This window comes from Microcaecilia unicolor, chromosome 2, assembly GCF_901765095.1.
Source record: "Microcaecilia unicolor chromosome 2, aMicUni1.1, whole genome shotgun sequence".
NCBI lineage: Eukaryota > Metazoa > Chordata > Amphibia > Gymnophiona > Siphonopidae > Microcaecilia > Microcaecilia unicolor.
In genome coordinates this window covers 83,143,754-83,432,111 of record NC_044032.1, presented here as the reverse complement: position 1 = coordinate 83,432,111, position 288,358 = coordinate 83,143,754, and the positions used below count along the sequence as shown (strand labels likewise).

The window sequence follows — 288,358 nt, the reverse complement described above, 5'->3', positions numbered from 1 at the left end:
TTAGAAGCAAGATTTACTAGAAAATATTAATACCTAAACCCTGCATTGGTTAGAGAGAAGATCTTAAATCACAGGGATCAGAGACGATGTTAGCTGTAAATAAAGTTTCTATAAATACACAGAAACAGGTATGCAGTGATCGCAGTCTTTGATGTTTCACCTCAAATGATCATTTGTTTCATGTTGACATAATCAAACTACAAAAGAATTTCTGTATCATGAAGTTAATAGATTAGCTTCTTCAGACATTTCTTGTATACTGTTTATTAGGCTATTTGTGGATACTGTTTTAGTTATTTAAAGTTGTATACTTTATTGTATTCTTCCAGTCTTCCACATTCAAGGAAATATAAGATGATATTTCTTTTTTAAGAAAATAAACACATAAACGTGTGTAATAGTTCCTTATTTATAAAAGAATTCAAACCAGGCCTTTTATCTGTGAGCGACTCTTAGCACTACTGCCTAGGTGAAAAAAAAAACTTCTGCAACAAAATGGCCTCTATGAACTTTTATAGTAAAGGGTCCTAAGTAATCTAGTCTACATGCATGGTTGCCAGTCTCACAGCAGGCCTTCAAAGTAAAAACCTTTCACCACCCAATTAGGTGCTACAGAGGTGCTGCCCTATTTGATCTAAACCTCCCACCTTGCTCTGAACCATTCCCTCCCTCCCCCCTCAACTCCATGAAATTATTCTTTATTGATGGTTTGTTCACGGCTGCAAAATAATTTAATACAAAAGGAATTTAAACAAAAACATTGAACTCAATAGCATATTAATCATATCTACCATAGTTCAATAACCAGGGAACAGCTTTGCTAGAGCACACAGCTCACATTACTATCACTTTGCATTCTCTCCCATGACAGCAACATCCTGCTCTAAAAAAAGAGTCTTTAAAAGCCACCTTCTTTTATCGCTGCCAGTGCAATGGAACAACTGGCTATGCAAGCTTTGCCCATGATATTGTCCTGCAATCTGCTCTCTAACTGCAATGAAGAGTAACTTGTTTATGAGCTTTCACTCCATGAAAGCAGGAGTGGATCCTTATTCTACTTGAACCAACTTAAGGTGGAGAGTAGGCTCAACCTAACTGTAAAAACACTACTTGCCCATCATTTTGCCATTGTTCACGCCAAACTTCTCATTCAACAGGAAGGCTCTTGTTGTTCCTGTCTAATGTGACTCAAAACATAACTTGTTGTGTATCCATGACGTGATGAACCCTGCTCTGTTATGCTCTGACTAAAGCTGACGTCTTTGCTGGCCTAAAATCAATTCAAGCAGCCATCATGGTGCCAGGTGAAACCATGGGGAAAGAGACAGTGGAAATGGATTGAGCAAGGGATCAGTTGCATGCAAAGCAGCTGTGGTCCCCAGGGCTTGCTTGTCAGGCATGGAAGGGCAGGGTAAAATCCTGCCACCACATTGCAGCCACTACTCAGCTCCTGTAGTGTGGATGGGGACTGGCTGGTGCTGAACTGGAAATTTTGGACCTGCTGCTAGGTAGGTACTTATGTGCCTTTATTGTAGATTTCCCTCTACATAGAGGCATGTGGACAATTCCTTTTAGTCTTTTAGAATACAGCATTACCAAGAATTTTGAATACAGCACACTACAAAATATACCACAAAGAGCTCCAATACTAACTAACATATAATTTATGGAGCTAACAAATATAAATTACAAAAGAAAAGTCTCATTATCATGTTGCTTTGCACATTAAAGTCTGCCAGTAAGAATGCTTAATTAGCATTTGAACCATTTACACCTTTTTCTTGCTTCTGTGTTGAAGCACTGATCTTCCAACTCTTTGAAATGCAAGGTAGCATGATGAACATCAAACATTATTTATTTTTCTATTTTTTTAGGCTATTTTCCTTCTCTTTTTTCCCCCCACATGTAGGTTTCTTAGCTTCTGAATTACCATTTCTGCTAAACCCCTTGGCTTTTAGATGTTTTTCTGTGGTAGTTCCACTGCAATGACAGTGATCTTCAATGGAAAAAAAATCCCCCACCTGATACAATTAGTGCTAAGGGAAATACTCTGCATTAAGCATCTTAGATGCTCTTTAAAAGGAATGACTTTGCTAAACAAAATCAATAGGACAAAAAACAATAATATATATTTCAACAGCTGGAAATAAGGCTATTTAATTGTTCTGCATTACATTAGATTGTTTATTTTATTTGTGTAACGGAACGCCTATCACCCACTTAGAGGGTCTGCTCTCAGCACTGCTCAGATCTGCCTGCACCTGGGTACGTGCTCTACACTAGCACCCTCCTCCCACCAACTGGGTCCCAACCACCTTTGCGCGAGTCTCCCGCTCTTAAATTATCCCCAGTGATTTCTAGGTTACTGGGAGCATACTCCCAGTGGTCCCTCAGGGCCAGATGCACTAAACAATCGTTAGAGCCCTTCCCTTACCGATTCCCTTAGCAAATTGGTAAGGAACGGGCATGCATTAAGGAAAGGGTATGCAAATGAGCTGCTCGTTGTAGCTCACTTGCATTCTCTATTCCAGAAAAAACACGTCTTGTACTCACTTCACAACATAACACAAAAAACTTCACCACCATAATCACGCCATACTGTTCCCTTCCTGTCTCACAAAATCTGAAAATTCTAGGAGTCACCATTGACCGAAACCTCACTCTTGATACCCACGTGAAAAACACAACGAAAAAAATGTTCTACACCATGTGGAAACTTAAAAGAGTAAAACCTTTCTTCCCGAGATACATCTTCTGTACCCTGGTACAGTCAATGGTAATAAGTCATCTGGACTACTGCGGTGCACTATACGTCAGATGCAAAGAACAGACGATCAAAAAACTCCAGACTGCCCAGAATACGGCTGCCAGACTCATATTTGGAAAAACAAAATATGAAAGCGCAAAACCCAAAAGAGAGAAACTACATTGGCTCCCACTTAAGGAACGCATTGCGTTCAAGATCTGCATGCAGGCGCCCCAATCTACATGCTAAACCTAGTGGACCTACCTTCCAGAAACGACACAAGATCATCCCGCAAATTTCTCAACTTGCACTACCCCAGCTGCAAAGGACTTAAATTACTACTACTACTATTAAACATTTGTAATGGAATGCATTACCTACAAACTTGAAAGCAATCTCTGAAAACATTCTTCTTCAACAAGGCCTACAATGAGAGCCTACTACCTTAATAAGTCACCTCACCAACCCACTCAATTATGAACGCCCACCTTCTATAACTACCCTATCACTCTCTTCCTTCTGCTCTCATCCCTTCCTTTGATCGCTACACACTACTAACTGTATCTGATATCCTGAAATGACAATGTTAACAAATCTATGTAAGCCACATTGAGCCTGCAAATAGGTGGGGGAATGTGGGATACAAATGCAATAAATAAATAATTGTTAAACAGTCGGCTCTGCGCATGCCAAATACGCCTCCCTGTGCCGCCCGAAGACGCCGTGCTGCTCACCCTCTCCGATGTGGCTCGATCCAGAGGATAGCGCAGTTGAGGACACCCATCCAAAAAAAACGTCCATTTTGGCGCTGTGATTGGCTCAGGGACTTCCAGGTCGCTCAGCTGAGTGAAGCACTGCCAAAAAAGACGTTTTTATTATTGCGGGGGGAATGGAGGCCAAAATGGACGTTTTTTTTGGATGGGCGTCCTCAACTGCACTGTCCTCTGGATCAAGCCGCATCGGAGGGGGTGAGCAGTGATGAAACTTGACTTTGGAGCTGAGAAGAGAATAGGCTTATTCACAGCAGAACTGTATAAAAGAAAGAAGCCAGTTTTTATTTTTTTAGAGGATAATTTGTGGAGCAAATTAATGCTTATATACCCAGCCAAATGCCCAACTATTAATTAATGGAAGAATTACATCTACATTTCTGTTAGCCATAGAACCCTGGCTATTAAGAACAAACTACAACCACAAATTAGGGAAATTCAAAAAGGACAACAGTGCCATGTCAGTTTACTTGCAGATGATATGTTGTTGCTCATGGAACAACTGGGAACACTTATAGTAATGAAATAAGCATATGGGCTGTTTTCAGGACTGATATTTAATTAGGATAAATTGGAAACGATGCTGCTAAGTGGAAGAAGGAGGAGAAGTGCAATGGCATAGGGAGCTTGTTATCCAACACTCAAAGGGGATAATGAAATATTAACATTCTTTATCTGAGCACTAATTTTTATATAATATACAAGAATAATGCTCCTGATTTGACAGAGAAGATTAATGTATTAAATTGCAAAGCTTCCCATTATCATTATTGGGAAGAATAGAATTAGTTCCAAGACCCATTCTGAGTCAGACCAACGGTCCAATTCAGCACACAAGTACCTGGCAGAAACCTATGTAGTAGCAACTTTCCATGTTACAAATCTCAGAGTAAGCAGTGGCTCCCCCATGTCTGTCTCATTAGCAGACTATGGACTTTTCCTCCAGGAACTTGTACAAACCTTTTATTAAACCCAGATACGCTAACCACTATTACTACATCCTCTGGCAAATAGTTCCAAAGTTTAACTATTCATTGAATGAAAAAATATTTCATCCTATTTATTTTAAAAGTCTTTCCATGTAACTTCTACTTGTTCTACACCACTCAGGATTTTGTAGATCTAACTCATATCTCCCTTCAGCTATCTCTTTTCCAATCTGAAGAACCCTCACCTCTTTAGCTTTTCCTCATACGAGAGGAGTTCCATCCCCTTTCTCATTTTGGTCGCTCTTCTTTTTTTTTTTTTTTTTTTTTTTTTAGAAAAAACTATTTTATTCAGGATTTATTAATTGGAATATGTCAGTTTTTGGAAATGTGCATCTGTGATATTTTTCATGTAGGTTTCAATTTTTGTAGTATTGCTGCATGCTGAGTCTGACTTCTTTTTTTTTTTTTGTTCAATCATTTTTATTAATTTTTAAATAACAAAAAGAAAGGAAATTAAGTACCAGAGACTTAATAATAGTTTAACAAGTTTGATTATGTACACTGACTTGTAGAAGAATTATAGACATTTTTTACATCAACTCTAGGATCCCTGATTCTGTTTCATTACAGGTATTGTATATCTATAGGAATAAGCATATTACTAAATGTTAGAGGTGAAGACAAGAAACTATACATATATATGTAATTAGTACCCATTTATATTTGCATAGATTATAATAATTAATATTAACTGGATGAGTAATCGAGTATAGGAGACCAGGTTTTATTGAATGCTAAAAGGGAGCCGCATTTCTCTGCAGCAGCTTTTTCATATTTAGCGTAAAGACATACTGTATTCCACCACATATCATAAGATAACTTCGTAAAGTCCTTCCAATTTTGACATTGGTCGCTCTTCTTTGAACCTTTTCTAATTCTGCCATATCTTTTTTGAGATACGGCAACCAGAACTAAACGCAATACTCAAGGTGAGGTTGCGCCATGGAGCGATACAGAGGTCTTATTTATCATCCCTTTCCTAATAATCCCTAGCATCCTGTTTGCTTTTTTGGCCGCCACCACATACTGGGCAGAAATTTTTCAACAAATTGTCTACAATGACACCTAGATCTTTTTCTTGGGTGCTGACCCCCCAAGGTGGACCCTAGCATCAGGTAACTATACTACTACTATTTATCATTTCTATAGCGCTACTAGACGTACGCAACTATGATTTAGATTATATTATTCCCAATGTTCATCACTTTGCATTTGTCCACATTAAATTTCATCTGCCATTTGGATGCCCAGTCTTCCAATTTCCTAAGGTCTTCCTGCAATTTTTCACAGTCCGCACGTGTTTTAACAACTTTGAATAGTTTTGTGTCATCCGCAAATTTAATCACCTCATTTGTCATTCCAATTTTCAGATAATTTATAAATATGATAAATAGCAGCAGTCCCAGTACAGATCCCTGCAGTACTCTACTATTCACCCTCCTCCATTGAGAAAAATGGCCATTTAACACTATCCTCTGTTTTCTATCTAATAACCAATCCCTAATCCACAACAGAACATTGCCTCCTATCCCATGACTCTTTAACTTTCTCAGAAGTCCCTCATGAGGAACTTTGTGAAAAGGTTTCTGAAAATCTAGATACACTGAATCAACAGGCTCATTTTTATCCACATGTTTATTCACACCTTCAAAGAAATGAAGCAAAAAAAAAAATCCTTCAGAAAATGAAGGATCCGACTGAAAATAATACGAAACAGCATAAGGAATGGCAAGTCAAATGCAAAGCACTGATAAGAAAGGCAAAGAGGGACTTTGAAAAAAAGATTGCGTTTGGGGCAAAAACAAATAGTAAAAACTTTTTTAGGCATATTAAAAGCAAGAAGCCAGCAAAAGAATTAGTTGGACCGCTAGATGACTGAGAGGGGGCACTCAGGTAAGACAAAGCCATAGCGGAGAGATTAAATGAATTCTTTGCTTCAGTCTTCACTGAGGAAGATTTGGGAGAGATACCAGTGCCAGAAATGGTATTCAAAGCTGACGAGTCAGAGAAGCTGAATGAAATCTCTATAAACCTGGAAGATGGTGGTGCAATTTGACAAACTGAAGAGTAGCATATTGCCTGGACTGGATGGTATTCATCCCAGAGTAATGATAGAATTGAAAAATGAACTTGCAGAACTATTTTTAGTAATATATAATTTATCTTTAAAATCAAGCATGGTACCGGAAACTTGGAGGGTGGCCAATGTAACACAGATTTTTTAAAAAGGCTCCAGAAGTGATCCAGGAAATTGTAGACCAGTGCCAGGCAAAATGGTAGAGAGTATTATAAAGAACAAAATTATAGAGCATATTCAAAAGCATATTCAAAAGCATGAATTAATGAGGCAAAGCTAACTTGGATTTAGTGAAGGGAAATCTTGCCTCACCAATCTACTACATTTCTTTGAAGGGGTGAACAAACATGTGGATAAAGGTGAGCCAGTTGATATTGTGTATCTGGATTTTCAGAAGGCGTTTGACAAAGGTGTGAGCAAAATCTAAATAAATAAAAACTGGTTAAAGGATAGGAAACAGAGAGTAGGGTTAAATGGTCAGTATTCTCAATGGAGAAGGGTAGTTAGTGGGGTTCCCCGGGGGTCTGTGCAGGGACCACTGCTTTTCAACATATTTATAAATGATCTACAGATGGGAATAACTAGTGAGGTAATTAAATTTGCTGATGACACAAAGTTATTCAAAGTTGTTAAATTGCAAGAGGATTGTGAAAAATTACCTTATGAAACTGGGAGACTGGGCATCCGCGGTAAGTTTTTCTATATATTACTACTACTACTACTAACTAGCATTTCTAAAGCGCTACTAGGGTTACGCAGCGCTGTACAATTTAAACATAGAAGGACGGTCCCTGCTCAAAGAGCTTACAATCTAAAGACAAGAGAACAATCTTAGGACAAGTGAACAATCTAAGGACAAGTGAACAATCTAGAGGACGAGTGAACATATTCTCCTTTAATCTTCTTTATCAATGCTTTGCATCTGGCTTGACACTGCTTATGTTGCTTCTTATTTTCTTCCTTTGGATCCTTTTTCCATTTTTTAAAGGATGTTCTTTTGGCTCTAATAGACTCACCTCACCTTTTAATCACACTGGCTGTCATTTGCTCATTTTTCCACCTTTGTTAATACGTGGAATAAATCTAGTTTGGGCATCCACAACGGTATTTTTAAACAATGTCCACGCCTGATTTAAAGTCCTAACCTTTGCAGCTGATCCTTTCAGCTTCTTTTTAACCATTTTCCTCATTTTGTAGAGCACTTTCTTAAATATCCCTTAGCCAGGAAGTGAGATCATCTGTCAGTGCCCCATCTAGGGCCATATCCGGCCACCCAAGAAAAATTAGCATATCATCTGCAAAAAGATGAATGCACTGTTCATGATTCCCCTACACTATCCCTCGTATACCTGTATCAGCTCTAATCCTCTGTTCCAAAGTCTCCAGGGTAAGAATAAAAAGTAGGGGGGACAAAGGACATCCATGTCTAGTCCCCCTTTTCAACAAAAAGGGGTCCGGTAACATCCCATTCACCGACAACTGCGCCTCTGGAGCCCTATAGAGAAGATGTATCCACGAGCAAAAAGCGGGTCCTATCCTACATCACTCCATTACCCAGTGCATATATTTCCAGTCAACTCTGTCAAACACCTTTTTGGCATCTAGGCTCAATAAAGTCCCTGGCCCCGTTCCAAAGGATCACAGGGCCATGATGGCTCGAATGATATTCAATGAGGCATAGTGCCCAGGAACGAAGCCTGTTTGATCCTCATGCACTAACTTAGGAAGGACTTGATTAAGCCATAAGGCTAGAATCTTTGCTAAAATCTTTAAATCCTGATTGATTAGAGAGAGAGGCTATAGCCACCTGTAGCTGCTCCATCAGGTCCAATAACTGTCTATCATGTTCCTCATGATGATGACTCACATAGGAAATTATGTGGCCCCCTCAAAATAGAAGTAAAAATTACTGAACAAAGTAACAGAAGATTTGCGAGATTTATGAGATGTTTTTATGAACAGAAAAAGTAAGACAGACCATCAATAAAGGCCTGACAGTTCACAGGAAAACTATAATTGCATTAACTAAAACCTGGACTTTGGCAACTGCAGGAAAAATGGTATGAGCACCGCCATCACAAGTATTTCTTGGCTTCCAGCTAGTAACGAGTAAAAAGATAATTTTAAGAACAAAAGAATGAAATTAAGTCAAAAATGGTTTGATGATCTAAAAAAAAAAGTTGTAGTTAGCCAACTTCAGAAGACCAGCACCAAACCACTAAGCACACAAATCTGCAATAAGTATTAACTTTTAACATGAGTTTATTTATATAAACAATAAAATGCCAACTTTCAAACTGTATACCCATGGATAAAACAAATAACAATTAAAAAAACATCAATAAACCCCAAAAGTGTGCTCTGAAGAGTAGAATGTAGTTTCTTCCTCTAAAATTTCAGGCTTTAATCTCTTTCCAATGGCTATTTATTTGAGATTTACTTTTTCAATTTTGAACCCTAATATCTGCAAATTATAAAACGTATCTTTTCAGAAAGTTCTTATCCGGGGCTACACACAAAAAAGGGCTCTAGTTTTAACTTGATTTTTTCGTGTACAATATTATCACAGTTTACATGAAGTTGATGGACTTTAGAGAAAATTCCTCAGAGACAGCATCAGAGTTTTGTGATGTTCTATTGTTTAAAAAAAATGTTCATACATCCAGTGGTTATGGCTCTGGGGGGGGAGGCACGTAACTTGGGAGGGGTCTAAGTATATTGCAGTCTTGTGCTACTGCGCGCGCAGACTATAAGTAGCAGAAATCATGCCTTGAATGCAGGAATGGATATAATATATATCTACTTAAGAACAAGGGTAAATGTCTGCTTCTAAACTTAACATATGTTATAATCAATGTGCCTGCTTGTAAACTACAACTGTGCTCTGCCTAGACCGCACCTAGACCAGCAACACATACAGGAAAAGTAAACATATTCATGCCATTATGTGTACTTTATACCTGGAGTTCTGCAAGAATAACTTTATAAAATTACCCTCTAAATGTAAATTGCACTGTCATAAAGCACTACATATAAAACAACGTATTTGAAACATAAAAATCTCCCCATACTACAGAAACAAACAAAAGTCTAGCACTGGGGAAAACAACTCACTCTGCTGCTGAAGAAATATACATAACAAGCAAGATACCAAGAAATCTCAATGAATGCCATAAATCACACAGGAGGCAGCCATAAAAATGGAGTCTCCTTTTAATAAAATGGAGTAGGCAAAGACACAAGGGGCTTTCTGTGCCAGGAGCTTTTATAGCCAACCTTTTTTTTTTAGCATGAAGAAAAGGTCAGCATGTGGTTCAGATGCACTTTCCCTGTTCCTTGGCCTGAACTTTTTTCTAGACATATGAAGGGAAGGGAAATGGGACTTGATATACTGCCTTTCTGTGGTATTTTGCAACTACATTCAAGGTGGTTTACATATTTTCAGGTACTTATGTTATACCTGGGGCAATGGAGGGTTAAGTGACTTGCCCAGAGTCACAAGGAGCTGCAGTGGGAATCAAACTCAGTTCCCCAGGATCAAAGTCCGCTGCACTAACCACTAGGCTACTCCTCCACTCTATATGAGTTTATCTAACTGGACTTAGTATAGATAATTTTGTGCCTCAGCTGAAAAGAAGGTTGACGCAGTTAATTATAGCACTGCCAATTTAGTCCTTAGGGAAGTATTTGATATCTCTGTGTTCTGCTTACCTAATCCTAGTTTTTCCATTTTACTTTATTCTCCTGCTCCTTGTTGTTGAATACCAGATACACTAAATGATATCTAGTCATAAGAATAGAAAAGAGACTCCTCTGAAGACAGACGTCATTACAGATCCATTTCATTTTCCTTAAGCTGTTTATACTGCAGTACAACAACATTCTGGTGTTCTTGGCCTCATCTTACTCAAGGCAAAGTGCCAAAAATCTGTTGGAAATGAATATACTCTATACGTAGGCGGCACTGATAAGATGAATTCCATTTCTAAACTGCAGTATATTGTATGAGAGAAAAAGCTGTGATTTTCTATTATGACTGATTCCTTAACACTGTAATATTAATTAGACAATCAACACAGCTGAAGGGCATACAAATGAACAAGACTCTGAATCCCCTTGTGCCATATTCTTTAGTTGATTTAGCATCTCCAGAAGGAAAAAAGAGACAACTCTAGATGTGAACTGTGTGAATAAGAAATACTCCTGGGGTGGGTTGGGCTTGTGTCCCACAGTCCTCTACACTATCATAGAAACATACAAATGATGACAGATACATTTATGTTGATTAAAACTTGTTATGCCGACAATTCTGAACATACAGATCTGAGCAGTGTACAATACTAAAAATTCCAAAACATAGTAACAATGAAAAGAACTCCATTAATAAAATAGGAAAGCAAGACTACACTCGCAAGACTCACTCATTCCTAAATTTAATCCAATGCTAGCAGTTTTTGCCAGACAACTATTCCACTGAATGTTGATCAGGTTTCATAAAATGGAATTGAAAGAAGAAGTGAAAAAATGGGTCTTTAATAGAGACTTAAATTTGGGTAGTGAAGGTTTGTTACATATGTGTGGCAGGAGATTGTTCCAAGTCTTTGGTGTGAGAAAAAAGAAGGCACAGTGACTAGTAGATACATACCACACAATTTTTATGACTCGGAAGGACCAGACAATTTGAATCGAGAGAACATAGAATACGTGATGGTGTGTATGGAATTGTCAAAGCAGATAAATATGAAGGTTCACTCAGCCAACAGGCTTTTGGGCTCATTTTCGAAAGAAAAGGACGCCCATCTTTTGACATAAATCAGAAGATGGGCATCCTCCCAGGGTCGTCCAAATCCCAACTGCTTTCCGTCGCAGGGATGGCCAAAGTTCAAGGGGGTGTATCGGAGGTGTAGCGAAGGTGGGATTTGGGAATGCCTAACACTAGGATGTCCTTGACCAATAATCGAAAGAAACAAGGGAGTCCCTGACAAACACTTGGACGATGACTTTACCTGGTCATGTTTTTCTTACAACCAAGGCACAAAAAACTGCCCAAAATGACCAGATGAGCACCAGAGAGAATCATGGATGACCTCCCCTTACTCCCCCAGTGGTCACTAACCCCCTCCCACCCTCAAAAAACATATCTCAAAATATTGATTGCCAGCCTCAAATGTCATACTTAGATCCATGACAGCAGTATGCAGGTACCTGGAGCAGTTTTAGTGGGTGCAGTGCACTTCAGGCAGGCGGACCCAGGTGCATCCCCCCCCCCCCCCACCTGTTACACTTGTGGTGGTAAATGTGAGCCCTCCAAAACCCACTGTACCCACATGTAGGTGCTATAAGGACTAGGGTAGTGGTGTACAGTTGTTGGTAGTGGGTTTTGGGGAGCTCAGCACACAAGGTAAGAGAGCTATGTACCTTTGAGCTTTTTCTGAAGTCCACTGCAGTGCCCCCTAGGGTGCCCAGTTGGTGTCCTGGCATGTCAGGGGGACCAGTGCACTACAAATGCTGGCTCCTCTCATGACCAAATGGCTTGCATTTGGTCATTTCTAAGATGGACGCCCTTGGTTTCCTTTATCGCCGAAAATCAGAAATGACCAAGTCTAGGGACGACCATCTCTAAGGATGACCAAATTTCAGGATTTGGGTGTCCCTGACCGTATTATCAGAACGAAAGATGGACGTCCATCTTGTTTCGAAAATATGGGTTTCCCCGCCCCTGGATGGGGACGTTTTGCAAGGATGTCCAAATCGAAACAAGGACGTCCCTTTCGATTATGCCCTCCATATGTGTCAAAAGAACTATTTTAAATATGTTGTGGTATTGGACAGGAAGCCAGTGCAGATGAGAAAGCAGCAGGGTGGCATGATCAAACATTTGAGCTTTACAAAGTCATCTTTCAGCAGTGTTTTGTAGGGTTTGAATATGTTTAATCTGGGAGAAGGTTAGACCAGCATAGACAACATCTGCAGTAATCTAAATGAGAGGTAAAAAGTACAGGTGCAGAAATCCAAGAAAACATACAGAATACAGATTACATAAACTTGAAAAACTAGATTTAAGCACTTCTGAAATTTGTCTTTTGAATGAGAGGTTGGAGTCAAACCAGACACCCAGATAGGAGACTGGAAGTATGGGAAGACCAAAATGGCAAAGCTTGATGTTTGGTTGAATTAGTGAACCAGTAAACCAACATGTAACTGTTTTCTCTGCATTTAAGACCAACTTATGATCAGCAAGTCAGGAAGCAAGAGAAAAAAAAGACAATTCTGGAGGGGAGAAAGATTGATAATAAAAGGTGAAGAGGGAAAAATTTGTAAGATATCATCTGCAAAGAAGAATGATTTGATATTGAAAGTTTGGATTAGGTTTGCCAAAGGACCGATATAAAGAGCAGAGGTGATAGAATTGAACCTTATGGAACACCATAGGGAACAGAATGACTAGTAGATACCTCAGAAGCAGTATTAACTGTGAAAGTACAGTTAGATAGAAAGGAAGAGAATCATTGGAGTATTGTATCTGCGAGGCCTATAGCGCTCAAACGAGAGAGTAGTAAAGCATGGTCACCAGTGAGAGACTAGGTAGAGCTGCCCATTATCACCTCTTTTGTTTGTTAGTTTTAGACCCCCTAATTGTTTTAGACTTTGCAGAACCTGGAGATAAAGGGGAAAAGGAAATGGGACTTGATATACTGCCTTTCTGAGGTTTTTGCAACTACATTCAAAGCTTAGCCGAAATTGGGTGGCAGAGCCGGTGGTGGGAGGCGGGGCTGGTGGTTGGGAGGCGGGGATAGTGCTGAGCAGACTTACACGGTCTGTGCCAGAGCCGGTGGTGGGAGGCGGGACTGGTGGTTGGGAGGCGGGGACAGTGCTGGGCAGACTTTACATGGTCTGTGCCCTGAAGAGGACAGGTACAAATCAAAGTAGGGGATACACAAAAAGTAGCACATATGAGTTTATCTTGTTGGGCAGACTGGATGGACCGTGCAGGTCTTTTTCTGCTGTCATCTACTATGTTACTATGTTACTATGTAACTAAGTCAAATGCTGCTGACAGGTCTAGTGAGACAGCAAAAGCAATATCTCCTCTACCTAATACTTTGTGAATGTCACTCAGAACAGAAAAAAACTGTTTCTGTACTGTGGTGGCTACGAAAACCAGTTTCATGAGAATGAAGTACCTTTGTCTTTTCAACAAATGAAAGTAGCAGTGAATAAACTATTTTCTCAGTGATTTAAAAAAAAAAAAAAAAAGATTGTAGATTGGGAGATAAATAGAAACCAAAGTACTATCTAAGAAGGGTATTTTAAATAGGGGGCAGACAGCTGCCTGCTTCCACGCTTTTAGAAGTGAACCTAGAGATAGACTTAGACAAACTAGATTAAGAGCCAGTGGATGAAGGCCCTGTGAATTAGAATTAAGACAAGTTGAAGGAACATGATCTAATAAAGAGAATGTGAGATACATAGATGAGAATGCTTTTGAGAACTCAGTAAGAGATAGCAGAGAAAAAAAGGACCAGAATGCAGCCAGAGAACTAGATGAACTTACAAAAGACTAGGAGAACAAACAGCAGTAGAATCAGATAGGGGGATTGGTGGAACTAACAAAAAAAGGTAAGAATGCACATAATTTGGCTATTTTAGATTCAAAGAATGAAACTAGATTTTCTGCTGCTGGCACGGTGGGTGCCAGATCAGAATTTGACAGTTGAATATGTTGGTTAATAGCGCCTGCATTTGCTCCTGCCTGCTGATCAGAGCCGGCGAGTGCTTGTAACAATATGCTCGCTGGCTCAGATTGCTAACTGCACACAAATGCATGCAAACGAGGGTCTCCCGTATTCCTCCCTTACGATCAGCTGGCAGCACACCAAACAAGGGCGCTGCTCCTGCTGCAAACCCTACGCCAGCTCGGAGCTGGTGCAGGTTTTGCTGTGCAAGGGAGGAATGGGGGAGAACAGCAGAAAAGGTTTGACAGGTCCGGGATTTTCTCTGGACCTGTCAAATCTAAGCCCCCTCCAGGCCCCCCACCCCCAAACACTAAAAAGACCCTGGTGGTCCAGTAAGACCGCTAGCCCCCCCCCCCCCCAGTGGTCTAGTGGCCCCGAACCTCCCCCATACCTTCAAATCAAGGAGAGTAGCACTCCCTCCTCCTGCCAGCGCCACCTCCAAAATGATGGCGCGATGCACTGGGCGAGTCTTCCCTCTCCCTTATATGGTAGGGAAGCTCTGCCCAGGCAGGGCAGGGTGCCACCATTTTGGAGGCAGTGCTGGAAGGAAGGAGTGCTATTCCCTACTCTGTGATTTGAAGGTAAGGGGGCTGGCTTCGGGGACACTAGAACACCAGTAGGGGCACTGGACCTCCAGCCCTTTCTTCTGTTGGGGGTGGGGTCAGGTCAGGATAAGGGGGAGGACACTAGACCACCAGGGAAGAGCCAGAGGTCCAGCCCTCTCTTCTTTCACGGGGAGGGGGGGGGGCAGGAGGGGTCAGGTCGGGTCTGGCCGGGCTGATGGGGGCTCTTCTATCAGGAAAATATTTGACAGGTCCAAGCTTTTTTTCTGACAGCCCGGACCTGTCAAACTTCTGCAGGAGGATTGTGGCTTGGGCATATACCCAGGCACAATCCTGCTGCAGAAGTACCCCTATAATTAGAGCTAATAGCAAGCATGAATTTGCATGCTTTTAGCTTTGATCATAGGGACGTTATTGCCCCGCGCTGTTCAGGTGCCAATTTTAGAGCACTGTTTGGAACAGCGTGGGGTTTTTGATCATCTGCACCAGAGTGCCTAGAGCTACCAGGGGAGATGGATCTTATGATGTGTCTGCTAAATCAGAATCTACAGGGGAAAGGGGAGATGGATGAGTGTATTAGGAAACTTGTCAAATTGCTGTGTGTGTGGCCAGGTGGATGGAGATCGCCAAAGCATGGAAAGAGAGGCTACCACCGGTGGTGGATAAGGTGCTAAAGAGGATGAGAATGAGTGTGATCACTGCATGGGAAGTGTTAAAAGATGCAGGCAAGAGTTTGGCCCATTTGGGGACTGGGAAAGATGTTTTGTGGGGACATAGGAAAAAGTACCCTGACATCATTTGAGAAAGCAGGGGAATAACAAGGGGGGGGGGCACAGCAAGTGCTTGGGAGGTTATATACTGAGGGATTTTGTATAGTGTACAAGGATAATAAGAGGGGCTCGCTGAAGAAACAATAACGAGATGTCTAAAGAGTAAGAAGGAGGGACTGGAGAATGGGTGGGAATATACTTGTCAGTGTTGACAGATGTATCTTGGACATGTGCTATAACCTTTGGGGGGGGGGGGGCATGATATACTAAGATGCTCTGTGTTAAATGTTAAAAAGTTGGACCAATAAAAAGTTTTTTGTTTTTTTTTAAAGGGTTCTTCTAAACTTATCTTCTTTGAGGGCAATTGTATAAAGGTCACCCAAATTTGGGCGTTAAGATGTAGGGTGCTGAACACAAATTCTATATGGGCATCTGAGCACACAGATTCCATTATAGAACAGAACATAAATCACCAATTACCCACCAATATTTAGGCACTATCAAGACATGTAAAAGGCAGGCGTGTGTCAGCATGTAAATGTTGCACTTTAGTGAGTAACAAACAACAAAGTGAGGACTCAGGGAGGATGTCAAATAAGTCTTTAATTCTGACAAGCATAAAAACGACCCGACACGGCCGTGTTCCAGCACCAAAGGCGTGCTTCAGGGGTCAATAGATCTCTTGTATTCTTGACATCAAAACTATACAAGAGGAGAAAGCAAGGTCCTCACTGTGGAACCACTGTATTATCTGAATGAAAACTTCAGATATCAACTTTTTAAAAAGCCACTGTGATACAACTGCCATCAAACCAGCAACTGTCAGTCACTATTGACCCCTGAAGCAGGCCTTTTGTGCCGAAACATGGCTGTGTCGGGTCATTTTTATGCTTGTCAGGGATCCGTCCTGGGACCTCTTCTTTTCTCCATCTATACTTCTTCCCTTGGTACTCTGATCTCATCCCATGGTTTTCAGTATCATCTTTACGCTGATGACTCCCAGATCTACCTCTCCACACTAGAAATCTCAGCAGGAATCCAGGCCAAAGTATCAGCCTGTCTGTCTGACATTGCTGCCTGGATGTCTCAGCGCCATCTGAAACTAAACATGACCAAGACTGAGCTTCTCATCTTTTCCCCTAAATCAACCTCTCCTCCTCCCTTCTCTATTTCTGTGAATAACAATCTCATCCTTCCTGTCTCATCAGCTTGTAACCTTGGGGTCATCTTCGACTCCTCCCTCTCCTTCTCTGCACATATTCAGCAGACTGCTAAAACCTGTCGTTTCTTTCTCTATAATATCAGCAAAATTCGCCCTTTCCTTTCTGAGCACACTACCAAAACCCTCATCCACACTCTTATCACCTCTCGCTTAGACTATTGCAACTTGCTTTTCACATGTCTCCCACTTAGCCATCTCTCTCTTCAATTTGTTCAAAATTCTGCTGCATGACTAATATTCCGCCAGTGTCGTTATGCTCATATTAGCCCTCTCCTCAAGTCACTTCACTGGCTTGCTATCCGTTTCCGCATAAAGTTCAAACTCCTCTTATTGACCTATAAGTGCATTCACTCTGCAGCTCCTCAGTATCTCTCCACTCTCATCTCTCCCTACATTCCTCCCCGGGTACTCCGTTCACTGGGTAAATCTCTCTTATCTGCACCCTTCTCCTCCACTACTAACTCCAGACTCCGTTCCTTTTATCTTGCTGCACCATATGCCTGGAATAGACTTCCTGAGCCGATACGTCAAGCTCCATCTCTGGCCGTCTTCAAATCTAAGCTAAAAGCCCACCTTTTTGATGCTGCTTTTAACTCCTAACCCTTATTCACTTGTTCAGAACCCTTATTTTATCATCCTCACTTTAATATTCCTTATCTCTTGTTTGTCCTGTTTGTAGATTGTAAGCTCTGTCGATCAGGGACTGTCTCTTCATGTTCAAGTGTACAGCACTGCGTACATCTATTAGTGCTTTGGAAATGATTAGTAGTAGTAGTTATTTGACATCCTCCCTAAGTCCTCCTCACTTTGTTGTTTGTTGCTCACGTTTGCATGAGGGACATCTCCTCCTCTTTGTTCTGCACTTTAGTGAGTAACATACAGTATTTGCTCATGTAAACACCCCCTTTGTAGCTGCATATTATGTGGGCTGCCTGCTAAGCTTGCAGAATACCGTTTAGCACTCAACCTGCACCTATGCAGGTGAATCTTACGTTCATGCACCAAAGCGCTAATATTTTATAACCTTAGTGTGCAAATGGCACCTACATTAGCGCTAAAAATGCAGAATGAGAGGAATAGTGTACTGAGTTGTTACACATTTGTATTTTAAATTCTTTTATTTATTAAATTTTTACATTTATATCCATCAACATAAATGTATTACAAATATCAGAAATTATAATAGCTGTATAATACATTATATCAAACTGATATAATCTTGAAATAAACATTATTATTTGTCCACAATGTTATGAAATAGATCAAGATACTAAGAAATTTCTACTAAGCAATAAAGTAACATAGTTTAACTATTACAAGCGGAAGGGAGAAGCTGATGATCACAGCCGGTTTAAACAGCATCAACTATGGGAGTCTCCACAGGTGGAACGTCCTTTTCTTTAATACAATGAACTCCAACAATTTCTTGGGTGTAAAGAACACATAATTCACTTTCGCAAAGGAGACATAACATTTGTATTTTATTGAATTGTTGCTTCCAGCACTGTGGGATGGTGTGATTTAAATAAACATACAAGTTCTTTGACTGGGTGACCGGAGAATTGAATCATGGACGTGCTATAGATGTAATCTACTTAGATTTCAGCAAAGCTTTTGACACGGTTCCCCACAGGAGGCTCTTGAATAAACTAGACAGGTTGAAGATAGGACCCAAAGTGGTGAACTGGATTAGGAACTGGTTGACGGACAGATGCCAGAGGGTGGTGGTAAATGGAATTCGATCGGATGAGGGAAAGGTGAGCAGTGGAGTGCGTCAGGGATCGGTGCAGGGGCCGATTCTGTTCAATATATTTGTGAGTGACATTTACGAAGGGTTAGAAGGTAAAGTTTGACTTTATGCGGACGATACTAAGATTTGTAACAGAGAGGACACCCGGGAGGGAGTGGAAAACATGAAAAAAGATCTGCAGAAGCTAGAAGAATGGTCTAAGGTTTGGCAATTAAAATTCAATGCGAAGAAATGCAAAGTGATGCACTTAGGGAGTAAAAATCCATTGGAGACGTATGTGTTAGGCGGTGAGAGTCTGATATGTACGGACGGGGAGAGGGATCTTGGGGTGATACCATCTAAGGATCTGAAGGCAACGAAACAGTGTGACAAGGCGGTGGCCGTAGCTAGAAGGTTGTTAGGCTGTATAGAGAGAGGTGTGACCAGCAGAAGAAAGGAGGTGTTGATACCCCTGTATAAGTCGTTGGTGAGGCCCCACCTGGAGTATTGTGTTCAGTTTTGGAGGCCATATCTTGCTAAGGATGTAAAAGAATTGAAGCAGTGCAAAGAAAAGCTACAAAAAAGGTATGGGATTTGCGTTACAAAACGTATGAGGAGAGACTTGCTGACCTGAACGTGTATACTCTGGAGGAAAGGAGAAACAGGGGTGATATGATACAGACGTTCAAATATTTGAAAGGTATTAATCCACAAACTAACCTTTTCCGGAGATGGGAAGGCGGTAGAACTAGAGGACATGAAATGAGATTGAAGGGGGGGCAGACTCAAGAAAAATGTCAGGAAGTATTTTTTCATGGAGAGAGTGGTGGATGTTTGGAATGCCCTCCCGCGGGAAGTGGTGGAGATGAAAACGGTAACGGAATTCAAAAATGCGTGGCATAAACACAAAGGAATCCTGTGCAGAAGGAATGGATCCTCAGAAGCTTAGCGGAGATTGGGTGGCAGAGCCGGTAGGGGGAGGCGGGGGTTGTGGTTGGGAGGCGGGGATAGTGCTGGGCAGACTTCCACGCTCTGTGCCCTGAAAATGGCAGATACAAATCAAAGTCAGGTATACACATAAAGTAGCACATATGAGTTTATCTTGTTGGGCAGACTGGATGGACCATACAGGTCTTTCTCTGCCGTCATCTACTATGTTACTATCAGGCTTATTTTCAAAAGTGATTGCCGGAGATCTTCCGACATAAATCAGGAGATGGCCGGCGATCTCGCAAAAGCGGCGAAATCTGTATAATCAAAAGCTGCTTTTTTGACAGCATTGCCGCTTTCCCGTTGCCAAGCTGGCAAAAGTTCAAGGGGGCGTGTTGGCGGTGAAGCGAAGGCGGGACATGAGCGGGCATGGGCGTGGCTACCAGATGGCCGGCTTTTGCTGATAATGGGAAAAAAAAGCAGCGTTAATCAGTATTTTGCCGCTTTTACTTGGTCCTTTTATTTTCACGACCAAGCCTCAAATGTGCCCCAACTGACCAGATGACCACCGGAGGGAATGGGGGATGACCTCCCCGTACTCCCCCAGTAGTCACCAACCCCCTACCACAATAAAACAATAAAAATAAACACCTTTTTTGCCAGCTTGTATGCCAGCCTCAAATGTCATACCCAGCTCCCTGACAGCAGTATGCAGGTCCCTGAAACAGTTTATGTTGGTTGCAGTGGACTTCAGGCAGGTGGACCCAGGCCCATCCCTCCCTACCTGTTACACTTGTGGTGGTAAGTGTTGAGCCCTCCAACCCCCCCCCCCAAAAAAAACCCCACTGTACCCACATGTAGGTGCCCCCCTTCACCCATAAGGACCATGGTAGTGGTGTACAGTTGTGGGGAGTGGGTTTTGGGGGGCATTTGGGGGGCTCAGCACCCAAGGTAAGGGAGCTATGCACCTGGGAGGTATTTGTATATTTTTTTAATTTTTAGAAGTGCCCCCTAGGGTGCCTGGTTGGTGTCCTGGCATGTCAGGGGGACCAGTGCACTACAAATGCTGGCTCCTCCTACAACCAAATGCCTTGGATGTCGCCGGGTTGGAGATCGCCGACATTTTTTCCCATTATCACTGAAAAACAAAACCGGCCATCTCAAACCCGGCGAACTCTGGCATTTGGCAGGGCTAAACTGTATTATCGAAAAAAAAGATGGCTGGCCATCTTTTTCGATAATACGGTTCCGGCGAGCTGTAGCACCGCTGCCAAAATAGATCGCCGGCAATCCCTCCACGTAAGTAAATAGATTCTATAGCTTGGATCCTTGAAACAGAGGGTGTTAACCTATAAAATATTTAAAATGTAGCCAGTCCTTACACCTGTATTTTCTTACTTCTTTTTTTGTAAATCATTTTAAATACAAGCATTACCTCAAGATGTAGACATATGATTAGAACATAAAAATATTATACAGTAATGTTAGCATATTTAATTATTTAAAAAATAAACATCAATGGATATATTAATACCATAGCAGTTCACCTGCTTGATTTTCATGCACTGATCATCTTGAAAAGTAGATTAACATGTTGCTCTAGAGCTCCATGGAGCCACGGTTGTCATGACAATGAACAGAAAATGTAACCTGCTAATCCTCTCTGTCTGTCTCCATGTGGCATTAGCAGGTCTGAGCACCAGTTCTGATATACTTCAGATGATTCTGAGGTGTGTGGAATAAAAAAAAAAACACACAGGGATTTTAACTACGCAGCATTAAAAAGTACTAGCAATTGTAATGAAGTTCACAATGGAAAGAGAAAGGGTAATTATTTTACTTTATTAATAATGTCAGAATGGAAAGGATGGTCCATAAAAAACAATGCAAACTGAACTCAAGAAACACGAAGGCAAATCTTAATAGACCACTCCTGAGGGGAAGTGTTCATGAAAGCAGAATTTAGATCATCTCTCTGTCCAAAAATGAACAAGAACCAATGTAACAGATGAAAAAAGAAAAAAAATAACATGAAAAATAATTTCACTACTATGTATTCTGCTGCAACTTTTATGCTCTTGACTTAGGTTTCAGAGAGTTCTCTTTAGCGATATTTTTGAGCTGACTTTCATTCCGGCAGGCTCTGGACAATTGGTCTCATGGCTCCATTAACACAGTTCTGTTCTATAATATGGATGTTGTACTGTACTTGTAGGGATCCTTTCAGGACCCTCACCAAGTACAGTACCATACGAAGTCAGAATATAGAAAAAATGTATACCATTTGGTTACAGCACCCCCTTTCCTGGGATGGCTACAACAGTACTGCCTGCCCCCATATAAATCAGAGACCTCTAGCAAATGGTTGCATGGTGTGCTGTAAGAATCTTTAACAGAAGCAATGTGTGCTTAAGGCATTTTAGTTTTTGTTTTGTGTGAAGACATAAATACATAAGTATTGCCATACTAGGGCAGACCAAAGGTCCATCAAGCCCAGTATTCTGTTTCCAACAGTGGCCAATCCAGGTCACAAAAACCTGGCAAGATCCCCCAAAAAAGTTCAATACATTTTATGCTGCTTATCCCAGAAATAAGCAGTGGATTTTCCCCAAGTCCATTTTAATAATGGTCTATGGACTTTTCCTTTAGGAAGCCGTCCAAACCCCGCTAAGCTAACTGCCTTTAGCACATTCTCTGGCAACGAATTCCAAAGTTTAATTACATGTTGAGTGAATAAAAAATTCTCTAATTCGTTTTAAATGTACTACTTTGTAGCTTCATCAAATGCCCCCTAGTCCTAATATTTTGGGAAAGAGTAAGCAGGCACTTCACATCTACCCTTTCCACTCCACTCATTATTTTATAGACCTTTATCATATCTCCCCTCAGCCGTCTTTTCTCCAAGCTGAAGAGCCCTAGACATTTCAACCTTTCAAGTAATCCCAACCCCTTTATCATTTTTGTCACATTCTCTATACATTTTCTAATTCCACTATCTTTTTTGAGATGCGGCAACCAGAATTGAACACAATATTCAAGGTGCGGTCGCACCATGGAGTGATACAAAGGCACAATAACGTCCTCATTTTTGTTTTCTATTCCTTTCCTAATAAAACCTAACATGCTGTTTAATTTCTTAGCCACCGCAGCACACTGAGCAGAAGGTTTCAACGTATCATCAACGACGATCCCTTTCATGGTTGGTGACTCCTAACGTGGAACCTTGCATGATGTAGCTATAATTTCGGGTTCCTCTTTCCCACATGCATCACTTTGCACGCTCACATTATACATCTGCCATTTAGACGCCCAGTCTCCTAAGGTCCTCTTGTAATATTTCACAATCCTCTTGCAATTTAACAACTTTGAATAACTTTGTGTCATCAGCAAATTTAATTACCTCACTAGTTACTCCCATCTCTAGGTCATTTATAAATATGTTAAAAAGCAGTGGTCCCAGCACAGACACCTGGGGAACCCCACTAACTACCCTTCTTCATTGAGAATACTGACCATTTAACCCTACTCTCTGATATCTATCTTTTAACCAGTTTTTAATCCACAATAGAACACTACCTCCTATCCCATGACTCTCCAATTTCCTCTGGAGTCTTTCATGACGTTCTTTGTCAAACGCCTTCTGAAAATCCAGATACACAATATCAACTGGCTCACCTTTATCCACATGTTTGTTCACCCCTTCAAAGAAATGTAGTAGATTGGTGAGGCAAGATTTCCCTACATTAAATCCATGTTGGCTTTGTCTCATTAATCCATCCTTTTGAATATGCTCTGTAATTTTGTTATTTATAATAGTCTCTACCATTTTGCCTGGCACCGACATCAGGCTCACCGGTCTATAATTTCCCAGATTTCCTCTGGAACCTTTTTTAAAAAATCAGCGTTACATTGGCCACCCTCTAATCTTCTGGTACCACACTCGATTTTAAAGATAAATTACATATTAGATTTTAAAGATAAATTACAGTTTGTGTCTAGTATGAAGTGAATGTGACAAGACACAGGTTTTACCCACCTGTTACTTGAGAAGTGGAGCAGCAGCTTAGCCCTCAGTCTGAAGGGATGAAGAGAAGAAAGCCCCGGTCAGGAGCTAGACTACCAGAGGAGGTACAGTGTACCAGATTATTCCTCTTTGGAAGTGGCTTCCAGGAAGAAGACTGACTGTGGCTGACTGAGAAGGGAATAGGTTTGCCCCAGAACCCAGGAGGCCTACTACCCCAAAGAACTGGTTATTATTGAAAGGATCGTGGACACAGATAAAAAGAAGAATGTGGAATTATTACAGTTTTTGTTTGATGCTGTACAGCCTCAGGACAGAAACACTACCCCAACACAGTACTTGTTTTGCACTTAAGTTCGGTAAAGAGAACTGGAGCACTCAATGTCTGTCTCCGAGTTATCGTTTGGATGACCTCTATGCCAGAGCCTTGAAGGGAAATCCCTTTCCCCCAGAGACAACCTGCTCCCTTGATAATAATGTGTATCCTGAGAGTGAAGAGGTGAGATAGTAACATAGTAACATAGTAGATGACGGCAGAAAAAGACCTGCACGGTCCATCCAGTCTGCCCAACAAGATAACTCATATTTGCTGCTTTTTGTGTATACCCTACTTTGATTTGTACCTGTGCTCTTCAGGGCACAGACCGTATAAGTCTGCCCAGCACTATCCCCGCCTCCCAACCACCCGCCCCTCCTCCCAACCACCGGCTCCGGCACAGACCGCACAAGTCTGCCCAGCACCATCCCCACCTCCCAACCACCAGCCCCGCCCTCCCAACCCCGGCTCCGGCACAGACCGTACAAGTCTGTCCAGCACTATCCCCGCCTCCCAACCACCAGTCCCGCTGCCCACCACCGGCCCTGGCACAGACCGTACAAGTCTGTCCAGCACTATCCTCGCCTCCCAACCACCAGCCCCGCCTCCCGATCCTGACTAAGCTCCTGAGGATCCATTCCTTCTGCACAGGATTCCTTTATGCTTATCCCACGCATGTTTGAATTCCGTTACCGTTTTCATTTCCACCACCTCCCGCGGGAGGGCATTCCAAGCATCCACTACTCTCTCCGTGAAAAAATACTTCCTGACATTTTTCTTGAGTCTGCCCCCCTTCAATCTCATTTCATGTCCTCTCGTTCTACCACCTTCCCATCTCCGGAAAAGGTTCGTTTGCGGATTAATACCTTTCAAATATTTGAACATCTGTATCATATCACCCCTGTTTCTCCTTTCCCCCAGAGTATACATGTTTAGTTCAGCAAGTCTCTCCTCATACGTCTTGTAACGCAAATCCCATACCATTCTCGTAGCTTTTCTTTGCACCGCTTCAATTCTTTTTACATCCTTAACAAGATATGGCCTCCAAAACTGAACACAATACTCCAGGTGGGGCCTCACCAACAACTTATACAGGGGCATCAACATCCCCTTCCTTCTGCTGGTCACACCTCTCTCTATACAGCCTAACAACCTTCTAGCTACGGCCACCGCCTTGTCACACTGTTTCATCGCCTTCAAATCCTCAGATACTATCACCCCAAGATCCCTTTCTCCGCCCGTACCTATCAGACTCTCCCCGCCTGGGGTTCTCCTCTTATAGCATGACCACAGAACTAGGGGCCCGAGGCTCAGAGATTTGCGGTAGAGGGAAACTCTACTCTGAATCTAGTGCTGAAAGATTTGCAGTGGCATGCTCAAAATAATGAGTATGCACATTCTTGCCACACTAAAATTGTGGCTAATCTGCAGCTCAGCGCATAAAATGTTACATTTTCAGTCAGTGCCTGAGTGGTGATTCACTCAGGCATTGACAGAAAGTTTGACAAAAGAAGGGGGAAAAAAGTATGCTGCGACAATAATTCCACAACCCAACCACCCCCACTTACTGCAGCCTTAATAAAAAAAAATAAAACATGGGTCCGAGGGATCCTGTCTCCCCTCCCCTCCCCAGCTAGGCCAGGCCCAGAAGCAGTGGAGTTGGTGGGGTGTAGGGTGAAGGGGGGGATAAGAAAGCTGCTGGTCCAGGGGATGGAAGGAGAGGGAAGGCAGCTGGAGGACCAGAGTGCAGAGATGCCAATGGTGGCTCATCCCAAAGAGTGAGATTAAAAATCAGTGAGTGGGATTTTTGTTGCAGTATATTCAGGTTATAAGGTGAAGGGACTGAGGCTTGAGGAAGGACTGCTGGCTACTCAATTACAAGTAATGTCTTCACTTGCACCTAAAAATGGATTTCTGTATCATAAGTGATATATTGCATATTTTAAATTCAATTATTTTAAGCACTTACCAACACCAAACCAGATACACATCTATTGAAACAATTCAGCCATATTTAAAGATACCTCAAGATCTCTGATCAGACACAAATCCACTATAAAGACAACCAACTTAACACCCATCAGATCCTTCAAAAATGTTCTAAAATCCATTCTGATGGTATGATGTCACCTCAGTAAGGACAACACGTGATCCATTCACTGCAAAACCTCAGGGGTCGATGCTCAACAGTTTACTCTACTGCGAAATTAGCGACAAAAAATTGCCGAAGCATGCCCAAACTAATGAGCATGCAAATTGCTGCCATGTTAAAATTGCAGCAGTGATCTACAGCTTAGCACAAAATGTCAACTTTCCTGTCAGTGCCTGGCATGGACCAGCCCCTTACCCCCAACCCGACACTTATTTCAACTCCACCACCCAAAAACATATCCCTGGTATCTACCGTCACCCACCCTGCCCCCACATGACTGACTCTCTCCCGAACAGATCCCCCTTCCCAAAATTTAAAAAAAAATGCTCTGGTGGCCGAGTGGCTCCCTGGCCTTCTCCCTTCCCATCAGTTTTAAAAAAAAATGCCATGGGGGTCGAGTGGCTCCCCTGGCCCCCTCCCCTCCGTCTAAAATAAATGGCCTGGTGGTCAAGTAGCCCATCCGGCACCCCCTCTGGCACCCCTCCCCAGTCACATACAAAATGCCCTGGAGGCATATTTTCAAAGCACTTAGCCTTCCAAAGTTCCATAGAAACCTATGGAACTCAACCTGAAATTAGATTACGGTGGGAGGGGACTTTTCCCTTTCAGTGGGCACAGTCCAGTATTAAATATCTGGGGGTTTATGTTCCCTCAAATTTAGGGGAACTTTATGCACTTAATATGGGACCGCTTAAACAACGGGCGGCGGAGACACTTCAGCGATGGCAGGCACTCCCGATTACCTTACTGGGATGAATTGCTTTATATAACATGGTCTTCTTCCCTAAATGGACTTACGTATTCCAGATGCTCCCACTCCTGTTGAGGCCTAGTGAGGGGAATTGGTTGAGGAAAAAACTGACCTATTTTTTATGGCAGGGAAAGAGGGCCCGATTGCCTTTTGTGAAGTTACTGCTGCGCGTACCGGAGGGGGGGGGGGGGGGGGCTATTGGATCTTAAGATGTTCGCCTTGGCTAGCAACATGAGACACCTATCTGATTGGTTTCGCTCCAAAAATTTCTTCTCGTGTACAGAGGCAGAAGTGTCGATTCTGGGGAAGATGCACTTTTCCTACTGGCTCCATGCGCCCTCAAGGGAATTGCCGGGGTTGGGTCCCTACCAACACATCCTCTCCCCTTTGAGGGCCACATGGAAATGGATAGGCAGGTTTTACGAGATAGACACAAGAGTTTCCGCCCTGTTGCCCCTTAGGGGTAATTTGGCGTTCCCGGTGGGAGGGTCCTCGGTTCCTTTTCAGAGATGGGCTGCAGCGGGAATTAGGTATTTATTTCATGTGGTAACAGAACAAGGGGTAATAAAATCGTTCGAGGAGTTGAAGGAAGAATATGGATTGAGTGTGAATGACTGGTTTACATATACACAAATGCAGCATTATGTAAACTCGTTGCCCTCAGCATCATTGACCGCTGCCTCTTGGGACAAAGTTACTGAACTGCTGGGACTCGAGGCACAGTTGCAGGTGCCCTTAAGTTATTTTCATCGTAATTTGAGAGATTCCTTAAAACCGGTCGATTGTGGCACAAGCCTGGAACAGGGAATTGAGGCTTAACCTTCAGCCAGAACATATAGAAATGTGTCTTAAATATTGACAGATAATGCGGCCTGGTGGGAGATGCAATACAAATTTTTATTCCGATTACGTGTCCCCACACAGAGCATTCAAAGCTACTCTTCGAGAGTCGGATACTTACCCCAAGTATAACGGCACTGTTGCTCATCTGGGGCACATGTTTTGGACTTGCACTTTGGTGCAACCCTTTTGGACTGAGTTGAGCAGTCATGTATCCCGGATCTGGAATAATACATGGAAATCATCTCCACGACAATTGTTTGACCTCTTTGAGATGCAACGGCCAGTCCCGGTGGGATTCAAAGCTTTTCTGAAACGAGCAGTTTTGATGGAAAAGCGTGTTATTCTGCAATTGTGGCTAGATGTGGATCGCCCGAGCATTTCCCACTGGAGATAGGCAATGATTCAAGAATGTGCCTTAGAGAAGAAAGGGATACAGGACCTGGCCTCCAAGAGAGGCGACCTATTCTGTCGTACCTGGTCACCATTTTGGGACACTCTCACTCCAGTAGCAAGAAGCAAAATATTGAATTCTTAATTCTGAGGGGGAGGGGGGCAGGGGGACGGGAGGGAGGGAGGTGGAGGGGGGGAGGAGTTTAGTTGGGATAAAATGTTAGAAACTAAGGCGAATCAATCATTGTGTTGTGTATTTTATTACGAGCTGTCTAAACTTTGTTTAAGGTTGAATTACAATAAATAAGAGTTAAAAAAAAAACCTATGGAACTTTGGAAGGCTAAGTGCTTTGAAAATATGCCTCCTGGTGGTCTAGCAGAAGCTAACCCTCCACCCTCATACCATGTGCAAGGCAGGAGTGATGTCCAATTGCTCCTGCCTCTGGGCACCATCATGTTCAAAATGCCAATGCCCCGCCCTACATGGTACATCCTGGGATGCAATGGGCAGGGCCCATCTACCATATAATTGTGTGCTTATTAGGTACTCCATCACTATTATGCTTGTATCATATTATATCTCTGTTATTTTAATTTCAGTGCTGTTAAATGTGTATATTTGTTATCCTGTTTCACGGTAGTCTTATTAGGTTTCAATTTGCTGTTTTCAAGTTTCCTCTTTCATTGCATTTGTTTATACTTGTACATTTTACTATTGTTATACTGTTAACAAAATTGTATGCTTGATGCTATACCTACTGTACACTACCTGAATCTCTTCATAAAGGCGGTTAATATTTCCCAATCAAAAAATAAATACATATAAGACAGGAACGCCCTTACATGGTAGTTAGGCCTGGCCCAAAGGAAGGAGCAAGTGGGCATCACTCCTGCCTTGTATGAAGTATGGGGTTGAGGGGTTGGGCTTCTAGTAGACAACCAGGGCATTTGTGAATTGGGGAGAGGGGGCACTCAACCACCAGTGCATTTTTTTTATATTGTGGGAAGGGGGAGTCGGGTCTGAAGAGGTCGGACAGGCCAATGCTCAAAACTACAGGTCGGGTCAGGTCGAGAGGGGAGCCTTAGACCACCAGGGTATTTTTTTTTTAATATTAGGTGAAAGGGGGTTGGGTCAGGGAGAGGGAGGAAGGCTGGGGCTGGTGCAGGAAGCAGTGCGGGGCAGGGTGGTCAGGTTGGAGGGGGAGAAGGGGTGCCACTAGACACCCACTCCTCTAAACCAACCCTTCTATACTGCACCAGATCTGGTGTTAAGTTTCCCATGCTAAATGTGTGTGAGAAACTTTTTTTTTTAGCATGACTTTGGGGTGGGTAATGACCATATTAACATGCATTTAAATGTATTTTAATGTGTTCTGCGGAAATGGTTTCAGTACTCGCACTGAAACCATTTGACCATTTGGCATACAATAACATGTGCGTAAACACAGCATTAACCCCGTGTTACCACCAGCAATAATTTTGAGCATCGGCCCTTCAGAATAATAACATACAATAACTCCCAGGACTCAAGGAGCAAAAAACCTTAATTGTGAAAAGGCAGCACTGCAATTATTACACTAGGCTCTAAAATACCAATGCACCACCCAGTGAGAAAACAGAACAAATGGGACTGCTACAAAATCTCTACACAGAAACTTACATGCTAGCAGAATACTGCACCTTGCTCACACATACCAAACATAGACAAACCCTCAAAAATATGAAACAAAGGGCCACAGATCAGTATTAGATATAAGAAGGCAAAAAATTGAACTGGAAATCTTAAAAAGTCAGACTCTACATAAACAACAATACTAGAGAAAAATAAACTGAAATGCAAGATATTAGAGATGCAATTTCCAAAAGCTAACCTATTCCAATTAATACATTTAAAATAAAATACTTATTTCCACCTTTCTTGTCTAAGCATTTATTTTTCCATTTGATTTGGTCCAAGAGTCTCTTTTCTGATTTTCTATGGGGGGTTTTTCCTGTCTTTCCAAGGCCTCTTCATGTCCTGTGCAGCATCTCACCTCTGTGTCCCTGCTCCTATCCTCCCCCACCATGTCCAACATCTCCCCCTCTGTGTCCTTATCCCTCCCCTTGTGATCAGTATTGTCCCTTTCTATCCCTGTATCATTCCTTTTCCAGCACCATCCCTCTATAGCTCACGAGGAGCTGGCTAAACTAAAGGTGGACAAAGTAATCAGTCCAGATGGCAGTAAAAGGGGGACTTTGTGGGGGATCTATAGCAATCAAAGGGTACTAAAAGAACTTAGGGAAGTTCTAGTGGTTCCACTGGTTAACTTTTTCAAAGCATCGCTAGAATCGGGAGTGGGCCTGGAGGACTGGAGAAGAACAGATGTGGTCTCTATCCACAAAAGCAGAAGGAAGAGGTTGGGAACTACAGGCCGGTAAGTCTGACTTCTGTGGTAAGTAAATGAATGGAAATGCTTTTAAAGCAGAGAATGGTAACATAATCCATTTCATTCCAAAAACATGACCCAAGGCAACATAGTTTCACTAGAGGCAGGTCTTGTCAGACAAATCTGGTTAATTTCTTTGACTGGGTGACTAGAGAGTTGGATCGAGGGAGAGCACTAGATGTGGTGTATTTATATTTTAGCATAACCTTTGACACAGTTCCACATAGATGACTAATAAATAAACTGAGTGCCCTTGGTATGGGCCTTAAAGTGACTGACTGGGTTAGGAACTGGTTGAGTGGAAGGAGACAGAGGGTAATGGTAAATGGAGCTCATTCAGAGGGAAAGGTGTTCCAGTGGTGTGCCACAAGGTTTGGTTCTTGGGATGATTATTTTTAACATTTTTGTAGGCAATATTACTGAAGAGTTGTATGGTAAGCTTTGCCTCATTGTGGATGATACCAAAATCTGCAATAGGGATTGTGTGGATAACATGAGGAAGGACTTAGCGAAGCTAAAGGAATGGTCTGGAATATGGGAGCTGAGATTTAATGCTAAAAAATGCAGGGCATGCATTTGGGCTGCAAAAACCCGAGGGAACAGTACAGTTTAGAGGGTGAAGAACTTTTGCAAATGAAAGAAGTGCGGGACTTGAGTGTGATTGTTATCTGATGATCTTAAGGTGACCAAACAAGTAAACAAGGTGACTGCAAAAGCTAAAAGGATGCTTGGGTGCACAGAGAGAGGTATGGCCAGTAGGAAAACGAAGGTGATGATGCCCCTGTATAAGACTCTGATGAGAATTAGAATATTGTGTACAGTTCTGGAGACTACACCTTCAAAAAGGTATAAACAGGATGGAATCAATCCAGAAGGCTGCTACATACATAGTAACGTGGAGGGGCATAATCGAACAGCAGTTCCAAACCGTATTATCGAAAAAGATGGCCAGCCATCTTTCGTTTCGATAATACGGTTGAGGCCGGCCAAATGTCAGAGATGGCTGGATATGAGATGGCCGGCATCGGTTTTCACCGATAATGGAAACCGATGCCGGCCATCTCAAACCCAGCCAAATCCAAAACATTTGGTCGTGGGAGGGGCCAGCATTTATAGTGCACTGGTCCCCCTGACATGCCAGGACACCAACCGGGCACCCTAGGGGTGCACGGCAGTGGACTTCAAAAATTGCTCCCAGGTGCATACCTCCCTTACCTTGTGTGCTGAGTCCCCCAAATCCCCCCCCCCCAAAACCCACTCCCCACAACTCTAAACCATTACCATAGCCCTTATGGGTGAAGGGGGCATCTACATGTGGGTACAGTGGGCTTTTTTTTGGGGGGGGTTGGAGGAGTCACATTTACCACCACAAGTGTAACAGGTAGGGGGGGGGGATGGGCCTGGGTCCACCTGCCTGAAGTGCACTGCACCCACAAAAAACTACTCCAGGGACCTGCATACTGCTGTCAGGGAGCTGGGTATGACATTTCAGGCTGGCATAGAGGCTGGCAAAAAAGTCTTTTTTTTTATTTTTTGGGGTGGGAGGGGGTTGGTGACCACTGGGGGAGTAAGGGGAGGTCATCCCCGATTCCCTCTGGTGGTCATCTGGTCAGTTCAGGCACCTTTTTGAAGCTTGGTCCTGTAAAAAAAGGGACCAAGTGAAGCCGGCGAAATGCTCGTCAGGGCCGGCTTTCTTTTTCCATTATTGGGTGAAGCCAGCCATCTCCTGACCATGCCCCCGTCCCGCCCTCGCTACCCTCCCGACATGCCCCCTTTGAAGTTTGGCCGGCTCCGCGCCGGAAAGCAGTTGGCGCCGGCTAAAATCGGCTTTCGATTATACCGATTTGGCCGGGTTCAGGAGATCGCCAGCCATCTCCCTATTTTGAAAATAAGCTGGATAGTAACATAGTAGCTGACAGCAGAGAAAGACCTGCATGGTCCATCTTGTCTGCCCAACATGATAAACTCATATGTGCTACTTTTTGTGTATACCTAACCTTGATTTGTATCTGCCATTTTCAGGGCACAGACCGTAGAAGTCTGCCCAGCACTAGCCCTGCCTCCCCCCACCGGCTCTGCCACCCAATCTCCGCTAAGCTTCTGAGAATCCATTCCTTCCAAACAGAATTCCTTTATGTTTATCCCACGCATTTTTGAATTCCGTTACCGTTTTCATCTCCACCACCCGCATTCCAAGTATCCACCACTCTCTCCGTGAAAAAATAATTCCTGACATTTTTCTTGAGTCTGCCTCCCTTCAATCTCATTTCATGTCCTCTCTAGTTCTACCGCCTTCCCATCTACAGAAAAGGTTTGTTTGCGGATTAATACCTTTCAAATATTTGAACGTCTGTATCATATCACCCCTGCTACTAAAATGATCAGTGGTCTTCTTCATAAAGTGTATTTGGAGAATTCAGCAGTCGAAGAATAAGGCTAGTGCCAGGCAGACATCTATGGACAAATCAAGATCAAGCATGCATTTATTTACTTATTTATTTAAAAGATTTATACCTGCTTAGACCTAAGTGGTTTTCAATATAAAACATACATAAAAATAAACAATCACATAACTTCAAGGAGTCACAACTTTGTCTCTACATATCTTTTCAAACAATTGTAATATCAGTATCACGTCATCACATCTTTACTGTGAGCAAGTGCAAAGTGATGCATGTGGGAAAGAGGAACCCAAACCATAGCTATTGTGATTCAAGGGTCCACATTACGAGTCACCACCCAGGAAAAGGATCTAGGTCTCATCATTGATGATACATGGAAACCCTCTGCTCTGTATGCAGCGGTGGCTAAAAAAGCAAATAGAATGTTAGGCATTATTAGGAAAGGAATGAAAAACAAAAATTAGAATGTTATAACGCCTTTGTATCACTCCATGGTGCGACCACACCACGCATAATGTGTGCAATTCTAGTCACCGCATCTCAAAAAAGATAAAGCGGAATTAGCTACAGAGAAGGGTGACGAAAATAATAAAGGGGATGGGATGACTTCCCTACGAGGAGAGATTAAAGCATCTAGGGCTCTTCAGCTTGGAGAAGAGACAGTTGCGGGGCAATATGACAGAGGTCTATAAAATACTGAGTACAGTGGAACAGGTAGACGTAAATCGCTTGTTTACTCTTTCCAAAAATACTAGGACTAGTGGGTACACAATGAGGCTGCTATGTAGTACATTTTAAACAAACCAGAGAAAAGATTTCTTCACCCAACGTGTAATTAAACTCGAATTCGTTTCCAGAGAATGTGGTAAAAGCAGTTAGCTTAGCAGGATTTTTAAAAGGTTTTGATAATTTCCTAAAATAAAAGTCCACAAGCCATTATTATGATGGACTTGAGAAAATTCACTGCTTAGATAAGCAGCATAAATAGTGCTGGGCAGACTTATACCGTCTGTGCCAGAGCCGGTGGCGGGAGGCGGGGCTGGTGTTTGGGAGGCGGGGATAGTGCTGGGCAGACTTATATGGTCTGTGCCCTGAAGAGCACAGGTACAAATCAAAGTAGGGTATACACAAAAAGTAGCACATATGAGTTATCTTGTTGGGCAGACTGGATGGACCGTGCAGGTCTTTTTCTGCCGTCATCTACTATGTTACTATAAATGAAAACAGGATACTGGGCATCATGGACCTTTGGTCTGTCCCAGTATGGCAACGCTTATATTCTTATGTTCTTATCATACCTTATGCTATCCTGTTGGGCAGACTAGATAGTATGTACAAGTTTTTATCTGCCGTCATCTACTATGTTACAGTCGGGCTCATTTTCAAAAGAAAAAAACGTTCAAAAAGTGGCATGTCTGCATTTGGACGTTTTTCTCACAGAAACGTCCAAATCAGCATTTTCAAAACCTATTTTTAGACGGTTTTCTCTGCAGTCCGCCAGAAGTGCGTCCAAATCTTCAGGAGGAGTGCCAGGGGCGTGTTCAAGGTGGAACTTGGGCGTTCCTAAGACTTTGATGTTTTTCAGCCATAATGGAACAAAACAAAACCATCCAGGACTAAGACGTTTTGAGTTAGACCTGTTTTTATTACGAATAAGGCACAAAAAGGTGCCCTAAATAACCAGACGACCACTGGAGGGAATCAGGAATGACCTACACTTATTCCCCCCAGTGGTCAGTAACCCCCTTCCACCCCCCCCCCCCAAAGAAAAATGTGATGAAAAACATTACTTCTATGCCAGCCTCAGATGTTATACTCAGGTCCATTAGAACAGAATGCAGGTCCCTCGAGCAGTCTAGTGTTGGGTGCAGTGCACTGCAGACAGGTGGACCCTGGCTCCTATCTCCCCCAACTTGTTACACTTGTGGTGGAAACTGTGAGTCCTGCAAAACTCACCAGAAATCCACTGTACCCACATATAGGTGCCCCCTTCACCTGTAAGGGCTGTGGTAGTGGTGTACAGTTGGGGGTAGTGAGTTTTGGGGGGGCTCAGCACACAAGGTAAGGGAGCAATGGTATGTGTACCTGGGAGAATTTTATGAAGTCCACTGCAGTGCCCCTAGGGTGCCCTACTGCTATCCTGGGATGTCAGGGGGACCAGTCTACTAAAAATGCTGGCTCCTCCTACATCCCGATGGCTTGATTTTGTGTATTTTGCACTTGGACGTTTTTTGGTTTTTTTTCGAAAACGGACCAAAAAAACAAAACGTCCAAATCACAAAGCGTTGTTTGGAACTGTATTTTCGAAAACAAACAATAGACGTTTTTCTCTTTCAAAAATGACCTTCTCTCCTATTTGTATTTTGGACGTTTTTTGCAAAACAGACTTAAATATCTCAGTATGTATACTTTTGGTGTTAGCAAAGGTAGGTTCACGATGCAGTCATGCTGACTGAGCTAGGGGTGAAGGGGAAAGCAGACCTGCAATGTTTCCAGCAGAATTAGAGAACAGTTGCGGAGATTTCAAGCAAGTGACTCTCTGCTGTGCACTCTTCCAAACCTGCAGGCAAATATGGTGGTTTGCTATGTAAAATGTTTGGTGACACACCTCCCAGCTCTTCCTGACACACAGGTTGAGAATAACAAGGTCCTGTTACTAACTTGAAAGTTAATATTGTATCCAGTGATAACAGATATATTAAATTTACAGACTGTTAGCCCACAGTGATATTACAGGATATTTAATAAAGACATTCTAAAAAGTAAATACTTCCAATTTCTTAAAAAGAGAAAATAAAGATTTATTGGAAAGCTGATATAGAAGGCAATTTTTATTCTAGGTTAGGTTAGGTTACATTCAACTGGTCCTGACTGCCTATTATGATTCATAAGGTAACTAACTGGGTGAAAAAAAAGAAAAGAAAAGAAAAGCCTGCTTTAGGATTGAGTCCAGAAAGGCAAAACATTTTACTGTTTGATACTTTCATGGGCTGATGCTCAGAACTTAGGGCCAGATGCACTAAACTTAACGAGCCCTTAACAAGCCATTGCAAGTAGTAAACCCTGGCATGCACTAAACACTTTTTTCCGACGACGGTAGCAGCTAACTAAAACAGAATGCAGATGAGCAGATCGTGTAGAAACCCTATTGTAATGAGATGCACTAACCTTTTCCGATTGCCTTAACACTGGAAAACGCTGGAAAATCTAACGAGAGGTCTGTACCTCTCGTTGGGACTGCGCGGGATTGGAAAAATTATTAAAATGTTAAAAAAAAAATCAGGGGGCTAAAACAGACAAGTGCTCGTCATGGACGGCCATTATGGCCGTTCTACACCCGAAAGACCGCCCAAGTGCTCATCACTTTATTGATAAATGTTCAATAAAGACTTCATACAACTTCAAAAAGTGGAAAAAAAAATCCAAGTGCTTGTCCTTTTTTTTTAACAAAACTATTAGTGGGATTTGAACCCACCACCTCTGAATTACAAGACCGCTGCTCTCACCACTTGGCCACAACTGTACTTACTTGGATGTCCCTCCCTTACTTCCAGGTCTCTCAGCTGAGTGAAGCACGGCCAAAAAGGACATTTTTATTATTGCAGGGGGGGGGGGGGGGGGGGGGTGCCCAAAATGGATGTTTTTTTTTTAAGCAAAGCTTTATTTAAAAAAAAAATCAAACAGGCTCCGATGCTGCAGGCTCTTTTTTGGACATCATTTAACCCTAGAATAATAAAAACATCCTTTTTGGCCGTGCTTCACTCAGCTGAGAGACCTGGAAGTCTCTGAGCCAATCACAGCGCGCTTAGCTGAGCTAAACACGCTGTGATTGGGTCAGAGACTTCCAGGTCTCTCAGCTGAGTGAAGCACGGCCAAAAAGGACATTTTTATTACTGCGGGGCTGAATGTCCAAAAAAGAGCCTGCAGCATCGGAGCCTGTTTGATTTTTTTTAATAAAGCTTTGCTTCAAAAAAAAAAAAACGTTCATTTTGGGCGGCCTCCCCCCCCGCAATAATAAAAATGTCCTTTTTGGCCATGCTTCACTCAGCTGAGAGACCTGGAAGTAAGGGAGGGACATCCAAGTAAGTACAGTTGTGGCCGAGTGGGGCCGAGTGGTTAGAGCAGCGGTCTTGTAAGGTGGCGGGTTCAAATCCCACTAATAGTTTTGTAAAAAAAAAAAAAAAAAAAAAAGGACAAGCACTTGGATTTTTTTTCCACTTATTTAAGTTGTATGAAGTTGAACATTTATCAAAACAGCATAACAAAATACAGCACTCCAGAACAAGTAATAGCATAACTGATCAGCTCCAGGTCTCTCTAGAGCCAATCCCAGCGCGTTTAGCTGTTACCAGTATCAGCTAAACGCGCTGTCATTGGCTGAGAGAGACCTGGAGGGAGGGACATCCAAAAATTTTTGATTTGTGTCCTCTCACGTCCCGATTTTCTGGACTTGAAGGCTCCTCCGTATCGTCAGGTTAGTTTTTATTCTCTTGCCTCTGAATTGTACATTAGCTTGTAGCCTGTAAAAAGAACATCTTTTTAGAGGGAGTTTTTTTTTATAGTGAATGACGTCCATAAAGGACGTCCTTGGCTGCTCTGCATATACTCGACCGGCTGACTATCCAACTGTTTAACAACGGAATAGAGAATGCAAGTGAGCTACAATGAGCAGCTCATTTGCAATCCTATTCCTTGATGCATGCCCGTTCCTTACCGATTCGCTAAGGAAATCGGTAAGGGAAGGGCTCTAACGATTGATTAGTGCATCTAGCCCTTAATGCTGGCACTACAGCTGATTAGCACTGGACTGGCATTTATCTGTGCAGAATATTCAGAGGGCTCTAGCACAGGAAACGTGTACGCCAACAATCAGCACACTAAGGGGTGTCCTTTTACAGTCACGCTAGCGGTTTTAGGGTGCGCTAATCATTAGCGCGTGCTAAATACTAGTGACGCTCATAGAAATATATGGGCAACTCTAATATTTAGCGCATGCTTATTTTTAGAGTGTGCTAAAAACGTTAGCGCGCCTTTGTAAAAGGACCCCATAGTATTTAAATGTAGTGAAACAGATGTTAATTAGGTCATTTACTATCCTTTTAAATGACTCAGGGGTTGGTGCAGCTTGATGGGAATTGTGGAGTATGTGAAAAATGAAAATTGAGTAACAGCACCAACCCCCTAAGGAAGCCAGATTGTTTGTGTGAAGGGTGAAAAGATAAGTGCTGAATATATCAGTATTGAACTGAATATAACTAACTGTCTCCACATTTCACTGAACAATTTGTTTGAAACTAAGATGAAGGAATTAGAATGTTGTCAATGCAACACTGTAAAAAGTGTATAAAAAATTATGGGAGTTTTTTTTTTTGAACCAAAGATTGAGAATTTGGCCTGTTTTTGGAAAGCAAAAACCAAATGTATGCTTCCATAAGGTATCTGAGGTCTTTTTCTCCCATTCAAAGGCATTAAAGTCATTTTGCAACTTTCTCTATCTGGTATTTCTTTTCATTGTGTTTTGACACCTTTTATACCAGTTTATTACTGTTTGGTTTATCTAGCTTACAGTCATTTCCTATCCCTCCCATTGCTCACAGAACAGAGTACAAGACAAAGCCACCCTTACGCTGAAAACCTAATGCCAGCTTGAAGCTGGTATTGAGTTGTTTGAAGAAAGGATTTCCCATGATTTTCCCTTTAAAATCTGCCAGTTTTGACTGAATTTGAAAGCGGAAGAAGCCCCTGCAAGCCTCTAGGCACTGGGAGTGAGAAACACATGTGTGCAAGTCCAAGCAAAGCCAAAAATGAAAGCACACGTTAGAGGCTGACCGAATTTCAGGTTTGGTTTCAATACCGAAACTGGCCCAAACCTCAAATTTGGGTTTCTGCCAAAAATGCAAATGCATTTTTGGTTGAAATTGAAACTTCCCCTCCTCCTCCACCAGAGGGAGTCCTCCGGCCCCCAGCCGCTGCCACTATCCACCGCCCCCCCTGCAGAGACTTGGCTCAGCCAGGCCCCACCCCCTCCCTCTGAGGGCTTACTGTTAACTTCCTTGGTGGCCTAGTGGCCTCTTTGGGGCAGGAGCTATCCCAATCATTTCTGTCCCCATTTTGATGGAAGGTGGGAGACTGGCTTGGTGATACCCTCTCAACTCCAGGGGTGGAGCAGGGAGGGTGGCCAGCCCAGCCTGTCCACGACAAGTCTCTATAGGGATGGGGAGGTAGCAATGGCACCAACATCCACTTCCTAGCAGCTGTAGCACCCAGTCTCGGGGGGGGGGGGAGGGGGCTGGTAGCCTGGGAGGACCTGCTATCTCCTGGGACGGGGAAGGAGGTGCCATTTTCATTTTCAGGTTCGGGTTCAGCTAAAACCAAACAGCAAATTTCAGCTACTGATTTTGTTTCAGTCAAAACACAGAATCCCTGTTTCAGTTGGCCTCTAGCACACATTAGCGCCTGTTTTCTGTGCTTGAATAAAAGCCTTCTGGCGGAAACTATGTTTTTGAAAGGCTTATATTTAAAGGTGCAAAGGAACAGTGCCAATGTATGCTTCACTTCCAGGTTTGCCTGGGCATGTGCACAAGAGCCGCGCTTACCACAAACTTCTTGCACGCATGCGCCAGGCGCATTCTTCCCCCTTTTGGTCTCACAGCATGCATATTATTTGCATGCAATTACTGTTGAGCAATGGGGAGCTATTTTTCTGTCCTATTCCTGGGCGCTCTTTGCTATAGCATCAGAGTTCTGAGAATTGGCCCATCAGAGACTTACTGCCAAGATGAAACAGAAGCAACTCACATTTAAGGTGCGGATGTTCAGAATCCCGGAACTATGTTGCCATGGAAACAAAGATCAGCACTGGTTGCAGATAAGTCCTATCACATAAACACCCTGTCTGGCTGCATTTCCTGGCATACATTCTTGAGTTCTGGCTCCTGACATGCACACACATACAAGTAACGAATGAAGGTTTTTGGAAAGTTTGTAATGCAGGATCCCGGAAGACTGATTTCAGCGATTCAATACAAAAAGCATTTATAAACCTCCAAGAAAAAGTATTAGTCTTGTTGCCTGAAACATAGCAGCATCTTATTCTTATACATCCTTTTAACAGTTTTTACAAATAGGGGAAGATTAATGACTACAGTACAAAAGTCCAACTTGTGTCTGCCTAGTGCTGCCTTATATATTGCTCATTATTTTTACATAAAGCTGTGTGTTCAGGAATTATAATCTAGGACAAGGTCTGTGATCTGGCATAAAATCCAGAACCAAAGTAAACAGAACATAAAACTAGCAGCCCGAATTATTCAAGTAAATGTTTTCTGTTGTTCAGTATTTCAGGGCACGGCACTCTGATCTATCATAACTCTGACCCAAGGTGATGTCATCCAGTATGGACGCTTAGAGTTTACTCTCCCGCCGGCTTTTTCTCTAAAACCGCAATATAGCAGCTAAATATCTCACTTTATTGTGCAAGGTTCTGCTCTCAACTTATATGAATAAGATGTCTTCTAAATCCAACCGGAACGAAGGTTCGCACTCTTTTCATTCAGCCTCTAAACGGAATAAAACAGACTGACAAGGCCCTGCAATCACCGTTGCCGTTATCACGTGACAATGCTGAATCTCTTGCGGATGATATAAAGGCTCTACATATCTTAATGCAGCAGAATCTCAACACTACCTCTGAAATAAAATCAGAATTAGTTACAATCTCTACACAACTTACTCAATTCAATGCCAGAATTGAGTTTCTCAAAGACCACATGTCAGCTGATGACGCACCTCATTTGGAAATGGAACAGAAGCTGACTAAATTTGAAGCCATGCAGCGTGACATTGAGGACCTATCTAATAGATTAAGAAGAAACAATATGCGCATACTGGGAGTACCTGAGCAAATTGAGGGTACGGATATGTTTCAGTTTTTTAAATCATTTTTCATAAAGATCACCGACTTGCCCGCTGGCACTCTCATAGATATAGAACGTGCTTACCGTATTGTGCTACAGCCTACTCCGGGGAAAAATTACCCGCGTCCTATAATTGTTATATTCCTTCAACATGACCAGCTTATGCTGATACTTAATGCTACTCATTCAAAATTTCTAATGTATGCTGGTGTTAGAGTTCTTTTGGTACCAGATTTTTCTAAACCCACTGCAAAAAAAGGAAATTATTTTTAGCAATGCACCCTAAGCTAAAAGCCATAGGTGCTCAATATGGCCTCTTACATCCTGCAACCATGAAGACAACTTTTCATGATAATACTAAATACTATACTGATCCTGCTGACCTTCAAAAATTTCTTGATAAAGACTCTCTGACTAGTATGTGATATTTGGATCACTTCAATGTGCTGATGTTCCAATGGATATATACGTCTTGTTGCTATATACAGTATCATATTTTTGTATGCTGGCTTAAACTCTTTTTTTTTTTTTTTGTCTTTACTGGGCGCATGTGCCCCATAAGCGATTTTTGTCTCTTTCTTATATGGGACTTACGTTTTATTCCTGTTAAGATTATTATTTTCTTTTTGCTCCATTCATTACTTTTATTTTTTGAGGTTTTTACACCTAATAAATATCTAAAATCTCTCTTCATGCATGTACGTGTTACTTTGATCAGCTGGATGCAAATCTTTAATATTACCAATGACGAAGCTACGTATATTATCCCTTAACATTAAAGGGATCTCTAATCTCATTAAACAGAAAAAAAAACTCCTACTTTATCTGAGAAAGAAAAATTTGGACATTTGCTTTCTTCAAGAAACTCATTTGGATGCACGGGAAGGTCTCAAACTTCTAAACAATTGGTTTGACCAACGTTTTATAAGCCCTGCAAATGGTCGAAAAAACGGTATTATTACTCTCATAAGAAAATCTTTGCCTTTTCAACTAATCTCCCATATCCATGATAATGAAGGCAGATGGTCTAGCCTACAAGGTTCTTTAGAAGACAAGCCTCTGACATTAATTAATGTCTATGCTCCGAATATAGATGATCCTCATTTCTTTCATAAAATCAACATATCTGGGTCAACTGCTCTTAATCATCACACTATAATTGGAGGAGATTTTAACTTCCCCACTGATCCTTATTGAGATCTTTCTTCAAATTGCAGGCCTGCCAAACTCAAAGCTCGTAAATCGCTAAATGTCCTTATGCAGTCCAATGGGTGGTCTGATTTGTAGAGGCTCCTTTATCCTACAGCCAGTGATTACTCTTTTTTTCTCTGCTCCTCATCAAACTTATTCAAGAATTGACTACTCTTTGGACACTAATGACCTCATTACTACTACTACTACTACTATTTAGCATTTCTATAGCGCTACAAACCTCATTCCTATGTTGTCTGCTGCACAGATACATGAAATATCAGTTTCTGATCACGCAGTAATTTCCTGTGATTTTAATTGGTCATTTATTACAACGAAATCTTCTACTTGGAGACTCAATACCTCTTTGCTCTCAGATTCAACATTCTTGAATCATATCTCCCAGAAATCTACTGAATGTTTTGCTAACAACAAAGACTCTGTGTGTCATCATATATAACAGTATGGGAAGCGTTCAAGTCTTGGCTGAGAGGTGAAATAATTAGTAACATATCTCATCTTCGCAAAGCTAATAATGCTAAACTCGTTAAACTTGAGAAAGAAATACGCCTGCCTGATATTACTTTATACACATCATCATCTAAGTCTACACTTCAGAATCTCAGATCTCTCAGAATGCAAAATAATTCACTTTTATCAAGCATCTCCAATATTATCACTTTTAAGCAAAGTGCTACATATTACACAGAATCTAATAAAGCCAGTAAACTACTCGCATCTTACCTCAAAGGTAAAAGAATAAAGCAACGTATAACTGTTATAAAATCGCCAACAGGTGCTACTTTGACTTCTTTGCCGCAAACACTTGAAGCTTTTGAAACATTCTATACGTCACTATACTCTTCAGAATACATCGCTCATGATACTGAAATCTTCCTCACTTCTCTGAACAGCAGATACGTCTGCTAATCAACCCATTTCCCATGATGAGATAGTCTCTACAATCAAAAAAATATCTTCTGCAAAAGCACCAGGTCTGGATGGTCTTCCAGTAGAATTTTATAAATCATTCTCCACTTCAATTTCAACTCACTTGCTGACCTACTATCAAACTTTATTGGACTCCTCATCTCCAGGTCATTTTTTGAATGCAAATATTATAGTACTGCCAAAACCTAATAGAGACAATACTCTTGTACAAAATTACAGGTCAATCTCATTACTAAATACTGATTATAAAATCTATACAAAGTTATTATGCTGTAGAATGGAAAACATTATTCAATCACTTATACTCAGAGATCAAGCTGGTTTTGTAAAGCTCAGATATGGTGCTGATAACACTAGATTACTTTGTCATCTCATCCATTTCGCTCAGTCTAAAGACTGTCCTATATTATCCGTCTCCCTTGATGCTGAAAAAGCCTTTGACCGAGTGGAATGGAAGTACAGTGCAATCCGCTTAAGTGCAAGGGTCTGCGACCAAAGAAATGCATGCAGTTAACTGGAGCGTGCAGTTAACCTTTGTGACCCAAAGAAGCTTGACATCTGATAAACATATGTACAGTACTGTTTATTATTATACGTATAGAGTCTCCGTTAACTGACATTAGGCTTACTTGAAGTAATCAGTTATAGTCCTCTGTACACTCTTGGGTCTTTGAGTTCCATAGACTACGTCTGCCAGACGGTAAAAACTGTCATTTATCATGGTGGGGTAGACTTGACACTATTAAGATGATGATAGTACCTAAAATTACATATATTTTAAGCATGATTCCTCTCATCTTTCCTAGCTCTTTTTATAAAAAAGTAGAAAAACTGCTCTCTAATTTTTTATGGGATCTTAGGACACCCAGAATTTCCTTAGATAAACTAAAGCTTCCTAAATTGCAGGGTGGGGTAAGGTTTCCTGATCTCTTAACATACCATAAAGCCTTCATTATTTGTCAGGGCTTCGAGTGGATCTCTCCTCTCACTACTACCTCTTTACCCAGGTGGTTAATTTTTGAACAATTTATTATAGATCCGCTGGTACACTCATTTAATTGGCATGCACCTTCCTAAAAGAATTGCCTTGAATCCCATCATTAACACTACTCATAAATTAATATCCTCTTTTGATAAGCAGATGATTGTATCCTGGGACAGCACCACATGTATACCTATATGGAATAATCCCAAATTTGTAATTAATAAAAAGCAAATCTCTTGGTCACAATGGCAACGCATAGGTATATGGGATCTCAATGATTTCATTTACATAAATAATCACACTTGGAAATCATTCTCAGTTATGAAAGCTGAATTCTCTTTTTTAGATACTCACTTTTATCAATGGTTACAGCTTAATACAATGTTGAGGAAGAGTAAATTACAAATACTAAAGCAGTCCCATACTCCTGAGATTATTATTTCCAAGCAATTTCAACTCTCTGGACATGTTGCATCTCATATATACAAATTCATCTTAAATAACTTTCCTACTAAATGTGTGGGTTTACGCAAATGCTGAGAAGAGGATATTCAGCAACCTATCACTGACAAATCTTGGGAACAAGTATGGCGTTCTTTATTTAAATGGTGCAGATCCTCCTCAACAATACAATCTCTATATTTCTTCACTCAGAGATCCTTATGGACACCTCTCAAGTCACATATGATTAACTCTTCTATTTCCAACTTATGTTGGTCTTGTCAATCCCAACAAGGTACTCTTACGCATATTACATTTGATTGTACATTTATTCAAAAGTTTTGGAAGGACATATGGTCCAACCTAGTAGATATATTCCATCTTTCTGGACCAATAGTATATAAATATGTGATACTTAAAGCAGGAGCGTAGCCAGCCTTCCGTGGGAGAGGGGTCCAGAGCCCGGGGGCACATTTTAGCCCTCCCCCCGGCGCCGCCCCCCCCCCCCGCCGCGAACCCGCCGCCGCTGCAGCCTACCTTTACTTTTGCTGGCGGGGGATCCCACTCCCCGCCAGCCGACGTCTTCTTCTTAGTCGCTTCCTGCTCTTCAATTTGTTTGCTGATGTCCTGCACGTTGTACGTGCAGGACGTCAGACTCAGAGAACAGAACTGTTCTCTGAGTCTGACGTCCTGCACGTACAATTACGTGCAGGACGTCAGCAAACAAATTGAAGAACAGGAAGGACTGAGAAGACGTCGGCTGGCGGGGAGTGGGATCCCCCGCCAGCAAAAGTAAAGGTAGGCGGCGGCGGGGGCCCCGGCCCCCTCAGGCCCCACGTAGCTACGCCACTGACTTAAAGATCAATGTTTTAGACCCATTTTAAAGACCAATGAATGTTTGCTTGTTAATACCATGTTGACGCTAGCTTTGAAAGTCGTCTTTACACACTGGAAAGCTTTGCAACAAGCTACTTATCAAGAATGGTGGAATTTACTGTTTCAAACCTATAAATATGAAACATATTTTGCTCTGTATAAAGAAAAATGGGCTCCATTGATATCCTATTTTGATGATGTGAAGTGAGAAGTGTATATTGTACTTTTTCTTTTTCTTCATGTATATTATTGCTAGTCATTATCATCTGTCACATGCATGAATTTTATACTGCTTACATACATTAAGGTGTTCTTTCTTTTTTAATTTTAACTCAATTCAAATATCATATTGTAGTACAACTGTTGTTATTAATGCTTTCTCTTTATTACAAAATCAATAAAAATATGAAGACTAAAATAACTCTGACCCAATACTTCGATGCACTTCAGAAAGAAGATCGGAAGAAAAATTAAACTGCACACACGATGCAGCAAACTACGCTAAAATGCTTAAGTGCAGATATATTGGACTGCTGAGAATTTGCAGCATCAGACTCATCATATTCCATAGTACACCTGTTCAAGAAGCAAGCCTGCATCGGAGACCCCACCACCTAAGATCACAGCCACGCAGGAGGCTACAGCAGAAGGGAGAGAGAGCCGCTAAGCGACACCCGAACCTGCGTACCGCAGAACGCTTCCCAGCCTCATTGCCCAAAGAACATTACAAATTTCGGCTGTCAGAAGCAACTTTGTACAAAACACTACCCTGTCCTCTCCATCGCTAAGAAAAAGCTCTCACTGCAAGCAAAGGCGCCGCGTCCTCGAAGTCAGGCTCTTACCTCCCTCCGCGCGCCTCGTCTCAGGCTATTTAGGCGGTTTGAAGGGACGGCACAGCCTAAACTCAAAGTCGCCCCCGTGCAAGTGAGAAGCACACTGACTGAGCTAGGCGACAGACCTGCAAAGCCAAAGAAGAGGCGCGCGCGCAGCCCATCTCTTGCAGGAAGCCGGAGGCGAATGAGGTCGGAGATAGAGGGGGCAGGGGGGAAACCTGGGAGAGAAGGGGGGGCGGGGGGATCCTTAGTAGCTCGCGCCAGTTTCTATGGTAGCCGCTAGGAAAATATAGGCCGATGCGGTGCACTGAGAGAAAATTAAATGTGCACAACGGAGTTTAAAACAGAGAATGGGGCAATCCCACCTCATAATTTCCATGCAGAATACGGAAGGTGAGGGAACAGATTAACCTTAAATTCTATATATGGCGGCGTTATTTGCGCGTCGAAATCCAGGCGTATTCAGTGTACAACTTAATTGAATAATAAGCCAATCAGTATCAGTACTAATTGTCATTTATTAGAACTTGCTAGGCATATTCTATAAAGCGATGCATATAAATTCTAAGACACAGATACAGGGGAGTAGCCAGACTTCGGCGGGAGGGGGTCCAGAGCCCGAGCTGAGGGGGCACATTTTAGCGCCCCCCCCGGTGCCACCGACCCCCCCCCAGCCATTATCAGCACTCCCCCCGCCATTGCCGACCCCCCCCCCATTGCTGATCCCCTGCCGCCGCCGCCGTCATCAACTTTGATGACCCCTGCCGACGACCCACTCGAATCCCCCTCCCGCCGCCAACCCTCCCCCACCGTCGCCTACCTTTGCTGGCGGGGGACCCCAATCCCCGCCAGCCAAGAAGGTCCTTTTCTTTCTGGGAAGGCTTCGTTCTGTTGCTGACGTCCTGACATGAGACTCACAGAAACAGAACGAAGCCTGGGCACATACAACGGGCAGGACATCAGCAACAGAACGAAGCCTTCACGGGAAGAAGAGGACATCCTCGGCTGGTGGGGATTGGGGTCCTCGCCAGCAAAGGTAGCCCACAGCGACGGCGGGGGAGGGTTGGCGGCAGGAGAGGGTCGTCGGCAGGGGGGTCCAGGGCCAAATCTACGGGGGCCCAGGCCCCCTGGCCCCACGTAGCTACGCCACTGGTGAGAAAGGGGCCTCGCTATGGGCATGGAATGGGTAGTTCATGGACGCTCCTAAAAACTATGGGGCCCTTTTAATAAAGCGTGCCTAAAAGGGTCCTGCACTGGTGTGTTTTGGACACGCACATGTCATTTTTTTCAGTGCAGTTGAAAAAAGGGCATTTTTTTCTGGCAGAAAATGGACATGCAGCAAAATTAAAATTAGCATGTGTCCATTTTCGGCCTGAGACCTTACCGCCACCCATTGACTTAGCGGTGTCACGCGCTAACCGGGCAGTAAGCAGCCAGCACAAGTAAACTGCCAATTACTGCCGGGTAAGTGCCACATGGTAGAAAATAGAAAATATTTTCTACCGCGTGTTTTGGACGCACGTCAAAAATGGAATTACCACCCAGGGCATGCGGTAGCCAGGTAATAGTTCTAATTTGGCGTGTGTTGGATGCGTGTAGACATCTACGCGCCTTAGTAAAAGGGCTCCTATGCGCACTGTTATAGAGTATGCCTGATCGGTGCATAAATTAGGCATGGGCATTTACACCAAGTTTTACTTGTTGTAAATGGCTGCGCCTAAATTTAGTTGCCGGACCAAGCACTTCAGCATAGTCTGTAAACTGTGCCTAACTTAGGCGCATTCTATAACTTTAAGTGACATTTATAGAATATACCCTGGCACATGATTTTTCTGGCGCCATATAGTGAATCTAGTCCTAAATGGGAAACACTGCACGTGTAGTCCCATTTAGCTGCGTAGACCATAGAGCATAAGTTGGTGTTGCCAGGGGCGTAGCTACGGGTGGGCCTGGATGGGCCCAGGCCCACCCAGTTTAGCCTCAGGCCCGCCCGCCCGCAAGCAGATCCTTATCGTGACCGTCTCCCGCCCCTGCCGCAGCGCTTCATTTAATGTCGGCGCTGCCGTTACAGTTTCCCACCCCCGCGGCAGCGCTTTACACTTTACCTAACAGCAATGCTACAGATGCAGCGCTGACGTCCGAGTCCGACGTCCTGCTCCGGGCCCGGGGCCTTCCACGCTGATGTAACTTCCTGTTATGGAGGCGGGACGTCGGACTCGGACGTCAGCGCTGCATCTGTAGCGTTGCTGTTAGGTAAAGTGTAAAGCGCCACTGCGGGGGTGGGAAACTGTAACGGCAGCGCCGACAACATTAAATGAAGCGCTGCGGCAGGGGTGGGAGAGGGTGAGGAAGTCAGTAGGGTGCTGCGTGCTGGCCCAGTAAGGGGAGGCAGGGAGGGGAGGGAACAGAAGGGTGCTGGACTTGCCAGGGGCAGAGGGTTGGAGGGAAGGGAGAGAGGTTTTGGGATTTGCAGAGGGGAGGTTGGAGGGAAGGGAAGAGGTTTTGGATTTGCAGAGGGGAGGTTGGAAGGAAGGGGAGAGGTTTTGGAATTTGCAGAGGGGAGTTTGGAGGGAAGGGGAGGGATTTTGGATTTGCAGAGGGGAGTTTGGAGGGAAGGGAAGAGGTTTTGGATTTGCAGAGGGGAGGTTGGAAGGAAGGGGAGAGGTTTTGGATTTGCAGAGGGGAGGTTGGAAGGAAGGGGAGAGGTTTTGGAATTTGCAGAGGGGAGTTTGGAGGGAAGGGGAGGGATTTTGGATTTGCAGAGGGGAGTTTGGAGGGAAGGGAAGAGGTTTTGGATTTGCAGAGGGGAGGTTGGAAGGAAGGAGAGAGGTTTTGGGATTTGCAGAGGGGAGGTTGGAAGGAAGGGGAGAAGTTTTGGGATTTGCAGAGGGGAGGTTGGAGGGAAGGGAAGAGGTTTTGGATTTGCAGAGGGGAGGTTGGAAGGAAGGAAAGAGGTTTTGGATATATAGGGGGGTGGAAGGAAGGGGAGAGATGCTGGATATGCAGGGGGGGTGGAGGGAAAGGGGAGAAGTGCTGGATATGCAGAAGGTTGAAGTGAAGGGGAGAGGTGCTGGACATGTATGGGGGCTGGATGAAAGGGAAAGAGGTGCTGAACATGTAGGGGGGCTGGATGAAAGGGAGAGAGATGCTGGATGTATGGGGGGGGGCGGAAGGAGAGGTGCTGGATATGCAGATGATGATATGCAGAGGGAAGGGAGAGAGATGCAGGGAGAAAGAGCCAGATGCATAAGGGGAAGGAAAGAGAAGAAGAGAAGCTGGTTGGGGGGTGGGATCAGAGAGGAGAGGGACACATTGGTGTGGAGGAGGGAGAAAGGGGACATAGGGAAGTATACAGATACAGAAGGGAGATGATGGGCATTAGGTGGGAGCATGGGGACAGGGACACAAATGTGAGATGCTGTATGGGGATAGCACATGGGCACAGAGGAGTAATGCCTGACCAAGGGGGGGGGGGGATATGGAATAGAGATAAAATGCTGGACACTGGAGAGGGGGGTATATGGACACGGGGGTGGGGGGGAGATACCAGACAAGGGAGAGAATAGGAACGCAGAAGGGATATGCTGGGCATGGGGTGCATAGGTGCACAGAGGAATGATGATGGATGAGGGGATATGAACACAGGGGAGATAATGAACAAGGAAATATAGGAAAACAGAGATGGGAGATGGATGATGGACATGAAGAAAGAAGAAATGTCAAATAGGAGACCCTGGCAAGTGAGTTAAGAGAAGACAGAGGGAAGCAGAAACCAGAGACTGGGACCAATATGATCTGAAAAAAAATTACCAGACAACAAAAAGGTATAAAAAAAATATTTTATTTTCAATGTTGTGAATATAATATGTTGGATTTGGAATGTACATCTTGCCAAAGTTGATGGTAAACATGGCTGGGGTCCAGGACAGAAATCTAGGAAAGGACCCCAAAGTCCATTACCAGGCTGGGCCTTCAGCTTCCAGCATGCAGGCTTTCTCTGGCCAAGGAACCAACCCCTAACACCATCCCTGGCATGTGCCATCTTTATATTTTGCACAGGAGCAAATGCCTTTCTTTCTTGTTTCTCTGGTGTTGTACTACATGCAAGGTCTAGTTTCTTGGGGTTTCCATTTAATTTATATTTCTAGAGTTTGTGGTCACTTATTCTGTATTTGGCATTTGTGTCTTGTGTGTGTGACTGAGGTATTCTGTTAGCATGAAGTTTCCATGTAGCATTCTGTAGTAATTTGGCTTGTTCAGCTTTCCTGATAAATGTATTTGTATTGTAGGGCCCTACTATAATATTTAAGGCACTTCTTTTTCATAGGTAGGATCTTTGTTTTTGGAAGTTAGTGTTGGCATGGTAGATTTGCTCAAGGTTCTGAGTGACTTTTGTTTTATAGATTTTTTAAAAGTTAATTTATAATATGTCTGTAATTGAAATTACACTAGAAAACAAAATTTCTTTATATGATGAGTTTTATGGAGAATTGTCCTTGCTGTGCTCTGTATCCATTGTTGGTGGAGGGCCAGGAGGTTCTCTGGATGCAGAATGTGTTTGGCTTCAATACCATATATGTGTTGGAGGACCATGGCTCAGTGGGGCTGAATAGTGCAGTCTATTGTACTTCCCTTAGCTCTAAATTGGCCTGCAGCCACTGAAGCCTGCACTGCAACCCTCATTGAAGTTATGGGGAGTGGGGTAGGGACAGAGCATGGGTGCATCAGGTTTGCTGTTTTTTTTCTTTTTCAAAAAAGTTGGCAACTCTAGTGCCCACCCATCCAATATTTTCTAGCACTGGAGTTGGCATGCGGCAGAGGCCGGGACTACCACCGGGCTCCTGCAGTAGGACCTATTTGCCGCACGCTTTATCAGTTAAATCTGGCAAGTCACATAGGGGTCCTTTTACTAAGCTGTGGTAAGCGCTAGTGCATGCTTACCGCAGCTTATGTTTAAATCTGTTTTATTAAATGACAAAGATACAAAAGTACATCCACAAGTTTCAACAAGTCACTCAAGTCATAAACACATATCCAACATCAGATGTGAAATTCTATGTCCTTTTTATCAATCCTAAACTATCCCAACTCCCCCTTCCCCCACTGAACCTGAAATCAAGATAATACCAATAATGTTATGAGCAAACATTCCATCCAGTCATCAATAGCATATGCTTCGGTTGGGTCAACATTTTAGTAGATAACTACGTGGGAGAGTCAGCCAAAAAGGTTTCCATGTAAGCTGAAAACGCTGCCCTGGGACACTGTCTAATTCAAAAATTCCTTGTCCCTCCAACCTCATTTGTAGTATCAGCAGCGATCTCCATTTCTATGGAGAGAGGCCAAGTGGTTCTAGCCAACTCGAAGTCCAAGTCCAAAAAGAATGGCATAGTGTAAAAATCATTTAAAACCTCCTGGTGGGATAGATGTAAAAGAATAGTGTTCAAACAATAAGTAATGGTGTACCTGAATTGTACAGCCCCAAATCGTATTGAGAAAGGCCAATATGGGCCTCCAGAACATTTTGATTTTGGAGCAGTGCCAGAACATGTGCCCCAATGTGGCACTCCCATGGCCACATTTCAAGCAGTCCGAGCAATGGGTGATGGCAGCTTTATATGCTCAAGAGGGTGAGATGTGAAGGTGCAAATCAAATTTATAAAAAGCCTCTCTCAACGGTTCTTCTATCTGCCGTTTGTAAATCCTAAGAACAAATTGTTGCAACTGCTGCACTTTAAGAGTACAATTAAGGTCTGCTGACCAACAGGCTGCTAGTTGGTTGTAATCCAGTTCCGGTGTGGTGTCCGTCAAATGTTGGTGATGGTAAGCCAAAGGCACCTTCAATTGGGGCACCTAATGTGCAGGTTTCTGACAGTCTCTTCGATGTCTTCTGTCAAATCTGTCCAACAGAGTGAGGAAATATAAAGTTTCAATTGCAGATATGCAAAAGATTGTTTAGTAGGTACATTAAAGTCCTGGTACAGCGTTTCAAAGGGCTTTACATGTCCTTCAATATCTATCACTTGTAACAGATACTGTATTATTGTTGTTCCCATAACAAGAACCCACTCTTCCCCCAAGCAGGTCTAAATGTCAGATTCTGACACATGGATAAGAATGGCGTTACCTTAGAAGAAAATTTATTGCAGCGACAATTCCATCTCCATACAACCCTGGCCGCCTGCAATTTAGGGTGGTTAGTAATTATGTTTGGAGACAATTTGGTGCATGTTTGCAAAATATGACTAAAATTAATGCCTGGAGTCAATTTTGTTTCTACTCTTGTAAGGGAAACATGCTCCATTCCTCTAAACCAATCGTTTACATGACGCATTTCAGATGCCACAGTCAAGTATTTGATGTTGAGAAGTCCCATCCCACTATGCATTTTTGGAGTAATGTCAGCGATAATTGGGGTCTTTTACTGCCCCAAACAAATTTTTGAATCATCTGACCTAGTTTATTTTCCTCCTTTTTCTTTAAAAATAAGGGGAACATCTGAAAGGTATACATCCATTTAGGTGCTAATAACATATTCAATAGATGTATACGTCCCCAGATGGATAGTGGATACACACTTCACATTTGGAGTTTTGTCTTTTTAAAACTTGTAACAGTTTTAAGATGCCTAAAACATGTAGTTTCAAAAACTATGGGTTGGTTGTGTTTTTTGGGGTGTAAACAGATTTTTAAAGAGAGCATCGTTGTGGCACTAAAATTTGTCCTGAGCAACTAAATAACCATTCTACAGCTGCAGTGCTTGGAAGTGAAGCATTGAACTTGATCAAAGCTTTTGCCACTTTTTGAAATGCAAGCAAGCTGTTCCTGGAAGTGTCTGAACATTACAGGTAACACTCAACCTCTTTCTTTGTTCCAGATTTGGCGGTTGGAAGGCTGTTCTTTGCAGTGGACAGAAAATCAAAGAAGTCTTCACCTCCAGTAGCAGTCTTTTCCTTGCTATTTGGGTTTCTGCCAGCTACTTGTGACCTGGATTGGCCATTGCTAGAAGCAGTATACTGGGCTAGATGGACCAGTATGGCTTTTCTTATGTAATTCCTGCACAAATGAAAGTGGGACAATGCCACTAGCTCAGACTTCAGTCTCTGTTGCAGCCACTGCACAAATGAGCAGCTGCGTCTTCTCATATCATCTTTGTTCTGGTAGATATCTCAGCTTGAATTTCAGAACAAGCATCGTTGCAATATGGTAGTCATCTTCAAATTTTGGACCAAACGTTGAAGCAATTCCTTTTGTCAGAGTTGTGATAGCGGCTGTATTGTTTTGTCTAAGTTGACATCATCAGCCAATCGCTTTAATTTAATTTTAAATTCCCATCATCATAGGGATTATGTGTTTAATATAGCAGTCATTTTCAGCTTGCAGAATATCATTTGCAGCTGACGATGCCTTCATGACACTGAATTAGTTCCTCAGGAACACTATCTCAGTATCGGTCATCAGTTGTAGTCCTATTTTTTCTTGACATTCTTGTGTTTTCTCCACTCTATTCTATTCAGGTTCTTATATTCTGCTTCTGTTCACTTAGGTTCAGTGCAAATTACACTCAAGATAACCTCAACAAAGGAGGGCTCACAATCTAATATTTTTTTGTTTGTACCTGGGGCAATTGAGGGTTAAGTGACTTGCCCAAGGTCAAAAGGAGCTGCAGTGGGAATTGAACCCATGTCACCAGAATCAAAGCCTGCTACACTAACCATTAGGCTACTCCTCCACTATTCAGAGAGTATCTGATTTTGGTGTATGCCCAGATGGGGCCCAAGACAGTGTTAGGAGCCACTGTGTTAGGACCTGGCTAGAAGCCAGCCATATTAAGAATACTTTCTGTGACTATATTCGGACAGAGAGATTGAGACTTTAATTAAAAGGACTAAGCCTGCGCAGTAATAGAGCTGACTACTGTCCCTTTATGTACATGAATGAAGTGTTTTGACTTTTACCTGCAATTAGCGTGTTATCTGTGTGCCACATTTGTTTGAGGTCCTGCAGCCAGCGCTAGCTACACTGCCATACCCTTCTCCCCCATCTAATATTATTACGCTGTCTCTCTGTCCCTTCTCCCCATTCAATATTACCCTGTTTCTCTCTGTCTCTCTCTTCTCCCCTATCCAGCAACACCTTGTCTTTCACTGACCTCCATGGGCTGAATACTGGGTGCTACTTGTATAAGTTATACATCTAGGTGGCCTGCAAAAATAGCAGGTATAATTTGAAAAGTACAATTTAGATATATCAAATTATAAATGGATATTCAGCAGCACCACCTAAATGGATAGCAATGCTGACTACATTTTAAGTTGTCTAAATTTGGAAGGAAATTATGTCAGCCTGTATGATGGCTGCCTGAGCCTGGAGTTCTCCACTGATGAGTGTGGAAAGTGTAAAACTAACCCTGTGCAGCACTCGATCTAGCATGATAATCGTGGAAGATACTCCAAAACTGTACAGGAGCAGGAGGATAACCACGAATGTAAGGAGTTTGTCTATGTGGGAGGAAAAGCAGACATCATGGAGGAATGTGATACAGCACCAGAGGACAAGCTGAAGAGTAAGGCATGAGACAGATTGGATGGCAGGCAGTCTGGCAGTACAAGTAGGTAAGTGGTAATTAGTAGAGAGGAATTTAAAAAGCAGGTTCTCCAAGCTGAGCTAACTTTGCAGCAGTGAAGGAGGAAATTCTTCAGAGTATGTCAGAGCTGAAAGCTTTGTGAATAATTCAAATTATTCACAAAGCTCAGAAATTTAATCATATCACACCCTTTCTGAAGAAATCTCATTGGCTCCCTATATCCTATCAAATTACTTATAAACTGCTACTTACTGTATTCAAGGGTTAACTTCTAAAGAAGCCCTCTACCTTTTCCGCCTTCTGCTTCTATATTCTCCATCATGTTCTCAGGATTAAAATCTATTTATCGTTCCAACTTATAAACAAATCCACCACGAACATACTCGAATTTCAATATTCTCAGTTCAAGGTCCACATCTCTGGAATCTCCTGCCCACCTCTTTGCAAAATCACTCTCCACTTTTAAATCAGACCTCAAAAAATTTCTTTTAAAGATGCTTTCAATTAATCTTTAAGCAAAAACGCCCAGCTGAATTACCAAGAGCTTCCTTATTGTTCTGTCCCTCCACCGCTTTCTCTCAACAAGATGGAGTTCCTCTCCCTTTCCTCACTGTCAACTGGCTGTCTATATGTACATCTTGCTATACTCTACTCTTAACATTGATTATATTGTAAGCCACCTAGATGGTATTCTCAACTGGTGAATTAGTAAATCTAAATAAAACTTGAAACTTTATTAATATATCAATATATGAGGACACACCAAGTCAAAAGATAAAGTATGTTCTAAATTCTGTTCATCAATCAGTCCCTTATATATGGAATCTGGCATCTTGGATCAAAAGACTGCAGGTGCATAGGTTAGTTTACTAATGACATCATACATATGTTTTATACCTTTCGGATACTATCCTTCACCCCTTGACCATCTGGTTACTCATTATTTATTGGGGTTATAAACAGTGGCATACCTAGGGTAATTGACACCCAGGGCTGGTCATTTGTTAACACACACCCCCCCCCCCTCCAAAATCCAGTACTAGGCGTACCAAGAATACAAAACACTCAGGACCTATAGAACAATTCCAGCATACCATAAGCAGTCATTTCTACAAGTCACACAAGGAAAAGGAAAGCATCTTAAACACTACAGTGAGCACTAGAACATCAATTCACCTATTCTAAAACGAAACCAGACAGAATAGTACAGATCGTCGATCCTGCACAGTCAATGCAAACTGAAAGCCATGTCTTTTTCACAAACCCTAATCCATCATAAACTTTCTATTTAGACAAAAATGAAACAACCCCCAAGATGCCAGACTCTGCATGGAATGCAACTCCACAGAAACAGAAAATGTCCCCTAGTACTGTGCAAAATATAAAGACAGCAGATGTAAATTTCAAAAAAACTAACAAATACCAATCACCACTGTACAAATTAACAAATAGAAATAAAAACAAATACAGAAAATAAAATACATTTAGCTAATACATTTAGCTTTCAGAGGCCAAAACCTCCTTCCTCAGGTCAATACAGTATAGTGCTCTTACAGTATCCTATCCTGACCTGAGGAAGGGGGTTTTGTTCTCCGAAAGTTAGTCAAAATGTATTAAAATTAGTCCAATAAAAAGATTACCTTATTTACATGTTCTATTTATAAACATTTATTAACATCTACAATACTACTTTATCCTAAAGCAAAAAAAATAAAAATATATATTTTATTTACAGTTTGTCGTCTCTGGTTTCTGCTTTCCTCATCTTCTTTTCACTGTCTTCCTTCCATCCAGCATCTGTCTTCGCTCTCTCTCTGCCATCCAGTGTCTGCCCTCTCTGCCGTCCCCCTTCCATCCACTGTCTGCCCTTTCTCTCTGCCCCTTCAATCCACCATTTGCCCTCCCTCTCATCCATCCAGGGTCTGCCCTCCCTCTCACTGCCCCTTCTTTTCGGCCTCCAGTTCCAGCCCCATTATCCCCCTGTCCCTAGTTCCAGCCCAAGTCAACATCTCCCACCTGCCCCTCCTTTTCAGCCCCCAGTTTCAGCCTCACTATCCCACCAGTCCCCAGTTTCAGCCCCAGCCCTTTTCTCCCACCAGTCCCGAGCTTCAGCCCCCAGCCACTTCTCCCTGCCCCTTTTCAGCTCCCAGTCCCCCGTTTCAACCCCAGCGCTTTTCTCCCACCAGTCCCAAGCTTCAGCCCCAGCCACTTCTCCCTGTCCCCTTTTCAGCCCCCAGTTCCAGTACTAGCCCCCTTATCCCACCTACCCTCCTTTTCAGCCCCCAGTTCCAGTCCCCTTCATCCACAGGCCTTGCATTATGGCCCCCCCCCTTTTCAGCCCCAGACCCACCTACTCCAGGCATGGCCCCATTCTCAGACCCCAGTTCCAGCTCCAGTCCCCTTCTCCCATCTGAGCCCCCCCACCCAGTCCCTGTCCTCTTCTCCCATCTGAGCAAACCCCAGTCCCGGTCCCCTTCTCCCATCTGAGCCCCCCCAGTCCCAGTTCCCTTCTCCCATCTGAGCCCCCCCCCAGACCTAGTCCCCTTCTCCCATCTGAGTCCCCTCCCCCACCCAGTCCCCACCTGCTTACCAGCTCCATCGATGGATAGACGACCCTCTTCTCCTGCCACCCAGCCTTAAATAAAAAAACCTGTGAAGTGCCTCGCGTCTGCTCTGCTGTAAAGGAAGCGAATCGCCTCGTCGTATCGGCCCTTCCCTCACTGTGTCCCACCCTCTGATATAACTTCCTATTTTCGCGAGGGCGGGACACAGTGAGGGAAGGGCCAATGTGACGAGGCGATTTGCTTCCTTACAGTGGAGCAGAGCAGACGCGAGGCACTTCACAGGTTTTTTTTGTTTAAGGCTGGGTGCCGGGTGGCAGGAGAAGAGGGTCTTCTGTCCGTCGACGAAGCTGGTAGGCAGGTGGGGACTGCGGCGCCAGCGGAGCACCCCCCCCCCCCACCTGCTGACACCTGGGGCGGACCGCCCCCACCGCCCCGCCCTTCGTACGTCACTGGTTATAAACCGGTCACTACTCAAATATGAATGACTTACGTTTTCCCTTCCTGAAGGTCTCAGGGTCAGGTAACAATATACTCTGTTATTCAAGATTAAGACAGTGAGGTAATAATGCACATATGGCTAGAAGGGTCATATATAAGTTAGTTAGTGGCATATCATATTCTAGAATTCTAGTCAACTGTATATTTCTAATATAGAATTTTTTTTTCCAGTTCCACAGTCCCCCTGTTGTCCTTGCAATCTCTATAAAGAGCGCTATGGACAAACCAAGGTTGCTAACCTCTGAAATTCTTTATCATTTAAGTTCTGGTAGCAACTGTATAATTATGGTACAGCCAGAGACCCCCCCACTGGAATGGTGGCGGGCCCAGTCATAGAGCTCAAGCTATTACTGACCTTGGCTGAGTCAGAAATCTGATGGCTGACATAACTGGGAGCTTACTGGAAAAGTATGGCCTAGTTTGTAGCCCGGATTGAGGCCTAAATAAGCTAAATTAGGAAAAGTTAGGTCAATAGATATGGAAACAAAATGGAGGATTTCAGCACAAAATGGAAGCCGTATCTGTTGCAAAGTGGAATTTTCTCTAATGTAAGTTAGAAAAACAAGTTGAGAAATGAGACTTTCCTGTGAGCAGGATTGTGGTCAGCCATGGTGTGAGAAAGGAAAGGTGTAGCTGGATGCAGGGTCTTGCTTAAGATTTGTGGTCAAGCGAGCTAAAGACAAAACCATGTTAGCAAGATAGAAGCTACTCATTAGCATGAGCCAATCAGTGACAACCATGACATTAGCATAGATCCAATCAGGTATATCTACTGTCATATTATCCATATCCTGAGGGCACCTATCAAAATCAGGGTATTTCCTGGTTTACGTTAGAGAGAGAAAAGGGTTGCCACTCTCTCTCTCCAAGGGAAACCAATGTGTCCAGCAGAATTGACAAATTACCTAATTGCTTTCCCTTGTAAAACCTCTAATTGGTAAAAGAAATTATAAAAGATTAGGAACTAATTAACACCTGTTTGCAGCTGATTATATTCCTATAACTAATTGATTGTACGTGCCTGTTGTCAATCACTGATTTGACTTGTACCTTGGCAAATAAACTCCTCATTCCAAATGATGATTTGTGGACTTCACTTTATGATCAGAGGCTGTAAGTATAAATGCTTTTGCTGTATCAGGCTATCTTTCGCTGCATTGTATAACTTGTAACCTAAATCCAGTTTGTCATAAGGCTGGTATCTTTTCCTTAGACCTAACATCTCTCTTAGTGGCAATTCCTTTTAGAACTTCATAACTCCTTGATTACCCCAGTACTAGTGCTATTTAGAGATGGAGTCAGATTTAAGGTCACTCCAGCCTTCTTGGGGGGGCTCTGGACCCCTAAATTTGCAACACAACACATTACTTAATTGAACTAGGGTATACATTTGAGGTACTTTGGCTTTAGCCATGCATTTACCCATAAGGCTGAAGAACATTCATGTAAAACACAAAGAATAATAATTCAAATTATGACCACCAGTATTTGAACTATCTTCCTTCCTTCTAATATCTTTTTACTCTGAAGTTCTAGATATCAGCAGAATCAACTTTTACATTTGTTAAGAGTTATACGTTACCTAATTTCTAATTCAAATATCTAATCCTTATCCTTATAAAACTGCTTTTTCTTAAACAGGCGAATACATTTAAGATTACATCCTGTCAAGAGCATACCACCGCAGGTAATTAGTAAATAGACCCTTCCAGGTGCTGGGACTGAACCAAGCTCCTGCAAAAAGGACAGGTTTATTCTGACCCCTAAATCCCTTACTTCTCAAATTGACTGGCTTAGGTGAGAAACTACCTGATATTTTGTCCTAAAATTTTTAAGGCTTGTTGCTTAATCAATTTAATTAGCACTGGGAAACCTCTCTGTCTGTCTTTCTTTCTTTCTTTCTGTTCCTGCCAAGCTCTGATAAAGGGGAGGGGCATTTTTACATAGCTGAAACTGCTAGAATTATTGGCAATATCTAGATTTATTTAAAAGGAAAGTTATTAATATCTAGGGCAGTTTTAAAAGTAAAATAAACTGTAAGGTCCTTGATCAGACACTACCATTTGGGTCCATTAAGCTAGAGAATTCCCTTGATAGCAGCACTTAGCTGACACTTTGGGACTTATAATCCCACCCACCCCAGGGTTTTCCACACATTTATAGACAAACCAAACCTCATTAACTTTACTCCTCAGTCATACACAGGCAGTCTTGCAGGCTGATACTCCAACATAGTACACCTGTTCATACCCATTTCAACCAATCAGGATGACTTTTATTCTCTGCAATAATTGTGCTGCTTTAGTTTCAAGGCAAATCATCTGGAAACTTAAAGCTTGTCCTATCTGTCTTCAGCTATCTACTTTAAAACAAGAGCTCTATAAAGTAATGCAAGAATTAGATGCAATTAAAGCAACTTATAGGACTGTGCAGAATCATAACTTCTCACCACTGCCTCAGAGAATAAAACCACAAAGGAACAGATGGCTCACAGTAGGCTCAGGCAGAATTCGTCATGTGACACAGAAGCATCCGCCCACACAAGTGTTGCCACTACAAAATTCTTTTGCTCCACTACAGCACTGTGCTGTTCCTGAAACTAAAATTGAAGCACAAGAAAAAGAAAAAGCAAGGAAGAGGGAACAAAAAGAGGAGAAGGTACCCAAAGAGAAAAGACTACTACTACTACTACTACTTAACATTTCTAGAGCGCTACTAGGGTTACGCAGCGCTGTACAATTTAACAAAGAGAGACAGTCCCTGCTCAAAGAGCTTACAATCTAATAGACAAGTGAACGGTCGGTCCGATAGGGGCAGTCAAATTGGGGCAGTCTGGATTCACTGAACGGTAAGGGTTAGGTGCCGAACGCAGCATTGAAGAGGTGGGCTTTAAGCAAAGACTTGAAGACGGGCAGGGAGGGGGCTTGGCGTAAGGGTTCAGGAAGGTTGTTCCAAGCGTAGGGTGAGGCGAGGCAGAATGAGCGGAGCCTGGAGTTGGCGGTGGTGGAGAAGGGTACTGAGAGGAGGGATTTATCCTGTGAACGGAGGTTACGGGCGGGAACGTAAGGGGAGATGAGGGTAGAGAGGTAGTGAGGGGCAGCAGACTGAGTGCATTTGTAGGTAAGAAGGTAGTGTTGCCACTACAAAATTCTTTTGCTCCACTACAGCACTGTGCTGTTCCTGAAACTAAAATTGAAGCACAAGAAAAAGAAAAAGCAAGGAAGAGGGCACAAAAAGAGGAGAAGGTACCCAAAGAGAAAAGACACTCACAAATCACTAAACCCAAAACACATACTAGGAAATGTAGTTGGAAAGCAATGACCACAAATGCTCACAGTCTAAGCAATAAAATTCATGACCTTCAAGCCCTGATGTTGGAGACTGACTTGGACATAGTTGCAGTCACAGAGACATGGCTCAATGGTTCCCATGAATGGGATGTAAACATACCAGGCTATAATCTTTTTAGAAAGGATAGAGAGGGACGTAAAGGTGGAGGAGTAGCTCTGTATGTGAGAGATGATATTGCAGCAACTGAAATGACAGGGAAGTGGGGAAAGGAAGAAGCGATATGGATCACCTTAAAAAGAGAGGATAGAACCTTGGTCCACGTGGGTGTTGTCTACAGACCCCCGACACAATTGGAAGAACTGGATAAAGATCTGATCGCTGATATTCAGAAGTTGGAGAAGAAAAGAGAGGTTCTGTTGTTGGGAGATTTTAATCTGCCGGATGTAGATTGGAAGGTTCCTTCTGCGAAATCGGAAAGAAGTAGAGAGATTGTGGATGCTTTCCAAAGTGCTCTGCTCAGACAAATGGTGACGGAACCCACGAGGGAGGGAGCGACGCTGGATCTGGTGCTCACGAATGGGGATAGTGTGTCAAATGTCCGCGTGGCTGCGCACCTGGGAAGCAGTGACCATCAAACGGTTTGTTTTGATATAACGGCTCATGTGGTTAGCAGCCACTCTAAACTCAAAGTCCTGGACTTCAAGCGAACTGACTTTAACAAAATGGGGGAATACCTGAGGAAGGAGCTGATGGGCTGCGAGAACGCACAACACATGGAAGGACAGTGGTCCAAGCTGAAAGAAGTAATAAACAGGGCCACAGACCTTTATGTAAGGAGGGTAAATAAAAGCAAGAGAAAAAGGAAACCGATATGGTTTTCAAAGCAAGTGGCTGAGAAAATAAAGGCTAAAGAGTTAGCGTTCCAGAAATACAAAAAATCTCAAGTAGAGGAACACGGGGAGGAATACCGGATGAAACTGAAAGAAGCCAAGAGAGAGGTACGTCTGGTGAAGGCGCAAGCGGAAGAACAAATGGCTAGAAATGTACGGAGGGGAGACAAAACCTTCTTCAGGTATATTAGTGAAAGGAGAAAGACTAAAAAGGGGATTGTGAGACTAAAAGATACAGCAAAACGCTATGTAGAAAATGATGAAGAAAAAGTCAATTTGCTAAATAGATACTTTTTTTCTGTTTTTACTGAAGAAAATCCTGGGGAAGGACCGAGAGGGACTGGCAAAAGTACACCTGAAAATGAAGTGGATAGAGCACCATTCACGGAAGAGAGTGTGTATGAACAACTTGGAAAGCTAAAGGTGGACAAAGCCATGGGGCCGGACGGGATCCACCCCAGAATACTGAGGGAACTCAGAGAGGTTCTGGCGGGTCCTCTTAAAGATTTGTTTAATAAATCCTTGGAGACGGGAGAGGTTCCGAGGGATTGGAGAATGGCGGATGTGGTCCCTCTTCACAAAAGTGGTGATAGGGAAGAAGCTGGAAACTACAGGCCGGTAAGCCTCACTTCGGTTATTGGAAAAGTAATGGAAGCCATGCTGAAGGAAAGGATAGTGAATTTCCTGGAAGCCAATAAGTTGCAAGATCCGAGACAACATGGTTTCACCAAAGGGAAATCGTGCCAAACGAATCTCATTGAATTCTTTGACTGGGTGACAGGAGAATTAAATCAAGGACATGCTATGGACGTCATCTACTTAGATTTCAGCAAGGCTTTTGACACGGTTCCCCACAGGAGGCTCTTGAATAAACTAGAAGGGCTGAAGATAGGACCCGAAGTGGTGAACTGGATTAGGAACTGGTTGACGGGCAGACGCCAGAGGGTGGTAGTGAATGGAGTTCGCTCGGAGGGAAAGGTGAGTAGTGGAGTGCCTCAGGGATCGGTGCTGGGGCCCATTCTGTTCAATATATTTGTGAGTGACATTGCCGAAGGGTTACAAGGTAAAGTTTGCCTTTTTGCGGATGACACCAAGATTTGCAACAGAGTGGACACCCCGGAGGGAGTGGAAAACATGAAAAAAGATCTGAAGAAGCTGGAAAAATGGTCTAACGTTTGGCAATTAAAATTCAATGCGAAGAAATGCAAAGTGATGCACTTAGGGAGTAGAAATCCAAGGGAGGCGTATGTGTTAGGTGGGGAGAGCCTGATAGACACGAACGGGGAGAGGGATCTTGGGGTGATAGTATCTGAGGACCTGAAGGCGATGAAACAGTGCGACTAGGCGGTGGCCGTAGCGAGAAGGTTGCTAGGCTGTATAGAGAGAGGTGTGACCAGCAGAAGAAAGGAGGTTTTAATGCCCCTGTATAAGACGTTGGTGAGGCCCCACCTGGAGTATTGTGTTCAGTTTTGGAGGCCGTACCTTGTGAAGGATGTTAAAAAAATGGAAGCGGTGCAAAGAAAAGCTACGAGGATGGTATGGGAGTTGCGTTCCAAGACATATGAAGAGAGACTTGCTGACCTGAACATGTATACCCTGGAGGAAAGGAGGAACAGGGGTGATTATGATACAGACGTTCAAATATTTGAAAGGTATTAATCCGCAAACTAATCTTTTCCGGAGATGGGAAGGCGGTAGAACGAGAGGACATGAAATGAGATTGAAGGGGGGCAGACTCAGGAAAGATGTCAGGAAGTATTTCTTCACAGAGAGGGTGGACGCTTGGAATGCCCTCCCGCGGGAGGTGGTGGAGATGAAAACGGTAACGGAATTCATACATGCGTGGGACAGGCATAAAGGAATCCTGTGCAGAAGGAATGGATCCACAGAAGCTTAGCTGAAATTGGGTGGCGGGGGGAAGAGGGGTTGGTGGTTGAGAGGCTAGGATGGGGAGGGCAGACTTATACGGGGTCTGTGCCGGAGCCGGTGATGGAAGGCGGGACTAGTGGTTGGGAGGCGGGAAATACTGCTGGACAGACTTATACGGTCTGTGCCCTGAAAAAGACAGGTACAAATCAAGGTAAGGTATACACATATGAGTTTATCGTGGGCAGACTAGATGGACCGTGCAGGTCTTTTTCTGCCGTCATCTACTATGTTACTATATTTATTCAAGAAAGGACTCTCATCCTTAAGTTCTCCTAAGAAAGGCTTTGACCAGCGCAGGATAGGTTTCTCCGGACATCTTCAGGCCATTCTCATATGTAGAGGTGTTAGGAATTTGGGTGATTATGCTGTAATCCATCATGCTTTCAAGTTCAGCATACCATTCCCTAATCCAGAAACTTCCACCTCTGGGTGAGGAAAGTGATTGGGCTTTACTCCCGATACAGCATCTGTTGAATTATCTATGGCCCCGTGTCACATCAGCAGGTGATACCATCTTTTTCTTCGCTTGTGTCTGGCCTCACTTCAAGGAGAGAATGTCTCTTGAAGTGAGCACAAAGGGATTTATTTATTTATTGCATTTGTATCCCACATTTTCCCACCTATTTGCAGGCTCAATGTGGCTTACAGAGTTTTGTTATGACATAGTCATTACAGGATATCAGATACAATTGGTAGTGTACAAAGATTAAGTAATGGAAGAGTGAAGGAAGGTGTTAGGGAGGATAGTATAGAAGGGGGACTATCATAGCTGGGTGGGTTAGTGGGGTAGTTTTGTAAGGCTATGGGTTCTCTTTGTAGGCCTTGTTGAAGAGGTGTCTTCAAAGATTTGCAAAAGTTAGTTATTTCGTCAGTAGTTTTCAGGGCTGTAGGTAATGCATTCCACAGCTGCCTGCTCATGTAAGAGAAGGTGGTGGAGTGTATCAGCTTGTATTTTAGTCCTTTACAGCTGGGGAAGTGCAGATTGAGAAATTTGCGGGATGATCTTATGGCGTTTCTGGGAGGTAGGTCCACAAGGTTTAGCATGTAGATTGGGGCATCTGCATGAATGATTTTGTATACCATCGTGCAGATCTTGAACGCAATGCGTTCCTTGAGTGGGAGCCAGTGAAGTTTCTCTCAGGGGTTTTGCACTTTCATATTTAGTTTTTCCAAATATGAGTCTGGCGGCAGTATTCTGGGCTGTTTGGATTTTTTTGATAGTCTGTTCTTTGCAGCCCACGTATAGTGTGTTGCAGTAGTCCAGATGACTTATTACCATTGATTGTACCAGGGTACGGAAGATGTATTTCGGGAAGAAAGGTTTTACTCTTTTGAGTTTCCACATGGAGTAGAACATCTTTTTCGTTGTATTCTTCACGTGGGCATCGAGTGTGAGGTTAGATGTAAGAGTCAAGGCAGGATGGAGATATATAGTTCACTAAAATGACATATCTTTAAAACACAAATTTTAGCTGATGAGAAGGTCTTTATGCTGTAAATCATGTGGCTCCATATTAGACCTTCTTTGCAAGGCTGCAGTAGAGACTTGAACTGAGGCACCTTTCATGTAGCTTAGTCTTCTATGTGGGGGAGGGAGGTCATCCTTCCTCTGGAAAGACTGTGAACGGAAGGCTTTAACAAATGTTAAATGAAGGTTCTATGAATGTACCACATGGCTCAAAACAGTGAATCGGTTAAATATTATTATTTGGATTTTGCTCACACCTTTTCAGTAGTAGCTCAAGGTGAGTTACATTCAGGTATACTGGGTATCTCCATGTTCCTGGAGGGCTCACAATCTAATGTTATACCAGAGGCAATGAAGGGTTAAGTGACTTGCCCAAGATCACAAGGAGCAGGGATTTGAACTGGCCACCTTTGGATGTCAAGACCAGTGCTCTAACCACTTGGCCACTCCTCCACTCATAACTGTTTGCAATCTGAGCCTAATATTTGTTTAGGCCACAGGTCAGTCAGTCTCTGTATAGCTTGTATAAAGTTTTTTTTAATTTTTTAAATAAATGTTATCCTCTTTCCTCTTTTCCAATCTATTTAGTATACCTATTAACCATTGTACCAGCCAAATTCCTTAATAAAAATTCATTAGCTCAGAGGTTTTTCTTTTTAAGAGATCTTTATGCTTTATACAATTCTATTTCAGTTATATTGAATTCACAGGATATAAAAGTCCCATTTCCTTACTACTACTACTAAGCATTTATATAGCTGTGCTATCTAAAGTAAAACCATTTGCAATTCTTGCCTATCATGAAAGTGTGTATCATAAAGCGAAGATTCTTACCTGTAGCAGGTATTCTCATAGGGAGCCAGTGGGACCGCTTTCAATAACGATGTAACATGTTCAAATTTTTTTGCACCAGTGATCAGTTTAATGGTAGGGTTTTGAATCAATTGAATATGATGTATATCTTTCTGTCGTAGGCCTTGGTATAACGAATTGCAATAGTCTATTTGAGACGAGAGTGTACTAGGATCTGGAGAGCCTGGGGGAAGAGATGTGCCTTAATGGAACGGATCAGACGCACTTTGTAAGAGCAGCACCAAATCAAAATTGAAATCTAGTTCCAGAAATTGAGATTGTTGTCAATTATAATGCCTACAAGTTTCAGAGAAGAAACCAAAGGAATCTGTACATTGTGGAGTAAGAGTGGAATTGTAAGAACCTTATTGGATTGGTTAGTAAATAGGATGGTCTTTGATACAGCTTTAGCTTAAAGTGTGTTAGCCAGGAAGTGCTCTTTGAGAGTTTATTGTTGAGAAAATGAATATCTTGCAGATTGGTGGGGTCTGTAGTTGTCAGAATTTGAATATCGTCATCATAAATAAAGCCCGGGAGGTCAATCGATTGAATAAGAGTTAGCAATGTCCTTTAACTTAGTCTGTCTTATTTTGCACTGGGTATACTGGAGCTGTAACAGCTTACCAAAATGATTTATAATGAAAACAATTCATGTTATTTTTTTCTCCTATACTAGTATAATAGTTTCAATGATGTCTGTTTATATGCGCCATGGCTGGTGTAAGGGGTGTGGCTATCATAGGGGTGGAGTCATATGTGGTGACCCCGCCCATAATGAGTACCGGCACCTGATATTCAGGTTAAATTGCCCTGTTGGCGCTTTGCGATAAATAATTAGATTTTGGGTTGCTGTTTGGGCACTCGGTCTCTGAAAGGTTCGCCATCACTGATATAGAATAACCTATAAGATTCTACTTCAAGTATTTAAAATAGTCACCACTGGGTCCCCTCCTGTCCTGGCACATCTTTTATTTTTTTTTTAATTCAAAATTTTATTATATAATCTCAAACACATTGAGACACTGAAATACACATTAAATTTACATAAATCAGTAATAAATCCAAAAAAAGGAAAAGAAAATCATCTTCGTCCACCAGAGAGGAAATATGATTCCAAGAATTTAGAAAACCAAAGAAAAAGAAAACTTACATCTGCCACCTCTTAGGTCAACCTCCAGCCTGCTAGTCAGAGACGACATACAACATTCACTTCCATTCTTGCATCAAGAAAATCAATCAGCTGTTTTGAGTCCATGAACTGATATTGTTTACCCTCTAGCACTATATTACATATACAAGGAAAACACAATACAAAGTTAGCTCCCACAGCCTCGACTCTGGGGCACAGGGCTAAAAAAGCCCTGCGTCTCACCTGTGTCTGCCTAGAGAGATCAGGAAAAACTCTAACTTTTGAGCCCATAAACAGTTTATCTAAGTGTCTTAATGAAAGTCTTAAAACAGCATTCCGGTCTGGCTCCAAAACAAAGGTGACCAGCATAGTTGTCCTGTGGGTAATAAGTTCCAAGGAGTTTTCCAGGAAAGAAGTAAGGTTCATAGCTTCTCCCACTACTGGTAAGGGGGGCTCTCCCTCCTTCCCCTTAAGGCTCCAGATGTATTGAGCACATGTAATAGGAGGTAATGATTCCTTATCCCTCCCCAGAATCTCACTCATATATTTTTTCACCATGTCCATAGGGGAAATTAGTGGAGACTTGGGGGGAAATTGAGAAACCTTAGATTAAGTCTTCTAACCTGGTTTTCCAGGTATTCCAAGCGTTTATGAAGAAAATTATTATCTTTAACTAAGACTGCTTCCAAAATCCCCATTTCTTGTATCTTAGAGTCCATATAACATTAATACCATTAGTATTCTCTCGAATCATAGCCTGCATGGAAGAATGAGTGCTGTAGACCATGTCCCACAGTGACTCTAATGTCACAACGGCAGGCTTAATTATACCACTTGCTAATGGAGGGGAGTGAGATAAGATCTCCCAGCGGGATAACTTGGAAACAATTTCTTGAGGTAACACCTTTAAGGCCTGCAAGGCTGTTGAAAGTTGTTCCTGAGTCCCGTTTGATATCGCAATAGACCTCCCCTCAAGCAGCGATGGTTGCACTACTTCGGTATCCGTTACTGCTTGGGCTACTGCGAAAAACTTGCTCCCCGGCTGGCGTGGTGCCGTGCGTTCCACAGGGTTCAGAGAAGCCCCGTCTCCGCTCTCTATCGACGTCAACGCGTCGAGAGTTGCAGAAGGAGATGAAGCACTTAGAGGTCCCGGTTGTTTCTTCGGAAACTGTAAAGTTGTTTGCTCGATCGCTGGAAGGGTTCCAGGAATTGAGGGGATGTCCTTCACCTTTCCCCTCCATTTTCCCATCGCGTTCGACGGGTCCAAGGACGCAGATGAATCAAAAACTCAGAGCCTCCTCAGGAGCAAACCCGGGTGTGTCTGATCACAGCGCCATCTTGGCTCTATCCCGTCCTGGCACATCTTCTGACTTCTATTCTCCTTCACGAGCCCTTCACTCCTCTCAACATCTTCCAGCCATTCCCTCTTTTCAGCACATCAAATAAGATACCACTCATAATTCTACTTTTTCTGTTGTTGACCCCACTCTCTGGAACACCTTACCTCTGAAGCTCAGATCACACATCTCCTTAAACAAATTTAAAACCAATCTAAAAACCTTCCTCTTTCAGATGCTTTTTCTATAAATTAATTATGCTGACTTTGATGACAGTTTCTTCTCCTCCCCGATATGAGCCTGTTTACATCTGAAACTATCCTTTCTATCATCCTCTACTACCCCCTTTTCCTACCACATATGCTCCTTGTGATCTTGGGCAAGTCACTTAACCCTCCATTGCCTCAGGTACAAACTTAGATTGTGAGCCCCCCTGGGATAGAGAAATATCCAGTATACCTGAATGTAACTCACCTTGAGTTACTACTGAAAAAGGTGTGAGCAAAATCTAAACAAATAAATAAATTGCTCTTTCTTCCTCCCCCCTTTTACTACCTACCTTCCCCCCTTCCTCTTCTAGCTCCATTTTCTCTACTCTTTCTAGTTTACTAGCTTTGGGGCTTACCATTCTGGGATTACCGCTGGCCCAAATTGGCAACTGGTGGAAGCCCCGTCCAGAGCGTGCACTATTTCTGGGGGAAAAAGAAAACCCACGAAAATGGCTTGCGTGGTAGTAACCCGGCAGTAATTGGGCATCGCTGCACGCTGCCTAGTTACCACTGGGTTAGTGTGGGAGCCCTTATCGCCACCTCAATGGGTGGCAGTAAGGGCTCCCTGTTGCTTGGCCATGCGGTAAGAGTTCTCTTACCGCATAGCCATATGTGCCTGGGGTCTTTTTACCTGGTATGGTAAAAAGGGCCCCCTGCCACTAGCCCAGGGTCCTTTTTCCCGCAGCTTGGTAAAAGGCCCCCTTTGTTAGCTGCTCAGATGTTTCTTATGATGTACGGGATATAAGTGCTAAATAAACCTGGAAACTTGGACATATGTATTGTGATATCTTGAATTATGTTTTGTACAGTGTTTGAACAATCCAATATCTAATATGGTATAATATGTTTTTGCTCATCAATTAAGAGAGATGAATAATGTCACATTAATTTAGCTTCCAAGTTTTGGTACTGCTTTACTGTTTGGCAGTGCTAGTTAAAATACTTATGTTCTTACTGTTAAATCTGTAATTTATCCCTGCCACATTTATTGCTTCAAGACACATTGAGAAAAACCCACTATGTCAAGGTCATAAAAAAATTTTAATTTCAAAAGAAGAGCCTGATGCATCCTATATACATTTTCACAATAGTTCTTTTAAATACATTAATTGGTAAATTGATCTTTATCTTCAAAATAATCCAAATCAGATGCCAATTGAACTATTCATTCTTTCATATTTACTACAGATATAAATACTCTTTTTCAGTTATCTTTTTCACAAACAGGAATGTATTCCAATATTTTTACTTGAATATACAATTAAGAAAACAATCTGTAGCCGACAATTCTAAACAAAAACAAAAAAAAAATAAAAACATTGCAGTATTATCTACATCACATTGCTCTATACTGTTATTTAGGAGCTTTGTACAAATTTGCAGCTAGAGTTACTAATGCGCCTACTGCGTCAATGCGTGATAATGCTGTTAATATATGGTATTTTACCACAGGTCGCATTTTATGCAATAAGACCTGATACTAATAACAAACATTAACAGAATTAGTAACTCTAGCTGTTGTTTCTTTAAAGGCACAATTTGTGTTGCATTCAATTCCTGACTCATACATCTTTAGCTTAAACAGGTTGGTGAAAGTTCTTGAGCTTAAACAAATCTTTCTTTACTCTCCCGTCATTTATTGTTGTTTTTATCATAGGTGTATACTATTTTTAGCTCTACCCATAATATAGTTTGTCCTAGACATATTCACTGCCATCCTCAATAGAATCTGGGCTGTCTAATTACAATACTTGACAGGACATTCAAGCTTGATATCAAACATGTCATACACATCTATCAAAATCTTCTCCTTTTTTACTCTTGAATACCAGTGCTTTTCACATCTGTTCTGGAGATCCCACAGCTGGGTTACCTACAATAAATATGCATTATTACCTATATCAATTGTTGATTTGAAACATTTTAAAATATACCTTTGCATAAAACAATCCTTTATTAAACACATATATACCATTATAGTTATAATCTTTAGATCATTTGGATAACCTTCTTTCAATGGTAATTCAGGGTATTTTGTATACATATTTCTATGGAAAATATACACTTGTATAATCACCTACCCCCAAGTGACAATGCTACACACACTACATAAAACAAATTTTTCCACAGCTCAACACCCCTCCCCCCAGATCTGAAAAGCTGGGACAAAAGTGAACCTGATAGTAATTCCAAACAGACTCTCAGAGAGTCAATAAATGCGATGGGAGCTGATCCCAAGCGCCAGATCAACAAGAAAAGTTAATACCAGTTTTCAATTTATCATCTAAAACATTAACTACTGAAAAAATAACGGTATTATCATTGGGATTATCTTTTGATGTACGTTTAGTTTTGAATTAACTTTTTCTCAAGTTGCGTTTGTGACAATTGTTTGGAGAATCTGAGGGTACTATTGACTCCATAGGAGATACTACATTCTTAAAGAAATTTCATCTCCCTTCATCATGAGTGCCATCCGGTAATATTGATTTGGTGATTGTTACGTTTCAAAAATTAGTGATGTGGGATGTATTGAGGTTAGAAACTAATTTTGGTTATGTTCATAATAATTTGACAAAACAACAGAGGAAGGCAGCAGAAGATTTACGAGAGGACCCTTCAATAATTGTCATGAGAGCTGATAAAGGGGAAGGTATAGTTACACAAGATAGGAAAGATTATGAGGCACAGGCATTACAGCTGTCTAATCATGTGTTTTATACTCAGCTATTATTAGACCCAACAGGAGATCTTCAATTACAGGCCAGGGGTATATTACATGAGACTATGGAAGTATGGATTATATCCTATAAAGAATTTAAATATTTGTATAAAGAAACTCCTATGATAGCTGTGATATACTTCTTGTCAAAAATATATAAAACCCTACATAGCCCACCTGGTTGACCTATTGTATTGGGGAAGGGCTCTTTATTTGAGCCCCTCTCACAGTTTTTGGATTTGTATTTCAAATGGCTGTCTCGGAGATACCTTTCTATATTAGAGATTCATCGGATTTGTTGTTATTTTTGGAAGTAATACAGTTACCTCAACAACAATTGACAACAGTTACTTTGGATGTCACTTCCCTCTACACTAACATCCCTCAGGATACTGCTGTTTCTTTGTTAGAGTGTACCCTTAATGCAAGGTCAGTTTTGGGGAAGATGGTAGAACTACTACTACAATTAGCACAATTGGTTAAGAAAAATTACTTTGAGTTTCAGGGTACTTTCTATGGTCAGACCAAGGGAGTAGCCATGGGGGCTATGGTAGCTCCCATGGTTGTTTGCCTTTATATGGCAGAAGTCAAAGCTAAGTATGCTTATACTTCTCAGCAAAGATTGTCTATTCTAGTTTGGAAATGTTTCATTGATGATATTTTGTTACTTTGGGTGGCTGAAAGATTATCTGAATGCTTTTTTTTTGGAATATGTAAATCAGTGTGATCTTAATATCCAGTTCACTACTAATATGGGGGGGGGGGGGGGTGTTGAGTGGAATTTTTGGATATTTCTATTGAGTTAAATCAATTTGGGGTATCTACTAGTTCATACAGAAAACCCACAGATCGTAATATGGTATTACATTATTCAAGTCATCATCCCCAGAAATTAAGAAATGGTATTCCTATAGGACAGTTTATGCGCCTGAAATGTTTATGTACTGAAGACCAGCAATATAGATCTCAAGCAGGTGATATGTTCAACAGATTTGAAGCTAGAGGACATCCTAGATGGTGAGAAGAGCTAGGGAAAGAGTGCATAATGCTCAAAGAAAGTGGCTATTACATCCGGCCACGAGGAAAAAAGATTCCAGAATCACTTGTATAGTCCCTTATTACACCCAAGTTAGGGCCAATTCAATCATTTGCCAGTGTTGTCTTTGTTAAAAGATTTTAATCAACTTTCACAATTTGCATTTACTAGAGGACCCAATTTAGGGGAATTATTACATTGTAAAACATTGGGAAGGAATTCAAGTCAGAGATGTGACAAGAAATGTGGGCATTGTGTTTACTGTAAACATGTTGTGCAAACCACAATTTGAACAAATTTTTTAAATTTGAAGAGCACCACGAATTGTGAATCCGAGGGTGTGGTATATATGGTTAAATGCCCCTGTGATCTCTGGTATATTGGGGAAACCACCTGTAAGGTAAAATTTCAGATGGCTTAGCACTTAATATATGGCTGCAGAGGGTTGAAACCCCGCTGGTATCTCATTGGATGGATAGAGGATATTCTGTCAAAGAGTTGTAGTTTGTAGTGCTTATAAAGTTAACATCAGCTAGGGGTGGGGATACGTCAAAAAATTAAGTTTGAAAGAGAAAAAGCTAATTTTTCAGATTTTATTTTTAAGAAACTAATATAGTTAGGAGAAATGTATAGCAATTATATTTTCTGCTTATAGTAAGATTTGGTCTCCTGAAGAAGCCAAGTGAAACATGGTCCACGTAGAGACCAAGTAACAGCATTCCATGGTTGCACTTGGAGTATATGCAAGCGGCATGTTCACGTGAAATTCTCTTAGCAAGTTTCTTTGAAAAACCAAGAGAAGATGGAACATGCCTTATTGCAATCACCTATGGATTTGAGTTGAAGATCTGGGGGACTTAATGAATAAGTATTTAACAGCATATTGGATATATTAGTTCTACTAAACAAGCCACTTTGGGGAGGACAAGGTTCAAGTGAGAACTGATGACACTGAGGAGTTTTCCTCAAATTTACCAGCATGTTTGAAAGGAATTTATTGACTCTTTGAGAGTCCGTTTGGAATTACTGTCAGCTTCACTTTTGTCCCAGCTTTTCAGATCCAGGGGGTAGGGGTGGGGTGTTGAGCAGTGGAAAATATTGTTTTATTTAGTGTGTAGCAGTGGCACCTGGGGTAGGCTATTATACAAGTGTATGTTTTCCATAGAAATACGTATAGAAAATACCCTGGGTGACCAGCGAAAGAAAGTTATCCAAATGATCTAGAGATTGTAACTATATTGTTAATGGTTTATATGTGTTTAATAATGATTGTTTTAGTATGTTTTGTGCAAAGGTATATATTTCAAATGTTTCAAATCAACAATTGATATAGGTAATAGTGGTTATTATTATTGTTGATATAATTGAGAGATACCCGATTGTTTTAGATTTATTGTCAATGAATATGCATGATATCTTTACTGCATGTAATATCCATTGTGGATATCTTGGAAAGCTTTCTGGCTGTGTGGTCACCCAGAAGAGGTTGGGAAGTCTTGCTATAGACCAAGCAATACAGGGGGCAATATTCAAAAGAACACATTTTTAGTGGCAGCCATCAACATATAAGTCCCCTATCCACAAATTTTCATCTTCATTATATGGAGACTGCCATTGAAAATTCTCTCTAAAGTGCTCCAGCATTATCTGAACATTGCTAAAGCAGAGTGAGCGCATGTTGTCTGGCTGTACAGAGGGTTGAGAATCAGCCACTATCCATATAGCCAAGCGGGGTTTAATATAGGACAGAAAGTTAAACCACTCAGCTATAGGTATAATGGCTGAATGCATTGAGATATTATATATATACATGTTGAGTACTTTCCATGTATATTCAGCGTTGCTGTCTATCTGAATATGCCAATTCACTTCAAAGATCACCCAATTTCTTTATCTTATATGTTGCCATCAAAGCAGAACATGGAACATCTCCAAGATGGATTACACATTCTGCCACCAGAATGTCCTGATCTTTACCAATCTGAGATGAAGAAACAAGTGTAGAACTGAATTAGCATCTATCACATGATGGGCAACCCTGGCACTGAATCACTGGCCTGGTGCAAAAGAATGCTTTTACAAAGTCAGCTGAACATCTCTTGTATCATATTTATTGGAAATCAATGAATCCTATTGGTGTGTATACACACATAATTGTATGGTCTGTATTCATATTAAATATATATTTAATGCTATATAGTAACTGTACATTAAATATGTATTTAATATATAGATATATACACATCCTAGATATGACAATAGACATACATTCCTAAAAAACGATACAAAAAGGGAATTGATCTAAAAAAATCAAATTAAAATGACCATTGCAATTAACTGCATACTGGAGACTTAGGGCCCTTTTACAAACATGCAGTAAGGATACTGGCGTGGGTAGCACGTGCCAAACTGGTCCTACTGCTATGGTAGCACAGGAGCCCATTGGTAGTTCCGAAGTTGGCACACGCAGTTTCCCATGGTAGAAAATATTATGTGTGGTGTGAGGACCAACCCTGACGCAGACTAAGCGAAACATGCCGCATGTTGGCGAGGCGACTGGTCCTAGAAGTTACAAGCATTTCAAGCTGTTTCTTATGATATGTGTTTTTGTGAACAAGATTTCAAGAGTATACATGAAAACTGAAAAAAGTTCAAAAAAATGAATACAATTTTTAAACCATTAAGTATGAATAAATTAAAATTGGGACCAATGAAGAACTGGGCACTACAGGAGTAAAGTTAGCTTGTTATTTGGCAGTTACTGCTGAGGTCCCTTAAATTCATACATGTGAATTATTTATGCTGTTTGGTTTAATTGATAAAAATTTGAGCAGAGCGCTGGGCATTACATTTTTTTGGTAAACAGAATTTCAGCATTTTTGTAGACACATTAAGAGATGGTCTAACGCGCGGGAAAATCACATGCTAAAAGTAGCACAGGCAACGTTTTAGCGCATCTTTGTAAAAGGACCCCTTAGACAGAAAAACAGGTAAAGTTATACAACAAGGGAATACAGCCAGTTTTCTAACTTCTCACAAAGCTATCCATCCTTGGAATAGCTTTTGCTCAATGAAAAGGAAACAAGTGATTCTATGTACAAAAGAATAGTTTAATTGTTCAGGAGATAGTCTTAGCTTTGGTCCACCAGTTTGATTTCTATAAGGACAGTGATAATGAACAGCTGACCATTACCTGCATAAGAACCAATATGTTCATTAGAACTGCATTTGGCATTTCTTTCCAAAAATTGTATTAAAGAATAGGTTTTCTTAATTTTCCACTCTTTCATCCTGCACTTCCTTTGTTGGTTTAATTCTTAAATCTTCAGCTTTCTCGCAGTCCACATGCTGAGTTTCTCCATTATCTGTATCACCTATATGGTCGGGTTCCTTTTCTTCCAGTTCTTCTTGCTGCACATTTAAAGGTTCAACTTGTTCCGTATCACACTCATTGAGAAGTTCAGTCTGTACCTCTTCCATCTGTATTTGATTCACATGTTCAACATGTATCTCCTCTACCTGTACTTCTGTTCCTGGTTCTATCTGAATATGTTCTACTTCTAGGTGATCCACATGTATCTGGTCTTGCATATCATCAATTTGTGTACCTTTCATTTGATTCTCCTGCAGTAGATTTGAATGCACATGTTGCACAGTTACCTGTGGTGGATCTACCTGCACTTGAATTACTTCTTCAACAGGTAACATGTGGAGTTGCTCCACTTGCTCTCCAAAAGTCACTGATGTTGCTTGTTCAGTTTCCACAGTCTCTACTGGAAGCACTACCTCTGTCACTATTCGCTGTGAAATGCTGTGATAGTCCCTCAGATGCCGTCTCAGTTCACTTCCTTGCATAAACCATACATCACATATTGTACAATGATTGGGCTTATCACCTGTATGTAATACCAGATGATCTTTAAACTGGTCCCAGCTGTTAAAGACACTGTTGCATACCTGAAATTATAAAAATGCTGTTTTTAGATGATGGAAATGTTCAAGTTATGATGCATTTATATGTATTCATTTGTTTTAATCAGATGATATTAGGATACTAGGGTATTAGGTAGATATTAAGGAGAGGTTCAGACTTTCTGAGCTTCATTTAATGCAATTTCTTCCCATGGGAAGAAAGGGGGTAACTCTGTAAAGTGGGTGCTAACATATACGGTAAAATTATGTATCATACCTGATAATTTTCTTTCCATTAATCATAGCTGATCAATCCATAGACTGGTGGGTTGTGTCCATCTACCAGCAGGTAGAGATAGAGAGCAATCCTTTTGCCTCCCTATATGTGGTCATGTGCTGCCGGAAACTCCTCAGTATGTCGATATCAAAGCTCCATCCGCAGGACTCAGCACTTAGAGAATTACACCCACAAAGGGACACTGCACAGCTCACCACCAGCCGAAAACGGGGGAGGGGAATCAACCCAGCTCATCCCCACACAAGTGGGGGAGGGGAATCCGTCCAGCTCATCCCCGCGGAGCGGGGGAGGGACACCACACCCGTCGATGCGGAGGGATCTGGCTTATCCTGCGACCGCAACCACGGGATGAGCTGGCTGACCCTAACACCGCCGAAGCGGGAGGGATATAAGGCTGCCCTACTGCCGCACGAAGCGGGAGGGAGCGTCGGCAGAATTTAGGTCTCAATCCAGCCCCCGTAAAACGGAGGGGAGAGGAATGCAGCAGCTCACTGTAACACAAAATCGTCTCAACTCCAGAAGAATTCATTGAAAAAACTTGAACACGAAGATCCTCCTGAACAGGAACTGAAGACTAAACTTGAACCTAAAATGCAACCAGAATATAACAGTACAGATATCTGGGAGGAGCTATGGATTGATCAGCTATGATTAATGGAAAGAAAATTATCAGGTATGATACATAATTTTACCTTCCATATCATCATGCTGATCAATCCATAGACTGGTGGGATGTACCGAAGCAGTACTCACCCAGGGCGGGACATAGAAATCCCTGACCGCAACACTGAAGCTCCAAACCGGGCCTCCGCCCGAGCAGCCACAGTCAAGCGGTAATGACTGGAGAAGGTATGAGCCGATGCCCAAGTTGCCGCCTTACAATCTCTTCCAAGGAGACGGACCCGGCCTCTGCCATCGAGGCCGCCTGTGCTCTAGTGGAGTGAGCCTTCAGCTGGATAGGCGGCATCTTCCCCGCGGCCACATAAGCCGCTGCAATGGTTTTCCTTGACCCATCGTGCCACTGTAGGCTTGGATGCCTGCAGACCCTTACGAGGACCTGCGGACAGCACAAACAGATGATCCGACTTCCGGAAATCATTGGTAACTTCCAAGTATCTGATGATGACTCGTCTCACATCTAGATATTTGAGAGCAGAGTACTCCTCTGGGTAGTCCTCCCTACGAAAGGAGGGTAGGCAGAGCTGCTGATTCACATGGAAACGAGAAACAATCTTGGGCAGGAAGGAAGGCACCGTGTGAATAGACACTCCTGCCTCAGTGAACTGCAGGAAGGGCTCCCGACATGATAGCGCCTGGAGCTCGGAAACTCGTCTGGCTGAAGTGATAGCCACCAAAAAGACTGCTTTCAACGTCAGGTCTTTCAGAGATGCCCTCGACAAGGGGTTCAAAAGGCGGCTTCTGCAAGGCTCTTAGCACTAGATTGAGATTCCACGCAGGCACCACCGAGTGCAGAGGAGGGCGTAGGTGATTAACTCCCTTGAGAAAGCGCACCACATCTGGCTGCGAGGCCAGGGAAGCACCCTTCAGGCGACCCCTGAAGCAAGCCAGAGCCGCTACCTGGACTTTAAGGGAACTGAGCGACAGGCCTTTCTCCAGACCTTCTTGCAGGAACGCCAACACTGAAGAAATTGGAGCAGTGAAGGGAGAAAAGAGCCTGCCTCACACCACGATGCAAAGGTACGCCAAACCCTGGCGTAAGCAGTAGAAGTAGAGCGCTTCCTCGCTCTCAGCATAGTGGCGATGACCTTGTCTGAGAAGCCCTTCTTCCTCAGACGCTGCCGCTCAATAGCCAGGCCGTAAGACCAAAGGGGGAGGGATCCTCCATCACCATGGGACCCTGATGCAACAGGCCCCGCACCGCTGGCAGAGAGCCTGATAAAGTCCGCATACCAGGGACGTCTGGGCCAGTCCGGACCCACCAGGATTATCCGACCCGAATGCTTTGCCACCCCGGTCTAGCACCCTGCCCAACATGGCCAGGGCAGGAACACATAGAGAAGCTCCTGTGTCGGCCACCGTTGGAGAAGAGCATCTACTCCCAAAGATCGAGGGTCCCGTCCTCGGCTGAAAAAGCGTGGCACTTGGCAATTGGCCATGACACCATCAGATCTATGCTCGGCTGGCCCAGCGCTTCGTGATGTCCAAGAACGCTGAACAGATAGCTGCCACTCTCCGGGATCCAGGTATGGCGACTGAGAAAGTCCGCCTTGACATTCATGACTCCCGCAATGTGGGCCGCCGACAGCTGTTCCAGGTTCGCTTCCGCCCACTGGCATAGATTCATGGCCTCCTTGGCTAGAGGGGCGCTGTTGGTACCTCCCTGGTGATTGACATAGGCCACAGCCTTGACATTGTCCGACAGGACCCGTACTGGCTTCACCGTCAGTACCGGAAGAAACTCCAAAAGCGCCAACCGAATGGCTCTGAGTTCCAGGAGGTTGATAGACCACTTTGCCTCTGCAGGAGACCAGAGCCCCTGCACTGTCCTTCCCAAGCAGTGGGCTCCCCAGCCCGTCAGAGAGGCGTCCGTCGTGACAACCCACTCCGGGGTCAAAAGAAGCATTCCTGTGGACAGCTTGTCTGGCCTCAGCCACCAGCTCAGCGCCTTGCGCACCGCTGGATCCAAGGGAAGGCGCACAGCGTAATCCTCCGACACTGGAGTCCATCGCTGCAGCAGAGAGTGCTGTAGAGGTCTCATATGAGCCTGGCCCAGGGCACTACTTCCATCGTGGCCGTCATAGAGCCCAACAGCTGCACATAGTCCCAAGCCCGAAGAGGAGAGGCTACTAGGAAACTGGTCCACCTGAGCCTGAAGCTTGACAATCCGATTGTCTGGCAGGAACACTCTGCCCACTTGGGTGTTGAAACGAACTCCCAGATACTCCAGGGACTGAGTCGGGCGCAGCTGGCTCTTCTCCCAGTTTGATGATCCACCCCAGGGAGCTCAAAAGAGCAATCACCCGGTCTGAAGCTCTGCTGCACTCTGCATAAGAGGGGGCTCGGATCAGCAAGTCGTCCAGATAAGGATGGACTTGTACTCCTTCCTTTCGTAGGAAGGCCGCGATGACCACCATTACTTTGGAGAAGGTCCACGGAGCAGTAGCCAACCCGAACGGGAGGGCTCTGAACTGGAAGTGTCGGCCCACGACTGCAAAACACAGAAAGCGTTGATGAGGAGGCCAGATGGGAATATGCAAGTAAGCTTCCTTGATGTCCAAGGATGCCAGGAACTCCCCTGCCTTCACTGCCGCTATAACAGAGCGGAGAGTCTCCATTCGGAAGTGTCGAACTTTCAAGGCCCGATTGACCCCTTTGAGGTCGAGGATAGGCCGCACAGAACTTCCTTTCTTGGTACCACAAAGTAAATGGAGTAACATCCCTTGCCCAGCTGATCTTCTGGCACCGGAACGACCGCACCCAGGCGGATCAGAGTGTCCAAGTCTGCTGCACTGCCACAGCTTTGACCGGAGACTTGCAGGGAGAGTGCACAAACCCGTCTCTTAAGGGTTGGCAGAACTCTAGCTTGTAGCCATCTCTGATGACTTCCAGCACCCAAGCCTCTGAAGTTACCCTGGTCCTCTCTCCTAGAAACGAGGATAGGCGTCCTCCAATCTGCTCTGGGCCATGGACCAGGGCCCTGTCATTGGGTACGAGACCCTGGGGGAGACCGGAGGACGCACCTCCAGGATGGCGGTCTCTGCGAAAGGAATGCTGCTTGGGGGAGAAGTTCCTCTTGAAGGAAGAGGGGGCAGAGGAGCCCGACTTGCCCGGGCGATACCGATGGGCTTCCTGAAACTGTCCTTTGGAGAACCGGGGCGGGCACCACTGCCCGAGCCCTGACCTCCGGTAACCTCTTGCCCTTGGACGTGCCGAGATCGGTCACAATCTTGTCCAGCTCGACCCCAAAGAGCAGCTTGCCTTTAAAAGGCAACTTAGCCAAGCGAGACTTAGAGGCGTGGTCAGCAGACCAATGCTTCAGCCAAAGCCAGCGCCGAGCAGAAACTGTCTGAGCCATACCTTTAGCCGAGGCTCTCAAGACATCATACAGCAAGTTTGCCAAGTAGGCCAAGCCCGATTCCAGGGCCGGCCAATCAGCCCTCAAGGAAGGATCCGAGGGGGAAGCCCGCTGCACAATCGTCAGGCACGCCCTGGCCACATGGAACCGCAAACTGAGGCCTGCAAACTTAAAGCAGCCGCCTCGAAGGACGACTTTAAAGCCGCCTCCAATCTTCTGTCTTGGGCGTCCTTTAGGGCCGTGCCACCTTCCACCGGCAACGCCGTTTTCTTAGTCACCGCAGTGATTAAGGATCCACGGTAGGCCAAAGAAAGGCCTCCTGTTCACCTTCAGGCAGAGGATAGAGGCGGGACATAGCCCTAGCCACTTTGAGGCTCGCTTCTGGACATCCCATTGAGCCGAAATCAAGGTGTGCATGGCCTCATGCACGTGGAAGGTTTCTAGGGCGGGCGCTTCATCCCCAGCATAATGGCAGAGCCAGCAGAGGCTGAGAGAGGGGACGTCCTCCGGAGAGGAAATCTTCAAAATGCTCATGGCCTGCACTAACAGGTTGGGCAAATCCTCTGAGCAAAAGATCCGCGCTGCAGAGGGGTCATCCGCTCCATCCGAGCGGGAATCCGTCCTCCTCCAAGGAATCCCCAAAGGACCGTTTGGGAGAACTCAGATACGCTGCCCTCATCTACATCAGAGGAGACAGAGTCCTCTAGGGCCTGGAAATCCACCCGAGGGCGTTTACTTCCGAGGCCTCAACCCCTTTATCAGACAGGGGAGCAGGGGCAGCGTTTTGCTAAGAAAAGCCTGATGCAGCGGCAAATGAACTCAGGGGAGAAACCCCCCAGACTGTGCACTTCTGCAGCCTGGGCCACGGCCCTATACACAACCCTCAAACCGGCTCTCGCAAGAGCGGGGGAGAAACTGCTGCGCATCCAAAATGGCGTCCGGGCGCGAAACCTCCGAGAAGGAGCCGCGCGGGAAGAACGGCGCTTAACTTTTGCCGCTTTCTTGCCATCGCCCGAATCAAGGGCGACCATAACATTAACGTCTCCCACCTCGAGGGCGGCCCAAGAAGAAGCCGTCCGAGCAGAATGCCCGGCCAAATGGGGAGGCGAGCAGCGGGGGATGGGCGCTTATGTGCGGGAACAAACCGCCGCACCGGAGGAAGAACCGGGACACTGACCGGACTCCAAACTGACGCCCAAAAAAGGCAAATCAGGCTTTGAAACCCCCCGCATCCCCGCTAGAACACGCACACGCGGTCTGGGGGAGCGATTCTTCGCGCCCTTGGGCCCCTCCGACGCCATAAGCCACGTGGAGCCGATCGGGGGAACCCCTGCCCGCTCAAAGGTAAAATTACCTGCTGCTCGTTCCGAGCAGTAATGAACTCTGGTGTCCCCAGTGAGCAGCTGCAAAAACGCTGATATAAACGGTTGAATAAACGCCCTTAAAGGACGTCCAAAATTTTTTTTTTTAACGGAGCCAGCGGGAGGGGGAGAAAAGGAGGGACCTGGCACCACCAGGTTTGCACTTGCTCAAGAAGAGCCCTCAACCCCATGTACTCACAAAACCTAAGGATTAGGCTTGGAGACCTAGCCAGAGCTGCTGCTGTGTGTGACCACCACCTGCTGAGATAGAGAACATACTGAGGAGTTTCCGGCAGCACATGACCACATATAGGGAGGCAAAAGGATTGCTCTCTATCTCCACCTGCTGGTAGATGCACAACCCACCAGTCTAATGGATTGAGCAGCATGATGATATGGAAATGCCAATTATGCACGTAAATGAGCAGAATGCAGGGCTTACATGCGTATATGTATGCATATATGTATGCACATGGCAAAATTCCACCTAAGCACTATGTCAGTAAATATACACATATCTTATAAGCGTATATTTTGCAGGTACAATGTTCACATGGTGATGCATGAGGAGGATTCTCACATCTGCAGTGCAGAATAAGTTATTCGCATTCTCTGGTATTTAGGGGCAGGGCAAGCACTTACTCCAGCTCTATGGCTGGAAGTGCCCATGCCTAAATTATACGTGTGTTTGTCATAGGCACAATGGTATAAAATTATCTCCAGAAAGACAATATCCTTTGAGTAAGGCCCTTTGTCCTTCCACTAAATTCTGTTATACTATTGGAAAGTCACAGAACTGTTGTACACTTTAATATCAAAGATAAGGGAACACAGTACACAATTTCAAAAATCAGTTGAATCAGACTAATATCACATGATAATTTTGGATTTGGAGTAATACAAAGAGAACTTTAATTTTATAATCACTGCCTGATATTCAAAAAGCACTTATATGGTTGGCTTTTTTTTTTTTTTAAACCAAATGGTATATGCCCCCTCATTCTATAACCTTGTTTATACAATTTTATGTTTAGTGTGCAAAACTGCATGCACAGCTTATACAATAGTGCCAGTACTGTACGTAACTTAAATTAGGTGCTAACTGGCACTACCAATAACTGGCTATAACTGGTGCTAACTGCCACTACTTTACAGTTATGCATGTAACTGCACTTAGACATAATTCTATAACCTTACACCCCTGTTTACTAAGCCACATAGCAATGTCGACACAGCTCATTCAAAGTGAATGGGCTGTGTCAGCATTACCACACCAACAGCCACCAGTGCGGCCTAGTAAACAGGGGGTCAGTGCATAAATCCTTTAACTGTGTAACTGCTAGTGGTGTGTGGATGTGGGAGGGGCATGGGTAGATCAGGGCCATGCCCATCACATAAGCACTGAAGTTATATAATACTGTCAGAGATGGGTGTGTTACTTTTTAAAAGTACTTAAATAAAAAGTAAAAGTACTTGCTTTCCCGCCCGTCATGTGAACGCGTTCCCTCAGTTAAATCAAAAAGCATAAAAAGAAGCAAATAACTCCAAGGGGGGGGGGGGGGGGGGGGGGGGGGGGGGTTTGTGAGAACAATCAGCCTGCTGTCCTCGGAGAATACCTGCTACAGTTAAGTATCTTCGTTTTCTCCAAGGACAAGCAGGCTGCTTGTTCTCACACGTGGGGTATCCCTAGCAACCAGGCTCACTCAAAACAATGAACATTGGTCAATTGGGCCTCGCAACTGCGAGGACAAAACATAGATTGACCTGAAACCATAAACAACTAACAGAGTGCAGCCTGGAGCAGAACAAAAAATGGGTCTATGGGGGTGAAGTTGGATTCTAAACCCCAAACAGATTCTGCAGCACCGACTGCCGAAACCGATTGTCGCGTCGGGTATCCTGCACCGACTGCCGAAACCGATTGTCGTGTCAGGTATCCTGCTGAAGGCAGTAGTGAGATGTGAATGTGTGGACTGATGACCACGTTGCAGCCTTGCAAATCTCTTCAATGGAGGCTGACTTTAAGTAAGCCACTGACGCAGCCATGGCTCTTATATTATGAGCAGTGACATGGCCTTCCAGAGTCAGCCTAGCTTGGGCATAAGTGAAGGAAATGCAATCTGCTAGCCAATTTGAGATTGTGCGTTTTCCGATGGCGACTCTCCTCCTGTTGGGATCAAAGAAACAAACAATTGGGCGGACTGTCTAAAGGGCTTTGTCCGCTCCATGTAAAGGCCAATGCTCTCTTGCAGTCCAAGGTATGCAAACTGCTTCCCCAGGGTGGGTATGAGGACGGGAAAGAAAGTTGGCAAGACAACTGACTGGTTCAGATGGAACTCCAACACCACATTTGGCAGGAACTTAGGGTGCATGGCGGAGGACTACTCTGTTGTGATGAAATTTGATATAAGGTGCATGTACTACCAAGGCCTGAAGCTCACTGACCTTATGAGCTGAAGTAACAGCCACCAAGAAAATGACCTTCCTGGTCAAGTACTTCAGATGGCAGGTATTTAGTGGCTCAAAAGGAGCTTTCATCAGCTGAGTGAGAACGACGTTGAGATCCCATGAAACTGGTGGATGTTTGAAAGGGGGCTTTGAGAAAAGCAAACCTCTCATGAAGCGAACAACTAAAGGCTGTCCAGAGATAGGCTTACCCTCTACATTGCGATAAAAAGCACTAATCGCACTAAGGTGAACTCTTACGGAGTTGGTCTTGAAACCAGACTCTGATAAGTGTATTAGGTATTCAAGCAGGGTCTGTGTAGGACAAGAAAGGGGATCTAGGGCCTTGCTGTCACACCAGACAGCAAACTTCCCCCATTTGAGAGTAACACCTCTTCGTGGAATCTTTTCTGGAAGCAAGCAAAACTTGGGAGACACCCTCTGAAAGACCCAAGGAGGCGAATTCTAAGCTCTCAACATCCAGGCCGTGAGAGCCAGAGACTGGAGATTGGGATGTAGAAGCAACCCCTCGTTCTGAGAGATGAGGGTTGGAAAACACTCCAATCTCCACGGTTCTTCGGAGGACAACTCCAGAAGAAGAGGGAACCAAATCTGACGCGGCCAGAAGGGTGCAATCAGGATCATTGTTCCGCGGTCTTGTTTGAGTTTCAGCAAAGTCTTCCCTACTAGAGGTATGGGAGGATACGCATACAGAAGGCCTGTCCCCCAATGTAGGAGAAAGGCATCTGACGCTAGTCTGTCGTGGGCCTGAAGCCTGGAACAGAACTGAGGGACCTTGTGATTGAGCTGAGTGGCAAAATGATCCACCGAGGGGGGTGCCCCACACTCGAAGATCTTGTGGACTACGCCCATGTTCAGTGACCACTCGTGAGGCTGCATTATCCTGCTCAACCTGTCGGCCAGACTGTTTATGCCTGCCAGATAAGTGGCTTGGAGAAACATGCCGTGACGTTGAGCCCAAAGCCACATCTGGACGGCTTCCTGACACAAAGGGCGAGATCCGGTGCCCCCCTGCTTGTTGGTATAAAAAGATTACTCAGTTGGACAGCAGATCTCTGAAAACCTTTAGAGCGTACCAGATTGCGCTTAATTCCAGGAGGTTGATCTGCAGACCTTTTTTCTGAAGGACCAAGCTCCCTGAGTGTGGAACCTATCTACATGAGCTCCCCACCCCAGGAGAGATGCATCAATCATCAGCACTTTTCGTGGCTGAGGAACTTGGAATGGTTGCCCAAAGTCAAATTGGATCGAATCGTCCACCACTGAAGAGAATTCCGAAAGTCAGTGGACAGCTGGATTACATCCTCTAGATCCCCCGCAGCTTGAAACCACTGGGAAACTAGGGTCCATTGAGCTGATCTCATATGTAGACGTGCCATGGGCGTTACATGAACTGTGGAGGCCATGTGCCCCAGAAGTCTCAACATCTGCCGAGCCGTGACCTGCTGAGACGCTCGAACCAGGGACAGAAGGTTGTCCACCTTTGCCTCGGGAGATAAGCTTGAGCTGACAGTGTTCAGTAGAGCTCCACTGAAATTCCAATTTTTGGACTGGGGTGAGATGGGACTTGGGATAATTTATGACGAACCCCAGTAGCTCCAGCACCTCAATTGTCATTTGCAAGGACTCCAGAGCACCTTCCTTCGAGGTGCTCTTCTCCAGGCAATCGTCGAGATAAGGAAACATATGCACTCCCAGTCTGTGTAGAGACGCTGAGACTACAGCTTGGCATTTTGTAACACTCTGGGCGCAGATGCTAGGCCTAAAGGCAGTACACGGTAGTGAAGGTGCTGTGTTCCCTGCCGAAATCGAAGATACTTCCTGTGAGCTGGAAGTATCTAGATGTGGGTGTAAGCATCCTTTAAGTCCACAGAGCATAGCCAATCGTTTTCCTGAATCATGGAAAGAAGGGTGCCCAGGGAAACCATCCTAAACTTTTCTCGGATAAGAAATTTGTTCAGGGCCCTTAGGTCTAGGATGGGACGCATCCCCCCCTATTTTCTTTTGCACAAGGAGTACGTGGAATAGAATCCCAGGCCTTCTTTCCCTGGTGGAACGGGTTCGACCGCTTGGGCCTGTAGAAGGGTGAAGAGTTCCTCTGCAAGTACCTGCTTGTGCTGGGAGCTGTAGGACTGAAACTCCTGGTGGGCAATTTGGAGGCTTGGAGTCCAGATTGAGGGTGTATCCTAACCGGACAATTTGAAGAACCCACAGGTCGGAGGTTATAAGAGGCCACCTTTGGTGAAAAAACATTAACCTCCCCTCAACCTGCAAGTCATCCAGGACGGACACGTTTACTGAGGCTATGCTAAACTGGAGTCAGTCAAAAGCCCGTCCCATGCTTTTGCAGGGGAACCGCAGTGGCCTTAGGCGCATGCTGTTGATGAGAACGAATGCGCTGGGACTGAGCCTGGGCAGGCTGCCGAGAAGCAGAAGTGTACCTAGCCTAGCACAGGAATAGCGAGCACTCCTCTTCAATCCAAAAAACCTCCTAGATGAGGAGGCAGTAGCAGAAGACGCCCGGCAGGAGAGAGAATCCATAGCATCATTGTGCTTCTTGATCTGGTCAACTAGATTCTCTACTTTCTCACCAAAAGGTTATCCCCCCGGCAAGGAACAGCCGTCATATGCTGCAGGACCGAATGATCCAGGTCAGAGACACGCAGCGATGAGAGTCTGCGCATCACTATACCTTGGCAGCGATCTTTGATGCTACATCAAAAGTGTCGAACGTACCCCTGCCAGGAATTTTCAACACGCCTTCTGCTGTCTGACCACCTGGCGAAAAGGCTCAGCCTGCTCCAGAGGGAGTGCATCAACCAGCTGGACAGTTGCCTCACCGAGTTCAGCAAGTGGACACTCGTGAAGAGCTGGTAAGTCTGAATCTTGGCAGCGAGCAAAGCGGCCTGATACGTCTTCCTCACAAAAGAGGTCCAAGGTTCTAGATTCTCTGCCTGGGGATGCCGAGGCATAGTCCCTAGTGCTCTTGGCTCTTTTGAGGGTGGAGTCCACTACCATGGAACTGTGAGGTAGTTGAGACCTCATCAAACCAGGTTCACCGTGGATCCAATATTGGGATTCAGCTTTTTTCCGGGCTCACGGGATTAGACAGAGCTAACGACTTCCCTCAGTACATTATGCAAAGGAGCCGTTGCATCCTCTCTAACATAGTAACATAGTAGATGACGGCAGAAAAAGACCTGCACGTCCATCCAGTCTGCCCATCTAGAGACAAAGGTTCTGTGCAGCGGTCTCATGTGAAACATGGCCCATGGTACCACCTCTATGATTGCTGCATGGACCCCAGAGCTAGGTGAAGAAGGATAATCCAGAACCTCGAGCATCTCAGCCCTGGGCTCATCCTCAACCTCCATAGAGCAGGAATAGCTGCAGCCATTTCTTGGACAAAGGAGGTAAAGGATAGACTCTCCGGTGGAGAAAGTCTCCTTTCTGGTGGAGGGGAGGTTCAGAGGGAATCCCATAGGACTCATCAGAAGAAAAGTACCTGGGACCTTCCTCTTCCGCCCACGAACACATCTTCAGTATTGGACAAGACATCCCTCAGAGCAGTCCGAAACTGAGCCTGCCTTGACGCCGAGGAGTGATGTCCCCGATGGCGGTGCCGAGAAGTCGACACCTGCCTGGACTGCGGTGAAGCTTCCTCCACCGACGTCGAAGGGGAGTCAACCTGGGTGTGCAGGTGGCACCGAGGTCGGGGACCTCACCACAGGCAAAGGGCCAGATGCTGCTACCAGCAGAAGGTACAGAAGGCGCAAGCACCCTGGACACCGAAGCAGACTGACGCAGCAAATCCTTCCAGACGTTCTGGAAGCATGGCCCTGATTGCGCTCGTCGAGAGCCACCATCGGACAAGGCTAGGGGGTCGGTAAAGGAGCCGGTGGCAGAATCTGTCGAGGCTCGGGAGCAGGTACCCGGTCTGCCAGAAGACCGGACGCATTGGCACCTCCTGAAAGAGGGGAAGTGATCCTCTCGGTGCCGATGCTTCCTCGGGTGCCGATTCCTTTCGACGCCCCAGAGCTCCCGGCACCATGTGTCGAAGGAGAACAATGACGATGCTTTTTCGCCTTCGCTCAATGCCCATAATCGAGACTCCTCGGTACTGATGAGGAGGACGTGGAATCCTCACGCCTCCTCGGGGCCGGGCCCGACAGTCAGGTCCCGGGGGGCCTGCATAGCAGGAGGCCTCGAGGCAGGTGGAGACCCACTCGATGCCTCACTGCTCCCAGCGCTAATTGGTCTTTCAGCAGCCACTACCTCCGCTCCCAACGTCGATGCTTCCCTTGACTTCGACGCCGCCGCCGACCTCGGTACCGATGTCGAAGGACCAACCGAGCCCCAAAAAGCTTTTCTCGTTGGACTTCTTGAGACGCTTGGGTCCGTTCTTAATACGAAGACACAGACTACAAGCAGCTGGGCTATGGTCGGGCCCAGGCACTGGATACACCAGGCATGAGTATCGGTACCTGAGATGGTCCGGTTGCACCGAGTACAACGTTTGAAGCTGCTGGGAGTCTTCGATGACATGGAAGGAAAAACGGCTTCAGCGAAATCAAACGATGCAATTGTGCCTGTTAAAAGAAAAAGGCACAAAAATAAGGGAAAAAAACCCGGCCGCGTCGAAAAAGAAAGGTAAATGGAGAAAAACTAACAAAAATAAAGGTACTCTCTACTTTTTTTTATTTTTTTATATTTGAAAACGATAATTGAAAGAAGAAAAAAAAATCGAAGAAACGAAGACTCGCTCCTGGGCCTGAGAGGAGAAGGATAGAAAACACCACAACTCAACGCGAAGAAAAAACAACTGAGGGAACGTGTTCACGCGATGGGCGGGAAATCAGTCCCCGCATGCATGCCAGAAGACTCTGGCAAAACTTTTTAAATATTTGCTTGCAAAATGTAGATTCCTGGGTCAACGTGGACGTCAACCCACATGAGAGAACAAGAAGCCTGCTTGTCCTTGGAGAATACATATTACAACATGTTTGGTAACTAAACAATAAACTAAAGGATAGTACATCTGTATGAATTGTAAATCCATCTAGTACGTAGAGTATACAAATCTTGGAAATAAATAGTGGTCATTTAGCAACCTACCAAAAACATGGATAAGCAAATCATTTTGTTTTTGCCATTAAACACAGGATTTCTGTATCAGATCCTGTGCTTTCTGGCGCACAATTCCATGGAATATGTTCAGTGTGCATATTACCATCAGTAACAAGAGGTACAGGGTTGGGGGGGGGGGGGGTGTGGCTGAGCAACATAGTGAAGGGATCCTTTCCTATTGTGTTCAAAGTACTCCTTTTCCTGTACTGCTGACACAGGTGTTGCCACCTTAAGGATTTAACCTACCTGCCACACCCCACCCCAGCTCCACACCCACTTAGCCTCTTCAAAAATCTGAGTCACCAACCACCTATGGAGATGTAACCCTCCCCTCTTCTCTTGGCCCTTCAGCCTCGCACTGGTGCCTATCTTACAAAAATCGCTCCTCCTGACATCAAACTTGGCTACGTCTCTGCTACTGCCGCACTCCTGGTTCCTCCCAGTCTGTTGATATACACCATTATGGTGGCATTGTCCAATATCACTCAGATCACTTTGCCCAACAGCAGGGGGAGAAAGGTCTTGAGGGCTAAGTGAATGGCCCTCATCTCCAACCTCTTGATCAGCCATCTTGCTTCCTCTTGGTCTGCCACCTGAGCCATCTTGTACCACAGCGAGCTCCTCAGACTGCAGGTGTTCATGGTAACTGTGATCCACATAGGAGAATCCAGGGCAATCTCCTTGCTCAGATGATCCAGTTGTCCCACCTGGTCAACTCCTTCCCAAGGGACCCCGAGTGCAGAGAGGCCTCGAAGTCCTGTGAGCGGGGAGGGGGGCCCATCTAGAGACAAAGGTTCTGTGCAGTGGTCTCATGTGAAACATGGCCCATGGTACCACCTCTATGATTGCTGCCATGGACCCCAGGAGCTAAATGTAATCATAGGCCCTGGGTGTCATCTAGGCACAGATGAACTGTTTTAGGGATTGCAGTTTGCAGGTTCTCTCCTCCAGTAGGCATTCCATTCTGGTCTCACATTAAAATCCACTCCCAGGTACCCTATTTACCTGGCATGCACCTGTTTTGAATTTGGATTTATTACTTATAACCCACCCTTATTCATGGCAGTGAACAAAATACATCAATAAAATTACAAGCTGTCTCCTGGAGTAATTAACTACCTATCAGTGGTCTTCAGTAGGGCAATCACTGCTGCCATGGCTCCCAGGCCTCTCATTCTGTATCCCCTGTTGATGGAGAAAGGTGGCCACCACCACATGACCTTAGAAAAGGTCCATGGGCCACAAGCAAGCCAAAAGGACATTGCTATGAACTGAAAGTGGTCACCCAAGTCACAGAACCTCAAGAAGTGCTTGTGTTGAGCACTGATAGGGATATGAAGGTATGCCTCCATCAAGTCTAGGGAGGTGAGAAACTCACCTGGTCTGAGAGCCTCACAGCATGGGCACTGACTTCTTTTAAGTCCAGTATGTGACTGAAGTAGCCCCCCCCCCCCCAAACACACTTTTGGAATCACAAAGTAGATGGAATACTGGCCCATGTTTCTTTCCTGCACGGTGCCCCCCAACTGCAGATGTTGCAGTGTGATGTGGACCACTTCCCTTTTGTGTGGGACCTGCGAGGGGATATCCAGAAGGCATCTGAAAGGGATCTTGCAAACTGTAAAGCAGAGGTGCTCATTGGTCAGACCTCAAGGGTTGCAACCCAGTTGGATTTCAGGATTTCCCCCATTAATATACAAGAGATCTATATGTTGCAATGTTTCCACTGAGTGCAAATGATCAAAAACATATTCATTGTGGAAATCCTGAAAACCTGAGTTGCAGTCCTCAGACTGACACTGAGAACCCCTGCTCTAAGGCATAACCTTGACTTACCACATTTAGGACCCAGTGAGGGGCCCATCTGACCTTTATAGGGAACTCATAGGGGCAGAAGCTCTGGGGGAGAAAGCCCAAGTCATTGGGCCTCCTAGCTCCCTGAAAGGACTGTCCCTTCAAAACCTTGGACACTTGAGGCCTCCCAGATGGTCTCTTGCCCTGGTGGAACCATTCCCAATACTGGGACTTCAGGAAGCCACTCTTGGCCAATCCTCTAGAAATCTCGCCTTGATCAGGTCCTTCACCAGCTTCTCTAAGTCCTCCTTAAAGAGAAGTCTGCTGAGGCAGGCCTTGGAGATCTCATCCACTGCCCAATACCGGAGCCATAGCCACCTACAGGCTACTTTGCAGATGCCATCTTCCTAGCATCAAATCAGATCATACAGCATATCTGCCAAAAATGCTGTGCCACCTCCACGGAGCCCTACACCTGCTGGCCCACAGCAGCAGCACTCGAAAGACACAGCCTGTATATACTGAAATTTAACCCTTATAGTGGCTGATGAAAAGGCTTGCTTGAAAAGTTGATCAATCTTCCTCTTGGGAGCTTCCTTAAGAACTGCTCCACATGCTCCTTGACATGGTAGTCTTCTTTATTACTGCTGTGACAGGGCATCCACCTTGGGCAGATGAACAGACTGTCTATGTCCCTCACTGCAAGGGATGCATCTTGTTCATTTGTCTGCAGCCCCTGAGAATTCCCTCAGGGTCCTCTCACTCTGCCTAGACCATTTGGTCCAGTGCCTTGTTTACTGAAAAGTTCTGGGGAACTGCATAAACCTTCCAGGGCGGGGCTTATAACTGCAGGCAGCTACTGTACGATGGAAGAAATCTGCAGTCCTGAGGAGATCAAATCAATAAGCTGACTCAGCTCCTCCTTCCTGAATCAACACTACTGGAGAGTCTCCTCCTCTTTCTCCTGTTGATTGTATGTATGTACTGCCATTTTGATTTATTATGTAGGTTCTTTTGTAACCCACCCAGAACTGTGGATGGAGTGGGATATAAATTTGCTAAATAAATAACTAATAGATAGAACTTTTCCCTCCTTCTCATCATCCAGGAAAGAATTATGCATCTGATCCTCTTAAGTCCCAAATGTCCTCCTGGGAAGAGAGAGTGGGCAAAAGACTCCCAATGTGAATGCTTGCAGCCTGATACTGAGGCCCTTTGGTCTCTTGAGACCCCACCAAAAGACCGCAGGTAAGGAGGGAGACTCCACTCCACACCTACCCTCTTGCCATGAGACTCTGGATTCGGTCCGCTATCATCTGGACCCACTCAGGCCCCAGGGCCCCACCAGTTGGCCTTGTTCCTCCACATGCTGGAATGGGTCCCCCAAGCTGCTCCTTACGTTCACAGCAGACACAGCACTGCCTCCATCTTCTTGGTCAGCTTGGGACAAAATGGCTGCCGTTCCCTCCAAAGATGGAGAGGGGACTGAAGTCATCTTGTGGCCGCCATTAGAGACACCTGAATCTCTGGTTCCTGCAGTAACTGCTATTTCATAAACTGGCCTGAACATGGGAGCTTCCTGCCTCTCTATAGTCCTGGCAAGCTGCTGGCTCCCTTAGATGACAGCTCATGGCAGAAGCACTCCTCCTAAACCAGACTGGATCGCTCCCCTCTGCAACTCACCCCAAGACTCATACTGTTTGTTTCTCTCTATATATTTTTTCTTTTTTTTTTTTTTCAATCAGGTTCAAGGAACAAAGCTGCTCAAATAGCTTTTTATTCCCCTAAGGTTCTGCAGGGCTCAAGGGAGCGGGACAACTAACCCCCCCCCCCCCCCAGCACAGGCTTTGTGACAGAGAACCTGTGCCAGCGAGCCCTGCCAGTTGGAGCCCATAGGCTAAAGCTCAATGCAGGAGCCTCACAACAGAAAGGCTGAGCAACTCCCCAAGTGGGCCTTTTCATCAGCCACTATAAGAGCTCAATTTCAGTATATGCAGAGACATGAATTGTTTGTTTACTCTTTCTTTTCTTTTTTTTTGTTACATTTGTACCCCGCGCTTTCCCACTCATGGCAGGCTCAATGCGGCGGGCAATGGGAGGGTTAAGTGACTTGCCCAGAGTCTCAAGGAGCTGCCTGTGCGGGAATCGAGCTCAGTTCCTCAGGACCAAAGTCCACCACCCTAACCACTAGGCCACTCCTCCACTCCTTAGCAATGAAGCTAAGTAGTAGTACATTTAAAACAAATCAGAGAAAATATTTCTTCACTTCATATGTAATTAAACTCCGGAATTTGTTGCCAGAGAATATGGTAAAAGCAGTTAGCTTAGCAGGGTTTAAAATAAAGTTTGATACTTTCCTAAGAGAAAAGTCCATAAGCCATTATTAATCCACTGCTTATTTCTAGGATATCAAAAAAAGTTCACAGAGTGTATGAATGCAAATATGGTAGTCTCAAATAATTTTAGACTAAAGTGAAGGAGAGTCTCATATATAGTACTCAGTAATATTGCTTTCACTCAATAGGTGAATACATTACATATATTAATGTCATAATCATTGACTCAACCTCCACCATCCCAATTATAACAACAAAAAAAGACTTATTATAATATTATTATAATAACAAAAAAAGACAAGCGCACCAATCTGCCTAAGATAAGTGCAGTGTGCATCTCTTTGATAAGTATATATATAAAAAAAGCAGTGCAAGTCTTTTTTTGTTATTATAATTGGGATGGTGGAGGTTGAGTCAATGATTATGACATTAATATATGTAATGTATTCACCTATTGAGTGAAAGCAATATTACTGAGTACTATATATGAGACTCTCCTTCACTTTAGTCTAAAATTATTTGAGACTACCATATTTGCATTCATACACTCTGTGAACTTTTTTGATATTTCATCATATGGGACAGAGTGACGGTCTATAATTAGTTAACAGTTATTTCTAGGATAAGCAGCATAAAATCAGTTTACTCTTTTGGGATCTTGCCAGGTACTTGTGACCTGGATTGGCCACTGTTGGAAACAGGATACTTGAGGGACCTTCCATCTGCCCAGTATGGCAACGCTTATATTCTGCTACAAGCGCTCCCAGCTATATTGGGGTTTTGATTGTGGCCCTAACCCCATAGACCAGCGTGGACTGCCATCTGAGGGATCAGGCTGAACTAGCCTAGCTAGCACCAGCTCAACTTCACCATTGCTGGAGGTACAGAAATACTGAGGAATCCTAGCAAGCACCAGCTCATAAACCAGCAATGTCACAACCTGCTGGAATGGACTGATCTAGTTGGATGAAAAGGAAGGATAACTTTTACCTGAAGGATTTACAGCAATAACAAAGTAAAAGTACACATACAGTTGTGCATGATTATTGCTGTGAGAAAAAGTACCTGTAGGTGTTTCTGCTTTTCTAACTAAAAACATATGTGTAATTTGAAAATGATGAATTTATGTCTTTCCCCAAGAATGTCTATCTATATGGTTAAAGAATGCACTTTTAAAAGCAAAAGTGTATATTTTAACCATTTAGGGCAGCGGTTCTCAACCCAGTCCTTAAGACACACCCAGCCAGTCAGATTTTCAGAATACTCACAAATATATAATACATGAAATAGATTTGTTTACAATGGAGGTAGAGCATGCAAATCTATCTCATGAATATTCATTGTGGATACCCTGAAACCTGACTGGCTGAGTGTATCCTGAGGACCGGGTTGAGAACCCCCAAGTTAGGGGTAATATTATAAGATATTTTTGCTAGTAAATAGCCTTTCATAGAATTGCCTGGACTACATGCAAGCAATCCTATGTGCACAAGATTATTTGACCCAAGAGAAGGTATTCTCATGGATGGGGTTGGAGAGGGATTAGAAAATATGCATGTATAAGCATAAAATAAGCTAGGAAACTTGTGCATACTAAAAAGCAGGTTTAACTATGAACATGTACGGAGGAAGTGACGTCACCAGATACATGGACGTCTGAGTGCGGAGCTCCCGCTACCCTGCACGAAATCTACTGATAAACAAGAGCGACTAGCGGCAAACGAAGCCCAACGGGTCTGCATATCCTCCTCTTCAGTTAGCTATCTCACTAAAATGAGTCAAAAAGCGACGGGATTGGATTTAACCCGATTTGCTTATCCGAGCGGAGACGGTGCGCCGGGCTCCAAGATGGCGGCGGCCCGCGGAGAGCAAGAGAAACAAGAGGAGAGGCATCAGAGCAGAGGCGAGAGCTCACCCGAGCGCCCCGAATTGGAGGAGGCAGAGGGAGAAATCGCCCCGGCGTTAAAAAACTGGCTACAAGAAATCAGCTCCAACCTGAATGCGTTACGAACAGAAGTGGCCACGCTTGGAGCTGACCTTAGAGGTGAAATTCGGGAGCTTGGGACGCGCCTGGAGGAAACAGAAAGTCAAGTGGAGGGCCACAGTGAAGCCCTGGGTCAGATGGAACAACAAATTGCAGGCCTGCACAAAGAGCAACAACAATTATGGTCCAAAGTTGAAGATTTAGAAAACAGAGGCCGACGGAACAACCTGCGCTTTCGTGGGCTACCGGAGACACCTACGTATCAAGACAGCGCAGCGGTGATCCAAAAGATGGTGGCCGAGCTGATGACGGCGAACAACTTGGCTGTTGAGGCAGAGGCAATCCAAATAGAAAGGGCCCACAGAGTGCTAGGTCCGAGCCGCAATAACGCCTCAAAAAGATATAATAGCCTGCTTCACGAGTTTTAAGTTTAAAGAACAAATCTTAAAAGCAGCACGTCAAGTCACGGACTTTAAATGGGACTCATATAGAATTGAAATTTATCAAGATGTAGCAGCAGCGACGTTAAAAAGAAGAATGAGTTGAAACCTTTCACGAGAAGGCTGCGTGACTTAAACATACAATACAGATGGAGATATCCCCTTTGCCTTGGCATTTTACAAAGACGGCAGAGCAACACCAAATAAGATCACTAGAAAGGCCAGGATGATTTGCCTGAACTGGAAGTGGAAACGGACTTGGCTGCCCCCAATGGGGGAAAAAGAAATAACACGCAATCAGCATCAACAAATGGAAAAGAGTGGGAAAAGGCCCACGGAGATTACAACGTCAACAGTCTGCTGCCAAAATCACATGAAACAACGGGACGAGACGTCTCAGAACCAACAGAGGGCGAAAAGCCGCTAGATACCAAAGCGGCGACTCGGGACCAAGATGAAAGACACACTTAAGTTCTGTTAGTTTGCTCATGTTACGTTAACTGCTGTTCAAGGGGTATGCGGAAACTGTTTGGTGAGTCACTCTCTCTTTGCTTAGGTGCCTGTCGATACTGAGAGACACCTAACTTACAGAGGGGGGGGGGGGGGGGGGAAGGGTGGGAAATGGAGGGGAGGGGAAAAAGGAGGGGAACGGAGATGACACAGTGGCAAGAGATATATAGTCCTCTCCAAGTAAAGGCAAGTGCAGGGGCGAAGAATGATACCGGGGGAGTAATTATGGCTGATATAACATGGTTATCATTGATGTAAAGGGACTAAACATACCCAAAAGCGGCAACTGCTATTTAGGGAACTATCCGCCTACAAGTGGATGTGGCTTAATCCAGGGAAACCCACCTTAACCCTAGATACAGAGACTATGTATGCATAAGCAATACCCTTATATATTATTTTGCTTACTTCCCATGCGAACACAAAAAGTAAAGGGGTCTTGATAGCCCTTAGCAATTCCAAGCCTTGGTGACGCGAAAGGTATACGGACAAAGATGGGCGATATTGATTATGAACCTACAATTAGCTGGAAAGGCCCTATACGGTTCTAAACATATATGGGCCCAATGCCAATCAGGAACAATTTTTTTTAGAACTAGACCGACAAATTACACAACACATTGAGGGATCCCTATTAATAGGAGGAGACTTTAACATTACTCTACATCCACATTTAGATAATTCCACAATGGGAGTCACATATGGCCAACAGGGTAGACGCCAACTTAGAGATTTACTCACAAAATGGCAGCTGACAGACCTATGGCGTAGGGATAACCCCTCAAACACGCAACTACACATTTTACTCTTCAGTCCACCATAGCTTCTCCCGAAGACATGTGGCTAGGAGACATAATGATACTGAATATGGGGGCCACATCCCAAATACTACCTTGTACATGGTCGGATCATTCTCCAGTGCTGCTGCGACTCTCTGACAGGGGGGGTACCACGGAAAGAGCGCACATGGTGCCTAGATGACACGTTACTAATGAGCCCAGATAACATACTCTCCACTGAACAAAATATTAAAGAATACCTCACCTATAATGACAATGGGGAGGTGTCCCCGATCATACTCTGGGAGGGCCTTAAGGCAGTGCTGCGAGGCCAGTTGATTGCGCTGCGCTCACACTGTTGGAAAAAGAGATCTGCTGAGGAACAGAAATTGCGGGAGGAATTGTTGCGAGTGGAGGGGGAGATGCAGCAAGGGGACACGCAGCCCAATCCAACACTACTGGGACAGGCACAGGAGATAAGAAATAAGATCTTAGACCTAGAATTAGCAGACTTGACGGTACAATTGCAAAGGGTAGGTCAAACGCATTTTGAATTTGGCAATAAGCCCAGTCGGTTATTAGCATATAAATTAAAACAAAGAGCTGCCAGGAATGGAATAGGAAGTTAAAAGATGAACAAGGGGAGCTCCATTCAGATCTGGAGTCGATAAAATCTATATTTAGATCCTTTTATCAACAATTATACACCCCAGAGACAACCCCAAACTTGGAAAGTATAACGGAGTTTTTGGCGGGAATTGAGCTCCCACAGCTGTCCGAGGAAGCTCAACAAATGTTATCAAACCCATCATGTTAGAAGAGGTTATAGCTACCATTAAAACACTGGCTCCCCATAAAGCGCCGGGCCCTGACGGATACACAAATCGATTTTATAAAATCTTTGGAGGGTTGTTAGCCCCCATTCTAGTGAGAGTCTTCAACTCTATAGACATGACCACAGGGTTGCTGCCGACATGGGATCTAGCTACTATTACCGTGATCCCTAAAGCAGGCAAGGACCCACAGAAATGTGGGTCGTACAGACCTATCTCCCTGCTAGGTGTGGACTATAAAATATTTACCAAATTATTGGCAACTAGATTACAAAAATATCTCCCAAAATTAGTCCATGAAGATCAAGCAGGGTTTGTGGAGGGTCGGCAGACTTTTGATAATGTCAGGAGAGCCATCTTTATGGTTCAGAACGCACAAATTCAAAATACTGCTTTATGTATCTTGTCCCTGGATGCCGAGAAAGCGTTTGACAGGGTGAGCTGGCCCTTTCTGTTTGAGGTATTAAGGCAGGTAGGCATTGGGGGACGATTTGGGTCCTGGCTACATACGATATATAAATCCCCAAAAGCGGCTGTGCGGGTTAATGGTCATCTTTCTCAAACATTCCAATTAAATAGGGGTACCAGACAGGGCTGTGCGTTATCCCCGCTTTTATTTGCCCTAGTAATGGAACCGCTGGCTATTCAAATTAGAACCCAAAGAGAGATCAGGGGGCCAAGATGGGGAGGTATAGAGACCAAGGTTCTCATGTTTGCGGATGATATTTTGCTCACATTAGTGGAGCCTTTGGTCTCCTTCCCAAAATAAATGAGGCAATACAAAAATATGGGGAAGTATCCGGATTTAAAATTAACTTGACAAATCTGAAGCATTGGACGTGGGGATCCCTGAGGTGCAACTGACGGTGCTCCAACAACAATTTCAATATAGATGGGCGACCAAATACATTCGTTACTTAGGGGTCAACATTCCACGTAGAATAGAAGAAATTTTCAAATACAATTTCCCAGACAAAGTGCGAGAACTTTTTTTGGAGATGGAACGATGGGAGGGCCGAACCTTGTCCTGGATGGGAAAGAATCAGTGCAATAAAATGATAGTTCTTCCCAAACTTTATATCTTTTCATGGCACTTCCAATTACCCTCCCAAGGGCTTTCTATGAAATTTGCAGAGGAAGGCGTTTGCGTTCATTTGGAGAAAGAAACCCCCGAGAGTGCGGAGAGAGATGTTATATCAACCACGTAAACGGGGCGGGATGGGGGGGTCCCATCTTTTAAGACTTATTACCAAGCGGCCGCATTTAAAAGTATTAGCCGCGTGGCAGCAAAACCCGATAGAAGATAGGCAATTAAATGGAACAGAGATGGGTAGATCCCATACCCTTGAGAGCGTTGCCGGGGCTTCCGACACATCAATTAGATGAAGTAATTAAAAGAAGCCTTCCTATGCTGAGGTGGCCGCTTATAACCTGGAAACAGATACGGAAACAGCACTTCCCAGAAAGAACATACTTTACACACGTTCTTAGATTCGCTCCACAATTTGGACCGGGTCATCTAGATGGGGCATACCTAGAATGGGAAGAGCGAGGCTTATGTGAACTGGGACAAATGTGGGAACAAGGGGTAGCGGCCTCATATACATAGCTATGCCAAGAACATGGACTCTCACCCTTGCAAGCTTTTCAATTTTACCAGGTTCGTGACTTTATAAAGAAAAGAGTGGCAGAAGAGCTTAGTCTGACAGAGACGGCACTGGAGAAGAGTCTGACAAATGGGGGAAGTAAGGGGGGGATAACTAAATTTATGGGGCCCTTTTATCTAGGGAGAACCCGATAGATCACTATACTGCAAATGGGAATCAGCAATAGGTTCCACTTATGACCCCACTCAATGGGCACAGGCCTTTCGATCGCTACTGAAGGTTTCAATCTCTAGTTCCCTGATAGAAAATGGGCACAAGATATTATACTGGTGGTATTATACCCCCCATCGATTAGCCACAATGTATAAGAAGGGCTCTGGTAACTGTTGGAGGCAATGTGAGATAAAAGGGGATATGCTTCACGTGTGGTGGGCTTGCAGACACGCTCAGAAGTTCTGGAGCGAGGTGATAAGCTTTTTATGTGAAGTGACGAATCAGGCATATCCCATGGAGGTGGAGAGCTGTTTACTCCACTTTAAACCTCCAGAAATTAAAAAAATCATACACAGCTTTGCCACTCAGCTTTTTGTGGCAGGTAAATTAGTCATTGCCTCAGCCTGGAGGAAGCTTACGATCCCAGGATACATAGAGTCCGGGAAAGACTGGATAGAATTCAATTGATGTCAAAGCTCACTGCCATGAGAAACGGCCGAATTACACAATACCAAAAAATCTGGGATCCATATGTTAAATGGAAAGCAACCTCTGCAATATAAAACCTGTTACTTATGCATTAATGAGGGGGGTGGAAGAGGTTAAAAGGGTGGAGACAAGATTAACCTAAGCGGAGGTGTATAATGGTTCAACTGATGTTTTCTCCGTCAGAGGATGTTTGGAATCTTTATGCTGTTATATAAAGTCATGTACCTATAAAACTGATGTATAGATATGTACTGTGTCTTAAAAATGTAAAATTATAAATAAGGCTTAAAAAAAAAAAAAAAACTATGAACATGTACTCTCCATGGGGTAGGTTTAAAAAAGGAATGTATGCATATCCTTTCCCTTCAAACACTGGTGTAACTATGGTGGCATATGTCGGTTCACGATTTCAGAAGATACTCAAGTGAAGACTATATGATTTTATAGATATCGATTAGCCCCTGATGCAACCCAGTGGAGCGAAACACGGCCTGTGTCGGGCTTGTTAATTTTTATTGATCCATATCAATTAAATATTGTTTTCCACATACATATCTGCTTCGTTTGGTGTCCATCTTGGAGTTTACAGATCGATTATCCTGCTGTTTTCTTGGACCTTCGGTTTTCAGAAAGCCCATTTTTAATAACATTATTTTACATGTTGAAATAGTTTTCATTTTTCCCTCTAGATGTCAACCATCATATTTCTATTTCCTTCATAACTCTCTTTAAACAAAAATGCTAGAACATAAGAACTATTAATGTAATCCTCCCTTCCAAAAAAAAAAACAAACAAGCAATGCCTCCACATGCCCAAAAAAATCCCAAACCAAACTCAAAAGGTAACTGTAGTTGCATACCTGACATTCATAGAGCTTCTTTCTTCCTTTTTTTGCTCCTACCCCAGATTGACAAGCTGTCAAATGACACTTAAGCGTACTGTTTCTAGCAAAGCGTTCATGACAGTTTGGACACTGAAATGGCTTTTCACCTGTTGAGAAAACAAAAAAAAAACTGCAGTGACTGGCTTACTTTATGGAATTTATTATTTTTTTTCTTATATTGATTTTGTTTTTCATTTTTGAGGTGGATGGATGCAAGTGCATGATAAACGCTAGGGATATGCACAGACAAAAATTTTAGGTTTGTTTTCAGAGTTTTTGGATTTATTTTTCCAATTTTTAGATTTTTTGTTTGGTTTGTTTCCCATGTTTGTTTTTAATAAAAAAAATTTACACTACAAACTTTTTAACATGCATATATAAAATCTGTGCACATTAATTTTTTAGGTTAAAATGCATTAAATCGCTTTTGCGTTTGCTACATTTTAAAGCATTCTGATGAACTAAATTTTATTAATTTTATATATTAGGATTTACCGCCTTTTTGAAGGAATTTCACTCAAGGCGGTGTACAGTAAGAATAGAACATGAGCAATAGACAATTACAGCAGTAAAAATATTCAAAAACAATACAAAGTATGGCATGGTATACTATTTACAATGTCAACACAAGATGTAATAGAATATTATAAGTGATAGCGAAGGGTAAAGCAAAGATGTAACATATGGAAGGGTAAGAAGTAGGAAGAGTTAGAAAGTAAGGTGATTAATTTAAAGGAAGTTGCACATGAGGTCAGAGAAATGGTTGTTATCAGCTAGGGTAGGAGTGGATAAACATGTCCTGCTACAGTATATGCAAACGAATGTTAACAAATTTAGGGGTATGTTTACTAAGGCACGTTAGCGGCCTTTAAAGTTAAGGTGCGTTAAAGGCTAACACGCTAATACATTCCTATAGGTGCGTTAGCGTTTAAGGCGTGTCAACCATGTGCGTTAAAAACACTAACTCGCTTATAGCACGCCTTTGTAAACACAGGTCATATGTTCCTAATAAAAGTGATGTGGCTGACACCAAATTCTTCTTGAAACATTAATTGTATCAATAATTTAAGGAGCAAATTAACTGATATTATATCATAAATAAAGAGGCAAAACTCACATTGGCTTTCATTTTACAAGTCCAATTCACATTTGAAACGTGCAGAAGCCTGCAGCATGTTAATCTGGTTGTGAGCCCAGGCCGAGGCCTAGTATAGGGCTTTGGCCAAGGCCTAGGGTAGACCAACAGGCCCCTATGCACTAACCCAGCCACCAAGCCCCCCCCACACACAACAACCAACTAGCACCACCAGAAAATGGGAGATAGAGCATTCAGGCGGGCCTCATGGCCTATTGGGAACCCACTCGCATAGAGTCCAAGCATGCAGGCCTCACGGCCGAACAGGAACCGAGTCATACAGTGGGAATGGAAAAAGAACGAGGGGTCCCCAAAGGGATTGGAGCACCAGCAACGCACACAGCGCTAGCTAAGGATGCAAGGGAAAAGTGACCGACAGACGTTTCTATAGGAAACACAAGGCTGCGCCACAGCCAGTCAAGGATAAAGGAAGCCACACAAGGGAACATACAAGGGAAAGGGAAAGCCACTAGGAAAACACAATGCTAACCTCACAACACACAGGGATAAAAGGAACAGCTAAACAGGGATACACTAGGCTGTGCCACACAGCACTCAAAGGCAAAGGGAATCCAATGCACAAGGCTGGCCTCACAACACACAGGGCTAAAGGGAACTGCTAAATAGGGATACACAAGGCTGTTCCACACAGCGCTCAAAGGCAAGGGAAAGGTAAGCAAACAGCGAACGTTTACTAACACATACAGATCAGATAAGGAGCAGACCTCATCAGAAACAGGACACAGACACAGCAAAGAAAGAATCAAAGCAGGCTAAAGGAAAAGGCTGCTTTTAAAACACTAACCTGCCAGAAGCAGGGATTACAATGCAGACAAAGCAAAGCGTTAAAGCAAACAAAGGAAAAAACAACCCCCCAGGACGAAATAAAGGGTCAAGAGGCTGCCCACAAAGGCAGGACTACAAGGCAATAATAAATACAGCACAAAAGGTAAACACAGAGGTAAGGAAACTTAAACAACCAAACTGGAACGATACAGGGACAAGCTTACCACAACACTACAACACCAGCCAAGCAGAGAATAGACCCAGGTGCAGTGCAGTGAGGCAATCAAGCACACGCTGGGAACACCCAGCACTCACACAGAATGTACAAACTAGGAGGAGAGAAAGCAAATCTCCAACGCAAACACAGTGTGCACTAGCACAAACAGAGAGAGAGGAAAGCTGGCTTCAGATGACAGCAATCAAATGCTAAAGCAGGGGTTGAAGGGAGATGTAGGCTTAAGTAGATCAGGCTTCTGACATCTACTGCTTCAGATGTCAGCTCAGCCCCTGATAAGCCAACCAGGAGCGGGTCCCAAACATTCCCTGCCTACCTAGCAGAATCATAACACAGCACTTAAATGTTTATCTTGCATAAACATCTAAGTCCCCATTTTACAAAGCTAAGCTAGGCACATATCAAACCCAAGTGCGTGCAAAGCAAGAGGGTTTGGGCTGGGCATGTTTTGGGTGGGTCAAGGGTGTGGCAAGTTCATAGATGTTAATTCCTCATTTCAAAAGGGAATTAAATGCCTATGCCCCAAAAAGAACAATATTAGGAGTTACACCTACTACCAAGCACGTTTAGGATTTAGTAAACAGCTGCCATTGAGCAGCACTCCATTGGAGGAAATGGGGGGGTTCCCCCCTTAATCCTCTAGTGTTTTTTGACCCCATTCCTCGCCAAATGCCAAACTGGTAAGGGGAAACCAGTCATTCTGACAGTGTCGGGATAATAATAACCATTATGTTTCTAAGGCTGCAAAGACACGTACATGCTGGCATATAACCGGCTATGTTCCCTTTGTACAATGTAATTGGCTATGTGCTGACTTTGAATTCATCAATATTATATATGTTTATCCTGCGTACACCCAGCACATAAATGTCCATTTCTCCGGGTGCTTTATAGAAACAGGCTCTACTCTGGCAGAGTGCTTTTCTAACATACTGGTAAAAGAAGACAAAGCGTCTAACTGGGGTTGATTGTGTCAGTTCCAACAAAGTGCAAGAGTGCTCATATCTTCCCCAGAAATCAAAAGGGCATGTGTCCACATTTTGACAGGAAAATACTTATTTAGATTCTTGTTTGCTTCTTAGTTTAATACCCTTCTAGTCTTGTTACCAGGTTTTCACGGATTTTTATAGCAATATTATTATTACGTATATTGTATACTGGTTTGCAACTGAAAATGTGTACTCTCTATGTTCATGGCTACAATGCCTTGCAAAGTCCTTCACACCTTGTACATTTTTCACATTCTGCTGTCTAAAAATACAATTCAAATGTATTAAAGTAGGAATTTTTTTGCTGATCTACACAACATACTCAGTACTTCAGATGTAAAAAAAAAAACCAATATAGAAATATTCAGAAGGGTGCTATACTGGAAAAAACAGACAGATGCTAAAAAAAAAGTGTTAATTTTATAGACATCATATGAAAAATGCCAGTGCCAAACCAGGATGTCACCTCTACGGGACAGCACTTTACAAAACAAGAACACTGTACCAATGATTTTATGGTAAGAATACTAAAAGGAAACTTTAAGACAATCCAGGAACATATTTGAAGTCAAAATGATTAAATATTTTGACACCCATCAGACAGGACTTAACAAACATCTGGGTTTTCTAGCCCATTATTAACCATAAAAATTTTATTGCTTTGTCACCCTCTTATCTACCATGCATCTCTGACCGTCTCTCATCCACCAGCTCCCCGTTTCTCAACTTACCCATCCTCTTTCTTTGAGACTGTCATTGAATACTTTGGTGTTTCACTTATATTATACTGGTTATTTATAAACATTTGCTTATTTCTGATCTAAAGAAGAAGGGTTATCTTCAAAAGTTAATCAAAAAGTGTATTTAGTCTAATAATAAAGGTATTATCTTATTTTCTTTTCCATGTTTTGTTTTATTTCTAACGTATTACCTAGAAATATTCAAAAGTAATTCAGAATAAGAAATCAAAAAATCTTGATTGCATAAGATTTCACACCTTTTAATACTTAGTTGAAGCCCCTTTTGAAGTACTTCCTATGACAGGAAGAAGGCCCAACTCGTGGCCAACAGAATTAATGCATTCACATGTGATAACCCGAGTCCCGTAATATAGGGGCGAGAGACAATCAGTGTGCGCTTATATTGTCTCTCCCTCTGCAAATCTCTGTGAGTTTAAAAGGTAGTTCGAGATAAAGAGGGCCGATACTTGCTCCTGGTGCTGTCCTTGGCGGGGCAATCCTATACGGTGGTGAATGTATATGGGCCCAATACAAGTCAGGGAGACTTTTACTTAGAAACTGACAGATTGCTCACAGCACAGTGAGGGCTCCCTCCTAATAGGGGAGACTAATATTACACTACAGCCAAAGGTTGATAATTCCTCCATGGGAGGGCCACAAGCCAAGCTAAATAGGTGTCAACTGCATGAGTTGACAGAGCGCTGGCATTTGATAGCTCTGGCGAAGGGCTCACCCCACACAAAGTCAGTATACTTATTACTCAGCGGTCCACAAGACCTCATCGCAAATAGACATGTGGTTGGGGGATGGCTCGCTCTTAGGACATATAGCCACAATCGAGATACATGCACCTGGTCTGTTCACTCCTCAGTGCTCCTTCACATGAAAAGATAGGGGTCCATCAGGCAAGACGGCTCTGGCGTCTAGATGATGCACTCCTATCAGACCCAGAAAACGTCCTTACAATAGAAAAACACATTAGGGAATACATACACTTCAATGACAAGGGGGAGGTTTCACCGGTGGTTGTCTGGGAGGGCTTTAAGGCTGTCCTGCAAGGTCACCTCATAGCTTTGAGCGCTAGTGTTGGAAAAAACAGCAGCGGAGAATAAATTAAGGACAGAATTACAATACACCAGAACATCAGGGTAAGGGAGGGGACACTCATGCGTCCACTGAGAGAGAGGCCCAATAAAAAGGCTAAGGGGCCAGTTTCAGGAGCTAGAACTGGCAGATATCTCCGAACAGATGCAAAGGGTACGTCAGTCCCACTTTGAATTTGGGAATAAGGCTAGTCGGTTACTGGCTTACAAGCTGAAACAACAAACCACTCGAAACGGGGTAGGAAGCCTGAGAGATGAAAAGGGACAGGTGAGGTCGGACAAGCATTACATACGATCAGCCTTTAAAAATTTCTGAGGCACTGTACTCCCAGGAAGCTTCCCAAACATGTGCGCCTGAAGCACAGTACCTGGATGAAGTGGACCTTCCCCAGATCTCTAGTGAGGCTCAGGAGGCACTTTCGGAGCCTATAGCTATGGAGGAAATAGAGCAGTCTAATTCCAGGCAAGGCACCAGGGCCCGATGGGTACACTAATAAGTTCTATAAATTATTGGCAAATTGGTGGCCCCCCTATTGCTGAAGGTATTTAACTCACTAGAGACTAATACGGGTTACCCACCGACATGGAACTTAGCTACCATAGTGATAATACCAAACCAGGGAAAGACCCCATGCAATATAGCTCATACAGGCCCATATCCCTACTGTGAGTAGATTATAAAATCTTCACTAAGATTCTGGCGTCCCGGCTACAAAATGCCTACCCACATTAATACACGAAGATCAGGCAGGGTTCATCCAAAATAGACAGACGTTTGATAATATTCGAAGGGCCCTCTTCATGGTACAAAACGCACAACTCAGTGGGACCCCACTCTGTATTCTGTCATTAGACGCCGAAAAAGCCTTCGACCGGGTGAGCTGGTCTTTTCTCTTCAAAGTCATGGAACGAATGGGAATTGCAGGGCGTTTCTGTAACTGGCTCAGGCTGATTTATAAAGAACCATATGCCTCAGTACGGGTCAATGGCAACTTTCTCAATCATTCAGACTTCACAGAGTGACACGACAGGGGTGCACATTATCTCCACTACTTTTGCTCTAGTGATGGAGCCTTTGGCCATACATGTAAAAGCGCACCCAGAAATCAGAGGATTCAAGTGGAAGGGGCTAGAACGAAAATTCTTTATTTGCAGATGACATCCTGCTTATTTTGAAGACCCCTCTAGTGGCATTCCCCGAAATTGGGAGAGTTATGGGGCAGTGTCAGGATTTAAAATCAATTTTGACAGTCCGAGGCTTTGGATGTAGATATTGCCGGAAGAGCAGTTGCAGCAACTGAAGGCACAGTTCCCCTATCGATGGGCTAAGCAGTATATTAGATACTTAGGGATAAACATTCCACGTAGACTTGATGAGCTCTTGCCACTAATTTTCCAGAGAAAACATGGGGGCTGTTTAATGAAATGGAGAGATGGGAGGGACTTACTTTATCATGGATGGGGCGGATAAATGCAGTAAAGATGGTACTACTGGTACTATTACCTAAACTCCTGTACCTCTTTATGGCCTTACCAATAGCACTACCAAAGGGGTACTTGCGGGGCTTACAAAGAAAAGTGTTCGCATTCATCTGGAGGAAAAGACCACCTCGAGTACGGAGAGAAGTAATGTATCAGCCTAGGGAACAAGGGTGGGATGGGAGTTCTGTGCCTGCAAACGTATATCAGGTGGCACACCTGAAAATCTTATTGGGTGGTTGCAGACGGCGTGCAAGCTGGGCGGGGAACTACAGCGAGGATGGTGGGGATCGGTCCTGCTGAGGACAGTGCTGTGGGTACCCAAACAGCAATTAGGGGATTTAATAAAGAGTAGCCCGGCCCCTCTTACGTTGGCCCTTGGAGATATGGGACAAAATAAGAGAAAAATTCTTTCCGGATCGCATATATTACACACATATGTACCTTAGATTTGCACCAGACCTTGGCCCAGGTCAATGGACGAGGCATATATAACGTGGGAAAAGATGGGGTTATGTGAACTAGGCCAAATCCATGAACAAGGGCTATATACAGAGCTATACAAGGTTCATGGGCTCTTTCCTCTGCAGGCGTATCAATATCTCCAAGTGAAAGATTTCATTAAACGCAAAGCAGAGGAAGAGCTAAACCTCACTGAAACACGATTGGAAGGAGGTATGATGAGGGGGGTGGAGGCCGGGGGGGAATCTCCAGGCTATACAAGGCGTTATTGTTTCAGGACAACCCAGTGGTACACTAAACAGTCAAATGGGAAGCAGTAATGGGGGTGACATATGAATGTGAGCAATGGAGCAAGGCGTTCAGATCCCTCCTACAGGTTTCAACCTCAAGTGCTCTTATGGAAAATGGACACAAAATTCTCTATAGTTGGTATTACACACCCTGCCGCCTGTTGCAAATGTATAAGACAGGGTCAGGGCTTTGCTGGAGAAAATATGGACTACAGGGGGATATGACTCACATTTGGTGGGAGTGTGATAGTGTAAGATTGTTTTGGATGGAAATTGTAACATTTTTGAACAAAATTATGGAGGTGACATACCCAGTAAAAATGGACAGCTGTTTACTACACTTTAAAACCGCACAGAATTAAACCTGACATACACTGGTTTGCCACCCAGCTGTTTGTGGCTAGTAAGTTAACGATAGCGGCAGCTTGGAAAGCACCTATGCTTCCAGGCATACAGAGAGTTCTGCTGAGACTAGACAATGTACGACTGATGTCAAAACTGACAGCTATTCGAAAAAGCAATCTGGCTCAATACCATAAAGTGTGGGATATTTATGAGAAAAAATGGTCATTACTATAGTGTCTGATCTCTTCAAGCTACTTATTTATTTGTTGCATTTGTATCCCACATTTTCCCACCTCTTTGCAGGCTCAATGTGGCTTACAATACATCACGAATAGTGGAAATATATGAGAAAGTATACATTTAGTAATAACAGAAGGATTTTGGGTAATTTGATAATGATACATCATGATAGTAGTTTAGCAATCAAATATGAGAAATATATAAGAAAATGTACATATAGTAATAACACAGGATCTTGGGTAACATAATGAAAAACATGATGGTAGTTTAGCAAGCAAATCTTGTAAAGGCAATTCTGGATGTGTGTATAGGAGTTCATATTTGTTGGTCTTTGTTGTATGCCTTGTTAAAGAGATGGGTCTTCAGTAAAATTCGGAAGTTAGCTAGTTCATAGATTGTTTTTAAGTTGCGCGGCAGCGCGTTCCAGAATTGTGTGCTCAGGTAGGAAAAGGTTGACGCGTGTGTTAATTTGTATTGTAGACCTTTACAGTTTGGGAAGTGAAGATTAAGGAATGTGCGGGATGATTTTTTAGCATGTAGGCTGGTGCGTCTCCGTGAATAATTTTATGAACTAGGGCACATATTGATATATGTTTGGGGGATGGGGAGGGAGGGGGGAAGATATTAAGGGGGGGGGTTCAAGAGTAAGAGAAGATAATGGGGGATCAATGCGAGGTATACTTTGTTTACTTCTGTAACACTGAGTTGTTCTAGCAAGAAGGTTTAATGATGTACATGGAGACAGTTTTATTACCTCATAATGTTTTGTTATTTATTGAGAAAAATCTTAAAATAAAAGGTTAAAAAAAAGAATATTTGGAGATGGAAAATATTGGTATTAGAACACTTTTAGAAACATGGAAACTCTTTAGATTGCAGAAAGTTGATGACATTTAATTTTTTACAACTGTTTGTCCCACTGCACTGTCTGCTCTAAAATCATGAACTAGACAATAATGTGCTATTTACACTTATTTACAGAAATTCATGCATTGCCCTTTTTGAAAAAGTTATTCAAAGTGGTTTATAATAAAAGCATGGTGTAAAAGTATTCAATAAGGACACATTGCAGATCTGCAGACATCTCATATACACACATCTTAAATTAGCTAGAGATGCTGACAGAGATATGACGATGCACTTTTACTGCCTTGCACAGAGAATCTGGCTTGCTGGTAACAAAATTGGATGAAGTATGTAGCTTGTGGTTTGTATATTGTACAGGAGGTGGGCAGGGTTAGGTGGATTGGTATATGGTCTGGTCTGTAGATTGGGTAGGTGCACTGAAGGAACCACTGTGCATCTATTGTTGTTGTTTATTGCTTTGTTTACCTTGTTTATTTATGTATTTGTTACATTTGTATCCCACATTTTCCCACCTATTTGCAGGCTCAATGTGGCTACATGTTACCGTACAGGCGATCGCCAATATCGGTATGAACAAATACAGAGTGATGTTGTGGCAGAGTAGAATTCATGTGTGACACATTGGGTAATTGTAAGGAGGAAGAGTTATGTCGTACACGAGCTTTGGTTACGTTATGTTGCAGAGTTAGAACATTTAAGTTGGATCGTTAGGGTATGCCTTTTGAACAAATTAGTTTTTAGTAGTTTCCAGAAGTTTAGGTGGTCATATGTTGCTTTCAAGGCGTTTGGTAGTGCGTTCCATAGTTGTGTGCTTATATAGGAGAAGCTGGATGCATAGATTGATTTGTATTTGAGGTCCTTGCAGCTTGGGTAGTGGAGATTTAGATATGTTCGCGTTGATCTTGTTGTATTTCTGATTGGCAGGTCTATGAGGTCTGTCATGTATCCCCGGGCTTCACCATAGATGATTTTATGAACCAGGGTGCAGATTTTGAACGCAATACGTTCTTTGATTGGGAGCCAGTGCAGTTTTTCTCATGGGGGTTTGGAGCTTTCGAATCTCGTTTTTCCAAATATAAGTCTGGCTGTTGTGTTTGAGCAGTTTGGAGGTTTTTTTTTAAATAATTTGTTCTTCGCACCCCACATAGATTCCGTTGCAGTAGTCTAGGTGACTTAGAGGGGCATAATCAAACGGGGGCACCCATCTATAAGGGCGGCCATCTCTATTGACGCCCCCGTTAAGCTGCGTACCTGACTGTATTATCGAAACACATGGCTGGCCATCTTTCATTTCGATAATACGGTTGGGGCTGGCATCTCAACATTTGGGCCGCCCTTAGAGATGGCCACCATTGGTTTTCGCCAATAATGGAACTAAAGGCGGCCATCTCAAACCCGGCCAATCCAAGCCATTTGGTCTTGGGAGGAGCCAGCATTTGTAGTGCACTGGTCCCCCTCATATGCCAGGACACCAACTGGTCACCCTAGGGGGCACTGCAGTAGACTTCACAAATTGGTCCCAAGTGCATAGCTCCCTCGCCTTGGGTGCTGAGCCCCCCAACCCCCCCTCACTACCCACAACTGTACAACACTACCATAGCCCTTAAAGGGTAACGGGGGGCACCTAGATGTGGGTACAGTGGGTTTCGGGTGGGTTTTGGAGGGCTCCATTTACCACCACAAGTGTAACAGGTAGGGGGGGATGGGCATGGGTCCGCCTGCCTGAAGTGCACTGCAGTACCCACTAAAAACTGCTCCAGGGACCTGCATAGTGCTGTGATGGAGCTGGGTATGACATTTGAGGCTGGCATAGAGGCTGGCAAAAAAGTGTGGTCAGTTCTGGCACCTTTTCAAGGCTTGGTCGTGAACAAAAAGGGACCAAGTAAAGTCGGCCAAATGCTCGTCAGGGCCGGCCTTCTTTTTTCCATATTGGCCGAGGACGGCCATCTCTTAACCATGCCCCCGTCCCGCCTTCGGTACACTGCCAACACGCCCCCTTGAACTTTGGCTGGCGCCGCGACGGAAAGCAGTTGAAGCTGGCCAAAATCAGCTTTCCGGCCATCTCCGGATTTGTGTTGGAAGATGGCCGCCCTTCTCCTTCAAAAATAAGCAGGTTAGTACCATGGATTGCACCAAGTTGAGAAATATTTCTCTGGGGAAAAAATGGTTTCAATCGTGAGCTTCCACATTGAATGGAACATTTTCTTTGTTGTAGCTTTCACTTGGCTCTCTAGCGTGAAGTTTCGGTCAATTAGAATTTTCAGGCTGTCTGAGATTGGGAGGGTGTAGTCTGGGGTGATTATGTTGTGGGTTTATTCGTGTTGTATTGAGATGAGAGGATGCTTACTTAATAAAAGGCTTTCAAGTTACAAAAATACCATAGAAATCCTAGCAAAAGAAAAAGATGGCTATTAAAACAGGCTATGGCTGGGCTTTTTAAATTGCTGATGAATAGTTACTAGTTGATATTCAAAAGCCTTATATGATTGGTGGCAATACCACCACAGAAATGCTTTTCCCCCCTCTAATCTGAGCCAGTATAATGTATAATTTTGGCCATTTAAATCATTAAATAGCCAGCTATGCATTTCAGAGAGAGTTATGGCTAAGGGTGCTCAAGGGTTGGGCAAAAAGTTTTCCATTTAAGTGGCAATATTCAGTCACTAAAATGGATAACTGAAGAAACCAGGCCATTCATTCTCACATGTGGGTAATGTCATTCACGTCACCTGGTGCAGAATGCTTTGACAGCATATAAACTTTAAGTGCCACTTGCTAGAGTCCCTACTGCGCATTCGTGAGAGCAACAATGGACAATCCAAATTACAAGTACCTGGCAATATCCCAAAACAGTACAATACATTTTATACTACTTATCCTAGAAATAAGCAGTGGATTTTCCCTAAGTCCATTTAATAATACCTTATGGACTTTTCTTTTAGGAAGCTAACCAAACGTTTTTTAAACCCCGCTAAGGAACTCACAACAGCCAGTTCAAAATCGAATCGGACTGAACTATACACAACTAGTGAGAGAGTGCAGCCTGGAACAGAACAAAATGGGCCTAGGAAGCTGGAGTTGCATTCTAGACCCTAAACAAATTCTACAGAACTGTATGTCCAAATTGACTGTCGTGTCGGGTATCTTGCTCAAGACAATAGTAGGATGTGAATGTGTGGATTAAAGACCATCGCAGCCTTGCAAATCTCATCTATAGAAACTGATCTTAAGTGGGCTGCCGCCAACACCATGATCCTTGACATGACCCTCTAGAGTCAGCCCAGCATGGGCATAAGCAAAAGAAATGCAACCTGCCAGTCAATTGGAGATGGTGCATTTTCCCAATGGAGCCACCCATTCTGTTGGGGTCAAATGAAATAAAAAACTGGGTGGACTGTCTGTAGGGCCTAGTCTGCTCCAGGAAAAAGGCCAATGCTCACTTGCAGTCCAAAGTGTGCAGGGCACTTTCACCAGGATGGGCATGAGGTCTGGGAAAGAATGTTGGTAGGACAATAGACTGATTCAGATGGAACTCTGACACCACTTTAGGTAGGAACATACGGTGTGTGCGGAGAACTACTCTGTTGTGAAGAATTTTGTGTAAGGTGGATCCACAATTAGGGCCTGAAGTTCAATGACCCTGCGAGCTGAAGTTATAGCCAACAAAAACAAGACCTTCCAGGTCAAGTACTTCAGATGATAGGAATCAAGTAGCTCAAAAGGAGCTTTCTTCAGCTGGACGAGAACGACGTTGAAGTTCCATGACACAGGTGGAGGTTTGACCGGAGGCTTGATAAAAGCAACCTCTCATGACACAAACAACTAAAGGCTGGCAGGGATGGGCTTTCCCCTCTACACAGTAATGATAAGCACTAATTTGCAGTGAGGTGAACTCTTATGGAGTTGGTTTCAGACCAGACTCAGAGAGAGGTGCTGAAGGTTTTCAAGCAGAGACTGTGAGGGCAAGAGAGAGAATCTAGGGCCTTGCTCTCACATCAGAGAGCAAACCTCCTCCATTTGAAAAAATAATACCTTTTAGTGGAATCTTTCCTGGAAGCCAGCAAGAACCTGGAGATGCACTCTGGAAGATGAAAGGAAACAAATTCTAGGCTCTCAACATCCAGGCTGTGAGGGGCAGAGACTGGGATGCACAAGAGATCCCTCGTTCTGCGTGATGAGGGTTGCAAAACAATCCATTCTCCAAGGTTCTTCGGAGGATAACTCCAGAAGAGGAGGGAACCAGATCTGCCTGGACTAGTATGGGCAGATCAGGATCATGGTTCCCTAGTTTTTAAGCTCCTCCCATGAAATAAATTCTCCATTCCTCCTTATTTGTCCCAAGGTCTGAAAGGAGTTATTTGCCTGTCGACTATAAGTAACCCAAGGTATCCCTTCTAAATCTGTTAGTGCATAAAGAATTGGAGTAGAAAGGAAATTCCGCTGCTCTGGAAACAATTTCAAGCGGCAAGCGAGCCAAGTCATGAGAGGGTATTTCATAAACTAGGACATCCTTCAACAATAATGGAACAGGAAGACGTGTCCAAATTAAACAAGAACGTTTGCTTCAATCATGTCCAAGTAGCAAAAAGGTGCTCTGATTGACCAGCTAACCACTGGAAAGATTACGACTTGACCTCTCCATAATCCCCCAATTTCTCTCATGTATCCCTCACGATGTGAAACTGAAAGGGGATACCAGGCGCTATGACAACATCAGGCATTATGGGCATACCCAACAGAGCAGCAAGCAGCTCCCAGAGTAGCCTAGTGGTCAGTACTGTAGACTGTAAACAAGGGTATCCAGGTCCAAATCCTACTCTACCTAGTACATTTGTGTAGGAAATTGAGAGGTCTCCAAATACTAAAAACTGTCTACTACACCTACATATAGAAGACACCTGCAGGCTTGAAAGGTATTGTAGTGGTGTACAGTTAGGTAGAGTAGGTTTTATTCTGTTCCTGGAGGCTCACAATACAAAATAAAGGAGTTATGGTTATGATGGGAATTGTACCTGGTACCACTGTAAAGTCCACTGCATTGACTACTAGGCTGTCCCTCTGATCTGCAGAACGACTGTGTAGCCATTTCTCTAAAAGTAATGCCAGACAGACGTTCTTTTGCCTGTTTTTTGGAGTTATAAGTTGGACATGTCAGTTTGGAAAATGGCTCTTCTTTTTAGATGTCTTCTGTGTAAAAAATGTCCATCTTTGAGCCATTTTGAAACGGAAACCCAGATGTTTTTCCTGTTTGAAAATGGCTCTAACATGGACATTTTTAAGGACAAAGTGCAAAACATCCTAATTCAGACATGGATGGCTTATCGAAAATGCCCCTCTAGGTGTATAAGATATAGGTCAGTTTGCAGCCAAAAAAAGACGTCAGCTGTACAGGCTGGGGAAAAAAAGCATATCTTACATATTTACAATGCATTTATAAGGAAGCTTAAGGAAAAAAAGGGCCCCTAGCTTAAGATCCCCAGGTCAGAACAGTAGAAACTCCCTTCTATGTTCTGAGTTTCACTAGTAACATCTGGAAACATTCTTATCTTTTAATTCAAAAATGGATGATCTTTATATTTGAAGTAAAGACAAAGTAACCAATCGCGATCAGAGTTCAATGCTAAAGAAACAATCAAGTTGCCAAAGTAAAATCTAAAGTATTGGCACATTTTCATCCAACTTCTTCTAGATAATGGTAAATAATATATGTAAGCTATTGAAGGCATATTTCCCAATGATATTTTTAGTATCTCAGTTAAATATTGAACAAAAACTTCACGCGGTGACCACATAGGAAGTTTTGGGACCACAATTTGAAGCTCATACTTGGTAAATAAAGCGAAGATACTTACCTGTAGCAGGTATTCTCTGAGGACAGAAGGCCATTCATTCTCACATGTGAGTCATCCACGTCATCTGGCGCGGAACATTTTAACAGTGTATATGTTATTTAACAGACACGTGTCAGCACCCATGGAGTGCCTTCCCGCCTGCCGCAAGAGTGTGGGACCAGCAGTACAGTATATAGCAAAAGAAGAGACAACTCCAAGGGGAGATGAGAGGGATGTGAAAACGAATGACCTGCTGTCCTCAGAAAATACCTGCTACAAGTAAGTGTTTTCGCTTTCTCTGAGAACAAGCAGGCCAGATCATTCTTACATGTGGGAATCCCTAGCTACCACTGAATACAACAACGAAAGGTCAACTGAAACTCGCAACAGTAAGTTCATTGAAGATTAACCTGAAACTACATACAACTAGTGTGAGTGCGCAGCCTGGAACAGAACAAAACGTGCCTAGGAGGGTGGAGTTCCATTTTAGACTCCAAACAAATTCTGCAGAAACTGTCTGCCCAAATCGATCTTCCTCAAGGCAACAGAGATGTGAATGTGTGGACTGAAGACCATGTTACAGCCTGCAAATCTCATCTCAAGTGGGCTACCGATGCCACCATGACTCTGACATGATCAGCCCTGACACCTTCAAGAGTCAGCCCAGCATGGGCATAAGTGAAAGAAATGCAATCTGCTAGCCAACTGGAGATGGTGCGTTTCTCAATGATGATATCCATCCTGTTGGAGTCAAATGAAACAAAAAATTGAGTGGACTTTCTGTAGGGTCTAGTCCGCTCCAGGTAAAGGCCAATGCTTGCTTGCAGTCCAAGGTGTGCAAGTGTGCTTTTGCTAGGATGGGCCTCAGGTTTGGGAAAGAATGTTGACAGGATGACAGGACGGTTAAGATGGAACTCTGACACCATCTTAGGCAGGAATTTAGAGGATAACCTACTCTGCTGTGATTAATTTTGTGGATCCACCACTAAGGCCCAAAGCTCAATGAACCTGCGAGCTGAAGCAACAACCACCAAAAAGAAGACCTTCCAGGTCAAGTATTTCAAATGACAGGAATCAAGGATTCAAAGGGAGCTCTCATCAGCTGGGGAGGACAACATTGAGGTTCCATGACGCAGGTGAGGTTTCACAGGGGACTTGTCAAAATCAAACCTCTCATGAAGCAACAAATAGAGGCTGTACAGAGATGTGCTACCCTCTGCACTGAACGGTAATGATAATCACTAATTGCACCAAGGTGAACCCTAACAGAGCAGATTTGGGGACTAGACTTGGAGAGGTGCAGAAGGTATTCAAGCAGGGACTGTGTAGGGCAAGTTAAAGGATCTACGGCATTGTCCTCACACCAGACAGCAAACTTCCTCCATTGAAAAAGTAACACCTCTTAGTGGAATCTTTCCAGGATGCCAGCAAGACTTTGGAGATACCCTCTGGAAGATGCAAGGAAGCAAATTCTAAGCTCCCAACATCCAGGCTGTGAGGGCCAGAGACTGGGTTGGGATGGAGAAAAGATCCCTCATTCTGTGCGATGAGGGTCGGACAACACTCCAGTCTCCAAGGTTCTTCAGAGGGTAACTCCAGAAGAAGAGGGAACCAGATCAGCCTGGGCCATCAATTCATGATTCCGAGATCTGGCCTGAGTTTCAACAGAGTCACCCCCACAAGAGGGTTGGAAGGATAAACATACCAATGACTGTCCCACAATGGAAAAGGAAAGCATCCAGTGCTAGTCTGTCATGGGCTCTGAGCCTGGAGCAGTACTGTGGGACTTTGTGGTTTTACTAAGTGGCAAAGAGATCCACCAACGTGGTGCCCCACTCTTGGAAAATCTTGCAGACAATGGTCATGCAGAGTGACCACTCATGTGGTTGCTATGACCCTGCTCAGTCTGTCGGTCAGACTGTGGATCTGCCTGCGAGGAACATGGCTCTAAGACCCATCCCGTTCTAGATAGCCTATTTCCACATCCCAACCACCTTCTGACACAGAGGCAGCATCCCATACCTCTCTGCTTATTGGTATAATATACTGCAACCTGATATTCCATTTGAATGAGTACAATTTGGTTGTACAGCTGATCTCTGAAATCCTTTAGAGCATTACAGGAGTTCCAGAAGATTGAAGTGAAGATCTGTCTCCTAGGCCCACCAAGCACTTTGAGTATGAAGCCCATCCAAGTTAGCTCCCCACCCCAGGAAGGATACATTCATCATCAGTACCTTCTGAAGCTCAGGAATTTGGAATGAAAGCCCTATGGTCAAACTGCACCAAACTGTTTACCAGAGCAGGGATTGAACCAGTTCTGGTGACACAAGAATGACATCCGCTAGGTCTAGGATGGACACATCCCGTCTTCTTTGGTACAAAGAAGTACCTGGAATAGAATCCCTTCCCTTCTTCCACTGATGAAAGGGCTCGACAGCATGGACATTTAGAAGGATGAAGAGTTCCTCTTCAAGTACTTGCTTGTGAGGAGAGCTGAGAGAAGGCACTTTCGGTGGACGGTTTAGTGGTCTTTGATGCCAATGCAAAGCATAATTGAGACAGACTATTTAAAGTACCCAACGGTCAGAAATTACAAGAGGCCAACTTTCTTGGAAAAAATCATCCCCCCCCCCCCCCCCAACACACACACACGGGATGGTTACTTTTATGGAGCCAGTCAAAAACTTGTCCTTTATTTGACTGGGAAGCTGCTGAGCTACTCCTCCACTTCACAAGCGCTGCCATACTGGGACAGACCGAAGGTCCATCAAGCCCAGTATCCTGTTTCCAACAGTGGCCAATCCGTGTCATAAGTACCTGGCAAGATCCCAAAACAGCAAAAGAGATGTTATGCTGCTTATCCTAGAAATAAGGAGTGGACTTTCCTAAGTCCATATTAATAATTTCTTTTAGGAAATTATCCAAACCTTTTCTAAACCCTGCTAATCTAACTAACGTCTCCATATTTTCTGGCAATGAATTCCAGAATTTAATTACTCTTTGAGTGAAGAAAGTAGTTCTCTTGATTTGTTTTAAATGTACTACTTAGCAGCTTATTAGCATGCCCCCTATTCTTGTATTTTTTGAAAGAGTAAACAAGCGATTCACGTCTTCTCATTCCATTCAACTCATTATTTTATACACCTCTATCATATCTCCCCCCTCAGCTGTCTCGTCACCAAGCTGAAGAGCTCTGTCGGTTTAGCCTTTCCTCATAGGGAAGTTGTCCCATCCCCTTTATTGTTTTTGTTGCCCTTCTCTGTACCTTTTCTAATTCTGCTATAACTTTTTTGAGATATGGTGACCACAATTGCACACAGTATTCAAGATGCAAGTCGCACCATTGAGAGATACAAAGGCTTATAGTTGTCTCAGTTTTGTTTTCCATTCCTTTCTAATAATTCCTAACTTTCTATTTGCTTTCTTAGCCTCTGCTGCACACGAAGCAGAGGGTTTCAATGTATCGACGATGACATCCTAATGTGGAACCTTGCAGCATGTAAGCTATAGTTTGAGTTCCTCTTTTCCCACAAGCATCACACTGCACTTGCTCACATTAAACGTCATCTGCCATTTGGATGCCCGGTCTCCCAGTCTCGTAAGGTTCTCTTGCAATTTTCTACTCTTCTCCATTGAGAATACTGACATTTAACCTATTCTCTGTTTTCTATCTTTTAACCAGTTTTTAATCCACAATAGGACATTACTCCTATCCCAGGCTAAGTCTTTGGTTCAGACTGTAGTTTTTCTGAAGTACTCCTACCTATGGAAAAGGAGAGGAAAAATTATGTTAATATAGACAAGTTTAGTAAAGGGGGAATTCATCAAGTAGCGTTAGGGTCTTAATGCGATCTAAAGGGCATTAACATAGCTTGACTTAACATACTGCAGCAATATTTAAGTCATTGCGGGGTTAGTTAGTAATTGAATGCAAAATATGCAAATGCATGTTTAAATCTCATTTCCTTATGGAACATACCCCCTAGCATACAGAAGGCAGACATGGCAATCAAAAAGATATTTCCATGTTAGAAACTTAAGTGATGACTCAGCCACTGACTTAAGGGTTCCAACATTAGTTGAGCTAGGATAATATTTAAGTCTTATGCGGGAAGTGGAGGTCAAAGAAGAAATCTCTCATTAATTTAGATATCAGAAGATAACAGAAACTCAAGATAAGCTACAATATCCAGCACTGGGCAGACAGAGTGGAGTGTGGACACGGACAAGTAAATGGATTATTTTGATTGCTGGTAAACCATTGGACAAAATGATTTCACTTACTGGGGATAATTCGACAGCAGTGCACCTATATGTTGGTGCCCAGAGGGCACTCGATGGAGCATATTCTATAAAGAAAGTAGGCACTCTCTTTTATAGAATACTAGCATATGCAGTTAGGCAACAGTGATTACGCCAGCCATATAGCTGGTGTAAATACTTATGCCTAACTGCTGGAGATCTGCACATAACTTATAGTATTTTGTAAGTTATACATGTAAGTAGGAGTCCCATGTTTGCTCTGTACAGACTCTTGTCAAATATACACTATTAAGATATTTGCATATTTACAGAATAGCACTAGGCAGATTTTTGGCACTTACACATTTATGTGCAAGAAGTGCACATATATGCTGATATTCTAAGTTCTGGGTGTCTATTTTATAAAGGCACATGTGCTCTGTTGCCTTTATAAAACAAGCCCCCTTTTTAATTCAATTATTGTGAACAATGGATGATAAATTTAGGTGTCATTAGTAAAAGTGCAGTTATATTTTTGCACTTACTGCAGCATTAAGTGAAAAGCCTGTGCAGTAAATGCAGGAATCAATCCTGCATTTAAAGCACAGGACAAACACCTATTGCACAGGCCCACTTTATCAGAACCAGCTTGATAAGGCAGACTAGGCATCTACTTAGAGTGGCACAATTTGGGGGCAGGACTGATAGTCGCGTTTTCTACAAAACATTTATCGCGACCAGTGAAGGGCCTTGAGCCTCTGCATCTGTTCAAGGTCTGCCAGCTCCCACCTCTTTTGAAATAGAAAGTTTGGTGGAAGCAGGACCCAGCAGGCTTGAGCATGTACAGATAAATGCTCAAGGCCCAAATAGGCAGTAATTAGTCCTTTATAGATACACTGACTGCTGCACCCGACGCTGCCCAAAGAGGGTAGGGCAAGGGAGACAAACCAGTAAGAACCCATGGTGGTGTGGTGGGGGAGTGAATGAGATGCTGAACACCTCAGCTAGGGAAGGGAAGGGAATGGAGGATACTGAACATCTGCTGCACCGACGCTGCCCAAAGAGGGTAGGGCAAGGGAGACAAACCAGTAGAACCCATGGTGGTGTGGGGGGAGTGAATGAGATGCTGAACACCTCAGCTAGGGAAGGGAAGGGAATGGAGGATACTGAACATCTGGTGGAGAGGGAAAGGAAACAGATGCTGGACACCACAGGGGAGGTAGGGGAAGAGAGTTGCTGGATGCCACGGGGTGGGGGAAGGGAGGAGGAGGTAAGATAAGCGAGTGATGCTGGACTTTAATACTTAAGATAACTGACTATACACCACTCTGCACCTGGAATAGCCTGCTACACACACTGTAACTTAGACCAGTTCCTTATATCTAGTTTAACTGTACAAAGAACTTGCCTAGAGTTTAGCCACCCATCTATTTATCCCAACTAACTCTGTACCACCCATCTTGACCCCATTTATATATTTCCACTTGGCCCCTTGGCTACATAGTAAGCTACATAAGTAAATAAGTACATAAGTATTCCCATACTGGGACAGACCAAAGGTCCATCATGTCCAGGATTCTGTTTCCAACAGTGACCAACCCAGGTCACAAGTACCTGGCAAGATTCCAAAACAATACATTTTATGCTGCTTATCCTAGAAATAAGCAGTGAATTTTCCCCAGGTCATTTTAATAATGGCTGATGCACTTTTCTTTTAGGAAGCCATCCAAATCTTTTAAAACCCTGCTAAGCTAATTGCTTTACTACATTCTCTGGCAATGAATTCCAGAATTAATTACACGTCGTGAAGAAATATTTTCTTGGATTCGTTTTAAATGTACTACTTTGTAGCTTCATCAAGTGCCCCCTAGTCCTAAAATTTTTGGAAAGAGTAAAACAAATGATTCATGTCCACCAATTCCATTCAACTCATTATTTTATACACCTCTATCATACCTCCCCCTCAGCCATCTCTTCACCAAGCTGAAGAACCCGAGCTGCTTTAGACTTTCCTCATAGGGACATTGTCCTATCCCTTCGCCCTTCTGTACCTTTTCTAATCCCACTATATCTTTTTTGAGATGCGGTGACCAGAATTGCACACAATATTCAAGGTGCAGCTGCACTATGGAGCGATACAAAGGCATTATAATGTCTCAATTTTGTTTTCTATGCCTTTCCTATTAATACCTAACTTTCTATGTACTTTCTTAGCCGCCATCGTACAATGCGCAGAGGGTATCAACGATGACACCTACATCCCTTTCCTGGTCGGTGACTCCTAACCTTGCATTACGTAGCTACAGTTCGGGTTCCTCTTTCCCACATGCATCACTTTGCACTTGCTCACATTAAACGTCATCTACCATTTGGATGCCCGGTCTCCCAGTCTCATAAGATCCTCTTGTAATTTTTCACAATCCTCTTGCAATTTAACAACTTTGATTAATTTTGTGTCGTCAGCAAGTTTAATTACCTTACTAGTTACTCTCTAGATCATTTATAAATATGTTAAAAAACAATGGTCCCAGCACAGACCCCTGGGGAACCCCACTATCTACCCTACCCTTTCCATTGAGATTACTGACCATTTAACCCTACTCTCTGTTTTCTATCTTTTAACCAGTTTTTAATCCACAATAGAAAACTACTTCCTATCCCATAACTCTTTAATTTCCTCTGGAGTCTTTCATCAGGTACTTTGTCAAATGACTATTGAAAATCCAGATACATAATATCCACCGGCTCACCTTTATCCACATGTCTGTTCACCTCTTCAAAGAAATGTAACAGATTGGTGAGGCAAGATTTTCCTTTACTAAATCAATGTTGGCTTTCTCTCATTAATCCATGCTTTGAATATGCTCTGTAATTTTGTTCTTTATAATAGTCTCCGACATCAGGCTTACCGGTCTATAATTTCCCGGATCACCTCTGGAACCTTTTTTAAAAAATCAGCGTTATATTGGCCACCCTCCAATCTTTCAGTACCATGCTTGATTTTAAAGATAAATTTCATATTACTAATAATACTTCTGCAAGTTCATTTTTCAATTCTATTGGTACTCTTTGATGAATACCATCCGGTCCACGCGATTTGTTACAATGGTGCAATTTGTCAAACTGCACCATTACATCTTCCACGTTTGTAGAGATTCATTCAGTTTCTCTCACTCGACAGCTTTGAATATCTTTTCTAGCACCGGCGGTGAAGACTGAAGCAAAGAATTCATTTAATCTCTCCGCTATGGCCTTGTCTTCCCCGATTGCCCCTTTTACCCATTGGTCATCTAGCGGTCCCACCAATTCTTTTGCCAGCTTCTTGCTTTTAATATACCTAAAAATATTTTTTACTATGTGTTTTTGCCTCCAACGTAAAGATCCCTCTTTACCTTCCTTATCAGCGCTCTGCATTTTACTTGCCATTCCTTATACTGTTTCTTATTATTTTCAGTCGGATCCTTCTTCCATTTTCTGAAGGATTTTCTTTTAGTTCTAATAGCTTCCTTCACCTGATTTTTTTTAACGATGCTAGCTGTCGTTTGGTCTTCCTTCCACCTTTTTTAATACATGGAATATATATGGTCTGGGCTTCCAGGATGGTATTTTGAACAGTATCAAAGCCTGATGTAATTTTTTTTTTTACTTACACCGCTGCTCCTCAGAGTTTTTTTTCACCATTCTTCTCATTTTATCATAGTCTCCTTTTTGAAGGTTAAATGCTAAAGGATTGGATTTCCTGTGTGTATTTACTCCAAAGCCTATATCAAATCTGATCATACTAAGGTCATGCTATCAAGTGAACCCAGCACCATTACCCCCTGCATCAGATCATGTGCTCCACTAAGGACTAGGTCTAGAATTTTTCCCCCTTGTTGGTTCCTGAATCAGCTGCTCCATAAAGCAGTCCTTGATTTCGTCAAGGAATTTTACCTCCCTAGTATGCCCTGATGGTATAATTACCCAGTCAATAATGAAATCACCTATTATTAATGTGTTCCCCAGTTTGTTAGCCTCCCTAATTTCTGGTAACATTTCTACCGCTGTCTATTCATCCTGGCCAGGTGGACAGTAGTATACTCCTATCATTATCCTTTCCCCATTTACACATGGAATTTCAATCCACAGGGATTCCAAGATGTGTTTTGTTTCCTGCAGAATTTTCAATCTATTTGATTATGTATTGTAGAAAAGCACTAGCATTATATCTAGGTTATTTGAATGTTCTAATGCGTGCTTATTAGATGTTTTATTAGTACATCTGTGCCTAATAATACCTGCTATGCCCGGTTTCATAAGACCATAAAAACTGTACTATTTAAGGAACATATATTGTCATAATTTCTGGGTAAAGAGCCTTCTTATATACCATTAGATCAGACAAATATGTTATTCTAGGAAACTGATTTTGTAATATTCTACTACTAGGTTACTATGTTAGTCTGTTCTATTATATAATATGTTCCCAGTTTATTGTTACTGGCTTCTTGTACTGTATAACCCGTTTCAAACCTTTCTGAGGTGTGAGCGGAATATCTCTGCTATTTGAATTTCAGTACTGTTAAATGTGTATATTTTTGAAACAGTTGATAACAGTCCTATGATTAGTTTTTATTGCTGTTCTCGTATACCTCATTTATTGAATTTATGTTAATATTTGGTCATTTTTACTATTGTTATGCTGTGAACAAAATTGTAAGTTTTATGTTAACTGTGCCTGCTGTACACCACCTTGGATGAATCATAAAGGCGGTTAATAAATCCCAATAAATAAATACAACACAGGTCTGGGGGTAACTAGGATAGGAAACTAATGCTGGACACTAGGAGTGGGGGGGGGGGGGGGGCAGGAGGTAGGATAGGAGAGAATGCTGGACTATGGAAGGGTAGAACAGGTAAGGAAGGAGAGGGTTGACACAATAAGGTAGGGTAGGGAAGATGTTATCTGACTAAATTTGATATTCTGTCCAATCACAGATATGGGAGGGGGAGGGCTTTAACTGTTTCTTGATGTGGAGGACACGCAGCTGAAGGTTCACCTAGGGCAGTGCTACCTAAGTCTGGTCCTGGAGTACCCCCTACCAGTCAGGTTTTCAGGATATTCACAATTAATCTGCATAAAAGAAATTTGTATATAATGGAGACAGTGTTTACAAATCAAGTTCATGCATATTCATTATAGATATCCTGAAAACCTGACTGGCAAGGGGTACTCCAGCACTGCAATTGGGAAATACTGCCCTAGGGTATTGCATAAATCTTGAGCCATCCTGCATGCTATATGCCCAGGTATTTAGTGCGGATGCACCCTCATTATCTGCTGGGCTATATAGTGTGGGTCCCAGCACAATCCTGATCACAGAAGGTGCCATGGTGGCACATTCAGACTCCTCCTGGACAGCACCCCATAATTAAGATCCCCCCAACACAAGTCCCCCCCATAAAGTAATCCTCTACACCCAACCCCTGCCACTATGAAACCCCCTAGATCAAACCTCTCCCACAGCAACCCCCAAGGCTCAGGCCCACTCATATGGGACCCTCCCCAAAACAAAGCCCCACCACCTTCCCCTGGGGCTTACCTAGGGTCTTTCCCTGGTCATCTAACAGGCCAGGGTGGGAGCGTTCTCTCCACTCTTGTTCCAGAGATGCACCAGGTTCTAAATGGCACCTATGATCCCTAGTGGTAATCAATATTCCCTCTATTTTTCCTACTGAGCAGATAACTAACACCTGAGTGGCATATATAACAAAGTCTATTCAACAGTACAGCTTCTCTCCTTCCTTCTCCTCTCCTGGCTGCTTCTTGCTATATACACAAATGAGCTGCTGCAGCACAGGTCCCTCTTCTTGATGCAGGGCCAGGCCAGCATCACATGATCCTATAAAACAGATAGCTACCTCCTTTACTGCTCGTGCAATGGGGCTTGGCCAACATTGCTGCATTGTTGGCACCATGATCCTACAGCTCTACTTCCCTTCCTTTATATTTACAGTCAGTGTGGCAGGAGCTAGGATCAGGAGCAGCCTAGATGGCAACGGTCATGCTGAGCTGCGATCTACTGCAGCATGGCTTCCTCTAAGTCACGTTCTGCTATTTAAGTAAGTCTTTTTAGGCTGAGGTTGGGGCTGGACAAAATTAGTGAGTGCAGGATATATGCTACCACAGTACCCCCAATGAGCTCTACTATCCACCCTTCTTCTCTTCTGACTTGGCCATGTTGCGGGTGGATTTGGCATCAAAGAAACGTGCTGCTACAGAAGAATGAAGGAAAGGAGCGCAGGGTGAATTTTCTTCAATAGGGGACTTGTATATAATGTGGGGCCAATCCTTGAAAACTTGATGTTTGTTTATTTGTGACAATTATATCCCACATTATTCCAAACAAGTTTGAGTTCAATGTGGCTTACAATAAACAGTATAGGATACATAACAAGAATAATGCATAAGTGATTTGTTGTGAGAATTGTATGACCTGAAGCTTTCCCTCTGAAGCATTCCACCTTGGTAGAAATGGGAAGTTTCATCAGAGGGGGCAGGAAAGATGTTTCAGAGTGAAGGACTCCAGGACATGCAGCATGTGTGAATTGTCGCTATTGCCAGCAACCATAGAAATCAAATACAAGTTAGGTAGGCCGGGGGGGGGGGGGGGGGGGGGGTTAATGGATTGCAGATGGGGGAAGAAGGAATCACAGGGGGAGATGCTACACCACTGGCAGGAAGGGGGAGGGGGAATTCAACTGCTCCAGGTTGTTGCATGGCAGTGCAAACTGCTGTGCAAGTCTTAAAAAGGTGCATGGCCACACAGCTACGAGGGAACACTGGCGGTAACCTTGAAGTACTTCTGCTAGAGCTGGCAGGTGCCATTTTGAACTGGGCACAGCTCCATGGAGGGGGGGGGGGGGGGGGAGGAGGAATGGAGGGAGACTGCTTCTAGCTTGGCCTACTAGAGGACCAGGAAGCCCTGGGCTGAGTGGAGGTCTGGGTTGTTCCAGACACATTGTGGCACATTTTATATTTAGTTTTGCGCTATGGCTCACATTACATGCCCTAGCAAATAGCGCAGATGCACCCACGTTATCTGCCTGGGTATGTAACAAAGGCCCATGCGGTAGATGTCTGCTCTGTGCAGTAAACACAGGGCAGATGCAGACCCCTGCATTTACCACACACGCTTTGTGCTTACTACTCCTCATGTTTTGAACTTAAGGTCTGGTAAATTCAAAAACTACTTCACTTTGGATTATCCTACATAGTAACAGGTCTTAAATCCACTGCTCCTTATAAGGCAAGATGACTCCTAGTAGTAGTATTGTGAGATAACTGTTAGGGGTCACAGGCACCATTTTGAACCCAGTACAGCTCCGTGGCAGTAGTGGAAGGAGGACTGAGGTATGATGTTGGGAGATATTTATGGTGGGGGCCTGATCTGGCCAAGTACCTATTGGAAATGTGGGGGATCAGATTGGGAGTAGCTGCTGGGGAAGACTGCACTATCAGCAATCTTGATAGTGCGTGGCACAGACCCATGTAACCAGCCACATCCTGCCCCTACCCATACTAAGCAGCTAGCATTGGATTTTACAGCACTGGCTGGTTTTAACATGAGATGGCCATTAGCAGGGGTCTGCACTAATAGCTACCGCATACTAACACCCATGCTAGCTGCTTAGCACCAGGGTCGTAGCTAGAAATAAGTGTGCCCTGTACAATCACACACTGTGGCACTCCCCTCCCCGAAAAGAGTGCCTCTCGCCCCACCCAAACATACCATGCTGCATCTCCACCCGTCCCCTTTCTTACCCCCCTAACTTTTCCCTCCACCCCCACCTCCCAGGAATCCAAACAACTAAAATATCATGATCAGCAAACACATCAATGCTCGGCGGCACCTTCTACTCAAGCATGTTCCAGGACAAGGAGGTTTACTAAACAGCAACAAGAAGTGCGCATCAAAGGGGGGCAGGACTCGGCAGTGCTTGGAACGTGTTTGAACAGGAGGCTCCGCAGAGCACTGCTCTGCTTGCTGAACATGGTCTTTTTTTTTTTCTTTTACTTGTGACTGAAGTTTTGAAGAGAGGGAGATTCTGGGAGGGACAGGGTAGGAAAGGGACAGGTAGAGATGCTACACTGTGTTGGGGAGAAAGGGCAGGAGGGAGACACTCTGTGCTGTAGCAAAGGGGTGCAGTTTTAGTGCCCCCACCTCTCTTTTGCCCTGTGCGTTCGCACTGGACGCTCATACCTTGCTACAGCCCTTTTTAGCACAGCTTAGTAAACATTCCCCTGGGTATTTTTGATAACATTTGATCAACCATCTTTCAAATCAACGGCTAGGTAGTGAACAAAATTTTAAAATATACAAAACCACACAGCAGTACACAGACAACATGTAGCACATAGAGGAAAAAATGCATCAAACAATAGACAAATCACACAGTAAGGAAACCTACTGGCCAAGAGAAAAGTAGATCACAGATGAATGAAGGGCTAAATACAACTAGAGAAAGCCTGGGAGAAGAATCATGCCTTTAATCTGGCTTTAAATTTCAGCTAGGATGACTAGAGAGCCTGAGTTCACTTAGGAGCTTTTTTTAAAAAAAGAGAGGCTAGATAATGTCTGCTGAGTTAACTTCCACGTACAAGAGGACAGGTGAAGGAAGCCACAACAAACGATCCATGGGATGGTCAGGGCCTGAGAGGGACTGTACAGATATAACATGGCCCCAGTGGAGAAAGCTTGATGGGTCAGAAGTAAAATTGAACTTGCAGCCTAGGTTGTAAAATTTGAACTTGTAGCCTATAAGAAGAAACTGGAAGACAATGTTGTTTGAATAACAGGGAGTGACAGAGTTTATTAATGGGATCTGGAAAGTATCTTCAGTGCTTTATTTTGGATGAGCCGCAAAATTTTTTTACAGAGGAACATTACAAGCCATTATATAGACAGCTACAATAATAAGTGTGGTTTAGGATGAGAATTAAGATCTGATGATTTTAATCACAAAACAAATATCTGAGGGTACAAATTTTATGCAGGGCCTGAAAAAAAACCCCAATGCACAACAACTGACATCTGGGAAGTAAAAGTTGGGATCAGAATCAAAAAGAATGCCCAAAACAGTGTTACCCAAAATGGGTAGCAGCACTGGAAGCAAAATTTTCTTTGAGAATCAGACTGGCTCTGCCTAAGTGGAATGTACTACAACTAGACCCCTTTTTGGGTAAAAGCAGAAAATAAATGCCAACTGAAATTAAGATGCTTGCATTTCCAGATGCTTGTTAATTCAAGTGAAGCAAAGCATGTATTTTCTAGGTTACACACATAAATGCTAATCCTACCCCTGCTCCATCCATTCTTTGCTCATGGATACGCACGTGCATATACTGCATCAAAGTAGGATCTGTGATATCCAAGCTCCTACTTTTGGGACCCTTTTACTAAACAGCAGTAGGGCTACCACCACGTTAGCGAGCAGCAAATCGGTTCTACCACCAGGCTAACATAGGAGTCTGGCAATGGTCCCGGCCTCTGCTGCGCACCAACTCTGGTGCTAGAAGATAGTTTATTTTCTAGCGTCAGACACTGCTACACGCTGCCCAGTTATCACTGAGCTTCCACCAGGCTCCCTTGGGAAATAGCCATGCGCCAATGTCTTTGCATAGTGCATGGCCATTTCCATTTTTAAACAAAAAAAAAAAAATCTTTTACCGGTAGCAGTAAAACGGGACCTCAGCAAGTGGCAAACTCGTGCACCGATGCCACTGCAGGAGCCCTTTTACTGCCGTTTGGTAAAAGGATCCCTTTACACGTTTATATCCCAGAGCAATTGTATAAGTACCTGCTTGAGCACATACAAGTTCCTATTAAAATTAACCCTTAATCTTCCTCACATACATGTAATTGCTAGCCAAGTTTACAACTCCTAATTAGTGAAGAAAATTTGGAATATTATCCCAAGAAAAACAAAGAAAGAGGGTCTGTTCACAACGATGGGTGTCTTGTAGAAAAAGAAGAAAAAAGAAAAAAAAATTATTTGATAGACTACAAAGCATTTGCCTGGTAACTGGCAACTACAAAAACTGTTTTATATGTGCAGGTTTCCATCGGCACATAAGTGCACAAAGTTATTCCTGCCTCAGAGGAGGTGTAACTTTGTGTGGGACTGTTCAGGTAGCCTATTTTATAAAGGCGCAAAGAGTAAGTTTATAAAGGTATTTTTGCAAGTATAAGCATGTGCAATGACAAGAATGCATATACTTGTACATAGCTTTGTAGTAGGCATATTCAGGGTGGATTCTAGGTGCAGAATGGGCAGTGATGATTTACACATGTAGTTTACATATGGACATTTACACCTGCTGCAAGTGTAAATGCCTGTGGCCTCATTTTAGATGCAATTTCTGCAGCTTTTGTGGGAGCAATTTCATAAACAATAAGCAAAAACAGCGAAGATAACCAACAAATGACGACGCTTCAGGGCAAAAAACTGTGAAACAGTTTATAAAATAATAAAATGGTCGATGATCAAGACTCGACACAGCTGTGTTTCGGCCTATCTGGCCTGCATCAGGAGTCTTTTTGAAATCCAAAAAATCACTTTTTGGATCCTTCACCATGTAATTGGATGAATTTAGCTTCGGTTTTTTTGAAATTGGACTTCTAGTTAAGTTGTGGCATCGCTGGAAGCAACTTCTTGAGTTTCTCTCATATGGCGTCTAACTGCAAGAGTCAGTCTGGATTTCCAGCGACGCCACAACTTAACTAGAAGTCCAATTTTAAAAAAAACGAAGCTAAATTCATCCAATTACACGGTGAAGGATCCAAAAAGTGATTTTTTGGATGTCAAAAAGACTCCTGATGCAGGCAAGATAGGCCGAAACACAGCTGGGTCGAGTCTTGATCACTGACCATTTTATTATTTAATAAACTGTTTCACAGTTTTTTACCCTGAAGCGTCGTCATTTGTTGGTCATCTTCGCTATTTTTGCTTATTGTTGACAATCTTGCGAAGATTGTTTTCTTCTGTTTTTTGCATCAGCAATTTCGTAAAAACAGAATGGTACCTATGTATCTTAATAAACCCAAAATAGGCACCTACTTGCTTTCATAAGCTGCCTTTATAAAATAGTTGCAATGTATGCACCTCTATGTCTTCACAACTTAAGTGCTCCGTTATAAAATCACTCTAAGTAGGCTAGTCTGAATGCCTCTTTTGCTTTCTATTGATAATTTTTTGACTTTGATTCTTTCTTCTACTTCTTTAGGGATGGAATGTTAGCACTTTGGTGAGGTTTATATTTCTCATTTACTTTCACTGCTTTTAATTATTGTTTCTATTTCAAATGCTACGTTTGAAAAATTCAAGTGAAAAACCTAAGGGGCCCTTTTACTAAGCTGCAATAAGCACTAGCACATGCTCACTTCAGCTTAAAAGGTTTACCATGGGATATGCTGAGGCATCTTGTAGAAATTTTTGCGATGTGCACAAACCATGTGCTAAAAATATTTTTTTATTTTTCCGCAGAGTGGGTGTGTCTGGGGCGCAGAAAGTGTGTATTTCTGTGTTAATCAATTAGCGCACCTTTATTACCACATCCTATCTAGTTAGTGCAGGATAATGAAGATATTCTCCGAGGACAGCAGGCTGGACATCATCACGCATGGGTCGTTGTCCGCGACGGCCCAGGAGCTCCGGAGGACAAAACAAAAACTTTTGAAAATTCTAGAAGCGACATGGCGTGCGCGGGGACTACGCACCGCTTATGCGCGAGTGACTTCCCGGCGACACCTGCACGCTTCCCTCAGTTATATGGAAAGCAAACGAAAAGAAGAACAACTCCAAAGGGGAGGAGGGTGGGTTGTGATGTTGTCCAGCCTACTGTCCTCGGAGAATACCTGCTACAGGTATGCATCTTTATTTTCTCCGAGGACAAGCAGGCTGGACATCATCACGCATGGGGTATCCCTAGCACCCAGGCTAACTCAAAACAATGAACATAGGTCAATTGGGCCTTGCAACGGCGAGGACATAAGTGAGATTGACATGAAAAAACAAACAACTAAGTGAAAGTGTAGCCTGGAACAGAACAGAAAAGGGCCTAGGAGGGTGGAGTTGGATTCTAAACTCCAAACAGATTCTGTAACACCGACAGCCCAAACCGACTGTCGCGTCGGGTATCCTGCTGAAGGCAGTAGTGAGATGTGAATGTGTGGACTGATGAGCAAGCTGCAGCCTTGCAAATTTCTTCAATGGAGGCTGACTAAGTGAGCCACTGACGCAGCCATGGCTCTAACATTGTAAGCCGTGACATGGCCCTCTAAAGTCAACCCAGCTTGGGCATAAGTGAAGGAAATGCAATCTGCTAGCCAATTGGAGATGGTGCGTTTTCCGATGGCAACTCCCATCCTGTTGGGATCAAAAGAAAAAACTGGGCGACGGTCGATAGGGCTTTGTCCGCTCCACGTAAAAGGCCAATGCTCTCTTATAGTCCAAGGTGTGCAACTTGTCCTCAACAGGGCGGGTGGGTGGACGGGGAAAAAATGATGGCAAGACAACTGACTGATTCAGATGGAACTCCGACACCACCTTTGGCAAGAACTTAGGATGAGTGTGGAGGACTACTCTGTTATGATGAAATTTAATAAAAGGAGCATGGACTACCAGGGCTTGGAGCTCACTGACTCTATGAGCTGAACAGCCACCAAGAAAATGACCTTCCAGGTCAAGTACTTCAGATGGCAGGAATGCAGTGGCACAAAAGGAGCTTTCATCAGCTGGGTGAGAACGACGTTGAGGTCCCATGACACTGGTGGAGGTTTGACAGGGGGCTTTGACAAAAGCAAACCTCTCATGAAGCGAACTACTAAAGGCTGTACAGAGATAGCGGACCCTCTACACGTTGATGATAAGCACTGATTGCACTAAGATGGAGTCTTAAGACCAGACTCTGATAAGTGTAGAAGATATTCAAGCAGGGTTCGTGTAGGACAAGAAAAAGGATCTAGGGCCTTACTGTCACAGCAGATGGCAAACCTCCTCCATTTAAAAGAATAACTCTGTTTCGTGGAATCTTTCCTGGAAGCAAGCAAGACTCGGGAGACACCCTCTGAAAGACCTAAAGAGGCAACTTCTAAGTTCTCAACATCCAGGCCGTGAGAGCTAGAGACTGGAGGTTGGGATGCAGAAGTGACCCCTCGTTCTGAGTGGTGAGGGTCAGAAAACACTCCAATCTCCACGGTTCTTCGGAGGACAAGTCCAGAAGAAGAGGGAACCATATCTGACTGGGCCAGAAAGGTGCTATCAGAATCATGGTTCCACGGTCTTGCCTGAGTTTCAGTAAAGTCTTCCCTACTAAAGGTATGGGAGGATACGCATACAGGAGGCCTGTCCCCCAATGTAGGAGAAAAGCATCTGATGCTAGTCTGTCGTGGGCCTGAAGCCTGGAAAAAAATTGAGGTACCTTGTGATTGGTCTGAGTGGCAAAAAGATCCACCGAGGGGGTGCCCCACGCTCGGAAGATCTTTCGGACAATGTCCATGCTCAGCGACCACTCGTGAGGTTGCATTATCCTGCTCAACTTGTCGGCCAGACTGTTGTTTACACCTACCAGATACGTGGCTTGGAGAATCATGCTGTGCTGATACGCCCAAAGCCACATCCTGACGGATTCCTGACACAGAGGGCGAGATCTGGTGCCCCCCCCTGCTTGTTGGTGTAAAACATCGCAACCTGATTGTCTGTCTGAATTAGGATAAGTTGGTTGGACAGCCGGTCCCTGAAAGCCTTTAGAGCGTTTCAGATCGCTCGCAATTCCAGGAGGTTGATCGGAAGACCTTTTTCCTGGAAGGACCAAGCTCCTTGAGTGTGAAGCCCATCTACATGAGCTCCCCACCCCAGGAGGGATGCATCCGTCGTCAGCACTTTTTGTGGCTGAGGAATTTGGAATGGACGTCCCAAGGTCATATTGGAGCGAATGATCCACCATTGTAGGGAATTGCAAAAATCGGTGGAAAGATGAATGACATCCTCTAGATCCCCTGTAGCCTGACACCACTGGGAAGCTAGGGTCCACTGAGCTGATCTCACATGTAGACGTGCCATGGGAGTCACATGAACTGTGGAGGCCATGTGGCCGAGAAGCCTCAACATTTGCCGAGCTGTGATCTGTTGAGATGTTCGAGCCGAGGACACTAAGGCTAGAAGATTGTCCGCCCTTGTCTGGGGAAGATAAGCTCGAGACGTCCGTGTGTTCAACAGAGCTCCTATGAATTCCAATTTCTGAACTAGAACTAGGTGGGACTTGGGATAATTTATTACAAACCCCAGTAGCTCGAGCAGTTGAATAGTAATCTGCATGGATCGTAGAACTCCTGCCTCCGTGGAGTTGTTTACCAGCAAATCATCGAGATAAGGGAACACATGTACTCCCAGTCTGCATAGCGATGCTGCGACAACTGCCAAGCACTTTGTAAAGACCCTGGGCGCAGATGCTAGACCAGGGACTGGCTCGACCGCATTGGCGCAGAGAAGGGCGGAGAGTTCCGCTGCAAGTACCTGCTTGTGCTGGGAGCTGAATGATTGAACTCCCGGTGGGCAATTTGGAGGTGTTGATTACAGATTGAGAGCGTATCCTAAACGGACTATTTGAAGAGCCCACCTGTCAGAGGTTATAAGAGGCCACCTTTGGTGAAAATATATCAACCTCCCCCCAATAGGTAGATTGTCCGGCATGGATACTCTTACCTTGGTTATGCTGCTCCGGAGCCAGTCAAAAACCAGTCTCTTGTTTTTGCTGGGGAGCCGGAGGGGCCTTTGGTGCACGCCAACGACGAGAGCAAGCCTGCTGGGAGCGAGCTAGAACAGGCTGTCGAGAGGCAGGAGTGTACCTACGCCTATTATAAGAATAGGGAACACTCCTCCTCCCTCCCAAAAAAACCTCCTAGAGGAGGAGGTAGTAGCAGAAGGCATCCGGCGGGAGCGAGAATCCATAGCATCATGATGCTTCTTGAGGGTATCGACCATATCCCTCAACCTTCTCTCCAAAAAAGTTATCCCCCCGACAAGGAACATCCGCATTCACTGCTGGGTCTTCTGATCCAGGTCCGAGACACGCAGCCATGAGAGTCTGCACATCACAATACCTTGAGCAGCTACTCGGGATGCGGCATCAAAAGAGTCGTAAGCCCCCCTGGCCAGGAATTTGTGACACGCCTTCTGCTGCCTGACCACCTGGTGAAAAGGTTCAGCAAGCTCCGGAGGAAGAGCTTCAACTAAACTGGACAGTTGCTTAATCGAGTTCCGTAAGTGAATGCTGGTGTACAGCTGGTACATTTGGATCTTGGCGGCGAGCATTCCAGCCTGATACATACGCCTCCCAAAAGAATCCAAAGTCCTAGACTCTCCGCCCGGGGGCGCCGAGGCATAGTCTATAGTACTCTTGGCTCTTCTGAGAGCAGTTCACCACCACAGAATCGTGAGGCAGTTGGGTCTTCAGCATCACAGGCTCCCCATGGACTCTGTACTGGGACTCGGACTTCTTGCTGACAACTGAATTAGAAAGAGGGCAAGACCAATTCCGCAACATCACTTCCCTGAGTGTATTGTGCAGGGGGGCCGTTGCAACCTCTGCAGGCGGAGAAGGATAATCCAGGACCTCGAACATCTCAGCCCTGGGCTCATCCACAGCCTCCATGGGAAATGGAATGTCCTTAGACATTTCCCGCACAAAGGATGAAAAAGTAAGACTCTCAGGTGGAGATTGTCTAACCTCAATAGGTAGAGTAGGATCAGAAGGAAACCCCTGGGAATCTTCCTCCGAAAAATACCTGGGGTCTTCCTCCTCTCCCCATGAGTGCTCCTCTTCGGTATCGGACAGAAGCTCTCAAAGAGCAGCCCGAACCCGAGCCTGTTTCAATTTCGAGGATCGACGTCCTCGTGGGGTATGTCGAGAAGTCGACCCCTGCCTGGACTCCGGTGAAGCTTCCTCCACAGACGTCGAGGGAGAGTCAACCCGGGTGGCAAGCGGTACAGAGGGTGGGGACCTCCTCACAGAAGATGGGCCAGACGCCGTCTCAGCAGAAGGCACGGGAGGTGCAAGCACTTGTGGTACCGAAGCAGACTGACGGAGCAGTCCTTCCAGAAGCTCTGGAAGAATGGCCCGGAGACGCTCATCGAGAGCTGCCATCGGAAAAGGCTGCGGGGCCGGTGCAGGAATCGGCGCCAGAATCTGAAGAGGCTCGAGAGCCGGTACCAGGCTGCCGGACGACCGACGCATCAGCACCTCCTGAATGGAGGGTGAGCGGTCCTCCCGGCGCCGACGCTTCTCGGGTGCAGACTCCCTCGGCACCCCGGAGCTCTCGGTACCGTGGGAAGGAGATCGATGGAGATGCTTCTTAGCCTTCGTCGACGCTCCTCGGTACCAATGAGGAGGACGTGGGATCCTCACGCCTCCTTGGGGCCGGGTCCGATGCAAGTCGGTCCCGGGGGGCCTGCATAGCAGTAGGCCTCGAGACAGGTGGAGACCCACTCGATGCCTCGCTGCTCCCAGCTCGAAGTGGTCTCTCGGCAGCCGTTACCTGGACTCTCGCTGCTGCTTCCCTCGACGTCGACCTCGATACCGATGTCGATGCAGACGTCGAAGGACCGGACCAATCCGAAAAAAGTCTCTCGCGCTGAGCCTCTCGAGCCACCTGGGTCCTCTTCATCATTAACTTACACAGCTTGCAAGCAGCTGGAAGATGATTGGGCTGAGGCACTGGAGACACCACCCATGAGGTCCGGTTGCAGCGAGTACAGCGTTTGAAGCCGCTGGGAGTCTTCGAGGACATGGGCAGGAAAATAGCATCCGCGAAATTAAACGACACGATTGTGCCAATGAAAAAGGCACAAAAAAAGGGAAAAAGGAACGTGGCCGAGAAGCCTGAAGGCAGCTGCGACAAAAAAGAAAAGAACCTTAAAAAGATGAGAAAACTAAGAAAAAATAAAGGAAACTTTTTTTTTTTAAATGTTTGAGAAAAAAAACTAAGTAAAAGGAAAAAAAAACCTGGAGTGCGATAAACGCGACAAAAGTCTCCTGGGCCGAAATCACGAGAAGCAGCGAAAAAAAACACAACTCCTTCGCGAAGCAGAAAAAAAGAGAACTGAGGAAGCGTGCGGGCGTCGCTGGCGGGAAGTCACTCTCGCATGAGCGGTGCATTGTCCCCACATGTGCCACGTCGCTTCTAGAATTTTCAAAAGTTTTTGTTTTGACTTCCAGAGCTTCTGGGCCGTCATGGACGATGACCCATGTGTGATGATGTCCAGCCTGCTTGTCCTCGGAGAATTGAACGTGAGCACTTACCACCTACAAAATAGGTGTCAGTAAGTGCTCATGTGGTAATTTTTGTTAATGGTTGCTTGCTAATGGCATAGCCATTAATTTGGAAAGGTAAAATTATGTATCATACCTGATAATTTTCTTTCCCTTAATCATAGCCGATCAATCCATAGACTGGTGGGTTGTGTCCATCTACCAGCAGGTGGAGATAGAGAGCAATCTTTTGCCTCCCTATATGTGGTCATGTGCTGCCAGAAATTCCCCAGTATGTCGATATCAAAGCTCCATCCGCAGGACTCAGCACAGAGAATTACACCCACAAAGGGACACTCTGCCCAGCTCACCACCGCCGAAGCAGGGGAGGGGAAATATTCCAGAGCACCACCGCCGGGGCGGTGGGCGGGAAACCACACCCGCCGATGCGGGGGGAACTGGCTTATCCTGCTACCGCAACCGCGGGAGGAGCTGGCTTACCCTAACACCGCCGAAGCGGGAGGGATACAAAGCTACCCTACAGCCGCACAAAGCGGGAGGGAGCGCCAGCATGATTTAGTTATCAATCCAGCCACCGCTGAAACGGGGGGAGAGGAAGCAGCAGCTCACTGTAACACAAAATCGTCTCAACTCGAAGAGACGTCAATTGGAAGAACTTGAACACGAACTCCTCGTGAACAAGAAATGAAGACTGAACTTGAACCTGAAATATAACCAGAACACAAACAATACAGATATCTGGGAGGGGCTATGGATTGATCGGCTATGATTAAGGGAAAGAAAATTATCAGGTATGATACGTAATTTTACCTTCCTTATCAATCCATAGACTGGTGGGACGTACCGAAACAGTACTCACCCAGGGCGGGACATGGAAATCCCTGAACGCAACACTGAAGCCCCAAACTGGGCCTCGGCCCGAGCAGCCACATCCAAGCGGTAATGTCATGAGAAGGTATGAGCCGACGACCAAGTAGCTGCTCTGCAAATCTCTTCCAAGGAGACAGATCTGGACTCCGCCATCGAGGCTGCTTGTGCTCTAGTAGAGTGTGCCTTCAGCTGAATAGGCGGAATCTTCCCTGCCGCCACATAAGCTACTGCGATCGTCTCCTTGACCCAACGTGCCACTGTAGGCTTAGATGCCTGCAGACCCCTACGAGGGCCTGCGAACAGCACGAACAGGTGATCCGACTTCCGGAAATCATTGGTCACTTCCAAGTATCTGATGATGACCCGTCTAACATCCAGGTATTTGAGCACAGGGTACTCCTCTGGGTAATCCTCCCTACGAAAGGAGGGTAGGTAAAGCTGCTGATTCACATGGAATCGAGAAACAATCTTGGGCAGGAAGGAGGGCACTGGGCGAATCGATACTCCTGCCTCAGTGAATCGCAGGAACGGCTCTCTACATGAGAGAGCCTGGAGCTCGGAAACTCTTCTGGCTGATGTGATAGCCACCAGGAAGGCCGCTTTCAGCGTCAGGTTCTTCAGCGATGCCCTTGGCTCGAAGGGCGGCTTCTGCAATGTCCGTAGTACCAGATTGAGATTCCACTTAGGCACTATCGAGTGCAGAAGGGGGGCGCAAGTGATTAACTCCTTTGAGAAAGCATACCACATCTGCCTGTGAAGCCAAGGAAGCCCCCCTTCAGACGACTCCTGAAGCAAGCTAGAGACGCCACCTGGACTTTCAGTGAACTGAGCGACAGGCCTTTCTCCAGCCCCTCTTGCAGGAACGCCAACACTGAAGAAATTGGAGCAGTGAAGGGCGATACAGAGCCTGCCTCGCACCACAACGCAAAGGTACGCCAAACCGTGGCGTAAGTGGTAGAAGTAGAGCGCTTCCTCGCTCTCAGCATAGTGGCAATGACCTTGTCTGAGAAGCCCTTCTTCCTCAGCCGCTTCCACTCAATAGCCAGGCCGTAAGACCAAAGGGGGAGGGATCCTCCATCACCACGGGACCCTGATGTAAGAGGCCCCGCTCCGCTGGCAGCCGCAGAGGGCCGCCCACCGAGAGTCTAAGTCCGCATACCAGGGACATCTGGGCCAATCCGGACCCACCAGGATCACCCGGCCCGGATGCTTTGCCACCCGCCTAGAACCCTGCCCATCATGGGCCAGGGCGGGAACACGTAGAGGAGCTCCTGTGCTGGCCACTGCTGGAGAAGAGCATCGACTCCCAGAGATTGAGGGTCCCGTCCTCTGCTGAAAAAACGCGGCACTTGGCAATTGGTCGAGGACACCATCAGATCCAGGCTCGGCCGGCCCCAGCGTTTCGTGATGTCCAAGAATGCCCGAGCAGACAGTTGCCACTCTCCAGGATCCAAGGAATGGCGACTGAGAAAGTCCCCCTTGATATTCATGACTCCCGCAATGTGGGCCGCCGACAGCTGTTCCAGATTCGCTTCCGCCCACAGGCATAGCTTCATGGCCTCCTTGGCTAGAGGGGCGCTACTGGTACCTCCCTGACGATTGATATAGGCCACAGCCGTGGCATTGTCCGACAGGACCCGTACAGGGCTCAGCACCAGAGCCGGGAGAAACTCTAGAAGCGCCAACCGAATGGCTCGGAGTTCCAGGAGGTTGATGGACCATTTCGTCTCTGCAGGAGACCAGAGCCCCTGCGCTGTCCGTCCCAGGCAGTGGGCTCCCCAGCCATCAAGCAGGCGTCCGTCGTGACTACAACCCACTCCGGGGTCGTAAGAGGCATTCATGCGGACAGCTTGCCTGGCCTCAGCCACCAGCTCAGCGCCTTTCGCACCGCTGGGTCAAAAGGAAGGCATACGGCGTAATCCTCCGAGACTGGAGTCCACCGCCGCAGAAGAGAGTGCTGTAGTGGTCTCATATGAGCCCTGGCCCAGGGCACTACCTCCATCGTGGCCGTCATGGAGCCCAACAGCTGCACACAGTCCCAAGCCCGAAGAGAAGAGGAGGCTAGGAACTGGTCCACCTGGGTCCGAAGCTTTACGCTCCGGTTGTCCGGCAGGAACACTCTGCCCACTTGGGTGTCGAATCGAACTCCCAGATACTCCAGGGACTGAGTCAGGCGCAGCTGGCTTTTCTCCCAGTTGATGACCCATCCCAGGGAGCTCAGAAGAGCAACGACCCTGTCTGTAGCTCTCCCGCACTCCGCATAGGAAGGGGCTCGGATCAGCCAGTCGTCCAGATAGGGATGGACTTGCACTCTCTCCTTGCGGAGGTAGGCCGCGATGACCACCATTACTTTGGAGAAGGTCCGCAGAGCCGTAGCCAACCCGAATGGGAGGGCTCTGAACTGGAAGTGTCGGCCCAGCACTGCAAAGCGCAGAAAGTGCTGATGAGGCGGCCAGATGGGAATATGTAGGTAAGCTTCCTTGATGTCCAGGGAGGCCAGGAATTCTCCCCTTTTCACCGCAGCTATTACGGAGTGGAGGGTCTCCATCCGGAAGTGCCGAACTTTCAAGGCCCGATTGACTCCCTTGAGGTCGAGAATAGGCCGAGCAGAGCCTTCTTTCTTTGGCACCACAAAGTAAATGGAGTAGCACCCCTTGCCAAGCTGATCTACTGACACCGGGACCACCGCGCCCAGGCGGATCAGGTTGTTCAAAGTCTGCTGCACGGCAGCTGCTTTGACCTGAGACTTGCAAGGAGAGTTTACAAACCCGTCTCTTAGGGGTCAGCAGAACTGTAGCTTGTAGCCATCTCTAATGACTTCCAGAACCCAAGCGTCTGAAGTTACCCTGGTCCACTCGCCAAGAAACGAGGACAACCTTCCTCCTATCTGCACTGGGCCATGGACCAGGTCCCCGTCATTGGGTACGCGACCCTAGGAGCGGGCCGGAGGACGAACCTCCTGGACGGCAGTCCCTACGAAAGGAATGCTGCTTGGGGGAGAAGTTCCGTTTGAAGGAAGCGGAGGCAGAGGAGGCCGACTTGCCCGGGCGATACCGACGGGCTTCCTGGAATCAGCCCTTAGAGGAACCAGGACGGGCACTGCCAGCCCGAGTCCTGATCTCCAGCAACCTCTTGCCTTTGGACGTGCCGAGCTCCGTCACGATCTTGTCCAGCTCGTCCTCAAAGAGCAGCTTGCCTTTAAAAGGTAGCTTGGCTAGGCGAGATTTAGAGGCATGGTCAGCAGACCAGTGCTTAAGCCAGAGCCACCGCCGCGCAGAGACTGTCTGAGCCATACCCTTGGCCGAGGCTCTCAAAACATCATACAGCAAGTCTGCCAAGTATGCCAAACCCGACTCCAGGGTCGGCCATTCCGCCCTCCAGGAAGGGTCCGAGGGGGAAGCCCGCTGCAAAACAGTCAGACACGCCCTAGCCACGTAGGAGCCGCAAACCGAGGCTTGCAAACTCAGAGCGGCCGCCTCAAAGGACAACTGTAAGGCTGCCTCCATTCTCCTGTCCTGGGCGTCCTTCAGGGCAGTGCCACCTTCCACCGGCAGCGCTGTTTTCTTAGTCACGGCAGTGATTAAGGAATCTACCGTGGGCCAGACAAAGGCTTCTCGATCCCCCTCAGGTAAGGGATACAGACGGGGCATAGCCCTGGCTACTTTCAGGCTCGCCTCAGGGGTATCCCATTGCGCTGAAATTAAGGTCTGCATGGCTTCATGAACGTGGAAGGTTGTAGGCGGGCGCTTCGTTCCCAGCACAATTGCGGAGCCAGTAGAGGCTGAAAGAGAGCCTTCCTCCGAAGAGGCAATCTTCAAAATGCTCATTGCCTGCACAAGCAGGTTGGGCAATCCTCTGAGCGAAAAAGCCGCGCTGCAGAGGGGTCGTCCGCTCCATCCGAGCGAGGATCAGTCTCTTCCATAGATTCTGCTAAGGATCTCTGGGAGAACTCAGACACGCTGCCGTCATCCACATCAGAGGAGACCGAGTCCCCCGAGGGTGGAAGATCCACCCGAGGACGCTTAAGCATAGAGGCCTCATCACCCCGATCAGAGAGGTGAGCAGGGGCAGTGTTCTGCATAAGAAAGGCCTGATGCAGCAGCAAAATGAACTCAGGGGAGAAACCCCCCAGTCTGTGCATTTCTGCAGCCTGTGCTGCAGCCCTAGAGGCGCCCTCCATCTGCGCTCCGAATAGCGGGGGAGAGGCGTGTTGTGCGTCCAAAATGGTGTCCGGCGCGAAACTCCGAGAAGGAGCCGCGCGGGAAGAAGGGTGTTTTAATTTCGACGACTTCTTACTGTCGCCCGATTCAAGGACAACCAAGCTGTTAACGTCTCCCATCTCGAGGGCGGCCCAAGAAGAAGCCGACCGAGCCACGTGGCCGGTCACGACCGGGAGGGCAGCCAGCGAGGGATGGGCGCCTAAGGCAGGAAAGGCCGCCGCACCAGAGGAAAAACCGGTGAACTCTCCCAACTCCGAAAGTGCGCCCAAAAAGGGCGACTCTACCTTCGAGCCCCCCGCTTTCCCACTAGGCGCGCGAACACGTTCCGGGGAGCGTCTTTTCGTGCCCTTGCCATCCGAGGCCATAGCCACGTGGTGACCGTTTGGGGAACCCCCTGCCCGCTAGTAAAAGGTATAAATTACCTGCTTCTTGCTCCGAGCAGCGACGACTTGTTCCAGTGAGCAGCTGCAAATGGACGTCCTTTTTGAACGTTTAAAATTTTTTTTTTTTTTTTTAAACGGAGCCAGCGGGAGGGGGGAGAAAAGGAGGGACCTGGCACCACCAGGTTTGCACTTGCTCACGAAGAGCCCTCAACCCCAGGTACTCAACAAAACCTAAACTATTAGGCTTGGAGACCTAGCCAGAGCTGCTGCTGTGTGACCACACACCTGCTGAGATAGAGAACATACAGGGGAATTTCTGGCAGCACATGACCACATATAGGGAGGCAAAAGATTGCTCTCTATCTCCACCTGCTGGTAGATGGACACAACCCACCAGTCTATGGATTGATCGGCTTGATGATAGGGAAATGGAAAATAATTTTAGCGAGTGGAAAAGACCCGCATAAGGGTGCACTAAGGCCACTTTTTCCCGCAGCTTAGTAAAAGGAGTTCTAAATTAAAATGTCACATTTTTAAAGCGCACATTCTTTCTTCAAATTTTAAAACTATGGCCATAAATAAACTATCATAACAAATGAGATTACCTGTGTGTTTACGAAGGTGTTCTTTAAAATGTCCAAAGTGGTCAAATTGCTTTTCACAATACTGGCATACATGTATTTTTTTCCCAGGTCTTGGCTTCTTGCTGGCCCCACCTTCATCAAGGTGGTAACAGGTGAGGTGCTGTTTCCAGGCAATCTCTCGGACATACCTTTTATTGCATATGTCACACTTGAAACTCTCAGTGGAGTGTGATTTCATGTGCTCCTTAAAATGGTAAAACAATTTAAACGAACGGTTACATTTCTCACAATGGAACAAGTTGTTGACATGTGACAGCTGAACTTCCACAATTTCAATGCCTTCTACCTGTTTGATTGAGGGATCAGTTGCATTGGCATCTTCTTCTTGCATCTGCTTTTTTCGCTCACCTTGACGGTACTTGCTAGTGATATCTGCCAACAGAGCCAGAGCAGAGTCATCTGAAGTATCTGTACTCTGGATGTACTGTATAGATTGTTCTACAGAACTTGCATCTTCAAGACTTTCTACACCATCTTCTTCCACCCCAATGGCTCCTTCAGTAATTTCTACCTCAATTTCAACAGGCTCTGCTTCAGCAGATGGCAGTGTTTCTGTGATAACATTTGATGTTTCAGCAATCTTCCTCTTTTTTGCTTTATTTTTCCCCGGGGAATTTTCACTTTCTAGTGGTGCAGCATTCTCTTTGTTCCTGAAATAGATGCAACTGTAAGCATTACAGGAATGTCACAACCTACATTACATTCAGAATAACATAAATATGAAAACAGCAGGTATCCCCTATATGCAAAGTGTTATAATATACAAGGTTACTGTATTCTATGAGGGATCACCAAGTATGATCCTTAAGGGCTGCTCTGGTTTTCAGATTTTCAACGATGGACCAACATATGATATAGCTGCTTGTACTGTATCCATTATATATAAATATTCCTCATGCATGCTTAATGGGGAAATAATGAAAACAAAACTGGTCTGCTGCCCTTGAGGACTGGATTTTGGGACCTCTGCTGTACACCATGAAGGAAGAAGGCACAGACTTGAATGCTATATTTATTGGATGGAGCATTCAGCCAAGAATCAGAATTGCTGAGAAATACCTCTTCTATGTAATGATCCATTGGATAATTAGCAATCCCCTTAACCCTAATTTTGATAAGAATGTACAGTATTCTTTCTCCCTTATCTCCAAGCTCAAAGCATTTCTGTTCCATCCTCAATTTCTTTTTTTTTTTTTTTTATTTTTATTTATCATTTTAAACAATTTACAAGCTTTCACTTGAGTAGGAAAAACAGATTTAACAATATTGTGAGAATATATGCAACCAAGAAATCTAATCCTTTCATCTTGTCTTAGACCACTTTTCAGGGGAGTAAGCCAAAAACACTCAGGAGAAGAGAATTAAAGAAACTATAAAGAAAGGCATTAACGGATTTCCACTGTATTTCTACATTCTTATCCCAGGGATTAATGTGGTTGTTTCCCAACAGTTTATATGATATTTTTTTCTGATCTATAAATTGTTTTAAGTAATCCGGTAGAAGAAAAACATATTTAACATCCATATATTTTATAATGCATTTACATGGATACTTTAGATTGAAAGTAGCACCTAACGCCAAAACAGCAGGTCGTAAAGACAAAAAATCTTTCCTTCTCATTTGTGTCATTTAAGTAACGTCTGGGAAAACCCAGATTTTCCCTCCATAAAAAGGATTATGGAGGTTTCTTAGAGCCAGTTTCCTCACCAGCTCCAAGTCCTGTTGAAATACAAATGAGACCAACAGTGTTTGTCTATCAGTTGTAGAGGTCAAAGAGGTTTCCAACAATTCTGAAACATTTAAATCACTTTGCAGAATCTGTTGAGCTTCATTAACTTTTTTTGATGGCAAATAATTTTATTCAGAGGTGGTATTTTATCCATAGTAAATTTTAGGTTTTCCACCAAATACCGTTTAAATATATCCATTGGAGAATACACTGCTATCTTAGGAAAATTTAACAATCGAAGATTTAATCTCCGATTGTAATTTTCAAAGTACTCGTCTGTTATGTATTAGTGTATTGTCCTGTATTAATTTCACAGTTGTTTCTTTCATTTTGGTGGAATCAACATACAAAAGATTTATTTTCTCGTTAACCTCATCTCTCATTGTGGTAAATGCATTATTCAAAGTTTGTACATTTTCAAAGAGAGTATCAATCTTGCCTGTTGAGGTCCTCACCGCATTATCCAAACGCTGGAGCACCTCCCATATTGTCTCCAGCGTTACCTTCGCATTCAAGGCCGTAGAAGTTATTGACCTTTCCTGAGGAGCAGCTGCACCCTCCGGCTCCGTTTTCGAGGAAGCCCCGGCAGATAATCCAACTTTCTGGCCCAGTGGTGGAGCGCTTTCTCCGACTTCCGGGGTCAACAGTCCACCCCTCAAGTTGAGTATCTCCAGTTGCGAAGGTGGGCAGAGGGTTGGAGGAGACAACGACGTGTCTATTCCCTGGATTACGGCGTCTCCTATCGCCGTTACATCAGCGGGAACTCCAAACCTTGAGCAGTGGAATGCCGCGTCAGGAACTGCTCAATCATCTGCTGGTCGGGCGTTGAAGTTAGCGACGGCCGGGTCACCGTCCTAAGAGTCCCTTTCCTCTTTGTGTGAGGCATATTGCAAGTAAGAAAAAATTAAGGCGAAGAAAACTGTGAGCCCTCCAGGACTCACTAGAAACCCACTGTACCCACATATAGGTGCCCCCTTCACCCGTAAGGGCTATGGTAGTGGTGTACAGTTGGGGGTAGTGGGTTTTAGGGGGCTCAGCAGACAAAATAAGGGAGCAGTGGTGAGATGTGTACCTGGGTGCATTTTATGAAGTCCACTGCAGTGCCCCCTAGGGTGTCCTATTGCTTTCCTGAGATGTCAGGTGGACCAGTCTACTCAAAATGCTGGCTCCTCCTACATCCCAGTGGCTTGATTTTGTGCATTTTGCACTTGGACGTTTTTTTGTTTGAAAATGGACCAAAAAAACAAAACGTCCAAATCACAAAACCTTGTATTTTCAAAAACAAAAGATAGACGTTTTTCTTTTTCGAAAATGACTTCCTTTCCTATTCAGATTTTGCACGTTTTTTTTTTTTTTTTTTTGCAAAATGTCCAAAGTCGGACTTAGACGTCATATCGAAAATGCCCCTCCACGTTACTAGTGCGCGTGAAAGTCCCACATTAACCCACGTTAAGCTCAGATTTTATCACGACTTATTAAAACAACTCCAAATAAATTTACTGTGACTGATAAGAATAAAGGGAATAGAAAGAAAGAGTGGGAGTTATAGCACCATTATTTTTTAACTCCAATACCACTTTATTCATTTCTGTAATTCCTGGTGTTCTTGTTCACCCTCTGGATGATCTACAATTAAGGTGTAGAACAGTTTGGGAAGCTCTGATGCTAGCAGTTTGCAGTTATTCTGTGCTACTGTATTTTTTTTTCTGTAACATTAAAGATAATACCATATAGTACTACTATATGTATGTAGCAATATACATTGGTGATAATAGCTTACAATGTAACAGGATACCTGAAGCAATGGGAGATAAAGAGGTAAATTCTATGCACTGAAAAATTGGCACTGGACAAAAATGGCATGGAGCGCTATTCTCTAATCAATTCTCTGAGTTGAGTTCAGTGCTTAGAGCTGATTCCTGCCCCCAACGTTGGACACTGGTATTTATGCTGGCTGACACTTGGGGCCATGTTTGCTGAGCTGTGCTGTAGGCACGCTGGTGTTTTGGCGCATGCTAATGCTGGAGACACTCATATATTCCTATGGGTGTCTCTAGCATTGGAGTGTGCTAGGAATGCTAGTGCACCTTAGTAAACAGGGCCCTTGGTGAAGGCGGTTAGCTTGGCAGAGTTTAAAAGGGGGTTAGACGGTTTCCTATAGGACAAGTCCATAAACCGCTACTAAATGGACTTGGGAAAAATCCACAATTCCGGGAATAACATGTATAGAATGTTTGTACGTTTGGGAAGCTTGCCAGGTGCCCTTGGCCTGGATTGGCCGCTGTCGTGGACAGGATGCTGGGCTCAATGGACCCTTGGTCTTTTCCCAGTATGGCATTACTTATGTACTTATGTACTTATCCCCAGCAGCGTTGAGCTAGTCACAAGCACGAACAGTTGGTACCGCCGCCATCTTGCTCCGCCCCCCCCAAACCTCAATTTCTGCCTGTAAAACAACCATTGATTTGGGAAGCCCAAGTTCAAATCCAAACATGTTTAACTCAGTCTTTCACTCTTCTGAGATGGATAAAAAGTAGATCAACTATAATTGGGTAACAGTTATTCAAGCTTGTTTGGAAAGTGATATGGAGGGAAGAACTAAAAAACCATATAAGATGGCAATTTTCAAAACTGCATAGGCAGAATCTGCAGGCATTTTCCCCCATGGACTTTGCACCACGTTTTATTTGTTAAAAAGGCTCTCTGAGAATTGATCCTCCCCATGGGTACAGGTGCATGTGCTGATCACAGCATGTGTACTTTGTGCAATGAGAAAAAAGGGGTGATAGCAGGGGGTGGGGGTAAGGGGAGGTGGTGTAGGGAAGGGTCCCTAAAGTATGAGCATGGATATCATTCTGAAATCCATGTGCCTAGTTTTAACCTTTATATTTTGCACTTTGCAGAACAAGTGCACCACCAGATTAAGGGGGGACATTATCAATGTGGGCTACCACTGACATGTTATTTTTCCTCTAACTCATGCTATTTTAGCACAAGTCTCATTTTATGCAATGAGACCTAGTTACTAATAAACCAAGTTAACAGTAAAATAATCCATCTTAGCAGTAACCCATGGTGATAACTTCTCCCCTATGTTTGCAGGCCATCAAGCACCATAGTTTGCTCAATGTTTCTTAAAAAAAATCTAACACAAAACTTTGCAGTAAAAGATGTGCAGAACTGGGTCAGTGAGATTTTGCATCATGATATGATCAGTTACATGCAAAGTGTATAGAAAACACTGAAAAATGAAGGCAGATAAAGACCATATGGCTTATCCACTCTGCCCATCCATGCCATCTACTATCCCTTACTGTCTCTTTGAGATCCTATGTAATTGTCCCAAGCTTTCTTGAATTCAGATACAGTTTTCTTCACCACTTCCACCAGGAGGCCATTCCACAAACTCTCCACTCTTTCCGTGAAGAAGTATCACCTTAGATTTCTTCTGAGTCTATTCCCTATAGCTTTCATCTTATACCCCCTCATTCCAGAGCTTCCTTTCAATTGAAAGAGACTTGCCTCCTGTGCATTTATACCATGCAGCTAGTTAGACACCTCTATCATATATCCCATCTCCCACCTTTCTTCCACAGAATATATATTGAGATCTATAAGTTGTTCCCAAGCACTTTATGATGAAGACCACTGATCATTTTAGTAGATGCCCTCTGGAACCGACTCCATCCTGTTTATATCTTTTTGAAGGTGTGGTCTCCAGGAGTGTATACAATATTCTAAATGAGGTCTTATATAGGGTATCATCAACTCCTTTTTCCTACTGGCCATTCCTCTTCCCATGCATACAAACATCCTTCTAGCTTTTGCCGTTGTCTTTTCTACCTGTTTGGGGGTGGGAACCAGTGAGAAATTGGTGAGATTTGAACCATTTTGAGCCTTTATTAGACAGCCCTTTCACAATACCACTTACAAAAACAGAACTGGCCCAAGAACCAAACCTAATGGCACATCATTGATCCCTTTCCTCAAAGTGAGCTCCATTTACCACTACCCTCTGTTGCCTTCTAATTCCTAACCAAGTCAGTCACTTTAGGACCCAAACCAAAGGCACTCAGTTTATGTATTAGACATCTATACGGAATCATGTCAAAGGCTTTGCTAACATCTAAATTCACCACATCTAGCGCTCTCCCTTGATCTTACTCTCTTGTCATTCAGTCAAAAAAATTAATCAGATTTGTCTGAGAAGACCTGCCCTTAGTGAAACCATGCTGCCTCAGATCCTTAACCCATTGGATTTAAGAAACTTCACTACTCTCTTGTTTTAAAAGAATTTCCATTAATTTACTTACCACAGAAGTCAGACTTACTGGCCTGTAGTTCCCAACCTCTCCCTTATTTCCACTTTTGTGCGAAAGGACCACATCCGTCCTTCTCCAGTCCTCTGGGACCACTCCTAACTCTAGAGAAGCACTGAAAAGGTCAGCCAGCAGAGCCACCAGAACTTCCCTAAGTTTCTTCAGTACCCTCAGATGTATGCTATCCGTCCCCATCGCTTTGTCCTCTGAAAATCGTTCAGGGTCGTGTCTATCTTCAGTGGTCCTGCTCCTTGGCCCTTCAGCTGTGAACACAAACTGAAATATTTGTTAAGCAATTCCACCTTATCAGCTTCTGCATATTCCTCCCCTTCACCTTTTGAGTCTCACGATGCCACTTTTGCACTTCTTTCACCAACATATCTAAAAAAATGTCTTGTCGCTCCATTTTATTGTACTGGCTATTTTTTTTTGCCATTTGAATCTTTGCTTTCCTGATTACTCTACCAGCGTCCCTTAGCTTTTCCATATATAGTTGACTGTCTTACTCTTTCTGTGATCTTTGTAATTTATGAAGGCTAACCTCTTTTCAGCTACTACTTTTGAGAACCCAAGTAACCTTCTTTCCCTCTTACTTTTATTTACTTTCCTTACAAAACGGTTTGTTGCCCTTACAATAACCGCTTTCCGTTTTGCCCACTGCTTTCCTACTTCTTCCAGATGTTTCCATCCAGACAACTCCTTGAGGCAATCCTCCATCTGAACAAAGTTTGTTTTTTTTTAATCTAGAACGTTCACTTTTGAATGAACCCTCTCCAAAATTGCCTTAATATTCAACACCATCCAGTGATCACAGGATGCCAGATGATCACACACTATACACTTTCCTCATTCATACTAAGTCCAGTATGGCCCCTATCTTGTGTGGGTTCCATTACCAACTGCTGGAATAGTTCTCCCTACTTCCAGAAGCCCCCATAATAGGGATACACCAATCAACATCTGACATATTAAAATCAGCTATTTGTAATACTTCCCCTTTCACAGCTATATTTTGTCTCAATTAAATCACTTCTGTCTGTGAAGGAGGCCTGTATATCAATAAAAATACATTTTCCATTCCCTCTTTTCAGACTGATCCACAGTGCCTCTTCCTTTCCCTGTAGGTTCTGAAATTGTGTGGCTTTAATATTATCTTTAACATATAATGCCACTCCCCCCCACCTCTTTTTTTCCTAGCTTGTCTTTCCTGAAGAGATTACAGCCAGATATAACTATATCCCGGTCATGATTCTCTGTGTACCATGTCTCTGTTACCGCCACTAAATCCAAATCATCCTCTTCCATCAGTCTCTAGATCCAGAACCTTGTTTTCCATACTAAGGGGATTAGTGTATGCTGCTTTCCAGATGCTGCCCCTTTTTCCCATTTGAGTAGAGATATATAATGCTTCACTTACCTGGGGACTTTTACTACCCAGCCCCAACGATTCTAGTTTAAACCCCTCTTCAGTAGGTTAGCCAGTTTGCTGCTAAAGATACTTCTTCCCTTTGACAGATGAACCCATCTCTGCTCAGCAGCCCTTGGAAAATTATCCCATGATCCAGGATGCCAAAACACTCTGAATGACACCATCCACACATTCATCTCCAGGATCCAAACTTCTCTGTCTTGGTCTTTACCCTCAACGGGGAGGATCGACAAGAACACTACCTGCACACTTATCTGCTTCACCTTCTCTCCCACAGCTATGAAGTCACTTTAGATATGTTTGGAGGGATACGTAGCAGTATCATTCGTGCCAACAAGGATGAGCAGCATCAGATAATAGTCATTAGGCCTGATGAATCTTGGCAAGCTTTCCATAACACCTCAAATTTTGGCAGCTGGCAGACAGGACATCATGTCTGGACTGCAGATGGACACCTCTGTACCCATCAGAGAGAAATCACCAACCACCACTATCTTTTGCTTCCTAGTAGTAATTAATCCAGCAACTTTGGGGATTTCAAGCTTTGGTTCCTCCTTTCCCCCTTCTCCCCTTCCAGGGTTGCATACTGGTTCTTCAGTTCAAGGACAGGAGGAATCAGGGTCTCATGATCTGAGTCCAGTTGTCCTCTTTCAGCACAGTTTCTGCTTCCCTATTGCTGGAAATCTTTGATGCCTCATGAAGCATTTCATCGATGTATTTCTCATTTTCACAGATGCTTCTGAACCTTGCCACCTCCTCTCTCAGTTCTTTCACATCTTCCATGAGGAATTCAAGCTGAAGACATCTCACACATGGAATTAGCCCCTCTCTTTGGATCACATTTTCTGTCTGCATAGAGGCAGAAGCTGTAACTGGGGCAACAGCTTTGGTGATATGATATTTCCCAGCCATACTGCAGTTGCAGGAATATTTGCACCTGTTGAAACTGAAGGAAAAAACCCCCAAAAAAGCCCAACCAAAGCCCTAACTTTTCCTCAGCTGTAGGTTAAAAGAAGCAGCTATATTGCTGTGTATGAGACCTAACCCTCAGAATTGCAGGGATTTCAAAACAGATTAAATAAGTCACCTCTCCTTTTGAAATGGAGGTAAAAAGGAAATCCTAGAGCAAACAAGAAAAGAAGCTCCCTAAAGAGAAAATTAAATTAAGTCCTCTCTACTAAGACTTCGCACCAGAAGCAACTAGTAAAATATGCATTTTAGTAATTAAAAAAAAAAAACTTTCACATTGCCTGTGAGCAGCTGTTTTTGAAATTTTTAGTTTGTATCTCTTCATTTTTCTGTCCTTACTTTTCCTGTCCCCCCTCACCTCTCCAACGCAGCTTTCATAGCTTGCTGATGACAGAAAGGGAAGACCAACATTGAATCCCTTGGTGCAACTCTTGGCCTAGCACGATGTTGCTCTACTAATAGTGGTTTCTTGCCTACCTCTCCTGAGTGCTTGAATACATCACCCAAACCATAAGAGAGAGGAGTACCAAAATTTGGTCTCCTATGGTCTAACAAGCTAAGTCACACGGCCAGTTTGTGTTAGCTCATTATTCTGCTTGAAAATATTCTTTATGTGCTCAGATTATCCATTTTGTCAGGATATATTTCCTTTCTTTCTAATGATGATGATGACGACAATGATAATAGTAACACTTATTATACAGCACTATTAGACATACACAGTCCTGTATGGTGATGCTAAGTATTCAAGTACAATACATCCCTGCCCCAAAAAACTTACAATCTAAATGAATATCTGAGGCAACGGGAGATAAAGTAATTTGCTCAAGATCACCAGGACTGTCAGTGGCACAAATGGGAACTGAACCCTGGCTTCTCTGGTTTACAACTCATTGTTCTAACCATTAGGCCACTTCCTCAGAAAGGGAAGTTATTCACCTGTAGCAGGTGTTCTCCAGGGAACAGGACAAGTATTCTCACACGCGAGCGCTGACCAACATTTTACAATTTCTAGAAATGTTTTGCAGGACTACACCATGTATACTTGAGTGCCTTCCCATCTGCCTGAGTCGCAAAGGGACCCACAGTTGGATAAAAAAGCATAAAGAATGCAGGGTATGTGAGAATACTTGTCCTGCTGTCCTTGGAGATCACCTGCTACATGAAAGTAACTTCATTTTCTCCAAGGAAAATCAGGACAGATCATTCTCACATGCAAGAATCCCTAGCTACCAGGCTCACTGAAAATAATAATACTACGACAATTGAGACTGGCAATGACAAGGCCAACCGGAACCAATATCACTAAGGATAAAAAATAGTCTTGTAATGAAGGTGTAGTAGCCTGAAAGAGAAAAAAGAATGGGTCTAGGTGGGATGGATTTAGATTCTAGAATCCAAATAAATTCTGCAGCACTGTCTGAACAAACCGGTAATAGTTGCATCAGGTATTCTGATAAAGACAGTAGTGAGATGTGAATGTGTGGACTGAAGACCACATTGCAGCTCTGCAAATCTCTTCAATGGAGGCAACCTGCAAGAGGGCTACTGATGCAGCCATGGCTCTTGACATTATGAGCCGTGACATGTCCCGCTAGAGTCAGCCCAGCCTGGCCACAAGTGAAACAGATGCAGTTTGCCAGCCAACTGGATAAGATATGTTTACCAATAGCTGCCCCCACTGTATCAGAAGAAACAAAAAGCTGGGTGGACTGCCTTATGGCCTTTAGTCCGCTCCAGATAGAAGGCTAAGGCTCTCTTGCATTCCAAGGTGTGCAGAGTGCTTTCGTCAGGATGGGCATGAGGTTTGGGAAACAATTTGATAGAACAATTGACTAAGATGGAATTCTGACACTACATTAGGAAGGAACTTAGGATGCGTACAAAGAACTACTCTATTATGATGAAACTTTGTGTAAGGTGGATCCGCTACTAGGGACTGAAGCTCGATGACCCTGAGAGCTGAAGTGACCAGCACAAAAAAAAACAAAACATTCCAGGCACAGGAGCCAACTTTTCAAATTAGTGGGGGTGCTAAACCCAAACGAAATTATCCCTCCTTGCACACACTCAAGAAGTTTGATCAATATTAGGAGTGCTCAAGCACCCACAGAGCTGGCACCTATGCGTCTAGTTCAGGTACTTCAGGCGACAAAAGTCAGGAGGCCAAAAAGGATCTTTAATCAGCTAGATGAGAATGACATTGAGGTCCCATGACACTGCTGGAGGCTTGATGGGAGGCTTCCTTAAAAGCAAATGTCATGAACCGAACAACTAAAGGTTGTACAGAGATGGGCTTGCCTTCCACATGTTGATGGAAAGCAACAATTGCACTACTGGACATACACAGTCTGTACTGAGGTGCCAGAGATGGTTTTCAATCCAGAATCAGAGAGGTGTAGAAGGTATTCAAAGCAGATTTTGGGTAAGGCAAGATAATGGATCTAGGGCCTTGCCCTCACACCAGACGGCACATCTCCTCCACTTAAATCTTTTCTGGAAGCCAGCAGGACTCGGGAAACACCCTTGTACAGTTGAAGAGATGCAAGTTCTAAGCTCTCAACATTCAAGCTGTGAGGACCAGGGATTGGCAGAGAGACCCCACCATTCTGAGTGATAAGGGTCGAAAAACACTCCAGTTTTCATGGATCTTCGGAGCATAACTCCAGAAGCCTGCCTCAGCCTGCAAGGCACAATGAGAATCATAGTTCCCTGGTCATACATGACTTTCAGCTAGGTCTTCCCCACTAAAGGTATGGGAGGACATGCATACAGAAGACTTCTCCCCCCCCCCCTCCAAATCGAGAAGGAAGGCATTGTTGAGATGAATGGCAAAGAGATCCACCGAGGGGGTGCCCCATGCTTTGAAGATCTCAGGCAACACCCATGTTAAAAGACCACTCATGCAGTTACATCACCCTGCTCAGTCTGTTCACCAAACTGCTTGCCTCCCAGATATGTGGCCCTGAGCAGCATGCCATGCTATGGCTGGAGGCCCATCACTACATCTCAACCACTTCATGCCACAAGAGGTACAATCTCATGCCTCCCTGCTTGTACATCACAACCTGATTGTCCGTTTGGATGAGAATAATTTGGTGTATAAGTTGATCTCTGAAAGCCTTTAGAGCATTCCAAATGGCCCACAGCTCCAGGAGACTGATCTGCAGCTAGGTCTCCTGGGCAGACCAGTGACCCTGGGTGTGAAGTCCATCCACATTAGCCCCCCCCCATCCCAGGTTGGACGCATCTGTTATCAGCGTCTTGTGAGGAGGAATTTACCCAGTTTCAAATTGTGCCAAACTGTCCACCACAAGTGGACACCACAAGTGACTCAGAGAGCTCCGGAGTAAAAGTGATGACATCTGCTAGGTTCCCCTTGGCCTGCCTTGTGTGGGACACATAGTGGAGGCCATGTGGCCTAATAAACTCAATATCTGCTAAGCTGTGACCTCCTGGCTCTGCTGAATCTGATGAGTGATGCTGATCATGGCATCTGCCCTGGAAGCTGGTATGTAGGCTTGAGCCTGAACCTTGTCTAACAGGCTCTAATGAACTCCAATTGCTGAACAGGGAGATCGGACTCTGGGTAGTTGATAAACTCTAGGAACTCCAGCACCTGAATAGTTCTCCGTATTGATCCTTGAGCTCCCTCCTTTGATGTGCTCTTCACTAGTCAATCATCCACGTAAGAAAACATGCACTCCCAGTCTGTGTAGCAATGCTGCAACTACTGCAAGGCATTTTGAGAAGACTCTGGGAGCGGACGAGAGGCGAAAACTGCGAAGCATTTTGAGAAGACTGGGAGAACGGACAAGAGGCCAAAAGACAAGGACACAATACTGGAAATGATGCTTCCCTACTCAAAATCTGAGATATGTCATGTGACTGGGATAAATCAGTATGTGGGTGTAAGCATCCTTTAAGTCCAGAGAGCAAAGCCAATTGTTTGCTTGATTCATGGGAAGCAGTGTGCCCAGGGGAAGTCATCCTCAACTTTTCTTTCACCAGATATTTGTTCAGGATCCTTGGGTCTAAGATGGGGCAAAATCCCCTCCATCTTTTTGGGTATGAAGAAGCACTTGGAATAGAATACCTTCCCTTCTTTCCCTTATGGCATGGGCCTGTTAAAGACAATTCCTGTGAGCACATCCTAGTATTGAGCTGAACCCTGATGTTCTTGGTGGCCAATTTGGAAGAAGTTCTCACCAGTGGAGGGTGTAACCCCTAGGCTATTTTGAGAAACCACCAGTCTGAGGTTACAAGAAACCATTCTACTTGAAAATTATTCAGCCTCTCTCCTACTGTTAGGGCTTCTGGGATAGTCACTTTTATGGCGGCTATGCTCTCTTGGAGCCAGTCAAAAGCTTGTCCCCTGCCTTGACTGGGAAGCTAGCTGTGGCTTTTGGGTCTGCTGCTGCAGGAAACCTGGGACCGCTGGGAAGGGCTGAAGGAGTGAACCTACGCCCTTGAGAGTAGTAGGATCTCTTCTGACTACTGGCCAAAAACCTCCGAGATGTAGAGGCTGCAGAACGACTGGGCCGAGACAGCAACTTAATGGTATCAGCGTGTTTCTTGATGAGGTCAGTGACTTCCTCCATCTTGTCACCAAACAGATTATCACCTTGAAAAGAGATGTCCGCAAGTTTCTCCTCAACTGCAGGTTCAAGATCTGAAACATGTAGCCAGGCGAGTTTGCACATGTCAGTACCTATGATAGAGACTCTGGACGCCACATCAAAAGAATCATAGGTTGCCAAGTTATGTGTTTTTCGGGATTCCTTCTGCTTGGCTACTAGCTGGCAGAGCCCAGCAGTCTGCTCTGGGGCCAAAGTATCCATGAACTCCAACACACTGTGCACCAAGCTCTTCAAGTGGAGGCTCATATAGAATTAGTAGGACTGTATGCAGACAATAAGCATAGATCCCTGAAAATCCTTCCTCCCAAAAGACTCCAGAGTTCAAACATCCTTCCCCAGGGGCCCAAGGCATATGTTTTGGACTTCTGGCCCTTTTGAGGGACGATTTGACCCCCACGGAATGGCAAGAAAGCTGCTGCTTCTCGAATCTGGGAGTCTTCTGGACAGCCAGTCAAAAGCTAGTCTGCCTTCTTTAAGTTCAAACATTTTTACTGAGTTTTACATATCCCTTACAACATAGGAATAAACAGTGAGTACCCAATATCAAATCTAAACAGCAATATACAACCTGAACAGAAGAACCTAAATCAAATGCTCAACCCAATCCACCACCCAACCATTGAACAATACACCACCCCATAATATCAGCACAACAATCATATTATTCAATATCAAACTTCTGCTATGGAAAATATGGATTGTAAATATGGGTCCCAGATGGAAAGATAAGTCTGCTCCCTTTTCGCCAAAGAACCTGCCCCTTTGCCTCACAGAGGGCCAGGGCATGAACATGACCCTTCCATGTCCAATAGGACAGTGGTTCAGGAACAGCCCAAGAACATATTATACATTTCTTCCACACCACTATCAATTTATTGATCAACACTTTCTTTTCCCTAACCCCAATCCTGTAGTAATATCAAACAATATAACATTAACAAGATAGGTAAAACTCATTGTTCCAAAAGAGAATTCAAACACAGCATAATTTTAGACCAGAAATGTTTTATAAGCGCACAATCCCACATAGCATGATACAAATTGTTTTCCACTCCAGCACAACTGATGCAAATTGAGGTACGAACTTTCCCCGCTTTGAACATTTGTACCTGTGTAAAGTATGCTCTGTGGAGAACCAGAAACTTACACTCCCGAAACTCTGCACTGTGGAGCAACTGAGGTATTCTATTAGTAGTAAAAGCTACATTCCAATCTACCAATGGTTTCCTCAATTCTGCTTCTCATTGAGCCTTCAATCCTGTGACATCTTTCATCTCCCCCCCCCCCCCATTTCTGAACGGCCTTAAAAAGACCTGAAATGGACAAATGTTCTTAAACTATAGAATTGACGAATCTTCTCAGTTTCTCCCCCACCCGCAATAGACGTAATGTTTAAGTTGGCAAAAGGCAAAACAGTCCCTCCACAGCACTTCTAAACTCCTCAATAACTCATCATGTTAGCCTGTTAAAAATTTACCAGCACACCACCGGCTCTCACCCTGGTCCACCTCTGCGCCTCCACCCCAAAATTGCAGAGTTGACTATACCCAGGGAGAGAGCCTTGGGGGGGGGGGGGGGGGTGGGGGGGAGGCAATGCATTACTCCCTCCAAGGAAAATAAAAATTTAAATGCTCCCAGGTTCCAATCTAATTCATGTTTAATGTAGGATAAAATGCCATAAGTAAGTAAATAAATAGAATCTCTGAACGTTGAGCACCTGATTCTCATAACATTATGTCTGTTTTAGAAGCCTTTTACCACGAGAAAAAAAAATCTCTGCACCAATATAACAGGGTTAGGGTGTCCCTCCAAATGACACACAGATTACGATATATAACAAATTACTACTCTATGAAAAGTTATTCTTTTATTATACTTCCTCTGTGTACATCTGTATGCACAAGCCGGCATGTTTGAAAATACAACTTTTTTTTTTTTTTTTTTTTTAACAGTATCTTCCCAATGGTCCACACCCCACCTAGGCTATTCCAGACCTCCTCCCTGCTCCCCCGGTTAAAAGTTATTCCCTTATTATACTTCCTCTGTGCACATGCGTATACACAAACTTGCATGTTTGAACATACTTTTTTTTTTTCTTTTTTTTACAGTATCCTCCCTACGGTCCCCACCCCACCTACTCCAGGCCTCTTCCCTGCTCCCCCGAGCTGCGGGGTCCCAGCACATACCTAAAGGCTGGCGGTCTAGTGGATTCTTCAGGGCAGGAAAGATCCCCAGTCTTTCCTGCCCACTGCCGGCGCTGACCCTCTGCTGACGCATCGTCTTTAAAATGGCTGCTGAGACTTACAAGGGCGGCCTCAAAAGACTCCAAGTCTCTTTAGGCCATCACTGGAAGTTTCAGCAGCCATTGTTAAAGAGCTGTGTAGATGTTCAGAAACATTCAGAACCTCTACATCTGAACCCAAGCCTCCTTGAGAAGGTATTAATTCCTTTCTTGCATCAGGCAAATAATAAATACGTTGTAAAGGTGGAACTTCATCTGATATCAGCAAAACGTCTTTTACATATATCACTTAACCATGTCTCTCTCTGTAATATATTGTGCCTTTGGAAAATTAATCACTCTAATATTAGTATTCTTAAGTTCTCCAGGTTCTCAGTTTTTCGGAGGAGTACATTATTCTCAGTCATTAGTGCAGTATTAACCTGTTGAACACTCTTTGCCTGAACCCAGTAGTCTTCCATAGATATTTTAAGCTGTTCAATTTGAGACTGTAGGTTCTTAACATCAGAAACAGTACCCATTAACAGATGGTTCATGAGAGATATCTGACCTGATAGTCCCTTCCCCAAATCGGAGATATCAATCCAAACTGATTCTAAAGTAAAAGTCTGAGGCCATACCAGGAAGAATTCAGTGATACCTGCAACCACTGCTGACTTAGCTCGTCGTTCTGCAGAATCAGACCCCAGCTCTGGAACAAGTGGCACATCTCCTGCCGCTGCTGATAATTACTGACCCGGAGGGGAATCCATCCGCACCGCCACTATACTCCAGAAACCTTCCCCCAAGCTGCTTAGCCTCCTCAGCAGGTTCCACAAGGCTCACCCACAAAGGGCTGAGGTGGGAGGGGGGGAATCGCATATTGGGAGTCAAAGATAACTCCATGCCAAGGTCTGCTGCCACTCCTCCTGACCTTGGCGTTGAAACAGTTGAACAAAACTTGTTGAACACTGACCCTGACGCTGAACAAAGGCATCCATCGGACCCTGAAGGAAAACCAGAGGAGCAAACTGGGGTTTGGAGGATTAAACCCACAGTTTACCATACTTTTCCACCATAGCTGTAACAGAACGCCAGAGCAACTCTACACCATAACCGCCATCTTGACTTCTCCCCCTTGAGCCAAGGCTCTTCGGATTGTTTTAAAATTTACTACTTAGCTTCATTGCATGCCCTCTAGTCCTAGTATTTTTGGATAGAGTAAGCGATTCATGTCTAACTGTACCACTCCTCTCAGCTCCACAGAAAAAATGATGACTACCTGGTCCCATAGGAATGACGTCAGCCAAATGTGAAATACAATGTTGTGCCTGTCCTCGGAAAAACTTTCAGTGCGGTAACTACAGAGGATGTGCTTGGAACACCCCCCACAATTACCTCATAACTTCTACACATACCGCATACTAATTTTTGTTGTTATAGTGCGGTTAAGTACAAAAGCTCACTGTATTTTAATAAAACACCCCCTTAGTTTTTTTAAACTGGGCTACTATGCGAGTGATTTTCTCAAGGCATTTTCACAAGTATATGTCAGTGTGGGTGCATTACAATGTCTCACATAGAATTACTTTACGTGTACAAGAATGTATTATGACCACAATATACGTACTTGTACGCAACTTTGCTGTAGGTCTGTTTTGGGGTGGAAGTTGAGTGGAGCAGGGGTTAAGTTGGAATTTACCTGTACAGTATACACATGAACATTTACGACTTATTCTGAGCAGTCATAAGTGTCTGCCTCTTCCTTTCAGGTGCAATTTCTACAAGGTTTTCATTGGTATTTGATAAATTTATAAAGGCACCTATATGTCTTTTATAAAACAGGCTGCAAATAGGCCCTTTCGTACCCTCTCCATCTAGGTGATCTTTACTAAAATTACCCTTTGTGTGAAGGGCAAAAATACCTATTTTATAAAATATGTATGTAAACTGCAACTTTGCCTGTGTGGAGATGCCAATGAGAGCACCCACACCTGAGGAAGGTAGGTTCAAGCTTGAACCATGTCTAGCAGAGCTCCAATGTACTTCAATTTCTGTACTAGGAGCAGATGGGACTTGTGGGTAACGAACCCTAGTAGCTCCAACACCTGAACAGTTTTCTGCATTGATTCTTGAGCACCCTCCTTTGATGTGCTCTTGACTAGCCAATTGTCCAGACAGGGAAGCACATGAACTCCCAGTCTGCGTAGCAAAGCCAAGACTATGCCTAGGCATTTTGTGAGCATTCTGGGAGTGGACACGACGCCAAAGGGCAGGATGTGATACTGGTAGTGGTGTTTCCCCACCAAAACTCTGAGATACTTCCTGTAACTGGGACGATGTGAGTATATGCATCCTTTAAGTCCACATAGAATAGCCAATCATTTTTCTAAAGCATGGGCAGACGGGTGCCCAGGGAAATCATCCTGAACTTCTCTCTGACCAGATATTTATTCAGGGCCCTTAGGACTTGGATGGGACACAATCCCCCTTTTGTTTTGGGGTTGAGGAAAAGAATCCCTTCCCTTTTTCCTCTGGTGGAATGGGTTCAACCTCACGGGCCTTTAGAAAGGAAGAGAGTTCTTCTGCAAGGCCTTCCCAGTACTGAGAGCCAAAATTTGATGATGTTGGTGGGCAATCTGAAGGAAGTTGATACCAACTGAGGTAACACACCCAGACTATATGCAGGACTTGCTGGTCTGAGGTTACAAGGGGCTACCTTTCTTGGAAAAAGTTCAGCCTCCCTCCTACCAGTAGGTCAACCAGGATGGATACTTTTTGACTTACCCCCCCCCCCCCCCCAAATAATAAGATGGGAGAGTTAAGAGTATATAGCGCTAAATGAAGAAGAAGATATAATAGGCATCTCAGAGACCCGGTGGAAGGACAATCAATGTACCGTTAGCAGGGTACAAATTATATAGCAAATGATAAGAGTGGATCAAATTGGAGGTGGGGTTGAGCTATATGTTAGTAATTCATAATTTTTTTTATTAATTTTTATATACTTATTACAGAAGTTATCATACTGCAAAAGTGTAATACAGCCATTAAATACAACAAATCATCTAAATAAAGACAAATATTGGCTTCCTTAGACCTCAATAGTGGGGAGGCAGGAAATAGTGAAGATATACAAAATCAAAACATATTAGTGAAACTTTTATGGTACCGTCAGTCCCATTTATAATTCTAATTCTATCGTTGTTTAGTGTCTAGAAAAGTCTGAAGCTGTTCAGGCATATAATATATGTATTTAGCTTGATTCAACCTGATGACACATTTACATGGGTAAGCCAGGAGGAAAGAGCCTCCCATTTCCAATACTTTAGACCTCATAGATAGAAACTTTTTACGTTTTTCTTGTGTGGATTTAGTCACATCCGGATAAAGCCAAATCTTTTGACCTGCAAATTCTCGTGAGCTATATGTTAAACAGGAAATTGAGTCAAACAAAATAAACAAGGAAGCCTTATGGATAGAAATTCCATGTGTGAAGGGAAGGACAGAACAGACAGATGAAGAAATGTTAACAGACATTAAGAAAGCTGGCAAATTGGGCAACAGTATAATAATGATTTAAATTACCAAACACAAATAGAACCCAGCAATACCCAAACATATACCACTATTTCAAAACAAGGAAGATACCTCAGACACTTACCCTTAAATTCAGCGTTTTTACTGGGATAGTGAATATTATCATTGGTAAAAAAAAAAAAAAAAAAAAATCACAATTTTTAAATTTTATCCTTGCTTATTCACTCAAAATTGACATTCAAATTGTTACTTCAAAAACCATGAAACAGTATTCATATCCAAAGTTTGCAACTACCTGTAAATAAGTAAAGCACTTAACTTGCACCCGACGGTGGACAAGCTGTTTCACTTTCAAGGCTTCTTCAGGGGTTGTGCTTCATAAACCACAATACCATCAGCAGTTGCTTGCCATAATATTTTACCTTAAAAACAAATTGTAGAATAATGAGTGGGTTAAAAATATATATTAATTAAACTTTTGCAATAATTCTGTAACTTCACTCAATACAAATAGATTAAGGGCAATTAAAGCTCTGTGTTCATTATTAAAAAGTTTCACTTGGAATAGTTATTTCCAATGCAAACATGAAATCATCTTTAAATGTAAAAAAAATTTCGCCCCAACTTAGGAATCCACTTTCTTATTGGTGTCCTTCTTTTAGCTATTCTGCCATCCTGCTCTCAAAAATGGTGGCCACCACTTAACAAAAACGCTGACATTATGCCAGCCAAACAGACAGGGCGTTTTTTTTTAAAAAACGTCAAAGCTTGTTCTCAATAATCAAACTGTATTAATACTGTAATTGATATGGGAAATGCTCTCCAATCGAGACAGCTGTTAAGCCGCATAGGTTCTAAGGGTTTTAAACAATGACTTCATTTCTATACTATATTCCAATGTCTTTGCACAATATAATAACAACCAGACTTGCATTGGTGTATTTACTCACAAATGTATATAGATGTTTTCATTCATTGTTGATTTCTTGAATTTCCAGTAATAACCATTCTCTATCATTATATTTTGCTCTTCTATATGCATTCTTTATTATTTTTGTATTATTACCCTGCACCTGCAAATTCTGAGTTAATTCTTTTGATTGTGATCTATAATCTTTAATATCACTACAGATTCTATGATGTCTCAAATATTGTGGATAGGGCAAACTGTTGAGACAATGGCAAGGATGACAACTAAAAAAATGCAAAAATGTGTTTCTATCCAAATTTTATTTTCATATGCTTTGGTATTAAAACCCTCTGAAAATTGATGTACTCCAACATACAAAAAAGAAATCATTGTACGTGAGTATTGAGTAAGCTGGATATTAGAATTATACGAATTTAACCATTCAAAAAAGCAATAAAAATTCTGTTCAGTTCCAGTCCACAACATAAAAATATTATCTATGCACCGGTACCAAGAATGAATCTTCTCCAAAAATGGTGATTGGAAGACCCATTCATTTTCAAATTGATTCATGAAAAGACATGTGTAGCTGAAGGATCATTTTTAATGGTAACTAGATATTACAGACTGTACACATCAATAGCACAGAATGATGCTTTAAGTGTATTGCACTTAATACTGGAACAATGTGAAAGACCTCGTACAGTACCCACAGATTTTTTCAGCAATTTGGCTAGAATCGCAATGAAGGAAAAATGTTTTTCTTTTCAAGAGGCAATTATATGTTAAAGTTTCAGTAGTAGTGATGGGTGCTACTTTTGCACTGTCGGTGGCATGTCTTTTCATGAATCACCACATTTTGCAGAAGACTCATTCTTGGTTCTGGTTCATAGATGATATTTTTAAATTGTGGACTGAACTAAACCAGAATTTTTATTGTTTCTTGAATGGTTAGATTCGTGTAATTCTAACATCCAGCTTACTCAACAACACTCACGTACAATGATTTCTTTTTTGGATGTTGAAGTACATCAATTTTGGGAGGATTTAAGACCAAAGTATATAAGAAAAATTTTAGATAGAAATACATTTTTGTATTTGACATTTTCTAGTTGTCATCCTCAACAATGTTGCAATAGTCTACCCTATTCATAATATTTGAGACGTCGTAGAATCTGTAGTGATATTAAAAATTATAGATCACAATCAAAAGAATTAACTCAAAATTTGAAGATGCGGGGTTATAAAAGAACCACCAGAACCAAAATGAACCCTTAGTACAACGACGAACTAAAGGAGCTCAAAAGAGAATGCAGAAAACTAGAAAAACTATAGCACAAACACAAAACAGAAGACAACAAAACAAAATAGAAATCAGACAATACAAATCTAAACTGAGGACAATCAAATTTAACTACTATAAACTAAGCGGAAACGACTACAAAAAAACATAAAAAAAACTACACAGAATAATCAACACTCATATCCACAGCCCAACATACAAGTGAAAACAAAAACTCACCTCAGGCTCAAGAACTAGCTAACTATTTTGAAATCAAAATAAAATCACTAAGAGCTGGCTTCCAAAAAGAAGACCCAAACCTCGAACTGTTTCTGGATGAACTCACAAGAAAGAAAGAACCATTTGACACTAACAGATCTTGGTAATCCTTCTCTCCTCCAAATATGACTCTAGTTCAACAAGCACTATTCAAAACCACCAAATCCCATTGCTCACTGGACACGTGTCCAAGTTACCTACTAAAAGAACCTCCTGTCCAATTCATAGACAGCATCACAATACACTTATCCAATCAACTAACTTCAGGAACCTTCCCTAAAGAAAAAGGAAACATAATCCTAACACCTATCCCCAAAAATCCCAAATCTAGCAAAAGAGACATCAAAAGGTACAGACCACTAGCCTCAATCCCAGTCATAGCCAAGCTCCTGGAATGCATAGTCAACAAAAAACTAACTAAATACCAGAACAACTTCTCAATACTCCATGATTCCCAATCAGACTTCAGATTGCAGCATAGCACTGAAACGACACTAACTGCACTCACTGCCAACTTCAGAAGATAAATCAGCCAAGGCAAGAACATACTACTGCTACAATTTGACATGTCCTCAGCCTTCGATATGGTAGACCACAGCACCTTAATACAAATACTAGATAAAATTGGAATAAGCAGAGCAGTACTCAAATGGTTTGAGCAATTCCTGACCAGGAGATCATATCAAGTCAAAATGGGGAAACCAAATATCCTCCCCCCTAGAAAGCTCAATCAGGGGTACAAGGATCATTCCTTTCTTCAATCCTATTCAACATCATGATTGTCCTGTTAGCAAAACAGACGCTAACCAAGACCTCAACCCATTTATCTATACCGGCGACGTAACCATCTACATTCCCTTCGAAAATGGCATCAAACAGAAAATCAAAATAGGCCTAAACACACTAGAAAGCTGGGCCACCGCTATCAAACTTAAGCTCAACAGAGACAAAACCTAGTTCCTGGTAGTAACAGCACTCCATAAACAACCAACCATACCCGACATAACCATAGACAAAACTACATACCCCCTCACAAACAACCTAAAACTCTTGGGAGTAATTATAGATTAAAAACTGACCTTTGAATCCCAAGTCACAAAAATAGTAACGAACGCTTTCCACATGATGTGGAAGCTGAGAAGAATCAGAAACAAATTCCCTTCAAAAGTTTTCTGACTCATAGTACAATCCACAGTTCTCACACCTTGACTACTGCAACGCAATCTATTCCGGATGCAAAGAACATGTCATCAAGAGACTACAAACGGCTCAAAACAGAGCAACCAGACTTATCTTCAGAAAGCCTCACTATGAAAAAGCCTCCCCTCTGGCTCCCTATCAAAGCCAGCATAACCTTCAAACTCTGCACCATGGTCTGGGCTCATAATCGACAGCAAAGCTCCTGCATATTTAGAAGACGTGATCCTCTTACCTCTCAAGAAAACGCTGAAGGAGGCGAGGAACTATCTGACACTGAACTACCCCAGATGTCGCAGGCTCATCTACAAGACCGTCCACTCAGTGAACTTCCCATACCAAAGCACGAAGATATGTAATGCCCTCCCCAAATCACTGAGGTCCTTAACACCCTACACCAACTTTTGGAAACACCTCAAAACCTACCTGTTCAAAAAGTTCTTACCTACGGTAAACATAAACTGACTCTCACACTCCCTTGCGACACATCGTAGACCAGCCCCCCTCAATATTCTTCTCATCATGCCCCCTCTCCTCACTATCTTATATATTAAACTTACCTATTAAACTTCTCGCCACACCCCCTCCTCTCTACCTTACCTATTAAGCTATAATTGCAGTAATTGTGGCAATTGCTACCTCATTCTTTCCTATTAAAGTGTAATTCACCACCCTTCTACCTCTGTAAGCCACATCGAACCAAACATGTTTGCAGAATGTGGGATAGAAATGCTGCTATAAATAAATAAAAATAAATAATGCGAAAATACTGCATATAAAAGAGCAAAATATATTGATAGAGAATGGTTATTACCAGAATCCAAGAAATCAACAATGAAGGAAACCATCTATACATTTGTAAGTAAAACCACCAATGTGAGTCCGGTTGTTATGAATATTGTGAAAAGACACTGAAGTATAGTTCTAATTTTTTTCTGGAGCTAATTTGCGAACTGCCTTCTCTCATGGTAAAGTCTAAAAGAAATATTGAATCCTTCTGGTTTACCAATGATGACATCTGGTATGGACAAGATCTTGATGGGATATTACACATTGGGAATTTCAAAAATTGTAATGTGATATTTTAGTTGAAGTTTTTTGAATATCCAGCAGATGGTAGAATATACCACTTAAAACACTTTAGTAAATGCAATAGCAAGTTTGCTGCATACGCCATCTTGTGTCCCTGCAATAAATATCCAGCAGATGGTAGAATATACCACTTAAAACAATGTATTAACTGCAATAGCAAGTTTGCTGCATACGCCATCTTGTGACCCTGCAATAAATTATACATGGGGAGTATTAGAAATTTCAGGATTAGACTGAATGAACACCATTGCAGTTTGGCAAAGAACAGATCAGAGGCTCATATGGTCAATCACTGCAATAGGATGAATCACAGACTTAACCAATTACATTGTTTTATTATTGATCTGGTTGCTGAGAATGTTCATGGAGGTGACAGAGCAAGTTATTATTAACATGTAAACAGAAATGGATTTATTGTTTAAAAATCTTAGAACCTTTGGGGCTTAACACCTGTCTTGAATGGACAGCATGCATTTAAATGCATCAATTCCAGTATTGATAAAGTTTGATTACTGAGAACAAGCTTTGATGTTTTTTTTTAAAAAGCATCCTGTGATTGGCTGGCGTAATGTCAGTGTTTTTGTTAAATGGCGGCTGCCATTTTTGAGAGCAGGATGACAGAATAGAAAAAAGAAGTACGCCAATGAGAAAGTGGGTTCCTAAGTTTGGGCACATTTTTTTTTTTTTTACATCAACGACGATTTCATGTTTGCATTGGAAATAACTATTCCAAGTGGAACTTTCTAATAATGAACATGGAGCTTTAACTGCCCGTAATCTATTGAATTGGGTGAAGTTAAAGAATTATTGCAAAAGTTTAAGTAATAAATATTTTTAACCCACTCATTGTTCCACAATTTGTTTATAAGGTAAAATGTTATGGAAAGCAACTGCTGATGGAATTGTGATTTATGAAGCACAACCCCTGAAGAAACCCTGAAAGTCCAACGGCTTGGCCACCGTCAGGTAAAAATTAAGTGCTTTACTTATTTACAGGTAGTTGCAAACTTTGGATATGAATACTGTTTCATGGTTTTTGAAGTAACAATTTGAATGTCAATAACTGAGTTAATACTCAAAAACAAAATTAAAAAAATTATACGAGGGTTTTTGACCAATGACAATATTCACTATCCCAATAAATACACTGAATTAAGGGTAAGCATCTGGGTTTTTGAGATATTTTCCTCATTTTGAAATAATAGTGGTATATGTTTGGGTACTGCTGGGTTCTATTTTGTGTTTGGTACCATTGTTGGTGATTATTGGAACACCAGTAATTTTCCATTGCTTGGGTACATGTTTGTGTGATTTCAACTACCCTAATATTGACTGGATAAATGTTACATCAGGGAGCGCTAGAGAGGTAAACTTCCTAGACGTAATAAATGACTGTTTCTTAGAGCAAATGGTCTTGATACCAACAAAAAAGGTAGCTATTTTAGATCTAGTCCTTAATGGAATGTAGGGCATAGTACGAGAAGTAACGGTGTGGGGTCCCCGCTGGGAAAGTGATCATAACGACCAAATTTAAGCTAATATTTGGAGTAAAGTCACAAAGGAAATCTACTGTGGTAGTATTTAATCTTCAAAAGGGCAACTATGATAAACTGAGGAAGATGATTAAAAAGAAGCTAAAAAGATTGGCTACAAAGGATATGACTTTAAATCAGGCATGGACGTTGTTTAAAAATCTTCCAAAGAGGAGTGAAGTTAAAACCAGTAAACACAAATCTACACTTCACTATAACTTTGTTCAGTGACTTCCACCAGCAGAGAATAACAACATTTTCGGAAGGAAAAAACCCTCAAAATTACGCAGGTTTATAAATTCACAAAGCCTGCTTTCATCAATCACTGGTTCAAAAAACTTCCATTTTTTATTTAACTATCAAAAACAAAACAAAACACTTCTTAACTTTTAAACTCTATAACATCCAGTTACTTAGCTTGAACAGATGCAGAGGTCTGGTTCAAGCTAAGTAGCTGGATGTTATAGAGTTTAAAAAATATATATATATATTTTTAATAGAAATTAAAAAATGGAAGATCATGAAGTAGCAAAAGTAGCACTCAGGGAGGACAAGGCCATAACGGACAGACTGAATGAATTCATTGCTTTGGTCTTTACGGAAAAAGATGTAAGAGATCTACCTGTACCAGAGATGGTTTTCAAGGTGCTGATGCGGAGGAACTGAAAGAAATCTTGGTCATCTGGAAGACATATTAGCCAAATCAACAAGTTAAAGAGTAGTAAATCACCTGGACTGGAGGGCATTCGCTTAGGGTACTGAAAGAACTCAAACATGAAATTACTGATCTTCTGTTGGTAAAATTGTCCATAGTACCTGAAGATTGGAGGGAGGTCAATGGAACGCCAATTTTTAAAAAGGTTCCATGAGTGACCCAGGAAATTACAGACCGGCAGGCCCGACATCAATGCCGGGCAAAATAGTGGAAACTAATATAAAGAAAAAATTACGGAACACTTAAATAAACATGGTTTAATGGGACAGAGTCAGCATGGATTCAGCCAAGTGAAGTCTTGCATAACCAATTTGCTTAATTTCTTTGAAGGCATGAATAAACATGTGGCTAAAGGTGAGCCGGTTGATGTAGTGTATCTAGATTTTCAGAAAGCGTTTGACAAAGTTCCTTACGAGAAACTCCTGAGAAAATAAAAACCCATAGAATAGAATGCAATATTCTGTTGTGGATTAGGAATTGGTTGTTGGATAGAAAACAGAGGGTAGAGTTAAATGGCCAATTCTTTCAGGGGAGGAGGGTGAATAGTGAAGTACCACTAGGATCTGTACTGGGATTGGTGCTATTTACAATATTTAATAATGATCTGGAAATGGGAACGACGAGTGAAGTGATTAAGGGGCCGATGCACAAAGATAGCCATGTATACCCAGTTGCAAACAGCGACCAATGCACAAAGGGGATAGCATGCAAATGAGATGCATGGATCCCCCTTTGTTCATCGGTCGCTGTTTGTGACTTGAAGCTGTCAACTGCAATTGACAGAAGCCAACAACAGAAGCCAGCAGACCCTCTTGAGCCCTCCTCCCGCACAACTCAAAATATTCTGTGGCCCTCCCATAAAATCCCTGGTAGTCCAGTGGACCCCAATCTCCCACACCTCCTCCCAGAAAAAATCTCCTTGGTGGTCTAGTGACCTCTTCCCCTCTCCTCTGTTGGAGACAGGAGCAACGCCTCCTCCATCCTGCCTCTGGGTCCACCTTCTCAAAACGGCGGCGCCCAGTCCCTGCCTGATGCATCCTGAGATGCACTGGAAGGGGCTACATAACATATAAGGGGGAGGAAACTCCTTATATGGTACCTAGCCCCTCCCTGTGAATTCTAGGATGCATCGGGCAGGGACAGAGCACTACCATTTTAAGAAGGAAGGCCTAGAGGCAAGAGGGAGGAGGTGTTGATGTTGCCCTCCTACCTCCAACAGAGGTATGTGGATGAGGGGAGAGGGTGTAATAAAAAGAATTTTAGAGATTGCTTTTCAAATCTATCTGCCTTGACCAAAGTGCAATCGGGGTCTGTATTTGTGATTAGAAGTAATTGTGTTTAAAAATGATTGTTTAACTTTGTATGAAAACAAGTTGGAATGTAGAAGATAAGACACAGCTCTAATTAATTTGGTATGTGAAGAGGGGGATGGTGCTTGTTTTCGAGTTCAGACTGGCCACCTGGACATTCCCACAGTATGGCTTGTTTACCTATTCTCAAGCATTCTGTAATTTTCCTTAGCTCTGAACATGAGTTCTAAACCTAATAAAAAAGGGAGGCCTCTGGCAGTGAAGTGGGCGCTCATCTATGAGTAACGTACGAACTGCACAGAGAACCTTGTTTCCTGGTCAAAGATACTCCTGGCTTTCGCTGTGAACAAAGCCCCCCCCAGCTGATAAGAGCCTGAATGATGTAAGGACCAGTGATGATTGTATATAGTGTATTACTGCTTCTTTTCCTGGTCTAGGAACTCTTAGCATTGCTTAGAGGTAAAGACCAGTGATGTAATGATTGTTTATAGATAGGTATTGTTTCTTTTTAGTTATATAGCTAATCATTGTGTGTATATAGCTTAATCATTGTAGATTTTAGAACCTCTAATAAAAGGTCTCATTTACCTAATACAAATCCAAAAGAATCCACAGTAATTACTGAGTAGTCTGTGTTAGTGAAGCAGGCTAAAAATCCATAGCAGTATAGAGGGGAGGGGGTAACCAGACCACCAGAGAGATCTTTGCTTTGAGGGTGCACAAGGTGGTTGGGTCCACTGGACCACAAGGGATTTTTTGCTTGAGGTGGCTGGGAGGGAATGCGGGGAAGTTTTTTAATGTCTTTTGGGGGGGGGGGGAGAGGGGTTGGGTCAGATCAAGGGGGAGTCTGGTTGGGGGTCCATGAGCGTCTACCATTGGGGGCAGTCTGCTTGGACTATACAGTGCAAGCAGATTGCTCCCCATAAGAACAGGACCAGACCTGTCATAAAATTTTACATGTTAAAGGTAGGCACTCAGGTCTGTGCTTTGCTCAGAATGCTCATTTTAATACTAATGAGCTCACTACAGTGCATTTGCATAGGGTTGACGGTAGCTACTACGGGGAATGGTAAAAGGGACGCAAAACCCCTTTGTGCATTACACGGTAAATAAAGTTTGCTTTAGACAGGATACAACCGGTCTAAAGCAAATGTTCCAAGCACAGTAAGTTTTGTGCATGAGCCGCTAAATTTGCAGATGGCACATTCAAAGTTATTAAAATGCATGCGGACTGTGAAAAATTGCCTTAAGAAGTTGGAAGACTAGGCATCCAAATGGCAGATGAGATTTAATGTGGATAAGTGCAAAGTGATGCAAATTGGGAAGAATAAACTGAATCATAGTTATTTAATTCTAGTTTCCACCCTAGGAGTCAGCACCCAAGAAAAAGATCTAGGTTTAATGGTGGACTATACGCTGAAATTTTCTGCACAGTGTGTGGTGGCAGCGGCAGCTAAAAAGCAAACAGAATGCTAGGAATTATTTTTTATTGCCTTTGTAACCCACATTTTCCCACCTATTTGCAGGCTCAATGTGGCTTACATAGTTTTCTTATGACATTGTCATTCCAGGATATCAGATACAATTAGTAATGTGTTGAGATTAAGTAAGGGGAAGAAAAAGGAAGTGATTGGGCGGGTAAGTATAGAAGGTGGACTTTCATAACTGAATGGGTTGGTGAGGTGGATTGTTGGGGCTATAGGTTCTCTTTGTAGGCCTTGTTGAAGAAATATGTCTTCAGAGATTTGCGAAAGTTAGTTATTTCGTCAATTGTTTTCAGGTCTGTAGGTAATGCATTCCATAACTGCGTGCTCATGTAAGAGAAGGTAGTGGCATGCATCAGCTTGTATTTTAGGCCTTTACAGCTGGGGAAGTGCAGATTGAGGATTTGCGGGAAGATCTTGTGGCGTTTCTGGGAGGTAGGTCCACAAGGTTTAGCATGTAGATTGGGGCGTCTGCGTGAATGATTTTGTGTACAATCGTGCAGATCTTGAACGCAATGCGTTCCTTAAGTGGGAGCCAGTGAAGTTTCTCTCTTAGGGGTTTTGCACTTTCATATTTAGTTTTTCCAAATATGAGTCTGGCGGCAGTATTCTGGGCTGTTTGGAGTTTTTTCATAGTATGTTCTTTGCAGCCAGCATACAGTGCGTTGCAGTAGTCCAGGTGGCTTATTACCATTGACTGTACCAGGGTCCGGAAGATGTATCTCGGGAAGAAAGGTTTTACTCTTTTGCGTTTCCACATGGAGTGGAACATCTTTTTCGTCGTGTTCTTCACGTGGGCATCGAGTGTGAGGTTTCGATCAATGGTAACTCCAAGAATTTTCAAGTTTTGTGAAACAGGAAGGAAACAGTATGGTGTGATTATGGTGGAGAAGGTTTTGTGTTATGTTGCGAGGTGAGTACAAGATGGTAAATAAGTCCAAGAATACTGTAATGCCTCTGTATTGCTCCATAGTGTGACCTCACCTTGAGTACTGTGTTCAATTCTGGTCGCTGTACCTCAAGAAAGATATAGCGGAATTACAAAAAGGTTGAAAGAAGAGAGAACAAATTGATAAAGGGGATGAAACTCCTCTCATATGACAAAAAGCTAAAGAGGTTAGGGCTCTTCAGCTTAGAAAAGAGACGGCTGAGGGGAGATATGATTGAGGGCTACAAAATCCTGAGTCGCGTAGAATGAGAAGTGAATTGATTTTTTATTCTTTCAAAAATGCAAAGACTAAGGGACACTCTATGAAGTTACATGGAAGTACTTTTAAAACAAATAGGAGGAAATATTTTTTCACTCCACAAATAGTTACGCTCTGGATTGGTCACTGCTGGAAACAGGAATCTGGGCTAGATTGGTCTGACCCAGTATGGCTATTCTTATGCTATTATGACTATGCTCTGCTGAAGCCAGTCAAGAGCTGGCTGGGGCTTCAGAGTCTTCTGCTGCTGAAGGCAAAAGTGCAGAGTCTGGGTCGGTCGGTGAACATGGGAGGAACAGGTGAACCTATGCCTCTAAGAGTAGTAGGTACTTTTTCGACTCCTCTGAGAAGCAGAGGCCACAGAAGAGTGGACTGAGATACGGACTTGGTGGCACCAGTTCTTTTCTTTATGAGTTCAGTTACCTCTTCCACCTTGTCCCTAAAAAGGTTGTTGCCTCAGCAAGAGACATCCGCCAATTTCCCTGAACTGCTGATTTCATGCACCCATGAGTCTAAGCATACCGATACCTATAGCATAAAATCTGGACACCACATCAAAAGTATCAAAGACGGCCCAAGCTAAGTCTTTCCTGCATTCCTGCTTACTGGCTATCTGGTGAAGGCGTGCGGCCTGCTCCGGTGGGAGGGTGTCTGCAAACTTGAGTACACTGTTCACCAAGGACTTCAAGTAAATGCTCATGTAGACCTAGTAGGACTAGATGTGGAAAATGAGCACTGAGCCTTGAAAAACCTTCCTCCTAAAAGAATCCAGATTGCAAGCATTATTGCCCGGGGGAGCAGAGGCATGGGTCCTTGAACTTCTAGCTCTTTTGAAAGGAGATTCGACCACCATGGAATGATGTGGAAGCTGCCACAAATTCAAGAGCCTTCTGGACTCTATACATGGAGTTTGGCTTCTTAGAAACAACTGCACAGAGACTGGGGTCTCCCAATTCTTCATCAGTGCATCTTTAAGGATGTTGTGAACAGGCACCGTCACAGCTTCCTTTGAAGGGGATTCATAGTCAAGGACATCAACATCTCAGCCCTGGGCTTGTCCTCAGCCATCAACTTAAATGGAATGGCCTCCACCATTTCCCGCAAAAATCCTACAAAGGAGACTTCCTCCTTTCCTGTGGTAGGGAGGGGTCTGAAGTTAGGCTAAGGGATCTGTCCTCTGTGGAGTGCTCTAGACCAACTTCAAATCCCCAGGAGTGGTTCTGACTCAGAGCCAGCAAAATATTCTTCATGCAAGTCTGACTCTATGTCTGCCTGGTCAACTGGATGGGCGACCAGGCTCAGGACAAGAGCGCCAAGGTTTGGATCCTCTCCCAGACTCTGGGGTTGCTTCCTTCCCAACGGGGTGAAAAGGAGCACCCCATCAGCTGGTACTGGCTCTGATGCCCTGCGAGACACTAGCATTGATGAATGTCTGACAGGCAGGGCATGGGACTCCAAGATGGGCTGTAGCAGTACAACAGTCGGCGCAAGTGCCCTCGATGTCTAAGTGTTGCACCGATGCAGGATGCATCTCAACTCCTCCTGTAACATGACTTGGAGTTGCTCTTTGAGGACACGCATTGGTAAAGGTGGGGTTGCTGCATGTGTGGAGACCACCTGCAATGATGAAGGGCCCGAATCAGAGGCAGGGTCCTGGCTTTGGGGAGATTGGTGCATTGGCATCTCTTCTACAGAGCAGGCGCAAGCCTCTCGGTATCAACGCTTCTCATGTACTGGCGATGTCGGTGTCCCAGAGATCCTGGTACCATGCTTCAAGGAGGACTGATGTTCCTTAACTTCACTTGGTGCCCTGCATTGGAGTCCTTCAGTGCTAACGAGAACAACAAAGAAACCACAAACGTCCCCCAGTGTCAGATCTGATGATGCTCAGACCGAACAGGTGCTAGTGGCACTCAATGATGAGGCACAGGGAGACCTCCTCAATGTCGATACATCTCCAGTGTCTGGTGCAGCTCCAGAAGCCATGAGGACCAATGCTTTCAATGCTAATGTCTCACACTTCTGTGATCTGTAACTTGTCGTTAAAATCATCAATAGTACCTGAAGACTGGAGAGTGGTCAACCTAATACCGATTTTTAAAAAGGGATTCAGGGGTGATGTCAAGGCAAAATAGTGGTAACTATTATAAAGAATAAAATCACTGAACACATTGACAAACATGGATTAATGAGACAGAGTCAACATGGATTCAGCCAAGGGAATTCTTGCCTCACCAATTTTTTTTTTGTTTTGTTACATTTGTACCCCACGCTTTCCCACTCATGGCAGGCTCAATGCGGCTTACATGGGGCAATGGAGGGTTAAGTGACTTGCCCAGAGTCACAAGGAGCTGCCTGTGCCTGAAGTGGGAATTGAACTCAGTTCCTCAGTTCCCCAGGACCAAAGTCCACCACCCTAACCACTAGGCCACTCCTATACTTTCTAATCAAAACAAAATTATGCAGTGGAGGAGTAGTCTAATGTTTAGAGCAGCAAACCAAGAATCAGGGGAGCCCGATTCAAATCCCACTGCTGCTCCTCGTGATCTTGGACAAGTCACCTAGCCCTCCATTGCCTCAGATACAAACTTAGGGGGTCTTTTACAAAGGCGTGCTAAGTGTTAGTGCACGCTAAATGCTAGTGACATCCATATATGTGTGAATAAACGTGTGGATAAAGGTGAGCCGGCTGAAGTAGTGTATCTAGATTTTCAGAAAGCGTTTGACAAAGTTCCTCATGCGAGACTCCAGAGAAAATTAACTCATGGGATAGAAGACAATGTTCTATTGTGAACTAGGAACTGGTTGATGGATAGAAAACAAAGGATAGGGTTAAATGGCCAATTCTCTCAGTGGAGGAGGATAAATAGTGGCGTACCCCAGGGATCTGTAATGGGACTGGTGCTATTTAACCTATTTATCAATGATGTAAAATGGGAATGAGCAAGGTGATGGGAGGGGTAAGAGAGAAGAAGGGGTGAGTCTTTGAAGGGCTGAATGAGGTTTAAAAGATGATGAAAGAGAGGTAACAGGAAATAGAAGAATGGCCTGGAGGCAAGGGAGGGAAGAGAGGGAAGGAAGGGGAGGCAGGGATGGAGCTTGGGCTGGTGAGGAGATTAGAGGAAGTGGACGGTAGATAAGGAAAGTGAGGTTAAGTACAGAGGATGGAAATGGGGATCTGGAAGAGCAGGTGAAAGAGAGAAAACAGGAAACTAGGAAAGGAGAGAGACAGAGGGGGAAATGGAAGTCCTGCAGAGTGGATGAGAGGGAGTTAGGAAAAGCTGGTAAATGAGGGTTGAAAAGAATGAGACTAAGGACTAGAGGATGAGAAAAAGAGGAGAATGAGTTTGAGTGTCTTTTTTTCAGGGTCTTGTGTTATTATTTATTTTATAGCACTGTCTTTTCATAAGTGTTAGGGCTGTTATGGTGTGATAAGTTTCCTATATAGGTTTGAGTGTCTTTTTTTCAGGGTCTTGTGTTATTTTGCAAGTGTCTGCCCATTTTTGAAAGCAGGCTATGGAGTAAGGGCCCTTGTCACTCAAAATTAAAAATGCTCAGGACTAATGGTCTCCATCAGAATCATAGCTAGGTGGGGTGCAAGGGGAGCGGTTGCTCTCCCAAATGGATTTTGAATGAAATGGCACCTATGCAAATCAGCCCTTCAGCCTCGCATTAGTGCCTATTTTACAAAGGTCTGCTCCCCCTGATGTCAAAAGTTGGCTACGCTTCTAGTCTCCACATCCTGTAGAATCACTACACAAACAACCCGTCTGCTTTAAAGGAAGTATCTGGCAGTAGAAAGAGCACGTGTTTTTCCAGAGATAATAATCACAGTTTGGATGGCGTTTTGAAGTGCACGCTTTAAAGCAGCTCTCTACCCGATTTGCCTTAAACAGTGTTTAAATGCCGAAGCGAAGAGGAAAGCAGTGAGTGATCTCCTCCACAGCTGCAAAACCTTCGGGTCCGATGGACTGCTTTATGGAGCCCAGAGGAAACTCGGGGATGAATTCCTCGCTGCTGGAAGGGGCAATAGGAGGATCCTTGCTTCCCCAGCCAGAGGCAGATACCACGCTTAGCCCCGAGGAGCGAAGACCTCCGACGGCATGGGGGCGGCAGCAGGGGCGGGAAACGTTCAGCGTCTTAGACCTGAGAGTAATTCCCACAAAGGAGACGTCTGCCACCCAGAAATCGCCAAGTTTTGCCATCGGAGAAGAGACTACAGAAGTGACAAACGTTTTGGAAGGAGTACTTGCATCTCAGGAAGAGAAAGATTTTGAGGGAGTTTTGCCTGGACAATTATCGACTAGTAAGTCATTTTTACCTCTTAAACCAGCAATAATAACTTTGAATTCGATATGGGAGGCCCTAGTAGGACTAGAAAACTCATTTACACAGAGACTGTGTATAGAAGGCAGTGGTGTCCTATTACTGCTAATTTAAAAGTGTGGGGGGAAGAGGGGTATGATGTGCAGAAATGTCATTTTATCTTGCTCCCTCCCCATACCTAGCTTGCTCTCCCCCTCCCACCCCCCCGTTGCCACCCCAAATTTTTATGTCTAGAGATGCCACTCAGAAAAAGATCTAAGTGTCATTGTGAAAAATGAAATCTTCTGCCCAGTGTGTGGCAGCATCCAAAAAAGCAAACAGAACGCTAGGAACTATTAAGAAAGGGAAAGAAAATAAGAAAAAGAAAATTATAATGCTTCTGTATCACTCCATGGTGTGACCACACTGAGTATTTTGTGCAATTCTGGTCGCTATATTTTAAAAAAAGATATAGCAGAATTAGAAAAGGTTCAAAGAAGGGCGACCAAAATGATAAAGGGGATGGAACTCCTCTCATTTGAGGAAAGGCTAAAGAGATTAGGACTCTTCAGCTTGGAAAGAGATGGCTGAGGGGGGTTACCATAGAGGTCAACAAAATATTGAGTGGTGTAGAACAAGTAAACATAAATTGATTTTTCAATCTTTCAAAAAGTACAAGCCTAGGAGACAATCAAGGAAGTTATTTATTTATTTATATTTTTGCTCACACCTTTTCAGTAGTAGCTCAAGGTGAGTTACATTCATGTACACTGGGTATTTCTCTGTTGTTACATGGTAATACTTTTAAACTAATAGGAGGAAATATTTTTTCACTCAACGAATAGTTAAGCTCGGGAACTCATTGCCAGAGGACATGGTATCAGAAGTTAATCTGGGTTTAAAAAAGGATTGGACAAGTTCCTGGAGAAAAAGTCCTTAGTCTGCTATTGAAGTAGACATGGGGAAGCCACTGCTTGCCCTGGGATTGATAGCATGGAATATTGCTACTATTTGGGTTTCTGCCAGGTACTGTGACCTGTATTGGCCACTGTTAGGAACAGGATACTGAGCTAGATGGACCATTGGTTTGATCCAGTATAGTTGTTCTTATGCCGAAAAGTCTTTCGCACATGGCCTCTCTACTCTTTTGGGTTCTCTTCTGTAGTTGAGCACAAAGAGAACAATTAGAAGAACGATGGTCAGATCCCAGACACTTAGACACATATCATGTGGGTCAGTCACAGACATGATCCTACAACAGTCTGTACACCTCTTAAACCCATTGGGAATTCAGGCCTAAAACGACCATGTACTGCAAAGAAATAAAGAAATGGAAAGTGCCGAAAACAAAGACATAAATGTTAGAGGGGAAAAATGAGGACAAAAATAAAGTCCCATTCTACTTACAAGAAAGGTCGAGAGGGAGGAAGGCAAAATTTCTCACATGAAAAAAAGACTGCTTCAGTGAAAGGAGATGCGTCTTCTCAGCTCCGCAGAGAAAGTGAAACTGCAGGTCCCTTGCAACTCGGATAGGCAAGAAGGCACTTGTGCATGCGAAGGCGGGCCTGCCAAAGGCTTGTAGAACATGTAGAACACTGTCCGCACAGGGGCTCCATCAGGGCAGTCATCCACATGTAAGAATGCTCTGTCCTGCTTGTCCTTGAAGAATTATCATTACCTAATGCCAGCAAGTACTTACCCCTGCTAACATCAGCTACAGTAAGAATCCTTTCTGAACTCTGTCTTATTTCTTTGACCACCAACTTACTGTGTGAAAAGATAGCATTGACTAACAGCATTCATCTGCTGATTTTTAATGTCACAGAGGTGAAATTTTGGGTATCCCAAAACAATGTTGAAGCATGCATTTTTTTTTTATTCAGTTTTCCTCTGGACATATCTGCTTCTGCTCGAGGGTACCCATATTTTGAAAAATGACAAAGCAGCTAGTGATATCTTATTGGTCAACTTATTTATTGAGGCATGAACTTTCAATAGTTTGTTACACCAAGGGGCAGAATAACTTGCAACAGTGAGAAAAGAACGATACAAAAATCTACCTGATATCAAGAGCTTTAATGGCTTCTTGCATCTGCAAATATTCTGCTGCTTTCCATACGTCATTTGCTTCGTCTTCATCCTGAACCATGAGCTTGGCTGTATAGGTGAAGTCAATCAAGTGACGAAATGCCAAGTTACTAACACCTATTTTGAAATATGGAGAAGCTTTTATTTATTGTTTCTTAAATGGACATTTTAAGCTTACCAAAATATGTTACTTACTAAAATTTAAAAATTTGCTTTCTGCAGACCTTGAGCCCAATGTAAAATTGTGCAAATCCTGGCACAGCAGTTTACTTTCAGTTTAGCAGCAAGGAAAGTAGTGCACTAAAAAAAATTACTGTGCTAAATTGCACGTAAACCACTGTTCCAACCTCAGCATACTTGGAATGAAAATGCATGCAAATAAGCTGCATACAGAATTACTTTTGATACGACAAACTGTGCTAAATATTAGCACAGACTTTTACTTCCCTAATAGGGCCACATAAGTACATTACCTTTGGAGATGCAGTTTTAAATTCTTACTGACTTCAATGGAAGTCAATGGAAAGTAAAAAAAAAAAATCAGCATGGGATCACCAAATTGGGAACTCATAGTCCCTAGGATCCATGGCACCCTTAGCCTGGACACCAAGAGCCAGGGCAACCCTGTAAAAATACATCACTAACATTCAAATGTGGATTATTAATAGTCTTAGAAGACTACTTGTTTATTAAAAAGTTATATTCTACTAATCAAAAAAGGGTCCCCTTTACTAAGTTGCGCTAGTAAATGGGCTTAGTGTACCCTAACATGGGTCTTTCCCATGTACTAAGCCCATTTCTAGCATAGCCATAAAATAGGCATTTTCCTATTTGTTGAATTTCTGGCTGTGCACTAATGTTTGATAGAGAAGCAAACTCTGCTTTTGCGGCGTTTGACCTTAGTTTTACATGTAGCATTCAAGCTTAGCCGCTTTTAACAATTCATCAACATTTGTCGTCAGCGACATTATTTAGAATTCTGACACTCCTGAGGCAGGCATTGTTGCCAAAACACAGCCATGTTAGAGATTAATACGACATTTATCTTTTAAAAACTTTTTTCATATTGGATTGAATTGTCCTTTGTTTGATCACTTCTCTACTTTTCCATCTACTACTTATTTAGTGTGCTAATGTAACCATTAGCATGCAGCCATTTAAAATAATTAGGAGGTGCTAAGGGCTCCTGTGTTATGGAGATGCTAATCAGTTAATGAGGTGGTTAATGTCAGTGTGCTAGTTGAATCATGCTTCCGCATTCCCCTCCCCCCTCAAAAATACTGCACATCCTGGGTTAGGCCATTTTTCCTGCATTAAGCACATGGTTACACTTATTGCAGCTTAATAAAACGGCCCCAAAATTCTTAGCAGATTCATAAGAATCGATATTTTTACAGTAACAGACAACATAAAACCAATAAAAACAAAAACATAATGTTTCCTTCTTAGCATAATTGCGCCTTTTAACAGATCAATAATTTCATCTGCTTATGATTATAATCCAAATAATTACCCAAATAAAAAAAAGCTTTTGTTTTGTTTCGAAATGTTAAAATGTAATTGTTCTGCTGGATTTCAAGATATAGTAAATTGCACAACTGGGAACCCACTATTCATTGTGCCCGGCTGTAAGTGCTTGTTTTATTAGCCAATCTAATGAAAGTATTTTCAATAAGCTTCGAGTCTGTGAGCATAATACTCATATTGATCAGCAACGATGACAGCAGACCACCAAGCAAACACAAAGTAGTAGTAGAAGTATAAAAGCTTTAAAGCACAATTAAAGCTGCTAGACTGCCACGTTTTGCCTACAGGACTACATCACTGGCTAAACTTGCTTGCCTATAGAGCAGGGGCTCTCAACCCTGTCCTCGGAACACACCTAGCCAGACTGATTTTCAGGATACCCACAGTGAATATCCATGAGGTATAAAAGTGTATTCCCTACCTCCTTTGTATGCAAATCTACCTCATGCATATTCATTGTGGGTATCCTGAAAACCAGACTAGCTACAGTGTGTCATGAGGACTGGATTGAGAACCCCTACTCTAGAATCACAAAAGATCAAATAGCTAACACTTGTGCACCAAGTTCCTTCCAGCACTAAAGCTTCTTTTACTGCTGTTTTTGCATTTGCTTGGAGGTCTATTGTCATTGCTGCTGGTCATAGCAATGCCTCCCACTGATCCCTAATACTCATCTTGGTCAGTGATTAACAACAGAAATACTAATGTTGATGACTTAGATGGCTTCAAAACTTTGATCATCATTACAAATATCTTAAATTAAGCCCATAAAACACAGGCAACCAATGCAGAGAACTAAATGATCTACAAAATAAACACCTGTTATAATATGTAAACCGCTTTGATTGTAACCACAGAAAGGTGGTATGTCAAATCTCATTACCCTTCCCTTCCATAGAGGACTGATAATCTGCCTTCCACCTCCAGATCCAATATCTCTCCCTTTCTTTACTCACCTCTTTCCCCATGTCCATTATCTCTTTCTATCCCTCTCTCCACCCCCATGAGCAGCGAAACAAACTTGCTGGTGAACAGTACTACGCTCTTCTTGCGACTGCTGGAGCTCACTGCCTGAGTCATAACTTCCATCAGTGGCTCCTCCAGTTCTGCTTGCATGTCTGTAGCTCATGCCTCTCCCCTCCACCCGGGTTAGCATCTATCCCCCGCACCTCAATCCCCCCCATCAGTCTACCTTAAGACCACCTTGTTTGGTGGTGGGGGAGTGTGATGTTGAATCGCAGATGGGAGAAAGATGTCAGATTGCGCCCCAGACAGGGGTTGGGGTTGGGAGTGGGAGAGCGCAGAAGAGATATTTGGAGGACACAGGAGATGCTGCAATGCGTTAATATTTTTAGTCACAATTTTTAAAATCCCAAGTAATGACTAAAGCACGTAATGAACGCAACACTACTCTTCCGCTCTACGATTCTTATTGTGGCTCTACCATATGAACTTATCTTACCACTACATCACATTGTATTTGTTCACACCGGAATCTGTAAACGTCTTTCCGGTACTATGTAAGCCACATTGAGCCTGCAAATAGGTGGGAAAATTCGGGGTACAAATGAAATAAATAAATGCATTAATCGCTGAGTTAGCTGCGATTAAAATGTAGCCTTAATATAAACTGAAGAAAAGAAAAGTAAGCAAAAGAAAACAAATGATGTCTTCATGCTGTGGATAAGTTCCGAGGAAGATCTTAACCAATTTAAGTACTGGCTGATTGGTTCTGATGAAAATATACAGTTTACAGAACAGCACTCTCTTACACATATACATTACTTAGATGTGGACACTGAATTAACTAGTAATGGTTGTAAAGGAACCGAGAGGAACACGTTTTTAACATAGTTTGAGTTGCCATCCAAAGCAACTAAAAAAAAAACAGCTTGCCCGTTTCACAAATGCTGAGAATACAGAGAATCTGTTCAGAAAAAAATTTATATACAGTGCAATCCGCTTAAGTGCAAGGGTCTGGGACTAAAGAAATACATGCAGTTAACCGGAGCGTGCAGTTAACCGTTGTGACCAAAGAAGCTTCACATCTGATTAACATATGTACAGTACCGTTTATTATATATACAGTCTCCGTTAACCGACGTTATACCGTCTCCGTTAACTGACGTTAGGCTTACTTGATGTAATCATAGTCCTCTGTACACTCTTGCGTCTGTGAGTTCCATAGACTACGTCTGCCAGGCGGTAAAAACTGTCACAGCACTGACATCCAGTGGCCTCCAGATAGGCCCGCACGGTGATGACTCTCAAGCGCTCTTGCAAAAGTGACAGGAGGTTGGCGAATTTTGTCAGCATGTGCCTTGCTGCTCATTTCATCATCAGACGTTGCCTGCGTGTAGGCACATATCTGGATATCAGTGCTGTCGTCAGCTGTTTGTAGATCGTAATCAACAGCTACGTAGTGATGAAACTGCTCTTCAGTAACACCGGCTGGGATGTCAACAGCCTGTTCATCTGACAGATTTTCAACAGCTGCATCTGTTTCGTCCCTCTCCACATCCCTAACAAAGCTTGCCCGCTTGTAGCAGTTCACAATGGTTGCCTGTGTAATATGATTCCAGGCTTCTTTCTGCATATGTAGGGAATCCAACAGTGATAGATTACAAGCCAGTTCAACAGCACTTTTATCCTTGCCAGTCTGGTCATCCATAACGCTCATCAGACGACGTAGCACAAGAGCCCGATAGTGCTGTTTGAAATTGGCTATTATGCCCTGATCCATAGGTTGGATCAGAGAGGTAGTGTTTGGTGGCAGAAAGACCACCTTGACGTTAAGCAGCCTGACATCATCACTGTGTGCAGCACAATTATCACAAAGCAACAAAATATGACACTTTTGTGCACGCATTTTACTGTCTAACTTCTTTAGCCACTGCTTCCAAATTTCCCCAGTCATCCATGAATTTGCGTTAGCCTCATATGGCACAGGAAGTCGCTTAACATTCTTGAAGCAACGGGGCTGTTTGCTCTTTCCAATCACGAGGGGTTCCAACTTCTCACTCCCATCCATATTGCAGCAAAGGAGGATCATCAGTCGGTCCTTCTACTACTACTACTATTTAACATTTCTAAAGCGCTACCAGGGTTACGCAGCGTTGTACAATTTAATAAAGGAGGACAGTCCCTGCTCAAAGGAGCTTACAATCTAAAGGACAAAAAAGGACAAAAAGTGCAGTCAATCAAGTTGGGGGCAGTCTGGATTTCCTGGATAGAGGTACAATGGTTAGGTGCTGAAAGTGACATTGAAGAGGTTTCAGTGGCTTTGAATTCAGTTAGTCCAAGACTTTCAGCTAGCTGATTAGCTTTCTCCATAAGCAGTGGATCACTGACAGGAAACTGTCTGCTCCTGACTCGAGAAAACCACCGAAGAAGAGCATCTTCTACATCCTCAGCTTTTCCCGCCCGTTTACGATTCCGGTGTGGATTTGTATTTTTTTGCCAGGCTTCCAGAAGCTGATCTTTCTGCTTCAAGATATGTGAAATTTGACTGGGATTGACACCATATTCTTTAGCAATAGATGCTTGACTCTGTTTGTTTTCTAATTTTTTAAAACTTCTATTTGTTCAGCCAGTATTGAAGTCTTACAGTTGCGCGACGACGATGACTCCAGTGTACACTCTAACAACATTCTTTTGCTTCTTCTGCCTGTGGCAGTTAACCAACGAGATTTCAAATTTACCGCTCCTCTGTCACGCGCCAATCAGCTTCCATATTCTGTGCGTGCGCTTATGCGGAGTCTTTCTTGCAGAGGAGCGGTCTTAAACCATGCATATAAGCGAATCGTGCACTTATCAGTGGTGCACTAAACAGAAAGGACAAAATAATTAAGATCTCGAGCGCCTGGTCAATTAGAGCCGGGAGCTCCTCCTTGCGAAAGAACCATGCTGCTGTAAGGTCATCTCTCCCATCCAGCAGCAATTCTCCTTCTTCCATAAGCCTTGAGCCTGCAGGGAGGGAAACACCGGAAAGGTGATCTTCCTCCATATCCGAAGGCTTAGAGCCTTCTGGTAAATCTCAGATAATCTCAACAAGTGGGTGCTTAGGCAATAGGGCCTAAGATGCTGGACCTGGAGGAAAGAGCTGGGACTCCCCTGCCCGTTTAAGTAAAAAGGCCATGTGCATTAATACACAATTTCTGGGGTAAAGAAGCGGAGTATGAGTCACTGCTCCTGCTATTTCTTCCAACTCCCCTGACTCTCCTGTGCTGGGGTTGCACCCTGCTCGCTCTTTTGGCCCACAGCCGTGAATGAGTCAGCACACGGCAAAGAAGAAAAAATGGCTCCCGCTGGCACACATCCTCAGAGAAAACCGGGCTTCCCGCCAAAACTGATTCAGATGCTGCTTTGTTCTCGTGGTCCCCGATAATGCTGCTGGTTGTGGTCCCTGCTTGCCCAGGCGTGCACATGCATCAAATGTCCCTGATGCTGCACTTCAGTTCCCACACCGGGAGCAGGGTTTCGCCGATTCCAATGTCACCTAGGGCTGAATATAGACTCCTCGACCCCCTCCCCCCCAAGCGCCGTTCCCAGCTTCAGCCCAGCACTCCCTCGCCTGTCCGCCTAAAACTTTAAGGGTTTAAACCTCAAGAGCTGAAGAAGAGGCAGGGAGAACGAGTCCACACGGACAAGGAAATTAGTGAGAGTTTCTATCAATATTACAAAAGATTATATGAGGCCCCGCCGGAGGATGGTCTGTCGGGAGGATGGTCTGTCTTTTGAATTATTCTCCGTTAATGTTTCCAAATTTTGCAACTTTGCCTCCATAACAGGTATTTTATTTAGGGAAGTTTTTTAGATAATGAGTTTTCCAAACTCTTCAAAGCTTCCCAGATGGCTTCCAAGGTAATATCATCTGGCTTTTCCCCTAAAGCAGACTTACTTGGTAACTCCCCTTGTGAGGTTTCCTCTATCAAACCTGCTTCCGTCGTCGATGGATCCTCAGTCAAGTGAATTCCAGAGTTTAATTGCACGTTCAGTGAAGAAATATTTTCTCCGATTTGTTTTAAATTTACGACTTAGTAGCTTCATTGTGTGTCCCCTAATCCTTGTATTTTTGGAAAGAATAAACAAGTGATTCATGTCATGTCTACCTCTTCCACTCCACTCAGGATATTACAGACTTCTATCACATCTCCCCTCAGTCGTCTCTTTTCTAAGCTGAAGAGTCCTAGCATCTAAAACCTTTCCTCATAGGGAAGTCATCTCAGGCCCTTTATCATTTTTGTTGCCCTTCTCTGTACCTTTTCTAATTTCGCTATATCTTTTTTGAGATACAGTGACCAGAATTGAACACAATATTACGTAGTAACAAGAAGAAGTGCCATAATAGTATTGTGAGGCTCAAAACTGAGGGAGAGAAATATGTGGAAGAGGAGAAGGAAAATGCTGAACTGCTTAACGATTATTTTAGCTCTGTGTTCACGAATGAAAGACCGGGGGTAGGGCTGCAGAAAACAAAGGCTAAAGGGGATGGATATATGGTAGACCAAGACCCGTTTACGGAGGACTGTTTTCGTGAGGAGCTTGCCAAACTAAAAGTAGACAGAGCGATGGGGACTGATGGGATACACCCGAGGGTGCTTAAGGAACTTGGAGAAGTTCTGTCGGCTTCGCTGATGGACCTCTTCAATGCTTCCTTAGAAACTGGAGTGTTCCCGGTGGACAGGAGAAGGGCGGATGTGGTTCCTTTGCACAAGAGTGGAAGTAAGGAGGAGGTTGGGAATTACAGACCTGTCAGTCTGACCTCGGTGGTGAGTAAGCTAATGGAAACGATTCTGAAAAGGAGGATTGTGACATTTCTTGAACTACATGGAATGCGAGACCCGAGGCAGCATGGCTTCACTAGGGGCAGGGCGTGTTAGACAAATCTGTCTTCTTCAACTGGGTGACTACACAGTTGGATGTGGGAGGGGCGCTTGATGTGGTATACTTGGATTTCAACAAAGCCTTTGACACGGTTCTGCACAGGCGGCTGATAAATAAATTGAGTGCCCTCGGTGCGGGACCTTGAGTAACTGATTGGGTAAAAAATTGGTTGAATGGTAGGAGTCAGAGGGTGGTAGTAAATGGAGCTTGCTCTGAAGAAAAGGAGGTCATCAGTGGAGTACCGCAGGGATCGGTCCTAGGGCCGGCTCTTTTTAACGTCTTTGTGAGCGATATTGCGGAAGAGCTGTCTTGTAAGGTCTGTCTCTTTGCAGATGATACTAAACTCTGATACAGGGTGGACGCCCTGGAGTGTGTGAATGAAATGAGGAAGGACCTAACGAAGCTAGAGGAATGGACCAATATTTGGCAAATAAGGTTTAATCCCAAAAAATGCAGGGTCATGCACTTGGGTCGCAAAAATCCGAGAGAACGGTACAGTATACAGGGTGTAGTGCTTCAGTGTGCAAAGAAAGAGCAGGACTTGGGGGCGATTGTGTCTGACGACCTTAAAGCTTTCAAACAGAAAAAGCGATGGCCAAAGCCAGAAGGATGCTTGGGTGCATAAAGAGAGGCATCAACAGCAGGAAAAAGGAGGTGATAGTGCCGTTGTATAAGTCTCTGGTGAGGCCTCATTTGGAGTACTGCGTGCAGTTCTGGAGATCACACCTACGGAAAGATATAAACAGGATGTCGTCGGTCCAGAGGGCGGCTACGAAATTAGTAAGCGGTCTTGAATGCAAAAATTATAAGGACAGACTTATGAACCTCAACAAGTAGATCTGGAATGAGGGGGCATACGACAAAGTTAAGAGGGAATACGCTTAGGAGTAACCTAAGGAAGTATTATTTCACAGAAAGGTTGGTGGAGGCGTGGAATGGCCTCCCGCTGGAGGTGATGGAGTCGAGGACTGTTCCAGAATTTAAAAAGGCATGAGATAAGCATGTGGGATCGCTTATGAACAGGAAGAATTAGGGGTTACAGAGGATGGACAGACTGGATGGGTCATATGGCCTACAGTGGGGGAAATAAGTATTTGATCCCTTGCTGATTTTGTAAGTTTGCCCACTGACAAAGACATGAGCAGCCCATAATTGAAGGGTAGGTTATTGGTAACAGTGAGAGATAGCACATCACAAATTAAATCCGGAAAATCACATTGTGGAAAGTATATGAATTTATTTGCATTCTGCAGAGGGAGATAAGTATTTAATCCCTCTGGCAAACAAGACCTAATACTTGGTGGCAAAACCCTTGTTGGCAAGCACAGCGGTCAGACGTCTTCTGTAGTTGATGATGAGGTTGCACACATGTCAGGAGGAATTTGGTCCACTCCTCTTTGCAGATCATATCTAAATCATTAAGAGTTCTGGGCTGTCGCTTGGCAACTCGCAGCTTCAGCTCCCTCCATAAGTTTTCAATGGGATTAAGGTCTGGTGACTGGCTAGGCCACTCCATGACCCTAATGTGCTTCTTCCTGAGCCACTCCTTTGTTGCCTTGGCTGTATGTTTTGGGTCATTGTCGTGCTGGAAGACCCAGCCACGACCCATTTTTAAGGCCCTGGCGGAGGGAAGGAGGTTGTCACTCAGAATTGTACGGTACATGGCCCCATCCATTCTCCCATTGATGCGGTGAAGTAGTCCTGTGCCCTTAGCAGAGAAACACCCCCAAAACATAACATTTCCACCTCCATGCTTGACAGTGGGGACGGTGTTCTTTGGGTCATAGGCAGCATTTCTCTTCCTCCAAACACGGCGAGTTGAGTTCATGCCAAAGAGCTCAATTTTTGTCTCATCTGACCACAGCACCTTCTCCCAATCACTCTCGGCATCATCCAGGTGTTCACTGGCAAACTTCAGACGGGCCGTCACATGTGCCTTCCGGAGCAGGGGGACCTTGCGGGCACTGCAGGATTGCAATCCGTTATGTCGTAATGTGTTACCAATGGTTTCGTGGTGACAGTGGTCCCAGCTGCCTTGAGATCATTGACAAGTTCCCCCCTTGTAGTTGTAGGCTGATTTCTAACCTTCCTCATGATCAAGGATACCCCACGAGGTGAGATTTTGCGTGGAGCCCCAGATCTTTGTCGATTGACAGTCATTTTGTACTTCTTCCATTTTCTTACTATGGCACCAACAGTTGTCTCCTTCTCGCCCAGCGTCTTACTGATGGTTTTGTAGCCTATTCCAGCCTTGTGCAGGTGTATGATCTTGTCCCTGACATCCTTAGACAGCTCCTTGCTCTTGGCCATTTTGTAGAGGTTAGAGTCTGACTGATTCACTGAGTCTGTGGACAGGTGTCTTTCATACAGGTGACCATTGCCGACAGCTGTCTGTCATGCAGGTAACGAGTTGATTTGGAGCATCTACCTGGTCTGTAGGGGCCAGATCTCTTACTGGTTGGTGGGGGATCAAATACTTATTTCCCTCTGCAGAATGCAAATAAATTCATATACTTTCCACAATGTGATTTTCCGGATTTAATTTGTGATGTGCTATCTCTCACTGTTACCAATAACCTACCCTTCAATTATGGGCTGCTCATGTCTTTGTCAGTGGGCAAACTTACAAAATCAGCAAGGGATCAAATACTTATTTCCCCCACTGTATATATATATATATACATACATATATACACACACACACACACACACACACACACACATATATATATATATATATACATATATATATACATATATATATATACCTGAGTTTCATTTGTCCTTGCCTTTCTCAGGGCACTCCAGTCCACCATATCTATTCAGTTATGATCAGGGCATAGACCTTAGAAGTCTGTCCAGCACCAGTTTTGCTTCCCAATTACCGGCGTAGCCACCCAATCTCCGCTAAGATTCCGTAAATCCATTCCTTCTAAACAGGATTCCTTTGTGTATATCCCACGCACGTTTGAATTCCATTACAGATTTCATCTCCACCATCTCCCGAGGGAGAGCATTCCATGTATCTACCACCATTTCCATGAAAAATACTTCTTGACATTACTCCTGAGTCTGCCCCCCTTCAACCTCAATTCAGGTCCTCTGGTTCTACCACCTTCCCATCTCAGAGAAAGGTTAATTTGTAGATTACCTTTCAAATATCTGAATGTCTGTATCATATCACCCCTGTTTCTCCTTTCCTCCAAGCTATACATGTTCAGGTTGGCAAGTCTCTCCTCGTACGGTTTGCAACACAAATCCCATACCATTTTTGTAGCTTTTCTTTGCACCGCTTCGTCTTTTTACATCTTTAAGAAGATATGGCCTCCAAAACTGAACACAATACTCCAAGTGGGGACTCACCAACAACTTGTAGAGGGGCATCAACTCCTTCTGTCTTCTGCTGGCTATACCCCTCTCTATGCAGCCTAGCAACCTTCTGGCCATGACCATCGCCTTGTCACATTGTTTCTTCATCTTCATATCCTCTGACACCAACGGCCCAAGATCTCTCTCCTGAGTCGAGCATACCAATCTCTCCCCTCCTATCCGGTATCTCTCTTTTGGGTTTTTGCACCCCAAGTGCATCACTGTGCACTTCTTGGCATTAAATTTTAACTATAAATTATGTTCAACTAAGGGAAGGTGGGAGGGATTGTGAGAATACAAAGCTTGCTATCCTTGGAGAATACCTGCTACAGGTAAGTATCTCTGCATTCTCCAAGGACAACTAGGCTTCTGTATTCTCACAAGTGGGGAATCCCTAGCATCCAGGCTCACGTAAAACAACAAACAACGGTCAATTGGGCCTCACAAACGGCGAGGACATTACTCAGATTAACCTGAAACTATATACAATCTAAATGAAAGTGCAGCCTGGAACAGAATAAAACGGGCCTAGGAGGGTGGAGTTGGATTCTAGATCTCAAACAGATTCTGCAACACTGTCTGCCCGAACAGACTGTTGCGTCGGGTATACTGCTTGTCAGTAGTGTGATGTGAATGTGTGGACTGAAGACCATGTCGAAGCCTTGCAAATTTCTTCAATGGAGGCTGACTGCAAGTGGGCTACCAATGCAGCTATGGCTCTGACATTGTGAGCAGTGACAAGACCCTCTAGGGCAGTGGTTCCCAAACCTGGTTCTGGAGGCACCTCAGCCAGTCAGGTTTTCAATATATCCACAATGAATATTCATTATGGGTATCCTGAAAACCTGACTGGCTGGGGTGCCTCCAGGACCAGGTTTAGGAACCACTGCTCTAGGGTTAGCCCAGCCTAGGCATAAGCAAAAGAAATGCAATCTGCCAGCCAATTAGAGATTGTGAATTTCCCGATGGCAACCTCCACCCTGTTGGGATCAAAAGAAACAAAAAAGTTGGGTGGACTGTCTGTGGGACTTGGTCCGCTTCATATATTAGGTCAATGCTCTCTTGCAATCCAAGGTGTGCAAGGTGGTTTCACCAGGATGGGCATTAGGTCGGGGAAAGAATGTTGGCAAGACAGATTAAGATGGAACTCCGACAACACCTTCGGCAAGAGGACTACTTCGTTATGATGAAACTTAATATAAGGTGCATCCACTACTAAGGCCTGAAACTCACTGACTCTACGAGCTGAAGTAACAGCCACCAAGAAAATGACCTTCCAGGTCAAGTACTTGAGATGGCTCAAAAGGAGCTTTCATCAGCTGGGTGAGAACAACGTTGAAGTCCCATGACACAGGTGGAGGTTTGACAGGGGGCTTTGACAAAAGCAAACCTCTCATGAAGTGAAGAACTAGAGGCTGTCCAGAGATGAGTTTACCCTCTACACTAATTGCACTAAGGTGAACCCTTACAGAGATGGTCTGTGTAGGGAAAGCAAGGGTATCTAGGGCCTTGCTCCCACACCAGATGGCAAACCTCCTCCAATTAAAAGAATAACACCTCTTAGTGGAGTCTTTCCTGGAAGCCAGCAAGACCCGGGAGAAACCCTCCGAAAGACCCAAGGAAGCGAATTCTAGGCTCAACATCCAAGCTGTGAGACCCAGAGATTGGGATGAAGAACAGATCCCTCATTCTGTGTGATGAGGGTTGGAAAACACTCCAATCTCCACGGTTCTTCGGAGAATAGCTCCAAAAGAAGGGGGAACCATATCTGCTGCGGCCAATATGGCGCGATCAGAATCATGGTTCCACGGTCAATACAGTTTAGAGAACTCCAGAGAAGGTACTTAGCTTAAGCAAACTTTAAACGTCCCTCCTAGAGCTCATGCGACTCTTGTAGCTATGTTCAACATCTGTCAGCACCCCAGACCAACATTGGCCAGTGTTTCGCTCGGCTCAGATTAGTGCTGCTGTTTTGGATTTTGTTTTTTTGATGCATATGGAGAGTTTCATGCCTTGAGCAATTTTGATGTTTTCCATACAATAATCTCTGATATACTTGGAAGGTAGCCAATGATGACGTACAGATCAATTGGATAGCTTTTAGCTCTATAGATCTTTACATCTGGAGCTCTTTGAGGCTTTTTTTCCTTCAGTTTAAAGTATATTCTTTTTGTTTACACATGTTTTTATAATTTTGGTGGGGCATTCTTTATTTCTTTGATTTTGATACTTTCTAAAGAGCCATCACCATCAAAGTTGTTTATATATATTAATTCTCATTTGAAAAAGGAACCTGTAAGGTCTTCAGAGTTTTTTTCGATTGTTTTATTTATAAATAAGCATTTATATTTGCTGATCCCAACTGCTGATCAGTGGATTTCAATAGACCATCCATAATCTTTACAGACAGCCATCAGCATACCATAAAGTTCATGTACTTCAAAATCTTTTGTTGGTCCTTTAAAAGTGATGCCAACCAAATAGGTCAGTAGATAATAACCCACAGTTCTAGACAGGTAAGGAACCTGGAGAGGAACTTAGAGGGAGTAGATACCATGAACTATGGCAAGGAACCTTTGAAGAATAGCGGGGGGGAGGGAGTAGGGGGGGAGATTCAGACAGGGCAACATTAAACATAACACAAGATATTATTGGAATTTAATGTTTGAGTTTATTGTACAATTTTTCATTTTCTTTTAAATAAAAATATTTTGTTTAAAGTTATACAGATATGAGGAGAAAGGGGAGAAAACTGTAACAAAACCTTGATGATAGAAGTTTATGACTAATACATAGGAACGTTATGTTATTTAAACAGTCATATATATTGAATCTTATGGATATGTTTCACATGTTGAAACATCAATAAAAACCATTGAAACATAAAAGAGATGCCAACCTAGACTTCAGTTTCTCCAGGACCAGTATGGCTACCGGAAATGGATACAATACACAAATTGTAACTTATATGCAGTGTTTGGCAAAAGCAATTTGCTAATATAAAACAAAATATTTTGCCAAGCTACTGAAAAATATCTTATTTCATAGTTTATGTAAAAAAGAAAGAGAGAGAGAGAGAGAGAGAGAAGGCAATCAGAGAATCAGACCTTAATCAGTTAGGAATGTACTGTCAACGTACTGGGTCACGTTCAGTCATTTGTCCTGAAAGCCTCCTTAAAACGTTCTTAAATTTTCTCCATGTAATGCAATAAAGTCACTTCAAAATTAGACAGTTCAGCAGCAAACAAGTGTTCCAATGCTCAGAAACTCAATCTTAAGCAAAAACACAAAACAAAAATACCTAAGGGAAGCCTTTGTTTCACATGTATTCAAGCTATTTTAGGGCAGAGATTTTCTACTGCTTCTCAAATGTACTATCCGATATCACTCCATGGTGGCTCAGTTTTATCCCACTGGATACAACATATTTTTTTTACAGTTTGGGATCAAGAGGGGTTCAATGTACCATGCACTGGAGAAGATGCAGAAGAGCTAAGCTCCTGCGCACCCTAACTGAGCACAGGTATACCTATGGAATTTCAGTAGTTTTTAACATCTTTAGTCTCAGAATCACCTCACTATAATACTTATCGGAGCTTTCAGATAATGGCAACAAAACTACCACACAAGAGAGAGATGAGCAAAGATGAAAGATCCAGGGTTCGTCCAGCCCCTCAGTCAGCTCAGCTTGAGCTGCTGAAATAAAGGTGGAGATTGCTGCTGCCATAGAAGCAGCGCTGGATAAAATGGGAAAATTAGGTTCTTACTGTGATAATTTTCTTTCCTTTAGTCATAGCAGATGCAGCCATTACAGATGGGTTGTGTCCATCAACCAGCAGAGGGAGATAGAGAGCACACTTTTTTCAGTGCCTCATACCAGCTTGCTCCACTGCCTCTCTTCAGTATTTGAAACTTCCAAAGCAGTATGGCAAACCACAATGGGAATAACATGAGCTTTCCTCACAGCAAACGACGGCCCTACAACAAAGGGCATTAACTCAGAATGGAGGGAATGAAACATCCTCCCGGAGGGCATAAACTCATCCTCCACTGAGACATAACTGGAGGGAATAAACTCATCCTCCCGGAGGGAATAAACATCCTCCAAAACATGAAACTGGAGGGAATTAAGTCTTCCTCCTTTAATTGAAAAAGAATCCTGAAGACTGTTTTCCGACTTCCTCCCAAGGACGGAATCTCCAGGAAACACGAACAGAACCTGAAATAGATTGACAGCAGATAGCATCAGACAGGGAGGGATCATGGCTGCATCTGCTATGACTAAAGGAAAGAAAATTATCACGGTAAGAACCTAATTTTCCCTTGTCATCAAGCAGATGCAGCCATTACAGATGGGATGTATCCAGGGCCGTGCCGACACGGTAAGCGAGGTAAGCATGGCAGGAGGGCGCCATCCTCTGGGAGGCGCCATGCCGCACCATGCTTACCTCGCCCTCTTCTCCCCAGATCCTTGTCCTTTTTTTTTGTTTAAATTTACCACTCCGGCGCGTGGCAGCGTAGCGTTAGTGAAGAGTCGGCACTCCCCTGCCCCGACGTGTCAGTCTCTTCCCTTTGCTCGGTTCCGCCGTCTTCTGACGTCAGAAATGACGTCAGAAGAAGGCGGGACACTGAGCGAAGGGAAGAAGACACGTCGGGGTGGGGGAGCGCCGCCTCCTTCTCACTAACGCTACGCTGCCGCGCGCCGGAGAGGTAAATTTAAACAAAAAGGAAAAGGATCTGGGGAGAAGAGGGCGGGTAGTGTAGCGATCGTTTTCGGGGGGGGGGGGGGGGGGGGCGCCGGGGGGGCCAACTGCAGGGGGGCGCCGGAGACTCTAGGCATGGCCCTGGATGTATCAAAGCAATCCCTAGATAGGGTGGGAACAAGCCACACTACGCGCCAGCACTTGCGCTCCAAAATGTGCGTCCCTCCTGGCAGCCACATCCAGCCTGTAATGTCGGGCAAAAGAGAGCTTAGAAGCCCATGTTGCTGCACTACAAATCTCTTGAAGAGAGAGTGCTCCAGTTTCAGCCCAAGAAGAGGAAATTCCTCTAGTGGAATGCGCCTTAAAGGCATCAGGCGGAGGCCAGCCGGCAAGCAAATAAGCTGAAAAGATAGATTCTTTAAGCCAGCGGGCAAACATATGTCACCTCGAAGGGCATTCCATGCAGGAGTGTCTCCGGACGGTGCGTGCCCTAAGTGTCTAGCCCAGGGCGCCACTTTGGGCCACATGTTTTGGTCCTGTCCCAAACTAACAGCCTTCTGGACTAATCTATTAAAGTATACTTCGACATTGTGGCACACTACATGGAAGCGCACTCCCCTTTTATTGTTTGGAAAACCATTATTGATCACCCCCATACCAACAGGATACAAAGGATTTGTAAGCAGAGCAACAACAGCAGCTAAAGCAGTCATCTTGAAAGAATGGATCTCCTCCAAAAGTCCTACAATTCAACAATGGCGCAGCAAAATGATTGACTATATGAAGTTTGAGTGGAGAGTGGCTAGGTCCGATTTGAGGTTTTCAGAATCTGCCTTCTTTCGTGTTTGGACACCTTTTTGGCAAACGTTCACTCCAGCCGGGAAAGGACACCTTATGAACATGTGAACCCCTGTGAGAGTTTAAAGTTTTCCCAACATAAGTTGCACTAGTTGCTGCAGTAAATTCAAATTTTGTATACTACTTTGTTTCTATCTTATGTTTATTATGCTGTGATTGACTATATGACTCACAATAAACAGAAATTGAAATAAGCCAGCGGGCAATAGTGGATTTAGACGCTGGAGACCCTCTGCAAGAACCTGATAGCAAAACAAACAGATGATCAGAGGTCCTGAAAGAGTTAGTAACTCACAGATACTGCAGCAGAGTCCTGCGCATGTACAACAGGTGCAATTGCCCAAAAGATTCTGGAAACTCCTCCTCAACAAAGGAGGGCAAGAAAATAGGTTGGTTTATGTGAAACGCTGAAACCACCTTAGGCAAGAAGGAAGGCACAGTCCGAACCGTGACCCCGGACTCTGAAAACTGCAGAAAAGGGTCTCTACAGGACAGCGCCTGGAGCTCTGACACCCATCTCGCCGAAGTAATGGTCACTAACAAGCTGGCCTTCAGTGTCAAATCTTTCTCTGAAGCACGCCGAAGCGGTTCAAAGGGAGCACCCTGAAGGGCTTTCAGCACTAGCCCCAGGTTCCAAGCTGGACAAGGTGCACGCACAGGAGGAGGGAGCTGAAGCACCCCTCTAAGAAACTGTGCCACATCCGGATGAGCAGCTAAAGACACGCCTTCAACCTTGCCACGCAGGGAGGCCAACGCTGCCACTTGCACCCGCAGGGAATTATAGGCCAAGCCTTTTTGTACACCATCCTGCAAAAAGTCCAGAATCGGCGAGACAGGAGTCCGCAGGGGTGTGAGCTCTCTGGAAGCACACCAGACTTCAAACTGGCACCAAATCCTGGCATAAGCCACGGAAGTGGAATGCTTGCGGGCTTGCAGGAGAGTGGTAATTACTTTATTGGAATAGCCTCTGCTTCTCAATTGCGCCCTCTCAATCGCCAGGCCATAAGACCAAATCGGCCAGCGTCCTCCATGGTCACCGGACCCTGTGACAACAGGTTGGGAACCAGAGGTAACTGAAGGGGATCCTCTACGAGCATCTGTCGGAGGTCCGCATACCAAGGCCTCCTGGGCCAATCCGGGGCGATGAGAACCACTTAAGTACATAAGTACATAAGTAGTGCCATACTGGGAAAGACCAAAGGTCCATCTAGCCCAGCATCCTGTCACCGACAGTGGCCAATCCAGGTCAAGGGCACCTGGCACGCTCCCCAAACGTAAAAACATTCCAGACAAGTTATACCTAAAAATGAGGAATTTTTCCAGTCCATTTAATAGCGGTCTATGGACTTGTCCTTTAGGAATCTATCTAACCCCTTTTTAAACTCCGTCAAGCTAACCGCCCGTACCACGTTCTCCGGCAATGAATTCCAGAGTCTAATTACACGTTGGGTGAAGAAAAATTTTCTCCGATTCGTTTTAAATTTACCACACTGTAGCTTCAACTCATGCCCTCTAGTCCTAGTATTTTTGGATAGCGTGAACAGTCGCTTCACATCCACCCGATCCATTCCACTCATTATTTTATACACTTCTATCATATCTCCCCTCAGCCGTCTCTTCTCCAAGCTGAAAAGCCCTAGCCTTCTCAGCCTCTCTTCATAGGAAAGTCGTCCCATCCCCACTATCATTTTCGTCGCCCTTCGCTGTACCTTTTCCAATTCTACTATATCTTTTTTGAGATACGGAGACCAGTACTGAACACAATACTCCAGGTGCGGTCGCACCATGGAGCGATACAACGGCATTATAACATCCGCACACCTGGACTCCATACCCTTCTTAATAACACCCAACATTCTATTCGCTTTCCTAGCCGCAGCAGCACACTGAGCAGAAGGTTTCAGCGTATCATCGACGACGACACCCAGATCCCTTTCTTGATCCGTAACTCCTAACGCGGAACCTTGCAAGACGTAGCTATAATTCGGGTTCCTCTTACCCACATGCATCACTTTGCACTTGTCAACACTTCTCCTGGATGCAGCCGAATCCGCAGGAGCACTCGCCCTATCAAGGGCCATGGAGAGAACACATACAGTAGGCCCGGAGGCCAGGATTGAGCCAAGGCATCCAACCCCGCTGCGCGAGGATCTCTCCGTCTGCTGAAGAAGCACGGGACTTTGGCATTGGTGCTTGTCGCCATTAGATAGATCACGGGCTTACCCCACTTGGCACATATCTGCAGAAACACTTCGCCTGCAAGTTCCCACTCCGCTGGATTGATCTGATGCCTGCTTAGATAATCGGCTTGCACGTTGCTCTGACCTGCAACGTGAGCTGCCGTCAGAAACTGTAGATGCAGCTCGGCTCAGTGACAAATTTGTTCGGCCTGCGCGGCTAGAGCTCTGCACTGAGTGCCACCTTGTCGATTTATATAGGCCACTGCTGTCGTGTTATCCGACATCACTCTGACAGCCAATCCTTCCAGGGTCACTTGAAAGGCCAGAAGCGCCTGAAACACCGCTTTCAACTCTAGGCGGTTGATGGACCACTCCGACTCCTCGGGTGTCCATAGACCCTGGGCATGCTTCCCCTTGCAATGTGCCCCCCAGCCTTTCAGACTGGCATCTGTCACCACTAAGCACCAATCGGGGAGCGCCAACGGCATTCCTCGCTGCAGCATGCTGAGAGCCACCACTCCATGCTGAGTCGGGCCGCAGGGAGCCAAGAGAGTCTGCATTGGTAATCCTGAGAAACTGGAGACCATCTTTGGAGTAGAGCATACTGTAGAGGTCTCAGGTGCGCTCTCGCCCAAGGCACCAGTTCCATGGTGGCCGTCATCGATCCAAGCAGCTGGACAATGTCCCAAGCTCGCGGGCGGGGCATCCTCAGGAGCAGACAGACCTGATTCTGAAGCTTGCACCACCTTTGCTCGGGTAGGTACACATACCCCGAGGCTGTGTCGAACCTGGCCCCCAAATATTCTAGAGACTGCGAGGGGGTCAGGTGACTTTTGGCCAAATTGACGACCCAGCCCAGAGATTGAAGTACTGAGACCACTCTGGCTGTTACATGCTGACTCTCTGCAGCAGAGTTTGCTCGAATGGGCCAGTCATCCAGGCACGGGTGAACCCGAATACCTTCTCGCCTTAGAAAGGCAGCTACTACCACCATAACCTTCAAAGAGGTGCGGGGAGCTGTGGCGAGGCCAAAAGGCAAGGCCCGGAACTGGAAATGCTTTCCCATCACCGCAAACCTCTGAAACTTCTGGTGCGGGGGCCAAATTGGAATGTGCAAGTAAGCTTCTTTCAGGTCCAGAGACGTGAGAAACTCTCCTGGCTGTACCGCCGCAATGACGGAGCGCAGGGTTTCCATGTGAAAATGCCGCACTCTCAGGGACTTGTTTAATTCTTTTAAGTCCAGAATAGGGCGAAAAGACCCTCCTTTTCGCGGCACCACCATGGAGTAGCGGCTACAGCCGTGTTTGGCGGGAGGTACCGGGGACACGGCCCCTTTCTGAATCAGACCTTGTAAAGTCTCCTCTACCGCCGCCCGTTTGGTGGCAGAACCGCATCGGGACTCCACGAACACGTCTCTTACAGGGGCGTCGAATTCTATTCTGTAACCGTCTCTGATCAGGTCCAAGAGCCACTAATCTGAGGAAATGTTGGCCCACTCCTCGGCAAAGAGGGAAAGACGTCCTCCGATGACAGGACTCGAGGAGAGGGCCGGCGCACCATTATTGAGAGGGTCACCCCTGAACTCCAGGCCTTGAGCCAGTGGCTGTGGAACGTTTGTCCGAGCGAAAGGAGTTCCTCTGCTGAAAACAGGCACGAGAAGTGAACCCAGCAGAACGCCCCGGGCGGTACCGTCGAGCTTCACGGAAGCGAGGTCTGTAAGAGGAGTGGACCGCTGCACCCTTAGAGGAAGGCCGAGGCCTATCTTTGGGCAAGCGCTGGGGTTTAGCCTCACCCAGGCCCTTCACAATTTTCGCCAACTCCTCACCAAACAGGAGAAGGCCTTGAAAGGGCACTTCACCAACCTTTGCTTAGAAGCCATGTCCGCCGTCCAATGCCGTAGCCAAAGAAGACGGTGAGCCACCACTGCTACTGCCATGTGTTTAGCCGAAGCTCTGACAATATCATAAAGGGCGTCAGCAAGAAACGACAAGGCCGACTGCATCCGCGGAGCCACATCTGAAAAGGGCTCCGCTCCATCACCGGGCTGTTCCACTGCCTGTTGCAACCAAGCCAGGCAGGCTCTAGCAGCATAACAACTGCATGCAGACGCCCGAATAGTGAGACCTGCAATTTCAAATGACCATTTAAGTGCTGATTCCAGTCTACTGTCTTGAATATCCTTCAGGGCAACACCTCCTTCAACAGGGAGGGTAGTTCTCTTTGTCACAGCTGTGACTAGGGCATCCAATTTAGGCATAGCAAAGCGAGCCATATGCTCCTCACTCAGAGGGTATAATTGCCCCATAGCCCTGGAAACTTTCAAAGGTCCCTCGGGGTCAGCCCATTGAGCCGAAATAAGCTCTTGGATGGAGTCATGCAAAGGAAAGGCTCAAGCAGGCTTTTTGGTACTAGCCATCCTAGGATTCACAGAGGAGGCTGTGCCACTGGCAGGGTCCTCAATAGAGAGAGCCTGCAGGGCATCAGAAATAAGCGCTGGCAGCTCATCACGGTGGAAAATCCTCACTGCAGAGGGATCGTCCAGATCCTGAGTCATTTCTGCACCAGACTCTGGCTCCTCAGACCATGAAGGCCTGCCAGAGTCCTCCGAATCCTCGCAGCCCGACCTCGGGGGGGGGGGGGGGGGGGGGGGGGGGGGGGGATGAAGGTGCAGTACTCTCTGAAGGGGAATGAGCCCTTCTGCGCTTCATATTCTGCCAATTATCAGGGAATAACGCCTCAGAGGGCATACCCAGGGTAGAATCCACCGGGGGGGCATTAGAAGAGGCCCATGCCGGGCTTTGTAGGAGAGCTCTTTTAAGCATGTATGCTTTATGCATTAATAAGACAAAATCAGGGGAGAAAAACTCACCCTGGGTACCCGGATCTCTGCCGGGGCTAGTAGCTCCCATATCAGCCTCACTCCGGGCTCAGGACTCTCCGTCTCAGCGGAGGTCGCGCCATGTGGTAAATTCAAAATGGCGCCCGCTCAGAGCGCAAAGAATCGTCGCTCGCCATGCTCGGGCCGGCTCTAACGTCTGTACAGCACGATTTACAGAGCCCCGCTGCTGATCTGCGCTCGCCACACTTGGAACAGCGCTTTACTGTCTCTGCAGCCATTGCCGAAAACGGTGGTAAAATTTAAAATGGCGGTTCGCACCAAAATCGCCCTGATCGCGGGCCCACCCCGGAGGAGTCAGAAAACACTCTTACCTCACTGGACTAAGTATCACAGCTCCAGTCCCACAGAAAAAGGCAAGGAAAAACCTCTGTTCCAGCGTCTAAGCGCTTTTTTTTTTTTTTTACGCTGTGAGGAAAGCAGAGGTAAATAGAACTCCGGAGGCTCAGGTGAGTGGGAAAGGCAGGGAAAGGGCGAACCTATGTGCCTTTAAAGTGAAGCTGCTATAGCCTCCAACACCCCTGCTAACAACTGGCAAAAGCACAGGAGCAACCTCCACAGGCAGATTTTAGATGGAGCTCGAAGAAGCTGCAGCCACTCTGCTAGGGGAGATAGAGAATACTGAAGAAAGGCAGTGGAGCAAGCTGGTATGAGGCACTGAAAAAAGTGTGCTCTCTATCTCCCTCTGCTGGTTGATGGACACAACCCATCTGTAATGGCTGCATCTGCTTGATGACAAGGAAACTGTAGTTTTTATTCAACAAAGTCAAAGTAGTTCATGAGTGACTGGGCTGGACTTTGATGCCTGCCAACAGCATACAGGCACCTTGGAGGTGCCCCACTAAGCGCATCAATCCTCAGCCCTGGTTAACCCCTTGCATCCGTTACCTTCGCTCCTGCACCCGTTCTGCTGAACGACTCTGGAGGAAATCTCGCACCCTGTCAGACTTCACCCATTACAAATTCATGCTGTCCTCCTTCCAGTCCTCCCTATTCCTTGCCAAACAGAAATATTACTCTCAATTAACCAATTCTCTTGGCTCCAACCCTCGTCGCCTCTTCGCCACCCTCAACTCCCTACTTAAAATGCCCTCCGCTCCCACCCCCTCACTCTCTCCTCAAACACTAGCTGACTACTTCTGCGATAAAGTGCAGAAGATAAACCTTGAACTCGCTTCCAAGCCTTCTCCTCCCTGTGACTTCTTAACCCACTCCCTCAACCAATCTAACCTGGCCTCCTTCTCCTCCTCCTCCTTCCCTGAGATCACCGAAGAGGATACTGCTCGCCTTCTTTCTTCCTCTAAGTGCACCACCTGTTCCCTCTGATCCCATTCCCACCTATCTGCTTAACAACATCTCTCCTACAGTTATCCCCTCAATCTGTCACATCCTCAACCTCTCTCTCTCCACTGCTACTGTCCCTGACACCTTCAAGCACGCTGTGGTCACACCACTTCCCAAAAAACCTTCACTTGACCCCACCTGTCCCTCCAACTACCGCCCCATCTCTCTTCTACCCTTCCTCTCCAAATTACTTGAACCCGCTGTCCACAGCCGCTGCCTTGATTTCCTCTCCTCTCAGGCCGTCCTCGATCCGCTTCAATCCGGCTTTCGCCCACTACACTCGACAGAAACAGCACTCTCTAAAGTCTGCAATGACCTGTTCCTTGCCAAATCCAAGGGACACTATTCCATTCTCATCCTCCTCGACCTATCTGCCGCCTTTGACACCGTCAATCATAATTTACTTCTTGACACACTGTCCTCATTCGGGTTCCAGGGCTCCGTCCTCTCCTGGTTCTCTTCTTATCTTTCCCAACGCACCTTCCGAGTATTTTCTAATGGCTCTTCTTCCACCCACATCCCGCACTCTGTTGGGGTTCCCCAAGGATCTGTCCTTGGACCGCTTCTTTTCTTTATCTACACCTCTTCCCTGGGCTCGCTGATCTCATCACATGGTTTCCAGTACCATCTCTATGGTGACAACACCCAGCTTTATCTCTCCACTCCCGACATCACAGTCGAAACCCAGGCCAGAGTTTCGGCCTGCCTCTCAGACATCGCTGCCTGGGTGTCCAACCGGCATCTGAAACTGAACATGGCAAAGACTGAGCTCCTTGTCTTTCCACCCAAACCCTCTTCTCCTCTTCCCCCATTTGCCGTCTCTGTTGACAACGCCCTCATCCTCCCAGTCTCTTCAGCCCGCAATCTCGGAGTCATCTTCGACTCCTCCCTCTCCTTCTCTGCCCATATCCAGCAGACTGCTAAGACCTGTCGCTTCTTCCTCTATAATATTAGCAAAATTCGCCCATTCCTCTCTGAATAGACCACCCGAACCCTCGTCCACTCGCTCGTTACCTCTCATCTTGACTATTGCAACCTTCTTCTCTTTGGCCTCCCGCTTAGCCATCTATCCCCCCTTCAAGCTGTCCAAAATTCCGCCACACGTCTTATCTACCGCGTGAACCGATACTCTCATATCACCCTTCTCCTCAAGTCACTTCACTGGCACCCTATCCGCTACCGTATTCAGTTCAAGCTTCTCCTATTGACCTTCAAATGCACTCAATCTGCAGCCCCCCATTACCTCTCTACCCTCCTCTCCCCGTATGTTCCCGCCCGTAACCTCTGCTCTCAGGACAAATCACTCCTATCTGTACCCTTCTCCAACACCGCTAACTCCAGACTCCGCCCCTTCTGCCTCGCATCACCTTATGCCTGGAACAGACTTCCCGAGCCCATACGCCAAGCGCCCTCCCTGCCCATCTTCAAGTCCTTACTTAAGGCCCATCTCTTCTCCCTTGCTTTTGGCGCCTAACCACCTTCCCCATTCATGCTACCTACACTGACTACATAGTTTGTAACCTTTAGATTGTAAGCTCTCTTGAGCAGGGACTGTCCTTCCCCATGTTAAACTTGTACAGCGCTGCGTAACCCTGGCAGCGCTATAGAAATGCTAAGTAGTAGTAGGTAGAAGCGTAGCCAGGTTTTGAAGTCTGGGGGGGGGGGGCAGACCTTTTGTAAAATAGGTGTCACTGTGAAGCTGAAGGGCTGATCTGCATAAGAGCCATTTTATTCCACATCCGTTTGGGGGAGCAGGCCATTGCCCTTGCACCTCACCTAGCTACACCTCGGCATGGAAAACAAAATGTAGTTTGTGAAGAATCAGCAAACCCAGATGCAAGTACAAATTCCTATGTTAAAGAACTGTGGTGTGTTAGATGTGTTAGTCCACTCTTAAAGGTAAAAACATAGAAATAAAACAAAACATAGAAAAGAAAATAAGATACTTTTTTTATTGGACTAACAACATATTTTTTGATTAGCTTTTAAAGATAACACCTCTTCTTCAGATCAGAAATGAGCAAATGTTGACAAATATCAGAATATATAAGTGAAACATAAAAGCATTCCAATGACAGTCTCACAGGAAGAGGGTGGGGTGGGTTAGGTGAGAAAGAGAGAGCTGGATGGGCGACAGACAGGGAGAGATGGATGGATCATAAGAGAGTGACAACACAGTACAGTTCTATGGTTTATAATGGGACAGAAAACCCAAATGTTTGTTAAGTCCTGTCTGGTGGGTGTCAAAATATTTCATCACTATAACTTCAAAGGTCTTTTCAGGAATGCATCACATACAGACTTTCTTGACAGATTAAAAAACATCAAGCAGCTACCACCAGGTGTTCTTCTGGTCACAATGGATGTAGAATCACTATACAGCAACATTCCCCATGCAGATGGCATAGCTGCATGTGATAAATTCCTAAAAACATCCACCCTGGACCACCAATACTCACCAGAAGCTATTACAAAATTAATCAAATTCATTCTCTCTCACAACTATTTCTGTTTCAATAAAGTGAAGATACTTACCAGTAGCAGGTATTCTCCGAGGACAGCAGGCCTCATATTCTCACATACAGGTAACGCAATCCCGCGATGCCCGGTCCGGAGCTTATGACAAGCTGTAAAGGGGTCTGTGGAGTGCGAGACATGCTTCATCGCGCATGTGCGAGTGCCTTTCCGCCTACCGCAAGAGTACGGTTACTGAAATACAATACTACAGCATAGATGACAAAAAGGAGACAACTCAAAGGGGAGGTGGGAGTGTTGGGCGAGTGTTGGGGGTGTAAGGTCTGCTGTCCTCAGAAAATACCTGCTACAGGTAAGTATCTTCACTTTCCCTGAGGACAAGCAGGCCTATGCACTCTCACACACGGGGAATCCATAGCTACCAGGCTCATCGAAAACAAAAACTATTGGTCAACTAGGCCTTGCAATGGCGAGGATATAACACAGAAACTATAACTATATACAACTATGTGAGTGCGCAGCCTGAAACAGAAGAAATCGGTCCTAGGGGGGTGGAGTTGGATTCTAGACCCCAAACAGATTCTACAGTACTGTCTTACCCAAACCAACTGGCCCGTCGGGTATCTTGTTCAAGGCAGTAATGAGATGTGAATGTGTGGACTGAAGACCATGTCGCAGCCTTGCAAATTTCTTCAATGGAGGCTGACCTCAAGTGGGCTACCGACGCAGCTATGGCTCTGACATTGTGAGCCTTGACATGACCCTCCAGGGTCAGCCCAGTCCGGGCATAAGTGAAAGAAATGAAATCTGCCAGCAATTAGAGATTGTGCATTTCCCAATGGCAACCCCCATCCTGATGGGATCAAAAGAAACAAAAAAGTTGGGCGGACTGTCTGTGGGGCCGATGAGGACAATGTTCAATCCTCACGTCATCTTGGGGTTGGGTCCGATGCAGACTGGTCCCGGGGACCCTGTATAAGTCGGTGTCGAGGCAGATGGAGCCCCATTCAATGCACAACTGCTCTTGGTGTCCACAGGTCTAGCAGCCATATGTACCAATGCTCTTTATGCTGATGCAATACCGACCGTTGATGCTGTTGATGCCAACGTCGAGGATTCGTACCGGGCTTCAAAAATTCATTCCTGCTGAGCCTCTCTGGCCAACTGGATCCTTTTCTTCAAACAAAGACACGGAACACAGAAGTACTATGATCGGGCCCTAGGCACTGAAGACACTGGATCTGCTGGAGAACCACATGTTGTGCAACACTCTTGCATGGGGACAGCAGTTTTGCACAACCTGTGTGGCTCTGCAGTGGAATTTGTCCTCCTCTGCCATCCATGTCCAACGATTCTCCTCTCTCCCCTGCCCTCCCCTCCATGTCCAGCAATTCTCCTCCCCATATCCAGCGATTCGTTCAAACCCCCGCCCGCAGTTCCCCAACTTTCCGTTCGTCTGCCTTGAAATCTTTAATTTATATACCCGAAGTCACGGCGAACCAGCAGTAAGTAAAAGCAGCAGGCAGGCAGGCTCGCCTCCTTGTCACTTCCCTTCCCTCTCAGCACGTCCCACCCTCGTGGAAAGGAAGTTACATCAGAGGAAGGCGGGACACGATGAGGGAAGGGAAGCAACGAGAAGGCGAGCCTGCCTGCTGCTTTTACTGCTGGCTCACCACAACTTCGGGTAAATTAAAGATTTCAAAACAGGGAGCATGGGTGCACGAACGGAAGGGAGCGGGCAGGTAAGCCGAACCTCACAAAAAAAGCACTGGGCGGAGTTGAGGTGCGCCGCACGGGGCCCCTTTGAGCGCAAGGCCCTATGCGGTCGCAATGCTCGACTCGGCCTAAGACCGGCCCTGGCTGCCCCCCTCCCCACACACACAGCGAGCAAGTATGCTACATTCGGACTATGACGCACCCACATGTTCCTCCCAAATTTGGGGGGAAAAAGTGTGTCTTATAGTTTGAAAAATACGGTAATATTGTGTATCCATCTTCTTGGGTGCGACCTGCAGTCTGAGAGGAGACTCCCAATTAAACAGTGCATCCTTAAGGATAGGGTGCAATGGTACAGTGACCTCTTCCTTAGGAGAAGGCTTAAAGCCCAGAATAGACAACATCTCTGGCTCTGGGCTCCTCCTCCATCTCCAACTTAAATGGGACAGCCGCAGCCACCTCTCTCACAAAACTAGTGAAAGACACCTCAGGTGAAGGTTTTCGTCTCTCTTGATGAAATTCCATACAACTCCTCTTCCAAGAAGTAATGTGGATCCTCATCTGACTCCCATGAGTGGTCCCAATCAGACTCTTCCCCATATTCAGGATTAGGTGAATGAGTCTGTACTGACCTCGGCCTGGCTGAGCAATGTCCACGCTCTGAAGAGCCCCGATGTGCAGCCCTACTCTCAGACTCCTGGGAAGCTTCCTCCCCCGATATAAAAAGAGGTACTGCCTGCCTCGACGGTGACACAAATGGAGCCTCAGAGAAGGCCTGGGGTTGTTCCAATGGTGGCGCAAGCACCCTCGATGCCAGAGTGGGAACCCCTTACAGTAACTGCACCAGCTCATCTCAGAGCATGCTCCGGAACTGCTCATCAAAGGTGAGCATTGGCAAAGGCATGAGAGCCAGGGCAAAGGAAGTCTGAAAAGAAGTCAGTGCCGAACCAGTGACGACGACTGGACCACTCGATGACTTGCACACTGGCACCTCTTCTAAGGAGGATGAGTGCTCCTCCTGATACCTTCTATTTTATCAATTTCTGTGCTATAAACGTTATTTGTTCTTTAAAACTCAAACGCTCTGTTTAATGATAGAACTTTGTTATTGGAACACTCAGTGAATCATGAAATTGAAGATGCCTGCTTAGTTTGTGTAATGCGGTTGTCTCCTTCAGCATCAAACTTCTTCTACCGTTAAAATATATTGGAATGTGCTTTCTGTACATCCAGTTTTTGCAGACTAGCAGTGCTGTGGCCAATTGTGGAGCAGAAAGTAGTCACTTTAAAAATGCCCACTGTGTGGTCTGTGACATTAATGTTGGAAATAACACTTCTGGAAAATCCACAGGATGACACTATTTTACAGTGGAAGAGTGCCTGACTGCTTTTGTAGTCTGTTATTGTATGTCCTTGCCATGAGCTGTCTATGTCAGTAAGACCATCCAGAAGTTGAAAACAAGATTAACTGAACATAAATATAGTTTAGTTTAAACAAGAAGAAATTGGAAGCACCATTAGATTCCTATTGTCTTGAAAAGGATATGGCTTTAAGTTTTGGATGTTCTACCAGAGTAGTCAAGAAGGGTGATTCACAGTAGAACTCTGCTAGGACTAAAACAGAAATGGATATTTCACTTCAATGAGATAGAAAAATAGTCTCCCTTTTTCCCTAAGAAATTGGAGTAATGTGATTAGATGTTTTTCAGCCTCTGGTAACCAGTAGAATAAAACTGAGCTACATGGAGTGACATCAGATAATACCTTTAAGAAGTGGAAAGAAGATCTGCCTTGAAACACCATGAAGACATGAAAAATGAAGGCCTTCACTTGGTGTGTTTTTTTTATTATTTTGTTTGAGATGCTGTTTTGCAACATTGGAAAAGAAAGTCTAACATTCTTTGCTTGCTACTGAATTGTATAATTTTGAAGTGAATATTTTGTTTTATACTATAACTGGATTCAGTAACAGAAACAAGTTCAGCATCATTCTATACCGTATATACTTGGGGCTCATTTTCAAAGCTGCAAAGTTCCATAATGAAAATATACCTCTATAAGTGGACCTTACATATAAGCTGAGGGCAGTTTTAAGACTAAAAATAGCCAAAATTGGTGTGACCCATGTATGTCAAAGCCACACACACACAGTCAAATTTGACCCCCAACCACCCCACAGCCACATCTTTCTCCCTGACATACACAGACACACACACACATACACTTCTCTCTGCCTCACTCACACCCCACCGCAGCCAGAATATCCTCCTCCCTGTCCCACTCATACCCCACTGTACAGATTCACCATGCCCTCTTTGATGCCCCCCTACACAGACCCCGCATGTCCTTCCTGCTGCTCCCCCCTAGACTGCTCCTAGCCTCATACCCCCCACTGTCACTGTGTACCTTCCAAATCTCAAATGTCTCCTATACAGCATCAGTACTGCAGCATACACCACCAAAGTTCTGCTCCAGAGCGTGCCCTCTGACTTGTCCTGCACTCTCTGACTCATGTCATGTTTCTGCACAGATGGGACAGGCCAGAGGGCACGCTCTGAAGCAGAACTCGGGCAGTGCCAGTGCTATATAGAAGACATCTGAGAACAGAAGGTACACAGCCGGCGGGGGGTGGGGGCGGGGAGATTGCAATGCCACGCGTGCTACCAACAAGGGTGCGCAGAGGGGAGGGAGGTTTACTGCAAACATTTTTTTAAGCTTCTGTGTGTGTTACCCATTGATAGCATGACCCTGGGTTTTTTTAAGGATTTTTTGATCTAAATATGTCAACTTACAGTCAAGCATATACAGTAACTTTCTTCTGCAGAATAAATATTGTTATCTCAAGTATGCTCTATTTAGCATATACTGAATATGATGCTTTCTTTAATGTAATTCTTGTAAAAAACAGGTTTTAGCATCAAGGTATTAGCTGTACAAATATAAGAACTACCTTCTATTTCCACTAAAGGTTCTTGAGTGAAATCTTGAAAGAATGTGTAGAAGAACTGACTGCAGGCAGCAAGAACAGCCTTGTGAGCCTTGAAATGGTGACCTAGAGAGGAAAGAAGCCCACACAAGGTCAATACTGATATGTGACAACAGAGGTTGTACTGACAATGGAATACAATGAATTCTCAAACAGAGAAATTGATGACATAAAATAATTTAGGAGTCATAGATAAAATAGTAAAGGCCTTAAAATTATGAGCAAAAAGAGGACAGAAATATGCAATAACTCCACAAGTCACTTTGTATAGTTTTAAAATAGCACATTTTTTGCTGAAAGATTTAATTTGTTGCTACTTCAGCAGTTAAGGGAAAACCAACCAAAAAGGGAACACAATCTGGCCTAGTGGTTAGGGTGGTGGACTTTGGTCCTGGGGAACTGAGTTTGATTCCCATTTCAGGCACAGGCAGCTCCTTGTGAGTCTGGGCAAGTCACTTAACCCTCCATGCCCCATGTAAGCCGCATTGAGCCTGCCATGAGTGGGAAAGTGCGGGGTACAAATGTAACAAAAACAAACAAAGAAAAAAAAATCTGCCCCTCAATTCTCACTTTCAGCAACCGAACAGGCAAGAGATACTGATGAACTGCAAAATAGTATAGTGGACCTCTTGATGGTTGGGGCTCAGAATCATTCCTGAGGTGGGTACATAATCAGATTACAGTGTCTATGGCTAAATTTACTCCTTTCCCCATTCAATTTTAACTCATGGCACATAGACTATTAAGGGTCCCCCTTCAATTGGCGAGTTCACTATAGTAAACAGCAAAAACAATTAGGCACAGTAGTTAGGCCAAAAGGATCATAGAGACCATGCTGCCTTTAAGATTTAAAAAACAAACAAACCTTTAATGGGTACTCTAGAATTTACAAGTATGTACAGTATAAGAATAATAAAATGTAAAAGACAAATAATCCATAGAAATAGGTAAATTTCTTGCAACAATATCACCAACACTTTATTAAAGAAACATTGAAAGATCTCCTTGAGGTAACTTCACTCACTTCCAACTTCAGCATCTTTCATATGTTTAGTAACAGCAGAAATAGTAAAACACCATTCCTTGCTCCTTCTTGCTCCTTATTATACTACTAGTAAAAAAAAGGCCCGTTTCTGGAACCAATGAAACGGGCGCTAGCAAGGTTTTCCTCTGCCCCCCCCCCCACCCAATGCACCTTCGTCGTCAGTGACGCCATTGCGCCGCCCTGGCCACCGTCGATGTGAGTGAATTGCTCCACCCTCAACGTCATAACGTTTGACGCGAGGGCGGGGGCCCGAGACTGTGTTTTTCGTGGCTTCAGAGCTTCGAACTTACGAACCTTGGCTTCAGTGATGTCAGACAATAGAACGTTGAGGGTGAGTTTTATATATATAGATCAGATATTCTATATCCCAGTTACATTAGATGGATTGTAGAGACTTAGTATCTGTTAGTCGAGTGGCAACAGGGTTACTTATACCAATGGTGTCTGTAATTAACATCTAAAGGAAAATTATGTGTGTTCCCCAAGTGAAGTAAGTCTGTCTTGTGAGGTTAAAGGTAAACCCTTGGGTGGGTGAATTATTACTCCCCAACACATTTAGGAAGTTAGCACTCACTGCTTGCAACCTTCAGCCCCTTCTCTAATTGGGGTTTAAAGTTGTCAACAGCTTCAACTTTTGCTCTTTTCCAATTAAGGTTTAGGATCCAGTCTTCCTGTAACTAGACTTTCTGCCTTAAATCACTGTAGGGCTAATGAAGAAAGCTACCACGGGCTGAAGCATATACAAGCAGTCTACATACTCATCATGGATCACATGATGCAGAAAGGGGTTCTGTGATCACACAGCATATTAAAATGCATGCTAAAGAGATAAGCAGTAATGCAGAGAAGCTTCTAACCTGTGCACTGATGTCTACAGCACGAGAAAACTACCACCAAGTCCAAGGTAGCATAAAAGGGTTAGGGGAGCACCTGACCTAAAACCCCTGCCCTAGATAGCATTGTACATGGTTCCGTGGCAGTCTAGTAGCCCCCCTCCCTCCCCTTGCCCTGACTTTAAAAAACTAAATCTCTGAGGTCCAGTGGCACACCCCCATCTGCACAACCCCTTCCCCCCCCCCCCCCCCCAGGTTGTATCTTAACAGAGCCAGGAGTGATGTCCATTAGCTTCTGCTTCCAGCACCGTCATTTTTTTAAAACCTATTTATTATAATTTCCAAAGACAGACTACAAAATCGTTTCAATCAATATAACAAATAAACACAAATACAAATTGTGTTCAAAGAGCAGTATGTGTTTTGTAATGATTTTATTATGTATGTGAATTGGAAACCACCTAGAAATGTATGATTGTTTTATTTATAAACATTTATAAACGGCACTAAGTAACTCTTGAGAGGATTTTTGAAAATAAACATAATGATCCAATAACTCCCACTTTAATCTTTTAGGAACCAAGTATTTTCTCATACTTCCTAAACAGGAATGTCACAATAAACTGACATGCATGCCACAGTTGTTCAAGTGATTCACAATAACCTTCAGAGCAACTGAGACTAAAAAAAAAAAATCAAAAGGCATTTTGTAGATTTTGGAATAATAGCAGAAAGAATCACTGACTTCCAAATAATTGCTCAGACATAAAGGGCCAGATTCTATAGACGGTGCCCAAATGTGGGTGTCAAAAAAAAAAGCACTCAGAGTTGGGTTCTGTTTATAGAATAGCGAGTAGTGTTGGGTTTCTTTGTCCAATTTTTGCTAAGAGAATTTACACCAACTGAAACCTAATTTAGACATGGATCTTCTGAATTCTATAATACTAAGCATATTTTGTGAACGCCCCTGACTAACCTATGGCTCCTCCCATGTCTACACCCCCTTTTCAGTTGTGCACTAAGGGGTACTTTCACAAAGGTGCGCTAGCATTTTTAGCTCATGCTGATTAGTGTGTGCTTATTTTTAGTGCTTGCTAAAAACACTAGCGTGCCTTTGTAAACAGGCACCCAAGAGATTTACATGCGCACTTTAAAGAATAGTGCTTAGCAAGATGCATGTATAAAACCAAATTGTTGCCAATTAATGGCAACAACAATTATTGGTACTATTTGACTCATTACTCATACTGCAGTGCTAATTTGCATGCACAATTTTGAGTGCCATATATAGAATCCGGGAGAATATCTGTGATTCTCTGCCACACATCCAACAGTTTACTTGCAAATTGGGGTATTTACAAACAAGGTGTGTTAAAGTCTACTACTACTACTTATTTCTAAAGCGCTACTAGACGTACGCAGCGCTGTACACTTGAACATGAAGAGACAGTCCCTGCTCGACAGAGCTTACAATCTAATTAGGACAGACAAACAGGACAAACAAGACATAAGGGAATATTAAAGTGAGGATGATAAAATAAGGGTTCTGAACAAGTGAGGGTTAGGAGTTAAAAGCTGCATCAAAAAGGTGGGCTTTTAGCTTAGATTTGAAGACGGCCAGAGATGGAGCTTGACGTATCGGCTCAGGAAGTCTATTCCAGGCATATGGTGCAGCAAGATAAAAGGAACGGAGTCTGGAGTTAACAGTGGAGGAGAAGGGTGTAGATAAGAGAAATTTACCCAGTGAGCGGAGTTCCCGGGGAGGAATGTAGGGAGAGATGAGAGTGGAGAGGTACTGAGGAGCTGCAGAGTGAATGCATTTATAGGTCAATAAGAGGAATTTCAACTGTATGCGGAAACGGATAGGAAGCCAGTGAAGTGACTTGAGGAGAGGGCTAATATGAGCATAACAACACTGGCGGAATATTAGTCATGCAGCAGAATTTTGAACAGATTGAAGAGAAGAGAGATGGATAAGTGACAGACCTGTAAGAAGCAAGTTGCAATAGTCTAAGCGAGAGGTGATAAGAGTGTGGATGAGGGTTCTGGTAGTGTGCTCAGAAAGGAAAGGGCGAATTTTGCTGATATTATAGAGAAAGAAATGACAGGTTTTAGCAGTCTGCTGAATATGTGCAGAGAATGAAAGGGAGGAGTCGAAGATGACCCCAAGGTTACGAGCTGATGAGACAGAAGGATGAGAGTGTTATCCACAGAAATAGAGAATGAGGGAGGAGGAGAGGTTGGTTTAGGGGGAAAGATGAGAAGCTCAGTCTTGGTCATGTTTAGTTTCATATGGCGCTGAGACATCCAGGCAGCAATGTCAGACAGGCAGGCTGATACTTTGGCCTGGATTTTGACTGAGATTTCTGGTGTGGAGAGGTAGACCTGGGAGTCATCAGTGAAAAGATGATACTGAAAACCATGGGATGAGATCAGAGTACCAAGGGAAGAAGTATAGATGGAGAAAAGAAGAGGTCCCAGGATGGATCCCTGAGGTACACCAACCCCCTTAAAAGACCAAAAGGAGTCACTTGTACCATTTCAACTTATTTTTTATTTAAGTGGCGTCTATAGAGAGCAGTGCATAACTGACGATATAGAAGTTGAATGTACACCACAGAGCCAAAATGTCTGCCACTGAGTTTCTGTGAAGCCATCCTGCAAGTCATATTCCCACACTCGCTGTGTCCCAATGCAAACTCTCTTAGACACATACTGTAAATATTTATAAATGGCAGAAGTTGCACCGCTAATGCCACAAATTTCTCAAAATAGAAAGCTACCAAGTATCAGAAGCTTTCTTCATATCCACTTTTGATTCATGAAGTGCACTTTGCAGCTGAACCCACACAAAAAAACTGGGAATCCAGCAGTTGGATCAGGCGACCCTCAGGGGGAGGAATGCTGGCTTCGGCCTAACCCCTGGTAAGCCTTTCCTCAGCTGAGAGGTGCCCAGCTCTACCACCGGCTGCCTTTCAGGTGCTGTGGAGCACTTGCAGCTCATCTGCCTATCCTTACAGCCTTCTCCGGGGGGTGACACCCAGGTCCACTCCGATCCACTCAGGGCCTCCACTCTAGGTGCCCTTTACACCTAATCTTCTTCCCAGTTGCTAAAGTACCTCAGTCATTTATGGCCCATATTCACATTCTCTTCCTAGCCCTGTCCCTTCCTAATCTTTTCCTCACCTCCTACCTCTCTCCGCTACAGGAACACACTGCCCATCCATCGACTTCATCACCTCACCTTCTCTCCTACCCTCTTCCTCCCTCTTGGCTTTTAATCTCAGTCTCTTTCTTCCCTCCATTTTGCCTTCCCCATTCCACCTAAATACCTCTCGCCTTTGACGCCTTCATGGCCACACCTCTCCTACCCTCCTCCGCTCTCTTTTACTCCTTCTCTTACTCTCAGCCGGTGACATCAATCCCAATCCTGGCCCTCCTCACCAACTATTATCCCAACTCTACAGATCTCAACGCAACCTCTCTAACCTCATCTCTATTCCTCTACTCCCCTCCTCTTCTCTGCCCTTCTCTTGCGCCCTATGGAATGCCCGCTCTCTAACAAACTCCCCTACATCCAGGTCCTCTTTATCTCGCGTCATCTCCATCTGCTTGCCATAACAGAAACCTGGCTCTGCCCTGATGACTCTGCTTCAGTCGCAGCCCTCTGCCATGGCGGTTATCTTTTTTCACATACTCCTCGCCCTGCTGGTCGCGGGGGCGGTGTTGAACTACTTCTCTCTCCCTCCTCCAGATTTCAACTCCTCCTTCCACCTCAATCTCACTGTTTTTCCTCCTTTGAAGTCCACTCTATCCGCCTTTTCTCTCCTCTGCCTCTTCGAATAGCGGTCATTTATCGTCCCCCTGATAAGTCCCTTTCATCCTTTCTCAGTGACTTTGATGCCTGGCTTGCCTTCTTCCATGATCCTTCCTCCCCTCTCTCATCCTTGGTGACTTTAATATTCCTGCTAATGATCCTTCCAACTCTTATATTTCCAAGTTACTCGCTTTAACGTCCTCCTTTAATCTCCAACTATGCTCCACCTCCTCCACTCATCAAAATGGTCACTGTCTTGATCTCATCTTCTCCTCCAACTGTTCACCCTCTAGTTTCCTTGCCTCTGATCTTCCCCTCTCTGATCACCATCTTATAACTTTCACACTTAAATCTCCTCCCTCCCAGTCCCATCCTATCTTATCTAATTTATCTAGGCATCTTCACGATATTGACCCTTCATCTCTATCCTCCCATGTTTCAAACCTCCTCTCTACTGTGGCACCATCCACGTCTGTCAACGAGGCTGTTTCTTCTTACAACAATACTCTATCCTCTGCCTTAGACACTCTTGCACCTTTGATGACCCGCCCTATAAAGCGTACAAAACCCCAACCTTGGCTGACTTCTAATATCCGCTACCTACGTTCCTGTACTCGCTCCGCTGAACGCCTCTGGCGGAAATCTCGGGCCCTTGCTGATTTCTTACACTTTAAGTTCATGCTGACCTCCTTCCAATCTGCTCTTCTACGTGCCAAACAGGATTATTATATCCAACTGACCAACTCTCTTGGCTCTAACCCTCGTCTTCTCTTCACCACATTGAACTCTCTCCTCAAGGTGCCCCCTCCCCCAACTCCCCCTTTATTATCTCCTCAGACCCTTGCTGAATTCTTTCACAACAAGGTTCAAAAGATAAACCTTGAATTCTCTAACTCGCCACCTCTCCCTCCACTAGTCCGTTCCCTCTCTCTTCTTCCCCTTATTCCTTTTCCTCCTTTCCTGAAGTTACTTTAGAGGAAACTACACTTTTCCTTTCTTCCTCAAAATGTACCACCTGTTCCTCTGATCCCATTCCCACCCTCCTTCTTAATGCCATCTCACCTGCTCTTATTCCTTTTATCTGTCACATTCTCAACCTCTCACTTTCCACTGCAACTGTCCCTACTGCCTTTAAACATGCTGTGGTCACACCTCTCCTTAAGAAGCCTTCACTCGACCCTACTTGTCCCTCTAATTACCGACCCATCTCCCTCCTCCCTTTTCTCTCCCAATTACTTGAGCGTGCTGTTCACCACCGCTGCCTTGATTTTCTCTCCTCACATGCTATTCTTGACCCACTACAATCTGGTTTTCGCCCTCTCCACTCAACCGAAACTGCACTTACTAAAGTCTCCAATGACCTATTACTGGCTAAATCCAGAGGTCTCTATTCCATCCTCATCCTTCTTGATCTTTCCGCTGCTTTTGACACTGTCGATCACAGCATACTCCTCGATATCCTGTCCTCACTTGGATTCCAGGGCTCTGTCCTTTCCTGGTTCTCTTCCTACCTCTCCCTCCGCACCTTTAGTGTTCACTCTGGTGGATCCTCTTCTACTTCTATCCCTCTGCCTGTCGGCGTACCTCAGGGTTCTGTTCTTGGTCCCCTCCTCTTTTCTATTTACACTTCTTCCCTTGGTTCATTAATCTCATCCCATGTCTTTTCCTATCATCTCTATGCTGATGACTCCCAAATCTACCTTTCTACCCCTGATATCTCACCTTGCATCCAAACCAAAGTTTCAGCGTGCTTGTCTGACATTGCTGTCTGGATGTCTCAACGCCACCTGAAATTAAACATGACCAAAAACGAGCTTCTCATTTTTCCCCCCAAACCCACCTCCCCACTCCCCCTGTTTTCTATTTCTGTTGATGTACATAAGTACATAAGTAGTGCCATACTGGGAAAGACCAAAGGTCCATCTAGCCCAGCATCCTGTCACCGACAGTGGCCAATCCAGGTCAAGGGCACCTGGCACGCTCCCCAAACGTAAAAACATTCCAGACAAGTTATACCTAAAAATGCGGAAATTTTCCAAGTCCATTTAATAGCGGTCTATGGACTTGTCCTTTAGGAATCTATCTAACCCCTTTTTAAACTCCGTCAAGCTAACCGCCCGTACCACGTTCTCCGGCAACGAATTCCAGAGTCTAATTACACGTTGGGTGAAGAAAAATTTTCTCCGATTCGTTTTAAATTTACCACACTGTAGCTTCAACTCATGCCCTCTAGTCCTAGTATTTTTGGATAGCGTGAACAGTCGCTTCACATCCACCCGATCCATTCCACTCATTATTTTATACACTTCTATCATATCTCCCCTCAGCCGTCTCTTCTCCAAGCTGAAAAGCCCTAGCCTTCTCAGCCTCTCTTCATAGGAAAGTCGTCCCATCCCCACTATCATTTTCGTCACCCTTCGCTGTACCTTTTCCAATTCTACTATATCTTTTTTGAGATACGGAGACCAGTACTGAACACAATACTCCAGGTGCGGTCGCACCATGGAGCGATACAACGGCATTATAACATCCGCACACCTGGACTCCATACCCTTCCTAATAACACCCAACATTCTATTCGCTTTCCTAGCCGCAGCAGCACACTGAGCAGAAGGTTTCAGCGTATCATCGACGACGACACCCAGATCCCTTTCTTGATCCGTAACTCCTAACTCCATTCTCCCTGTCTCCTCAGCTCGAAACCTTGGGGTCATCTTTGACTCCTCTCTCTCCTTCTCTGCTCATATCCAGCAGATGGCCAAGACCTATCGTTTCTTTCTTTACAACATCCGTAAAATCCGCCCCTTTCTTTCCGAGCACTCCACCAAAACCCTCGTCCACACGCTTGTCACCTCTCGTTTAAACTACTGCAATCTGCTTCTTGCTGGCCTCCCACTTAGTCACCTCTCCCCTCTCCAATCAGTTCAAAACTCTGCTGCCCGTCTCGTCTTCCGCCAGGGTCGCTTTACTCATACTACCCCTCTCCTCAAGTCGCTTCACTGGCTCCCTATCAGTTTTCGTATCCTGTTCAAACTTCTTCTACTAACCTATAAAAATGTACTCACTCTGCTGCTCCCCAGTATCTCTCCACACTCGTCCTTCCCTACACCCCTTCCCGGGCACTCCGCTCCATGGATAAATCCTTCTTATCTGTTCCCTTCTCCACTATTGCCAACTCCAGACTTCGCGCCTTCTGTCTCGCTGCGCCCTACGCCTGGAATAAACTTCCTGAGCCCCTACGTCTTGCCCATCCTTGGCCACCTTTAAATCTAGACTGAAAGCCCACCTCTTTAACATTGCTTTTGACTCGTAACCACTCGCCTCCACCTACCCTCCTCTCCTCCTTCCTGTACACATTAATTGATTTGATTACTATATTTTTTGTCTATTCGATTGTAAGCTCTTTGAGCAGGGACTGTCTTTCTTCTATGTTTGTGCAGCGCTGCGTACGCCTTGTAGCGCTATAGAAATGCTAAATAGTAGTAGTAGTAATTCCTCCTGTAAAATCTGAGAAGTTTTAAAACTCCCATTATGCAAAAGTTGCTCCAGAAAACAAGGAACAACCACAGAAGGTGGAGGAACCCACAATTCCTACGTCAAAGTAATACAGCGAAAGAGAGTAGGATGGTCTGGCCTTCACAAAAAACACCCAAAATTTAGTCTTTATTAGGAAAACATCACAAGACTTGACACAGCAGCTGTGTTTCGTCGCCTGTGCGCCTGCATCAGGAGTCTTAAAATGTCCCAAATAAGTAAAAAAAAAAAAAAAAAAAAAATAGGCACAAAACATTCCTATATGATCAGGCTATTGAATTTCAAATCCAAATAATGCCAGTCTAATAATTTCACGTTCTTCACCAGCAGTGTCAGCGGGAAGTTCCCAAGAGCTCTGTCTGATCTCATCTGCACAAGCCTTGAACAGTTATGATTTCATATTTAAATAATTTTATTAAACTATAAAAAGAAAATATTCTTTACAGCTGTCATTTTATAAATCACAAATACAATACAAGAAAACTCATATCTACCCCCCCCCCTCACAAATATCCTCCTCCGTTATTGGGGAAACTGAACAAGCCAAAATACTACACAATGCTACACAGAAATTCATGATAACACAACACCTCAGTCATACACACAAAACACAAATGTCAAATACATAAATGGCATGCCAGGGAAGTGAAACTAGGACAACTGCCCCCCTGGCCAAACAGAGCCCTAAGCCTGATGGAAGCTGAAGGCAGCACAGCCTGGTAGGGTCCCCTCCCAAATTTCTGCCCTGGGTCGCAGCTCTGGCAGGATACACATTTCAAATATCACATTCTAATCACAAAATAGAAAATAAACTTATTTTTTCTGCCTTTTGCATCTGGTCATTTTATTTTTCAAATCATGTTGGTTCCAGACTCTGGCTTCTGTTTCCCTCTATCTTCCCTTAACTCACTCGCCAGGGTCTCCTGCCCACTTGACATTTCTTCTTTCTCCATGCTCACCATCCATTTTACATTTCTGGGTGCCTGTCTTTCCCCATGTTCAGCATCTCTCCTCTGTGGTCCCTTATACTTCCTTGTCCAACATGTCCTCATAAGTACATAACAACATAAGTGTTGCCATACTGGTACAGACCAAAGATCCATCAACCCAGTATCCTATTTCCAACAGTAGTCAAATCCAGGTCACAAGTACCTGGGAAGATCCCAAAACAGTACAATAAATTGTATACTGGTTATCCTAGAAATAAGCAGTGAAATTCGATTTTCCCCAAGTCCATTTTATTTATGTTTAATAATTTTTATTGATGAAATTGCACTTCAACTACATATTTGCACAATACAAAGCATCCATTTTGAAAACACTACGTTCTAACAGCTTGCAACTATAACTACATCATCATCAAACTTTTAATCATTTTCTCCCTTTCCCCCCGCCCACCCCTCCCTCCAACCCCCCTTCCCCCCCCCCCCAGAATGCTGCCACACTCTCCCTGTCTATTGCACATTCTATTATTCCATATTATTGATTATATAATTGTATCATGTTCAAGATTAGACTATGTGCTCTGCCACTAAGCGATTGAATATATGGTTCCCAGATTGCCCAAAACTCTTTTTTCCTTTTTGAGGTTCCTCTAGCATCCTTGGCCTCCCATGTGACTAGTGCGTATAACCCACTACGCCAATGCCAAAATGAGGGGGCTTCTACCTGTATCCAATATTGCATTATACACATTTTCCCAATAATACTGGCTTTATACAAAAACTGACGCTCCGAGCGTTGTAGTGTATGTCTACTACCTCTATATCCTAATAGGCATACCTGAGTCAGATGAACTGCCTTGTTTAATAAATTCCCACAGTAGCGCTGTATACTATTCCAGTACCACTGCACATGTATACAATCCCACAGCATATGCAGAAATGACGAATCAATGTAATTGCATTTGGGGCATTTACTCTCTGGGATACGCCCTGCATAGTATGCCTGTTTAGGTGTGAAATATGCCCTCGTAAGTATGCGAAACTGAGTCTCTCTATGTCTCGCACATTGTCTTTCATCGCCGCCATATAAGCTAAAATATCTCCTTCTGTAATTGGAAGTCCTATGTCACTCGTCCACCGGTGCGCCACCCCTGTGAAATTTTTTGGCGGCCGCATCTTTATTATTGTGCCACACAACCCCGACACTGACCTGCTGACTCCCTGGGGGCAAAAAAAAATTGTTCTAATAAGGGGAACATCTCTTTAGAACATCCGCCTCTAGCCAATCTTGAAATGTAGACCTTCACCTGAAGTAGGAATACCAGTGTACATTTCCATTCCCCACTATCTGTCTTATTTCCTCTTGTGTCCGAATCTGTCCTGTATTATGTAATAAATCCGCTACTACCACCACCCCTGCTTTGGCCCAGTTATGATATCTAGCGGACTGAAGTCCTGCTTCAAATTCGGCATTACCGATTAATGGAATCATATCAGTGCATCTTGGATTTTTCCCCATATGCTGCAAAAGAATATTCATATTCTGCCTTTATAGCTTCTGCAGATCCGCTGTCAATATTATTCCTAAGTATGTAAATTCTCCCATGGTCCAACACAGTGGGAATTCCCCCTCCCAGCGTACAGGTATCGCTTCTTGGGTAGGCATACATTCCGATTTTTGCATGTTCAATTTGAATCCCGAAAAGGATCCATATTCCTTAAATCATTCCAGCAGCACCGGCAGTGCCAACTGTGGTTCTGTTAAATGAACCAGTAGATCATCGGCAAACGCCGAGATTTTAAATTCTTCAGTCCCCATACGAACCCCTGTGATCTCTGGGTCCTCCAATATTGTCCTAATCAGCGGATCCAAAATCAACGCGAATAATAAAGGGGCTAGGGGGCAGGCCTGCCGCATGCCTCTACGAATCTCAAAAGCTGTAGTATAATCTCCATTCACATACAACCGGGCCAATGGTTCTTTATAAATAGTCATTATTACTTTAACAAATACTCCATCAAAGCCATATGCTTCCATGGTCCGGAACATAAAGAGGTTTGTTTGAATATTAATACCTTTCAAGTACTTAAATGTCTGTATCATATCACCTCTCTCTCTCTTCCTTTCTCTAGTACAGCGTTTTTCTACTGGTGTGCCCTGGGGAACCCCTCCACAGAGATACCAAGTTGCATCTTCCACCCCCCCACACCCGATGTCCGGAGCTGTTTTTATTCCTTTCCTCCTCCTTCCTATTCTCTTCCATCTTTTTCATTCAGCGCCAGCAGTGTCAACAATCAGGGCAGGCTGATTCCAAAAGCTTTCAATCTGCAGCTCCCACTTCCTCTGATGCAACTTCTTGTCCACGAGTAGGCGGGAGCTGCAGAAAAAGCTTCAGGGACTGGCCTTTTTTGATCACCAACATTGCTGGTACTGAATGAGAAGGTTGGAGGAGCACCTGGGAGAGGAGGAAAGGAATAAAGATAGTTGCTGGACCTTGGTGGAGGGGGAGGAGAACAGGTGGGAGATGCAAAATCCGTCCCTTCATCTCTGAGCACTCTACCAGAACCCTTATCCACACTCTTATCACCTCTCGTCTTGATTATTGTAACCTGCTTCTCACCGGCCTCCCTCTTAGCCATCTCTCTCCTCATCAATCAGTCCAAAACTGTGCTGCGCGACTCATTTTCCACCAAAGTCGCTATGCTCACATTAGCCCTCTCCTTAAGTCACTTCACTGGCTCCCTATCCGTTTCCGTATTCAATTCAAACTTCTCCTATTGACCTATAAGTGCATTCACTCTGCTGCTCCCCAGTATCTTTCCACTCTTGTCTCTCCCTACGCCTCCACTCGAGTACTCCGTTCTGTAGATAAATCTCTCTTATCTGTCCCCTTCTCCTCTACTGCTAATTCAAAACTCCATTCCTTTTATCTTGCTGCACCTCAAGCCTGGAATAGGCTTCCCAAGCCTGTACATCTAGCCCCGTCTTTGGCCGTTTTCAAGTCCAAACTCAAAACCCACCTCTTTACCACTGCTTTTGACTCCTAACTCACTTGTCCTGTCCTTTTATCCTCACCTCTTTATTCCCTTTCCCTTAATTGTTCTGTCTGCCTGTCTTATCTAGATTGTAAGCTCTTTGAGCAGGGACTGTCTTTTTATGTATGGTGTACAGCTCTGCGTATGCCTTGTAACGCTATAGAAATGATACGTAGTAGTAGTAGTAGTAGGAACATAAACCCTCAGTCCACTCTATCGAACGCCTTTTCGGCGTCGAAACTGATGAGCAGAGAGTCTACCTTCCTCATTCTCACCCATTCTAAGGAGGAAGCAGCTATCTAATGTCGAAAGGATTCCAAGAGCAGAGGATGCCTCACACTATCGCAGAAAAAAAAAACTGTGTATCAAGGGCTGGCCTCCTGCTGAACCAATCCAATAGCAGGAGACAGGCTAGAAAGAACTACAGAACACATAACCAATCAGGGAACAAAACTTAAGCAAAGAGTGGTGTGAATCAGAATTAGATGAATGAATGAATTAGTTTTGTTTTGAAAACTAGTTTTAGAATAATCAGACTTTCTAGATGTCCAGAATTCCAGATGTTTACTAACACAGCAAACGAACAATGAAAGCTCTGGGGCCGATATTCAGTTTGTGGCAGTAAATGACTTGTAAGCTGCGGGATGACATAACCCTGAATATTAATGCTTGGAGATATCTGGCACTATCCAGGTTAGTGGGGCAACCCAGAACTTAACCAGGCACTAGTCAACAAAGGGATCAGTGCCCGGTTAACTGGACAGATAAATTTAGAACAACCTTTCAGCAGGTCTAACTTTAACCAGTTAGCAGACTGAATATCACCCCTAACCAGTTAAGTGCTGGCTCTGCCTATGGACTGGCACAACCGATCTGGTTAGCACTTTGGTGGTCAGAAGGGATATTCAGCAGTACTAACTAGTTAAGTGCTGCTGAACATCTGGGCATGGCTAGCTCAGCAAGATTTTGCTTCCTCCTCCTCTGTCATCCTGGGCCCCGACTGTTCCATACAGCCACATAGCTTAAGAAACTGCTGGGGACCAAGGCGGCAGAGAAGAGGGAAACAGTCCGATGTCTGGCAGTGCAGCTCCTCTCCCTTGCCACACTGTACTTGTGAGTGTGCAGGGAGAAAGGGAAGCAGCCAGAAACAGAGTGTTACGCTCCCTTACCTGTTCTCTGGGGTCTCCAGCAGCATTCCATGCCAAGAAGTCTGTTTACTTCTTGGAAATCCAGCACTTCCTTTATAGCTCTACAAAAGGGGGTTGGCTGATGTGATCACCTCCTGCTTGGTAGTATTTAAGGACGTTTCTGTCTCCTAGCCAGTGCCTTACAACAGGTTGTCCTGGTTCCACCTCAGCTTTGGCTTTCAGCTTTGGCTTTCAGCTTTGGATCCAGTTTCCAGCTCTACCACCTTCCAGCCTTGGTTCTTATTGCAGCCAAGTTCTGCTTTGCTCCTGGTTCCTGCTCCAGCCTAGTCCTATTCTGCTCCTGGTTCCTGCTCCAGCCAAGTCCTATTCTTTTCCTGGTTCCTGTTCCAGCCAAGCTCTGCTTTCAAGTTCCAGAGTTCCAGCCTTACTTTTCAGTTCCAATCCGGTTTTCAAGCTCCAGTTCAGCTTTTCAGTTCCAGTCCAGCTTTCAAGCTTCAGTCCTAGCCTGGGTGATTCACCTGCTGCTAGCCGTACTCCGGCAGCGACCAAAAGGGCTCACTTGTCCTGAGTTCGTGACATACAGCATATTCTATGCCACACTCAGCAACAGCAGACTGTACAGAATTCTGCACAATTCATGGAGGAGGGGACTTCTGTGCAAATTCAACATTGTGCAGTAGCGCAGAATTCCCCCAGGAAAGCGAATGATACATACCTGTAGCAGGTGCTCTCCGAGGACAGCAGGCTGACTGTGCTCACGACTGGGTTGACGTCCATGGCAGCCCCCACCAACCGGACCAAAACTTTGCGGGCGGTCCCGCACACAGGGCGCGGCCGTCTTCCCGCCCGTGCGCGACCGTTCCCGCTCAGTTGAATGACAAGCAAACTGAGTAAAAACGCAACTCCAAAGGGGAGGAGGGAGGGTAGGTGAGAACAATCAGCCTGCTGTCCTCGGAGAACACCTGCTACAGGTATGTATCATTCGCTTTCTCCGAGGACAAGCAGGCTGCTTGTTCTCACGACTGGGGTATCCCTAGCTCTCAGGCTCACTCAAAACAAGAACCCAGGTCAATGGAACCTCGCAACGGCGAGGGTATAACAGAAATTGACCTACGAAGAACAACTAACTGAGGGTGCAGCCTGACCAGAATAAATTCGGGTCCTGGAGGGTGGAGTTGGATTTAAACCCCAAACAGATTCTGCAGCACTGACTGCCCGAACCGACTGTCGCGTTGGGTATCCTGCTGGAGGCAGTAATGTGATGTGAATGTGTGGACAGATGACCACGTCGCAGCCTTGCAAATCTCTTCAATAGTGGCTGACTTCAAGTGGGCCACCGACGCTGCCATGGCTCTGACACTATGAGCCGTGACATGACCCTCAAGAGTCAGCCCAGCCTGGGCGTAAGTGAAGGAAATGCAATCTGCTAGCCAATTGGAGATGGTGCGTTTCCCGACAGCGACCCCTTTCCTATTGGGGTCGAAAGAAACAAACAATTGGGCGGACTGTCTGTGGGGCTGTGTCCGCTCCAAATAGAAGGCCAATGCTCGCTTGCAGTCCAATGTGTGTAACTGACGTTCAGCAGGGCGGGTATGCGGTCTGGGAAAGAATGTTGGCAAGACAACTGACTGGTTAAGATGGAACTCCGACACCACCTTTGGCAGGAACTTAGGGTGAGTGCGGAGCACTACTCTGTTATGATGAAATTTAGTATACGGAGCATGAGCTACCAGGGCTTGAAGCTCACTGACCCTACGAGCTGAAGTAACTGCCACCAAGGAAATGACCTTCCAGGTCAAGTACTTCAGATGGCATGAATTCAGTGGCTCAAAAGGAGGTTTCATCAGCTGGGTGAGGACGACGTTGAGATCCCATGACACTGCAGGGGGCTTTGACAAAAGCAAGCCTCTCATGAATCGAACGACTAAAGGCTCTCCAGAGATGGCTTTACCCTCTACACGAAGATGGTAAGCACTAATCGCACTAAGGTGATTCCTTACTGAGTTGGTCTTGAGGCCAGACTCTGATAAGTGCAGAAGGTATTCAAGCAGGTTCTGTGCAGGACAAGAACGAGGTTCTAGGGCCTTGCTCTCACACCAAACGACAAACCTCTTTCACTTGAAAAAGTAACTCTTTTTAGTAGAATCCTTCCTAGAGGCAAGCAAGACGCGGGAGACACCCTCAGACAGACCCAACGAAGCGAAGTCTACGCCCTCAACATCCAGGCCGTGAGAGCCAGAGACTGAAGGTTGGGGTGCAGAAGCGCTCCGTCGTTCTGCGAAATGATAGTCGGAAAACACTCCAATCTCCACGGTTCTTCGGAGGACAACTCCAGAAGAAGAGGGAACCAGATCTGGCGGGGCCAAAAAGGCGCTACCAGAATCATGGTGCCGTGGTCTTGCTTGAGCTTCAGTAAGGTCTTCCCCACCAAAGGTATGGGAGGATAAGCATACAGGAGGCTGGTCCCCCAATGGAGGAGAAAGGCATCCGACGCTAGTCTGCCATGTGCCTGTAGTCTGGAACAGAACAGAGGCAGCTTTTGGTTGGTCTGAGAGGCGAAAAGGTCCACCGAGGGAGTGCCCCACTCTCGGAAGATCTTGCGTACCACTCTGGAATGGAGCGACCACTCGTGCAGTTGCATAACTCTGCTCAGTCTGTCGGCCAGACTGTTGTTTACACCTGCCAGGTATGTGGCTTGGAGAAGCATGCCGAACTGGCAAGCCCAACGCCACATCCCGACGGCTTCCTGACACAGGGGGCGAGATCCGGTGCCCCCCTGCTTGTTGATGTAATACATTGCAACCTGATTGTCCGAATTTGGATAATTTGACAGGACAGCCGATCTCTGAAAGCCTTCAGTGCGTTCCAGACCGCTCGGAGCTCCAGGAGGTTGATCTGAAGATCCTTTTCCTGGAGGGACCACAGTCCCTGGGTGTGAAGCCCATCGACATGAGCTCCCCACCCCAAGCGAGATGCATCCGCTGTTAGCACTTTCGTGGGCTGTGGAATTTGGAATGGGCGTCCCAGGGTCAAATTGGTCCGAATGGTCCACCAGTGCAGTGAAGTGCGGCAACTGGTGGAGAGGCGGATGACATCTTCTAGATTCCCGGTGGCTTGAAACCACTGGGAAGCTAGGGTCCATTGAGCAGATCTCATGTGAAGACGAGCCATGGGAGTCACATGAACTGTAGAGGCCATATGACCTAGGAGTCTCAACATCTGCCGAGCTGTGACCTGCTGAGACGCTCTGGTCTGGGAAGCGAGGGACAGGAGGTTGTGGGCCCTCGCTTCGGAAAGAAAGGCCTGAGCCGTCTGAGAATTCAGCAGAGCTCCTATGAATTCCAGAGATTGGACTGGCTGGAGATGGGACTTTGGGTAATTTATCACAAACCCCAGCAGCTCCAGGAGGTGAATAGTGCACTGCATGGACTGGAGAGCTCCTGCCTCCGAGGTGTTCTTGACCAGCCAATCGTCGAGATATGGGAACACGTGCACTCCCAGCTTGCGTAGATACGCTGCGACCACCACGAGGCACTTGGCGAACACCCGTGGGGCAGAGGCGAGCCCAAAGGGCAGCACACAATACTGAAAGTGCCGTGTGCCCAGGCGGAATCTGAAATACTGTCTGTGAGCTGGCAGTATCGGGATGTGAGTGTATGCGTCCTTTAAATCCATGGAACATAGCCAATCATTTTTCTGGATCATTGGCAGAAGGGTGCCCAAGGAAAGCATCCTGAACTTTTCTTTGACCAGGTATTTGTTCAGGCCTCTCAGGTCTAGGATGGGGCGCATCCCCCCTGTTTTCTTTTCCACAAGGAAGTACCTGGAATAGAATCCCTGCCCTTCCTGCCCGGGTGGTACGGGCTCGACCGCATTGGCGCTGAGAAGGGCGGAGAGTTCCTCTGCAAGTACCCGCTTGTGCTGGGAGCTGAAGGATTGAGCTCCCGGAGGACAATTTGGTGGAGGGGAGGCCAAATTCAGGGCGTATCCGCACCGCACTATTTGGAGAACCCACTGGTCGGAGGTTATTAGAGGCCACCTTTGGTGAAAAAGCTTTAACCTCCCTCCGACTGGCAGATCGTCCGGCACGGACACTTTGATGGCGGCTATGTTCCCATGGATCCAGTCAAAAACCCGTCCCCGGTTTTTGCTGTGGAGGCGCCGGGGGCTGCTTAGGCGCACGCTGTTGACGGGAACGAGCGCGCTGGGACTGTCCCTGTGCCTGAGGAGGCCTTTGGGCCGGCTGGGTGTACCTACGCTTGTTGTAGGCGTAGGGCGCAGCCTGCCTGGCCCAGGAAAAACGTCCACCTGCTGAGGTGGATGCTGAAGGCGCCCGGTGGGAGAGTTTGTCGAGGGCGGTTTCCCGCTGATGTAGTTGGTCCACCAACTGCTCGACCTTCTCACCAAAAATATTATCCCCCTGGCAAGGGACATCAGCCAGCCTCTGCTGGGTGCGGTTGTCCAGGTCAGAGGCACGCAGCCATGAGAGCCTGCACCTCACTATACCTTGGGCCGCAGCACGAGATGCCACATCACAGGTGTCATATATACCCATGGACAGGAACTTTCTGCACGCCTTCAGCTGCCTGACCACCTCCTGAAAAGGCCTGGACTGCTCCGGGGGGAGCTTGTCGACCAGGTCCACCAGTTGCTTCACATTATTCCGCATGTGTATGCTCGTGTAGAGCTGGTAGGACTGGATGCGGGTCTCGAGCATTGAAGATTGGTAGGCCTTCCTCCCAAACGAGTCCAGAGTGTGAGACTCCCGCCCCGGGGGCGCCGAGGCGGTATCCCTCGAACTCCGTGCCCTCTTGAGAGCAGAGTCCACGACCGCCGAGTCATGAGGCAATTGAGGCCGCATTAACTCTGGGTCTAAGTGGATCCTGTATTGGGACTCCGCTTTCTTGGGGATGGTGGGATTAGATAAAGGTCTCAACCAGTTCTGAAGCAGTGTCTCTTTGAGGACATTGTGCAACGGTACCGTGGAGGACTCTCTAGGTGGTGATGGATAGTCGAGGACCTCGAGCATCTCAGCCCTCGGCTCATCCACAGAGACCACGGGGAAGGGAATGCAAATAGACATATCCCTGACGAAGGAGGCAAAGGAGAGGCTCTCAGGTGGCGAGAGCTTTCTCTCTGGTGAAGGAGTGGGGTCAGAGGGAAGGCCCACAGACTCCTCTGAGGAGAAATATCTGGGGTCCTCCTCCTCCCCCCACGAGGCCTCTTTCTCGGTGTCGGACATGAGCTCCTGTAGCTCAGACTTGAACCGAGCCCGGCTCGACTTCGAGGCACCGAGTCCTCGGTGGCGGCGTCGAGCGGTGGATTCCCGTGCCGGCAGGGATGAAGCTCCCTCCATCGACGGGTACTACACCTGCGTGGAGGTCGAGACCGGCGCCGCAAGCGGCGTCGGCGTCGAAGGCCTCAGCACCGGGCTAGAGCACGCCGGCACCTCCATCAACGGCGCCAAGGGCGCAAGCACCCCCGCCGCCGGCACAGTCTGGCGCATCAGCCCTTCCAGGATCCCCAGAAGGATGGCTCGAAGGCACTCGTCCAGGCCCGCTGTCGGGAAAGGCGAGGGGGCTGGTAGAGGTGTCGGTGCCGGAAGCTGTTCGGGTCCAGGAGACGGCACCGAAGTGCTGGAACCCTGACGAGACAAAACCTCTACTACAGAGGGGGACCGCTCCTCCCGGCGCTGCTGCTTCCTCGGCGTCGAATCGTCTCGGGAGCCGGGAGCCATATGCGCCGTGGGCGACCGATAACGGTGCTTTTTTGTCTTTTTCCAGTGCCCGTCATCGGCGCTACCGAGGAGGAGGAGGTAGATCCCCCTCGGCTTCGAGGAATCGGGTCCGACAGGGTTCGGTCCCGAGGGCCCTGGGTAGAGGGAGTGGCCGGGGCCGATTGCCCACGCGGCCGCTCACCCCTGCCGTCTCCGGAAGGACCGGCGGGCCGACAGGACCTGTGCTCCAGGGGTCGGTGCTGATTTCGTGGACATCGGTACCGGTACCGAAGATCCGGCCGTCGATACCGATGCCGTCGAAGTCGAGGGGCCGGCGCAAGTTCCAAAAAGACGGCCCCATAGAACTTGCCTCTCCACCTGTGTCCGTTTCAGTAAACCGAGACACAAGGTGCACGTCTTGGTATCGTGCTCCGGCCCGAGGCACTGGAGGCACCAAGCGTGTCGGTCTGCGAGATATGCTGGCCGCACCGACCACACTTCTTAAATCCACTCGGGACCTTCGAGGACATTGACGGAAAAATCGCGTCGGTGAAGTCAAAGTCGTTGATGGTGGCGGTAAAATTCACACCTCGAAAAATAAATCGACCGCGAAGCCACAAGGCCGCAACGAGACGCCCCCGCTAAAAAGACGAGGGAAAATAAAGTTCTTCTCGTTTTTTTTTTTAACAAAATAAAACAGAGAAGCGAAGAAACACAACAAAGAATAAATCTCGCGGCGAAAGCGCGATCCGGTTTCCGGGGCTGACAGAGAGAACGCGGCTCTCTCCAGCCCGGAAAAGAAAAGACTGCGCGGGAACGATCGCGCACGGGCGGGAAGACGGCCGCACATGCGCGGTGGGCGTGCCCTGCGTGCGGGACCGCCCGCAAAGTTTTGGTCCGGTTGGTGGGGGCTGCCGTGGACGTCAACCAAGTCGTGAGAACAAGCAGCCTGCTTGTCCTCGGAGAATGATATTTTCTCTCTCCCTGGGCCCTACCTCAGTGAGGGAACCTACTACTGAGAAGAACCGACAGCCTGCAAGACCTTCCATTTTTATCAAGTTATTCAGGCTCTGGTTTAAAGGCAGTAATAGGTTTACCTCACAGGAACAGCATTAACCAATGTTCATGTAAAATATATGTCTATCCATGTGTTTACAAGTTATGGCAATATATTTTACACATTTTATGTGTTTGTTCATTACTATTTCTTAATAAATTGTTCAAAAACATTTAAACACCATGCACTATATTACCACGTAGATCAAAATGTTGCCATTTCTTCCTTCAAGTCAAACTTTATGGAAAAATTACATATCTCCCCATCATCGGTTATATTTCTTCATACAGATATATACGAGGATAAAAAAGGTAAGTGTGTGTCTGTGAAATTTAGTCAAACCTGTTAATTTTCTTTCCTTTAGTCCTGCTGCATCAGTCTGTACAATTAGGTTGCATCTACATCCTCGAGGTAGAGAAACTCACTTTTCCCAATGATGATATCACTGGCATAAGGGCTGGTGCTCTGTGTAAAACTCCAGTATGCCTCTGTCAAAGCAGCAGAAAGTCCCATATAACACACTCATGCCCCATCAAACCACTGTAGCAATAATTAATTGCCCTAGGTTGTCTTCTTGCTACTATTTTTTTTCTCTCTCTCCTTTTTTTTTCTAAGAAAGAAAAATATGACTAGAGAGAAGCAGAGAACTCAATGAGTCCCTTGAACCCAAGTCTTCCAGGGAGAGTCACAGACTAGATCCAAGGAAGCATGGTTTCACTAGTGGCAAGTGTACTACTACTATTTAGCATTTCTATAGCGCTACAAGGCATACGCAGCGCTGCACAAACATAGAAGAAAGACAGTCCCTGCTCATCTGACAAATCTGATTAATTTCTTTGACTAGGTGACCAGAGAGTTGGATCAAGTGACAGCACTAGATGTGGTGTATTTAGATTTTAGCAAAGCCACATGGTTCTACATAGACTAATAAATAAACTGAGTGTAACCTTGGTATAGGCCCTAAAGTGACTGACTGGGTTAGGAACTGGTAGAAGGTGTAGAAGGTGACATAGTAGTAGTAAATGGAGCTCACTCTGAGGAAAGAGATGTTACCAGTGGTGTGGAAGCAAGGCCGTTAGGCTCCAACAAGCAGTGCAGACTTTAAGCCTGCATGGCTGGGAGCTAGGCCAGAGACTAGGAGCACAAGCCCACAATACCTACCTTCTGCTGGAGGTAGAGAAAATACTGGCATTTTCCACAGAGTACCAATCCTTATACCAGTAATATCACTGGTAAAAGTCAGCCTCTCTATCTCCATCTCCTGGTAGGAAAAGGGAAATAATCCAATCGTACATACTGGATGCTAAGGGAAAGAAAAATATAAGAGATATTTAAAAGAAATTGCTTTTGGAGTCTTTATGTAATTATTTTGTTGGATTGCCTGTTTCAAGGTGTCAAAAATTGTTGAAACATAAATTACTTAAAAGAAAAAAAACCTAATAAAATAAAATTCAGATTTAACCAAAAATCAAGATTTAAAGAATCTATACGTGGAGGAGTAGCCTAGTGGTTAGTGCAGTGGACTTTGATCCTGGGGAACTGAGTTCAATTCCCACTGCAGCTCCTTGTGACTCTGGGCAAGTCACTTAACCCTCCATTGCCCCTGGTACAAAATAAGTACCTGAATATATGTAAACCACTTTGAATGTAGTTGCAAAAACCTCAGGAAGGCGGTATATCAAGTCCCAATTCCCTTTCCCCTATATTGTAATGACTCGTGGACTCTGCCTAAAGCCGACAGGTACAGCAGGGAAAGTTCCAACCTGCATTACTCCCGACCACAGAATAGGTGCCTGAAGGAGATGGAAAACCTTGCATGGCTAGAGAAAGGGAAAGAACCCAGACAAATATCTCCCATGCAAATTCAGAGGCAATCCATAGAGGCACACCAGGATCCTGAATTAGCCCAAGCTTCCTGTCTGTCTAAACACTATAATATGGACACGGATTGCAGCTGGGAGGGGGAAGGGTTCCCATGGGCTAATTGGGAGGATGTAGGGAGTGAGGAGACAGAGATGGAGTGGGTTGATCAGGGAGTGTCTCAAACTGCCCCAGAGATCACAATTCCTGAAGAGGAGGAGCGAATAGTTGAACATTTTGGCTTTCACACAGTCCCAGTGGGAGAACCAGAGCCAATTGTAACCAGTAAAGTAGGAGGTGAGACAAGCCCAGCCTAAATTACTCTGGGGCTGTCAGCAAACAGTGTGAAAAGCCATTAACTATTTCTGAACTGTCTGAACTAAGAAATGAACTTTCATTGATAAGCAATAGTGATGCTTTGGGTTCAGTTTATGTATTTGTTTGTGCTCAGAAGAGGGGGATGTTTAAAGTTCCCTTGGCGTTTTCAAGCCCTGCCAAAGGACAGAGCTGTGACAAGCTGTATGTCCAGAAGCTTTACTGGGAGGGGAGAGGAAGAGTGAAGTGTGTCTTCCTTTCAATTTAAACAATAGGAAAAACAAACATTACAGAGTGCTGGGCACTACAGGAAATCTATTTCTGCTAAGGAGACTGCGAGCTATATTTTTTTCTTTTTGAGAAGCAAGACTGAAATCCCGGCCTGGAGTTAAAGACTGGGATTGCAGTAGGTTTTTTTGTGGTTTGATTTGTGTTTTGAGGCTTGCTTTGCAGCAGCCTCATCTTCAAAGACAAGACAAGACTCCATCCAGACTTCTACCAGCCTTACAGCCAAGGGACACATTACAATATGAATGTTCAAACATCAGCATACAACTATAAATTACATACCATCTACAATAAGGGTGATGTCAGTAAACTGATCTTGCTGGCGTTGTTCATTCAGTCGGTCCAACATTACTTTATAATGATCTGGAAACTCTTGAATGTATTCCATCGTCTCTTCTGCTTCCATAGCCAGTTTCCCTTCCTGACAAAATACAATTGTGATTTCTTTAAATAAACTGTATTTCATGTTAGCTATAATAGTTAAAGCAGGTAGGGATGACTATACCCTAATTTTCAAGGATTACATTACAGACAATGGAGCCAATGCAGAGAGCCACATATCGACGGTTTCGTATGAGGCTTCTACCACAAAATTAGCTCAAAAATATACCTCAGCCATGCAGTAAACAATGAGCAAGCAGATTACTGCCGTGCTAAAAAAACATGCGGTAATCTGCAGCTCATTGCCCAAATGTCCCACTTCCTTTCAGTATGTGAGTGGTGACTGGATCACACACTGACAAAGACATTTAGAAAGGAAAGTCTCTGGCAGTCTGCATTTGCCTCAACACTCTAGTAGTCTAGAAGTCCCTCCCTCCATCTGACTTGAATCCCCCTCCCCTGCCCAGAAAAGAAAAAAAATCTCTGTGAAGTGGTCACCCAACCACTCCCTGGGACCCTATCAGATTGCTCTCCCCCTCCCCCCAAAAGTATACCTTGACAAGGCAGGAGAAATGTACTCCAGGATACACCAGGAAGGTCAGGTGCCACCAATTTCCAACATGGCATCGCTCCTGCCTCTTCAAGATATCTTTGGGGGATGGGGTCTGAGGGAATACCACTAGATATCAGCAATTTTTTTTTTTTTGGTCATGGCAAGGGGGTTTGGGTAGGTGGAGGGAGGGGGAGCTGCTACACTACCAGGGATTGAGGATTAGGAGTAGGTGACCGGGGATCATCTCTGGGGGGCAGGATTAGGGGTATGAGATGCCCAGGGAGCTTACTAGCTTTTCTGTCCAGATGCAGAAGGTGAAGTAACCCCGCCTATACCACCTCGGACCATACAAAGGGGCAGCATAGCTTCAATTCTACTGTGCACTGATGCTCGTGGTGGCTCTCTGCATCAGCCCCTATGTGCTCTTGGCAAGGGGAGATTGGAATAGCTACAGACTTCTGCCAGCACTGTGCAATAATGCAATAAGAGCTGATTTACTAAGCCTTCTTTTCTTGTAAACATAGGGGTCCTTTTACTAAGCAGTGATAATAACAGTATCTATAAAAATAATGGTACCTCCTCCCATCTGAAGGGGAATATCAGAAATTAAATGTTAGTACAGAAAATAAGAAAATGAATAAATGCTTGTCTGCCCTATCTGTTGAAGTACTGAATTGACAGCACCAGGTCTGCTTAGTAACTAATATTCTTACCAGATGCTAGAAATTATCGCTAAGTAGACATGTCTGAAAGAAGACAGGGAACTGAAAGTGATCCCTTAGACTGCACATCTGAGCACACAGGTGCAGTATGAAATATGTATGGTAGTTGCAAATGAGTTCTTTTTATTATAATTAGATTCTTTACCAGAATAGTTCATGGCTGTTATGCTTTGTCCTGAACCCTCTAACTTGCTGATGGCAAGCATTATGTAAGCAGAATATAACGTAGTCCAGTGGTTCCCAAACCTGGAGGCACCCCAGCCAGGCAGGCTTTGAGATATTCACAATGAATATTCATGAGATATTTGCATGCTCTGTCTCCACTGGATGCAGATTTCTCTCATGAATATTCATTGTGGATATCCCAAAAACCTGACTGGCTGGGGTGCCTCCAGTATCAGGTTTGGGAACCACTAACTGATTTCACATTATTATTACATTTGTACCCCACGCTTTCCCACACATAGCAGGTTCAATGCAGCTTACATAGTAAATAGAATTACAAAGTATTGTAAGGAGAATATTATAAATTGTAATAGTAAGGTTTTAAGAATATGTGAATTGAACATGGAAAGGTAAACAAGGAGGCATATATTGAGCCAAGTACATAGGATCTCTAAGGGAGGTTTAAGGAGAGTAAATGCGCTTTAAGAAGAATGTGGGCTACAGTCTTTTACATTCCGATTTTTGATAGTCCTGCATAGATGGTATTGCAATAATTCTAGAATGGTTTGTATCCTGTGATTTATGATGTAAACCTGTTGACCTGTAATCCATGACTTAATAGTTTTTGCCAGTAAAACAGAGAAGACGACTGGAAGGATTTGAGACAGTTCTATGTGAGTCCACTGATTGAGTGAACTGGACTCTCTTAGCAAAGGCCCTTGCTATCTATCTATATCTATATATGGCTGGGACCAATAAGGGTTAGAGTCATGGCAGGGCTCTCGTTCCCATCCTTTGATTATATCATATGACTGGGGAGAAAGATGGCAGTTCCTCCTGCAGAGATCTTTTTCAGTGGAGAAGCTGTTTTTAACTGGCAACCCAGTTGTAGTCTGCAGGGGATTGGAAAGCCAGGACCGACAGATTAAGTGACAGGAAACCACATAAATCTGGAAGGAGAGATGATAATGTCAAAGTGCACTAACATTAGAAAATTAGAAGATAAAATTCAACAGCTTACTATGTTGCTAAAAAATAAATAAATAAAAACTTCAGCCACTGCTGTCAGTACTGCAAAAAGAGGAACTTCCATCAACTAGTATAGATTTTAAAACGCACTGTAGAGAAAATCTGTGACTCTAATTGATCATTCTAAATTGAGCTCTTTAAAGGGAATACTAGAGGATTCTCGTCTAAGTACTACTACTACTACTACTACTACTATTTAGCATTTCTGTCTGCTTCTTCCTCTTAGTAGGAATTTAAGGCTGTAGTTTCAGGGATTAAGTAAACTGGGTATCCAGAATTAGGCTGCCAGCCCAGTCAAACTGCGATATTTCAGACACACTAGAAAGAGTATGCAGGAACAGACAATCGTCAGTAACATAATACAGAAAGGGTTTGTTGGTAGGGACTTTGTCTAGGTCAGGGACAGGAAAGAAAACAATAAAAATGCCATAGTGAAGATGGCAGCCCTGCTTAAAAGTTAGAACAGAGGTTTTCAACCCAGTCCTTGGGGAACACCTAGCCAGTTGGGGTTTTCAGAATATCTTTATGAATTCAATGTAATATACTACTAGAGATCAATTAGATTTTAGAGGTTACCAAATATTTACTAAATACACCTTTAAGTAACCACTATTTCAGCATTATAATCAAAAATATGTTTTTTTTTAATTTTTTCATATGCTTTTAACACATTTTATCAATTTTCATCATGAGCAATATTAACTCTTATTTCCCTCTACTGTATTGACATTCTACACTCATTCATACCATACCTATCCACAATACCACACTACACTTATTCATTCTATGTTTCAACGATTTTTATTGATGAACTAGTAAAAAAGGCCCGTTTCTGACACAAATGAAAACGGGCGCTAGCAAGGTTTCCTCGGAGTGTGTATGTTTGGGAGAGTGTATGTGAGAGTGTCTGTTTGAGAGTCAGAGTGAAAGTGTGATTGTGTGAGAGAGAGCGTGAGTCTGGGTGTGAGTGTGTTTGTGTGCAAGTGTGTATGTGAGACACAGTGTGAGTGAGAGTGTGTGTGTGTGGGAGAGAGAGAGTGTGTGTGAGACACAGATTCTCTGTTTGAGTGAGTGTATGAGACCAAGCGAGTGTGTGAGTGACTGTGTGGCACATAGAGAGTGAATGTGATACAGTGTGAGACAGAGTGTGTGAGAGTGAGAAAGACATTGTATATGAGAGAGAGAGTGTGAGCCGTGCCCTCCCAATCCATGGCCATCTGTCCCCTGCCCCTCCATTTTTCCCTATCCAGCATTTCCCCTCTCTGCCTGAGGCCTGCTCTCCCAATCCATGGCCATCCATGTTTGTCTGTCACCTGCCCCCTCCATTCATCCCTATCCAGCATGTCCCCTCTCTGCTTGAGGCCTGCCCTGCAATCCATATCCATCCATGCCCATCTGTCCCTCCATTCATCCCTATGCAGCAATTCCCCTCTCCCTGAGTCCTGCCCTTCCAATCCATGCCCAATCCATGCTCCTCTGTCACCTGGCCCCTCCATTTTTCCTATCCAGCATTTCCCCTCTCTGCCTGAGGCCTGCCCTGCAATCCATATCCATCCATGCCCATCTGTCCCCTCCATTCATCCCTATCCAGCAATTCCCCTCTCCCTGAGTCCTGCCCTTCCAATCCATGCCCATCCATGCTCCTCTGTCACCTGGCCCCTCCATTTTTCCCTATCCAGCATTTCCCCTCTCTGCCTGAGGCCTGCTCTGTAATCCATATCCATCCATGCCCATCTGTCCCCTCCATTCATCCCTATCCAGCAATTCCCCTCTCCCTGAGTCCTGCCCTTCCAATCCATGCTCATCTGTCACCTGGCCCCTCATTTTTCCCTATCCAGCATTTCCCCTCTCTGCCTGAGGCCTGCTCTGTAATCCATGCTCCTCTGTCCCCTGCCGCCTCCATTCATCCTTTTCCAGCAAGTCCCCTCTCGCCCTCCATGACCCCCCCCCCCCTCGCATCCATGCTACGCTCTCTCCCATGTCCCAGCCTGGCCCGCCTCTTCTTTCCCCCCCCCCTTCGCATCCATGCCCCCCCCTTCGCATCCATGCCTCGCATCCATACCCCCCCCTCGCATCCATGCCCCCCCACCCCTTCGCATCCATGCCCCCCCCTCGCATCCATGCCTCGTCACCCCTTCGCATCCATGCCTCGCATCCATGCATCCCATTTTTTTTTTTAATTCTTTTAACTTTACTTCCGTGGCGGTTCGTGCAGCGAAGCGTCAGGGAAGGAGGCGGCGCTCCCGACGTCTAGCTTTCCCTTCGCTGTGTTCCGCCTTGTTTTGAAGGCGGAACACAGCGAAGGGAAGGCTAGACGTCGGGAGCGCCGCCTCCTTCCCTGACGCTTCGCTTCCGTATTTGTTTGTTTAGGCGCGAGGGCGGGGCAGAGACGGCTGGCTGGCTTGAAGGCTTCACACCACGAATCCCCGAACCCTTCAGCCTCAGCCTGGGAGTGACGTCAGATGGCTTCAAGGCTTCAGGCTTCAGGCTTCAAGGCTTCAAGGCTTCAGACTTCCGGCTTCAAGCTTCCGGCTTCACAGAACGTTGTCCTGAGAACTTAGGCTTCCGGCTTCACAGAACGTTGTCTTCAGAACGTTCACGGTGCGTTTTATTATATTAGATTAGAAGATACAATTCCATCTTAGCACATTGATGGGCAGTATAACTTGCATCACACAATTGCAACATAACAAAGGATACCCCACTGCTTTTAGTCATCATGTTTTCAACATTTCTATCCTCCCCCCCCCCCCAGCCCCACTTTATCAGCAGTTCTCATTGATGTGATTATACAAACCACAATTATCATCGATACATTGGCATAACCCTCCCTCCCCTCCTATCAACATTTTGAGTAATATATTCAAGATTCAAATCCCTCCCTCCCCTCCCCTCTACCCCCCACTCCTTATTTAGAGATATCCAGACTGCTAACTTATTCCCACCAAGGATAGTCTAATTCAATATATATCTAAAGCGAGTTCACCATTAAACTTCGCCCTTTAGGAGACAGACTATGAATGTATGGCCCCCAAACTTCCAAAAATCGCCTCAACCTCCCAGTGGACCTTCCCACCCCCCTCCTCTCAAACAACACAAATTCATGTAACTTGTTGCGCCAGTGCCAGAAGTCCGGAGAGGTCTCCTCCACCCACCGGCTCATTATTAGCCTCTTACCAATCAAGAAGGCCTTCCGAACCAACTGACGGGCTGAACCCCCTTGCAAAAGAAAGCTTCATATTTATCTAACAAAATTCCCATCGGAGAGCACATGATTCTCAAGTCCAAAAGATCCGCCAGATATTGAGCAATGGAATCCCAAAATGTCTCACCTTATAGCAGCTCCATAAACAATGAAAAAAAGATCCCGGAGCCCTCCCACACTTCCCACATAAGGGCGTAGAGATTCCCCCATCTTGAATATCTGAGCTTTCGTTAGATAGGCCCTGTGAAGGATGCGGTATTGGCACTCTCTAAGCCCTGCATTCCCCGTTAAACTCCGTACCCTAGCCGTCAGAATATTGAAGTCTAAAGATATGTGTGGCCTTTCCAGATCTCCTGCCCATCTCTGACGAATGTTCTCCCGATCTTTGGGCACCAAAAATTTCCCCAATACTTTGTGTAGCCCAGAAATAGAAAGACGTTCACTTTGTACCGAATGAAAAAATTGCCTCAATAAACGACAATGTCCAGCGCCCAAAGCCTCCACCTCCAATGAGTCCACATAGTGTTTAACTGGGCATACGCAAAAGCACCCTCCATATCGTACCCCAGCCCCAGCGCCCCTAGGTTCAGCATATGACCTTGTCTGTTCAATACATGCTCCAAACCGATTTATCCCGTGCCTCGCCCAGATCCGAAAACCTGCATTCTCCAGACCCGGTCGAAACAGCAAGTTGCCCTGAATAGGAGCAAATCTGAGACACACCTACCCAAGCCAAACATCCGCATCATATCTCTCCAAGCGTCCGTAAAGGGAGCACTAATATACTAGAAAGCAGATCAGAGGAAGTGACTTACTGGGAGCCTGCAAAAGAAAATGAAATGACACGGTGGCATAATATTGGCTTTCCAACTTCCTCCAGGTGTAGTCATCTCGCGCCAAAAACCAATCTCCAAGATGACGCAGGAGGCAGGCCCATTATATCTTCTCAAATCCGGGAGCCCCAGGCCTCCCTCCCCCCAAGTCCCCCGCAACATATGTAGTGGCAATTTTGCCTTTCTACCCTCCCCAACAGAAGCATCTGATCACCTTGGTCAGCAGATTCAAATCTCGTGTCTTCAAATAACGAGGTAACATATGTAATAGATATAGCCACCTAGGGAACTCCACCATTCTGAATAACGAATCGCCCACCGAGAGACAGCGGCAAAGACTGCCAAGCGCGCAGCCTCTCCGTTGTGTTTCTCAACGTCTAGAAACATTCAGACTATACAATCCGAGACTTTCATTGAAATATGTAGGCCGAGATATTTGAAAGATCCCGTCGCCCATCTAAGAGGAAATCCCTCTCCCCACGTCTCTGTAGGCTTTCACCGAGGGCAATGCTAATGATTTACTGTAATTAAGAGACGGAACCCCGCAAATCTCCAACTCCGTAAAAAGTTCCTAAAAGTGCCGGCAAAGAAGAGTGTGGTTCTGTGAGATGTACTAGCAAATCGTCTGCGAAGCAGAAAGCAAGCAAGAACTCGGAGTCTCCTACCTGTACACCCTCTAATCTCCGGGTGTTGTATCATTTCCCGGGAGAAGAGGATCCAAGGATAAAATAAACAAAAGGGGAGACAAGGGACACCCTGCCTCGTCCCTCTATGAACTGGAAAGATCTCGAACGCTCTCCATTTACCCATACATAAGCATTCGGCACACCGACGTACAGACCTTGACAAGCCTCTAGAAAAAAGCCCTCAAAACCATAAGCATGCAAAACCGCAAATAATATGACCAGCTGACCCGGTCAAACGCCTTTTCCGCATCAAACTAACTAAAAGCGTCGGAAGGCGTCTTTTGGCTACAACTTCTAGGGAGGGTCAACAAAGATCGAACATTTTTCACTGCCGTCCTCACCCTCACAAAACCCACCTGGACTCCTCAACCAGGGGCGGTAAAACTAAGGCTAATCGATTGGCTAAGATTTTGGCATATAGTTTCGCGCCTACGTTGATAAAGAAATGGGTCTATAAGATTCTGGGTCCTCCACGTTCTTCCCCTCTTTAGGTATCACAACAATTTGAGCTTCTCGAACGTAGTAGGTAGCGCTTGCGTAGACACCATTGAGTTAAACAAAGTCAATAAAGGCCCCTGAACCTGATCGTAAAACTGCTTATAGAATTCTACTCTATAGCCGTCAGGTCCAGGAGCCTTATGAGAAGCACTCTGTTGTAAAGCCAACATCAACCTCCCTCTGTAAATGGCGCATTCAATCTTCTCTCTGCCGGTCAGAGAGACTAGGTAAGACCAAGTTTTCCAGATATAGAGTGCTATCTAACACTACATCCGATCCGAGGCATACAACGCCTCATAGAATTTCAAAAGGCGTCCGCAATGTCTCTAGCCTCTCGTACCATCTTCCCATCCCCAGCTTTTAACTGTGAAACCCGATTGATCCCTCCTTCCTGCGAACCATTCTAGCTAACATGCTTCCTGCCTTGTTACATATTGAACAGGCGATATTTATAATAGAGCTGAGTCTTTGCCGGCCCTCTTTGATGTAGTAACTCATTTAATTCCTTTTCTGCGCCTCCAATAAAGCCCCTCTATGTGAAGCCGTAGGTGAGTATCATATGTTCTTCGTAACCTTTGGACCAAGCTTCCTAGTTCTAACAATTTCCTTATCCCTCATCTCTTTTTTTGTGTTGAGTAAGAGATAATATCTCCTCGCAACACAGCCTTTGCTGTTTCCCAGAACAAAGACGGTGGTTTGCATGAATTCCATATGGTAAACATAATCCTCCCATCTATCCAATAAATGTTTATGAAATCTCGAGTCTCTTACCAACTCTAGGGGGTATCTCCACATCCAATCGCCCGGTCCTTCAACTGACCCGTCATTGTTAACCATATCAAAGCATGGTCAGAGATTGCGTAAGGGCCAATCTCCGCCTTTTGCACCTGAGAAAACAAGGAGTGTGAGACAAACAAATAATCTAGCGGGACTGAGAACCATGTGCCCTGGAGAGAGGGGTGTAATCCCTTTCAGACGAATGTAACGTCATCCAGACGTCTACTAATGCCAGGGCTTTACACAAGGAGGACAACGCTTTGCGACTCCCCCCCGGACTCTGGCAAGTCGTGGCGGAGCGATCCATGAGAGGGTCACATACTAAGTTGAAGTCTCCCCCCACAATTAGTTCCCCTTCCGCATGTGAAGACAGCCTCTTAATCAGATCCTGAAAAATGTTTTTATTAAACACATTGGGGGCATAGACATTGCAGAGAACCAAAGGGCGGCCATTAATTTCCACCCTAGTCAGAACCCACCTACCTTCCGGGTCAGCCCAAACGGAGCCAATCCGAAGCGGGATGCTTTTTCGAAAGAGAATCAGCCCCTGCTTTCCGACCCACCGCCGGGGCCTCCACCAAGGACCCCACCCATCCTTTCTTAAATTTAGCATGTTCTCCAGGAGAGATGTGTCTCCTGAAGCAAGGCCACATCAGCCCTCTGTCTCTGTAACTCCTGCAGAACTTTAGTTCGTTTAATAGGGGAGGAAACCCCCCCCACATTCCACGAAACTATTTTAAGTGAACTCATAATTCCAGTAATCATATATTTGAATTACCATGCTAGCCTTGCCAAATAACAAGGGGGAAGACCTCCCAGCCCTTAAGCCTCCCCCCTCGACCATCCATCCCAAATACTCTTTGTCCCTGCTTTCCCCGGATATCTCCCCAACCCCCCCCCCCCCCCCCCCCCCTTTGTCTATCCCCTGTAGAACCCTTCATGGTTCCTAAAAAGAAGCCCAATCACGCGAGCCCCCCCCACCTATGCACGCTTCATTAGCAATTATATTTCTCATATCCCCATTATCTTCTCAGTCAAATATAACTCAGGTATTCATATAAACAAAAACCAATCATTTATCCAAACCCCATCCTGAAGATCCCAAAGAACAGCACAAATAACATCGCATTAAAGCATATGGTATAACAAGGTTTCTTCAAGCGTGTTCTCAGGAACACCGAGCTCCAAATACACGTTAGGCAGCCAACTCCTACAGTCACGTTAAATTTCAAAAGTTCTTGTCTACCCAACCGGGTCGCTTATGCTGGTCCCTCAGCTCGCACAGCCTGTTGCGCAAACTTCCACGCCTCCTCCACCGTGTTGAAGAACTGCTGGGACCCTCTATACCAAATCTTCAGGCGGGCAGGATATAGTAAAGCGAATTGAATCTTTTTCGTGAACAAAAGTTGGCACACCTCTCGATACGCCTTCCTCTGCTGAGACACCGCCATGGAGTAATCCTGGAAACAACGCACCACACAGTTCTCGTATTTCAGCTGCTCTACTTTCCGGAGCGCACGAAATATCTCCTGCTTATGTGCAAAATTGAGCACTTTAAATATTACCACTCTGGGCCTCTGATCTTCTTTCCTCAGAGGACCCAACCTGTGGGCTCGCTCCACTCGCAGCGGGCCTGTTACCAATGTTAAGTTAAGTGCTGTAGGAAGCCAGGACTCCAATACAGATCTCAGGTCTGCTTCTTTGATCTTTTCTGGAAGACCTATCATTCTGATATTGCTCCTCCGCGCCCTGTTCTCAAGATCCTCCAGTTTAGCCTCTAAGCGTTCCACTTTTTCTTTCAGGGTTTTATCTGATTGTTCCTGTCTTTGCACATAGTCTTCCACATCTGACAATCGCTGTTTATACTGGGCAAACTCTGGATTCCGCCCAACTTATCATCTATTCCCTGTAGTTGTTCTGTGATTCTTTGTAATTTTAAATCTACAGAAGCGGTCACGTGATGCCACGCTGAATAGCAGACGTGGACGAGGAGAGCTCCCGGGCCCCAACCGAAAGAACAGCTCCCGCTAGCTAAACAACTTAATACCAGAGAAATACCGATAGTGGAAATTAAAGTGGAGATATCACATCGCAGAGGGTGTAGGACTCGGACATTAATGGCCTCAAAAACGCTGCGAAAACAAAGTGAGAAGCCGAAAGCGGCTGAAATCCACAAAATGGCGGCAGCTGAAGAAGGAGGTCCGAACTCCATTTGCTCTGCATGGGTGTCCGAAATCGTAACGGAAGTCACGCAGGCCATAAATCAATCTCTAGAACAGAAATTTCAACGAATGGCGGATAAGCTTGACACGATGGATGGAAAAATAGAATCACTCACAGGCGAGTTTGCGGCATCGTGTCAAAGAATCTCGGATCTAGAGGATCGAGTGGAGGAAACACAGACAGGCCAAGAAAAACTACAATTGAGAGTCACCGCGCTGGAAACTAAATTGGATGATTTAGAAAACCGATCTAGAAGGGCCAATCTTCGATTGGTGGGCTTGCCTGAAACCATCACAGATTTGGATCTGAGGTCCTTTTTGGAGGAATGGCTCACCGGTACGCTAAAATTGCAATCGAAAGCGGGCCCACTTCGAATCGAACGAGCGCACCGATTGGGGCCAAAGCGACAGGGAGACGCCAAACCGAGGATTGTTATATTCAAGTTATTGAACTATGTTCATAAACTGGAAATCCTCAAAGAAATTAGGGCGAAAGGCCAGTTAAGATATGACAACAAGCCGGTATTATGTTTTCAGGATTTCTCGACAAGAGTTTCACAGCTGAGGAAAGCGTACTCACCAATATGTTCCACATTGCATCAGCGCCACGTGCAATTCGCATTGCTATACCCGGCACGCCTGAAAGTTTCTCAGATGGCAAAGCGACCTTCTTCGATACCCCTGAAGCAGCGCGAGCGTTTTTCAACATACCAGATGCAGTGCAACGGGTGGCTGCTGAATGAACGTAGGATAGAAGAGTCAGGTCACACGGAATGGAGGAGCCGACTTGACAGGACAATTCACAGGATTATGTATGCTTGAGACAGACTGGATGAGAAGTACAGGTGCGGGTAAGGAAATACAATGAAAATCAACAAGAGGCTTTGCAATGGAGCTACAAGGGTTTGTGACCAGCGGCAATAAAACGTGAGAGGGGATTCAGAAAGCCCAAGGAGACTAGAACTTTAAAGGATTGTGAAAGTGGAGGAGAGCGACCCCGGGATTTGGGACTACAGACGCAAATCACCTCATGCTGAGATAAGTAACCAAAAACAAACTCATAAACCCTTGTTTTGGCATTATAAAAGACACCCAGCGACTCCAAAGAGGATATTATATGGCCAGGAGATGAGGAATAAGATGAATAAACGTTAAAGATCCTCAGCTACTTAAAAAGGTTTTTGCTGTTGTTTGTTTGTTTTGTTTTTCTCTTTTCCTTTCTCTTTCTTCTCCTGTTATTCAAATGCAAAGCTGTTAGAAAGGATAAAATGCTGGAGTTACGGAGGTGTGAGAGGGGGGGAGGGACATTGAAATGGGTTGGAGAGAGGGGATAACACTGTTAATTTGAAGTACAAGTTCAATTTCGTTGTTAGTTACTGAATTGTTTATGTTAAAAGGACATGGGAATAGTTATCACTGATTAGGGGGGACAAGCAGTACTCTGCTGGTCTGCAGTGTGGTGGGAAAGATGTATACACCAAAAATTAAATGCAGGAGTTAATCTTTTTGATAACCTCTCTAAACTTAAAAATATGTTGTAATCTTTAAATTGTAAATTTTGGATTCCTAATCTACTAAACTTGTGGATAGCAAGGCTGTTGAATTCTTTTTATTCTTTTAGTTTTGCCTCCTGTATAAATGCCGATTGCATATTCATGTATGTGATGATATATTGAAATATATGAGTGGGGAGGGGGGGGGGGGGGGGGGGGGGGGGGGAAGAGAGAAATGTGCGGTATTCAAGGGGATAGATATATAATCTAGAAATAGAAGTTTGGCTGGAATATGACAAGAAGAGGGTTATAGGTGGATAAGCTGTTCTGGAGGGAGGGAGGGAGCATCTCTTTAAAGTGACCTAATAGGCTCCGCCTGACACAGATATGTGGGCGGGAAAACCTCACAGGAGGTTGTTTAGTAATGTAGGGGGGAATGGGGGGGGAATAAAAATAGGACAAGGATCGGGGACGGGAGGGACAGGGTAGGGGGAAGGAGGATCGGCTCTGTGGGGACCAGGGGAGGAGGAAATCTAGGAAATCTCAAGAGGGAGAGGGAGAAGCGGCTAACATGCTGGACCCTCTTAAATTTCAGGAGGAACGAGGGGGGTTAGAGGCTGGGCTGACCTCCCTTTGAAAAGAAGATTGATCCAATGATTAAAGGGCTTTCAAAGGGAGAAGCGATGAAGACGCTGAAATTTGTGTCATGGAATGTGGGGGGGATTACGTCTCCAATTAAGCGTCAAAAAGTTTTACAGCTTTTGAATAGGCAGAAAGCAGATGTAGTATTCTTACAAGAGACCCACCTGTCCTCAATGGAACACGCTAAATTCAAAAAATGGTGGGTGGGTTCTCTGCTGGAAGCCTCGACACAGACTCGTAAAGCTGGGGTGATGATATTGTTCAGGAGGACGCTTGATGTCCAGACGCGGGGTTTGCTGGCGGGACAGGGATGGTAGATATGTGATTGCAAAAGTCAGGATCAACAAACAAACATTTTTGCTGGTGAACATCTATGCCCCCAATGTTCCTAATCATAAATTTTTCAGGTCGATGGTCCATATTCTTGCCAAGCATGAGGGTATTCCAATAATTATGGGCGGGGATCTGAAACAGTGAATGACCCTAGTTTGGACTCCTCAAGAGGTCAAAGGGCGGAAAGAGGGTCTCCGAAGGAAGGGATTCCATTACTTTGTACGGCCCTAGATCCTGGTTGGACGTGTGGAGACTGCTGTACCCAAGTGATAGAGATTATACGCATATTTTCTAGAGCCCACTCCTCGCAATCTAGAATTGATTATTGGCTTCTATCTAGGACCCTATTCTCTGGGTCCAGGACGCGGGTATCGGTCCATATGGGATATCGGATCATGCTTATGTCTGGTGGACCATGAGGGACAAGTTCCGGGCAGAGTCAAACAGTTCCACTGGCAATTCCCATGTTATCTGTTGCAGGATAATGAATTCCGGGAATACTTAACGATAGCAATGGGTAGATTATCAGACACATAATGCCGCTCACCGGAGGACCCGATACTATACTGGGAAAACTGCTAAGGCGGTACTGCGGGGGGTAATACTGGCTTATACGAGCTATAAAAGAAGATGAGAGATAAAGATATTATTCGGCTCAGCAATCAGGTGGGAGAGGCCAGGAGGCAATGGGCATCTAGGCCCACGGACACAGAATAAATCGCATCTTTTGGCCGTACAGACTACCTTACTACTCTGCTGCACGCTAGGGCAGTTAAATCAATGCAGTATTATAAATTCCAGTTATACCTCCATGGTAACAAACAAGGGAAACTATTAGCTGGAATGGTAAGGCGAAAAACTGGAAAACAGAAGGTACTACAAGTTTTAAGGCCAGGAGGAGGGTTTCGCAAGAACAGATACAGAAATAGCTGCAACTTTTCAGCAATATTACCAAGAGTTATATACCTGTCCGAACACAGAAGACTTGGACAGTAGGGCCTATTTGGAGGGGAAAGACCTACCAACCTTGCGGAACTCACAGCGGACTGCACTGAATCACGGATCACGGAAGATGAGGTGCTACTAGCGATACGACAGGGAGCTCTATTTAAAGCAACGGGCCCAGACGGTTTTCGGTATGAGTTTTACAAAGTGTTTAAACCACCAGATTGTAACCACCCATGACAGATTTATTTAATACATTTATGGAGACTGGTGATATATCAAACTCTTTGAAGGAGGTCAGGATGGTGGTTCTGCTGAAACCAGGCCGGGATCCGGAGCGAGATCCTCGTATAGACCCATCTCGCTGATCAATGTGGAAGCCAAAATATTTGCTAAGATCTTGGCTAACAGACTTGCGGTGATACTGCCATCACTGATAGAAGAGAGTCAGGTTGGGTTTGTGAGGGGGAGGACAATAGTAAAAAATATGAGGAAAATTTTGTCCTCTATGGAATGGTGGAAAGATATGGGACGCCTTCTCTGTTGATCAGTTTTGACGCGGAGAAGGCGTTCGATAGAGTACGATGGGAATTTTTATTCACGACTTTAGAGATATATGGCTTTGAGGGCAATTGGGTACGGGCAGTACGGGCACTGTATCAAACACCACGGGCAGCGATATGGGTCAATGGGATCGTTTCAGAATTTATAGATATACAACGGGGGACCAGACAAGGTTGCCCGTTATCGCCACTGCTGTTTGTCTTGAGTATAGACCCGTTGATCAGAGAGATAGTGTCGCACCCAGAGATTGCAGGAGTAATAATGGGAAGGCAGGAATTAAGATATCGGCCTTTGCCGACGATTTGTTAGTACATCTGACTGATCCCAGGAAATCTCTGCCTGCACTGATGGAAAGCTTCGCTGAATTTGGAGATTTCTCGGGTTTAAGTTAAATTTGGATAAATCTTTGGCCTTGCCAACAAGTAGTTTAGTGAAGAGACAGTGGGAGGGACCCTTCCTTTGAAATGGGCAACGCGCTATTTTTAAATATCTGGGCATAAAACTCCCATATAAATCGTTTCTCATACACGACTTGAACGTCGCGCATTTAATGGAGCAGACAGATCAGTCCTTGTCGCATTGGTTGATGTTACCCATCTCGGTTCATGGGCGCCTCCAGTTGTTCCACATGATCTTATTTCCTAAGTGGTTGTATATGCTTCAGGTCTTACCACTTAAACTCAGAAAAAAGGAAATTGGTGCCACTACACAAACTGGTATCAAATTTTGCTGGCAGGGTAAGAAGCCAAGAACACTCTTCAAATACTGATCGGGTCATGGCGTCCAGGGGGGACTTGGAATGCCGGACTTGCAAAGCTACAAACTGGGCAAGTTTGTTACGTCATTTGGGGACTGGGTACTGGATAGTCACTTGTATACACCTAGGATGCTGGAACAGGCCACATATGGTAAGTGGAATTTTTTTTCACTTAGTCCAGTGTCCTCCCAACCAGACTTCCCGAGGAGATGCGCTCCAGCTTACTTTTGAAGTCGATGAGGCTGACATGGAATTATATGGTACCCCTGTTGGGAGGGAAAATACATCAATCCAATATGTACCCTGGTGGGTAATGCGAGAGTTTACACCGGGGAGCGATAATATTAGTTTTCGACGGTGGGCCTCTAGGGGACTTCAGTATGTAGGTGATCTTTAGATACGGAAGGATTAATAATGACGTGGGAATCGCTGGTGATTTCTGGGAAGGTGGAAAGAAGCGATCTATTTGCGTATAGACAGGTCTGTCATTATATTACTAGTTTGGAATTGGCAGATGAACGATTTTCTTTGAGACAGAGGACTAACAAATTTTTTTGAACTATTCAAGATAGAGGTGTTTCGGTGTCCAATCTTAAAAGGCATTAGAGGCCATTCAACGACCACCAGAGAGGGGGAATTTGCAGCGGAAAATGGAGTACGGATTTGGATATACCGGTCGCAACAATAGACGGACTCAACTGGTAGGGAGGATCCCATCAGGGTCGGTGAGTGCGGAACTCAGAGAATGCAATTTTCGTGTTTTGCACCGAGCTTATTTTACTCAGGAACGTCTTTTTAAAGCGGGAGGCATTGATTCGCCGATTTGCAAGAAATGTAAGACAGAAATTAATTCCTTTATACATGCTTTTTGGAAAATGCGACCGGATTCAAGCTTTTTGGAAGAAACTTGTTCATTGACATGGACAGCCTGGGGGTTGGGCCAGTTAGGTATCACCTAGAGGATGGTTGTTAGACCAGTATGAGGATTTTGGGGTAAATAATAAAAATTATAAATTGTTAATTAGGAGGGCAGCAATGCTGGGTAAGAGAGTGATATTGGGAGCATGGACCAGCGATCAGACACCCTCATATTGGCATTGGAGGAATAGACTGCATAGTCTAATGCTGCTTGAGTTACAATATGCTCGAGTGACGTTTAAGCGGAAACAACAATTTTTGTCAGTTTGGAATAATTATATCCAGTCCTTGTCTCACAGAGCCCGTAGTCTGGTACTGAACACGTTCTCATGAACATCATTTAGAGCATGTGGAATAGGGAACGGAAGGGGGGTGGAGGATCCAGAGGGGATTGTAGAGGATGAGAATACTCCCACTTGGAGAACACAGAGCCGAAGAGAAGAGAGGTGGGGGGATGGGGTGGGGTGGGATTTGGTACTAATTTTTAATTTTATAAAAGGCTTGGAACGTTCTTGTCCATTTACTTCTCCCTTCTACCGTTAAAGACACACTATAGGACCCTACCCTACGGGGCCCTTGGGGCCATAAGAGCCCAGGCTCCAGGGGATACAGAGGAGGGGGGGATAGTTTAGGTGGAAATGAGAGATAACGGTAGTGAAGGGTCAAGCATAATAGGAGAATGAATGGGAGAAGGACAGAGGATGACGGGAGGGGGGGGGGTATTAGGGAATTGGGGAGGAAAATGTTGGAAACAGATTATTGGATATTGAGCTCTGTTATTATTACGTGTACAATACGAGATGTTATGAATATTATGAATACCCTGTTGATGTAGCATTGTACAGTTGCACTTTCAATAAAAATATTTAAACATAAATCTACAGAAGCCTCCAGCACTAAAGACACCTCTGCTGCTACCTCTGCAGCCCACGCGGAGCTCACCGTCGGAGGACTCCCGCTCCTTGCGTCCGCCATCTTGGATTCAGCGATCCGACTTCTCGTCCCCTCCTTCTTCCCCGATTTCGCTGCCATCCGCCTTTTCTTGCTCCCGTTTTATCAGCACCAATGCATAGCTCGATATTTCCCTTGTATTTCGGGTAAATCTCTAAGTTCGCCGATGCGTTTTATCGCTGTTATATCTCAGGCGGGGAGGAAGCTCTGCACGACGACTGCCACCTTCTAGCGTGCATCACGTGATCCTACACTTATTCATTCTAACTACAAGACCATAGCATAAACATGAAATAACATTTTATTCATATTATAACCAGATGGTATCATAGTCTCTTTAGCAATGATGAATGATCTTCCCTTGAATCTTCAGACGGTTATATCTTCATAACTTCCACAATTAATCATGGTTGTATAATATCTAAGGCTTTACACCTTTACTGCTTTGAAATCCTTCAGCAATATTTATGCCGTTATTTACCAACGATGTAATCCTTTAAATGAAAGTATCATTCCATCTCAAAAATGTTTTCTACTGCGATTCAAAAGCTATGTCTCTTGTAGTCCGTAGTTATTGCATCATATCATAAAGTGTTGATACAATCAACACTCCAGTGTCCCACACCGTCAAACCTTTCACTGTTTGCTGGTATGATCACAGCATACAAGCAGCTTTCTACACCGGCTAGGTGTGCCCAGAGGACTGGGTTGAAAACCTCTGGTTTAGAATTTTAAGCAAACGAGTAAGAATCAATGCTAACATATTTTCTACACTGTCTAAATACCTCTCTTCCAGCAAGAATGTTGAAATAAGTGAGGCACGGAAAAGCGGATCTGTGACTGTTCCAAAAGCAGCCCTGCCACCAAGGACCCTGAAGCAGTAGTGCGAAACCCTGGCCATCGTCGGCTTGGGTGAGGGGGCAAAGGAAGACGCGGCCCAGCACAGGATCTCCTAGTGCCATTAACAGTCAGTGCTGATAGAGAAAGATAAGTGTTTACAGAGCACTACCAATTTCACTTTAGTCCCTAAATGTAGTCCTGCTTTGCTTTTTAGTTTTGGTGAACACTTGAGATGCAGACTAGCATCATAAACAAATTTAGAAAATCCTGAATAAGCATGTAAAAAACCTGTGTGGAAAAAGCACATAAAAATTGAATGAATATTTAACCAGTGGAAGTTTTTTTCTGGCGATGATGAACGGAAGATTGTTGTCATCTGCTTAGCTCCAATAGATTTCTATGATCTAGGAGCTCTATGAGGTCTTTTTCCTTCCAGGAAAGATTTGGGAATTAAGGACTGTTGTCCACAGTCTATGCAAGACAACATTATGTTTAAGACATTTTCATTTGGTGGAAATTTGCTGTGTTATTGTTTGAAACATATTAGTATGGATGTCAGTCTAACTTAAATTTTGATAAGTGACGGTTTCCAGTGCCACTGTTTTAGACACGATTCCACAATATCAGTGTCTCTGGTAAATCAATAGTTTGTACACAAACCAGGACTAAAACCCACCATCTAATGTAAAGTACTTGTCAACAGCTCACACAGTATAATTTCATACATAATTTTTTTTGTACAGAGAACCCTCAGATATTTCCCACTATTCATGCAGACAATAGTGCTGCTATAGAGTGGTATAGCACTTTCTTTCATCGGATTACTCTAAAAGATTTTTTTGGGGAGCAACACTTGCTCTTTTTTTAATTGCATCCCAACACCACAGTGCTATTGAAATCACTTAAACTTTAAAATATAATATACTTGGTGAAAAGCTGTGCACTTATCTTGCCTCGCTGAAAATATTCATCACATGCCTTCCCCTGAAACCGCCCGACTCTGCGGGTTTCAATTACTTTCTTTCAGGGACGAGGGTTAAGGCAAAGGCGTTCTCTTCTTCCTTAGTCAATCAAAAAAATGCGAGCCTGAATGTAGTTAAAAAAATTAAATAAAATGTATATTCATCCTGTCTTGAATCTTATGTTTGTTCCATATTTTGTGCTCACTTCAAGAGACTCTTTCCCTGTTTACTTTACTGCCCAGCTGAAGCGAGATCTGCCACAAGTGCAGGTGAACAGAATGAAGATACCACCTACTGTTAAGAAATGGGAGCTCAGGCTACTGCAATAGATGCTGCCTCACGACTGGAGCTCAACCACTTTCCTCGTCCAGAGGTGGAAACTTTTGGATTAGGAAATGGAATGCTGAACATGAGAGCTTAAGAGATTCTAGCATGGTCATCCAGACTCTAACTAACACCTCTACTAGTGAGTACAACCAGATGAAATTCAGAATAACCCAGTCTGCACTGGTTGAAGCCTTTTCAGGAAAGCATGTGGACAGCAGGTCTTAAAAGTGAAGAGTTACAGGCTGTTATCCAAAAATCACCTGGTAATGATTACTTGCTTCTTACAGCTAACCATGGTTGTAAGGACTTTGAAGGAACGTTGTGTTTTAACCTAACAGAGCAAAAATTAAAATCCCACAGACTTTAACCTTAGGCATTCATTACTCCATTGATGGAGGACAATTGGTTAGAGACCTTATTTTATTTATTATCTCATTTGTACCCCACAGTTTCCCAACAATGTCAGGCTCAATGTGGCTACAATGCACCACAGAGGCAGGCGCCAATGTAGTAAAATGAAACTAATACAGCAAACCTACAAGAGATAAGGGGAAGAATAGGAATGGATGGAGATAGAGGGCAAATTGTGAGGGAAGAGTCCAAATGTCTTTAGGTCAGTGTGGTTCCAGCAGTGGAGTCACTGGGACAGCCCGCAGGGTAGGCTCTTCTGAATAACATGGTCTTCAGTGATTTCTGGAAAGTTAGATGATCTGTAGTGGTTTTTGATGGACTTTGGCCAGAGTTCCAAAACTGAGTCCCAATGAAAGAGAAGAAGGTAGCGTACGCAGTCTTGTACTTGACTCCATTGCAGTTCGGATAGTGAAGGGTAAGATACGAGCGGGAGAGCCGGGACGCATTCCGGAGCGGGTAGGGAGATGAGATCTATCATATAGCCAGGTACATCACCGGTAAAGGATTTGGTGGACTAGAGAGCAGAGTTTAAAGGTGATGTTGTTCTGTGACAGGGAGCCAATGTAACTTCTTTCGAAGGGGTGTGGCAGACTCGAACGTGGACTTACCACAAACCAATCTTGCCGCTGTGTTTTGGGCAGTCTGCAGCTTCTTAAGCAGTTGCCGTTTACATCCAGCATACACTCCGTTATAGTAATCCAGGTGGCATAGTACGATGGATTGTATGAGGCTCCGGAAGACTTCTCGAGGGAAAGAACGGTTTTATTCTTTACTAGCCAAATATTAAATAAATCCATTGAAGGGTAGTAGCCATCTCTGGACTAATTGTAGCCCCAATTATTAGTTGTTGCAAACAGTGTTTTTGTTCCATATGGCAAATGAATCAGGACTGGCTGTTTAAACCTAATGTTAAACTACTAGTGCAACAGAACATGATGGAAGGATCACACACTCCTTCCCAGATTGATCCTCTCAGCATGAATTGGTGATCCCATATGGGATCACGGGGGGGGGGGGGGGGGGGAGGGAGAAAGAGAGAGGGGGAGGCTGATGATAATAACAATATCTATGAAAATAATGTTAGTATGGAAAATAAGATGAAAACAAATAAATGCTTGTCTGCCCTATCTGTTGAAATGTTGAACTGACAGCTTCAGGCCTGCTTAGTAAGTAATGTTCTACCAGATACTGGAAATTACCACTAGACATAAACATGTCTGAAAAAGAACAGGGAACTGAAAGCCATGTATGCCCATAGCCTGGATGTCTGAGCACACAGGTGCAGTATGAAATAATGTATGCTAGCTGCAGTTCTTCTTTCGTATTATAATTAGATCCTTTACCGGAATGGTTCATGGATGTTGAACTTCATCCTGAACCCTCTTTAACTTGCAGATGGTAAGCAGAATATAACATAATGTATGCAGAATAGAACCTAGTCAATGATTTTATATAGTTTGTATCCTGTGATTTATGATGTAAACCTGTCAACCTGTAACCCATGACTTAATACTTTTTGCCAATAAAACTGAGGACCAGCATAATTTGAAACCATTCTGTGTGAATCCACTGAATGAGTGGGACAGATTATCTCCACAAAGACCCTTGCTATATAATTTTACAGTTTCATCCTGTCAAGAGCAGAATTCAACAAACTCTCTATATATATTTTTTATTTTAACATATCAGTGTTGTGTGTGTGGATTTCTTTCCCTTGGCCTCTCCTAGAGATGGGAGGTAAAAAGCCAAGTATGAAACCCAAACCGGGGGATCTCAAGCAATCAGCAGCACCAAAAAAACAGCCTGCGTTAGCCCCAGCAAGGGCCTTTCTTGTGCACTTTAGTGCTGGCAGAAATGGTCAATTTTTACATTTCTGCAATAATGACCATGTGCTAATTTTTCCCATTAGAGCATAAGCACTTACCAACACCTATTTGTAGGTGGTAAGGACATGCACTAATCCTGCGATAAAGCTCTCTCCCTCTCATATATATATATATATATATATATATATATATATATAGTATATATATATATAGATATATATATATATATATATATATATATCAGACATGGTGTACATTTGTTCATTCAGATTGGAAAGTTCTTTCTTGCTGTTGCTAAGGGACAAACTACTTGAGACAGGGTAAGGGCTCAGAGACTTGGTGGGGAAGAAACACAGACAGCAGCTGTGCAGTTGTCCCTCTCTCATTCTTTAATACCCTGTTCCCTAACAATTTCAGAATAAGGGAGGTTCAGAGACTGGTGGGAACAGGGTAGGGAGAAAAGTATTGGGGTCAGAGAGAGAATGAATTCAAAACCTTTGAAATAGGCAGGAAACTGAATTTTCAATATGCCCTTAAAAAGATGGCTGTGTTTGACAGCAAAACAGTGAAAGCCAAACAGCAGGCACTTCCTAGATTGAAAGAAACAACTGATTCAAAAAAAAAATCAACCTTAAACAAATTGATTGGAAAAGAAAAGTTAGTGCTAGGTAGGAATCCAGTCTCCACATTTCTGATTTAATGGGAGTATTAACCTCAATGTCAGTCACCCTTCAGCAAAACACCCCACTCACACATCCCTCAGCAAAACTACTACTACTACTTAACATTTCTAGAGCGCTACTAGGGTTACGCAGCGCTGTACAAAATAAACAAAGAAGGACAGTCCCTGCTCAAAGGAGCTTACAATCTAAGGAACGAAATGTCAAGTTGGGCAGTCTAGGTTTCCTGGGCAGAGGTGTAGAGGTTAGGTGCCGAAGGCGACATTGAAGAGGTGGGCTTTAAGCAGAGATTTGAAGATGGGCAGGGAGGGGGCCTGGCGTATGGGCTCGGGGAGTTTGTTCCACGCGTGGGGTGAGGCGAGGCAAAAATCACACACCCCGGAATACCACACCCCCACTCACCCCTCAGTATCACACCCAACCGCTCTCACACACCACAGGGGATGCTCTTTTGACTCTAATAGCTTCTTTCATGTCACCTTTTAACCACGCTAGCTGTTTGCTCTTTTTTCCACCTTTGTTAATATGTGGAATACATCTGGTCTGGGCTTCCACAATGGTGTTTTTAAACAATGTGCACACCTGATTTAAAGTCCTAACCTTTGCGGCTGACCCTTTAGCTTCTTTTTAACCATTTTCCTCATTTTGTCATAGTCACCCTTTTGAAAATTTAATGCTGGTACAGTAGATTTCTTTAGCGATTTCACTCTAGGTATCAGTTCAAAAGCTGCAGTAAAATGGCTTTAGTGTGCCCTAAAGTTCATTTGTACTGCAGCAGTATAAAATGGCTGATTTTCTAATTTTATTCTTTTGTATTTATGGCCATGTGCTAATGTCCTACATATAATAGAGAGTTCTCTTTCTACAACTTACGCAAGCACAGAGGATTTTAGGAAGACAAGCTTTGAGACGCTCCTAGTATTTTCCAACAATTGTACAGGAGCAGGATTTCATCATCAGTAGAGACAGCCAAAGTCAGATTGTGTGACAAAGATTTATAGGATGTTCTTACCAACTAAGGAGGTTTTTGCCGATGATGAAGTCCTGCTCCGGTACAATTGTTGGAAAATACTAGGAGCTTCTTGAGGCTTTTCCTCCTAAAATCCTCTGTGCTTGCGCAAGTTGTAAAAGAGAACCCTCTATTATATGTAGTATATTCCTATGAATCTGGGTGTCTCTCCCTCTATTAGTAATATTTAGTTCACATGTGCTAATGTCTCTATTACAATGCAGACCAGAGTGAAAATAGAAATACAATCTTTATTAAAAATCAGTTGCCCGACATGGCCATGTTTCATCTCCCAGAGCATCATTCCACACACAAAAAACTTGGGGCCCAAGCATTTTTAGCACGTGCTAAGTGCTACTTAGTAAACAGGGCCCTTGGATTTTAGAGCTTATGTGTGGGGGGGGTTTGGATTTTTTTAGGCAATTTCAATTTCCTGTGTTGTGTTTTTTTTCAGCTGCTATCAGGTGTGCCTTTAGGATCCTGATAGGTACATGTCCCTTTAAGTTGTTTTTTTAAGAGACATGTATAATATGTTTTGAATGTTTTTTGAAGATTAATATTTGAATGTGTTTTAACATACTAAATATTTTTATGATTATGTTGTTAATTAACATATGTTTGTACTTGTTTTTGAGTTAGTTTAACTAGATTAATAATTATTGATATTATTTAACTAATTTATTTGTTTTTAAAGTGTATATTTATAGTGGAATAAAAAGTCCCTGACACAGCCTCATGTTTATTCTGCAGGTGACTTTCTGAATTCACTTGTTTCCTTTTGTCACCCCCACTCTCTAGTTTAAATGTCTAGAAACATACCCTCTGAATTTGTCTCCAAGGATCCTTTTTCCCATCACAGAAAGATATAGCCCATCATTACAGTATTATTACATACTAGTAAAAAAAAGGCCCGTTTCTGGAGCCAATGAAATGGGCGCTAGCAAGGCTTTCCTGTGCCCCCTCCCCCCACCTGTCGTCAATGTGGGAGAATTGCTCCGCCCTCAACGTCATAACGTTTGACGCGAGGGCGGGGCCAAGAGACTGTGATTTTCGAGGCTTCAGAGCTTCGAACATACGAACCTTGGCTTCAGTGACGTCAGCAGCCAATAGAACGTTGAGGGTGAGTTTTATATATATAGATTACCCTATGCTCCTATGTATCTAAAACCTTCTTCTCATATTCTGCTCATATTCAGCAGATTGCCAAAACCTGTCGTTTCTTTCTCTATAATATTAACAAAATTCGCCCCTTTCCTCTCCGAGGACACTACCAAAACCTTACCCACACCCTTATCACCTCTCGCCTAGACTACTGCAATTTGCTTCTCGCTGGTCTCTCGCTCAACCATCTATCTCCTCTTCAATCTGTCCAAAACTCTGCTGCGTGTCTTATATTCCGCCAGAGTCGCTATACTCACGTTAGCCCTCTTCTCAAGTTGCTTCACTGGCTCCCTATCTGCTTCTGCATACGGTTCAAACTTCTCCTTTTGACCTACAAGTGCATCCACTCCGCAGCTCCTCAGTACCTTTCCACTCTCATCTCTCCCTACACTCCTCCCCGTGAACTCTGTTCGCTGGGTAAATGTCTCCTGTATCATCCCCCTTCTCCCCCACTGCTAACTCCTGGCTCCGTTCCTTCTATCCTCGCTGCCCCCTATGCATGGAATAGACTCCCTGAGCCAGTACGTCAGGCTCAGTCTCTGGCTGTCTTCAAGTCTAGGCTTAAAGCCCACCTCTTTGCTACTGCTTTCGACTCCTAACCATGACTCTCTTACTCAACACCCTCACTTCTCACCCCTACCACTGCAATTTCCCCCACCCCTAGCTGTCTGTCGTCTGTCCAATTTAGATTGTAAGCTTTGTTGAGCAGGGACTGTCTTTTCATGTTAATTTGTACAGCGCTGCGTAAGTCTAGTAGCGCTATAGAAATGTTTAATAGTAGTAGTAGTAGTTCTTTACACTAAGACTCAAGCCACTTATTGAATTCCACTGTTTTGCACAGTCTTTCCTCTCCCTTTCCCCATGTAGGAATTACTTCGGAAAAATTCATAGTCCAACCCAAGATTTCAGTCCCTCCCCAAGCTTCTGGAACACTCTCTGTGCTGTAAATTGCTATTGTTGGCTAGGTCATTTGTCCCCAGCTGAATTACAACATCAGTATTTGAAACCTTACTCTCTCCTCAGATCATGTTCAGTTATTGGATGGTACATTTGGTAGCTGAGGATCCTAGAAGGCATTTCACTAGGTTGGAACCCTTGAACTGTGTTCCTAAGTTAATGCCTCCGATAATGGAGTCTCCTAGTAATTAGAAGTTTCTACTTTTCACCAATCTGTCAATGTTTAGGGGATGTTTCTTGGTTTATGCTACCTTCATTGCCTCTGGTTCCACCTTAGTTCTTCTTTTTTCAGCATAATGATGCAACGCAGCAAAAGAATTAAACAGGGGCAAAGGTTAGGAGGGTGAATGCTTCTGTGTCACAGGTCTTAAGTCTACCAGAGCCTAGTGTGACCCATCTATTCCTCTGTTAAGTGGTTAGTGTAGCTGGGTTTAAAGAAAGGTTTGGACCAGTTCCTGGACGAAAAGTCCATAGTCTTTTGTAGAGAGCTGCACGGGAAACAAGGATAGCAGGATTCCCACTGATACTGCAGGAATGCTGTAGGGATCCCTTCCAGGATGACAGGGATCCCGTGAGGATGGACCAAGGTCCACAGGGATCCCGCAGGAATGGACCCGGGTCCTGCAGAACAGAAGGGGAAACAGAGACTACCCCATCTTCAACTCCCTCCCTCCTCTCCTCCAGTCCTGGATGACCTCCCCACACATACCTCGCATCACCCTGGTGGTCTAGTGGCTTGCTTCGGGGCAGGAAATATCCCCATGCTTTCCTGCCCACTGCTGCCGATTCTTTCACCGCCGCTTATTTAAGAAGCCTGCAGAAATTTCAAGCAGCAGTCTTGCAAGGCTGCTGTTTGAACTCTCAGCAGCCATTTTAAACAAGCAGCGGTAACGAGAGGACCAGCAGCAGCGGGCAGGAAAGCATGGGGACCTTTCCTGCCCCGAAGCAATACGCTAGACCACTAGAGTGATGCGAGGTATGTGTGGGGAGTACATCCTGGGCTGGAGGAGAGATGGATGGGAAGAAGAGAGGGAGTTGAAGATAGGGTAGTCTCTGTTTCCCCTTCCTTGTGCAGTCGTCATCGCTGTGCACTCAAAACAAAGCAAACAAACCTATGAGGTACTGCATCCACGTTGTTCTTTAATGCTGGTAGTATTTTTACTTCAATTATCTTTTCAAACATACCGACTTGTGCAGCATAAGGAAGTACGCAGAGGAAGTATAATAACGGAATAACTTTTCATAGGCAGATAGTAATTTGCTTATCAATTGTAATCAGTGTGTCATTTGGAGAAGCTGTTTAAAGAGACACCCTAAAATTCATGCAGAGATTGGTAATGGGCCACTAAAAAACAGATATGTTATGAGAATCAGGTGCTCAACATTCAGACTATTTACTTATTTATTACATTTATATTCCACATTAAACATGAATTAGGTTGAAACCTGGGAGCATTTAAAAAAAAATTTCCTGTGCCTACATTAAAAGAAAAAGATAGCATGTGGGAATTTGCTCCTTTTGTTTTGTGGATTGCAGTGGTATATTATAAAAATGCACTTGCCTTTTTTATTACTACTATTTCACAGAGAGGTACTGAATAACAAGGAAAGGGTTTCCTTCATGCAGAAGTTCTGTCCAACGTGAGTCTAAATGTGCCAACATTGTCCAGTTCAGCACAGTATTAGCTGTCAAGTTAATATGAAGTTAATTATGTTCAGTGGAAAATAAATCTGTTGCCTCAGGCTGCTTGCTATGTGAATATTCTATCACTGTTCCATTACTGTTACCAAGTATTACATATTAAGGGCCTTTGCTTTAATTCGTTTATCCAGTCCTTACATGCACATGGTTTTGCTTTTTAAACCCAAAGGTGATTCCTAAGGGCGGTTGAACAATTAAGTATAAACTGTGTTGTTTCTGACTTTATTTGTGTTAGACCGCTTTCAGCCTACTAATCTGTACATCTGCTGTCTTAGCAGAGTACACAAGAAAATGATTTATGTTACTTTTATTAGAATTGTTACTGCTTGTAGAATCTGGCCTTCTTGGTGGTGGTGGTGGGGGGGGGAAGGGTTAAAGTGACAGCCGTACGGCAAAGGCTGGGCAAGTCGGGATGGAGATTACTTGTAGCAGGGACAAGTAGGTTAGATTTCTGTCCCCGTGCAACTCCTCTCTAGTCTATTGAGATGGACATGGGGGAAGCCACTGCTTGCGCCGAGATTGGTAGCATGGAATGTTGCTACTAACTGGGTTTCTGCCAGGTACTTGAGACCTGGATTGGCCACTGTTGGAAGCAAGATACTGGGCTAGATGGACCACTGGTCCAGGAGTATTAAACTTATTGGTCTTGTTACAGTGTGGAGACTTATGAAGTCAAGACTTTTTGGTTTCTTAGTTTCATTTTGAATATTGCTATAGTTGATCTTTCACTTGAAAATGTAGAATATGTTGTGTAGATCAGTGGAATAACTTGCTATTTAATCCATTTTGAATTATATTTTTTAGATGATAAGAATACAAAAAATATACAAGGGTGTGAATACTTAAAAAGGGACTGTTATACTACTTCTTTTTGTATGTTAAATTTTAAACATAATTTACAGCTTCATCAATGAGCATAGCCAAATAGGGAACCTCTCTGCAAACTGTCACATTTAGACCCCCTAATTATTCTACTCCTACTATCCAAACATGTATCACCTTATTTCTTTTCTGAAATTTAATTTTAGGAGTTCTTAGTCATCTAATTTTCCATTGCTGAGACAAGCCAACATGTTCTTCAGAGCACAACTGGATTATTGGCCATCATCAACATGCAACAGATGCCCTTCAGTGATGGGATTTGGAATGTGGTATCTTAGTGCTGTTGAGAAATCCCCAACCAAGGCACATGTGCAGTCACAAATAAAACATGACTGTACAAAGTATTAGCATATGTAGATGATACCAAAATCTGCAATAAGGTAGACATCCCTGATGGTGTGGGTAACATGAGGAAGGACTTAGAAAGGAAGAGGAATGGTCTGGAGTTTGGCAACTTAGATTTAATGCTAAAAAAAAAAAAAAAAAAAAAAAAAAAGTCATGCATTTGGGCCGCAAAAACCCAAGGGAATGGTACAGTTTAGTGAGCTAGAAGGATGCTTGGGTGCATAGGGAGAAGAAAAAGGAGGTATTCATGAACAAATTTCAGATGTCATTTAAAAAAAAGTTTTTTTTGAATTAATAATGTTACTGCTTATCTAGTATGTTGGACTTTTTCTTTTTTTCACACTCACTCATGCAATGCTTTTTTTCTAGAATTATTGCAATACCATCTATGCCAAAAATTGGAATGTAAAAGACTGTAGCCCACATTCTCCTTAAAGCGCATTTACTCTCCTTAAACCTCCCTTAGAGATCCTATGTACTTGGCTCAATCTATGCCTCCTTGTTTACCTTTCCATGTTCAATTCATATATTCTTAAAACCTTACTATTACTATGTTTATTACAATTTGTAATATTCTCCTTACAATACTTTGTAATTCTATTTACTATGTAAGCCGCATTGAACCTGCTATGTGTGGGAAAGCGCGGGGTACAAATGTAATAAATAATGATGCCCCTGTATAAGACTCTGGCGAGACCGCATTTAGAATATTGTTTACAATTTTGGAGACCGCACCTTTAAAAAGCTATAAACAGCATGGAATCTGTCCAGAGGGTAGCTACTAAAATGGTCAGTGGTCTTGTCATAAAGTGTATGGGGACAGACTTAAAGATCACAATATGGAAGAAAGGAAAGAGAGGAGATATGATAGAGACAATACCTATGAATGAACAGGAGGCGAGTCTTATTCAATTGAAAGGTAGCTCTGGAACAAGGGGGCATGGGATACAGGTAAAAGGGGATAGACTCAGAAATAACCTGAGGAAATACTTTTTTTACAAAAAGGGTGGTGAATTTGTGGAATGGCCTCCCAGTAGAAGTGGTGGAGATGAAAACAGTATCTGAATTCAAGAGAGATTATTTATTACATTTGTACCCCGCGCTTTCCCACACATAGCAGGTTCAATGCGGCTTACATAGTAAATAGAATTACAAAGTATTGTAAGGAGAATATTATAAATTGTAATAAACATAGTAATAGTAAGGTTTTAAGAATATGTGAATTGAACATGGAAAGGTAAACAAGGAGGCATAGATTGAGCCAAGTACATAGGATCTCTAAGGGAGGTTTAAGGAGAGTAAATGCGCGCTTAAGTAGAATGTGGGCTACAGTCTTTTACATTCCGATTTTTGGTAGTCCTGCATAGATGGTATTGCAATAATTCTAGAAAAAAAGCATTGCATGAGTGAGAGTGTGAAAAAAAGAAAAAGTCCAACATACTAGATAAGCAGTAACATGATTAATTCAAAATAAACTTTTTTTTTTTTTTTTTAAATGACATCTGAAATTTGTTCATGAAAAGAATCAACAATATCATACAAATAAAGAAAGAGTGAGATACTGCAATGGAAACACCAAACAACTGCAATGGAATGCTTGGAGGAGACAAGTGAATCCATTACCCAGCAGACTACGATCTTGTCTGCACTAAGAACAAGCAACTAGCAAGTGATCTTAAACAATCCTGTAGCGACTACAAACTCTGGTTCATCAGGAATGTTGGAAAAAATATTCGGTTATCGGTATAGAAACGGAATCAAGTATTTAAAAAAGACTGAAGTGTAGCAAGAGGACAAACACAATATTGAAATGTAGTGGAGATAGAATTGACCCCTTGGAATGCCACAAGAAATAGTATAAGAAGCAGGAGTTCCTGCAGGGTTGCCAACAATAAAATTCTGATCATGTAGAAATAAAGAAAACCAAGAAAGTACTGATCCAGCAAGACGTATAGAGCTCAACAATGCTAATAGAAAAGAGTGACCTACCAGATCAATCTAATAAGGGCACTAAAAAATATATATCCCTTTATCTAAGATGGAATGTAAGTCACTAAGAAGCACAGAAACAGTAGTCACATCCTATGTAACTGTCTAAAACATGTTTGCCTAAAATGTAAAACTGAAGACTGCTCAACAATAATTGTGAAAATACTACTTTTTTCTGTAATCTTGAAAATAGAGCAAAGATTGGAAACTGGTCAGTAGCTGGAAGCAACTGCAGGGTCAAGTGAGGGTTTTTCAGAAGGGGATGGACCATGGCATTCTTCTTAACTGATGGAACTAAGCCCAATTGCAGACTATTACATATAAAAGAAAGAAGAGAGTCTAGGCCCAAGGTTGAGGATTTTAACCAAGCTGAAGCACAAGAGTCCAGAAAGCAGGTGATCAATTTCATTGATGAAAATGAGACAAAATGAAGAGCAAGTCACATAATTAAAATCTATTTATAACAAGCTACTTATTGAAAAAAAAAACATATTATAAAATCAAAGTACTTCTTATACTACTACTACTTAACATTTCTAAAGCGCTACTAGGGTTACGCAGCGCTGTACAATTTAACATGGAAGGACAGTCCCTGCTCGAAGAGCTTACAATCTAAAGACAAATGTACAGTTAATCTGATAGGTCCGACAGATTGGGGCAACCTATATGTTTGAAAGGTTAGGTTCCGAATGCAGCACTGAAGAGGTGAGCTTTAAGCAAGGATTTGAAGATGGGTAGGGAGGGGGCTTGGCGTATCTCTGAGGACTTATTTAACACGAAGTTAGGCGTAGTTCGTATAGATACTGGAAGAATGTTCCACAACCTACTAGATTGATAGCTAAATGAACTTTCATGAAATCTTTTAAGACACATTCTTAACTGTGGGAAAACCCAATGTGGAACTGTGATGAAACGCCTAGTCACCCGCCTGGAGTTACCCCGTGGCCACTTAGAGGGTCTATCCCCAGCACATTTCAGGTCCACCTGCACCTGCCACTTGTGCTCTACATTAGCACCCTCCTCACACCAAATGGGTCATAACCGCCTCTGGGTGAGTCCCCAGCGCTCAAATTATCCCCAGTGATTTCTAGGTTACTGGGGCCACACTCCCTGTGGTCCCACGGTTCCCAGAAAGAACTCACAGACCCAACACACAAACCACCAGGATTCTTTATCAGTACAGACAGGCAGAACGAACAATTGTGTTTATTCTCAGAACTTGGAACAGTGAAACAAAATACTGCAATTAGCAAACAATAACAGGTAACTGAAATATGGATCATAACACTAACTAAACATCTATATACTATCTAAACAGTACCTGGGAAGATCAGGACATATAATTGTTCACAGAGCCTTAGCAAAGCGATCTGTCTCCCTCTTTTCTTCTTGGCTAAGACTGAAGCAACAGCCAGCCCCTGCTGGGTAATTTCAAAACTCCAGGTCAATCACAGACCAGAAGAGTCAAGCTTCAAATAAAAACTGGTTACATCACTGCAAGGTACTTATTATATGTGTGGCAAATAAAAGAAAGAGAACTCAGTTCTCTAACAGATTTAAGCATAAACATGCACCATCTGCCGGTCAAACAGGAGAAATACACTTCAGACATATTTAAGACAGGAAAGTATCCAACACATTTTACAGGCTTAAAACACACTGTTTCTTCACAGGAACTAAATCGACATGCAGATCTAAAAGAAGATATGGATAATAATTGAATATGAGAACTTGGGCATAAGCTGTAAATTTTTAAAAACATACATGCAACTTTAAACTCCACATGTGCTTCAACTGGTAACCAATGCAAATCTCTCAAAAATGGTGTATAGCTCGATCAAATTTCTTAGTCCCAAAGATCAATTTTGCAGCTGTATTATGCATCAACTGCAGTCTATTTAATAATTTGCTATGAATTCCAGCACACAAAACATTTCAATAATCTGATTGAAATAAAACTATTACTTGAAGACTCAAAAATATTCAGGAGATCTAATAACCCCTAAGCTGACATAACTTAAAGTAGATCCTTTTACTCAGACTTAATTGGCATTCCATTATCAGCTGAGAATCCAATTAAAAACAACAACTCTTCAAGAACATATCGGAGTGGAGAAGTAACCTAGTGGTTAGTGCAGAGGACTCTGATCCTGGGGAACTGGGTTCGATTCCCACTTCCTTGTGAATCTGGGCAACCCTTTATTGATCCAAGTTCAAATAAGTACCTGTATATACTATGTAAACCGCTTTGAATGTAGTTGCAAAAACCACAGAAAGTCCCATTCCCTACATTTAGTTGTTTCCCTGTTATTAAAGTATTAGTTTTGGTGAAATCTGATAAAGTTGGGCTAAAATATAATTTTGTTTTAGTAGTATTTAGCTTCAATAAATTCTCAGTATCCTAGCAATAATTCCTTTCAATACAATCTGAAATTAACTTAGAACCTGCCTCATTAAAAGGTACTAAAATAAAAATATCATCTACATAAGATGAAATAATAAAATGCAGAAGACGCTAAGGCTGAACCCAAAGAACTCATGAAAATATTAAACAATATTGGAGACAATATTGGAGACAATGGTGTGACCCCTGAGGGACTCCACAACAAGAGGACCAACATTTTTAAAAATTATCTAGTTTTTTTTTACTTTATATCTCCTATTCTATACAGAACCTTTAAACCAATTCAGAACAACCCCAGTTAAGCCAAGATCACTCAATCGTTTCAACAATAAGATATGATCTATTGTATCGAACATACTCGATACATCAAACTGTAAGAGAACAGATTGAACTTTACAACTCAATAGTCTGTGATCAACTCAGTGATTGGCTAGAAGAGAGAAACTGGCTAGATCCATGTCAATCTGGATTCAGACCTGGTTGTGGAACAGAAACAGTCCTTGTATCCCTGCTAGATGATCTTCACAGAAACCGAGACAGAGGATTTGCCTCGGTGTTGGTACTGCTAGATTCCTCAACAACCTTTATGGTATTATGCTGCCTCATCTGGCAGAAACAGGTATCAGCGGAACAGTACTTGCCCGATTCATATCCTATCAGACAGGCAAACAGTCCATAGTGTTCTGCAGCAGCTCATCACCACCATGGGCGCTGCCCAGTGGAGTATTACTACTACTACTATTTAACATTTCTAAAGCGCTACCAGGGTTGCGCAGCGCTGTACAATTAACAAAGAAGGACAGTCCCTGCTCAAAGGAGCTTACAATCTAAAGGACAAAAAGTGCAGTCAATCAAGATTGAGGCAGTCTAGATTTCCTGGATAGAGGTACAATGGTTAGGTGCCGAAAGTGACATTGAAGAGGTGGGCTTTGAGCAAGGATTTGAAGACGGGTAGGGAGGGGGCTTGGCGTATGGGCTCAGGGAGTTTATTCCAAGCATAGGGTGAGGCGAGGCAGAAAGGGCGGAGTCTGGAGTTGTCGGTGGTGGAAAAGAGTACTGAGAGGAGGGATTTGTCCTGTGAGCGGAGGTTACAGGTAGGAGCGTAAGGGGAGATGAGGGTAGAGAGGTAGGGAGGGGCTGCAGATTGAGTGCATTTGTAGGTTAGTAGGAGAAGCTTGAACTATATGCGGTACCTGATCGGAAGCCAGTGAAGTGACTTGAGGAGAGGGGTGATATGAGCATATCGGTCTAGGCGGAAGATAAGACATGCAGCAGAGTTCTGAACGGATTGAAGGGGGGATAGATGGTTAAGTGGGAGGCCAGTGAGGAGTAGGTTGCAGTAGTCAAGGCAAGAGGTAATGAGAGAGTGGATGAGAGTTCAGGTGGTGTGCTCAGACAGGAAAGGGCGAATTTTGCTGATGTTATAGAGAAAGAAGCGACAGGTCTTGGCTATCTGCTGGATATGGGCAGAGAAGGAGAGGGAGGAGTCGAAGATGACTCCGAGGTTGCGGGCAGATGAGACGGGGAGGATGAGGGTGTTATCGACTGAAATAGAGAGTGGAGGGAGAGGAGAAGTGGGTTTGGGTGGAAAGATAATGAGCTCGGTCTTGGCCATGTTCAGTTTCATGTGGTGGTTGGACATCCAGGCAGCAATGTCGGAGTACCACAAGGATCGACACTGTCACCTATTCTAAACAATGTCGGAGTACCACAAGGATCGACACTGTCACCTATTCTAAACAATATTTACCTCAAGCCACTAGCCAAGCTTATTCAGCCAATGGACACTCAGTTCTACATTTATGCGGATGACGTGCAGCTACTCATACCCACTGAACCTGACTTACCCACAGCCCTGAATAAACTGACTGTCTAACATGAATTCAAGAATGTGCTAAAAACAACAAACTTTAACTGAACCCAAGTAAAACCGAGCTTCTATGGGTCCCTAGCACAAATGGGGACATGACATCAAAATTTCTTTTGGGATGAACTCCCCCTCAAATCACAAGTCAGAAACCTTGGAATACAGTTCGATTCAACACTTACTCTGATCCCCCAAATCCAAGCAACCTTCAATAGCTGCTTCTATCACTTGTGACAACTACGCTGCCTCTTTCCTTACATTCAGAAGGCAAGCCTTATCTCAGTTGTGCATGCCATGTTCACATCAAGACTCGATTATTATAACGCACACTGCACTGGTCTGACTGCAAAGGGTCTGCACCAGCTCCAATTGATTCAGAATGATGCAGCATGACTAATAGAACGTTGTAAACGACGTGACCACATCACACCATTTTTGCATAAACTACACTGGCTACCAGTAGAATACAGAGCCAAATTTAAAACTCTGCTTCCCTAACCACACCCTCTCCAAAGGACATCACACGATGTGATACCTGCAAGCGAGCCTTCTCCGGAGTAGCCCCCACACTCTGGAATGCACTTCCTGAAAGGCTTCGCTTAACACAAGACTATCAGTACTTCAGGAAGCAGATAAAAGCTTGGCTCTTCAACCAGGCCTTTAATGGAAGAAGAAAATGACATCGGCTGCACATACAGTACATACTATAGCAGAACATGTTTATCCACTCCTACCCTAGCTTAGACAATGTTCAAGCAACATTCTTTAACTTAGTCCATTATTTTCTTACTCCTGTTACTCAATCTTATCTATCTATATGTTCCACCTTTGCTTACACCCTATGCTGTTTATTAAAATGTTTCATTGTGTATTGTGTTGACATTGTAACGTAGCATGCTATGCCATTTTGTATTATTGTTTGAATATTTTTACTGCTATAATTCTCTATTGTTTATGTTTGACTTATTCTTGCTGTACACTGCCTTCAGTGAATTCCTTCAAAAAGGCGGTAAACAAATCCTGATAATTAATAAAGAAGACTTTTATGTTAGAAACCAAGGTTAATAATAAAGATTCTGTTCTGTACATGGGTCTATAGCCATGTTGTGTTCTATGTAGTCCTTGAAAAGTATCCAAAAAAATTAATTGTTGAGAAGCTACCAAGGATTCAATCAACTTAATCATCCAAGGTATACTGGCCACTGGACGAAAATTTGAAGTTAATGATAAGTCAGTTCCTTCGGACTTGGGAATAGGTGTTAAAATTATATCTCCAAAGTTAATAGGGAAAATTCCTTCTTTAAGCAACACATTCACAAAAGGAGCCACATACAGCCTGCAATACATCCACTGGCTACCCCTGTCATAGGAAAATTCTGAAAAATCAATTGGAAGGACTTGAGACCTAATTTATTAAGGTTTTTTTCCCCCTCCCATTCTGTATTAGTGGGCAAAAAAAGTTTAGTAAATCAAGCCTGTGATTTTAAATGAATAGATGCATAAGATGAGAAGTAAAAGAACCCTGGTAGAAAACTGACCAAAAGAAAGAGGTTGGCTACTCAGACTTTAGTGGTACTAATTAATACTAGAGGACAAACAAGACAGAGAAAAGCAAAAAAACAATCTGAGGCAATGACATTATAAATGGTCAATGCTCCTCCAGAGCTGCAAATCTTAGATTAAGACATTCATCATTGAGTACTGTCTTTAACCAACTAGAGCTGTACTGAATAGCATATTTTACTATTCAGTCAAATACGAATAATGGGCATTCAGCTTTAACATAACAAATAATAAAAAAGCAATGTGAAACCAGATATCAAATGTTTATTTCAGTAGTATTTAGCACAGTACAGCCCAACCCTACCAGAGAAGGGGGAGGACAAAAGTATTATTACCATGGCCAAAGCAGGAGGATTAACCCCCGCCAAAAAAAAAAGTGGGGAAAGGATGCAGAGCATGGTGCATGGAATTCTTTCCAAACCTTATGCCTGTGCAAGCATGCATGCATTTTTGTATTCACATTGTTTCTATGTGTATCTGACCTAGAGAAGGGAGGGGGAAGCATTCCACTGGTTTGGAAACAATAACACAATAAATTTAAAAAAAAAAAAGCCTTGGATGGCTGCAGGGGGTGGATGTGTGGGTAACGCTTGGACAGCTACTCTGGCTGTGGGGAACTGGGACCAGTGCCGGGCAGACTTTGTAGTCTGTATCTGTATATGGCAATCCAGTTTGAGAAGGGCTGGAGGGGGCTTCAATGGCAAGTTCAGTAGCTGGAACCAAGGACAGTGCTGGGCAGGCTTTTACCGTCTGGGTCCCACAAATGACAAGACAGATTTGGATAGGCTGGAGTGGGCTTTGACAACATCTTTAGTAAGTGGAACATAAGGACAGAGCCGGGCAGACTTCTACAGTCTATGTCCCAGAAACACCAAAGAAAGATTTGTGATAAACTATATAATATCACATTCATTGTTGAATTCATCATGAATTGATAATGAGCTGACTGCTGGGCAGACTAGATGGACCATTCAGGTCTTTATCTGCCATCACTTACTATGAAACCAAACGCTATATTATATTATGTCTAACCATTCCTATTCACTGTCAACAAATTTCAAAATGAAGAATTTTACAGTAAGCACAGGGTGCCACTGCATCACATATTGCATGTTCTTCTCACTACTAGGAAACCATATACATAGCAAACTACACAGTTCAATCACTGCTACTGTACATAGCAACCATTAAGAAGTATACAGTGTTCACTCACTAGGTTGTACAAAGGAACCCCCAGTACAATCTGAGCAGCTGTGCTTTTCACCATGGCTCTGCTTTTCAGCCCCTACTGATTTATAAAAATGAAGCCTCACGATGAGTCTCTCCACATCACCCAAAGGCTACGTTCTAGACAGATATTTCTCCAGTCTCTTATGTAAATCAAATACATAGCCACAGGTGGGTTCACTTTGGGCTCAAGCCCATTCAGAAGCAGTACACCCTTGCTGCAGCTGGCAGGAGATCTCCAAGCCCTGCCATCTTAAGACCACCTTGAAGGCAAAAAGAACTCTTTCCAGCCCACTTTAGCAGTCAGCGGCAGCTTTACTGAGGTACCCAGCACCTGCTCAGTTGGATGCCAGCACTGGTCAGCTCACTAAAGCTGCTACTGACTAACAAACTGATGAAGGAAGTTTAAGGTGCCTTCAAAAAGGTCTTCAGCTGGCTGGGCTTGGGGATCCACTCCAACTCAGGTATTTAATATTCTGAGTTTATGTAAAGGAGTGAGCTACAGAGAGGACATTATACCCACTTATTTTGGTGGTAGATCGACCCAAAATTTGAGGTCTGGCTATGCCACTAGTATTTCTTGTCAACATTCTATTGGATCAAAAAGAATAGAATAAATAAGATGAAATAGTAAAGAGTACAACAGACTAAAGGTAATCAGCTACTGAAGCCACTAATCTATAAATCTGTCAATTCTTTCAAGTTTATGGTGAAGTTAGATTTAATTAGAGATATTCCATCTGCTGTGCCAGCATAGTTTATAGTTTATTAAAACTTGCCAAAATTCCTATGCTAACTTGCAGATAACTTTAGTTTTATAAACTAAAACTAAAATTAAAGTAGGAAAGAAACTACAATGTAGGGACAGGAAAGTGTCATTGCATACATTCCAGTGGAGGAGTAGCCTAGTGGTTAGTGCAGTGGACTTTGATCCTGGGGAACTGGGTTTGATTCCCACTGCAGCTCCTTGTGACCCTGTGCAAGTCACTTAACACTCCATTGCCCCAGGTACAAATAAATACCTGTATATACTATGTAAATTATTTTGAATATAGTTGCAAAAACCAAACCACAAAAAGGCGGTATATCAAGTCCCATTTCCCTTTTCCAAGACAGAATAGCAAGGAAAAGGACAAGGGGAAGAAGGGGTGGAGGAGAATAAAATAGAGGAAAAACAGTAAGAATGATGCAACCCTTCCTGCAGTAAGTCATGTGATGGAAAAGCCAGGTTTTTATAGTAGATTTAAAATTTTTGAAAGATAATTCAGCATTAGTAGTGAGGGGAGAGAATTCCAGCAGAAAGGAGCAGTGAAGAAAAAAAACACGATGTCTAGTGTACTGAAGATGGGCAGAGTTAGGGTTTGGAAGAACCAATCAGTGGGCATTGACAGAATGGAGAAGTCGAGTAGGGGAGTATGGGTAGTTAATGTTGCCAAATAGTGAGGAAGACCAAGTCTATGGGATCTAAATGTGAATGTGAGTAGTGTAAATATTATTCATTGCTCAACAGGAAGCCAATGAAATTTTTGAAACAATGGGGAAACATGATCAAACTTTCACGCGACTTATTCATTTGATGGCTGTGTGTTGGATTGAAGGGGTTTTTTAGGTTTGCAAGAGAACATCCCAGGTAATTCATGTTGTAGCAATCAAGCCTGGTGACTAATAAAGAGAACAAGGGAATGAAACATGTCCTGGTCAAAATATCAATGAACTGATCACAATTGTCAAAGGACAAGAAAACTAGCCATACATAAGTTAGATACCTGCGAAGAGAAAGTAAGAAAAGAATCCAAAGTGATTCCCAAATACCGAAAGGAGTCAACCAGTTGAGTACCGGTGCCAAAAAGATTCAGAATAATGGTAGGAATAGAAGGAACACCAATGACCCAACATGCCACTGTTTTTTTTTTTTGTTTATTCAGGACTAGTTTGTGTTCAGCAAGGCAGTTTGAGACTACATCTAAACAGTCTTGGAGCGGACCAATAGTTGGATTAAATGGATTTGTAGGAAAAAGTAGCAGAATATCATCAGCATAGAAATGAAATGACTGTTGACTGGATAAGTGTGGCAAGGGGGCTTATGAATAAATTGAAAAGAAGTAGCAAAAGAACCAATCCTTGTGGGACTCCACACATCAGAGGATAGGAAAAGGCAATAGATGAGGAAGTTAAAATCTTGTAGGCGTGATCTGAAAGAAAGGGACCCTAAAACTGGAATACCTGGGATTAAGGGCAAGAGATTTATCAGTGAAAGCAGACAATTGAGTATTGACTATTTTTTTCCAATAACTTAAAGCACAGATTGGACACCGGTTGATAGTGAACAGGAATTTGGGGATCTAAAGGCGGCTTTTTCAAGATAGGGCGTACAATTGCATATTTTCAGATATTGGTACCTGTCTGGATAAAAGACTAGAATCTTACACAGTATTTGAAGTTCAGGGAATTTCAACCAAGACAACAAGATTAGGTCAAGGGAACAAAGAGTAGGTTTTTTACAGCAAATGGAGGGTCTGTAATTAGAACGAGGACCATGAAGATAGAATTTTGTTGCCTATTAATGACTGAGTAGTTACTACTACTAATCATTTCTAAAGTGCTATTAAACATACGCAGCACTGTATATGCAGGTACTTTCTGTCCCTAGAGGGCTCACAGTCTAAGTTTTTGTACCTGGGGCAATGGAAGGTTAAGTGACTTGTCCAGGCAACCAGGATCAAAGCCCACTGCACTAACCATTAGGCTACTCCTACAGTCTGGAGAAGGAAGACAGGAATGCTGAAATAGAAGAAGAGGTAGCGTCTATTAGTGAGTTGGAAAGATCCTGAACCCTGGAAGAGAAATACTGTGAAAGGACTTCAGCCGATGGTATTATTTGGATTCCTACTGCTATAGAAACATTATGAAAAATTGAGAAAGTTCCTTGGAAAGATTTGAAGCTTTATTTATCTGACTTTTGAAGTGATTTGCATTAATTCATAATAATAAGCCAAATTGATTAATGCACTTCAAATTCTTGTGAATTCCTACAACAGAATATATAGTATAAATTGTAATTAATCAGAAAAAATTAACAAATCAGAAGCTAAGTTTTACTCTGGTAGTTCAATCAGAATGTGGAAGACTGCAATATACAATGGAACTCATTTTCAAAAAGCACTTACTATATAACTTTGGGGGTCTTTTACTAAGGCGCAATAGCATTTTTAGCTCGTGTTAAAAATAGGTACATGCTAAACACTAGAGACACCCACAGGAATACAGTGGTGTATGTAAAGTTTAGCATGCATCTATTGTTAGTGCATGCTAAAAACACTAGTGCACTTTAGTAAAAGACCCCCTTTGTAAGTCACCTCGATGTGACTTTAATAACAAGTCATTCATATAAAGAAAAAAAAGAAAGCAGATAAAGACCATATGGCTTATCCAGACTGTCTGTCCATCCATGTCATCTACTATCCATTCGTCTCTCTTTGAGATCTTACGTATTTGTCCTAGAAACATAGAAATATGACAGCAGATAAGGGCCAAATGGCCCATCCACAGTGACCACTAACTCTTCCTTTCTTAAGGGATCCCACATGCCTGTCCCACGCTTTCTTAAGTTCTGACACAGTCTTTGTCTCCACAACCTCCACCAGGAGGCCATTCCACGCATCCACCACCCTTTCAATGAAAGGGTATTTTCTTAGATTCCTCCTAACTTCATGGTGTGCCCCCTATTCCAGAGGTTTGGTTTTTTTTTCGTTTGAGAAAGGTTTGCCTCCTGTATATTGACACCACTGAAGTATTTAAATGTCTCTATCATATTCCCTCTCTCTCGCCTCTCTTCCACAATATACATGTTGAGGTTCCTAAGCCTGTCCCTATACGTTTTATGACAGAGACCGCTTACTCATTTTATAGCCACCCTCTGGACTGACTCCATACTATTTATATCTTTCCGTAGATGCAGTCTCCAGAATTCTACACAGTACTCTAAATGGGGCCTCACCAGAGACTTATACAAGGGTACTATCAGTTATTTTTTCTGCTCATCATCCCTTTCCTTATGCACCTAAGCATCTTTCTAGCTTTGACCTTCACCTTTTCTATCTGGCCACCCTGACATCATCAGACACAGTCACCCCCAAGTCCCACTCTTCTTTCATACACATAAGCACTTCATCCCCTATAGTGTACCGTTCCCTTGGATTCTTGTACCCCAAGTGCACGACCTGCATTTCTCAGCATTAAATCTTAGTGGCCATTTATAAGATCATTCTTCTACCTTCACTAGAACCTTCATACCATCCACACCCTCCGGGGTGTCCACCCTAATACGGAGTTTGGTATCATTCGCAAAGAGACAACCCTTACCAGACAGTCCTTCAACAATATCACTCACGATGATGATAAAAAGAGCCGGTCCAATGACCAAACCCTGAAGTACACCACTAGTAACAGCCCTTTCCTCAGAGCAAGCTCCATTTACCACTATCTTCTGTCTCCTTCCACTTAACTAGTTTTTAACCCAGTCACTTTAGGTCCCATGAGGGCACTCAGTTTACGTTATCAGTAGCCTGTGCGAGATACAAGTACACCCAGTCAAAGAAACCAGATTTCAGGGAGAATGGAAGATAGAGGGAGATATGGCAGATCATGCGGACGGGAGGCCGATCACCGAATGCATGTGAAGAGACCGGTCCCCCGATCCCCGAATGAGGATGGGTGCTCCGCGTTGGAAATTTGGTCATATGAAACCACCAAATATTCCCCGATTAAAATGTGCCTATGACGTCACGATCGTTCCATGAGACTTATTGTCACATAACGAAGGCAAAGCATTCGGCTGTATTCACACTCCCACACGCCAAGCACCTACTCACACGCATTCGGGGATCCGGTCTCCTCACACGTATTCGGTGAATGGCCTCCCCGCCAAATGATCTGCCATCTCTCCCGCTATCTTCCACTCTCCTCCTTGTCCTCGACACGGCACTTCTCCCTCAAACACCGCCCCCTCCCCCAATCAAACTCATACCTGAGGTCGCCCACTAACAGTCCCACAGCTTTCCTTCTCCGGTGTCCCGTGACCGTCCCCTGTGATGATATCCTACTACACACAAGAGGTTTTATTAGACCTCCTTGACTACACACGACACAACCTTACCTCTCCCTCTACATTCCGCCTTACCGGAAACAGGAAGTTGCGTCAAAGGACAGCGCAGCAGCACGTCTGAAACTGGAGTCGGTTGAGCAGCATTGATGCAGTTACAGTTCGCCGTAAAAGTATGCCGGGAGGATATCCATGTGACTACTTTACAAATCTCTATGGGGGAAGCTCTGTGAAGATGAGCTTTTGTACTAGCCATAGTCTGAAGACGATGAGCTGTGTGTCATAAAGAATCTGCATTTTGTAGTAGAAACTAAGATACAAACCGCTATCCATTGCGACAAAAAAGTATGTTTTATGACTGGTTGAGGCAGATGCCGTTCCCTTAGAGAAAGGAAGAACTGTGCGGCCAGGGCATGTTGTGCGAATTAAATGGTAAGTGCTCGTGCACAATGCAAAGTAACGTTGGTTAGCGTCAGTATGAGCAGGTGGACAGAATACTGGAAGTATTACGGATTGATTTAAATAAAATGGAGACACCACCTTAGGATAACATTTTGGTATATGGTCGAAGGCGTATCTTATGCAACATACTACTACTATTAGCATTTATATAGCGCTACCAGATGCACGCAGCGCTGAACAATCAACATAGAGAGACAGTCCCTGCTCAAAGAGCTTACAATCTAGGTAAAACAGACAAGACATTTGAGTATATGGCTCATAGTATACCAGCGCTTGAAACTCATCAATGTAATTATTATGGATTGATTTAAATAAAATGGAGACACCACCTTAGGGTGAAATTTTGATATGTGGTCAAAGGAGTATCTTATGCAATATTTGAGTATATGGCTCATAGTGTACCATTGGTTGAAACTCACTAATATGGCGTGCTGATGTGATTGTACTCAAAAAGAGCATTTTCCATGTGATATATTCAGGTCAACTGCATTTTGTTTTCTGTCAGGGCTGATGCAGCAAGACTTATACCAAAGAGATTTAAGATGACTAAGAGGCAAAGGCACTCTGACACATCCACATGCCAGCAGCATCAGAGGTCACCTGATCTACTGGTGCACGTGTGTGGCGTCTGTGCGCTTGTCATTGGCCCTTGCTTCAGCTTGGGCGGACAACGCAAGTGCGGCTGGGCTGAAGTATTGAAGTAAGGACTCGGAGAACGTGTTGCACAGTGCTGTTTGCCACCAAAGCTGCAGGAGTTATTTTATTCTTTTTTTTAAATTTGCGCTGGTTGGGTAGTTAAGGGCATACTAGGGGCCATTATAGGTTGTAGAGCATGAAATTAAGCTGCTTTGAATATAATTTAAGCGAACTGAATAAAAGGGCTACCTTATGGGGGCGCTAGCAAGTGCGAATAAAATGGCTGCCTAACTTTGTCTCTCCCATTTGGGAATTTAGAATCCTGCAGATTGCTGTCTTATTGAGAGGAATTTTTAAGTTATAACGAAAATCTTCGTTTTAAAAAAGGATGCCGGTAAAACCTCCAAAATCAGATGTCAAACATTTGCAGTCACCTGCTCCGAAAAAGCTTAGACAGGATCCATCCAGTTCAGAGGCTATGGCGGCAGCGGTAGATGCAGAAGATGTTTCCCTTCAAACCATAATGAGAGAATTATTATCTCATCGGGGGTTCTTACAGGATTCAAACTACTCTTTGTCAGTTAAAAGAGGAAGTAGCGGAGATCAAAGCACAACTGACACAAACACAGTCTCGACTAGATTCGTTATCTGCTCAGTGTGCTGCTGCGGCTAGGAAAGCGAATAGAATGTTGGGTGTTATTAGGAAGGGTATGGAGTCCAGGTGTGCGGATGTTATAATGCCGTTGTATCGCTCCATGGTGCGACCGCACCTGGAGTATTGTGTTCAGTACTGGTCTCCGTATCTCAAAAAAGATATAGTAGAATTGGAAAAGGTACAGCGAAGGGCGACGAAAATGATAGTGGGGATGGGACGACTTTCCTATGAAGAGAGGCTGAGAAGGCTAGGGCTTTTCAGCTTGGAGAAGAGACGGCTGAGGGGAGATATGATAGAAGTGTATAAAATAATGAGTGGAATGGATCGGGTGGATGTGAAGCGACTGTTCACGCTATCCAAAAATACTAGGACTAGAGGGCATGAGTTGAAGCTACAGTGTGGTAAATTTAAAACGAATCGGAGAAAATTTTTCTTCACCCAACGTGTAATTAGACTCTGGAATTCGTTGCCGGAGAACGTGGTACGGGCGGTTAGCTTGACGGAGTTTAAAAAGGGGTTAGATAGATTCCTAAAGGACAAGTCCATAGACCGCTATTAAATGGACTTGGAAAAATTCCGCATTTTTAGGTATAACTTGTCTGGAATGGTTTTACGTTTGGGGAGCGTGCCAGGTGCCCTTGACCTGGATTGGCCACTGTCGGTGACAGGATGCTGGGCTAGATGGACCTTTGGTCTTTCCCAGTATGGCACTACTTATGTACTTATGTACTTATCTCTACGCTGTGAGGGTAATAGACAGGAGATAACTTCGCAGAGAAAGAATTCGAGAGAAATCGTAATTTTGAAGAAAGAACTTGAGGATCTAAATAATATATCCAGACATAGTAATGTCCGGGTTCTTGGGATCTGTGAGGGTGCTGAAGGTTTGGATCCTATTGCTTTTATGCAGAATCTGCTCCCTGCTTTACTTGACATCAGTTTTGACATGCCATTTGAAATTGAGAGAGCTGACAGAATACCTTCCAGTAAGTCTGCTAAACAAGCTCTGCCTTGCCCGAAGGTTCTTAAAATTCTTTGGTAGCCCCAGCCTCTTATGATTTTGCAAAAAGTGAAGTTGAAGTAGCCACTTTTTCATGAGGGTTCAAAATTTTTTTCCAGATCTTAAGTGTACGGTACAGAGGAGAAAGCAGTTTCTTCAACAGAGAGATCGTCTGAAATCTTTAGGTGCACAATTTGTTCTTTTATATCCAGCCCATATGAGAGTAACAGTACACAATAACACCCGTACCTTTGAAGGTCCGGAAGCTCTTAAGCAATTTCTGGACATGCTCTGACCAATATAACTCTTTTTGTTTATTATACAGCTCTCAAATGGTAGCAGAGTTACTAGTACCTTTGTAATCTTTCAGAGTGTCATTCTGCTCATTATATTACACAGTACAGATTCAGTACAGAGATGTTATGAACAGCAGTAGTGCTGTCGCTTTGTTCTCTTGGTTGATCTACTTTTGCTGACTATATTGAAAATTATAATACCGCTATGTCCTCTGTTTGTGTTATTGTAAGCTGCAATCTGCTCAGTTCTTATATATTTTACGACGCTATTGTTATATTCAGCCTTGTTGGACCCATTTATAATGTCAGTATATGGCATTTTTTTCAATTTCTGTTTTTTTTTATTGTCTTGTTTTTTTTAGTCAGTGGGTATCTTGATTAATTACAGTGCTATAAACAGTCTGTGTATTAAATCCTATGTGGGGAGTGTTCTAAAGTTGTCTACGTACAAGATTTTCTTCACTGTTTTATGAGAATTGTTTCTATTAACATCAAAGGGTTAAATAACCCAATAAAAAGGAAGAAATTATCTTTCTCATACAAAAGCTGATATAGCCGTTATTCAAGAGACCCATCTGCTAGCAGCAGATATAAAACGTCTTTCTGATAAAAATTATATGCTTGCAGATGATTCCCCAGCTTTAAATTAAAAAAATGGGGTGGCTATTTGTCATAAATCCCTTCCTTTGCATATTCTCAAACAATCAACAGACTCAGAAGGCAGGTGGATTAAATTAGATGTAAAAGTTGATGATATTGCCTATCCCTTTCTAAATGTGTATGCCCCAAATAAAGATTCTCCAGAATTTTTTCACCTCCTGGCAATGGAAATTAATAAGGTTTATTAATAGTATCATATACCAGAATATTGCCCGACACAAGCTGTGTTTCGCCCAGAAGGGCTGCGTCAGGGGCTAAGGTATAAGCCGTCTAATGAAATGCTTGTGCAACAGTGAATGTTGTTCAGCACTGGAGGCAAAGTGTTTGACGCACACCAGTGGACAGCAGTTATGTCCTTCCCACCGGGGTTTTTTTTTTTCAAGAACCTAATGTTCCAAGTTTGATGTGAACAACATTCACTGCTGCACAAGCATTTCATTAGACGGCTTATACCTTAGCCCCTGACGCAGCCCTTCTGGGCGAAACACAGCCTGTGTCGGGCAGTATTCTGGTATATGGTACTGTCAATAAAGTTTTTAAATAATTTTTATTACTGATCTGTTCTGTTTTCCACGTTGGATTTTGCAGATCGCCTGCCTTGTTGTTTAATGGAAATTAATAATTCTCATAACACAAATGTAATTTTTTTTTGAGGGGGGGGCGATTTTAATCAAATTCTAGATGAACACCTTGACAGAAAGTCAAACTCTACGTATCACCAAACTGAATCTCACCAAGCTCTTTTCTCTTTAAAAAAAACACTCTGACTTCCGGTGACGTCATGACCTCGAGGGGTTGAAGAAAAAAGATCTCTCAGGCTTCAATCCCCCCTCCGCATGACCAGCTCACAAACCGCGATCTAAAATCGAAATTCGCCGCAGCCTGAATCGCTAGAGAGGCCGGCAACGAACATTTTAAATTAATTGGCGGCGTGATGGCAGCGAAAAATACACATAAAGATAAGCTCCGTGGTAGAGGAGCAGAAGACAAGATGGCGCCGCCCGCAAGCCCGCCGGGCCCGACAGTGTCATCGGCCTGGATCGCCGAAATAACTTCAGAAATGTCCTCAGTGTTAGAAGATATGTTGGATCGCCGGCTCTCCCCCATAAATACTAACCTGGAAAAGGTAAAAGAACAGCTCACGGATCTTTCTCGGGACTGTGCAGGCTTCCAAGCACGTGTGAGTGAAATTGAGGATAGAGTAACGGAGGTGGAGACAATACAAGATATAACTCAAAAAAAGCTGCAGGCGATGGAGGAAAAGATTGAGGACTTAGAAAATAGGTCCAGGAGAAATAATATCCGAGTGGTGGGCCTGCCAGAAGCGTTACCCGAACGGGGCTTGGAGGTCTTTTTGGCACGCTGGTTTGCCAGTGAACTACAGTTCCCAGAAGCCTCGGGGCCAATACAGATAGAACGGGCTCACCGCATCGGGATGAAAATGACTGGCACCAATAAACCAAGAGTGGTAATTCTAAGATTTTTGAATTATGCGCAAAAACAAGAAGTGATGAAGCTGCTGAGAACTGGAAAAGCATTGGAGTATGATGGAATCCCAGTAAGATGTTTCCAAGATTATTCAGCAGGGGTAGCAACACGGAGGAGACAGTTTTCGGAGGTTTGCTCAACGCTATTCCACAAGAAAATAAGATTTGCATTACAATACCCTGCCAAATTGCGGGTCACGCATAACGGTATTACTAAGACATATGAGACAGCAGGGGCGGCTAAAGAATTTCTACAACAGCTGGGAACAATATCTTCAGATGCAAGTTGAACAGCATAGAAAAGAGAACACTCTGAGAACACTGAGTAATGTTATAAGGAGAAGTCAGCAGAGACCTGACTGGTCAATATATGACAATACAGCAATCTCCCAGCCAAGAACAATGATGGACCACTTATAGTAGCAGAAGGCTTGGCAAGATGGCTGCAGTTGGAAAGTTAAGGTTCTATGGTTTGTGAGTTAGACTTGACTGTTTTTTTTTTTTTCCTTTCATCTTGTGCTGTTGATTAAGACACTATATGGCAGACATGGCCAGTGGGTGAACCGGTTTGAACCCCTGGTAAGAGGGGTGAGACCCCGTAAGTGTCGGATCAGCCTGACAATGAAAGTTATGTTTAATGTAACATTGTATAATGCGGAGGGGGGAGGGAGAGACGTAAGGAAGTCGAGGTCCTAATTGGTGGACCTGAGAATAAGGGATACAGGATTTGGGGGGGGGGGGGGGGGGGAAGGGGGATGCAAGCAGGACACAAGTCTTAACTAGAAAGGATGTAGAACATAACAGTGAAGCTGGCACAGTGGAGGTGCAAGTGGGGGGGGGGGGCAGAGGCTGGGATGTCCCCTCGATTACAACAGTGGACATCTATGGATATAGGCACACACCTTCAAATCCAAGAATAGTAAGAATACTAACGTGGAATGTAGGCGGAGTTAATTCGCCAATCAAACGTTCTAAGATTTTACAACAACTAAATAGGCAGAAAGCAGACATAGCACTCTTACAGGAGACGCATCTGAACCAGATTGAACATGCCAAGCTCAGCACCTGGTGGGTTGGGGATTGTATAGCAGCAAATGCACAAGGTAAAAAGGGAGGAGTAGCGATACTAATTAGAAAAGGCATAGCCTCTGTAATTAATCCACTTCTGATTGATACTGAAGGCCGTTATGTTATAATGGAAGTGGTAGTTGGGAGACAGAAACTGCTAATCTGTAATGTTTATGCTCCAAATAGATACGATAGGAAGTTCTATCAAACTCTGATTAATTTTTTGATCAGGCAACCGCACGCAGCTATAGTGCTGGGGGGTGATTTAAATGCAGCTTGGGACCCCTCTCTGGACAGATCAGCCCCGGAGACGGCCTCTTCATGTTATAATAATAGAGGCCTCTTACAATTGAGCCAGATGCTGGGCCTGGTTGATGTGTGGCGGGTGCTGCACCCAGGTGAGAAAGACTATACACACCTGTCGTGGGCCCACTCCACTCAGTCGAGAATTGACTATATTCTGACCTCACGTCAGATGTTTGGGGAAGTGACAACAGCAGAGATAGGACCGTACATGGTGTTGGACCATGCCTGGGTTAAGATAGAATGGATACCAAGTGGTACAACCCCACAGGAATATAAATGGCAATTTCCCCTGGAGTTCAGCTCTGATCCAGTGCTTAAAGGTAGATTACAAGCTCGCTGGGCGGAATATAGCACTCATAATCAAGAACACATAGAAGACCCAGTTTTGTTTTGGGAAGCGGCTAAGGCGGTTCTTAGAGGCGAAGTTATAAGTCACACGTACTTTGTGAGGAAGACACGAGATAGAAAGATCTTGCGTTTAAGTAACCAACTTTGTAAGACGCGGAGGAGATATGGGGAGACACACGCGATAGGTGATAAACAACAAGTGTTAGAGCTTCAAACCGCCTTAAATGTACTTTTGCAAGAAAGGGCACACAAGTCACAGCTCTACTATAGATATATGCTTTATAAACATGGTAATAAAGCAGGCAAGTTAATGTCAAAAATAATTAACCCCCGGGGAGGGACTAAGAACATTTTGGCACTGAGGAAAAGGGGGGGAGGGCTCCACACATCAGATAAAGCAATATGTGAAACTTTTCGGGCCTTTTATCAAGGGCTGTACGCTTCCCCAGAGGAAGACGGTCTGTTAAATCAGATGTATTTAGAAAATCTGGCTTTACCAAAGCTTACAATACAAGAGTTGGACAGTCTCAATCAATTAATAACTGAGGATGAAGTCAGTCTAGTTATTGCCCGCAGCCCGCGACTAAAAGCCCCGGGACCTGATGGTTTAAGGGGAGAATTCTATAAATTAATGGAAGGAGGAGTTATACCTGCAATTACTAGATTTTTGAACCAACTGATAGAGAGACAGAGGTTACCCCCAGACTTGAATAGGGCTCAAATAATAGTCTTGTTGAAGCCGGGGAGGGACCCTCTAGAGCCGACATCGTACCGGCCTATCTCCCTGTTAAATTATGATACCAAGTTGTTGGCAAAAATCTTGGCTAATAGACTGGCGAGGCTGCTCCCAAGGTTGATTCATGAAAGTCAGGTGGGATTTGTGGGAGGTAGAGCAGTGAGTAAAAACTTGAGAGCAATATTGACATCACTAGAACACAGCTCGCAGGCGAAGGTAGCATCATTGCTGATCAGCTTTGATGCGGAAAAGGCCTTTGATAAGGTTCACTGGAAGTTCCTTTTTGATACGCTGGAACATTATGGATTTTCAGGGAGATTTGTTGAGGCAATTCATGCTTTATATGCCAACCCATGTGCCACCCTGAGAGTAAACGGGATAGAATCGGAAAGTTTCTGTATTAGGAGGGGCACAAGGCAGGGGTGCCCATTGTCCCCTCTTCTCTTTGTTTTGGTTTTAGATCCCCTTATCAGAGATATCATGGCAAACCCTTTGATCCGGGGAGTTGGCTTAGGGACCCACGTGTTTAAGATTGCAGCATTTGCGGATGACATTTTGGTACATCTCACAAACCCAAGGGAATCCTTAGACACGTTATTGGAAACCTTTCGTGAATATGGCGATTACTCAGGTTTCCGTATTAATCTAGACAAATCAGAAGCGCTGGCTTCGCCAGAGGTGAACCAGAGGGACTGGGTTCCTGAATTTCCGTTGAGATGGGCAAGAGAGTCTTTTAAGTATTTAGGAATCCGACTCACAATGAATACATTAGATTTATATCAGTTGAATGTTAAAATCTTACTGGAATATACTAAAGCTAAATTGGACTCTTGGATGAGTTTGCCACTGTCATTAATGGGACGGATACATGTAGTACAAATGGTGTTGTTTCCGCGCTGGTTGTACGTTCTTCAAACTTTACCCATACGCCTATCGCGGGCTGATTTGAGGCGGATGATGCGTCTTTTTAGTAGATTTTGTTGGGCAGGCAAAAAGCCCAAAGTTAGCCAAAACCTGTTAATAGGGAGCTGGAGACAGGGGGGAATGGGTATCCCGGATGTGTTCCTATATAATCAGGCGTGTTTGCTGCGCCACTTAGGAGATGTGGTGAATGCCACACAGTATTACACACCTATGGGCTTGGAGGAAGCTTTTTTTGCTCCCTATGACATATTAGCATTGCTCCATTTACCTCGTAGTCAGCTCCCTTCTAAATTTAAAAAAAGTATAATACTGCAGCCCCTTCGGGAGGCGTGGCAGTGGTGGATGCGGCAAATGGGGGGCCACCCACACGTTACAGATCAAATCCCAATCGTAGGCAATCTTGTTTTTGAAGCAGGGATAGATAACCCGACATTTGGCAGATGGCAAGGGCTGGGCATCACAAGATTGGAACACCTATTATTGGACAATGGGGAAATGATAACATTTGACGCTCTTCAAGATAAAGTGGGATCAGCTTGGGGCAATAGATTTGCCTATGCACAGGTCCGACACTATGTGAAATCCCTGAGCCAAGTACCCCTGAGAGGGCGGATGGGGGAGCTGCTAAGGGTTTTTTTTGAGGAGTTGCAGATAGAGAAACAATCTGTATCAGCATTGTATGGGGCACTGGCTAGGCGTAGGTCCCAGAGGCAATATGTTGATCTTAAGCGAAAATGGGAACAAGATCTGGGGACCTCCCTGGCAACATGGGATGTGTCAGCTACCTTGAAGGGCATCCGGGCGTTGGTAACAGATGAGAGGCTGAGGGAGTGTGGTTATAGAGTGGTCCTACGGGGGTATATGTCTAGAACACAACTGGCTCATATGTTGGGGCCGGACAACTCGGGGTGTTCTAAATGTGGAGGGGGTCCCAGCTCGTTATATCATGCATTATGGCAATGCCCCAAGGTGCGCATGTTTTGGCAGAGGGTAAGAGGGTTTTTGATTCGATTGGGGAACAGAGTTCAAGGAACGGAGCGGCAGTTTCTGTTGGATCAACCAAGAGCGTTTGCTCCATTAGGCGCCCCTGCTATAATGTTATGCAGGAAGCTGAGCTTGGTAGCGCGGAAATGCATTATGCAATACTGGGTCTCATCGGAAGGACCAGCTTACTGGCATTGGCGCAATCAGGTGCATCTCCTGGCCTCTTGGGAGGCTAGGGATTCAAAACAATCGCCTAAACGTAGAGTGCGCTTTCTACAGATTTGGACACCATACCTGCAAATACTCAGCCCAAGGGGACGTAGTCTGCTTGTCAATGCCTGATAGATAGCGGTATACTGGAGAGTAAGGGCACCATGTAGTAGTAAATTAGTCTAGAGTGGATCTGCTTGCAAGGGGGAGGAGGTATTGGGTGGGGGGCTGGAGGGGTTGAGTGTGATGTATATGGCTAAAGCCTGGCAGTGCTCTAGAGCTTTAATGTTTAATTTTCTGATATTTGTGATAAGCACTATCTTACCTAATGAAGTATTCAAGTGTATGATATGAGGAACATGAGTCATTTAAAACCTAATGTTAACATGGGCCAAGGAATCGTTAAGAGGGGAGGGGGGAGAAAAATGGGGACGAAAAGTGTTTGGCGAAGTTGAATATGTTGCAAGAATGCTGTTTTGTATATCAAGCAATGCTATATGCATATTCTGCACTACTTTGTATTGTGATAATCGTTAATAAAACAGTTTAAACATAAAAAAACACTCTTGGACAGAGTGGAAAAGGAACAACTATGGGCAACTCAGAATCGGCGGAGGTATGTGGAGAAATGGGAGTACAACAATCCTCACACGTTGTAACTGAGGTAAATTTTCCTGTTTTACAAAAACCTACGGAGATAACACTAGACACTCTTTGGACACTGATTGTGGACTTGGGGAAATCCTTAAGTCCACAAATAAAACAATTATCACAAGATATTGTTAATCTTGACCGAAAGGTGCAAGATACTGAAGTCAGGCTAGAGTCGTTATCGAGCCAACATAAAGAAGTGGAAAAAGACTTGAAAGAATTACATTCACACCAAGAAACTATGATAAGAGATTTAATTTCACTCAAAAGGAGAACAGAATTTCTGGAAAATGTAACTAGGAATAATAATATTCGATTTGTGAATTTTCCTAAGCAATTTGGAGTTTTACTAAGAGAAATGCTCTGGAACTATATTAAAGAGATACTAGGAGTTTCAGAAGAGATGATTCTGTCATTCACACAGACATATTATTTACCTTTAAAAACCAAGTATCTCAGGAAAAACCAGCTCTAGATGTTTCGATGATGTTAGAGGCCTCAAACAGTAAGTCAATAAGTCCATCTACATTGATAGCTACGGTGGCCCTATCACCGAACAAGAACTGGCTGATGAGGCTTTTCTTTCAAAATAGAGAAAAGAGCTTTTTCGGATTGAAGGTTCAACTCTTCCCTGACGTGACTAAAGAAACGCAAAAGCGAAGACAAAGATTTTTGTTAATGAGACCTGGTGTAATCGAGTTAGGTGGAACCTTTTTCCTTAAGTACCCCTGTAAATGTATTATAAAATACCAGTCAAATAAGTATGTATTCTATGAGCTTTCATAGCTCTCCGCTCTTCTGGCTGCTAAACAGAATAAGAGAGATATTAGATCATAACTCTTTTTGTTAATATATAGGGGTAATAGATTAGAGCCTCTGAATTAGTGAAGTTTCCTGTAACTTTGTCTTAAATTGTCCATATTCGAATATTTTGAATCCCATTAGTGTGGACTTTAGAAAACTTGCTGTATATATTTTTCTTTTTTAGGGTATTTTCCTTTTTCCCACAAATAAGTGGCAGCAATTGTTTAATTTCTTGACAAGTATTGTATTTTGCTTGTTTTTGTATTATATAATTTAAACACAGCAGCCAGACTCATATTTGGGAAAACGAAATACAAAAGCGCCAAACCCCTAAGAGAAAAACTGCATTGGCTCCCATTAAAAGAACGAATTGCGTTCAAGGTTTGCACCATGGTCCACAAAATCATTTACGGAGAAGCCCCGAACTATATGTCAGACCTCATAGACTTGCCTAGGAGAAACGCAAAGAGATCATCACGCACATACCTCAATCTCCACTATCCTAGCTGCAAAGGGCTGAAATATAAATCCACATACGCAACCAGCTTCTCATACATCAGCACACAGCTATGGAACGCA

At 44.1% G+C, this 288,358-nt stretch overlaps 1 protein-coding gene across 1 annotated transcript; it reads right to left on the bottom strand.

Moving 5' to 3' along the window:
• Window positions 1-69,870: 69,870 nt before the first annotated feature.
• ZNF131 (zinc finger protein 131) lies at window positions 69,871-276,595 on the bottom strand. The gene is made up of 8 exons (XM_030193094.1): window positions 276,478-276,595; window positions 233,908-234,046; window positions 209,997-210,098; window positions 180,065-180,209; window positions 144,129-144,492; window positions 143,804-144,026; window positions 101,644-101,774; window positions 69,871-76,555 (listed from the first exon to the last, which is right to left on the bottom strand). The coding sequence occupies exons 2-8, from the start codon at window positions 234,029-234,031 to the stop codon at window positions 75,869-75,871; spliced, it is 1,776 nt and encodes a 591-aa protein (XP_030048954.1). The 5' UTR covers window positions 234,032-234,046; window positions 276,478-276,595; the 3' UTR covers window positions 69,871-75,868.
• Window positions 276,596-288,358: the final 11,763 nt, after the last annotated feature.

What these genes read in the sequence shown, in the direction of transcription:
- ZNF131 (XM_030193094.1), bottom strand. Translation starts at nt 234,031, where the DNA reads ATGGAAGCAGAAGAGACGATGGAATACATTCAAGAGTTTCCAGATCAT. An exon ending in ACCTTTAGTGGAAATAGAAG is followed by an intron (nt 180,210 to 209,996) that starts GTAGTTCTTATA and finishes ATTTCAAAATAG; the next exon opens with GTGTTAGTAACTTGGCATTT. An exon ending in ACACCTTCGTAAACACACAG is followed by an intron (nt 101,775 to 143,803) that starts GTAATCTCATTT and finishes TTTTCTCAACAG; the next exon opens with GTGAAAAGCCATTTCAGTGT.